Source organism: Macrotis lagotis, chromosome X (genome assembly GCF_037893015.1).
Source record: "Macrotis lagotis isolate mMagLag1 chromosome X, bilby.v1.9.chrom.fasta, whole genome shotgun sequence".
Lineage (NCBI taxonomy): Eukaryota > Metazoa > Chordata > Mammalia > Peramelemorphia > Peramelidae > Macrotis > Macrotis lagotis.
The window spans coordinates 546,765,738-547,054,095 of NC_133666.1; the positions used below are offsets into that span (position 1 = coordinate 546,765,738).

At 36.4% G+C, this 288,358-nt stretch overlaps 3 protein-coding genes, 1 long non-coding RNA gene and 1 pseudogene across 16 annotated transcripts; 2 read left to right on the top strand and 3 right to left on the bottom strand.

Annotated features, from left to right (window-relative positions):
• Positions 1–44,679: 44,679 nt before the first annotated feature.
• Positions 44,680–85,971, top strand: CIBAR1 (CBY1 interacting BAR domain containing 1). Of its 3 annotated transcripts, XM_074200184.1 has the most exons (9): positions 44,680–44,792; positions 45,133–45,367; positions 47,934–48,002; positions 49,005–49,106; positions 57,970–57,975; positions 63,644–63,748; positions 76,662–76,775; positions 79,339–79,458; positions 84,103–85,971. In XM_074200184.1, the coding sequence occupies exons 1-9, from the start codon at positions 44,767–44,769 to the stop codon at positions 84,190–84,192; spliced, it is 867 nt and encodes a 288-aa protein (XP_074056285.1). In that variant the 5' UTR covers positions 44,680–44,766; the 3' UTR covers positions 84,193–85,971. The 3 variants fall into 3 exon arrangements, with proteins under 3 accessions (XP_074056285.1, XP_074056284.1, XP_074056283.1); XM_074200183.1 differs by lacking the exons at positions 49,005–49,106; positions 57,970–57,975; XM_074200182.1 differs by lacking the exons at positions 49,005–49,106; positions 57,970–57,975 and having other exon boundaries at positions 44,683–44,792; positions 84,100–85,971.
• RBM12B (RNA binding motif protein 12B) lies at positions 55,991–119,028 on the bottom strand. Of its 11 annotated transcripts, none has more exons than XM_074200174.1 (6): positions 118,763–118,994; positions 114,428–114,549; positions 110,124–110,358; positions 107,724–107,779; positions 90,706–90,762; positions 87,079–90,057 (listed from the first exon to the last, which is right to left on the bottom strand). In XM_074200174.1, exons 4-6 carry the CDS (start codon positions 107,737–107,739, stop codon positions 87,791–87,793), a joined length of 2,340 nt encoding a protein of 779 aa, XP_074056275.1. In that variant the 5' UTR covers positions 107,740–107,779; positions 110,124–110,358; positions 114,428–114,549; positions 118,763–118,994; the 3' UTR covers positions 87,079–87,790. The 11 variants fall into 11 exon arrangements, 10 of the variants coding, with proteins under 10 accessions (XP_074056275.1, XP_074056274.1, XP_074056277.1 ...); XM_074200173.1 differs by having other exon boundaries at positions 107,724–107,782; XR_012471342.1 differs by lacking the exons at positions 87,079–90,057; positions 90,706–90,762; positions 107,724–107,779 and adding exons at positions 55,991–56,404; positions 59,948–60,052 and having other exon boundaries at positions 118,763–119,028.
• A 114-nt stretch (positions 119,029–119,142) lies between these two features.
• TMEM67 (transmembrane protein 67) lies at positions 119,143–209,830 on the top strand. Its single transcript, XM_074200170.1, has 28 exons — positions 119,143–119,386; positions 125,127–125,212; positions 126,516–126,609; positions 131,027–131,126; positions 133,968–134,037; positions 134,132–134,203; positions 138,830–138,892; positions 150,581–150,732; positions 150,835–150,943; positions 151,690–151,776; positions 152,587–152,652; positions 160,303–160,459; positions 167,961–168,084; positions 171,270–171,375; positions 173,115–173,171; positions 173,269–173,367; positions 175,603–175,701; positions 175,940–176,026; positions 191,239–191,338; positions 191,419–191,558; positions 196,215–196,355; positions 198,259–198,339; positions 198,832–198,948; positions 201,726–201,842; positions 201,933–202,037; positions 203,328–203,430; positions 205,313–205,455; positions 208,609–209,830. The coding sequence occupies exons 1-28, from the start codon at positions 119,182–119,184 to the stop codon at positions 208,687–208,689; spliced, it is 2,961 nt and encodes a 986-aa protein (XP_074056271.1). The 5' UTR covers positions 119,143–119,181; the 3' UTR covers positions 208,690–209,830.
• Positions 161,653–167,658, bottom strand: LOC141497517 (uncharacterized). The gene is made up of 3 exons (XR_012471343.1): positions 167,620–167,658; positions 166,446–166,520; positions 161,653–161,739 (listed from the first exon to the last, which is right to left on the bottom strand). It is a non-coding gene; the product is annotated as an uncharacterized LOC141497517 (long non-coding RNA).
• Positions 187,349–187,955, bottom strand: LOC141496880 (dnaJ homolog subfamily A member 1 pseudogene; annotated as a pseudogene).
• Positions 209,831–288,358: the final 78,528 nt, after the last annotated feature.

Consider the following 288,358-nt stretch of genomic DNA (forward strand, 5'->3'; position numbering starts at 1 on the left):
GGAAATATTTTTAATATACAAATAAAATAAATATTTTCTATTTAAGATACTAACATTATATGGGGATATAAAAATATATTATTGATAAAATTGCTTTACTTAAACATCAGTAGTATACTAACTTCTACCAATTAATGTTTATTCATTTTTTTTAGGGTTTTTTTTTTTTGCAAGGCAAGTGGGGGTTAAGTGGCTTGCCCAAGGCCACACAGCTAGGTAATTTTTAAGTGTCTAAGACCAGATTTGAACCCAGGTACTCCTGACTCCAAGGCCGGTGCTTTATCCACTACGCCACCTAGCCGCCGCCGTTTCTTGTTTGTTTTTTTTTTTAGGTTTTTGCAAGGCAAACTGGGTTAAATGGCCTGCCCAAGGCCACACAGCTAGGTAATTATTAAGTGTCTGAGGTTGGATTTGAACTCAGTACTCCTGACTCCAGGGCTAGTGCTCTATCCACTGAGCCACCTAGTCGCCCCTATTCATTTTTCATTTACATATCTGTTACATATTGAGAAACACAACAGGTAGAGAATACCTAGATTTTAAATCCATGTTTCGACACAGAATGTCTATGTGATCTCAGAAAAATCACCTACCTTCTCAGGGCTCCAAGAACTTTTCTAAGACTGTAAGTGGAAGACAGGTGCCAACCTCCACTGGTAGAGGGAATTCTCTCTAAGAGTGAAAACATAGATTCATTTCCCATTTCTATATACATGTTAAGTCCTCCAGGGGAATATAAAGTCCTTGAGAACAAAGATTGTTTTTAATTTGGTTTTGGATTTTGCAACCCTAGCATTTCACATGCAAAAGACACTTAATAAATACTTAACGATTTGTTGAATAATCTGAGATACCATCTGATTTAATGATCTTTGAAATCTGAAGTTCAAATGGCAGTGTACATACAGAATTTGCATTTCTTGGGGCTGATTCATATACAATCATGTATCTACTCTGCTCCCTTTTATGATAATCGTCATCTACTGTTACTGGATGGAAAATCAATGTAATTATATAAGAAAATTCCAACAACCAGAGAAAAGAACAATCTATTTCCAAAACACAGCATCTCCAATACCTGCTACATCATAAGGAGTGGAAAAGAATAACTTAGAAAGGATTGGGGGAAATACAAAGATGTTAAAATTTAAATGTTTATTAAGAAATAATAAAGGCCCTGAATCTTTTCAAAGTCAGAACAGAAACTTGAAGACTTTACTGAGGGCATTCTGTTACCAAGATAAAATCTCATTTTTAAGATCTCAAAACCTGACATATTCCATATATGATTTATGATTTCCATGTATAATTTATGAAAGATCTGTAATTTAGTAATCTAATATATTACTACTAGCATCAGAATTTTTAAAAAACACCTTCTCCAGATGATCATAATGGGGAAATATTTAACACATAATATATCTACCATTCCTAATAGTGCTTATGAACAACTTAAAATGTAAAATTCTTTAACGTTGAGGTGAATCAGCCCAGAATTTTCTGATTAAACACAGATATTAGAAGGAGCCTATATTGATAGTAATCCAGCAGCATCTGCTGTCTATAGGTAGAAATTGCAGCAGGAAACCATGTTACACATCTTATATATAAAGGAAATTGGAAAAATAATGGAGACCTTATATTCATCATACAACATAGCTTTAATTTGTAATAATGACTCAGTTTAATCAATCAAATTATATAGTATTTTTTCTCTAACAATTTTGTGATGTTAGTAGTAAAAGACTTGTCTTACATGTCAAGAAACAAGCTCAAAGTGTTTAAAAGACTTTTCCAATATCACAAGGTTATTCAGTGCTGGAACTGGGAAACCAATTCAAATCAGTATTCTTTCCACTGTCCCATTTTCTCACTAAAATATAACTTAATTATTGGATAATTGCAATTCTACTTATCAGTTACTTAAGAAATGTCAGTCTTATAAAGAAACAAGAGACTATGTGTGTGTGGAAATAGGATGTAGAGAAAAGGATTCAGGGAGGGACAGAATCTCAAGAGATGTGAGAAGAGCTAAGATATAAAGAAACATTGGTGGGGGGTAGCCATGATTGACTCTTTGTGAGTCTATTTGGGGTTTTCTTGACAATAACACCTCCTCCAAATTATTTTACAGATAAGAAAACCAAGACAAACAGATATAAGTGACTTGCCCAGGGAGACACAACTAGCAAGTGTCTGAGGTCATATTTGAACTCAAAAAGATGAATCTTAAGATTCTAAGTCTGGAGTTTTACTCACTGTACCACCTAACTGCACCAGAGAGATATTACCTGAGTCCTCAGTTCTTTTTTAGATTAAATTCCTCCTATAATTTTTTTTCTTTTTCAAATCTTAGGAGAGACATAATAGCTCCTTTAAGTGTTTGATGGGGCTATCCTGTGAAATAGGGGTCTGACTTGTACTGTTTGGTCCCTAGACAGCTGAATTAGGCACAAATGAGAGAAAATGCAGAGTGAATACTCAACTCTGAGGAAAAAAATTAACAGAATTATCCTGAAGTGGAGTGAATTGCTGCAGAAGTTAGTAGGTTCCCCAACTTTCCAGAGCCTTCTCAAACATTGTAGAAAATAATCTTATAGAAATAGGCCCAGTTTGGACTAGATGGCCTCAAAGGTCCCTTCCAATTCTGAGATTTGATGATTCCATCATTCTTCCTACTCCCTCATGCCCCAATCTCACTCCCACACATTGTTTGCCTACATGAAAAAAATTTTAAAGCTATTTCCACAAAGTAGAAAAGGTATCAGGGGGGATCCACAGAGACAGAGTCAGAATCAATTTCTTGGTTAAGAAGATAAAAATAATTCCCCTTTTTGAAGCCTTTCTGAGGTAAATGACACAATATGTTTTCCTCATATCTTTTATGATGACAATCTTTTTCCTTCTAAATCTCCTTTTTGTTGGAAGGAAAGAACACATTGAAAATAAAGAGAAAGGGCAGAAACAAAATAAGATGAACCTTTCCCTGAGAGCTAATTCAATCCATTTCACAAACGTTGATTAAGTCCCTACTGTGTGCCAATCCTGTGCAAAGTGCCAGAGATACAAAGACCAGAATAAAATAGTCTGGTTATGAAAGACTTTACATTCCAGGAGAAGATGTGATTACAATTTGTATGCGATTAAATAAATTCAAGGTGTATATATAAAGTGATTGTGCTTTTTAAGGTGTCCAATATGTTCATTTGCTTTGGAAAGAATGAATTTGCTTGGGATTCTTCTCTTTCTCTCACATTTTTCCAACAACAATACAAGACAATTGAAAATCAATTCCTCCCAACCTGTCTTATACCACACATCAACATGAGAGTACTCATATGCATACCATAATTGTCCTGCTTTTTTATTCTTATTTCTAGATATCTTTTAGCAATCACTAACTTTCTAACATATAGCATTATCCCCATGTCATTGCTATTTATTATGGAATGGAATGTCCTACAATGACTAGAGAAAAGGGCATGGAAATGTTATGTGATAGAAAAACACCCATCAAAGGAGGCATATTTAATCAATATAAATTTTATGGTGATAATGCTAAATATTAATTTGAGGCAATTCTTTCAAAGATATCCCAGTAGTGGTCATTTAAAAATTGCTAACCGATGTTCACATAATTTAGAAAAATCATGACATATGCATTCTTTTCTCTGCACACACAAAACTATCTGTCAATTGTTTTTGTATTCTGTGACTCTTCCTTTCTCTTCACAGACAAAGCTATAAAGCCCAATTGCTTTTGCATTCTATGGCTCTAGTTCTCCATTTCAGTCTCATAGGGACTGGATTTGATCTATGTGATCTTCAACAATATCCCAGTAATAGCTCAACCCCCACCTAGAGTTCACTCCCTGGGAATGCATGGATTTGGCTCATCTACCCAAGGGATCTCTACTGCTCTACTCCAACTGCAAGCAGTAAGACTTACAAAAATCATTAAACAAAAATGAAGTTTTTTAAGGAATTAGGTAAATAGAAGTAGCCCCTTCACAGTATAATAGAAAGAATGCTAGCCTTGCAATCTGAGGACTGGAGGTTACATTTTAGCTCAATATTTACCCCCTGCATGATCCAAGATAAATTAAAATCTCTGGGCCTCAATTTCCTCATTGCTAAAATTAATGAGGTGGACTATATGGCTCTTAAGAGCTCTTCCAACTCTACATCTTTGATCCTACCAATATTTTCCAGCAGTCTTCCTTTTCTATGATGCTGCCACTGTGCAAAGCTAAGTGTTCCTTTCCTGAGTTATGTTCCAGTTTAGTCAAAGTAAAACCAAAGATTGGTGAAGGAATTGGTTTCCTGAATCACTTGCTTCCTTCTGCCTGGCAAACTGACTCAATCCCCTTTTGCTACTGCTGCACCACTGATTCACTGGAAATTAGACTAAGCGATCCCCATTCAGCTCATTTCTCTATCTCCAGTCTTCCTCTGTAATCATTAATTATTGTTGCTTGTTCTTCATTCCTGAAGAGGATCAGTGACATCAGGAGGGTGATGTCTCGGCTTCCAAGTGAATTAGATTTAAGTTAGGTAGTGTGGTGCAAAATCATCCGCTTCACTGTCTCCTCCAGTGTCCTCTGAGTCTAGTGGTCAGACCTGGAGATGACCCCAGATGCAATGGGAGACCTTGGTTTTTGTGAGCTAAGGTCCTTCCCAGGTCACAGTGTATCTGAGGCAGCGCCCATTTAGTGATTAGGGCTAGGTAAGGAATAATAATAATAATAATAAGTGATGACATTTATAGAATACTTACTATATGCCAGACAGTGTGCTGAACTTTACAAATATGATTTTGAGATGTATAAGTTCATTTGATATTCACAACAACCCTTTGACATAGGTACTATTCTTATCATCTTATCACTCTACACATGAAGAAATTTAGATTAAGTGATTTGTCCAGGGTCTAACAACTGACAAATGTCTAAGATTAGATTTTAATTCAGTCTTCCTGACTCAGGCCCCTCATTTTATCCACTGTACTACCTAGTTGCCCCATTGTACCAAATATCCACCCTAAAAAGATGAAATTTGATGGCAGTTTTCTCCAAGGACTTTATTTGGTTTCCAGAACCAAGAAAAAGCTTCAAAGTCTACCAAGGCTTGAGACTGCCAATCAGCAATGTACCTCTAGCCCTCAAGAGCTGCCTCAGGGCTCAGTGAGAATTCCTCCTACAAACTCCTAGCCCATCCAAATAAATGAACACCAACTTTTATTTATCAAAGGTAACAATCCTCATTAAAACTTTTCATCAAAAAAACAAGTCCAGAGTATTTTGCAAAATTCATTCTTCATATTCACAAAAGAGTCTAAGACTAAAGCAATTGTTATAAATAAAATTAAGGCCAATATTCTTCTGCTTTGGGGCAGAAGATAAATAATAATTAAAGATAAATAAAATAAAGAACAAGGAAACATTTCATAAATAGAAATTTCCATTCTTCCCCCTGGTCAAAAAACAAAAATAAAATGGTATTTCAGATATGGAAAATACCTCAGGAAAATAATGCATACTCTGCCAAGAAATCTTTTTTTTTAATTCTGCTAAACTTCCAAATTTGACTTGAGGTTCTCAAGTACTGCAAATTTAAAGAAAATTTACTCTAAAAATCCTCTTGATGAGCTCCAAGTCATCTTTATTAAGTGGACCAGTCAGATTGTTCTTTGCTATAATTTCTTCTGATGAGGGGAGGAAGAGTCTCAATATCTTTCTCAGAAGGCCCTGTGAACATGTTTGGTGGTATCATAAAAAAGGAATGTCACATTTTTGTTGACAAACAACAATGCGCACACAACACAACTGAAAAGCTTCAGAACATTTTTGTGGCCAGAACTGACCACTTCCATATGTCACACTATATAAACACATATGTACCAATGCTTATAGTAGCTTAAATCATAGGAAAAGAGAGATAGAGGGAGAGAGAAGACAAGTATTACCCTTATAAGAAAGCTGAATCTACATAGAAATGTAAAATAAAGATCCTGAATACTGAAGAGCAAGTGAAAAACAGTTGGTGGTGGTCGTTGTCATTTCCAGGTGATTATGAAGAAAATTTCTCCAGTGTGTTCTCTCTTCACTGTCAGTGCAGAGCTAGTCAGTAATGAATTATGTATGGTCATCTAAAAGAATGGGTGTTCTTCTATAATAGATTACAGTTAACACTACTCACTTCCAAGGAATGAATGAATGTCTGTTAAAAAAACAATCATAATAGTTCTGTCTTAAAAATCATGTCCAACTTAAAATATAACCTCCTTGAGGAAAGGGACTGTCTTATTTCATATTAGTGTCGCTAGTTCATAACACAGAGTCCTGTATATAAGAAACAAAAAAAAAAAAACCTATGACTAATGAAATTAAATGGAGTAGAATAGAAATGAGCAAAGGCTATGTTCCCAATTATTTTTCCTTTGCTTCCTTTTAGAAAAGATGTTTTAGTCCCCTTGTCAAATGTGAGGACAAATCAGTTGCTCTTTACTGATCCAATCAGTCCAAATACTTACTACTAATAAATTTCAGGTAGACTCCAAATTCTCCTTTTTTGTATCATGAAATATTTTTATTTATTGATGATTGCTAAATTCAATTTTAATTGTACTTTAAAAAGAATTATTACAGAATTATTGAAATTTTACTATCATTTAGAAAATGCAATTTGATATCTAATAAGTAACTAGCTTTCCAGTTCTTACCATCTTCATTTTCTTTCTTTGAAGAATGTTTTATATATGAGTGAATTTTGCAACTTTTATTTGCAAATATAGAATATGCACTTAGATATATACATAGTATTATATCCTCTATTTGTGAAAGAAGGCATTTTAAAAGATTCTAGGTTCTTACAAGATTTTTAAAAAAAATGAGAAAAATACTAGTGGAATCCATTGATATTTTATTCAAAGCATATTTTCATTTATTCTATATGCTCCATTAAAAGTGATAAGAAATTGGTACCTTTATCAAGACTATCATTCATTTCATTCCAAAACAATAAAGAAAAGACCATTGAAGAGGGTGCCCATTATCATATTTATTCACTAAAATTCAACAGTAAAAGGATAAGGATTGTTGAGCACATTTTTAACATCTTGTAGTTTGCCTGTCTAAAGCAGAAAAGCAATCATTTGCTGCCCTCTAGCAATTGAATCTTGTATTGCTCCTACAATGCACGTTTGTTGTTTTTAGGTACAAATAGGAAATAGATAATTTTTATCTAATTATCAAAATGATTCCACTTTTGTAAAATAAAAATAATTAAAACTAAAAGAGGTTGCTAAAAATATATAGATAAATCATGGAGTTCTTTACACCTGAATTTCTATAATCACTTCAATTACTCACTGTGTTCTTTTTAGTATAAATCTCTCAAAAGAGAACAAAGAAAACTATCACATTCTATGGAAGAAAAAATTTTTGCAAATTGAATAAATGGCAACCTTATTAAATTTAATTTTATTAGATTGATCTCATCATGATAGATCATTAAGATCTTTAAGGATGTAGAGTCTGTGGTCCAACATATTGATAATTTTTGTAATCATTCCCACTATCTTCAATCCAAGCCATTTATAAAATTATTGTATAACCTAGAGCCAAAAATAAATTTCTCAGGAAAAGTGTGATACAATGGAAATCAAAGTGACCCTTTAGTCTGAAGTTCTAGGTTCAATTTTTTCTCTGACATTTATTACCTACATGACCTTGGATAATTTCTGTCCTCTCAGTTTCCTCAGCTGTGAAGAAATTGGACTAGATGACATCTAAAGATCCTTCCATTTCTATATCTATTATCCTTTTGGGGGTCTTATCATTTAACAAATTCTCAAGCCAACTACATTTTCATTTCTTTATCATTCCTACAAGTATAAAAGACATAATATTGTCTGATGATTTGTTGAAATCAAAGCTGTTTCATTGATATCCACCTGATCCAGCAGGTTAGTATTGCTAACAAAAAAGGAAATGAGATTAGCATTGTAGAGTCTCCTCTTGACAGGTAGATTTAGATTAGATTTCTGTGATCATTGCTTCCCTATTTTGATGTCCACATTTCAAAGAGCAAAGAATGAGTAAAATGTACTCAGATATAAATATACATATACATAAATCTATACATACATAATTATGTTTTTAAAATGAAGGAGAAAGTTTCCAAGAACCTTCAGAAGACAAGTATAGAGTGAAGTGAGGGGAAACAGGAGAATAATTTGTATGGCAACACCATTGTCAACACAAACAAATTTTAACGTCTTAAAAACTCTGAGCAACACAATGAGCAACCAAGGTTCCAGAGAAACCATTAGAAACTTGCTATTCACATTCTGACACAGAAGTTATGGACTTATGATGAAAATAAAAATTTTTGTTACTTCAGCCAGTGTGGGAATATGTTTTACTTGACTATTAATATGTAGTGATGGGGGAAGGAAGAGAAAATAGATAATTATTAATTAAAAATAAAAATTAAATTTTAAAATATAAATGTCTATAGGTAATCCTTTAAAATACAGTCACATTTTTTAGGAAAGATGTTGAGTTCTCTTTTGGACTTTTTGAGTTTGAGATATCTAGAAGAAATCCATTAAAAATCTCCAATAACCAATTGGGAATTTGGAATTGAGCTAAAGATAGTACCTAGGGATTGATGATCTTTGGAGAACATCTTCATAGAGAGGATGATTGGACCCATAGGAGTTGATAAGATTACCAAACAAGAAAGTAAAAGAGGAATATAGCAGATATTCCAAGATAAAGCCCAGAGGGACACTCACAGTTGGTGGATAAGACAAAAGTAAAAAAAAAAAAAAAATTAAGACAAGAGAAAAAAACAAGACTAAGAAGATAGGCAAGAGAAGCGAGTGAGAATAATGCCATAAAATAGTGCCATAAAAACATTTAGAAGGAAAAAATAATGAATGGTGTCAAACTTTGTGGAGTGATTAAGAATATAGACTACCAAAAAAAAAAGCCTCATTAACTCTGGAGAAAGCCTTTTCAAATGAATGATGAGATCAGTCAACAATCATTTATTAAATATTTACTCTGCTGCACAAGCTTTTCTAAAGGAAGAGGAAAAGAGGAAATATTGAATAAAGATAGTCTGTTTAAAGAGTTGTCTGAGAAGAGTAGCAGAGTTAGAGGTTTATAACTGTTGAGGAAAATATATAGTAAGATGTTTAGGTTTTTTTTTAAGAATGCAAGACCTACATGCTTGCTTGTAGGCAGCAAAGGAGGGACTAGTAGATAGAAATTAGCATTGGAAAAGAGAATAAGGAGAGATAATAATCAGTTGAAGAAGAGGAGAGGATGTAGAGATGCTGAGTTTAGTAAAGAGAACTGCTTCATCAGAGAATGAAGTAAGCTAGGAACTAGTAAAGAATAATGTAAGGGAAGTGTGAAATGAAGGAGAGAAAATGGAGCTTGTGGTGAATCATTCAAAACTTTTCTTTGAAGGTCAGGTCTTCACCCGAGACAGGAGAAGGATGAAGTACTACGGGAAATTTTTGAGAAGAGAAAAAAGTTAAAATTATCGAGGATTTCTCCTGAATGATAGAGGAGTCTTTTTTTTTAAATACACTCCATAAATAGCAGCTGAAAAAAAAAAGGTAAAATAATTACTTTCCCAGCAGGCATTAAATGAGAAATAGAAAAATCTAGTTTCCAATCTTATTTCTGTAACTAATTTATCTGAGATTTTGGATAAGTCACTTCACTCCATGAGCTTCAGTTACTTCATTTGTAAAATGATAGAATTGGATTAGACGATCCAACATGGTCTTTTCTGGTTCTAAATTTCTAATCCTATAAATATTCAGCTTTAAGGCCATTGCCATCAAAATTATAGTCTCTGCTACTTTTCCTCAAATCAGTAATGGGTGTTTTTACTAGATATTTATATTTTTATATATTTAGATATTGTGAAAAGGAAAGCAGAATATTGGAAATATTCAAAATTTAACTAAGCCAAATAATTTATTTGCTAACAAATTTTTAAAAGTATCATGATTAATTACTGATACCACACATTAAAATCTAATGGAAAATAATTCTATTCAGAACATAGCATCCTAACTGAAACATATCAAGTTTGCAAAAAGTGCTTATTTGAAAGTTCAAAATCAAGGCTAGGTCCTTTCCTGAAACTGAGACTAAACAGGTTAAGTAATTTTTTTTTAGATTTTTGCAAGGCAATGGGGTTAAGTGACTTGCCCAAGGCCACACAGCTAGGTAATTTTTAAGTGTCTGAGACCAGATTTGAACCCAGGTACTCCTGACTCCAAAGCCGGTGCTCTATTCACTGTGCCACTTAGCTGCCCCGAAGTTAAGTATCAAAAGATTTGTCTAGGGGGCAGCTAAGTGGTGCAGTGGATAGAGCACCAGCCCTGGAGTCGGGAGTACCTGAGTTCAAATCCCACCTCAGACACATAATATTTACCTAGCTGTGTGGCCTTGGGCAAGCCAGCCACTTAACCCCATTGCCTTACAAAAAATAAAAATAAAAAATAAAATAAAAATAAAAATATTTGTCCAATGGCAATTACTACTTAAAAGATTAAAAAATGGAAGAAAATGGATCATTCCAACTTTCTCCACAGTTGCTTCAAATTACTAAAATTTAAAATTTATTTCAGTCAGATCCTCAACAGATTAGATGACCCTTCCCCAAACATAGAGATAAGAAATAAGAGCTCTCCACAGAAGTTTCCATGAATTCTGTAAGATGTAGGGAAAAGAAAGTTAGAAACCAAAAAAAAAAAAAAAAATGAAGTTTTCATCCCATAGTGAATTAAGTTATTTGGTGGGAAGGAGGGTGGGGTGGAAGGAAAGGCAATCAAAGTAAAGTGACATATCCACGATCAGATTTGAATGCAAGTCTATCCTGACTCTAGGACCAGTGCTGTATCCACTGTGCTATGTAGGGGCTCCATAATCCGTAATGGATGAAGAGTATAAAGTCTGGAAGATCCGAATTTGACTCTTGCCTGAGATGTTTATGTACTAGCTGTATGACCCTGAGCAAGTCACTTTACCTCAGTCTACTTCATTTCCTCATCTATGAAATGAATGAAATAATACTTCACAGCTTTGTTGTGAGGATCAAATGTGCTAATATGAATATATACATATATATATATATATATCTGTAACATCATCTGTAACTAGAATTGAATATTATTGCACTGAAAGAAACAATGAATATATATGGCAGATTCAGAGAAACCTAGAAAGACCTATATCAACTGATATAAAGTGAAAAGAACCAGTAAAACAATTTATACAATGGCAATATGATGTAAAGAAAACAACTTTTAAAAAACTTCGCTATTTCGATCATTGCAATGATCAATCATACTTTTAGACAACAGATGATGAAGCATGGCTCTTATCTCTTGGCTGAGACATAATAGACTAAGAATATCAAATGTGAAATGCACTTTCCAGACAAGGATGAGTTTTTATTTTTTTTCATCTACTTTGCATGATGATGTCTTTTGTAGTGTGGGTAAACTGGATTTAAGTGGAGTAGGGCTGCATGAAGTCATCCTCCTCACTCTCTCTTCCAAAGTCATCATGATCCAGCATAGAAAGATAGAGTCAAGGGGCGGCTAGGTGGCGTAGTGGATAAAGCACCAGCCCTGCAGTCAGGAGTACCTGGGTTCAAATCCGGTCTCAGACACTTAATAATTACCTAGCTGTGTGGCCTTGGGCAAGCCACTTAACCCCGTTTGCCTGGCAAAAACCTAAAAAAAAAAAGGAAGATAGAGTCAAGACAGCTGGTGATGGATCTAGATGCAGTGATTGACCTTGGCGTCTTCGATATCTAACCAAGCTCTAAGCACTCCACAGCACCTGCTTCAATTGGTTTCATGGCTGTTGGAACAAATTGTTTTCTTTTAACCATTCCACCAGTGGAAGACTTCACATGCTAGGGGTAAACAACCCACACCACTCACCAATGAGCTGGAGACTCCCTTGGTTACCCTCAACCTGCTTTAGCCCACTTGCCGAAATGCTTTACCAGGGTGTGGCTGCTGTGTATGTTACAGTTTCTTGGAGCCACAGGTGAAAATTAGGTGGCTCAGGTGGACATCAAAGGTGGATAGCATTTTTTCAGAAGTGGGCTGGGCAGCCAATACCACATTTGCTCCCATGAGACTAACCCTGAATATATTAAATTACATAAACAATTTCTACAATACACATGAAATTTATTATCTTAGTCTGGCTATTTTAGTATTTACCAATTTTAGGTCAATATGTTAAGTAAAAGAAGGCCATTTGGGACTGATTTAATCTGACTTTTTAGCAGTGTTGTTCTACTGATAAAAAAAATAAAATATATTTTCCATGACTATTGCTGCAGGGTAGTACTGAAGTATTTTTTATAATTCACTCAGAATAACTTAAAAGAGCTAAACAATATTTCAGTAGAAGATAAAGAACTAATAAAAATCTGAAAAGAAAATGCTTTCATCTATTTACTCAACATACTAGTGGCACCCATAAAAACTAGAGTGCTTCATCTTTCTGATCATTTTTCTTGCTCTCAGATAGAAAGTTGACAATGTATTATCACTTTGTTATTTCCTTCTTAATTTAATTGACCTATTAATGGTTTATGATCAGCACATGACTACTTTTCTAAAGCTTACAAGCAATTTTATTAACTTAGTCCTCATCCTTAGAATACCTATGTATAGACAACACAATCAAAGAAAAATAGTTGTAACTCTAATTTCTGGTCAAACTAATCTACTCCTAGACAGTCAAAATGTCAAGCCAAGGTCAACAGGACATCCCTGCCCTCAAGGAGCTAATGGGGTAAGTAAACACATTTTTTTAAAAAGCTGAAATATAGGGGTAGCTAGGTGGCACAGTGGATAGAGCACTGCCCTGGGATCAGGAGGACCTGAGCTCAAATCTGGCCTCAGATACATAATAATTGCCTTGTCTATGTGACCTTGGGCAAGTCACTTAATCCCATTGCCTTAAATAATTTTTTTAATTTTTTAAGCTGAAATAGGTAAAGGGGAGGCAAAGGGCAGAGTTCAGAAAGTCTGGAGGAGTCAGGAATGAAGGTACAGAGAAGGGAAGACCTGACAGGTCTGAACATCCTACTTAAAATGAAGGTTTTAAACAATATTGTAAGATGGCGAACTGTGAATAGCTTAACTATTCACAGAAATACAATGATCCAAGACAACTCCAAAGGACTAATGATGAAGCATACAATCTCATGCAATCCATCTAATCTAACCAGATATTATCCCTTATCTTTTTCTCCCTCTTGTGGCTAAGTTGCTCGAGAAGGCTATCTGTAATAGTTGCTTCCACTTCTTTCCATTTTTGTATTCTAGCTTCAAACCTCATCATTCAACCAAAGGATGGTAATCACCAAATCTAAGTTTTTTCCTCAATTCTCATCCTTCTTGATCTCTCTGAAGCCTATGATACTATCCATCACTCTCTTCTTCCTAACAGACTTCTTTCTAGATTTTTGATGAAATGACTCTTTCCTGACTCTTTTAACTGACTATTGGCTCCTCAGTCTCCTTTATTGGGAACTTCATCCAAAGCACACTCATTTACTAGTGTGTCATTCAACATTCTGTCCTGAGCCTTTTCTCTTCTTCCTATATCATTTTACTTACTGATCTCATCAGTTTATATAGATTATCATCTCTATGCTCATGATCCTTATCTAGACCTAATGTCTCTCATAATCTCCAGACACATCCTCAACTGCATATATATCTCAAAATGAATGTCCCATAGACATCTTAAATTCAAAATGTCCAAAACAAAATTCATTGTCTTCCCACCCCACCCCCAAATTCTTCTCTCTTCCTAACTTGCCTATTACTTCAAAAGATACCACCATCCTCCTCATCACCTATTTGTCATTCTGGACTCACTTTCTCTCATTCTCCATTGCTATCTGTTGGCTAGTCCTGTCAATGCTACCTTTGTAACATCTCATCTCTCATATATACCTCTTCTCTCCTCTGATATTTTCATGACCTGGTGTTAATTTTTATCACTTCAAACATCATCTATTACAATAGTCTGCTTATTAGTTTCTCCTCCTCAATCTTTCCCCATTAAAATACATCCTCCACTGAGCTGTCATATTAACTTTTCTAAAGTACATATCTGATTTTTTCTCCCTCCACCCACTATTAATAAATTCCAGTGACTCCCTATTTCCTTTCAAATAAAATTATAACATTCTCGATTAGTATTCACAGCCATAATCTGGCCTCTTCTTTCCTTTACAATCTTTTTAAACCTACTCCTCTCCATGTCCTTTGTGATCCAATAACACTGGACATTAACATTTCTAATACATGAGTCTTCATTTCCTTAGTCTGGCATTTTTTCTGGTTGTGACCTTGCCTGGAATGCTCTCTTTCCCATCTCCACCTCCTGGCCTCTCTGGTTTTCTTCAAGTCTCAGTTAAAATCTCACTTTCTGAAAATCTTGCCCCATTAATGCTAATTTCCTCCTCCTGGCATTATTGACAATTTATTTTTGCATATATATGCCATAAATACATATATACATATATTTATGTGTTTGTGTATATATATATATATATATATAATATATATAATTATTTGCATGTTATTTCCCTCATTTAACTGTGAACTTCTTAAGAAACTGTTTTTTGCTTTCTTTGTATCTGCAGGACTCAGCACAATGTTAATATATTGCACATGTTTGATAAATACCAACTGCCTAACTCCTAAATATTTTCTTCTCTTTGGATTTTTGCAGCATTATTGTTTTTGAAGCATTATTCTCTCTTGGTCTCCTACCTTTCTGACTACTCCAAATTCAACTCCAAATTCAATTCATTCAATCATGCTAAGTCTGCTATCTGAAGGTAGTCCACAAAGTTCTGTCCTAAAGCCTTTCCTCTTCCTTCATATTCTCTCTCAGCAATCTCATCTGCTACCATGGGTTCAATTTTCATGTCTGTGCCTTTCATTCCAACAACTACAGATCGGCTTTCTCCAGAGTTCCTGTCTTGTAATATCGGTCTTCTATTGAACATTTCCAAAGGCATATGAAACTCAACTGAAATAAAACTCAATATCTATTCTCCAAGTCAATCATTCTTTCAAGTGTGCCTATTTCTGTTAAGAACTATGAGTATTCCTCTTTTCTAAACTGACAATTTCAGAATCATCTCTATTTCCTCACTCTCTCACCATAAATAACTAATTAGTTGTCAAGCCTTGTTGATTCTACTTTCACAACTTCTCTCTTAGCCTTTCTCTCCACTTGAATTTTTAACATTCATGCCCTCATTATTGTATGACTGAACAATTGCAAGAGCCTCTTAATTGTTATCTCCAACTCAAGTATCTCCCCGTTCAAGACATTTTCCAGAGAGTGGCTAAATTGATCCTCAAAAAGCCCAGTTCTGTGAAATGCTGCTGCTCAAAAAAAGTCCATTGACTCCCTATTGCCTAGAAGATTAAATACACCCTACTGTTTGACATATAAAACCCATAGCAATCTGCTTCTACCCTACCTTCCCAGGCTTAGTGCACATTAATCCTCTTCAAGTGCTCTTCAAGTGTTCAAGTTCAAGTCAAACTGGCTGCCATGCTACTCACAAGACCTGAAGACCCTTATCATCACTGTACCACAAGAGAACAAGCTTATAATTCTGGGTGCCTTTAATGTTAGAGTAGGCTCAGATTACTAGACATGGCAGGGAGGACTTGGGAGGAATGGAGTCGGAAACAGAAACAGCAATAGTCACCTGTTACTGAACACTTACACATCTTGTGACCTTCTTGTGACAAAGACTATCTTCCATTTATCTAAATGCAATAAAACTTCCTGGATGTACCCTTGTAGCAAACATTGACATCTAATAGACTATGTGATTGTAAGGACAAAAGATAGACAGGATGTGAGAGTGACAAGGCAATGTGTGGTACAGCATACTGGACTAATTACAGATTCATTCTTTTAAACTTAAATATTCACATTCAACCAAAGAAGCTGCCCTAAGGCAAAATGAATACTAGAAGAATTAATGTCAAGAGACTGGAGTGTCTGAGTGGATATGTTTGTTGCTAACTTGAAGGGAAAACTGAGCCAACACACAGTTGGCAATAGTGGAGCAGAAAAAGAGATAATAAGGGTCTCCAGGTCTTTAGTTTTCAGAGATCTGATGTTCAGCACTGCATTTACTTATTTGAATCAGAACACTTCCAAACACCAAGGCTGGTTTGATGAAAATGATGGGGAAATACAGAAGCTGCAAAATGAAAAAACGAGAACTCCACATGGTTTACCTTCAGGATAATTCATTCATTTTAAAGAAGGGAGCATTTAATCCCATCAAAAGTAAAATACAAGGAAAGTTTAGAGAGCTGCAGGACTCTTGGCTCAGTAAGAAAGCAGATGAAATTCAATTTTATGCAAACAGTAAACAAACGAAAATGTTTTTATGATGCCCTGATGGCTGTTTATGGGCCAGTCATATGGTGCATCTCAACTACTCAGTGCTGATGAATCCACATTGATTAATGATGGAGACACAATCCTAGAGAGATAGGCTGAACACCTCCATAGTGTTCTTAACAGACCATCATCAATCAATGCAGAAGCCATTGACTGTTTATCTCAAATTGAAGTCAATCAGTCCCTGGCTAAAGTTTCAACTGAAGAAGAGTCTTTGAATGCCATTAGTTTCCTTTCAAGTGGCAAAGCATCTGGTGCAGATTCTATTCCAGCTGAGATCTACAAGGGGGATCTATTGCTCACTCAAAAACTGACTGAAATTTATATGGATATATGGTATGAAGGCGGTATCAACCAAAAATACAAGGATACCTCCATTTTCAATCTTTATAAAGGTAAAGGGAATAGATTGTTCTGTGACAATCACAGGGGTATTTCTCTTTTAGTCACTGCTTGTAAGCTTCTTGCCAGAGTCCTTCTCAATAGGCTGATCCTTCACCTAACAGATGGTCATTTCCCTCAGAGCCAGTGTGGCTTCAGAAAGTGTCAAAGAACAGTCAATATGGTTTTTGATGCCTGATAACTCCAGGAAAAAGATCAGAAACAGAACAGATATTTGTATACATTTGTAGATCTTACTAAGGTCTTTGAAACCATCAGTTGTGAGGATTTATGGAATATTATATCAAAATGTGGCTGCCCAGAGAAGTTTATCAGTATTATGCATCAATTTCATGATGGCAAGCATGCCCGGTTTCTGGATAGGGGACAATGCTCTCAAGATTTCCCAGTCACCAATGGAGTGAAACAAGAATGTGTCCTTACTCCCATACTTTTTAGCATGATGTTTTCAGGTATGTTATCAAACACCTTCACTGAGGATGAACATGGCTTCAAGGTCAGCTACCACATTGATGGTAAATTGTTCAACTTAAAAAGAGGAGGAATGTTGGTGCATGATCTTTTGTTTGCAGATGATTGTGCACCCCATACAGTCTCTGAAGCTGAGGTGCAACAAAGTATGTATAGATTCTCTGCTGCCTGTGCTAATTTTGGTCTAACAGTTTTCATCAAGAAAACACAGCTGCTCCATTAGCCAACACCACACCGTCCATATGCAGAACCATCAATTACAGCAAATGGAGAAGCTTTGAGTGTTGTGGACAAGTTCACTTACCTCGGCAGTGTCCTTTCCAGGGAGGTACAAATTGACAATGAGGCTGACACAAGCATTGCCAGAGCTAGCTCAGTATTTGGGAGGCTCCAAAAGAAAGTATGGGAGAGAAGAGGTATTAGATTGACTACCAAACTGAAGGTCTACAGAGCCATTGTGCTGACCTCCTTGCTATACGCCTGTGAAATCTGGACAGTCTAGCAGTGCCATGTCAGGAAACTGAATCACTTCCATTTAAATTGTCTTAGGAAGATTCTGAAGATCACCTGACAGGAGAAGATACCAGACACTGGGGTCGTTTCTTGAGCTAAACTGCCTAGAATTCCAACATTACTACAGAGAGTGCAATTACAATGGGATGGACACATTGTTAGAATGCTAATGTACATTTATCAAAAAACCTATTTTATAGAGAATGTACCCAGGGAAAATGCTCACAAGGGGAACAGAAGAAATACCAAGATATCCTGAAGGTCTCATTGAAGAACTTTAGAATTAATTGCACAGCATAGGAGACACTGGCCAGGACCTCCAAGCATGACATGTCCTCATCAGAGAGGGTGCTATACTCTAGAAGATAGAATTGAAGCAGCTCAAAGGAAACATAACAAACACAAGTTTAGAATAAGCATCCCAGGTGTTTACATGGGCTATTTGTGTCCAACCTGTGGTAGAGTATTCCAAGCTCATATTGGTTCGATCAGTCATTGTTGGACACACTGTAATTTGTCTCAAACATAGTGATGTCATTTTGATCTTCTTCAATAATAAAGGACAAGAACCAATGATAAATCAGAAGCACCTGGCAAGAATTACAAACAGGAAGAGGTGAGTAGAGCTTTGGTCCAGAATACCAAAATTAAGAGAGTACAAGGGACATCTATACTCCTTAAGTAGGTAGAAACAATGATGACTCTGGTGGGTAACCAACATTCATGGAGAACAACCCCTGTTTGAGTTAGACTTTGGATCCACCATTCCTGAACCCTAAGCACAGTGAATGACATTAAGTGTATAATAGATACTTGTTGCCTGGCTCCCTGAATCTCACACATCTCCATCTACCTCTTGCAGTGGTCTCCTGCATTCCAAGACACTCTCTAATTTATCAATGTTCTTAAATTGTGACACTCAGAACCAAATTTAGGGTTCCAACTATAGTATGGGATGATTACCCCTTTATTCCTGGAAACTATATATCTCTTTTTAAAGATTTTATTTATTTTGAGTTTTACAATTTTTCCCCCAATCTTACTTCCCTTCCCCCACCACCCTCCACAGAAAGCAATTTGTTGGTCTTTACAATTGTTTCCATGTTGTATATTAATCTCACCAATGGGCTTTATTGAATGCCATATCATACTACTAACTTTCATTGAGCTTCCAGTTCACAAGATCTTTTTCAAACTACTGTCAAACCATACTAATTTGTTGATTTTTTGAACCCAGGTTTAAGGCACTTATAGTTTATGCCAAGCTTTCATAATCAATTTTGATTCCCTACCCTTTCTTTGGTCTTTTGTACCTTCCCTTTTAAAAATTCAAGTTCATTGAAAAGCTCTATATATACTCTTGTTAGTTTCTTTACCTATTGCTTCCCCTAAATGATATAATAATTTCAAAATATTTTGCACATAGTAGATGCTTAATAAATGTTTATTTCTTTCCATTCTATTCTTTTATATTTACATCTTTTCAAGTTCAAATATGGTCTCAGATGCTTACTAGCTGTGAGACCATCATCAAGTCCTTGACCTCTGTTTGCTTCAATTTCATCATGTATAAAATGGTACATTACTCCCAGGGTTCCTATGAGGTTCAAAGGAGTCTCATTTGTATAATTGTTTATATTATGTAAAGTTTGGCATTAATTGTATAATGTTTAACACAGTGCCTTACTGTAATGTAAATATTACATAACAAACTTGGAATTTACCATGCTCCTTAGAGCAATTTTCCCTTTTAAAGTTGTTGACCAGAGTAATAGAGAATCTATGTTTTCTCTGAACTTTCTGAAATCTATTTTTCCTCAATAGATGATATTTATCTGAATATGATCACAATTATAAACTTTGAGATGAGGCTTTCACCAGTTCCACTTTCTACTTGATTCTTCCTTGTTGGTTAAGATTAAGCCCAGGTGGAAATTTCCTTCATTGTTCCCTCTCCCATCTAAGGAATGAAATTATCTCTAAGTGAGTCAAGATTATATTGGATATTTATCTTTTATCAAAAAATTTCTTGCAAATCTTATCAGTGGTAATTCATCCTGTGTTAAGCTTGCTTTTCTTTTTTCAAATATAAGTAATTTCTAAAGGAGATAAGGCATAGAAAAAACAGCAATGAAGGATCATAGAGATCAGCTGGTTCAACCTCCTCATTCTGCATATGAGAAAACACAGGTTCTAAGAGATAGACTTGGCCAAGGTCACATGGCCAGTAAAAGTCAGAATTGGGATGTTTTTCCTATTTTTCCCCGATATTTTTTCCATTATATCATGCTGCCCTTGAAAACTCATTACTTTGTTTTTTTTTTCCTTTAGATTTTTGGAAGGCAAATGGGGTTAAATGGCTTGCCCAAGGCCACAGAGCTAGGTAATTATTAAGTGTCTGAAGCTGGATTTGAACTCAGATACTCCTAACTACAGGGCCAGTGCTTTATCCACTGTGCCACCTAGCTGCCCCTGAAAACTCATTACTTTCTAAGTAATAAATCTTCTTCTATTAAGGTAGTATGAGAATACCTAGTATTTTGTGGACAGAGTGCTGAAAAGGGAGAAAAAGTTCCAGAAAAGAGAATCAAACCAAATCTGTCCTACTTAACAGTTGGCCTGAGAATCCCCCAAAGCATTTCTAATTTGTTCTTAAAGTGTTGAATAACTTTCAAGAGAACAACACAAATAAATTTCAGGCCAAGTAAACTCAGTCATTTCCTTAGAGAAGAGCCAAATTTATTGGGGAACCAAACTATGTTAGTCCCTTGGGACCAGGTCATCCAAACCAGGACCAACTCAAAACTAAAAAACTCAAAATTTATAACTAATTCCCTCAGCTGCTAATTCCACTTAATAAGTTATTTTGTATTTACTTATAATAAATAAATACACAGTTTCTTGCAATAGAATGTAAAGTTCTTGATAGAAGAAATTGTTCCATTTTGTTATCTTTGGATCCTTAATGTTTGGTACATAGTATGCACTTTAAATAAATTCTTGATGATTTATTAACTGAATTTTCTTAGTATATTCATATTCTGATTATTTCATTCCTTGGTTGGTGGTCCTATCAGAGGCAGAAGTTAGCCAGAGGCAAAGGGATAATAAACTGTAAGTTATTTCACAAAGCTACTAATTAGCAACTCTAATAAAATGTTTTATGGGAGAAGATATCGATATCAAATAAGAATATCAGAAGTTTCCTATGGATTTCTTTTCTGCATGTTTTACCTGTCTCTCATTATCATGATTGTGAGAATTTATCTATTCAATAAATTATGAATAGTTAGATCAAGGTAATACATTGGCTTGTCCTATCCCCATTCAAAAAAAAGTAAAAATAGGTAAATGTTGCCTATGTTTTACCTAAGCTCAATATTTTCAAATGAGAAAAATATAATTATTTTCCTAAATCTTCTCTTTGGGTTCTATGATATATTTTCCAGGACATGGAAGAATCAAAAACCATCATATCCTATTTTTCTCTTAATTGAACATAAGAAGATAATTATAAGCACACTTGGGAAGTGAAGCTAATGTCTCTCTACCCCTTGCAAACTCTTTCCTAGTATACTGGGAGAGCATGTTTGAAAATGAGTCTGGGCCTTAACCCTTTTCCATGGACCATATGTATTCTTGTCCTTTATTGATGGATTTACACTTTGGGGTGAGGTCAAAATCAAAGTCAAACACAGGCTCTCCTAGAGATCCAAACTCAAACAATAGGACTTCCACAGCAGAGCCAAGATTATATGAAACTAGCATGCTCCTGGAGTTTTTCCCTACACAAGGCTAAATAAAGGCTCTACCCAGACATTAAAGCTACAGGTCTACCAAAAAAGGAAAAGATCAAAACAAGTTTTTAACTGTAGACATCATGGAAGATCTTCAGTGAAGGTCTTCTCTTGGTTGGGGGGAGAGGGGAGAGGGAAAGTAAAACCCAGCAGGAGAGTGGGAAAATCAGCAGGTCACAATGCAATCCAGGTCCTGGCAGCTAGACAACAGCACAAGTTCCTGCAGGAACAAGCCAACAGGGAAGATTCCAACCCCAAACAACCCTGGGAACACTGGGGCAAAAGACAGGAATGGGTTGGGGAACAAACCACTGTGTGTGCAGAGCCTGAACCTAAAGGAGGGAACAAACATCTGCATAGGCAACACTTGGGTTGCAAAGGCAACATCTTGACTAGTGATAAGCCAGGGATCAGACCTTGGCCCCAGCACAAAATTGGTCTATACTCCCTATACCCCAGGAGTAGAGCTCAATCAAAATGAATAAAAAAATCTAAGAGAGCACTAACTATAGTAAGCTACTCTGCAGATAGAGATGATAAAAATTCCACCTCAGAAGAAGAAAGCAGAGAAAAATTACCTACATGAGAATTCTCAAAAAAGTCTATGAATTGGACTCAACTCCAAAATCTCATATAAGAGCTTTAAAAAAGAGTTAAGAACCAAAGAAGTGAGGAAGAAAAAAATGGAGGGGGGAATGAGAGCCATTCATGAAAATTATGAAAAATTGACCAAGGAGGCGGCTAGGTTGCACAGTGGATAGAGCTCCAGCCCTGGAATCAGGAGTACCTGAGTTCAAATCTGACCTCAGACACTTAATAATTACCTAGCTGTGTGGCCTTGGTCAAGTCACTTAATTGCATTGCCTTGAAAAAAAACTGACCAAAGAACTCAACTACTTTAAAAGTAAAAATAACCTACTTGAAAAAGAATGTCATTTTTCAAAAAATAAAAATCAACCAATTGGAAAAGGAATATAACTCATCTAAAACCTAAATCAACCAACTGGAAAGGGAATGCAACGTAACAAAAGGTAAAATTAACAAAGTTAAAAAGGAAACACCAAAGCTAACTGAAGAAAATAAACCCTAAAAATTAGAATTGGGTAAAAAGAAAATAATGAATCTATGAGACACCAAGATTCCATCAAACAAAGCCAACGGTTAAAAAAAATTTAAGAAAGCTTAAAGTAACTTTTAGAAAAAATAAGCAACCTGGAAAATAGATCTATCTATTAGAGATAATTTATGAATTATTGGTCTACCAGAAAGCCTATATTTTTTTTAAAAGAGCCTGGAAAATATCTTTCAGAAAATTATCAGGGAAAACTGTCCAAATCTGATAGATCAAGAAGACAAAATTATCATAGAAAGAATTCACAGATCTCCTCCAGAAGGATACTCCAGGATCAAAACTCCAAAATTATCGTAGTCAAATTCCAGAATTCTCAAATAAAGGACAAAGTATTGCAAGCAGCCAAAAAGAAGCAATTTAAATTTAAAGGAAGTACAATCAGAATTACACAGGACTTATCAGTTTCCACAATGGAGAATCAGAAGGCCTGAAATATGTTATTTTGGATGACAAAGGATCTTGGATTACAACCAAGAATTTACTGTTCAGTAAAATTCAACATATTCTGTCAGAGAAAAAAGATGGATGCCAAGGAATTAGATGACTTCCAACATTTCCTGATAAAAAGATCAGAACTGACCAGAGAATTCAATCTCCAAATACAATACTCAAGAGAAGCACGAAAAGGTAATCAGAAATGGGGGAAAAGAATGTTAGTCTAGAACATTAAATTGTATACAATCCTACAAGGGAAGATAACATTTGTAACTCTCAAGAACTGTATTTTTCTTAAGATATTTAAAGGGTTGAAGAGATTGTATTTAGAGGATGTAAATATGGTTGGTTCTTCTCCTTATATCAAAGAAGACAAAAATGGCATCACTATATTTGAGACAAATTACTGTGTCTCTGACTGTAGCTCATCAGAACAATAGGAGCTCAGAGTGCTCTACCAGAGGTGGAGCTCAGATAGTCCAGGTGAAAAGCTGGATTGTTTCCTCTAAACTTATTTGTCTCATGTTTCCTTTGAGCTAATTTAATTCTGTCTTGCTCAACATTTTATCCTGCTGGACAGTCCTGTGCCATTGTCTCCCATACCTTACAATCAATTGAAAAGTTCTTGGGGGAGACCTTTAGGGTGACCCAGTACTTAAGATTTCCCTATACTTAATTAAATCAGAAGTGATTTACTTTACTAGATATTTAGGTTTATGCTTGGTTGGTTGATAGTTCTTGCCCTTCTTTATCGAAGAAGACCAAAATGACATCACTACACTTGAGACAAATTACAGTGTTTCCGACAGTGGCTGATCAGACCAATATAAGAATGCTCTAACGAGAGGCTGTGCACAAATAGTCCATGTGAACACCTGTGGTGTTTATTCTAAATTTACAGATGCCTCGATTCTGCCTTCCTCACAGAGCGCAGCCCCCTCACTGATGAAAGCACACCATGCAGGATCTTCCTGTGCCAGTGTCTCCTATGCTGTACAGTCAATTTTAAAGTTCTTCAATGAGACCTTCAGGATGTCTCATTATAACTTCTTCTGACTCCTCTTTTGAATGCTTGCCCTGGGTGATTTCTCCATAAAACGATCATTTTGGCAAGTGTACTTCTGACATTCTAACAGCAAATTGTAGAAACAATCAACCATTTCATCCAAGAAAATGACAACAACAAAGGATAGCTAGGTGGTGCAGTGGATAGAGAGCACTGACTCTGGAACCAAGAGGACTTGACTTCAAATCTGACCTTAGCCTCTTAATAATTACCTAGCTGTGTGACCTGGACAAGTCACTCAACCCCATTACCTTGCAAAAAAAAAAAAAAGGCAGGGGTGGGGGGGATGACAACAATGAGTCAACATACCAAAATTTATGTGTTGCAATCAAAACAATTTTAGGGAAATCTTATGTCTCTAAATGCTTATATGAATAAAATAGAGAAAGAGAACAGAACAAATTAAAGATTCCCCAATTAAATACCAAATTAGAAATTCTGGAAATCAAAGGGGAGATTAATAAAATTGAAATAAAAAAAAATACTCAACCTAATAAATAAAACCAAAACTTGATTTTATGAAAAAAACAATAAAATAGATAAACATTTGGATAGCCTGAATTTAAAAAAAGAAAGAAGAAAATCAAGTTACCAGTATCAAAAATGAAAAGGGTAAATTCACCACCAACAAGGAGAAAATAAAAGAGATAATTCAGAGATATTTTGCTCAACTGAAAGTCAATAAATTTGGCATGAATGGATGAATATTTGTAAAAATACAAACTGTCCAAATTAACAGAAGATATTTAAATAACTTAAAATATTTAAATAACTCCATTTCAGAAAAAAAGAAATTGAAGAAATCAACAATAAACTTGCTAGGAAACAATTTCCAGGTACAGATAGACAAGTGAATTCTACCAAACATTTAAGAAACAATTCATTCCAATTCTACATAAACAATTTTTAAAACTGGGTGTTCTGCCAAATTCCTTTTATGATACCAATATGGTACTGATACCTAAATTAGGAAGAACCAAAACAAAGAAAATTATAGACCAATCTCCCTAATGAACATTGAACAAAATTTTAGCAAATTGATTATAGGAAGTTATTACTAGGCTAACACACCATGATCAGGTAGGATTTATACCAGGTAGGCAAGGATGGTTCAATTTTAGGAAAATATGCAACATAATTGAACATATCAATAATAAAACCAACAGAAATCATATGATTATCTCAATAGATATTGAAAAAGCCATTGACAAAATGCAACATACATTCCTATTAAAAATTCTAGAGAATATAGAAATAAATAAATGCTGTTTTCCTTAAAATAATAAGCAGTATCTATCTAAAACCCATCAAAAAATATTATATGTAAGGAGGATAAACTAGGAACATTTCCAATAAGATCAGGGATGAAACAAGGGTGCCCATCACCACCATACTACTCAAGATAGTATTAGAAATGTTATATTTAGCAATAAAAGAAGAAAAAGAAATTGAAATAATTAGAATTGGCAATGAGGAAGCAAAGCTATAACTCTTTGCAGATGATATGATGGTATACTTAGAGAACCCAAGAAAATCATCTAAAAAACTTCTTGAAATAATTAACAAAACAAAACAAAGTAGCAGAACATAAAATCATCAGCATTTCCACATATGAACAACAAAGCCCAAGAGCAAAAGATGAAAAAGAAAAATTCCATTTAAAATAACTGTAGGGGCAACTAAGTGGCACAGTGAATAGAACACCAGCCCTGGAGTCAGGAGGACATGAATTCAAATCCAGCCTCAAACATTTAATATTTACCTAGCTGTGTGACCTTGGGCAAGTCACTTAACCCCATTGACTTGCAAAAAAGATTTTTTTAATTTAAAAATAAAAAAATAAAATAACTATAGATAACATTAAATACTTGGGAATCTGCCTCCCAAGACAAACCCAAAAACTGTATGAACACAATTATAAAGCACTTCTGATACAAATAAAGTCAGATCTAAATAATTGGAAAAATGTAAAATGCTCATGGTTAGGTCAAGCTAATATAATAAAAATGACAATTCTACCCAAATCAAATTATTTATTCAGTGCCATACCAATCAAACTACCAAATAACTATATTACCAAACTAGAAAAAATAGTAACAAAATTCATCTGGAGCAACAAAAGGTCAAGAATAGCAAGGGAACTGATGAAAACAAGGTAAAGGAAGGTAGTCTAGCTCTACCAGATCTAAAACTATACTATAAAGTGACAGTCATCAAAACTGGTTAAGAGAGCGGCTAGGTCGCGCAGTGGATAAAGCACCTGCCCTGGAGTCAGGAGTACCTGGGTTCAAATCCGGTCTCAGACACTTAATAATTACCTAGCTGTGTGGCCTTGGGCAAAAACCTAAAAAAATGGTTAAGAAATAGAGTAATAGATCAGTGAATTAGGATAGCTTCAAAGAAATTGCAGTAAATGACTATAGCAAGCTACTATTTGACAAACCCAGAGGCATCAGTTTCTGGGATAAGAACTCACTATTTGATAAAAATTGTTGGGACAATGGAAAATAGTATGGCAAAAACTAGGCATAGATCCACATCTCATACCCTATACCAAAGCAAGGTCAAAATGGGTACAGGATTTAGACATAATGAGTAACACCACAGATAAATTAATAGACCAAGAAATATTCTTTCTATCAGATCTGTGGAAAGAAGATAAATTTATAACCAAACAAGAATTAGAACACATTACAAACTTTTTGATTTTGATTGGATTAAATTTTGTTTTAGGTTTTTGCAAGGCAAATGGGGTTAAGTGGCTTGCTCAAGGCCACACAGCTAGGTAATTACTGTCTGACACCGGATTTAAACCCAGGTACTCCTGACTCCAAGGCCGGTGCTTTATCCACTACGCCACCTAACCGCCCCAATTGTATTAAATTTTAAAAAGTTTTGCACTAATAAAATCAATGCTGCCAAAATTTGAAGGAAAACAGAAAGTTGGGAAACAATCTTCACAACTAGAAGTTCTGATAAAGGTCTGATTTCTAAAATATATAGAGAATTGCATCAAATTTATAAGGTTACAAATTATTCCCCAATTGATAAATGGTCAAAGGATATAAACAAGAGATTTTCAAATGAAGAAAAATTAAAGCTATATATAATCATATGAAAAAATGCTCCAAATCATTAATGATTTAGAGAAATGAAAATTGACTATCAGATTGACTAAAATGACAAAAAAAAAAAAGGGAAAATAATGTTGGAGAGGGTGTGGAAGGATTGGGACATTAAAGCACTGTTGGTGGAGTTGTGGACTGATCCAACAATTCTGGAGAGCAATATGGAACTATCCCTAACAGCAATAAAACTGATCATATTCTTTGACCCAGCAATACCAATACTAGGCCTATATCCAGAAGAAATCATAAAAGAATGAAAAATTCTCATATGTTCTAAAATATTCATGGCAGCTCTTTTGGTAGTGGTAAAGAATTAGAAATTGAGGGGATGCCATTTGTTGGGGAATGGCTGAACAAGTTATGGTATATGAATGATAGGGAATACTATTTTTCTATAAGAAACCATGAATGATCGGACTCTAGAGAACATGGAACTAATTACAAGAACTGATGCTGAGAGAAGGGAGCAGAACCAAGAGAGCATTGTTCACATTAACAACAACATTATGTATCGATCAACTTTGATGGATGCAGCTCTGTTGAGTCCAGATTCTTATGTTGAGTTCCTTTCTGGACTCCCTCAATCTTTCCCCAGGTGAGCATTGGAGGGGCGGAAGACAAGGAAGAAAATGAAGACAAGGAAAATATTTTTTCCCTAGACACCAAGGTCTCCAAGGTCTCCATTTATTGATCCAAATACCAGTGCTTAAATATCTTCTCAGTCTCTAATCCAGTCCCACTCCTGTGGCACTTAGTAAAACAAGGCTCTCATGCTCAAGGACACCAGGTGAAGAAAATTTACAGTGCCCCCATACACAACAGTCCCTAACACAGCTCTTCTCAGCAATTTAGAAAGTTAGAACAACCCTGGGAGACAGCTTATGAACAATGCTCTCCACATCTAGAGGAAGAAAAACAAAACAAAACAAACATACCAAAAACACTAAACTATAGAATCTGAATAGACACCATGATCACTTTATAAAAATTGCTCTTATATTTTTCCTTCCTGTGGTTTTCTTTCTTTTCCCTTAGTTCTAATTCCTTATACAGAAAATGACTAATCTGTAAACATATTAAAAAACGACTGTTCACCACTGAGGAGAGACTGATAGGAAGGGAGGGCAGAAGGAAATTTTGTAACTTATAAATATACATATGCACATGATTGAACATTGAAAAACTTTCATAACATGTAATTTGAAAAATAAAATAAATTATCAGTTGGGGAAAAAAATAACACTCAAACAATGAAATTCAAAGGTAAACACTAAATATTTGACCAGTAACCCTACAAGTGTTTCACATGGAGTTTGTTGCTATTTTAATCTGTTCTCAGAATTATGTGAGCTAAAGTTACTGAATTAGTGACTCTGCTTCAGGCACAAGACAAGTTGATCACTTGTGAATGTGACAAGCAGTAGTATACTGAAAAGATATGGATATCAGAAATGCTTTATGCTTATGGATCAAATATAATTTATCTTATATTTTCCTTATTTCCTTTATGTTAAAATGTATATTATCTATATAGATGAGATTTTTTTTGCTAATCCTAGTCTCATTAACAGAGAAACTACTTGTTAATGCAAGCATATGAATCTTTTGTGTTTTCAGTCTTTCTTTTACAGTAGAGGAAATAAATAGCTGACCAATACTTGACATGTACTTTGCTATTAAGTACTTTCCCTAAAATGAACTCTGTTAATTCCTTTCAAGTACACCACAAGCATAAATCATACCTAAGTCCCCCCCACCAGACTTCTGAGTAAAGAATCTAACTCCCCTCTTTTATGAATGAGGCTTCCCCTCAAGAATGATTCTGGGTCCATATGAGCTCAAAGTCAGAGTCATTTGTGGGAAAGGCACCTATTAGACTAGAGGTAAGCATAAGCTTTATAGCCTAGGCAGCATGATGAAGTGGATAGAGAACAATCCTGACACAGAAACAATCCTATATGGGACACTGGGCAAATCATTTCCATTCCCCTCACTACTCGCTAAGAAAGCAAAGTAGAGAGGAGCTGTGATTTGCATGGATAGAGGGAGTTCTTTCTGCAATTAAAATCATGAGTCAAGTATAAAAAAAGAAAAGTCTAGGGAGCATATGAACCATGAGGTAGTATCCTTTTGACCCACTCATGTAATGATGTGGGAGGCCATCTAAAGTATTCTTATTCATAATGGAAATGATCCCATCAAACTCTAACTAGAAGATTAATCTGAAAAACTACCATAAAAATATTCAACCATTCCAGAGTAAATACATTGTAAAATAATGCAAATAATATGGATAAAGATGCTATTATTTATTGTATAATGAAGAAAATGGTTTTTATTTATACCAAAATTCACTTTTTAACTAGACAAATCAAGGCTCCTTTCTAGGTGAGAAATATTCATTATATAAGAGTCAAGTTTGTATTAGAAATATGGACATTGAGAAGAAATATTGAGAAGACATTGTTTTATTGTTACTAGTTGTTTAAGATTGAGATGGGGAGAGCAATAAAGGATCATAAAGCTATTAAGTTTCTGAGGTCATATTTAAACTCATGTCATACTGACTCCAAGTTGTTTAGGATCTGTTAAAAACCTAGCACAAAGAAACATTTTTCATTTATTTGGAAAATTTAAATTTTGAACACATATATATACATGTGTGTATGTATATAAAAATCTTTTTTTACTTTGTGAACTAAAAAGCACTAAAAAGATATATTGTTTTTTAAATAGACATTGCTCACAGTTCAAGTACAAAGCTACTTGGAGAACACAGAATTCTCCACTGGTTTCTATTTTTTAGAAATCTTTGAAGATTTCACAATTTGAAGCTTTACTTTATCATAATCTATAACTTTTCTCTCACATTTCATTTCTATCTGAAACAGGACAGGACATAACAGAACAATCAGAAATCAAAATTAAGCAAAGATCTCAACATATATATACAATAAGATACAGAATGTCCAATAAATGAAAAAATTCTTCCAAGTCTATGACTTTTTAATAAATATTAAAAGACTCCAATTTTGGGGAGAAATAAACCATATTCTTTGAAAAATATCTAGACTACATATAAACTGAAGAATGCTATTTCCAGTTATCAAGGACACCTCAGTCTATGAACACTGGTCAATAAAATTACTGAACCCCAAATTTCTAATTATATCTCCATTCAAAAGACAAATAAAATGTTGAGTAGAAAAGAATGAAAGAGAATATTTTAATTTTCCAGTAAAATGTTATAAAAAAGCAAAGAAAATTTTCAAAATATAGTAAGAAGGGAGTAGAAAATGACTTCTTACAACTTCAAAGACTTGACTGGACAGCGATAGGGTAAATCAAGTCCTCTCTACATAACTAATAATTAAAGCCCCCTAAGTGGGCTATTTTTAAGTTGTTCCCATAAAGGGACTGGTCTTACTACAGAACTGAAAGCTGTTAGGAACTCAAGAGGTTGTCTAGTACAATTCCTTCATTTTCCACATGAACAAACTGAGATCTAGAGAGGCTATATCTAGGTGATATGACAACTAGAATTTGAATGTAGGTTTTCTGATTTCAGATCTAATGGGTCCCCCCACCCCACCCCCATTCTATTACCTGTCTTTGAATTCACTTACTACTTTTATTCAAATGGATCTCAATTTTTGCATTCAGCACCAATCTCTTGCCTGAATTCCAGTCCTACCTGCCCAAATGTCTACTGGACATCTCCAAATGGAAATATCCTTTACTGCCCCAAATTCAGTATGTGAAAAAACATTTTATTATTGAAATGAAAGATCTCCAAACTTCCCTCTTATTGAGAATATCATCATCTTTCGGGTTATACAGGTTTAAAACATCAAAGCCATCAAATAATTTTTCTTTTCCCTCATTTCAATATTCAGTCATTTGGCAAGTTCTGTAGACTTTGCCTGCATATCAATTCTTATATCATCTTCTTTCCATATATACATATACATATATATATATATCCCTTTTTTCAGACCCATACTATCACTTTTAGACTTGTAAGAAGCTTCTAATGAGCCTCCCAACTTCCTACCATTCCCATCTTCCCATCTTCAGTTGCTCACAAATGAACTTTTATGAGTTTCTCCCTAACTCCAACATTCATGCCCTAGTTTTACTGCTGCTAATTTAGTGGGTTTTAATTATAGTAAAAAATACAAGAAAATACATTACTCTGATGACACATTTTTTGCAAACTAGCATCCCATCTAATGATATTAGAATAGAAGTGGGGCCTGGAACTGTGATTACATTGGTATAAAGAACTCCCACATAAAGAATTTCCCTCCACCCATATAAACTGGCACCTTCCTGTAATTTATTGTCTTAGAAAGATGCCTAGAGCATTGAGAAATTAAGGAACACAGACAGCATGTGTCACAGGTGGCATGTGAACCCATTTCTTTTTGGCTTTAAGACTAGCTCTCTATGCACATACTACTTATAGTATTATTACTAATAATAATAATAATTTTAAATGTAGTTATTGCTGAGGAAAAAAAACCTAAAAGTTGAATCTGACATCTGTATCACAGCCAAATATTCTCTCACATATTAAGAGAAATAGTAATACAGGGAAAATAATGGTAATCTAAATATAGCAGTAAAAATAAAACTCACAAATATTTAATATTTATAGGGTATTTATAGGGATTAATCTAAAGTGTCTGGTCTTGTCATCCAAAGCCAACTATGAAATAGTTCTAATTTTAAAAAATTCATTTCCAATAAGGAATATTGAAAGCTGTGCCAAAGATAAAGCAAATTATAAATCTTTCCACTTAAAAAGTCATTTTTCTAGGACCCTAACACAGCAAGACCAGCTTCACTTTAATTACCCATACTTGGGAGAAGAAGTTCAAGTACTGGATTTTACCACCAGAGGGAGCCCAAGGATTCAATATTACTAAGATAACAAATGAAACATTTCCTAATATAGTATACTCTGTAAGGTCAGTTTGTTCTAGTTTTGAATAAATGCAGAACAAGATACAGACAAATCTTTCAAAATTCATTCTTTCATGTGCATGTGATTTTATCATGAGCACAAATAATTCATGTATATGTTTTCCTTTTACTGTAGATGGTTGACAGAAACATTCATAGAAGTCTTCTTAGCAAATATATAGGATATGACTACAAAGTAACATTTTTTTTCAAATATACTTCAATATTTCAAGGATCTGTGTTTTAAGAACATTCCCTCTACCAAGTGAGATTACATATCCTGCATGCTTTATGCAGTCCTAAGTGACTGTGAATGAAAAAGATTAATAATCAAGTGACAAATCTGCTTATAAGTTTCTATGAATTTAATCACTAGGCTAGTCCTATCACAACAGAAAAACTAAGATACCATCCCTGGAAACATACTTAAAGTGTTTTCAATGGCTTCACAAACTCTTATGAATTTAACAAATTATTGTTATTCAGTCTTATCTGACAATTTGTGGTCCAATTTGGGGTTTCCTTGGCAAAGATAACTGGAACGGTTTGGAATATTCTTCTCCTGATCAATTTACAGATGAGAAACTGAGGCAAACAGGTTTAAGTGACTTTCCCAGGGTCACACAGCTAGTAAGTATTTGAGATCACATTTGATCAAGAAGATGAGTCCACTTCATTTCCTAAATGCCCTGATAAATGGAAATTCATTTGCAAAACATTCAGAAGAGATTGATGGAAGTATGTCACACAAAATGGCAATAAAACTAGTAGAATGAAAGAATAAACAGGAAAAATGACATGAAACTCAATTAAATCAGACCATCTCTGGCATAGCTAAAAGAATAATAAATAAATAAATAAATAGATAGATAGATAGATAGATAGATAGATAGATAGATAGGTAAACAAATAAATAAATGAATAAATAAATGGCAGAACAGATTTGCTAACATTACTCCAGTGATTTGTTCTCATCATTTGTGACATAGAACCACTGAATTTTGACTCTAAAACCTTACTGTTTAATATGTTCTATGTGAAAAATTTCTATAGGTTCTATATTAAAAAGTAAAAATCACAGAAAGTTGAAGTCAGAATAAGATGATCAACCAAAGTATTTGAATACTCCTTAAGAGTATCTGTGATCTAATATGACTATTATGGAAATGTTTTGCCTGACCACACATTTTTAACCTATTATAAATCATTTGCTTTCACAATGAGGGAGGTGGGGTGGGAAGAAGGGAGAAAGCTGAAGCTCAAAGTTTTAAAAATAAATGTAAAAACTTATTTTTACATGTAACTAGGGAAAAATAAAATAAGATTATCTGTGATCCAACATGACTTAAGGAAATGTGGTAAACAGTTGTACATGTATAACCTTTATCAGATTACTTGCTGTCATGGGGAGGGGGAAAAGTGAGGGAGAAAAGTGTGGAACTCAAAAACTTATACGTAATCTGCATGTAATTGAAAAAATAAAATAACATTTTGAAAAAGAATATCTATATTTTCATGCTGCAAGCATTTTCTCTATTAGTGCAGACTTCAACTCTTTTAGCTTTTCTCTAAAGGGTCAGAGGATTTTGGTTTCTCATTAGCCTCCTATCAGTAACCCCTGATCATCGGATAGCAGTGTCTGCATCAAGAGGTATAGACAAACCAGATACACTGACTCTCCAAAACATCCAGCAGAAATCTACATCAGACCAAAGGGAAAGCATGTGAAGGTTCCATGAAGAGAAGAAATGGTACAGCAAAAGGACTTTCAAGTGCTATGATGATCATTTTTGCCACATCGTGAGCTCTAAATTTAAACCCATTTCTCTCTGACTCTCTATGTATTCATGGGAAAGTATCTCCCAAACTTCTGGGGAGGGGGGGTGGAATTTGGTAAGCAACTCTTTTTTAGTATAACACTTCGTTAGTAGAAAAAGTTGATATAAAACATTTTTCATGAACTATATAGTAATAGAAAACTAATCCCCAATGATTATCCCTAGAATTCTGAGGGATAAAGTAATTACCTTCTGGGGACCTGACCTATCAGTGTGAGTAAGGGTTTGGAAAAATAGTGAGGTAACCCTAAGAGTTAACTAATATGTGATCCCTGAACCTATATTATAGAAGCAATTGTACTAAAGTATTCTTTGAAGGACTCTTTAGACTAAGAAGTATCCAAAATGGTGCCAAAAGAAATAAAGAATAATAAATGCACATTCTTCTTGAATCTATAGTAAATGTACTCTCATTCAATGAAACAATCAAAAGCATTTATTAAGAGATTATTATGTACAAACCTAATAAACAAAGGCTTAGTAATTGCCCAGGTTCACACAGCTAGTAAGTTTCTAAGGCTAAATTTGAATGCAAATCTTCTTAACACCAGGCCTATTTCTCTATCCACTGAACCACCTAGCTGCCCAGAGTTGAGATTCTTCTTCAGGGAGCAAATGGGAGCAGTCTAGACTCCCCTATTTGATAAATCTTCCTTGTCCAAAGTAAACTCTCTTGGTTATACTTCCTAGTTTCCTCTTTGGGTGTTATTCAAATGAATATTTGGAAACATAGGTATTGAAACAGTCTTTGATCTCCAGCAAGTTCATTGTCTCACTGTTCTATTCATATTCATTTGAGTTATTCAAATATCAGCTCATTTCTAATATTTGTACCACATGAAAATGGCTTCCCTTTATATTTTAGTATGTGGGTTTCTTCCAGTATGACTTCAGTTTTGCTAAGTCTCAACATGGCATACTATTTATATCATATCCAGCACATTGTCTGGCACATGACAGGTGCTTAATTGATTATTGATTGATTGATTATACAGTAGAAATCTACACAAATGGCAGGTTTATTACATAATGATGGTCTACCCTATTGCCACCCGTTCTCCCTACCAAACAAAATTTCAGAGATTTTGACTTCTTGGCACCCTCCATTCCCCACCTTTCCCCCTCCAATCCATTCAGCTTTGGGATTCTTCTTGGACCAGAAGTGTGATGTTTAGTGAGTGAGAGAGTAAGTAAGAGATTGAGTGAGTGAAAAGTAAAAGCAAGTCACTATACCAGCTGGACTGAGCTGGCTCCAAACCATGCTTCATTCCCTTTCAGCAAACTACAAGGATATGTAGCTCACTCAGTATAAGTATCTTGCCATTTGTCCTCCAGCTAAAAGTGAAATTTCTTTCCCCCTTTCTCCACTTAAACTTTCTTGTTCTTGATCTGGAAAAGATAATCAAATCAAAATGACCATTATTAGGAGAGAAGGACACAACAATCTGAGACTGTCTTATAGCTTCATTCATAATCCCTGTGGTTGCCTTGATTAAAAATCTCTTTCCTAGTCTCTATCCCCTATATGTGTTCTGTTTCCCTTATTAGAATATGAATTTCTTAGGCAGCTAGGTGGTGTAGTAGATAGAATACAGATCTAGAGTCGGGGGAACTGAGTTTTAATTTGGTCTCTAAATCTTTGACACTTAATAGCTGTGTGATCCTAGGTGTCATTCTGTCACCAAAAAAAAAAAAAAGCTTCTTGAATGTATTGTCTCATTTTCAGCACAGAGTATTATATCATTATGTCATTATTGTTTTCATTATTATATCTTATTGTTTTCAAAAAGGAGTATCTTCTGCCCATCCTAAACTAAGGGTTGTCAGTCTTGTTGAAGAGAGCAGTATCTGTGACATGTTCTTAGTTCATAACCTCATAATTCCCCAATTAACTTTCAAAGCTATAGAATTCTCTAAGATTATAATTTGCCCATTTGGCTTTGGTGGAAAGAGTTTCTTACCAGGAATTCCCCGAATTTAGCTCTGTAGTGTTCCTCTGTGATGGAATGTTCAAAATTTTATCACATTCAAGAATTCATTTTAATGGTCATATATCCATGAAATGAGCTGGGAACTCCATATTGATCATATAAGCAGTTTAATCATCAAAAGCAGATAGTCACACTGGGGCTGTCTAAGGTGGCTGCTGGACAACAATCATGGATTCTAGCAAAAACTACTCCAAAATTCCCTGGTAATTATAGAAAAAGAAAGGAGGGGCTGCAATGTATGCCAGTATGAATTGGCTTATATTTTGGGGTTTCCATAACTTAGGGCTGGCCTCAGGTCCCATCCTCTTGGATGTCACATCAGGGTTGCTTCGAGTAAAATCATGTGTTTCCAAAGTCTTGTACTGGTCATACTATGGTCAGAGTGCTTTCTTTTGATTTTTGTTCATCTTGGTTTGCATTATTCATTGACAGGAACTCATTATTATTATGGCTTTCATTGATAGTAACTTCTGCTAAGAAACTACATCATGAACTTTACTATTAGAGACTTTTGCTAAGAAAACCATATTAAAAGTTTCGCTGATTAAAAGAGGTATACACTATTATAATTTTTACAGTTTAATGAATCCACATCCTAAGCTTTCAACTAACTGGGACTCTATACCATTTTTAGTTGCCATAATTTTGAGCTTGCAGTCCATTACTATTTTTAGTTATATTTTCTCTGTCCTATACTTGTACAACATGGATCCAAGTAACAGTCTGATGAGAAAAGTTCTAACCCTACAAGGGCTACCCCAGACATCTAGAAAGATCAACTAAAATGAATGTTGTATCCCTTAAGTGAAACCCAAATTACTTCAAAACAATGTTACCAATCCCAATGTGCATCCTTACCAAATTTTACATTGAGTTGTGTATTCATAGATGGCTTGAGAGAGTTTTGTTCATTCTTAAGACATTGTTTATTTTTTTCTCCTAAGTATAATACAGTGTAAACTCCAACATTCAGAATCCACACAGGCCACTTGTTGGACATTAAATATACTATGGCATAACTTGAAAAAAAAACAGTCATAAGTAACTAACCATCTTTGTGACAGATGCCTTTTACAATGCCCTTCTATTTGCCTGGTAGCCCATCTCATGAGCAATGAGATTCTCATCTCAATAGTGAAAATCCAATTTCATTACTAAATAAACACTATATAAATTATTTTATGTAGTTTTAAGTTCATAACACTGAAGAAAGAAGTTGATTTTAGATTCAAAGTCACAGGGCTAGACTGTAGCACTTAGGAAGAATAAAGAGAGTCAGTCTCTCTCTCTCTCTCTCTCTCTCTCTCTCTCCCTCTCTCTCTCTCTCTCTCTGCTTTTTTGTCATATTCAATGAAGTCTCTTGGAAGTAGTAAATACCAATCAGGCAGTAACAAAATCATTCATATATCCCCAAACAAGATTTTAAAATTCTGTTCCCTGAAGACACGTATATTAGACCATTTACAAAATAAAACATACCTATTCTATGGGGGTGGGGGAGAGTTTTCTGACGTTTAAAATATGTTCACTTCTAAAACCGTCACTAGACTTATTTCAGTGAAGTCCCAGGAGGAAACTACAAACACTCTTAGACAATGCTACAACTCACATAAGAGATCCCTGCAGGTTTAAGAGTGACTTAGAAAAACCACAAAATTAGCATTATCTAAGTTATATTACATCTTTATTTTATTAGATACTTCCCAATTACATTTTAATCTGGTTTCCAGGCTTTGTAAATCCCCAAGTGTACCTAGAGTAATGAGGGGAAAACAGTCTACCTAGTCTAAGTGAGGGAAGACACTCTACCTAGAGTGAGGCAAAACAGTCTAGACTAAGTGGGGGGAATACAGTCTACCTTGACTAAGTGAGGGAAAACAGTCTACATAGACTAAGTGAGGAAAAATCATCAACCTAGACTAAGTGAAGGAAAACCATCTACATTTACTGAGTAAGGGAAAACAGTCTACCTAGACTAAGTGAGGGAATACAGTCTACCTAGAATAAGTGAGGGGAAAATAGTCTACCTAGCCTAAGTGAGGGAAAACAGTCTATCTAGACTAAGTGAGGGAAAACAGTGTACCTATTGTAAGTGAGGGAAAACAGTCTGCCTAGACTGAGTGAGGGAAAACAGTCTACCTATACTAAGGGAGGGAAAACTGTCTGCCTTGACTATGTGACAGAAAACTGTCTACCTAGAATAAGTGAGGGGGGAACAGTCTACCTAGACTAAGTGAGAGAAAAATAATCTACCTAGACTACGTGAGACAATACAGTCTACCTAGAAAAAGTGAGTGGAAAACAGTCTACCTAAACTAAGTGAGAGGGAAACAGCATACCTAGCCTAAGTGAGGGAAAACAATCTACATAGACTAAGTGAGGGAATACAGTCTACCTACACTAAGTGAGGGGAAAACAGTCTACTTAGACTAAGTGAGGGAAAACAGTCTACCTAGAATAAGGTAGGGGAAAAGTCTACCTAGACTAAGCAAGGGATAACTGTCTAACTAGACTAAGTGAGCAAAAAAATTCTATGTACATTAAATGAGATAAAACAGTCTACCTAGACTAAGTGAGGGAAAAAGAGTCTACATATTCTAAGTGAGGGAAAACAGTCCACCTAGACTAAGTGAGGGGAAAAAGACTCTACCTAAACTAAATGAGGGGAAAACAGTCTCCCTAGAATAAATGAAGGAAAACAGTCTACCTACACAAAAGGAGGGGAAGACAGTCTAGCTACACTAAGTGAGGGAAAATAGTCTACCTAGCCTAAGTGAGGGAAAACGGTCTATCTAGACTGAAGGAAAACAGTGTACCAATAATTGTAAGTGAGGGAAAACAGTCCGCCTAGACGAAGAAAGGGAAAACAGTCTACCTAGACTAAGGGAGAGGAAAATAATCTACCTAGACTATGTGAGGCAATACTGTATACCTAAACTAATTGAGGGGAAAACAGTGTACCTAGAGTAATGAGGGGAAACAGTCTACCTAGTCTAAGTGAGGGAAGACACTCTACCTAGAGTAAGTGAGGCAAAACAGTCTATCTAGACTAAGTGAGGGAAAACAATCAACCTAGACTAATTGAGGGAAAACAATCTACCTAGACAAAGCAAGGGAAAACACTCTACCTAGACTATGTGAGGGAATACAGTCTACCTAGACTGAGTGGGAAACAGTCTACCTAGACTAAGTAAGAGGAAAATAGTCTACCTAGCCTAAGTGCAGGAAAACAATCTACCTAGACTAAGTGAGGGAAAACAGTGTACCTATTGTAAGTGAGAAAAAACTGTCTGCCTAGACTAAATGAGGGAAAACAGTCAACCTTGGCAAAGTGAGGTAAAAACAATCTACCTAGAATTTAGTGAGGGAAAACACTGTACCTACACTAAGTGAGGAAAACAGTCTACCTAGACTAAGTGAGGGGAAATCACTCTACCTAGACTAAGCCACTGAAAACAGTCTACCTAGACTAAGGGAGGGGGAAACAATATACCTAGACAAAGGCAGGGAAAACCATCTACCTAGACAAAGCTAGGGAAACTCTCGACCTAGACTAAGGAAGGGAAAACAGTGTACCAAGACTAAGTACGGGAAAACAGTCTACCTAGACTAACTGAGGGGAAAACAGTCTACCTAGAATAAGTGAGGGGAAACTGTCTACCTAGACTAACTGAGTCACTACAGTCTGCCTAAACTAAGTGAGGGAAAACATTCTACAGAGACTAAGTGAGGCAATACAATCTACCTAGATTAACTGAGGGGTAAACAGTCTACCTAGAATAAGTGAGGGGAAACAGTCTACCTAGACTAAGTCAGTAAATAGAGTCTACCTCGAATAAGTGAAGCAAAACAGTCTACCTAGACTAAGTCAGTAAATAGAGTCTACCTCGAATAAGTGAAGCAAAACAGTCTACCTAGACTAAGTGCAGGAAAAGATTCTACCTAGACTAAATGAGGGAAAACAGTCTACCTACACTAAGTGAGAGGAAAATATTCTACCTAGACTACGTGAGACAATACAGTATACTTAGACAAAGTGAGAGGAAAAACAGTTTACCTAGAGTAATGAGGGGAAACAGTCTACCTAGTCTAACCAAGGGAAGACATTCTACCTAGAGTAAGTGAGGCAAAACCTTCTATCTAGACTAAGTGAGGGAAAACAATCAAACTAGACTAATTGAGGGGAAACAGTCTACCTAGACTAAGCAAGGGAAAATACTTTACCTAGACTATGTGAGGGAATAAAGTCTACCTAGACTGAGTGGAAAACAGTCTACGTAGCCTAAGTAAGAGGAAAATAGTCTACCTATACTAAGTGAGGGAAAACAGTCTATCTAGAATAAGTGAGGGGAAACAGTGTACTGATTGTAAGTGAGGGAAAACAGTCTACCTAGGCTAAGTGAGTGAAAAACATTCTACCTAGACTAAGTGAGAGGGAAACTGTCTACCTAGCCTAAGTGAGTGAATAGAGTCTACCTCCACTAAGTGAAGGAAAACAGTCTACCTAGACGAAATGCAGGAAAACATTGTACCTAGACTAAATGAGGGGAAACAGTCTACCTAGACTTATTGAGGTGAAAACAATCGACCTAGACTTTAGTGAGGGAAAACACTGTACCTACATTAAGTGAGGAGACCACTCTACCTAGTCTAAGTTAGGGGAAATCACTCTACCTAGACTAAGCCAGGGAAAAGAATCTTCCTAGACTAAGCAACGGAAAACAGTGTACCTAGACTAATTGAGACAAAACAGTCCACCTATACTAAGTAAGGGAAAACAGTGAACCTAGACTAAGTGAGGGAAAATAGTCTGGATAGGCTAAATGAAGGATAACAGTCTACCTAGAGTAAGTGAGAGGAAAAGACTCAAACTAGCCTAAGTGAGGGGAAACAGTCAAACTAGCCTAAGTGAGGGAAAACTGTCTACCTAGACTAAGTGAGGGAAAACAGTTTACCTAGACTAATTGAGGGAAAACAGTCTAGCTAGACTAATTGAGACAAAGAAGTCCACCTATACTAACTAAGAGAAAACAGTTTACCTAGACTAAGTGAGGGAAAACAGACCCCCTAGATTAAGTGAGAGAAAACAGTCTACCTAGACTAATTGAGGGGAAAAAGTCTACCTAGACTAAGTGAGGGACAACAGTATACTTAGACTAAGTGAGGAAAAACAGTCTAGCTAGACTAAGTGAGGGAAAACAGTCTACCTAGTCTAAGTGAAAGGAAAATAGTATACCTAGCCTAAGTGAGGGGAAACAGTCTATGTAGACTAAGTGAGGGAAAACTATCTACCTAGATTAAGTGAGGGAAAACAGTCAAACTAGCATAAGTGAGGGGAACAGTCAACCTAGACTAAGTGAGGGAAAACTGTCTACCTAGATTAAGTGAGGGAAAACAGTTTACCTAGACTAATTGAGGGAAAACAGTCTAGCTAGACTAAGTGAGGGAATTACAGTCGACCTACACTAAGTGAGGGGATACAATCTACCTAGACTAAGTAAGAAGAAAACAATCTACCTAGCCTAACTGAGGGAAAACAATCTACATATACTAAGTGAGGGAATACAGTCTACCTACACTGAGGGAATACAGACTGCCTAGACTATGTGCAAGGAAAACAGTCTATCTAGTGTAGGTGAGGGAAAACAGCCTATGTAGACTAAGTGAGGGAATACAGTCTACCTACACTAAGGGAATACATCTACTTAGACTAAGTGAGGGAAAACAGACCCCTAGATTAAGTGAGGGAAAACAGTCTACCTAGACTAATTGAGGGAAGAAAGTCTACCTAGACTAAGTGAGGGAATACAGTCTACCCACACTAAATGAGGGAATACAGTCTACCTAGACAAAGTATGAGGAAAATAGTCTGCCTAGCCTAAGTGAAGGAAAGCAGTCTATCTAGAGTAAGTGAGGGAAAACAGTGGGCCTATTGTAAGTGAGGGAAAACAGTCCAACTAGACTAACTGAGGGAAAACAGTGCACCTAGACTAAGTGAGGGAAAACAGTTAAGCTAGAGTAATTGAGAGAAAACAGTCTACCTAAACTAAGTAAGGGAATACAGTCTACCTACAATAAGTGAGGGAAAATAGTCTACCTAGACTAAGTGAGTGGTAAACATCTACCTAGACTAAGTGAGGGAAAACTGTCTACCTAGATTAAGTGAGGGAAAACAGTTTACCTAGACTAATTGAGGGAAAACAGTCTAGCTAGACTAAGTGAGGAAAAACAGTCTACCTAGTCTAAGTGAGAGGAAAATAGTATACCTAGCCTAAGTGAGGGAAAACAGTCTATGTAGACAAAGTGAGGGAAAACTGTCTACCTAGATTAAGTGAGGGAAAATAGTTTACCTAGACTAATTGAGGGAAAACAGTCTAGCTAGACTAAGTGAGGGAATTACAGTCTACTGACACTAAGTGAGGGGATACAATCTACCTAGACTAAGTAAGAAGAAAACAATCTACCTAGCCTAACTGAGGGAAAACAATCTACATATACTAAGTGAGGGAATACAGTCTACCTACACTGAGGGAATACAGACTGCCTAGACTAAGTTAGTGGATAACTGTCCACCTAGACTGAGAGGAAAACAGTCTACCTAGCCTAAGTGAGGAAAAACAGTCTAACTAGACTAAGTAAGGCAATATATTCTACCTAGACTAACTGAGGGGAAAACAGTCTACCTCAAGTAAGTGAAGGGAAACAGTCTGCCTAGTCTAAGTGAGGGAATGCAGTCTACCTAGAGTAAGTGAGGGAAATCTGTGCATGTTGACTAAGTGAGGGAAAAAGAATCTACCTAGACCAAGTGAGGGAAAACAGTCTACCTAGACTAAGTGAGAGGAAAACAGTCTACCTAGCCTAAGTGAGGGGAAACAGTCTACCTAGAGTAAGTTAGGGGGAAACAGTCTACCTAGACTAAGTGAGAGGAAAACAGTCTACCTAGCCTAAGTGAGGGGAAACAGTCTACCTAGAGTAAGTTAGGGGGAAACAGTCTACCTAGACTAAGTGAGGGAAAACAGTTCCCCTAGACAAAGTGAGGAAAAACAGTCTACCTAGACTAATTGAGGGGAAAAGAGTCTATCTAGACTAAGTGAGGGGAAAACAGTCTACCTAGACTTTAGTGAGGGAAAACAGTCTACCTACACTAAGTGAGGAAAACAGTCTACCTAGACTAATTGAGGGAAAACAGTCTCCCTAGAATAAGTGAGGTAAAACAATCTATGTAGACTAAGTGAGGGAATACAGCCTGCCTAGACTATGTGCAAGGAAAACAGTCTATCTAGTGTAGGTGAGGGAAAACAGCCTACGTAGACTAAGTGAGGGAATACAGTCTACCTACACTAAGGGAATACATCTACTTAGACTAAGTGAGGGAAAAAGTCTACCTAGAGTAAGTGAGGGAATACAGTCTACCTAGAGTAAGTTAGGGGGAAACAGTCTACCTACACTAAGTGAGGGAAAAAAGGGTCCCAAGAATAAGTGAGGGGAAAACAATCTACCTAGACTAAGTGGGGGGAAACAGTCTACCTCAAGTAAGTGAAGGGAAACAGTCTGCCTAGTCTAAGTGAGGGAATGCAGTCTACCTAGAGTAAGTGAGGGAAATCTGTGCATGTTGACTAAGTGAGGGAAAAAGAATCTACCTAGACCAAGTGAGGGAAAACAGTCTACCTAGACTAAGTGAGAGGAAAACAGTCTACCTAGCCTAAGTGAGGGGAAACAGTCTACCTAGAGTAAGTTAGGGGGAAACAGTCTACCTAGACTAAGTGAGAGGAAAACAGTCTACCTAGCCTAAGTGAGGGGAAACAGTCTACCTAGAGTAAGTTAGGGGGAAACAGTCTACCTAGAGTAAGTTAGGGGGAAACAGTCTACCTAGACTAAGTGAGAGGAAAACAGTCTACCTAGCCTAAGTGAGGGGAAACAGTCTACCTCAAGTAAGTGAAGGGAAACAGTCTGCCTAGTCTAAGTGAGGGAATGCAGTCTACCTACACTAAGTGAGGGAAAAAAGGGTCCCAAGAATAAGTGAGGGGAAAACAATCTACCTAGACTAAGTGGGGGGAAACAGTCTACCTCAAGTAAGTGAAGGGAAACAGTCTGCCTAGTCTAAGTGAGGGAATGCAGTCTACCTAGACTGAAGTGATGGGGAAACGTGCGTGATGCAGATGCAACTTTAAGCAGTGTCCTGGCTAGGACGGCACATGGCCCCACTGGGCCTGCCCTCCCCTTGAGCCCCCCCCGTAACTTGGGCCTCAGTGCCCCGGGGTGTCTCGGGGAGGCTGCCCCGGGCCCGGCCCGCGCCGCAGCGCCCCCGGCCCCGGCCCCGGCCCTCCAGCGCCGCCCGCACAGCCGCGGCGGGGGCGGGGGCGGCGGCGGCGGCTCCAGCGTGCGCGCGCAGGCGGGGGTCGCGCTCGCTCCCGGCCGCGGCCCTGCGTGCGCTGGGCGCGTGGCGCGGCGGCGGCTGCGCAGGGCCCGTTGCGGGCTCCCTCCCGAGGCCCGGGCTGCTCGCGGGGCGACATGCTGAGGTGGAGCCTGGAAAGCCGGTAAGTATGCCGTGCGGGGCGGAGGGCAGCCGCGGGGCTGGGCGGGCCCCCGCCGCCTCCTTTCCTTTCCCCTGCTCGCCGCACCGCCGGACTCTCCCGCTCGTCCGTCCCCGGAAGGAGTCCTGGGGGCGCCCTCGCGGAGACCCCCCCGGCCCGGCGGGGTGGGCGGCCCTGGCCGGGGCCTGAGGCCTGAGGCCGCCCGGGAGGGAGGGAGGGAGGGAGGGAGGGAGAGAAGCCGCTTTGAGGGTGGGGGCGGGGCGGGCGGGGCCGCGCGCGTGTGCGTGCGCGCGCCCGAGTGCACAGCGTGCCCGAGTGCACAGCGTGCCCGCGCCGCCCCCAGGGACGCCCAGACCCGGCCGCTGCAGGACGCGGTGTCCAACGTGGAGAAGCACTTCGGGGAGCTGTGCCAGATCTTCGCGGGCTACGTGCGCAAGACGGCGCGGCTGCGGGACAAGGCCGACCTGCTGGTGACGGAGGTGCACGCCTACGCCGCCACCGAGACGCCCAACCTCCGGCACGGCCTCAAGAACTTCGCCGAGGAGTTTGCCAAGCTCCAGGACTACCGGCAGGCCGAGGTGGGCCGGGCGGGGCGGGCCGGGCGGGGCGGGCCGGGCCGAGGTGGGCCGAGGTGGGCAGGGCCGGGGCGGGCCGGGGCGGGCCGAGGCGGGCCGAGCGGGCAGGGCCGGGGCGGGCCGGGGGGTGGGCCGAGGTGGGCCGAGCGGGCAGGGCCGGGGCGGGCCGGGCCGAGGTGGGCCGAGGTGGGCCGGGCGGGGCGGGCCGGGGCGGGCCGGGGCGGGCCGAGGTGGGCCGGGGGGCCGGGTGGGGCGGGCCGGGCCGGGTTGGGCCGGGCGGGGCCGGGCCGGGCCGGCCCTCACACCGCAGCCGCGCCCGCGCCCCACCAGCATGTATTAGGCGCCTACTGTATGGGAGGGGTTCTGTGCTAGAGAGGCTGGAAGGGGGAGTTGTGACCGCAAATGCCGGGGAGGCCAGGTTCCGCCAGTCCCACCAAGGAGAGTTTGGGGAGCACGTTCTTCCCTTCAAGGGGAGTGGAGGCCGAGGGAAGGTGGCCTTGCCCCGGCAGGGCCCCTTGAAACAAGCTGGGCTGCAAGGTGGCAGTGTCAGGCGAATCACTATAAACATAGTGGGGTTTTTTTACATTTTTATTTTTTGCAAGGCAATAGGGTTAAGTGGCTTGCCCAAGACCACACAGCTAGGTAATTATTAAGTGTCTGAGACTAGATTTGAACTCAGGTCCTCCTGACTCCAGGGCTGGCGCTCCATCCACTGTGCCACCTAGCCGCCTCTCACACAGTGGTTTTTACATAAGTAACCCAACGCTTAGGAGTGTTTTCTGCACATTAGCCCTACCAATTCTCAGTCTTAGCATGAAGATCTAGATTTCCCCCATTCCTTTCACAAATTTTTAACTTTAACTGACAATGGATGAAAGGATAAATATATGTGAGCAACTTGAATAAAGGGTTTGTATGAATGAGTATAGGGTAAGAGACTTCACTCCTTTGCTATTTCTTCTGGCCCCTCCCCAGCCCACCCTTCAACTTATCCCAGAAAATTTACGGATGTGTGCCAACCTGAAAAAGGTTGGCATATCTTAAGTAGTGTTATTGATACCAGTAAAATATTATTGATTTTGGGGGGGGCAGCAAGGTGGCACAGTGCATGGAGCACCAACCTGGAGTCAGGAGGACCTGAGTTCAAATCTAGTCTCAGACACTTAATAATTACTTAGCTGTGTGGTCTTGGGCAAGCCACTTATCCCTATTGCCTTACAAAAACCTAAAAAAATAATAATAATTAAAAAAATAAATTGATTTTTTTTGGTAGCAGTACAAAGAGCTTTTATGCAAATTTCTTCATTTATATTGGTACTATGGTAAAGGCATTTAGAGGAGAGCCAGGTTAACTGTTCCTTTAGAATTGTGATTCCCAGGTGGTGGTGTCTTCACTAAAACATACTTTTCATTTGACTTCTTTTCTTAATCTGTTACAATTTAACCATTTAAGTGCCTACACCACAGGGCATAGTGTACAGTCCTTCCCAGAGTTTATATTCAAGTGATAGGTTTTGATACTTAGACAAATCACCATATTCTTATAAGGGCTTCTATATGCAATTCCCTTTTTGTACACTGCATTCCAGCAAAGTTGACCTTTTTCATTCTGCACATACACAGCATTGTGCTTCCTTATATCTAGCCTTTGCAGAGCCTGCCCCACTAAACCCAGTCTCTTCTATTCTTCTCTGTTGATCACTTATATCCACTTATGTGAATAAAGTCTCTCTTTTTTTGGCAAGGTATTGGGGTTAAGTGATTTGCCCAAGGTCACACAGCTAGGTAATTATTAAGTGTCTGAAGTCAAATTTGAACTCAGGTCCTCTTGACTCCAGGGCCCATGCTCTAGCCTTATGAACAAATCTTGTCATTTCTTAATCAGCCTTTCACATGGCCCCTTTCTTTCTGCTAACCACCACTTAAATTAGGCAGCTCTTACTTGAACAGTTACAGTAACTGCCTTTCGCTTTGTCTTCATGTCTTTACTTACTCCAATACATCATCTTTTTCATAGCTGCCAAACTGATTTTCTCAAATCATAGTTCTAATCATATAACCTCTCTAATTATATCCATAATTAGTCTTTTGTTTTGCATTTAAAGCATTTCACCCCCAATACCATCATCCCTTTCCAAGCATGTTACATTCTAATATCTATGATTTAACCTTAAGATTCAGCCTATTTGGCCTGCAGCTCTGGACTTCTGTCTGGTCCCTGTCTATATCTGGAATATTTTGCCTTTCAACCTCCTAGTCCATAGAATTCCTGGAGTCCTTGAAGACTTGGATCAAGTAGTGCTTACAGGCATTTAGGTGACACTATAGAGAGAGTGCTGGACCTGGAGTCAGGAAGACCTGAGTTCATATCTGGCCTCAGCTACTTCCTAGCTTTGTGATCCTGGGCAAGCCACTTAACCTCAGTGCTTACCTCAGTTTCCTCACCCTTAAAAAAACTGACTTATCTAGTGATTGTACTTAAATAAAATTAGCATTAGATTTAATTTTTAATTGAAGTATTTTATTTCTGTATTTTGTTTCAGTTATACTTTATAATCTTTGCCAATAGGTTGAAAGACTTGAAGCCAAAGTAGTTGAACCTTTGAAAACTTATGGAACTATTGTGAAAATGAAGCGGGTAAGTACATGGATTATTAGCTGTTTGGGCAAGGGTTATTCATGTGCATGTTCCAGTGGTCATTTTATAAAAAAGTATGAGGAGTTGAGTAAGGGGTGAGGTTATGAGTGTTGTGTTTTTTTTTTTACAGATTTTATAAGATGATTGCCTGTAACTAAATGAAATCAGTTGTTTTTGGAAAATAGGCTGTTGAAAAATATTTTCAATTTTATAAAACTACAAATTGTAAGACATTCTAATTTTACTTATTCTCTGCAATGTGTTCTGAAAGTCAGTAGTTTTCAAGCATTTAATGCTACTAAAACTGCACTTAGATTTATTAAAAAAAGATACAGAGAATAAAATTATTTTTAACTAAATAATTTCCTCTCCTTCTACTAAATCCCTACTTACTATATAGTGAGGTGACTCCATGTCCTGGTAGACAGTCCTAGGGAAGCAAAGGTTCTGGCAGATTGTTATCAACCAGAAAAGACTTTGCTTAACCCCAGCAGTGAACTTTGTGTCTTTTATCTAAGTCCATGAGATTTTAGAGAATCTTCAACTCTCATATTTTACCAGTGAGGTATCTGAGACCTAGGAAGTGTTAAGTGACTTCTGAGGTCACATAAGTAGCAAACCCAAAATTCTAACATCATCATCATAGGAGCAGAAGTAAGGATGATAAGGTCACCACCAGAGAATTAGTATCCAGATTACAATCACCTTTGAAGCATAGGAACTCTTAAAAACCATCTTCTAGGGCAGGGCAGAGTTGTCATCTAAATCTTTAGAAGACAGGTCTTTCTGTACGGATGATTTCAAAATTCTTAAAGTAATAAGAAATTGCATTTTTGTTAAATGAAGATGAGCCTTATAAATTTATATGTGTGCAAAGTATACAAGTCTGAATTCTTTTAGTATAAGTATTCATATTAAGCAAGGGACTTTTTCCTATTATTGTAGCTCCGAGTTAATGGGTAAATAAAGCAGTAACTTACCAGAAAGTAAATATGTCTACAGGAGGACCTCAGAGCAACTCTAACAGCAAAGAATCGAGAAGCTAAGCAGTTAACACAACTAGAAAGGACACGTCAGCGGAATCCATCAGATCGACATATTATAGTATCCTTTAAATTTTTTTAAGAAAAAAAGTTATTTTGTAATTTATTTGCTAAAAAAAGGTAATCTCCTTTGAAAGATTGGCATTATTAGTTTTTACATTTCCTGAAAATATATAGTGTGGTCAGAGAATTTAGAGTTCCTACTTTAAAAGGATTTTGGTTTTCTTTTCCCATTTTAGAAATTATTCACTGTTAAACGAATACTTTAATTGATTCTCCTAAACATTCCTTTACAGGGTTTCTAGACTATCTACTGATATCGTTTTTGTATGGTGACAGTTTAAAAAAGAAAAACTGGATTTCCATAAATCAAAGGGATTTGTTGTCCAGAAATATAAAATGGACTTGTAGAACTCCAATTGTACATGAATTAGTTAAAATCAGTTAATGCATTTTATCTTACTTTTACCTCATTCTCATAATTTTTCCATACACTTATTTTTGGGGGAAGAAAATAAACTTTTCCTAACATAACCTTCAGTCCTATGCATACTATTTTTTAATCAGCTTTGAAATAACCACCTACAGCTAACCAAGGTTCATTGAGAGATTTAAGAATATTCTTAAAGATTCACTCCCATAGTGAAAAATAAAATGTTCAAGACGGGAATTCTAGAATAAAATTGAAAGTTTCCCCATTTAACTGAGTCCCTCTTGAATGTTCTTCATTATAAATAATTTTATATTGAAGAGAAAATAGTCTCTGGCTGCTTTCTGCCTACCTCTAGAGAAGAAAAACTAGCACCAGAATTATCAGTACCATATCTGTCTTCTTTCCTCTTGTTTTCGTCTGTCTCTCTGAGTGTTATGTTTTTTAATTTTTTATATTTTTAATTTTTACATCACCTATATTTCTCACTTAACACTCCATCCTTCCCGTCCCATTGCTATCCCTTATTAACAAAAAACTAAAGAGGAAAAAATCAGTTCAAAAAAGGCTAAAAAACACATTTTTTTTAAATCTTAACATTATATGCAGTGTTCCATAACCCATAATCCCCTACCTCTGCAAAGAATAAGGAAAGGTATCTTCTAATATCTCTTCTTTTGGACCTTACTAGATCATTATAATTTTATAAATTTATTTCATTTTTTGGTTTTTGCAAGGCAGTGGGGTTAAGTGACTTGCCCAAAGCCACACAGCTAGGTGATTATTAAGTGTCTGAGGCCAGATTTGAACTCAGGTACTCCTGACTCCAGGGCCGGTGCTCCATCCACTGTGCCCACCTAGCCGCCCCCAATCATAATTTTAAAGCATTTAGTTTTGATAGTTTTGTAGTTGTTCTTTATGTTTACATTACAGTAGTCATGTGCTTTGCTGATTCTTCTTTCTTCACTTAGTATCTTTATCAGTCTTTCCATTCTTTATCAGATCTCTTATCATATTCTTAAAGCATTCATTTTTTCTGAATCTTTTGAGTCTTTTATCTTTCCATCCCATTATCTCCTCTGATTACCAAAACTACTCTTAAACCCTTTATAACTTCACCCATTCTCTCTTGCTCTTTGATCTAAAAGATGGCGTTTACTAATAACTTCATTTATACCCTTTATCCCAATTGTGTTATCTTCTATGACATGACCTTGCTGTGCTTATCAACCCGATTTTTACTGTCATATGAAACCAGTTTTGTCTCCGTGCACAATAATACATTTTTATTTTTTCCTTAAAGGGATAAAAAAAAAACCTTGGATGAGGATGCTACTCATCAAATCCTTTCTTTACTGACAACTATACTGATGCCATTTATTCCTTGTTCTTAGTATCTCTTTGATCACCCCTTCCTGGTGTCCTTCATTGGTTCCTCTTTTTTTCTCCTCACTCTTAAATGTAACATGTAAATCTTCATCTCTTACTATATATATCACCTCAATATAATCTTGCAAAATCATAGTTGGAAGGGACTATCAACTCATATCTGACTTAGAATCCTCTGATCCAGCACATAAATAAAATCTGGTTACAACAAAAATGATTATTCAGCATTTATTTGAAGATCTCTAGTGTGAAGAAACTCATTATCTCCTGAGGCAACAAATTCCATTTTGTGATCATTCAGAGTTTTAGGAATTTTTCCTGACTTCAGACATAAACTTCTCTCTTTTGTAAGTTCTGTTCACTGGGATTTTATTAGAACCAGTCTAATAATTCCTCTTCCATCAGATAGTCAATCAGATATTTAAAACTTCTATCATTTTTCTTCTGAATCTTCAAATTAAGTATCCTCAATTCATTCATAAATTGAGTAAGCATAAGTTCCTTATCTGACATGTCCTCAAAATCTTTTACCATCTTGGTTACACTGCCTTGAATATTTTCTGAGATATCTTCAGTCTTCACCCAGAATATCATCTAAAGAGTATTGATGTATCTGTCTTGATGCAAGCTGAAACTGCATTTGGTTTGTTTTGGCTGCCATGTCACACTGTGCTTGAGGGCTAAAGGACAGAACAGCAGCTACTGATCCATGTCTATTTTACCATCTAAATAAAATCTGAGCATATATGCATCAATGAAATCTTCAATGAGGGTATCAGAAAGTAGGCTTTCACAAGCAATATTTCATAGTATTTCTGTCATCCAGTTGACTGAAAGATGTAGCAGATAAAAGATCCCAGTGTACTTGATGTTTGTTGATTATGAGAAATATGATTTTGTAGGGGGAAAAAGATAACTTAAAGGCTGACTTCTAGCAAGAAACACTCCTGTACATATATCAAAATTAAGCAACAGAGACTGCTTTGAAAGATATAACAGCAGAGACCTTTTCATTGATCACTCAGATCAATAAAATCCAGTGAATCATAAAATGAGAGACTTAAGTTCACCAAAGCATTTGTGATGAGAGGCGTCCAGCAGAATTCAAGTTGAAGTGGGATTATGTATAGATGCTGAGAGCTTCCAGAGACTCCTGTGTGCACACGTAAGCTTGTTGAAGCAAGCCACAGTGGATTGCAGAATCAATGGGAAACACTGTCAACCTCAAACGTGGCCTAATCATCCACATGGGAAAAAACAAATGGATGAAGAATAATTATAATTATAATAAGGATAATAGCAAGTATGCATGGAACACTTATTGTGCAGTTACTTCTCATTGGATCCTCATAACAAACATAGGAATAGGTGGTACTGTTACTTTCCCCCATTTAACAGATGAGGAAACTGCTGTTTAAAACTGGACTTGAATGGATCCAGGTCTGGTGCTTGATTCACTGTTCCATCTAATTCCTTATTGTCCAGGTTATCATAAACAGTTTGAAGGAAAACCTGTTGAGCAAATTCATCAGTATATGTGTTTATACATAGAAACATACACATGTGTGTGAAGGTATAAATAAATAGCCAGTTGGATCCAAACTTAGTAGGGGAGAGTAGACTGGATTGCCTTCAGGAAATAGCTAAACTCTTTTAATGACTCCAAATTTTCCAGGTCCATCTTTGTAATATGAGTATTCAACCATTGTTGTTACTTGGCTACAAAATTTGGAACATGACAAGCTGCAACAAATACCAAGGACCTTCAGAGAAGAACAGGAATAAAAGATGTCATGAATTCTCATTTGACAAGATTGAGGGATAACAGTTCAAGAGGACAATTCAAGTACTCCATTGTAATACATGTGATTTCAGGTCAACTCAAAGATTTTTGGATGGACCTTTAAGGCAAAAGTCCATATGGGAAGATACGGACAAGAAGCACAAAAAATGGACATCTATACTTTCTGACTTGCATCACTGGAGCAAACCAAATTGATGAGATTCATTTAAGTATGAATATCAATGTCAGCACACATTGAGCCTAGTCTGTTAAAACCCTGTTATTTTTTCAACATACAGCCATACTTGTAAAAATATATATATCTGTAAAATTGATTTTTTTTTCTAAACCAAGTGAAAGATTACATTTTCCCCCGGAAAGTTCCATTTTATTCAGATGAATGATCTAGCCTGTTAGGAACGTTCTGCATTCTGATTCTTAATCTATTTTAATAGCTATTCCTGCTAGCTTGTTTTATCTCAAAATTCAGTAAGCATTCCATCTTTATTTTTGACAAAAATGTTAGAACATAAAGCTCAGAATAAATCCCTAGGGCATTCTTCTAGAGACCTTCTTCCAAATTGATGTTGAACCCTCATAGATTAATTAATCTTTTGGGTCCTTCCATTCTTCCAGTTCTAGCTCAGTTTAATTGTTGGAGAAACTTTGTTCTGGTCCACATTCCTTCTTTCTACAAGATTACAGTTTTTCAAATAATTTTCCTAGAATCCAGGTTAACTATGACTTTAACATTCTCCTGATAATACTGAGTCATCATCAGGCATTTATTAAGCACATCTTCTTATGCTAGGCACTGCTGAGTTCTGGGGTACAGAAAAAAGTACCTGGCCTGGAGTGAGGAAGATCTGAATTCAGATCTGTCCTCCGATACTTGCTAAGCTTTGTGACTCTAGTCACTTAACTTCTGTCTGCCCAGTTTCCTCATCTGTAAAATGAGGATCATAATAGCACCTACTTCTCAGGGTAGTTGTGAGGATAAAATATTTATAGTGCTTTGCAAATTTGAAAGCATTTTATAAATGCAGGTGATGTTAATGATAATGATGACACAAAGTTAACTCAAAAACAATTATAAGAAAAGGAAATTTAATGTAGTATGACTTAAGCATGAAGTTATTAATCATTGCTTTTATAGTTGTTCATGTAATCATATATAGCGTAATATAGTCTAGAATTGTAGTATGAATCCAAATAAACTCATATGTAGACTATTCTTTTTCCTTTCTTCAGGTGATCCCCAAATCTATATTTTTGCATAGATTTCCCCCCTAAATCCCAATCATAAATGTTCCATTTCCCCTTTTGATACCCTCTACCTCCATATCCAAAACTCAATTCTCAGACTTTTCACTGTTGTAAAAGAACTCAGAAGTCAAATGTTTATTTGATTAAGAATCAACTCTACAAGACGGAGAAGAAAAATATTCTTTTCCCTTTTTTTTAAATCAGAACAACCTTTGTCTTTTTCTTGGGGCAAATCTTCTGTTTTTCACAATTTTTTGAAAGTCATTCAGGAAGGCTTTATCACTCATATCTGCCAGTTCAGTATACTGGGATGTGGTTCATCTAGTCCTATAGACTGGAATTTATCAAAAGCACCTGTGTATGTTCTTATAATCTCCCTGTCTGACTGAATGGTATCATTTGTATTCTGTGCTTCCCAATACAAAGATAATTTTCTTTGGCAGAAAAAAATGAAAGCAAAATAAGATTTGAGTTGCCTCAACCTCTCTTTTGTCATCTCCTGGCTTTAAAAAAATCAGTCCACTATAAGTAGGATTCTAATCCAGAATTGTCAGTCAATACTGATTTACTATGCCAAGGTCACTAAGCCTTATGGATACAAAAAGAAGCATAACATAGTCCCTGCCCTCAAGAAGCTCACATTTTAAAGGGACACCAAGCAAACTGATATTGGACAAGCCACATACAGGATATCAAAGGAATAATTACAAGAGATTAGGGAAGGCTTTCCTGGAGAAGGTAGGATTTTAGTTGGAATTTAAAAGAAAGGAAGAGGTAGAGAATAGACATTCCAGAAATAGGGTACAACCAGAGAGAATGCTCAGAGTCAAGAGGTAGTATGTTTTATTCAATGAACAGCAAGGTAATGTCACTGAATTGAAAAGTACATAGCGCCGTGTGGCCTTGGGCAAGCCACTTGACCCCCTTGCCTTGCAAAAAAAAAACTAAAAAAAAAGTACATAGCAAGGGAGTAAAGTAGAAGAAGCTGTAATGCATAGGTTTGAATATCAGACAATTTTATTTGATCCTGGAAATGACAGGGAGCTATTGGAATTAATTGTGCAGAGGGAGTGTCATGCTAGTTTCTTAATCAGTCTAATAAATAGTTAAATAAAGTGGGAAGGGGACTTGAGGCAGGTAGACCCACTGGATGGTTATTACAATAGTTCAGGGATGAAGTCTTGTACCAGAGGAAGAATGGGAGCATATTCAAGGGACACCATATGTGAAATCAGTGGATCTTGCATCAGATTGAATGCTTATGGGGATTGAGATAGTGAAGAATAAAGGATGACGTCCAGGTTGTGAGCCTGAGAGAATGGTGAGGTGATAAGGGTTTGGGAAGATGGTGGTGGGAGAGACATAAAGAATTTTGTTTTGAATTTTTTTTCAAGATGTCTACTGGATATCCATTTCAACATGTCTAAAAGGCAAATGGAAATTTGAGATTGGAGATAAACAGTTTTGGATTGGATAGGTAAATTTGAAAGTTATTAGCATAGAGATGGTAATTACCATGGAAGTAATGAGATCACTGAGTGAAATAATGCTGAGAAAAGAAAAGGGTTTAAGAAAAAATACAGACTGAGTATAATTTGGATGAGGATCTAGCAAAAAGGATAAGTAGGAGGAAAACAAGAGCATATGGTCTGAAAAATCTTGAAGAGAGGCAACAGAGAAGTCAAGAATGAGAACCAAGAACAATGCTATTGGATTATAAAGGGTTAATAAGAATAAGAGAAGATGAAGTAGAGGCACCTATTACCTGAGGAATATAGCTTAGAGGGCAGAATAGACAAGACAATAGTGGGGATGAAAGAATCAAGTGAGGGATTTTTCAGGATGAGGGAGACACGGACACATTTGAAGGCAAAAAGAAATATGCCAGTAGAGAGGCAGGGATTGAAAGTAATACAGTAGGGATGACAGAGGAAGCAATCTGTTGGGAAGAAACAGGATGGAATGGGATTTCTTGAACAAGTACACTTCATCATGTAATAATAATAATAGTTGTCCTTCATTTTCCTTTTTTTTCTTTTCTTTTTTTTAAGGTTTTTTGCAAAGTAAATGGGGTTAAGTGGCTTGCCCAAGGACACACAACACAGCTAGGTAATTATTAAGTGTCTGAGGCCAGAGTTGAACTCAGGTACTCCTGACTCCAGGGCCACTGTGCCACCTAGCTGCCCCTCTGTGTCCTTCATTTTCAAAGAGACGCACACTAACCAAGTTAATGGTGGCATGACCTGCACATTGTGTTTATTATAATGAGGGGTATGTTGAACAAAGACATCCTTCTTACTTGCTTTTTCCAGAACCATTTCACCTTATGGTCTGATTTAATAGGAAAGAGGACTTCTGTTTGGATGCTGCCGGAGTCCTTGGCCTTTAAGTATGTTTTCTCCTCCCATATCAGTGAAGCATCTTGGTGCTCCAGTGAAATGGGGCAAAGTTCCATCTGATGACAAAATAGCAACACATGGTATATCCAAGCCTGTGAGATAGAGGTAAAGGAGGAGCATATGACAGAAGGCATCATAGTGATAGGAAATGAAGAAGAGGAAGCTCATGGTGAGCTGGTAAATGTTTAAAGAAAATAAGTAAGCTTACTTTTAAGTTTGATTTGCATTATTATTTTCTCCTTCACTTAAATTTAGACAAAACAATTTAAGACCTGATTTGTAGCATTTGCAAAGTTCTAGAGCAAGAATATTTCATAATTGCTTTTTACAAAAAAGGATGAAAAAAAATAATCCTTAGCATTCTTCACTAACCTCACTTCTTTCTGAGCTTTAACATTTCTGGCATTATTTTTTATCAGGAGAAACCAGGCTTCTGTTTCATCCTTCATTATCTGTACTGGCTTCTATATTTCCTAGATTTCTATTTTAAGTCTAAATTTCTTATTCAGTTCCTGTACATTCACATTGGTTTCTTTGAACAGTTCTTTTCCTTCTTGTTGGCATTGTTTCAGTTTAATGAATTGGTTGAGTTTTTGTTCTTTTAATTCCTGAAAGCTTTCCATAGAATTGCTTATAGAATTTTAGGCCATGGGATTCTATCTATCTTTTCTCTGTGAATCCTTTAAAAATTTGCTCTTCCCAAATCTGGGGTAAATGTCAAATATGCCTGGATTTCCTCTTCTCTCTCAAATTATTAAAATGGTATGATCTTAGGGGTCAGCTAGGTGGCACAGTGGATACAGCACTGGCCCTGGAGTCAGGACTACCTGAGTTCAAAGCCAACCTCAGACACTGAATAATTGCCTAGCTGTGTGACCTTGGACAAGTCACTCTTAATTCCATTGCCTTAAAAAAAATTTTAAAACAGACATGTAAAAAAAATGGTATGATCTTTTTTTCCCCATGCCAACATTCACTTTTTTTTCCCCACTACAGTAGCTGCTCTGAACTTAGTGGTGGGAATCAGGGCCAGATTAGAAGTAGCCCCTTTTTGGTTCTAGTTTTTGAAGATCAAACTAATATTTAAAAAGAATATAGAAGTGTATTTTTGTGCTTGGTTTTTGGCACTGAGAGCTTCTAGTAGATAGATAGTCACTATCATGCCTCCATATTGGAATTCCCTCTATTTCTTCCTCTTTTCCAAATATCCTCTTACAGCAATATAATTCTTTGAATCCTTACATAAATGTTCCACATAGTGTTTTGTACTCTAGTATCTAGATTTTTACCACAAATGTTCATATTGAATATAAACTATTAATCTACCTCATCTTCTATTATGTTTCAATTTCCCCTCAAGTCAGAAGCATTCAAAACATCAGATTTACCTCTGTGTTTAGAATATTCTCTTCATGGTGGTTATATTTAAAAGAAACTCTGGCTTTTAACATATTGATTGATTCTAATAAAAACTTATGCTTTTTTTATAAGGGAAGGGTTAAGTATATGTCACCTAATTTTTAAACGATTCCTATTTCTAAGTTGTCACAATGTTTCTGAACTATCCATAATTTAGATTGCATAACTTTTAATTTGAAAATTGAAAATATTATTGTTCCCTTTGAGAATCTTTTTTTTCCTTTATGGACAATTTCAGTCACAGGTGGGTAATTGCATGGAGTTTCTCACGATGGATCATTAAAGTAAATCCTTTTTTAATTTTATCACACATTTATTTCTAAAATCACTATGGAAACAATGATCTGAGGCAAAGAGGAATAAGTGGATATTATGCTGGACTTGGAATTAAAAACCTCTAGTTTAAATCCTGCCTCAGGTACTTACTAGTTATGTGACTCATTGGTAAAATGAAGATAATAACATCTGCTTCATGTTGTTGTGGGGATCAAATAAAATGATATATTTAGTTCTTTGCAAACTTTAAAGTACTTTATAAAAGTTGAGAGTGATGTAGTAGTTAGAGAGTCAGCCTCCAAGTCCCACCTTTAACACATATTTGACTTAGTGAACATAGGCAAGTCACTTAAATTATCAATGCCTTCAGTAACTCTAATAGAAAAGATACCAACCAGCACTAATAGAAGGAATTTCCTATACTAATGAAATCACTGGTTCAGTCTCTATTCTCAGCATTACTATCACTATCATCATCGTTATCTTAAAATCTCAGAATAGGATGGGAACTCAGAGGCAGAGGCATCTACTCCAGCCCAATCTAAACAGGTATCTTATCTCTTCCACCATATCCTCAATAAGCAGTCACTTAATCTCTAGAAAATCTTACCACTGACCTTTTTAAAATCAGTACTTTTTTTTGTACTACTGTCAGAAAGATTTTTCTTAAAAATTTCATGTTGTGATTTGCCTCAATAGCTTCTACCTCTTCCTTCTTACTATGTATTCTAGTGCCAAAGCAAGTAAAATGCCACTTTCACATGATAACCCTTCTACTCACAGTTTCTGACTCTGTATTTTTGGGCTAATTAAAACAAATCTATTTGATAGCCCTTAAGAGATGTCTCTCCTAAGTCTTCTTTTCTCCATGCTAAACGTTGTTGTTTTCTTAAATCCCTCCTCATTTGATAACTTAAGGTAATTTACAATACTGCTTTGGCCCTTGATGTCTAATTTTTTAAATGTGCTTTCTAAAATGTAGCACTCAGAACTGAATATGGCACCATAGAAAATGTCTGGGGAAGATTGCAGTAGAGTATCACTTTTTTGGGATTGATCTGACTCAGACCACTTTGGTAGTTGAGGTTCGAGATTAGAATGAAATGAGACATTAGATGACAGCTTCCATACAAATGCCTGCTTGGATATGACTGCCTCAAGGTTGGCCCTTGTTACCCTTAAAGGGTGACCAGCCCCCTGGGTCAGTCAAGCTTCAGCAAAACCTTGCTTTTTAAGGAAATAACTAGTTTGACCCACAGGGCAGGGATAAGATGGGCTATTCCTATCATAAAGTCCTTTACCTTCTTAACAGTTGCTGAAATGTCATTAGCTTTCTTCCCTGCCATATAACATGTATCCATTTTTCAATCTCATTAAAACCATCTCCTTTCCAGATAAACTGATATCTAGCCAAGGCTTTCCCATTTTTTGTAAAGTTTATTTTTAACCTAATTCTATATTTTATATCTGTGAAATGTAATATTAGTATATTTGATCCAATGTTCTAGCCTCTTTTTGAATCCTTGCTCCTGTGTATTAATTATCCTATCTATACTTTTTTCTAAAATCTTTGAAATAAGTTTTCCCAAAATTTAGAATTCATATTTTGTCTGACTTTTCCCTCAGTGGCTCAAGAAGGTTATATCATATATACTAATATATTTACATATTATACATATATAATATACATATATACTAAGAAGAATAGCAATAGAGGCGCCCAGAAATATACAAAAGACAAAAGCTGAGGAAAAAGTCAGTAATAAAATAAAATCCATGACCTCAGTTTTCTGTTTACAAATGCAGAAACAAAGCATGAGGTGACTAAACTAAATTCAAGGAGCGTTATTTGAGAATATAGATATCTTTGGGACTTAGTGGAGATACATTTAGAATATGGCTCAGAAAGGTTATGTCACATAAAAAAAATATGCACTAACCAGGAATCACATATGTTCTCTAGAGGTAGAGAGTAAATGTGGAGACCTTCTGGATGAAGATTGCCATAAAAATAGAAGCGTCATTGCTGGCAGTATATAACTCATCTGAAAAAGAAAGTATATATTGTCAGCAGAAAATGGAAGTAAATGATAAATTCAGGATAAACAAGTCTTGTAGCATGGAGAAATGATACAGTAGTTATCTGCTTGAAAACTGTACTGAAAGCAAAATAGATAATAATTGATCAGCTAACCTTAATAGTAATTTATTTCATCCTCCAAAATGGGAAGGGACCAAGAGGAAAAGTTTTATTCTGTAATTCATTTCTCACCAATAAGGAAAAACTAACTTTTAGAATGGAAATAATAGAAATCTTCAGAAGGAAGATCAAGATGAACGCTCTAAAATTTGCACTCTTAAGTCTTTTTAGAAAAGTCAGAGGTTCCTAAATGGGAAGCCAACCCTAGTAATATGGGTAGTACTCAAAATTAAATCCTAAAGACATAAAGAGGAATAATTCTGATGATAAAAAGGAATATTATATAGAGAACAATGTAAATACATAGGGAAATTAGTGATGAGCTTGTATTTGTAAAAGATAATGTTGAAAAAAGTATATAAACAAGCAGTTTTCAAAAGAAATTCAAGTGAACATTAATATGAAAAAAATGCTCCAGATCACTATTAAAGAAAAAGAAACACCTCCAAAGTTCCCCCTCACATTAAAAGATTAGTAGGTGACCAAACCCCCCCCCCAAATTACCATTATTGGAAAGGCTGAGAGAACATAAGCACCCCCTTGGTGGAATTAGGAATTGATCCAGTCATTCTGAAAAGCAATTTCTTGAACTCTACCACAAAAGTCACTATACTTTTTGACCCAGATATACTCCAAAAAGAAAAGGATCTACATGTACAAAAATACTTATAGAAGTTCTTATTTATAAGAGAAACATTTCACTCCCATCAATGGTCTCTCAGAAGTTTTACTTGGTGGTAATTTCTCCACATTTTAAGAATCCTAGCCAAAATAAACTAATAAGAAATAAGATAAATAGAACCTTGAAAAACAATTTACACAATATATACAAAAATGTCTTTAAAAGAAAATTTGAAAGACATGAGAATTCTGATTAATGCAAAAGCCAACCATGATTCCACAAGACAAGTGATAAAGCATACTACCCCACTTTCTGATGGATAATGAAGCCAAGGTGCAAAATGAACCATATTTTTGGCAAATGTGTGTGGATTTGTTTTTGCTTGACTATGTTCACTTGTTATAAAGATTATTTTTTCAGTATTTTCACCTGACAAGACAAGCTTTGAAGGGGATAAGCAGTTTATAGAACTGCCAAAAAAGTAAAAAAAAAAATCACATAAGTATCATTAAAAACATTACAGGGGCAGCTAGGGTGGCACAGTAAACAGAGCACTGGAGTCAGAAGGACCTGAATACAAATCCAACCTCAGACCCCATTGCCTTGCAAAAACAAACAAAAAATAAGTTACAGTAACAAGTTCAGAGACAAACTCAAGTCAAGTAGGACAACTTTGAGAGTAACATTGAATTTATTTTCTATATGTGTATACAAATCAAGGTACACAGAAGGTTCACTTTTATCTTTCTATTCCATTTTCTCTAAAGAAACTCAAAAGTGTTAAATTAAGAATAATTTTGTTTAAATAATTTAATTTGTTTCAATAATTTTGTAATGTAAGCAAGGGCAGGCTAAAACATTATATCAGACTCCTATAAGAATAGTATGAAAGTATGAAAAGTATGAAAGTATGAGTATGAAAGCTGAACCTGGCAAAGACAAAAGGTCAAAAGTGGAAGACCAAAGCAACAGTAGGACTGTTGCTGAGTTAGATGGGACAGTATCAATGGATGGCAGAAAGAAAGTTGTTAAATTCTTGTTTCTTTTCTCTCAGTCAAGAAGAATGATCTCTATATTGTCCAGAAATTAACAAATTGTTATAGAACTATATAATACTCAGATAAGGGGGGATGGTAAGGGGAGAAGGAGCATTGTGAAAGAGGGCTTCCTTGCTTTCTACACATTTGAGTCACCATTGCATTGAAAGAACTGGAAGAAATGATTACAGAGCTGCTATCATTAGGGAATAGAGGTGCTGCAGGTCTCAAAAAGGGAGATGCTATTGCAGTTTTAAAAAAACAATTAATTAGTCTGTAAAATCTAGTGACCAGTGCAGTGAGCTTGACTGTAATTCCTGGAAAAAAAAAACCAAAATGGAACTCTAAAAATTCTAAAGGAATGGTTAGTGAGTGTTAAAAGAAAGTGATCAAAAATAGCAAGGCATATTTGTCTAAACTTACCTTTATTTTTTTACATTACTAGATTGCTAGAGGAAAGGTATGTTGTAATTCTATTTTCTTGGATTTTAGAAAAATGGTGAGATCTCATGCTAATCTTATGGAGGGAAAAGGAGAAAGATGGAGACTACATTATCATTCAGTTAGAACAAGTTGAATGCTGATACTAAACAAGTAGTCAGTGATAGTATTATCTTGAAAGTAGTTTTCAGGGGTCTTTGTTTAACTTTGTCTTATTAAACATTTTTAATCATTAACTTAGATAATAGAGATATATTTATCAAATTTATAAGTGGCAAATATAGAAAGATAAGTTATCATGTTAGATGATTGTCATCCTAAAAGAGTTTATCATGTCATACTAAAACATTGAGCTAAGTCTAGTAAGACGAAACTAGGGACAAATGTAAAGTCTTAAATTTAAAAAAAAATCAAATTTCACAAGTAAAAGCCGAGAGAGACAGACAGACAGACAAACAGACACACGGAGATGGAGATGGATGAGTGGGTGACTGTCAAAGTTTGTTTATCCTAAGGGGTTTTGTGTAAGTCAGTAATATGACAGTGGTGACAAACAACTGATGTAGTCTCAGATTGCCTCAGGAGTAGGAAGATGCCACCACTATATGACTCTTGCTCAGCACTCATCTGGAGTATTTTGTTCAGGGTCCTATATTTTAAGAACTGTTGACAAGCTGCAGAACATTTAAAAGAAGACAGTTGGGAGGGTGAAGTGCCTCAACATCCTGCCATAATTGAAGACATTTAACTTGGAGAAGATGAGGACATCAAAGATGTTCTCAGCAATTTAAAAGAAACTCAAGTGGAAAAGGAATTCAATTTAGACAAAGGGAAGAATTAAAAATAATTGGAAGAAGTTACAAAAAATCAGATTTGGTCTTGAATCAAAGAAAGTTCTATTTGAGTTGCCTCAAGAAGTACTAAGTAGGTTGCCTCAGTCAAGGTCATCAAGCCAAAGCTAGCTGATTTCTGATTGGAAATCTTATTCAGGAATGAGTTGGACCTAGTGGCTTCTAAAGTCCCTTCTAGCTCTGAATTGTTTTTTTTTTTTGCCAGCCAGATTTCACTCAATGATTTCCTCTTTATTGAATCCCATAGGATGCATGTTAACTTTCAAAGTTCAGGGAGGGGGATGAGAAGTGCGCATGCTACTGAATACTCATACTATTTCTGATTCAAGGATGACCTTTTGGGTATTTGATTTGTTATCCCTACAGTTCAATAATTAAAAATAAAATCTGCAGTGGCAATGTATTACTACCCCAATACATCTTTCCTGGTAGGCTTAGAAAGTTCTGACATTATTTTGTTTTATGTCTTATGAATATTTTTATAGGCAGAAACTGAATTACAGAGAGCTACGATGGATGCTACCAGAACAAGTCGGCATCTGGAAGAAACAATTGACAATTTTGAAAAGCAAAAAATAAAGGACATAAAGGTAAAAAAGCATGCTGACAGGGCAGCACTGTGTAATAGAAATAATTGCAGGTTTGGAGTTTTACATCTTGGAACCAAATCCTGGATTTTCCCTTTACCATCTTAAGGCTAATTGCTACCTTTGTAAGTCACTTTGTTTCTTTGTGCCTTCCCTTACTCATTTGTAAAGTGAAAGGAGTGGACTAAAGGACTTAAGACCTCTTCCAACTTTTTCTATGATTCTGTGATCTTTTGTCAAGGTTTAAAAACAAGCTTTTTTTTTTCAGAAGTCTTATTTCTATTTTCTTGGATCCTTAGGCAGTGAAGTCATAATTCTTGGAATTTAAAAATATACGCAATATTTATACTTTAAAAAAGTCTTCTCCTGGAAAAGGAATTGTGAGTCTAACCAGTATGTGTTATCTGATTTTCCACAGAAATTATAATAAAGGGTTATGTTACTAGCAACAGTTACTGGCAAAAAAAACCAAAAGCCAGTTTTTTTATAGAAATAATCACAAATCTTAAAATTTAAAACTTTAAATCTTTTTCAAGTATATCTAATCTCAATGTGAAAACAATAACCAAACATAAAATTCTATGTATTTTGGTATACTCAGTTCTAATAAGCCTTCATAATTACTGTAATAAAACAAAAAGTCATAGAATTTAGAAGGACATTTTGGAAAGTTTTTCACAGGCACTTCTGAGATAATTTGAGAGGAGTCACACAGGCTATAAGATTTTTTTTGAGATACTGATCCAGAAATGACATTTTTTGCTTTCTTTTCTCATTATAAGTTTCCTTGAAACAAGTACCGTCATTTTCTTGAGTTGCTAGCATATAGTAAGTGCATTAACACCTAGCCAAATCTGATATTATCTGAAGTGCATCTTACTTTTAAAATGAATGAAGCAACTCTTAATTTTGCAATGAAATTAGCTTACCTTGTCAGAAGGAAGATCTATGCTTAAGAAATGGTCCCACTAGTGGACCAAACTGATTTTGAATCAATTAAATGAATCCTTTCCATCTCAGCTACAAGTCCTGAACTTTGTCTTATAATGACAGATTAGTGTTCTCTAGCACACCACTCTCCTCCCCCTTTTATCCATCTTTAAGAATTACGTAAGATATATGAAGTAATGAGGCTTACAAATATGTATATGTAATACATAAGTTACGTATGTAAATTTAAATGATTTATCCCTACAACAGCCCCTTTGGAAGGCCATATGCTTATTCAAATGAAAGTGCTATTGCTTAAAACATCATAGAAATTCCAATTTTGCAACTGTTACCATACAAGAAAATAAGTCATATTACTTTATAGCCAAAGATTTCTTCCTTCCTTAGTCTCATTCTCTTTCTGGCTTCTCTTTCTCTCCCTCTTTTGCTTTTTTTCCCCCCTCTCTTGTCCCCCCCACCCCCCAAAAAAAATTATATTTCCTTTATATACCTTATCTTTATCTTCCTCCTCCTTTCTCTTATTGTATTAAGTAGAGACATTTGAATGGTCTCAAGATTAAGATTAAGGAGAGTCTATCTCATAAAGTAGGCTAACTAAAATAAATTCGATAAAATCTGACTTGCCTGATTGTTTAAGTACTGCAATTTGGGTGGAAGCTGTTTATCTCTTGTTGAATAATCTGTTTTGCATATTATTCAGAGATCCCTATGGAACCAGCTATACAAAGATAGCTCTCTATAGTGGTAGACCCAGGAGAAAGGCAAGAAAGAATGATTTTATAGGGACTGGCTTCAGTTCTTAGACAGCATAATCAGAGAACAGGGAGGAAGATTAATATTAAAATAATTAGCTTTTACCAACAGAACTGGGGACAGTCACCTAAGTTAAGAAGTGGGAGTCTAGGGGTGGCTAGGTGGTGCAGTGGATAGAGCACCAGCCCTGGAGTCAGGAATACCTGAGTTCAAATCTGGCCTCATACATACACTTAATAATTACCTAGCTGTATTGTGTGTCCTTGGGCAAGACACTTAAACCCATTTGGTCTTGCAAAAACCTTAAAAAACAAAATGGGAGTTTAGTAATTGCCTAACATGAATTATATTTAGAAGCTTCCTCTCTAAGGCTGCTAACCAATTATTCATTTTCATTGTTAGAAACAGTACTAATTTAAAAATAGTGCTGAAGAGTTTTAAATTCAAGTATTGCTGCTCCAATAGAGGGTCCATGTATATCCCCATAATTTTATGTCTGAGTTGAATATGATTATGCATTTTTAGTAAACTTGCTTATTTTTAAACTTATGGTTTTCTGATTTAAAAAAATTGAACTTTTAATCAGTTTTCCTAGAGTTGTGCTTTCCAAACTCTTACATTTAAGATTTTGCCCTGAATATAGGAACATAACTACTGACAAGTAGTATATCACCTGCAACACAATTTTTTCTTTCAACTCTTATGTGCATAATTTCTTTCTCTTCCGCACTTCCATTAGTACAGATAACTAAAATGTCATTTGGACATATGAAAAAAATAGTTTTCAAAATTATGACTTCAGTTATAAGCTTAATATCTTACAACTATTAAATGCTGCAAAAATTATTTTAAAAAATTCTGAAAGTTAATTTAAATTTAAACTTACTTTAGCTTTGTAAATTTCAAATACAGATGATTTAGTTTACATTTTAACCCTGTCATTATGTTTTGCCATGTGGAAAAGCTTCTGGAAGCCATTTTTTCAGGCTGATAGATTGGAAGAGGAGGGTCTCTTGCTTGTCCATCTCAACTCACCTAATCTATCTCCATTAGGCTTCTTTTTATAGAGTTATATTAGAACTTTTACATATGCATCAAAACTTCATTCTTGTATATTTTTAAGGTTGGGATTACAAATGTCCTTTCAGTTACTGAGGAGCAATAGATAATGAAAGTTTTTACAAAATTCAAAAAGCAAGAGTTCAAAAAATCAAAAGGATGCTTATGTTGAATTTAATTTTAAAAATCAATATTTTTCAAATTTAATCTTCCAGATGTTTTTGTAATTTTTACCATTTATATTAAATTATTAAAACTTAAAACTGCACTGAGCTTTTCGGGACACACCGTTTTTGGGAATTATCAGGTGATGAGAATGCACAAAGAATAACTTCCCTTCCTTTAAAAGAAAAAATAGTACCATAGATTAGAATTTGCATGACTATTATTTTTTTTAATTTTTTTAAAATTTGTTATTTCAAGACAATGGGGTTAAGTGACTTGCTCAAGGTCACACAGACTGGATTTGAGCTCAGGTCCTTTTGACTCTAGGGTTAGTGCTCTATTTACTGCATCACCTAGCTGCCCCACATGATTATTATTTTGTTTCTTAAATTAGAACTCCCTAGGCAGTGGATTAGGAGCCTGTCAATTAATTGATTTTAGCCCAGCCTAGCAGTTCTTTTATGATGTTTGCTACAAGGGTGTCCTATCTAAGATATGCATGGGTTCCCAATTGAGAGGTAGCACCTATCTTATTTTGCCAAGGAATTTTATTGTAAGAATTCAACATTCTCATCTCCATTCAGAACATAACCAGAATGATCTCAATGTTCAAGCAAGTGAAAATTTGGGAATCACTGTTCTAATAAAATCTTGGCAATCTTTTGTCTACATTATATTAAAGTTGATTTATACATTCTTTGTGATTTGGGGGAGGTAAGGAAATAAGGTTTTTTTTATTTTGCTGTAATTCAGATTTGATATATTTAGCTTTTTTAGCTTACACAGATGACTTAGTCCACTGTATAGCTGTGGCAAAGAATTTGAGAAAGTTTTGTGCCAACAGAGGCTTTACAAACCCTCTGGCAGGTCATATAGTAAACTGAAATGTTCTTTAGAGTATCTTCCATCTCTAAATTTAAAAAAATTTGGCCCCTGCAAGGTCAAATGATCCAAGGATTGGCCTAGCTAATAAATTATGAGAGGCTCATCACCAGAAGGATGACCATCAGATAATGAGTCTTTTCAACTATTACAACCATTTAAATAGAGAAAGAGAAAAGGATACCTGGGCGGAATCAAATATCTCTCAATATACCAAGGATCATTTTATTTAAAACCAGAACAAAAACATTTTCTGCTAGATTTTAATATTAATAGTAGTGGTAAATCTGCATATTTTTCAAGGACTTGCTTGGGAAAGAGGGCAAACAGAATGCCTCCTATAAAGATTACTATAATCAAGTGATTAAAGAGAATTGGATAAAAGAAATGCTGAAGTAAAGTATAATAATGGTTTTAAAATATTTGAAAAACTAATATAAGAATTTTTCCTTCTCCAAAAAAGAAAAAATAGACTTAAATTTTAACTTGAAATTTAGGTAAAATAAGGTTGCAAGTTGAGAATTTTAAGAGACTGGCTATCAAACGAAAGCATAGATCTCCATCTCTAGATATATTTAAAAGTGGAATGATCAGTTCTCTTCAGTAATTTAGTCCTACTGTAGTAGGCAACTGTGGAGATGCTAGGAGGCAACATCTTGAATTTCCCCTAAAATAAATTATTTTCTTTACCTCTTCCCTTTGGTGCTTCAGAATTATAACTTAAAGTAAGAGCAGCCAAGGTACAAGAATGTCCTTTGATTTTCTTTTTTTTTAATCTTTTTTTTTTTTGCAAGGCAAATGGGGTTAAGTGGCTTGCCCAAGACCACATGGCTAGGTAATTATTAAGTGTCTGAGACCAGATTTGAACACAGGTACTCCTGACTCCAGGGCAAGTGCTTTATCCACTGTGCCACCTAGCCGCCCCTTCCTTTGATTTTCTAAGGCAAATTAATCATATCCCTGTGGGTTTTGTTTTGCAAGGCTCTTTAAAAGTAAAAAGATGGTTATGGTTTGTTCTCAATATGGGGTTGCATTTTTTTCCCTTAAAAGTCTGCATTGTACACAAGCTAAGTGTAATCTATCTTCGCTCACTTTACTATCTTTTATGATGTCCTTATTTTAGGAAGAATTGGAAACAAAGGAACAGTAATCAAAATGAGAAAATAGTAGTAATAAAAATACCCTAAACATCATCATTTGATGACTTCAAAGAAGTCATTTTTAAGTAAATGTTTTAATATGGTAACTTTATACAGTATGTATTTTCAGTATTCATTTTTTAAAACTTTTTGAAGAGATCCCGTTTTAGAGAGTTGCAGCCTATATTTAGAAAAATATGCTACTTATGAAAGAGACCACTGTACATAAGTAGAAATAAAGTCACTATTTCTTCCCTTAAGCTTGGGAAATGAATAGAAGGCATTTTTATTCGTGCCCTTTGTGAAAAGATTATTCAACTTAAATTCATTGATTCTATGATGTTATTTATTTATTTGTTTTTTGCAAGGCAATAGGGTTAAGTGGCTTGCCCAAGGCCACACAGCTAGGTGATTAGTGTCTGAGGCCAGATTTGAAATCAGGTACTCCTGACTCCAGGGCCAGTGCTCTTATCCACTGCTTCACCTAGCCACCCCAATTCTATAATTTTATTTTATTTTATTTTATTTTAGGTTTTTGGCAAGGCAAATGGGGTTAAGTGGCTTGCCCAAGGCCACACAGCTAGGTAATTATTAAGTGTCTGAGACCGGATTTGAACCCAGGTACTCCTGACTCCAAGGTCAGTGCTTTATCCACTATGCCACCTAGCCGCCCCTCTATAATGTTTTAAAGAAAATTATTAAAGTTTTAATGTTGGGCTTTAAAATCAGTTAACTGTAGAAATGTCATGAAGATGAGCCAAAACTTTGTACTTCATGCTAAATAAAATGATTTGAGTTTGCATGTCTTTGCATATGTTGGTAATGAAGGTCACTTACAACATTTAACAACTTAAGTATAATTAAATAGGCCTCTAGATGATGTATGTAACAATAGATTATATTTTATGTTATCCATTCATTTAGTAACGTCAAAGTATAAGTGAAGTATGACCATGAAAATGAGATTAGTTTTTGTATGTGAAAATAGTAATTACTCAGATAACTCATGTACCTTATGTATAATAGTATTTGTATTAGCAGAGTTAACCTACACTAATGTGGAAATGTTCAGTTAAACAGCCTTTTTTCACACATATATTAAAAATGTAGAGCCAGAAGTAAAAACCCATATTATTTCCTTGAACTCTTTTTAAATTTAAAATCTTCAACTAAAACTATCTTATAAATTTTAATTGCACACACAACTTTAATTCCATAGGAAAGTAAGGCATTTCTAAGAGTAAAACTAAGTTGTATTATGTTTTTGAAAATATTTTTGTTTTACTTTGTACAGGCAGCTTCATATAGGTCTATTTTTATCTCTTAAAAGTATGCAGTGTTGTTGGAATTTTATCTTTTAATAGAGTTAGAAAATAGTTGCTTATTTTTTATTCTTAAAGATTAAAGAAAATTAGTCACTCTTCTGCCTCCAAGCCCTGTTATTTTATGCAACAGCAAAATATTTACATTTGAGGGTCTATGTTTACCTATTCATAGACAGAAATATATGTGAAATTTAGATGTATACAAGTGATAAATTTCTTATGTTAACTATAAAATTTAATGTGGATTGTATTTAAACTTTAAATAGCAACACTGCCCAAAATCTGGGGTCTCCAAATCTGTCGGTTGAGACCTTTACAATGATCTCCAAAACTAACTATATAGATTTTTCTTATGGATTTCCCCAGGCTGCACAGAGGGAGATGGAGAATGCTCCAAGAAACTGTCCAAGTATAAGTATTCCAAAAGCTGGAGACAGTCTAAATCTCCCAAATTTGGGGTAATTAGGGGTAAATAACATTGTCAAGTTTGAGGTAGAAACAGGAGGTACTTGTGTAGAGAAGTAAAAAAGAAAACAGCTATATTAGTAGGAACAGGTGTTTTGAGGCATCTTCACCCAGGTCCAGAGATATGTCTGAGCCCTTGAGCTGAGTACGGGGCTACAGAAAACAATTTGAGGAAGAGACAGTAAGCAATCCGACTTAATATGTTCTATTTCTTTGGATGTGTTTAATAGAAGCATACTATTCAGAACTAGGAGAATCATATATTTTGTTAGCTAGGCTACATCTAGATTATTGCATATATGGTCTTGGAGGCCATGCTTGGTGAGGAGCATTGACAATAACTGTCTTCAAATATTTGAGGAGTTATCTTAAGGAGGATGGAATATACTATTGTGAAATATAGAATATTCTATTGTGAAAGAGGGCAAAACTAGGACCCAAGAATACTGTTCCAGGGAGGTAGATTTCAAAACCACCAGTTAACTAAAAATGAAAATCACTTTCTCTTGATGTAATGAGTCTCTGTCACTACACATATTCAAGTAGAGGTTGACTAACCATTTGGTAGTGAAGCAATAAATGGATAGAGCTGGAACTAGATGATCTCTAAAGCCCTTTCCAATTCCTAAGTCAAGCATTTATTAAATGCCTATGTTCTCCAAATATGGAGAACTCGGGATTCAAAGAAAGGCAAAAGATTGTTCCTGCTTTATAGGACTCACAATCTAATGGAGAACAGACCATGCAAACCAGTATGTACAAACAAGATATCTACAGGAAAACTGAAGATAATCATAAAGGGAAGCCAAGAGTAAGTGTGCTTTTAGTTAAGACTTGAAGTATGCTAGGGAATCCAGAAGGCAGAAGATTGAAGAGAGAATTCAGATGTATCATAGATAAGAAACAGCAAGGAAGTCAGTGTCACCAGATCATATAGTGCAGGAAGGGAAGAGGTTAAGGTGTACTGGAAAGGTAAGGTTCTTTGATTCAGGTTTTGTTTCTAAATTGCCTTTTGACCTACTAGGTGATATTGAAAGGAGAAAGCTAATTTGGTGTGGTAGGGAGAACCTGCTATAGCTAGATATTTTTAACTTAGACATTGAAGTGTTAGAGCCAGTCAGAAGCTTCATGTTTATATTCATCACTCTTGATAAAGGTAGAATGATAAAAATCTTTAAAATCTTTAAAATGAAATACAACTGAAATTCATAGTATAGTATTCATTTATCGGATTTATTCAATGTAAACATTTGCACTGCCTGAGGCCATTAATTAGTTCACTTTAGATAAAATACTAGGAAGTTGTTGCCCATCCCACATTTGCTGATAAGAGCAGGATTTCAAATCATTCCAATCTGTATTCATGACAATATATAACTACCAACCACATAAGATGTTTTTAAGAGACCATATTTATCATGGTAATGTCATAAAATTGCACTCCATAAAATATTTTTTGGCTCTTGCAACTATTTAGAAACAGTAATTTTTTCTAATATGTAAACATATCATAGTAAATATAAGTTACAGGTAAGTTGTATTAACCAGCACCTTATTTTTAAGCATAGAACATTTTTGTAAATTATACAACAACCTGGGAGAGAATACATAATTGTGGGTTATTAATTAGTGAAATCTTTATGTTAAGTATTTTAATACAAATTGTAGATTAAGACTTCAAATAAACTCAAATTAATTCCTCATCAGTAAATGATTAAAATCTCTATTCCAATTATGCATTTAAATTCTCTATAGATAAAAGAATTTTTCCCTCTTTATTTTTTAAATTTTCTGTAACAGAAAAAGATAATGATGTAATTATATCTAATGATTCAAAACATTTTCCTTTAAAGAGTTAATAAATGTCAAAACTTAGATAACCAAGGATAGAAGAAAAAATTAAATGTGAACTACACAGTCCCCCCAGAACAGCTACATGCTACCTTCTGAACTGTTTATATAAGCTATATTTCAAAGTAGTAAAATGGTTTTCTTTTTCTAAAATCTTTCCAACTTCCTCATCAGTCAGTAAAACAGGACTTTGAAATCTTGAGGATTTCCAGATTATACAACTGGTTGATACTACCTCATCATAATTGTGCATTCTCCCCAGGCACACAGTCTCTCCTATCCTATTTATAGTCTCATTCTATTGATTAAAGTCTGCCTTGAGGCAAAATGAAAAATTTCCTGAAATGAAAAGGCAATGTTTTCTGAGCTCCATTTTACTGAAAACACAACCTTCACACACAGCTTAGGTCACATCACTCCTTTGCTCAGAAATCTTAGTGGTACTTCATGCCTACCAAATTCGAACTTCATTACTTGACCATAATTCATGACCTTTTTAAAATCTGACCATCCTGACTTTTTAGCTTATACTACTCCCATTTATATGCTCTGTCCTGTCAACAAGATTACTTACTTTCTGGCAGAAATATTCTTTAAACCCAACTCAAATTCCATCTTCTATTTTTTTCAGTGAGGGATCTAGATTTATTTATTTTATATTATTACAAAAATTTTGTAGTAAGAGTAAACATAAACCCCCCTCCCCCTCCCAAGAAGATAAACCTCAAGACTAGTGAGGAAAAAAAATGTACTTTCAGTCTGTATTCAGATTCCAATGGCTCTGTCTCTGGGGTGAATTGCCTTCTTTATCATAAGTCTACCAGAGAAGTTGCTTCAATATTTTTTCCACAGCTGCTGTTACTAGTTGTATTTCCCTCCACTCTGTTCCTCCCCACTCTTTTATTCTATATTTTTTTCTCTTTTATCCTGTCCCTGTCTAAAAGTGTGTTGTATCTGAGTACCCTCTCCCACAATCTTCCCTCTCTTCTATCACCTTTCTCCCCCTTCCCTCTCCCCATTCCCCCTTATCCCATCCCTTTCTTCTCATTTTTCTCTAGGGTAAGATAGATTTCTATACCCTATTAAGTGTGTATGTTATTTCCTCTCTGAGTCATTTCTGATGAGAATGAAGGCTCACTCATCCCCCCTTACCTTGTTCTCCTCTATTGAAAAAGCTTTTTCTTGCCTCATATGTGAAATTTCTTAGCTGCTTCTTCATCTCCTTTCCCTTCCTCCCAGTTCTTTCCTTTATTACCCATTGGCTCCCATCTTTTTTACTATATTATACCATTATATTCCACTCCTTCCTATGTCCTCTCTATATATGCTTCTAACAGCTCTTATAAATGAGAAAGTTCATGTTAGTTACCAATATCTTCTTCCCATGCAGGAATACAAACAGTTCAATATCATTAAGTTCCTCATAGTTAGTCTCATCCACCTCCTCTATGGTTCACCAGAGCCCTGTACTTAGAGATCAAACTTGGTGTTCAGCTCTGGTTGTTTCAATAGGAAAGTTTGAAAGTCCCCTGTTTCATGGAAGGTCCATCTTTTCCCCTGAAAGAGGATGTTCAGTTTTGCTGGGTAGTTGATTCTTGGTTATAGACCAAGATCTTTTGCCTTCTGGAATATCATATTCTAATCCCTATGGGCCCTTAATGTAGATACTACCAGATCCTGTGTGATCCTGACTATGGAGCCTGGGTAGTTGAATTGTTTCTGGTATCTTTTAGTATTTGCTCCTTGTCTTGGGAGTTTTAGAATTTGGCTATAATATTCCTGAAAGTTTTTCTCTTGGGACCTCTTTCAGGAGGTGATTGGTAAATTCCCTCAATTTCAATTTTACCTTCTGCTTCTAGGATCTCAGGGCAATTTTTCTGTATTGTTTCTTGAAAAATGAAGTCTGGGCTCTTTTCCTGGTCATGACTTTCAGGTAGCCCAATAATTTTCAAACTATTTCTTCTGGATCTGTTTTAGATGTCAGTTGCTTTTTCCAATGAGATGTTTTACATTTTCTAATTTTGGGCATTTTTGGAAGAGTTTTATTTCTTCCTGATTTCTTGCAAAGTCATCAGCTTCCTTTAGTTCTACTCTGCATTTGAAGGAGTTATTTTCTTCAGAGAGCTTTTTTATCTCCTTTTCCAGCTGGTCAGTCCTGCTTTTTAAGGTATACTTCTCCTCATTTGCCTTTTGTTTTGCTTTTTCCATTTGGTCTAAACTGGTTTTTAACATATTATTTTTTTCAGTATTTTTTTTGTATTCTTCCACCAAGCTGCTGATTGATTTTTCATGATTTTTCTGCATTGCTCTCATTTCTTCTCCCAATTTTTCCTCCACCTCCCTTAATTGTTTTTCAAAGTCTTTTTTGAGCTCATCCATAGTCTGAGCCCATTTTCTATTTCTCTTGGAGATTTTGGATCCAGAAGCTTCAATTTTATTGCCATCTTGAGTATATGTTTTGATCTTCCTTGGAACCAAAGTAATTTTTTATGGTCAGTCTTCTTTTTTCTATTATTTGCTCATTTCCTCAGCCCAAGACTAATTAGAGCCAGCGGGGAGGGGTTGGGACACCCACTGGGACCTTTATTCCTCCAAGGTCTTATGTCTCCTTGCCTGTGCTTTGATATGTAGATGATCACAGCACTTCCCTCTGCCCTGGAGCTATAAGGAGAGGCCCTGCTCAGCTATCTTAGTTTGGAAGCCCAAACTGCAACCTGGATCTGAGTGTGGGCAAATAGCAGAGACCTGTCCCCAGGGAGAGCAGAGAAATTTCTTCAGTCTACCCTGACCCCCTTACTGTCTGTGAGCTGTGCTCTGGAGATATAGGCTGATTTCTATCAATTCTCACTGCAGATTTTGCAGCTAATCATTCTGGTGTAGCAGAATTCTCTCCCTACCCCTTCAAGCTATTCCCAGGCTGTGCTGTGACCAGGGCTCTTTCCAACTCCCAGTCCTGGTGAAACACACCTTTCCTGCAGAACTTTTAAGTTATCTTGGACTGGGAAAATGTATCACTCAGTCTTTCTGTGGGTTCTGCCCCTCTAAATTTTGGCTAGAGTCATAATTTGACAACTTTTGGAGGTTTGGGGGGGGGGAAGGAGTTCTTAGAAAATGTTGCCTTCACACCACCATCTGCTCCCCTGTGCATTATTTTATATCATCAGTATATTGATGAGCTCCCTAAGGACAGGGACTATATATCATCTAAGCTTTATAGCTTCTTTAGTTCAATCCAACAAGCAATTACTAAGCACAATGCCAAGCTCTGAAGATACAGAGACAAAACAAATTATTTGCTTAAGGAGCTTACATTTCACTGAAGAATATATAGTGTATAAAAATTTAAATTTTTTTGGATTAAACTGAAGAGGAAGAAGGCCCTATCAAGTAGGGGAATTGGGAAAGGTTTGCTGTGCGTGATTTATGTCCCAAAGGAGGAAGTTAAAGAGCCTTAAGAGGCAGAGATGAAGAAGAGGTCATTCCAAGTGAAGGGAACAAACATAATTTAAGGCCACCTCACAACAACCCTGGGAGGGAGATAGTATTTCCCCCCCAAATTTTATAGCTGAGAAAACTAAGATAGACCCTTAAGTGATTTGCCCTGTGTCACTCAGCAAGTAAATGTTTGAGTAAGGATTTGAACTCAGGTTGTCCTGACTCCAGGCCAGTGATATTTTCACTACACCATCTAGCTACCTAGGTGCTAGGGAAGCATGGGACACTGTAGAAAAGATGGAATACAGATTTCCAGGATTAGTAGGTAAACCAGTTTGAATTGTATGAAGGAAAGTAATGAAAGAGAGGAGCTTGGAAAGTGAAGATTGAGGCCAAGTCATTGCTAAACTTAGGAATGTAGATTATCTCCTTTTCACATTTACAGTTACCCTAGGGGAGATTGGTACTACAAGATGGTGTTGTCCCATTCTTGATGGGGCAAGAGGGTTTATGACTTGCCCAAAGTTAACATAATTAGCAAGATTTTGTGTCACTATTCTAAATGCTAGAGTTAGAATCCTTGCTCTACAAATATGAGATAGGTCAGAGTACATAAATTAGTGTAGTGCAAGTGAATTCACTTGTGTTCTCATTGCCAACTAAAAACATTTTGTTAGGCTGAACAAAACCAAAAGAGAAAATTGATAGTAAATAGTAATTTTTAGGAAATTCCTATACCTCTATACTTATTTAAAAATTAACATTTAAATCCTCCCAGTTCCCCAACATCTCAAAGCAAACATCTTTGTGTTTCACAAAATGAGAAAGAAAAATTTGACTTTAATTATTGTGGATTAACATGATTCAATAAAATTTCACTCTTCTTTTTAGAATATATTTTCAGAATTTATAACAATTGAAATGCTGTTCCATGGCAAAGCTTTAGAAGTCTACACTGCTGCTTATCAAAATATACAGAAGATTGATGAAGAAGAAGATCTAGAGGTAGGTATATTAATACATAAAACCATTTCTTACTAATCTGTGTTGTATAAAATGTTAACAAGTATAGTGTCTTAAACTAGAATATGATAGAGGTGATGGTCATTTTCTTATCAAAACATTGCTACTACATATACCTTTTTTCCTTTATATTCTTAAATTATAGACCCCATTGGGAACTACACACTTTTTATAATATTAGTTTTGGATGGCTTCCCCCACTAGATTGAAACCTCCTTAGTGTCAGATGTTTTGTTCATCTCTGCATTTCCCTTAGTAACTAGCCTAATGTTTCAAACACAGGCTCTGAAAATTTTTGTTTATGTTCAGTTTAATAGATAATTTGAGAGACTTGAACTCTAGAACATCTGAACTCAGATGAATCTAGCTGTGTAAGCCCTGTTTACAGAGCACCTCATCACTTTTCAAATTATAGACAGGTTGAGTTTCAGCAGTGATTTTACAATTTTTAATTACTATATAAAACTTAAAAATAAAATATTATTTTATAGGAAAGTAAAAATGAAAATCCCTCTTTTCCATTCTTTATTTTGGCATGGAAGCGAGGTCTCTCAGGTCCAATGATGAAAATGCCCCTCATCTCAGTACTAGCCTAGGTAAATTCAGGGGGATTAATTAAAAAAGATAACTGCCAGGCAATATGTTAATTTGCCATTCTACTAAAGTAAAGAGGGAGTAATTCCACGACACATATTAGGGTAATTATTGATCATAGATTGAACTGGAGGGGACTTCATTTTAAAGATGAGGAAACTGAGGCACTAAGAAGTAAAAAAAGGTAGATTTTGGCAAGGGGGGGAAAAAAGTGTTTCTCCAAAGATATGTCTTTTCATCCATACTGAATCTGTTTCAAATAAACTATATATTCAATATATAAGCATTATTTTTGGTAAGAAATTGCTTGTTTTTTAAATTTTATCTCATAGAATTGCATTAATGTTGAGTTCTGTTGTATCTTGTAACATTTTGGTTGATTATAGCTGTACTTCAGTTTTTTGTTTTTTTTTTGCTAAGAGAACCTTAAAAGTCAACAGATAATAAATAGAGGGCTAGCTATAGAAACAGTACCAGAATCCAATCCAAGTCTTAATGTCTCTCAAATACTGGCAAACTTATTCAGGGTTATATAACTTCTCAGGACTAATTACAGAAAAATTGCTGTTCTGCATTGGTAGAGGGAGCATATCATTTATTAAAATTACAGAATTGCAAAATACAGTTTGCAATTGGGGGGGGTGACACCTTTGAAACCTGACAAAGCTTTGAGAATAATAATATGAAAAGTTTGATAAATAATCCAATTATCCATGAGTGGATCCTGGAAGACAGTTTAGATTTTCTTTCCTTCCCTGTGCTGGGTCCCAGCTAATCAAACAAGAAAATACAATCAAGGAAGACTTGATACAAAGGTATATGTCTGATTGGATTTTGTTGGGTGTTTTTTGTTGCTTCTAAGTTAAAATTCCTGTTAATATTTTAATGAGAGCTTAGTTTTCAGTGATTTTGTTGAACTGTTTGTAATTTTTAATCATGTCTATCAATTATTTCATTTATTCAGCTAGAATAGGTTTTGTGCCAAAAGTTTTGAAGTTCCTACAATATTTCCAGTGTCCTTTGGTGAAATTATAGCAAAAGAGCAACCCAGCCTACACTGTTGAAAAGAGCTGCCCTGTGTCATCAACCATTGATTTTAGAATGTACCTTCAGACATCACAAACCTCCCTTAATGGATTACAGGAGGATATTTATTGCCATAAATATTTCCTGAATCTTTATTTTCAGCTCTCTTTCAGATTAATGAGTCAATCAGCTATTTTCCTGCTGCTTAGGCAATTCCTTTATAGTGTCCTAAATCTTTCAGGCTCAAAGGGATGCCTTTGAGGTGTGAAATTTATCTGTTGGATAAGTCTGTATTATTTGTGTACTTATTTCCCCTACTAAAAGCTACATGCTAACTCAGATCTGTATCCCCTAAAGGGGCCTAGTTTATTTCCTGCATTAGTAGGTGCTCAGTGAACATTAATGATTATACCATTTATAATTCTAATATCCAAATATAACCTCTCAACCTTAATCTTTCCAAAATGAAGTTTTTTCATTTTTTTAAATTTATTTAAGATAATGGGAGTTAAGTGACTTGCCTAAGGTCACACAGCTAGGCAAGTAAGTGTCTGAGACTGGATTTCAACTCGGGTCCTCCTGATTCCAGGGCCAATGTGCCAACTAGCTGCCCCCAAAATGATTTTTTTTTTTAGTTTTTGCAAGGCAATGGGGTTAAGTGGCTTGCCCAAGGGCCACACAGCTAGGTGATTATTAAGTGTCTGAGGCCAGATTTGAACTCAGGTGCTCCTGACTCCAGGGCCAGTGCTCTATCCACTGCGCTACCTAGCCATCCCTGAATTCTTAATCTAGTGCATCTATACCTTTTTAAAAAATACATCATTCATGCCTTTCTCTAAAGTAATGACTATATTGACTGTTTTCTAAGGAAGCTCCACAACTCAGGACACATAATTTGATATTTTATTTTCAACTCCATGTATAGGTTTTTCGGAGCTCTCTGTATCCACCTGACTATTCAACTCGTTTAGATATTGTTCGAGCAAACTCAAAATCCCCTCTTCAGAGATCTATTTCTGCCAAGTGTGTAACTGGAACAGGACAGGTAAGCTAAAATCAAAGAATCAGTAAAATTTTTATACATTAAAAATGGAATGAAATAGTATTTTAAGGTTCTGAAATCCTTAAAAACATTAACATTATTATAAATTTGATTCTTAATTCTTCACTTTAAAGTATATCTATTAAATGACCATCATGATTTTGGAAAAAAGCTTCCATTTTTTTCTTTGAAAAACTACAACTAGGTTCCTAAATCTGGTTGGTTGCAGAATTGTGAATCCTCCTTTGCCATATGTTAATACTGATAGTCACAGAGAAAATACTGGACTCACATAGAATTGAATTAGGTGCTACTACAATTGATATTCCTTATTGGACCTTTTCCCCTACCTAAGAAAAGTTGACTACCAAACCACTGGGTCCAGGAGCAGTAATCTATCTCCTCCCACAATATCCAAAAAACTGAAGATACTTTAGGCTTACCTAGCAAGTTTTGGGGGTTTTTCTTCCTACTTTCCTGGATTCCTTTAGCACATAACACCAGCAGGAATATGAAAAATAATTATAGGACCAAATTGATGAGGATAGCAAGGCAGAAGTAGTGGAAATAAAGAAGTCAACGATGTGGTTGTACAGTGGTACAAGACTTGCTAATCAATTAGATGTAGAATAGAAAATATGCCAAGGTTTGACCGTGATAGCTTGAAGAGTAGTATCATAGACAAGAAACAATGAAGGAGAAAGGATGCACAGAAAGAATATTGTGTTTGGCATACAATGAGTTTGAAGTGATGGTGACTCTAGAGATGGCACCAGATTTGGAGACAGAGTACTTGCCTTCAGATCTTGACTTTGCCATTTATTTTTTATGCCTGTGGGCATGCCACTTTTACCTCCCATTCTGTTTTTCTCATCTGTAAAATGGGGGGTGAGAGAGCTTTATACCAAATGACATCTTAAATCCTTATCAACTTTAGACTTACGAGTCTAGTATGTCTTGACCTCATAAGATTTGGGATAGGTAGGTAGGAAATAGATGAAATAAATGAGATTATGCAATCTATAGGGAAAGAGGTTCAGAACAGACCCCCTTGAAAGAGGTCTTTAAAAGTTAGTTTTTAGATTATCCTAAGAGATAATAGAGAACTACTAGTTTGAGTAGGAGAATGTAATGGTCAGACTGCATCCTAAGGGAAAATCGTTTTGGCAGCTGAATACTGGAATGGGGTAGGCTTGAAGCAGAGATATTACTTAGAATGTCATTAGTCTAGGCAGGATATGATGAGTATCTGAACTAAAGTGGTGGCAGTGTGAGTAGCTCAGATGTTTTAGAGGTAGAAATAGCAAAATTTGGCAACTGATTGGTCATATGCAGTGAGGGAGTAGAAAATGAGAATAACAACCTAGTTAAAAGATTGTACGACTGAAAAAAACATAGTCCCATTGATAGAAATAAGGAAAGTTTGCTAAAGGACAGGGTTTGGGGAGAAAGATACTTGTTTTGGATTTGTTGCTTAAAGCATTCATGGAATATCCAATTTAAATATCCAGGGTGAAAAAAGTCAGTCAAGCCCAAAATAGCATAAATCAAGAACTGAGGAATGGGAAAGGTAACAAACAGTTCTTTCAGTTTAATGCTTTTGGTAACAAAAAGATGATTAGTGACCTTGGAGAGCATAATTTCAGTAGAATAGTGGGAGTAGAATCCTGATTATAAGACATCAGCTTACAGGAAGTAGAAACACTGAGCACAGGAAGTGTTTTCTTTAAGTTTAGCAATGAGGGGAAGGAAATAGGACAGTAGCTAAACATAAAAGTTTTTTTAGATTACAGGAGTTATATAGCATATAGGAAAATATCAATGAAAAAAATGATAACAAATGAGAGATCATCACTGCTTAGAGAAAGATTCTGGAGGAGAGGTACTAATGAATAGATTCAAGTAAGTGATTTCTACCCTGAGGAGTCAAGATACCACTTATGTGATAAAAGATGAAAACACTGAATTTGAGGGAAAGAGTAGTCAGGCATAGTCAGAAGGCCAGTCTTTCTAATTTGAGGTTATTTTTACTTTGGAATTTTGTGCGGAAAGAACAATTTAGAACAGACACTTAGGATATCAATAAATGACAGCCACAGAAATGAGAATAGTAAAAACAAATTGCATGATATCAAAAAAGATTTAGTCTTTAAGGAATAGTTTTAAAAAGGGGCAGCTAGGTGGCACAGTGGATAGAGCACCAGCCCTGGAGTCAGGAGTACCTGAGTACAAATGCGGCCTCAGACACTTAATAATTAGCTAGCTGTGTGGCCTTGGGCAAGCCACTTAACCCTGTTTGCCTTGCAAAAACCCTAAAAAAAAAGTATTTAGATAAAAAGGTCTTTAGAGTACAGCAGCACTTTTCATCATATTACTGAACAAATATTGGTATATGAATGTAATGGAATATACAATATTTATCAGAAGAAATGATGGCTATGAAGAACTCTGAACTTTATAAGTAACCAGTCAGGGGAAAAACATTGGACCAATTTTGACTTGAGAGGAATAACGGTGAAAAACAAAAACAAACTTATGTACTCAAAAGGTATGATGGATTTGAAAGTGCAAGAATACATTGTCAGGATGTTGCCAATGTTTGTTTTATTTTATAGTTGTGGTTCACTTTGAAGTGCCCAGTTACATTTTTGTCTTAATAAAGTATAATTTTTTTTTCAAATTCAAAACAACAGTATGGTCTGAAATTACATTAGGGAGCAAAGAGTATTCCCTTCTGGCCTTATTTTAAAGTGAGCTCCACTTGGATATTGCAAAGGATACAAGAAAGCCAGGTTTCAGTTAAAGTAGCAACAATGTTTCTACTTAAGATTGAGACTACAGGGACATTTGATAATAGAGATAGAAGTTATTGCATCTTCAGTGAAATGGACTGTAACAGTAGTTCTTAGCATTTCTTGGTGTCAACTCAGGAAGTCTGGTCAGAATGACATTTTTAATATAAAAACAACTTTTATGTTGTATGTGTAATATAGTTTTAATGCAAAATGAAGGATATGGAATTACAACAAAGAAAACCAAATTAAAAAAAAAAAACACAGGTTAACAACTCCTAGGCCAAGGGAAAAAAACTGGGTCTATGACATTATAGGGCTTCTAAAAAAGGAATAAATTGGTTGTGACATGAATTAATCTTCCCCCAAATTTGAAATACAATTTAGAGTGCCTCTGTGGTTCATTCCCCAGTTGTACTGTTCTCTTTTATAGTACCACCAGGCAGCTAGGTGGCACAGTGCACAGAGGCCTGGCCTTCTATGGAGTGGCAGACAGGAGTTCGACAGGAGTTCGAATCCAGTCTCAGACACTTGACTGTATGATCGTGGGCAAGTCACTTGACCCTAATTGCCTCACATGCAGGGCCATCTCAGTTTCCTTGACTCATTATCTCCTGACACTGGATCCAGATGGTTTTGGAGGAGAAAGTGAGGCTGCTGACTTAGCACAGCACCCCCTCACTCATACCCATTACATGTGCTTGTCATGACATCTCCTGGTGTCATGGTCTTCAAGGATGAAGGACAAACATCAACATCATAGCACAGAATAAAAGCTCATGAAGGAGAAGTACTTATTCTCATTTTTGTCTTCATCCCTAGTGCATGGAAAACATTAATATTTGTCAAAATTTGGGTGTCCAAATAGGAGAACTAAAGACAGGTGGGGGACCCACTTTGAGTTCTCTATTAATATTTCTTTTTAAAAATTGCTTTGAGAGCCAGTGTGACAGACTCAAAAACAGGAAAAAGTGAGATAAAGTCTTCATGGGCAATTGAGAACTAGAGACAACCCTATAAAATGTTAGGTCAATAAAAAAGTGCCTTCTGTGGGCCAATTGGTAGAGCTACAAAGTAAAGTATGTTCCTTGCTCCCAGTCTAACAGAGGAGTATGTGAAAATGTTCTCACACACACACACACACACACGTATGTTAAAAGTCATTTTAAATTTAGAAGGCAGGCAAGTCAGTGAATTTATATGCCAGATTATATATGTGTATAGAGTTTTGATGGGAGTTACCAATACCAATAAAATCAGATTCCACATCCAAAAAACAAGTGAGTTGGAAGGTTTGTATTGTTTGGTGATTTTTATATTAAAAACACAAAAGATTTGAAATTTAGTATCATGCAGTCTTAACAAGCACAAAATTAAGGCCTGGATACTGATTTTTAAATCTATATTATCTCTATTTTAGTCTCTTTAGCATATCTCAATACATGATTTGACATTTTATAATGTGCTATAAGATTTTTTTAATTTTTAAAAGATTGAGACTTTTTTGAAAACAGTAAACCTCTAATGTTTTGTTTGCTTCTGGTGGCATGTCTTCATTCCAAGTCTTCAGTAATGAATTAAATGTAGTGAAATCTACAAAAATATTTCATTAGAACAAAATAAAAACCATCCTTTTTTTCACATATCTTCTTCCTGGTCAAGGCAGAACCTTAATGCTTTTGCCCCAGAAACCACAAAGCCCTTTGTGATAACTTCACATTTTTCATGTTTCATGAGTTTCAGTTCATTTCATCACGAAGTTATACCCCTTTTAAAGTTCAAGGATCCTAAAAAATACAGCTTAGTATTAAGTTTAAAAAATAAATGATTTATGTTAAATTTCACTTTTTAGCAGATTCCCACAGCTCGGATAAGAAAAGATCAACAAGATGATGAAGAGGATGATGAAGATGATGAGTTAGAAGTTACAGAGGAAGAAAATTAATTTTTTTCCTGCTTTTTAACAGTATCCTTAAAAATCATCAAGACTTCAATTAAATTGTTCAATTTAGATCAATCATTAAAATGTAAAAACTAGGCAACAAAGCTAACATATACATATATGTGTGTATACACATCATTAACAATTCTAAAGTTTTAAAAAGTAAATGGCTGAGGAATAGAATGTGATTTAAAGGAAATTTCTGTAGCCCCAAAATTAAATGGCTAAAATAAAATTTTAAAACATAGCAGTAGTTTCTTTTACCAAGGTTATAGTATTTAAATTATCTTGAAAGCTATTTTTTCAATGACAAATATGGCAGTTGCCAAAACTATATCTCTTCCCTTTTGTTTTTGTATGTTATCACTATCTGTTTTGTATGTATGTTGTTTTTATGCCTTCATTAAAACGTTAGAATTCCTTCAGAATCCTTCTGACAAATACCATTCCATAAAGTACTTAAATGAAGTTATTACCAATTACAAAAATTGGATTCTTCATCATTTGCCAAGTCAGTTCTACCTACTTGATACCTTTAGTAGTCAAAGGGCATTTAATAAGCAAAATTAGAAGGCTAAAGAAATTGATTTATTTTTATATATTACATAAAAAATGAAGTTAAAAGGGGCAGCCTTCATGAATTTCAAATAGCAATTATTATGTGTGATCCTGACTTTAGAGAACCCATAGGAGGCACAAGCCACTAGAGTAAAATAAAAGTCTGATGCTGTATTAAGATTTCTAAATATTAAAATTTATTCTTACTGATTCTTGTACCCAGAAATATCAGGTTGGAGACATATAAAATCACAGGATTTTGGTATGTCTGACATTTTTTCATTTCTAGATTTATTTCCTTCTGAGAAAACATTTGTAATCTTCATGTTTCATTGATTCAGACAAGCATATTTTACTAATTGTGAAATTTATTTGCTTTAAATACTAGAAAATCAACTATAACATATAAAAATAAAGACTTTACAGAAACTTGTGATTTTGTGATTTATTAAAAATAGTATTACTGCTTCCAAATTATATAATCATTCACATTTTTAATATACCACTATAAAAATGTTTTAAGTTGAAACAATCTAATGTGAAGAACTAAATATATGAGATTCTCTTCTAATAGTGGAGTGTATATTAAAAAATTGTCCATTAACTGTCCATTAAAAAATTACGTAAAACATCAAGAATGAATTTTAGACTCTTATGAACATATGGGGCTTTATTGAGTTATTCTGTTATTTTTGAAATAACTAGTGCCTCAAAATTCTGATCAATTCCTTTTTTTTCTAATCAGAATCTGGTTCATTGGAGGATAAAAAGTTACCTCAGAAAATTATTTCTAAATAGAAATGTTGAGAACTGGAAAAGACTGAATAATGATTACACTCAGGTTCCTGGCATTATTTAAAAGGTTAAATTAGTATTTTTTCAAAACGATTTTTCCTAAGGATGTTAAGTTGGTGCAAATGAAACTTCTGCCAAGTCCTTGTGTTATAAAATACCAATGGTAAAAAAAAAAAAATCCTAACATTCACTTAAAGGAGTACATTACTGCAGTTTAAAGATCTGTTAGACACTAAAAAATTGTGCCATCACTATGACCTTTGCTCTTTTGCTTAAAAATAGATTTAACAAAATAACTGCTTTAAATTTTCTGGCAAGTTTATGCCACTGTCTGCCACTCAACAGAATGCTGGGAGGAAAAATTTAATTGGACATAACTAGTTCTATATGTCACTTAAAGCAGGCTTTTTTTTTTCAGAGTATATAGAATCCAAACCCAGGTCTTTGATAAGAGCACAAGTAAATTTATTCTTATAGTAGGAGAGAAAATCCTTGCATATTAAAAACCCACAGAAAAATTACAATTACAGAACTTTAAAGTTGAAAAATAATCTTAGTACAACCCCCTTTTAGGAAAACCTTAAATGGTTAAAATAATGGGGTGGCTAGGTGGCACAGTGGATAGAGTACAAGCCCTGGAGTCAGTAGTATCTGAGTTCAAAACCGGCCTCAGACACTTAATTACCGAGCTGTGTGGCCTTGGGCAAGCCACTTCTTGCCTTGCAAAAAAAAAAAATAATAATCTTCATAAGGAAGTAAGCTGTAGAGGTGTATTATAGGTATCATTAAAAATAGAATATAAGAGCAATTTATAGGTTGAAGACCTACTAATAAATTTTTAAGTGACCAGTCCAAATACTGATAAAGAAATTCATGTGACATTTTCTAAAAATCAAAGGATATTTTAAATGTATTTTTGAAAGTAAAACATTAAAATCATATGCATTTTAGAATTACAGGGGGAAATTCAAGTATGTACTGAAATGTAATGCATCAAATAATTGCAAAACTTTGCAATGTGTTTTTAATGTTTGCCTTTTTTGGGAAACAGCAACATGCTGTAAATAGGATCATGAATGGCCAGCTTAAGTCTTTACCCTACCATCAATTGTAGTTGTGACTTTATGCAAATTATTTTACCTCATGGTATTCCATGATAGATACATACACACCAGTATCATCTAAACACATCTATTTGTAAACTAGAAATGACAAATATTAATTAGATAAACTGCCATGTAGCCCTGAGTCCACTCTGGCTGAGTCTATTCCTTCACTATTTCTTCTCTGTTCCCAGAGAGTTCCTAATACTTTTTTATACATCAGACTTATGCCTAAAATTAATATAAATCAAGGCATCTTAAAAATTTTGTCAGATAATACTGTGAGGAACAATAGTGTTTATACACTAGGAATATCTGATCCTATCTACTTGTAAACTATTTGAGCATATTCATTTAAAAAATCCCCCCAAATACCAAGCTGGTAGAGTTTTCTCCCCTTCATTTTTATACAAACACAAGTAAACACTGAATAGTTGGTCCATTCAGCTGTATCTTTATTTTTTTTAATTCTGTAAAGTAATGAACATGGAAACTTTATGAATTCCTGTGAACATATGAAACAATTTAACAAGTCTAATAAGATTTTCACAGAAGAAATTTTCAAGTTTACATTCTGTCCACTGTGAAATATTTAACATGGACTAAATACAGTATTATCCCATGTGGTGGTTAGGGAATTGTATTTGTACAATCAGGTAAGAACTGAAAATGTTATACCTCATAAATCATGTAACAGTTTCTTAAACATTTGTATAAAGATACTATGGACTATGGAAAGGAAGAATTAAAATTTCCCTTTTCCCAAATACATTACAACTCTACTTTTCAATTCTTGAAGTTAAACTATGCAATTTACATAAATCATTTAGAGGATTAGTGCTATCTTCCACTGTCAAAGAATAAAAGCATAATGAAGTTGAAAATTTAAAAAAGTTAGATGGCAATTTGCACACACACACGCACACACGCACACACATATACATACACACAAAAAAAAACCTTATGAAAATGATCTAAACATTCCACTATTTACAACTTGCTCTGTTCACAGAAACTGTCAAAATTAAAGGTGAGGGGGAAGGGGGGGGGTGTTGGTAATTAAAAATAAACACTTTTTTATACAAATGCATTTTGCTGCACCAATACTGTGGGGGGGAGGGGGAACTTCAATTTACAAGTAGCCTCTAGAGTAAAATCAGTTTAACTTTACGTGGGCCAACTGGTCTGTCATTCAGGTCGTTAATAGCAGCCATAGCCTCATCATAGTTTACCATTGCAACAATGGCCTCCCCTAATGGTAATCCTTGTTCATTATACTGTATTGAAACTGATTCTGGTATGACTCCATAACCATGGAAAAAGTCCAAGATTTCATTGACATTTGCTTTAAATGGAAGATTCATTATTTTAATAGGAGTTACTCTACCTGAGCCACAATTGAAATTGGGATCAGACATAAATCTTCCCTCTGGAAAGCCTCCCATGTTATTGTTTCCAAAATCAAACCTGCCAAAAGGTTCACCTTCAGGAGGGCCAAAATTCATGAAAGGACGAGGACCTCTGAAATCATCAGGTGGGCACATGAAATCATCAGGTGGTGGTCTAAAATTATCCGGCTGCCTGAAATCATCTGGAGGGTGTCTGTCTGGAGGGTGCCGGAAATCATCTGGAGGGTGTCTGTCTGGAGGGTGCCGGAAATCATCTGGAGGGTGTCTGTCTGGAGGATGCCGGAAATCATCTGGAGGATGCCGAAAATTGTCAGGTTGTTGTCGAAAATCCTCTGGGGGATGCCGGAATTTTCCAGGAGGGCCGAATGAATGTACAGACAGTCCTTGCGTATCAACTGAGTGGGAATGTTCATCTCTATCTCTTGTCTGAGAATGATCTTGCATTTTCTCACCTGGGACTGATGAAATATTCACACCAAACTCCTGCATTTGTTCCTCAGAGATTAGTCTTAGTAATACCTCTGTTCCCAAGAACCTTCGTCGGTTTAAACTTTCAGCTTTCATTGCCTGTTCTTCTGATTTAAATTTCACCAACGCTTCTCCCAGACCGACTCCTTTGTCATCATAAAGCAAGTAAACATCATCCTCATCAATAGAAAACCCGGCAAAGAACTTTTGCACCTCAACTTTTGTGACATCAAATGGAAAATTTCTTATATATATGCACAACTTTGGGCCAGAATGTCCTTCCCGGTAGTTTTTTTCTGGAATATGCCCAGGTCGTTCTCTCCCCACTGACCCCGATCTTTTCTTTTCATAACATTCAATGAATTTCAGCATTGTTTTTTTAGATATAGGATCAATAAGAACTTGACGATGAAACAATATAAATTTGTGCAAGGCGAGAGCAGAATTATAGTCTCTCAATGTCTTGAACATCACAAAGGCAGATCCTGTTCTCTTCTGGTCCTTATACAAAAATTTAATCTGGTCACTGGCCAGATCAGTATCTCTAAAGAAATTTTTTATATCTCTCTTCTCAACACTTAGTGACAGATTCTTTAAGTGAACATAAAATCCATATTTGTGAGGAGAACGAGAGCGTCTTTTCACTCTTCTAGGGGATTTTGATCGCGATCGTTTTTTTGAATGTGCATCATTTATTCCTCTCTGTGGAGAACGCTCTTCACTTCTGAAATGAACTTCATCCTTTATATCTATACTACCACCACAGTCAATCCATTGTTGCTCTGAAGCTGGACTAACTTCAACAAATCTTGAGCCCATGTAATGTCTATGACGTTGAAGCCCTCCTAAAGCATCATGAGATGTAGCAAATTTTACCAAGCAATCACCATTATTTCTGCCGGTCGGATGTTTTAGTAAAATGACTCCATCCACACATAATCCAGGAAAGAAAGCACGTACTTCATCTTCAGTCGCTGAGTACGGCAAACCACGTAAAAACAAGTAACGGTTATCTGACTTGAACATACGTGTTTCTTTTCTTGGCCCCATAATACCATGTCTCGTACCATTGGTATGAAAACCAGCCTCTGGATCATCTGAGGGATCATAGCCAGGTTTATTTATTCCTTTCTTAATAGCCTCAACTAAATTAGATAGGCTGCCAACCCCTGATGCACCAGAACTACTAGATCCTGGTCTTTTGGAGCCTGATATCAGTTCTCTTCCTCCACGATCAAATCTTTTTCTTTTCATTTCTATGGTATTCTGCATTTCTGTCTTGCTGCTAAGAAAAAGCTCTACAGGGGAGTCCTTGATAAACCCTCCTGACCGACTCATGGCCCGTCGCGCATCTTCATCTGTTGCAAAAATAATAAAAGCCTCCCCAATTTCTCCTCCAATTATATGCACTCCTCCATCAGGAATATTCAATCCCGAGAAGAAGTGACGAATATCCACAGGCCCCGCAATAACAGGAAGCCCCTGTAAACGGATGACTACAGCCATGCTGAGCTCAAACCACAGCCAATAATGACCTGCAGACAAAAAGGTACACATAATAGCAAGTCTTACTTTTATAATATCTTAGCACAAACTAAACCTTTAATTACTAGTTTCTGTCTCATTCAAGATTTATGAATGAAAGCAAGACTCAAGTTCACAAAACATATTGATCCTATCTTATTCTTTAGAAATCATGGGAAGAACTTTATCCCAACTAAAAAAAAAAAGGAAAAGCAACTTCTTCCTCAAAGAAACATCCCATATCACCTGCCCTGCACAATCCAAATGCCAAAAAGAAAAAAAGAAAAAAAATCAAATCTTCCATGGCATGGCTTCAGCCTGCCAATTGCTGCTTCATACCAAGACCAAACTCTTATTAGTTTGACTTAGAAATCTCTCTTGCACTAAAAAGTCTTGAATATTAAAAGACAAAAATAAAAACTTTAGAATTAAAATAATTCACCAGCCATGATGAATTTTGTTCTCAGACAAGTTCTATTGGATGATTTCTGCTCACCAATGTAAAACTACCTAGCAATGGCGCACTGTAGATCAGACATAAAGAGCAGAAGCCATGAGTACCCAGGTGTACAATTCTATTTTTCCGGGTAGAGTTCTGTGAGAAAAGCCATGATTTTTGACAAGGCTCAGTGAAAAGCATTACGCTCTAGACAGCTTACCTGTTTGTTTATTTTTTTTTTTCTCGAAGACCTGATAATTCTGTAAAACCAACTTAACTGTGGAAAGAAAATGAAACATAATTAATGCCTGCTCCATCTGTATTTTGTCTTAAACAATGCCAGATTACTGTAGATTGTCCATTTCAGTGGCTATAACACAATAGTGAAGCACTGTAAGGAACCAAATTATGGGCACATTTTTATAAAATATTCTTCTTTGTTCCAAGGGCAAATCAGGTCTCCTTCAGCAAAAAAGCCACACATACTGTGCCTTTGCTTAAAATTTTTTTCAAGTAATCTGATTGACTCCATTTTAGAAGTAGAAAAGAAAATATAAAATGAGAATTGAGGTCAGCAAATGGTGAAAACATGCTTGAAATTAATTGCTCATCAAACTGTTCCACAAATGAATAGCTGAAACTCAAGATCTCCAAGACCTTTAGGAGGAAAACCCTCCCTTACTTCCATCCATGAAAGGAACAAAAATCCAGCTCATGATATGATCATACTAAATATTCAACTCCTTTTTCTTCCTTCTTTTTGAAACTAACCAAAACAAAGCAACAGTCCAATCATTCAAAGAACTAAGAAAACCTAAGACAATGCCTAAAATCCTTCTATCAATAACTATAAACCACAAATCCAATCTGGCCAAACATCTGGAGGCTTGTAAACACTGAATACATTACGACTAACTTTCAAGCACCATATATCTCTTTTAGGAAAAAAAAAGTCTTCATTAATACCTTGAAACAATTTCTAAACCATCCCTAAAATCAAATGAGCTTGTACTGAATAGGAACATAATATAGACTGGAACTCCTACAGACAAGTACTGTTACACAGAAAAATGTGATTAACTAAAAAAAACACTACATACCAGCGGCCCACCAAATCAGTCAAACAAAGCAGCAAGCATCTGTACAATGTCATCTTAATTCATTTCAAAACAACCAAATTGTAATTGTTTACACAAAGTTCTAAATAAACTATAGAAAAATCAAGAAAACTACAGTAACATCACATTCGTTTGGAATATTTCACATTTGCATATCACTTCAACTTTACATGGAATGTTCCTCACAATAATTCTGAAAGTATTTTTATCCCCATCATAGACTGAAAGATGGAATGTTACAGAAAGTGAGACTCAAGCAGGTTGAAGTGACTTTCTCATGGTCACACAAGTGCCAGGGCCAGAATCAAAATCAGGCCTTCTATTCCAAGGTCAATGCACTTACTCTATACCAAACTTACTCTCAATGAAGGGAGTTTAAAGGAAGGGCAGCCTGAATTAATCAAGGATTCAAATTATGGATTTTTTTTTAAAAAAGTGCTACTTTCCAAGTCATGCAGAACCAAAAGTAATCCAATTGAATGTTTATTTCATAAACAAAAAAGGCTTCTTCTGTAATCAACTTCATATTTAAAAAAAATTAAAACTTCAAAACTGTTTGACTAGGGAGATTAACACTCTCACCCCTTAAAATTTTCATTTCAAAAATCTTTAACTCAAGTCTTTGTCAGGAATTAGGATCAATTTCAAATTAATGAAGTTTACTGTAACTATGTAGCCACCAAGAAAAATCTTCTGGGAAAAACCACTAATCTTTTCTTTTTAAAAAGAACTGAAAGTAGCTATAAACACTCTAAGCAAGTTTCTCTGGCACTGGGTCTATGCATAACCACAGAATTTCCTATGCAACACAAAGTCCAGAAAACTTTTTTAAATGATTAAAACAAATGAAAACAGTATTAACTCTAGAACATTTATGATCACACCTGTATGCCTGAAGAAAGGTAAAAATGTGACTATTATAAAGTAAAATCAGTTTCCTAAAGCATTTTTTGATATTCCCTACAGATATAAAAGAAAATTAAAGGCTGAGGGCAAAAGTCATTGGTTTAAAACCATCTCTAAAGACACCGATGTTAACAGCACGAAGCCATTTTAACATTCTAATCAGTTTCACGAAAACATGCTGATCTTGACCGTGGTGGGGAAAAAGGCAAAATTCTCACTCTCCAGTGAAACCCGTCTAGCAGACTAACCAAGCACATGCAGAGGCAAACTTCCCAAAGTCTGTCGAATCACCAAATTTCATCTTTGGATGACATGCCCGTGCCGGTGGCTACCCTCACACCAAAGGCCAGTAACACAAGGCACTCCGGACACTAAGCGGAGAAGTTTCCATTCAAGTCTGCCTACTTTAGGGGTCGTCTCAGCCGGGCCGGGCCCGGCCCCTCCCCAGGCTCAGTCTCCGGGCGGGCGGGCCAGCGACCGACAACGTGAACTCCGCTGCGACCGAGTCCGGAGCCTACAGAGCCGGCCGAGGCCGAGGCCCCAGCGAGCCTGCGGAGCCCCGGGCCCGCTCCGGCCCGGCCCGGCCCGGGCCCCGGCAGCCCCGGGCGCGGCGGCCAAGGCCGTCCGGCCTCGCCGCCGGCGGCAGCCCCGTTCTGCGTTCCTTTGGAACCCCCGGGCGGACTTCCAGCCGTGACGACTACGGCCCGGGCCCGCGGCCACGCTCGGTCCGGGTGTCTCTGGCCGCCCGGGGCCGCGCTCTCCGGCGGACACGAGGGAGGAGCGGAGGCGCTGGCTTCCAGGGGCGCACGGGGTGGCCTCACTGCGTCCTCCTCGGGGGGCTCCTCCGGGGCTTCTAGCGCCCGGTGCCGCGAGGGTCCGTCCGCATTGCCAAGCGAGTCGCCGGGTGGGCTCCGCCGCCGTCCCCCGGGCCCCCCCCGGGCCGGCTCCCTCCGTCCCCCCGCGCCCCTGGGGGGCCGGGCCCCGGCCGGGGCACGGAGGCGGCTCTGCCCCGGGGAGGCCGCGCGGCCCGGCGCTCGGGTGCGGGAGCGGCGGCGGTGGCTGCCCCGCGCCGCCGCCGCCGCCGTCGCCGCCTCCGGCGCGGGCGAGCCTGCCTGGGCCAGCCGGCCCGGCCCCGGCCCCAGCCCGGCCCCGGCCCCAGCCCGGCCCCGGCCCCCCGCCGGCCCGGGCCCTCCCACCCTCCCGGAGCCCGCCGCGCAGCTCCTCCACACCCGGCCACACACACACCGCGGCTCCGCGCCTCAGGCCCGCAGCCGAGCCCCGGGGGTCTCCATCCGCACCGCCACCGCGTCCCGAGGAAAAACGAAAAGAAAAGCAGGGAGGGGGGAGCTCCCACTCGGAGCGAGCCTACGACAAAATGGCGGCGGCGCCTCCCCCTCCCCCTCCCGGGGTCTCCGGACAAACCGACTCGCAGTTGGTCCGCTCATGCGCCTTCCCCGCTCCGCGCTCGCGCCCGCCCCTGCGCCCGCCCCTGCGCCCGCCCCTGCGCCCGGCCAGCCGCGGCGCACGCGCACACGGCCGCCCAACTCGGGAAACTTTTTTTTTTCCCCTCAAGGAAACGTGCCTTTCCTCTACTCCGTGACGGCTGCGCAGGCGCCGCGTCTGTGTGCGTGTCTGTCTGTCCGTCTCTCCGCCTCCCGGAAATTTAGGGGAAAGAGCGAAGGCTTAGAAAGTCAGTCTGTTCACTCGTATAGAGCGCCTTCCACGGGCCGGGCACTTCGCCAAGCGCTGGCACGCAAAGCAAGCTTGAAGCGAAGCCCGACACCCCAGCGGGGGGCACGTAAGCCCATAAAACCCACCTGGGGAGCGGAGGGAGGAAGGAGGCAGCAGAGGAGAGACCAGGAATGAGGGAAGCGGAGAAGAGCCTCGGCTGGGGAACCCGCACCTCCTCGGCAGCCTCTGCTCCTCACCCCTGGAGCACAAGCCCCAGAAACGCGCAATTCTGTGAGACCCATTCAACTCTGTGACGCGCCTCCTCTCAGGCCCCGGCCCCGGCCCCGGCCCCGGCCCCGGCCCTCGGCCCTTCCCTCCCTTTGACTGGAGAAAGTGAGGCTTAGACTTGGAGAGCTCCTCCCACCTCGCCTCCACCCCAGCTGGCTGGCGGGAGTCCAGGTCCTTCCACCACTTCTCACCTGTCTACTCCATGACTCCTCAGAGTGAGTGTTTTGCAATAGGAATTCAACTCTAATTTAAACCTCCTCTGAACTCTTGACCCCGAGTCTCAGTCTCTCTCTCTCTCTCCACTCTCCTCTCTCTCTTCTCTCTCTCCTCTCTCTCTCTCTTCTCCTCTCTCTTTCTCTCTTCTCGCTCTCCTCTCTCCCTCTTCTCTCTTCTCCCTCTCTCTCTTCTCCTATCTCTCCTCTCTCCTCTTTCCTCTCTCTCTCTCTCTCCTCTCGCTCTCTCTCCTCCCTCTCTTCTTTCTCTTCTCCTATCACTCCTCTCTCCTCTCTCTCTCTTTTACTCTTCTCCCTCTCCTCTCACTCTTCTCTCTCTCTTCTCCTATCTCTCCTCTCTCCTCTTTCCTCTCTCTCTCTCTCTCCTCTCGCTCTCTCTCCTCCCTCTCTTCTTTCTCTTCTCCTATCACTCCTCTCTCCTCTCTCTCTCTTTTTCTCTTCTCCCTCTCCTCTCACTCTTCTCTCTCTCTTCTCCTATCTCTCCTCTCTCCTCTTTCCTCTCTCTCTCTCTCTCTCCCTCCCTCCTCTCTCCTCTCACTCTCTCCTCCCTCTCTTCTATCTCCCCTCTCTCTCTCCCTCCTCCCTCTCTCTCTCTTCTCCTATCTCTTCTATCTCCCCTCTCTCCTCTCTCTCTCTCTCTCTCTCTCTCTCTCTCTCTCTCTCTCTCTCGGAGAGGGAGGAGGCTGAAGGTTGAAAAGTTCCCCTAGATCCCCCACCATTTAAGAAGGGCACCTGGGGGACTCACCTCCATGAGGGCTCCTGAAGCTGATCACCATTCTGCAGAGATAAACACCTTTGAAACTGACACCCCTTACACCATCCTTCAGGTGCAGAGATTCATCACCCCCATTCTTAAGAGCGGGGTACTGGTCCCACCCATTCCTACCCCTCCTTTCAGCTTCTTCACGGGGGGAAAAAAAGGCAGTAAGAAAGAAAATAAGCAAAAAGACTCTTGGAGAGACCAAATCAAGTAAAAAAAAATTCAATTTAAAAGGGTAAGACCCTCAGAGTTTCTGACCAAAACAGAAACAGTTGCTATTTACATTTACTCTGAACCAATCAGGGCCTAAAAACTGACCAAGAAAGCCTGGGATCCAGTGTTGACTAATCAAGGAGAACCAGAATGATTTGAGTTTCTAAACCCCAAGAAATCTTACCAGGCTTTTAGGCAGAACACCCACAAATATGAGAAGAAAAAGAGGAACAAGTGGAATTCTTAGAGCTTGGTCAAACATCAAGATACCAAGGTCATTCACTGCATCCTGGCCATCACCAGTCAGCTTGACTTTTGTCTTGCCACTGAACTTAGATAACTCAAAAATAGAGAGTGGGGCTGACTACTTTGTGCAGCTCTGCCTCACTTAAATCCAATTTACCCAGGAAAGTGAAGAACAACAGCAATCTTCCCCCTTAATCCTCCCCAAATCCTATCTTTCCCAGTTCTGTAGAGTGTAGCACCATCTCAGTCCCACAGGCTTCTAACCTAAGTGCCATCCTCCAGTGCTCGCTGCCTCTCGCTCCTTTGGCTGCCGTCCCCAGCCCAATCTGTTGCCCAAATCTATCAGTTTCACCTTTGCTCGGTCTCTCAAATCCACGCCCTCAAATCCACCCCCTTCCTTCCTGCGATCCCACCATCCCCGTGGTGCAGGCCCCCATCTCAGGCCTTGTGGATTCTGACCATGTGACCCCCCTCCCCCATTCAGCAATTGCAATAGCAAGCTGTGACCTCCAGTATCAAATTAAAAATGCTCTATTTATCATTCAAAGCCCTTCATCATTTAACACCCTCCTACCTTTCCTTTCTTCTTATATATTTTTACCCCACAATCTACTCTAATTCAGTCATGGCTATTCCTCAAATAAAATACTTCACTTCTCTCCACTCCAGGCCTTTCTTGGCTGTCCCCAGGCCTGGAAGGTCCTCTCTTTTCAATTCCAAATTAATTGATTTCCTTGGCTTTTAGGTTCCAACTAAAATTCTGTTCTTTTACAACAAGTCTGTCCCAGTCCTTCTTAATTCAAGGGCCATCTCTCTATTAAGTATAAATCCTGTATACATCTTGCTTTGCAGCCAGGTAACAGTGGATAGATTGCTAAACCTAGAGTCAGGAAGACTTATCTTCATCAGTCCAAATCTGACCTCAAATATTTACTTGGGTGACCCTAGGAAAGTCACTTAACCCTATTTCCTCCAGTTTCTCATCTCTAAAATGAGCTGAAGGAGGATATGGCAAACCACTCCAGTATCTTTGCCAAAAAGAAACAAATAGGATCTCAAAAAATTAGACAACTGAAACAACTGAACAATTCATTGTCCATCTGTAGGGTTTGTCCAAGACATTCATACCAAAGAAATAATATAAATGGTCAGGTGATTTAGTGCTACTATCTGAACAATAGTCTTTTTAAATTTTTCTTTCCTCCTGGGTCGTAAGGTCAGTATTTCATTGAGTGTCATCTCATTTAGAAGGATACATATGTAGCATTTCAAAACTCAATGTAATCAGTTCATCTTCCATAAACTTTTGGAGGATCTGATCACCCAAGGGAAATGTTTCTTCCCAAAGGAACACTCATGATATACTCCAGGATAATGGTGAACACCTTTAGCAAATATATATCTCCCTGTTTTATGTTGTCTTTGATACTGATAACTAGAAGATCAAGTAGAATTGCTTTTTCAGTTACATCTACCAAGGAATCTTGGGTATTTTAAGGTATACACTAAAGACTTACAGGTTTAAAGTTCTTTAATTAATCAGATAAAAAATTCCTCTTTATAATCAAGAAGAAATAAATCTTAGGGAATTTTAATTCAATGTGTGATTTTGAAAATGTGGGTCTACTATAGAATATAATAAAAGCCTGTGAATTCCTTTCTCATATGTTAATCAAGGATACTCTGAGTATGTACATAGATTATTCTCATAAAAATGTTAAATGGATGAAAGTGCCATATTTTTGATTGTCTTTCTCTGGTAGTAATACTAACACATAACTCTAATTACTCAGTTGCTTCTTTTTTAAAGAATTTTGATGCTTAAACCTTTTTATCCTACACATAACACACTAAAACCTCACCTCTAGCAAAGATTTCCTCATGACTGGTCAAATCTACTTACTATCTCATCTTTATCTTTAAGGATTCTTTTTACTTCCTCATTTAGTTTCTTTGAGTACTGATTCAAGGAGTTACCTACATAGATGTTGTGGTTGGAAACAAACTTTGTGGTCTTTTACACAAATTCTGAGTGGGGAATGTGTAGAAGGAAAAATATGTGTATGTAGGAGAAATATCTGTCTGCTTTAAAATGTTATTTGTAACTGTCTGAGGGCTCCCTTGGCTGCATGGACCCTGATCAGATGTGAATTGACTCCTATCCTTCAAAGTGACTCCATTGTTACACATAATTTCACTCATTCCCCCTCCTCCACCTTCCAGCTTCCAGTCTTGACCATGCTGTCATTGATGGGTCAAGCTTACCCTGGTGTGACAATGTTGGACTTTGGGAAAGGAAAGACCAGCACGTAGTTTGCCTATTGGAGAATACCTGGAGTCAGGGGCTGGACCTCTCCCCAAGTGCCACCCTGGTCCAACCCACTACAGATGTGTATTTAAGTCACCCTAAAAGGATGGCGATTTCTCTTTCTCTTTCTAAGCTAGTGCCATGTGCTCTCACCCTAGGCCTGCTGGAGAACCATGTGGCCCAACTCACTTGTTGTTGTCTCTCCTCACACTCAGCTCAACTTTTTTCTCTTTCTCTCTCTCCCTCAATCACCTCACCTAGTCCTTTGTTATTCAACCTGTCTTCTAGCAGCTTACTGACTCTTCAGGAGAAAAGTTTTATTTGTAAACTTGGCTGATTTATATAATAAATCCTGAATGGTATTAAAACTCGAGAGTTAGGGACAGCTGGGTGGTGCAGTGAAGAGAGCATGGGTCCTGGAGTCAGGAGGACCTGAGTTCAAAACTAGCCTCTGATACTTAATAATTGCCTAGATGGGTGAACTTGGGCAAGTCACTTTACCCCATTGCCTTAAAATTAAAAAAAAAAACTCCAGGGCTAAGTGTGAATTCATTCACTTTCACCAACTCTCAATCTTAAATGGTGACACCAATCTTTCCACAGTAGTATGAGATGTTAGAGTACAAAACTGGCAGTTCCATTGCTAATAATGAAGCATGCTGTTATAGAAATGCTTTGTATGTGTTCTATTTTTGTTTCTTTTGTTGTCAACCTTACAGTTTCATCTAGAACTGCCTAGTGAGATAATGTGATTTAATTGTATCTCATATTTCCACAAACTATTTTTTTTCTCCTGGATTATCAGCCCCAGGATGGGAAGGACCACGTCTGATTGATCTTTGTACCTTCCCTTACCTAGCACAGTACTCTGCAAATATTATGAATATAAAGAAAACTTCCTGAATGCATGGAATTATTAAAAACACTAGAAAGCAGAAGAATAAATTGAGTTTTCCTTAAAATGATAAGCAATAGCTATCTAAAATCAACAGCAAGCATTGTATATAATAGAAATCACAGATGAAACAAAGATGCCCATTATTATATTGTATTAGAAATGTTATTATAATTATTATTAGTAATAAAGAAAAAGAAATTGAAGGAATTAGAATGGGCAATAAGGAAATAAAATTTATTCTTTGCAGATGATATAGTGGTATACTTAAAGAACCCTAGAAAATCAACTAAAAAGCTACTTGAAACAATTTTAGCAGTCAGGATATAAAATAACCAACAAAGCCTAACAGCAAGAGCTAAGAGAAATTCCATTTAAAGTAACTGTAGGTAATATAAAATACTCCAAGATAAACACAGAAACTATATGAAAACAATCACAAAATATTTTTTCTACAAATAGTCAGATTTAAAGAACAGGAAAAAATGTAAACTGCTTATGGGTAGGCCGAGCTAATATAACAAAAATTACAATTCTGTCTAAATTGAATTGCCTATTCAGTGCCATCAAACTACCAAAACAATTTTACAGAACTAGAAAAATTAGTAACAAAATTCATCCAGAGGAACAAAAGGCCAAGAATACCAAGGAAATTAATGGGAAAAAAATGCAAAGGGAGGTAGCCTAGCTGTGCCAGATCTAAAAATATATTATAAACTGACGATCATTAAGACTATCTGGTACTAGCTAAGAAATAAAAACATGGATCAGTGGATAATAATAGATTAGGTACAATAACAAATTAGGTATAACAAAAGAAACAATAGTAAATGATTATCATAATCTACTTTTTGATAAACCCAAAGATTCCAGCTTCTGGGATAAAAACTCATTATTTTACAAAAACTGTTGGGAAAACTGGAAAACAGTATTCCAAAAACTAAATATAGACCTATGTATCTTGCATCCTTTAACAAGATAAAGTTGAAATGGGTGCAGGATTTAGACATAAAGGGTGATACCATCTTTCATTTAGTCTGTCAGATCTATGGAGAGGGGAGGAGTTTGTGTCCAACAAGAAATAGAGAACATAAATTGCAAAATGAATGATTTAAATTCAAAAGATTTTGCTCAAACAAATCTTTGAAAGCTGGGAAACAATTTTCACAGCTAGTGTTTCTGATAAAGGACTCATTTCTAAAACTGATTACAAGTTACAAGTTGCACATTACAAATTACAGAAATGAGATTACAAGATATTCCCCAACTGATAAATGGTCAAAGGATATGAACAGGCAGTTTTCAGATGATGAAATTAAAGCTATTTATAGTTATATGAAAAAATGCTTCAAATCATTATTGATAAGAGAAATGCAAATTAAAACATCTCTGAAATACTACTTCACACCTCTCAGATTGACCAATATGACAAAAAAAAAAAAAGAGAAAGAAAATGATCAGTGTTGGAGGGGATATGGGGAAACTGGTACACTAATGCATTTTTTGGTGGAGTTGTGAACTGATCCAGCTATTCTGGAGAGTAATTTGGATATGTCCAAAGAGCCATAAAACTCTGCATACCTTTTGATCCAGCAATACCACTATTAGGTCTATATCTCAAAGAGATCATAAAAAGTGTAGAAAATCTCATATGTTTAAAAATATTTATAGCACCTCTTTTTTGCAGTGGCAAAGAATTGGAAATTGAAGGGAATTAATTAGGAAATGGTTGAACAAATTATGACATATGAATATTATGGAATACTATTGTTCTGTAAGAAATCATGAGAGCCAGACTTTAGAAAACCCTGGAAAAAGTTCTATGAACCAATCCTGAGTGAAGTGAGCCAAACCAGAAGAACATGATATGCATTGACAGCAACATTGTGAGATGGATGCAGTTCCTCTTAACAGTTCAGTGAGCAAGGGCAAACCTGAGATACCTGTTACAGAAAATACCATCCATATCCAGGAAAAAAACAACAAAACTATGGAGTCTGAATGAAAAGCAAAACATACTATTTTCACTCTTTTAAACATCTTTTATGTTTTTTTCTTTCTCATGATATGCCCCCTTAGTTCTAATTCCTCTTTCACAACATGACTAATATGGAAACATGTTAAACATGATTGTACATATACAATTTAGACCAGATTGTTTCCTCTTGTTGGAAGGGGAAGGGAAAGGAGAATGGAGGAAAAGATAGACCTCAAAAGCTTGCAAAAGAATGAATGTTGAAAACTACTTTTTGCATGAAATTGGGAAAAAATTTAAAAAAACACATGGAATGGCGAGATGGAGTATATTTCAGGAACATCCAGTGTCACTGGATTGTAGAATACATGGAGAGAAATAAGGTAAAAGCTGTAAAGGTATTATAATATTCATTACAATAGATATAACTTTATATTTCATCCAGGAGGTTATAGTGATAAGTGAAAAAATAGTAAGCTCCAATCTATATTCAAATGCCATGAGTTAGTTTTCTGGAGGCAGAGAACACTTTTCATCCTGAGTCCTTGAAATTATCTTGGATCATTATATTGTTGAGAATAACTAAGTCATCCATAATTGAACAACATACAATGTTGCTGATACCATATACAATGTTCTCCTGGGACTGTTCAATTAATTCTAGACCAATTTTTATGTCTTTCTAGGCTTTTCTAAAATCATCTTGCTCATCATTTCTTATTGTACAATAATGTTCCATTACTTATTCAGCCATTTCTCAATTGATGGGCATTCCTTCAATTTCCAATTCTTTGCTATGACAAATAGAGCTGCTGTAATTATTTTTGTACTTATAGATCCTTTTCCCTTTTCTTTGATCTCTTTGTTTAATAGATCTAATAGTGGTATTGTTGAGTCTGAGGGAATTCATAGTATAGCCCTTTGAATACAATTCCAAAATGCTCTCCTGAGTGGTTGGAGCAGTTTACAACTTCAACAAGAATGCATTAGTGTCTCAGTTTCCCCACATTCCCTCCAACATTTATCATTTTACTTTTTTGTCATATTAGTCAATCAGATAAGTGTGAGGTGGTACCTCAAAAATTTTTTAAATTTTCATTTCTCTAATCAATACTGATTTAGCGGCAGCTAGGTGGTGCAGTGGAGTCAGGACCTGAGTTCAGATTTGACCTCAGTCACTTAATACTTAGCTATGTGATCTTGGACAAGTCACTTAACCCCACTGCCTGGCCAAAAAAAAAAAATAGTGATTTAGAGCATTCTTTCACATGATATAAGCCAGCTTTGATTTCTTCATCTGAAAAAGAGCCTGTTCATATCCTTTAACTATTTTATCAATTGGGGAATGACATATTTCCATATATTTAACCCAGTTCTCTATGTATTTGAGAAATGAACCCTTTATCAGATATACTTGCTATATCTTTTCCCCCTTCTAATTTTGATTACATTGATTTTGTTTGTACAAAACATTTTCAATTTAGTATAATCAAAATTATCCATTTTACATCTGTAAAGCTCTCTCCTATTGTACCCTAAATTCTTCTTATCCATAAATCTAACAGGTAAACTATTCCATGGTCCCCTAATTTACTTATGATCTCAATTTATATATGTAAATCCTGTAACCATTTTGGTGTGAGACATTGGTTAGTTTCTGCCATACTGTTTTCCAGTTTTCCCTGCAGTTTTTGTCAAATAGTGAGTTCTTGTCTCAAAACCTAGATTGCTACAGATATTAAATATTATATATTGTATATCTAATCTATTCTAATGATCACTATGCTATTTCTTAGCTAATATATTGTTTTAATAATTACCACATTATACAATAGTTTGAGATCTGGCTAGGCCACTTCCACATTTTTTCCATTGATTCTCTTGATATTCTTGACCTTTTGTTCTTCCAGATCAATTTTTTTCTAGCTTTAAAGTATTTTTGCAAGTTTGATTGGTATGACATTGAAAAAATAGATTCATTTATGTAGAATTGCCATTTTTCATTACATTAGTTTGATCTATCCATGAGCAATTAACATTTTTCCTAATTGTATAGATATGACTTTATTTGTAAGAAAAATACTTCATTACTGTGTTCATATAGTTTGAGTTTGTCTTGGCAAATAGACTTCCAAGTATTTCTATTGTCTGCAGGTATTAAAGACATTTCACTTTCTATCTCTCTTCCTATGGACTTTGTTGGCAAAATATAGACATGCTAATGATTTATGTGATTTTATTTTATATCCTGCAACTTTGCTAAAGTTGTTAATTATTTCTAGTAGCTTTTTAATTGATTCTCTAAATATATCATCATAACCTCGGGAAAGAGTGAACATTTTGTTTCCTCATTGCTGCTTCTATTTCGTTCAATTTATTTTTCTTCTCTTAGCATTTGGGGCTATTGAATAATAATGCTTCACTTTTGATTTTATTGGAAAAATTTCTAGCTTATCCCCATTAAGATAATACTTTTTGATAGTTTCAGTTAGATATTACTTGTCATTTTAAATAAAGTTTCATTTATTCCTATGTTCCCTATAGTTTTTTTAATAGAAATGGTTCTTGTTTTGCCAAAAACCTTTTTTATATTGAGATTTTTATATTGTTTTTTTGAGCCAATTCTGATGAAAGTAAGGTTCAAACGTTGCCTCTCCCATTTTCTCATCCACTATTATAGCTCTTTTGCAAGCATATCTTCTATGTCAGATAATATTTCTATTGGTTTTGTTATTGATATGGTCAGTTATGTTGATAGTTTTCCTGATAGTGAATCAGTTCTATATTCTTGGCATAAATCTCATCTGGTCATAGTGTATGATCCTTGTGACATATTTATGTAATCTCCTTGCTAGTATTTCATTTAAAATTTTTGCATAAATATTCATTAAGGAAATTGGTCTATAGTTTTCTTTTTCTGCTTTCACTCTTCCTCATTTCAGTATTAACACCATATTTGTACTGTAAAAGGAATTTGGTAGAACTCTATGTTACCTATTTTTCAAAATAGTTTTTATAATATTAAGATTCTTTAAATGTTTGGTAGAATTTACTTGTGAATTCTTCTGACCTGGGGATTTTTTTCCCTAAGGGAGCTCATTGGTGACCTGTTCAATTTTTTTTCTAAGATGGAGTTATTTAAATATTTTATTTCCTCTTCTGTTAATTTGGGCAATTTATATTTTTTAAATACTTCATTTGTGCTTAGACTATCAGATTTATTGCCATATAATTGGATAAAATTAATAATTTCCTAATAATTTCTTTAATTTCTTCTTCATTGATGGTGAATTCATTCCTTTCATTTTTGATCCTGGTAATTTGATTTTTTTCTTCCTTTTTTTAAATTAAATTTACCAATGGTTTATTTTATTGATTCCCCCCCCATAAAAACAGCATCTGGTTTTATTTATTAATTAAATAGCTTTCTTATTTTCAACTTTATTAATTTCTCCTTTGATTTTTCAGAATTTTCAATTTGGTGTTTAATTGGGAATTTTAAAAATTTGTTATTTTTTTCAAATTTTTAGTTGCATGCCCAATTTTTTTTATCTATTCTTTCTCCATTCTAGTGATATAAGATATATATATTTTCACCTAGGTATTGCTTTGGTTGCATCCCATAAGTTTTGACATGTTGTCTCATTAGCATTTTCATCAATTAAATTACTGATTGTTTCTATGATTTGTTCTTTGACCTATATTTTAGTATTAGATTATTTAGTTTTCAATTAATTTTTGATGTATCTGTCCAGTGCCCATTATGAATTTTTATTGTATTTGTATATGATACTGTATTTCTGCAATTGATTGTGAGGTTTTTAATGCATTAATAAATTATCAATTTTTGTGTAGGTGACATGTGCCTCTGAGAAAAAGATATATTCCTTTCAGCTTTTTTCTAAAAGTCTATCATGTTTATCTTTTTAAACATTTTATTCACCTCCTTAACTATGTTCTTGTTTATTTTTTGGTTAGATTGTCTCTGAGAGGGGAAAGTTTTACTATTTACTCTTGCAACCATTTAACTTCTTTTAAAAACTGGATATTATAACATTTGGTGCATATATGTTTAGTATTAGTATTACTTTTACTGTCTTTAGTAAGTTTTAGCAAGCTATAGTTTCCTTCCTTTCTCTTTTAATTAGATCTGTTTTTGCTTTGGTCTGGGATCAGGATTGCTACCCCTGTTTGTTTTGTTTTTTTTTAATTTCAGGTGAAACATAATAGATTCTGCTTCAGTCACTTATCTTTTATTTGTCTCTGCAATACAGTATTATGTTGTAAATAAACACCATGTTGTAGCACTCTGATTTTTAATCCATTCCACTACACACTTTCATTGTATGGATGAATTTATATCATTCATATTTAAAGTTATGATAGCTGACTTTGTATTTATCACCATACCTTTTACCTTGACCCTCATAAGTTTTACTTCTAACCACTACCTTCCCCAATCAGTCCTTCCTTCTATCAGTCCCCCTCTTATCTCATCCCATTTGACTTCTCTAGGGTAAAATATATTTCTATCTCCAAATGAGTGTATATATATATATTGTTTTTTGAACCAATTCTGATGAAAGTAAGGTTCAAATGTTGCCTCTCCCATTTTCTCATCCACTAGTATACCTCTTTTGCAAGCACATATTTTATGTCAGATAATTTACCCCATTCTGTATCTCTCTTCCCTCGTCACCTAGTGCAATCTTCTTTCTCATTGCTTAATTTGGTTTTTGGATTTCATCTTATCATATTCGATTCACACATCCTTATCTCAGACAAAGCAGCTGCAAAAATAGATAGCCTTAAAAGAGATAAGGAAGGAAACTATATCTTCTTAAAAAGTACCATAGACAAAATGATTTCAATACTGAATATGAATGCACCCAATGGGATAGCATCCAAATTCTTAGGGGAGAAGCTGAAAGAACTACAGGAAGACATAGATAGCAAAACCCTATTAGTGGGAGACCTCAACCTCCCACTCTCATATTTAGATAAATCGAATCATAAAATAAACAAGAAGGAATTTAAGGAGGTAAATAGATTGTTAGAAAAACTAGATATGATAGACTTATGGAGGAAATTGAATGGGGATAGAAAGAAATATACCTTTTTCCCTGCAGTACATGGCACTTTTACAAAAATTGACCATGTACTAGGGGCATAAAAACCTAATGATCAATTGCAGAAAGGCACAAATAGTGAATACATCTTTCTCATATCACAATGTAATAAAAATCATATGCAATATTGGGCCAAAGAGATATAGACCCAGAACTGAACTCAATAACCTTATTTTAAAGAATGAGTAGATCAAACAACAAATTATAGAAATAATTAATTATTTTTATCCTAGATAATGACAATAATGAAACAATACACCAAAGTCTATGGGATTCACTCAAAGCAGTGGTCAGGGGATATATTATATCTTCAAATGCTTACATGAATAAATTAGAAAAAGAGGAAATCAATGAACTAAATATGCAACTCAAAATTAGAGAAAGAACAAATTAAAAACCCCCAATTAAATGCCAAATTAAAAATTCTAAAACTTAAAGGAGAAATTAATAAAATTGAAAGCAAAAAACTATTGAAAAAATAAAACCAAGAGTTGGTTTTATGAAAAACCAATCAAATTGATAAACCTCTGGTCAACTTGATTAAAAAAAAGAAAGAAGAAAACCAAATTGCTAGTATCATAAATGAAAAAAGGTGAACTCTCCACCAATGAGGAGGTAATTAAAGTAATAATTTGGAATTAATTTTGCAGAAATCTATGCCAATAAATTTGACAATCTAAGTCAAATGGATGAATATTTACAAAATATTAGTTACCCAGGTTAAATGAAGAGGAGATTAAATACCTAAACAACCTTATCTCAGAAAAAGAAATGCAACAAGCCATCATTGAATTCCCTAAGAAAAAATCTCCAGGGCCAGATGGATTCACAAGTGAATTCTACCAAACATTTAAGGAGCAATTGGTTCCAATTCTATATAAACTCTTTGGAGAAATAGGGGAAGACAGAACTCTGCCTAACTCTTTCTATGACACCAATATGGTGCTGATACCTAAACCAGGAAGAGTTAAAACAGAGAAAGAAAATTATAGACCTATCTCCCTGATTAATATAGATGCAAAAATCTTAAATAAAATCTTAGCAAAATGATTGCAACAAGTTTTCACTAGGATAATACATTTTGACCAAGTAAAATTTATCCCAGGAATGCAGGGTTGGTTCAATATTAGGAAAACTATTAATATAATGAATTATATCAACAACAAACCTATCAGAAATTATATGATTTTTATCAATAAATGCTGAAAAAGCTTTTGACAAAATACAGCACCTATTCCTACTAAAAACACTAGAGAGCATAGGAATAAATGGCCTGTTCCTTAGAATAATAAGCAGTATCTATCTAAAACCATCAACAAGCATTATATTCAATGGGGAGAGGTTAGAGGCATTCCCAATATGATCAGGGGTGAAACAAGGATGCCCATTATCACCACTAGTATTCAATATCGTATTAGAGATGTTAACTTCAGCAATTAGAGAAGAAAAAGAAATTGAAGAAATTAGAATTGTGAAGGAAGAGATAAAACTCTCACTCTTTGCAGATGACATGATGGTATATCTAGAGAATCCCAAGGAATCATCCAAAAACCTACTGGAAACAATTAGAATTTTAGCAAAGTTGCAGGATATAAAATAAATCCTCATATTCAATTCACACCCACACCCTTTTCTATATATACTCATTCTAATTGCCATAAAAATGATAAAGTTCTTAAAAGTTACAAGTATCATCTTCCCATGTAGGAATATAATCAGCTTAATGTTACTAAATCTCTTATGTTTTTTCTTTTCCTTTTTAGCTTTTTTTTTGTTTCTTTTGATGAGATAGTTTAAAAAAAAATTATCACCATGAAATAAGATACCAAAACTGTAGTAATAAGCTAAAGCAGTCCTTAGAAGTAGTTTTGTATTTTAACAAAAGAGAAAGAAAAGATGACTTATGAGTTGAGCATGTAATTTTTGAACCCTAGGAACTTAACAAATCACTAATACCATATCAAACACAAAATAGATTTTTAAAATTAGATACATGATAAAAGAATAACTTTAAAAATCTATTAATATAATAAAACAGAACCAAGGGATTTTTAAATAAAATGAACAATACTGATAAACCAAATGCAAATTTGATTTTGAATCCATTTTTTTTAGATTTTTGCAAGGCAAATGGGGTTAAGTGACTTGCCCAAGGCCACACAGTTAAATTAAATCAATTCTTAAAAATTTTATTAATCAAAAATTTTAAAAAGAGTAATTGAAAATATTAAAAAATGTTCAGAAATTATGTCAAATTATATGTTAACAACCTGAAAGTCTAAATAAAATGGATAAATCGCTATAATATTAAAAATGAAAAGGCATTCTACAAGCTTTTTAAAAAGACAAACTTTTTTCTGATTACCAAACTTAAGATAGATATATATGAGAGGATAATTTCAGATCAATATAACTAAAGAATATTTAAGCAAAAATATTAAATTAAGTTTGGGAAAAAATATCAATATATCCATAAAGTATTTTCTATGATCCAGGTAGATTAAAAAAACAAACAAACAAACCCTGAATGTGGAGCAGCTAAGTGGTACAGTGGACACAGCAGGGGTCCTTGGAGTCAGGAGTGCCTGAGTTCAAATCCAGCCTCAGACACTTAATAATTACCTAGCTGTGTGACCTTGGGCAAATCACTTAACCCCTATTGCCTTGCAAAAATAACAACAAAAAACCATGAATGCAAAAAAAAGGTTCAAACTTAGAAAATAATTAGCATATTATATTGATAATATAAAATATAAATCACATGATTAATCAATGGCTGCAGAAAAGATCTTTTTATAAAACAAACTTGTTTACATAAAAAAAAAAAAACATAGGAATGAAAAGATCTTTCCTCAATGGGATCAGAAATTTCGAAACCAAGAGCTATTAACCTTTGGAATGGAGATAACAGTAGATTTACTATTTAGATCAGAAAAGAAGCAAAGGTCCATGGACTGATGATTCTTATTAGATATAGAAATAGGACCCTCACCTCCTATCAAAAATAGAAACTTAGGAAATAAGCATGATCAAAGAACAAACAAAAAAAATCTATCTTTTGTTGGCAATAGTTTTCATGTGTAGTACCTCTGTTATAGACTCATTCATTTCATACCTGAACTAGCTGGTCATGTCCTGAGACTGAATTCTGACTATAACTTCCCTCAGAGTTAACTCTGACAGGTTTTTGAGGTTCTTTCTCCAGTTTGTCATTCATGAGTCCCCATATCAATCTCTAATATTAGCAATTAACTAATTAAAATGAATTAACTTTTATAAAGGGATATTAAGAATGTATAGCTTGCTGTAACTGGAATACAGGTTCCCCTCCCTTCCCCCTCCCCATACTGATAGTCCGCTCTCCTGGAGACAGAAAATTCAGACTTAAAAGTTTTTGACAGAAAATATTCTCCCCATGAATGTCACTTCTGGATGCGACATATTCAATGAATAAATCATACTCTTTTTTGCTACTGACTATGAGGTTGATTCACTGGCAGACTGAGACAGATTGCTCTTTGGGGCAGGCTGGTCGCTCTGCTGTGGTTACTGCTTTTGATTTCAATAATTGGATTGGGTGACCCTACTAACCTTCCAAAGCATATAAGGATCTAACATAGTCAATCTCTTTGTGATACTCGTTCACCTAAGATCAGGAGAGAAAATCCCTGAAACAAGAGATAAAGTACTTATGGACTGTTGGCGAGGGAGATGATTCAGCTTGTGATAGAGCACTAATGCTTTCATCACTCCTACCTATCTTTTCTCATCTAGAGGTTTATTTCTTCTTTCTCACTGAAAACCTATCAAGCAAAAGAGCCAGAGACAGGGAGATTCAGAGACACAGAGAGACAGATACACAGAATAGAGACAGAGGTTTCATCTCTTATATATACCTTTAGAACTGAGTTCTGGTTCAGTAGTCAATTAAAGATTCTCCATCACCACCCAGTAAGCCATTAGGAGATAGTAAATTTATGTGTATGCTCTAGAGCAGATCTGAAAGGACATCCTCCATTATGAATTTCAGGAAGTAGAGTCCCCACTCAGTTCTCCATTTGGATTGTAGTCAGTCAGTTGCATATGAACTCTTTAGTTATTCCTTTGATTGTACCACATTTACATTAAAACCTAGGGAACAAATGAAAAAAATTTAGAAATTTTAGTAAAGGATTCATTCACAAAATCACTATACTAATGCACACAAATTAGCATTTATGAATTTTTCTTCACTGGGAATATTCACCTTAAAAACTATCCTAATAACACCAAATAAAGAGCTGTCTGTTAAAATATTTTAATAGCCTTAATAACAAAAGGCTAGAAGATAAAGAAAAATGCCATTTGAAAGTAAATGTATTGCACATCTAGGAGAAAATCTACCAAGACACACAAAGGAATTATATGGTTTAAATGAAAAAGAATTTACTAAAAGTTTACTATGTGTAAAGGACTGTGGTAAACACTGAGGATAAATGTTAAAATCCTTTCTGTCAAAGTGTACATTTCAATGGAGGAAGACAACACAAATAGGAGAACTCTTCTCCAAGTTATATTGAAAGGCCCAGTGATCCTTTGAATTAGAAAAGAAGATGAAAATGTATCTTATTTAGTGTCATTTCCATTGATAATAGAAAATCTGTTTCTGATATTGAACCATTTGACAGTGCCAAGGATTTGATGTCAAGAACTTTGTGGATTTTCAGTAATTGTATCTATTAAATAATAAACAGACAATTTTTTTGCAGAAATTAATGAAAATAATTTTATTGCATTTATTGTAATATAATATTACTCAAATTTATCTACATGTTTAATGTTATATCAAATTTATCTACATGTTTAATGTTATATCAATCAAATTATCAAGGGATATTTATAGAATTAGATAATATAATAAAATTAATATAAAAAAGGTTAAGAATATCTATAACATCAGTGGATAAAAAAATTATATCTTTTTTTTTATTAGCCTTTAACTGAAAGTTAGCATTTCTTTCAACTTCTTAAAAATATTATTCTGAGACAGGATCCAAATGTTTCACCAGATTATCGAAGGGGTCCATGACATAATAAAAGTTAAGGATTCCTTATCTAGAAAAATAATGGAGGGGATATGAATTAAGAAATGGTGGCCCTATCATATCTAAAATTATAAAGCAATAATGATTACACTAACTAGATTTTTTAAAAATAAAAAAGTTGATTTATTGAAAACTTAGAAGGGAGCTCATACAGCAGTCTTCAAGAAACCCAAAACTGGAGGTGGCTAGGTGGTGCAGTGGATAGAGCACCAGCCCTGGAGTCAGGAGGACCTGAGTTCAAATGTGACCTCAGATACTTAATAATGACCCAGCTGTGTAGCCTTGGGCAAGCCACTTAACCCCATCGCCTTGCAAAAACCTAAAAAGAAAAAGAAAAAGAAACCCAAGACACAAAGTTCTGGGAAAAGAATTCCTTATTCAAAGAAGGAAACAAATATTTATTAAGTGCTCACTATATGTAAGGCCCTTAACAAATATCATCTCTTGTGATCCTCACAACCACCCTGGGAGATAGGTGTTCTCAAAATCCCCTCCCCTCCTTTTTATTTAACAGAGAAGAAAAATGAGCCTGACAGAAGTTAAGTGAGGGTCATACAGCTAGCTAATGTTTGAGGCAGGATTTGAACCTAGGCTGACCAGACTCCAAGCTTAGCACTTATCCACCATACCACCTAACTGCCACTAACAAAGCAATAACTTCTGGTAAAACTGCAAAACAAGTTTGACAGAAAATTTAGCAAGTTCAGACCATCTCACTATATTATATGCCGCAATAAATTTCAAATGGATAAATGAACTCTCTATTAAAAGCTGCATTATATAAATCAGACTACAATGCAATCTAGAGCATGTAAGTTAACATAAACAATGTGCTCCTTGACCAATAATTGCATTCCTAGGACTATATCCTGAAGATATTACATAAAATAAGCAACATAAAGAGTTAACTTTATTTATTATTAGAATAAAGAACTATTTTAAGAATAGCATTACTTTTTTTTTTTTAGGTTTTTGCAAGGCAAATGGGGTTAAGTGGCTTGCCCAAGGCCACACAGCTAGGCAATCACCCAGCGTCTGAGACCCGACCTGAACCCAGGTACTCCTGACTCCAGGGCTGGTGCTTTATCCATTACGCCACCCAGCTGCCCTGACATTACTTTCAAATAAGAAGGAATCAATATGTCCAGCAAAAGGGAAATGGTTTTAAAAATTGGGTACATTAATGTAATAGAATTCTATAATGTAATTAAAACTAACACATATGAAGGACATATAGAAGAATTCTACAAAATAATTCTACAAAATAATGCAAGAAAAACATCTCCAAAGAGAAGAAGCCAGCACTTCTCAATGCAACTCATTCCATTATTGTTCAGTTCTAATTGTTAAAAAGTTTCTTCTGATATCAAGCCTAAATTAATAGTCCTCATTGCTACTTTCACTCATTCCTCCTGGTTTTACCCTTTAGGATCAAAGAGAGTAATAAGCCTAACCCCTCTTCTGAAAGGCAGCTTGTCAAATATTTGAACAGTTAGTTATCATCTACTTTCTGAGTCTTCTCTTCTCCAGGTTAATATATTGATTTCCTTCAATCCATTTTCTATTTCATGAACTCAAGGCTCTTCATTGTTCTGGTTTTCATCCTCATCTCCAGAAATGTATGATGAAACTATATTGTTCAAATTGAATAGATACTACAGATAAATTCTGGTGAGGGCAGAGTATATATATAGAGAGACTATAACTTCATTATTCCTGCATGCCATATTTCTGTTACTACATTCTTAGATCATATGAATTTTTGTAGCTGCCAAAAAATACTTTTGACACATAAAACACTCAGAAAATTTTCAAATTGTGGTCTGATCACACTTCTTCCATCTGCTATTTGTGAAATTCATTCATACCCAAGTATAAAATTTGACATTTATGTGTATTTATCTTATTAGATATAGACCAATAAAAGACAAAAATATGACTTTAATTATGTTTAAATTAAACAAATTTTGCACCAACAAAGTAAATGTAGTTAAAATAAGAAGAAAACTTTAGATTGGTAAATAATTCTGTGTGTGTTTGTGTATGTTTGTAGGGGATAGCCTTTTCTGAATGATTATAAAGCCAAAGAGTTTGCTTTTGTAAAGCAGGCCAGACTGAGACAGTTGCCCCTTTTGCCCTCTTCTTTTTCCTCCTCCCTCATTCCTGGTGCATCTAGCAGGGGGCAACCTACAGGGCCACCATGCACCAATGGGCAAAAAGGGGAAAACTTCCTTCCTTTGCACACCCTCGAATTTAACTTGGTGAGAAATGCACCTACGAATATTTGTTTTATTCTGGGTTGTTTGTCATTAGTGTCACCATCACTGGGGAGTTTGAACCCTAGCAATCTTGGACACTGGATTGCAAGCAGGATTGATACAGCTAGCCAGTCTGGCAGGGAATACACGAGAAGCCAGGGCCTGGGAATACATTCCAAAGAGGGTTTGGGGGTTTAGAATTGGAATTATTTTTTTATAGGAACTGAGCTTAGCTATGAAACTAATACCTTCCCCTCCCCAGAGATGAGTTGGTGCAAAGTGGAGGGGACATTATACTCCATGTGTTGGAGAGCAAGTCTACATATTATTATATCTTTGAAGTAAATATTCCTTTGTAAAATCCAAGCTGTCAATGCTAAGTGGAATAGAGGTGTAGGTGACTTATGCCTATTATTAGAGGGAATACATTTGGTAGGAACTGGGGCAATTCACAGATAGCCCAGATATACCCTTAAGATTCAGGAAGGAGAAGCAGGATAGCCATTTTTACAAGAGAAATAAGAAGAATCAAAGTAACTTTATGTTATAACTTCATACCAATCTAAATATCAAAGATAGAAATTGTTGCTAGCAAAATAGACACAGAAATGCATTGCTTTCCACAGCTATGAACTGGTCCAATTATTTTGTAAAACAATTTACTCCATGTAAAACAAATTATTCCATGCTCAAGTCACACTGTTAGTTAATATCTATTCCAATCCTGAGTCATGAATTTAGAATGCTTTTCTTTTATTAGCCAATCAGAGGACTTATTAGTTCAAAGCAAATACTCAAAATGGATCTGTAATCTTAATAATGAAATCAATGCTGTTGCTGATTGCTACCCATACATACTTGTGTATACTGTGTGACTTGTTTCCATGTCCTAAGATAAGTTTGCCAGAGGGGATTCAATCAATATGCTGGAAGCCTTCCTTGTTTTCTGTTAATAATATGAAGTGTACTCCTTAAAATATCTAGGGTTAAGATAAAATGACAGAAAATAGAGGTTAGCTGTGAAATGTATTCTCTATCTATACATTAGGAAGAAACAAGGGGATTACTAGAAACTTCTGGCAGCTATTGAATTAGATTCCACATTTGCTCACAAATATGTCACCTTCATATTGGATAGAGAAGATGATTATCACTCTCATACCTGATTTAGTATTTATCAAATACCAGAAAACTATGTAGTTCCCACAAAGATAACAGGACTGAGTATCTCAAAAATCATCCTTCTGTGATTGTAAGAACAATAATAATAATAGGAGAGAAAGAAATTCCAAACTCATAATCCTTAGTTACAGATTGAGAATTTAGACTTTGGCCAGTAAAAATTATTAATTTTGACAGCAGATATAGATTTTTCATTGATATCTTTTACTTTGACCACTTACTTGAGAAACTTTTTTTATCTTTTAATCTTTGTTTTCCTCAAAAATGTCTTTGATGAAATCTTTCATACCACTTTTCTTCCACTTAACATTAAGCCCCTATATATCCCAGGCACAATGTTAAGTGATGATATAAAAACAGATAAAAAGGAAAAGTCACAATTTTCTAGAAGCTTACAGGATAATAGGGGAAGGCAACACTCAGAAGGAAAGTGAAAGGGGTTGGGGAAGGGAAACAAGATACCCAGTGGGGGTAGTTTAGAACGAAAACAGAGACTAGATGGAGCTCATGATGCTGTCCTACTCTCCTTAACAGTCACCCAATTCCTGCATAGCTATTTTATATCCTCTCTGTGACCAAGCAATTGCATTCACTGGCACTGGAATTACTCAAACTTAAGGAGACAATTAGGTTATTTGTTGGCCAAAACACAGCATGGAATTCAAAACTATTATGTACATTTGTACATAATCAAGGCAGGAGTTTAGGACAAGTTGGAGGAGGAAAATGACTATGTCCTCATTTCTGGCTATCAATAACCAAAAAAAAAAAAATGTTTATTTTTAGAAGAACTCCCCAGACCAAGATAATATAATTTCCTTTAACCCTTTGGATTTGAGCCTGAATTAGGGTTGTCTCAGATAACCATCTGACTAAAAATTCCAAAGATCCCCCCTCCCTTGCTTGGCATGCAAATAAAAGTTAAAATAAATATAAATTAAATAAAATATAAGCAAAAAGGATGTCATTATCTTTGATCTATTTAATACCAAATTCTTCCTTTATTTTATATTGTGTGTTGGTACATAGCCTCATGCTATGACAAAGTCAGCTGGACCAAACCAGTCTTTAACCAGTGAATGAAAAGAGCCAATGGAGTAAACTAGAGAGACAACAAAATCAGGAATCAAACAGAAGTTTAATTTCAAAGTGCGGTAAAACTTGTAAGCAAGAGGGATATTTCTGTTGCCTCATTCAATCCCTCCACCCATTCCTCTGTAGAACCTGCTTTAGTGTGGGCAGATCTCACTATTTATGATGGGGGGGATCTCAATTAATGAATCTGCTCTGAGTGCCCTTCCTAGGTCCCTGATAGAAACAGGAATTCTAACTATGACTTAATTACTGACTCTGGTTCCTCTGCTTTGCCCAAGGTCTTCTTGTCTTCTGGTTACCCATTATCAGTGCCCACTGCTTAGGGTCATACTTGCCCTTTTACCTTTTCTGTGAAGATTAGGGTCTGGTCTTCCTAGAGCCTTAATCACATTAAGCACCTGGGGTGGTCTTTGATCTCTAAAAGCCCTCCTATAAAGCATGTTAATTTTAAGATATGTCCCTTCAGTCTCTTGGTGGTGCCAACTTCTGACATCCAGACCCATTCAAACAGATTTAATTATTATCTGAGATCATTTTCTCTTTTTTCTTCTCTTCCTATATAAACAAGAATTTGCCAGATCCCTCTTTGTTAGAGTGTCTCTCAACTCTCATCCAACTTGCCTGGGAGGGAACCTGTGTATCATGATTTCTTATACATCTTATGCCAAACCCCAATATTTTGGGGATGGTACACCCCAACACTTATACCAATGGCTATACAGTGAACTGGGGCCTTGACAATGATGGGTTACAGCAACAATGAGACAAGTTTGATTCATAGTAGGGCTTCATGATCAGAACTTGATGAGCTTGTCCTGTGCTTGTCCAAGTTCAGAGAACACCTGGTGCTGGTCAAAACAATACAATATTTTTGTGAAACAATTCTGGGATTTTACTGGGGATCATCCAGAGGATAAGTGCAAAGGACTGTTGTTATGCCAAGGTCAGGACACAGCTTGCTTGCTGTCTCTTAACTGTGGGAAGTGTCTATAATAGTATCTTCACATAAAGAGTTTTTCTAGGGGGCAGTTAGGTGGCACTGTGGATAGAGCACAGCTATGGAGTCAGGAGGACCTGAGCTCAAATGTGACCTTGGACACTTACTAATTACCTAGGAGGGTGACCTTGGACAAGTCATTCAACCCCGTTGCCTTACAAAAAAGAAAAAAATACAAAAGACTAATAAAATTGATAAACTATTAGCAAATTTGATTTTAAAAGAATGATAGAGGAGACAGCTGGGTGTTGCAGTAGATATAGCACTGGTCCTGAAGTCAGGGCAAGTCACTTCTTGCAAAAAAAATAAAATCTTAAAGAATGAAGGCAACTTGAAAAATGCAAAGGGGAATTTACAACAAATGAAGAGAGTTAAGTTTAGTTGAGAGTTAAGAAAAAGTTCAGAAACTGCTATACAAATTATTTGATAATAAAACTAAAGATCTAAATGAAATGAATACATATAAAAATAAAAGAAAAATGCAATGAATAATTTAAATTATCCAATCTCAGAAAAAGAAACTGACCAAGGTATAAGGGAACTCCCATAGATTAAAAAAAAATCTAGGTACAGATGAATTTACAAGGTGAATTCTATCAGACATTTAAGGAACACATCACTATGTTGCATATGCTGTTTTTACAGAGAAACATCATACTTTATTCTTTTTTATAAGATAAATTTGGTCTTGATCCCAAACTTTGGAGGGATGAGATGAAGGAGAGAATTTTAGATCACTATCATAATGAACAATTGTGCAAAAATTTTAAGTTTTGGAAAAGATACTGAAATAACACATTAAAAAGTTACTCATTATGACCAAAACATGAATAAAGACCATTTGATCCTTAGGAAAACAATGAACATAATGAATAATATTACCACAGCTAGACCAGTGAAGACAACTTTAAAACACATAGAAAAGCCCTGGAATAATTTATAAAGTACATATCTGTCCTTTCTTTTAATGTATCTAACATGTTGAAAAGCATTAGGTTTCCCATTCACAATGGATCAAATAAATGAATAAAGTATTTATCAATATTATATGAGAAATACTGTGCAAAGCACAGAAAAGTAAATAGTAAGGTCTCTTCATTAATATGTTTCACTGATACAAAGCATTTTATTTTCTAATATTGAACGATTTGATAGATTTAGAGATGGGAATTTAATTTAACTCCCTCATTTTATAGTCGATGCTTAGAGAGGCTAATTGATTTAGACTAGTTCACACAGTAAGTTTCAGAAGAAGAAGAGGGTGAGGTCAATTCTTTTGGAAACCAGGAGCTCTAATTAGTTTTTCCAGAACCACCTTTATAGCTAAACAAATATATATCATGTTGAGTAATATATTCTTTGATTATAGTTTGAAGTCATACATACTATAATAAGATTTAAAGATGGATTCACTTAGGTTAAATGATCCTAATGCCATAGAAATATATAGACAAAACAGACAGTTGTATTTTTCCACTGTTCCTTTTTTTTTTTTTTTTTAGTTTTTTACAAAGCAATGGGGTTAAGTGGTTTGCCCAAGGCCACACGGCTAGGTAATTATTGTCTGAGGGCACTTTTGAACTCAGGTCCTCCTGACTCCAGGGCCGGTGCTCTATCCACTGAGCCGCCTTCTCATTCAGATGGATTAAGCTTCCAACTTTTTGAGGGGATACCTCTGTCCGTGGTAGCCCCCTCCCATTAGTGTGCGCCCCCCCAGATTCTCCAAGCCCGGTGTTGAGGAGGGACCTTAGAACTCTGATTATGCTGGCCCCGATCTCAGGCTCCATCCAGCAGGACCAAGTTTAGGACACACAACCTTGGCCTCCGGAGGCCAGCTCGGCGCCCTTCCTAAGGCATCTCTCGCCCACGGGCTGGGGGCGGGCTCGCCTCTGTCTACCTTAAAGGACTTGTGCACCTACTTGTTCTCTCTGTACCATCGCCCTGAGCCCCGGGCGTGGCGGCCGGACAAGGCAACGCGCGTCACCGATTTCTCCCGGTCCCACACGTGAAGTCCCGGGGCTGCGGCCAGGGCCGCGGCTGCGCGCCGGGGTGGCGGCGGACAAGCGTCCCTCACCGGCTGAAGCCGGGGGTCCGCGGGGCCGGCCACGGGAGCTGTCTGTTACCCCGGTAACCTAGCAACCGCACGCCGGCCTGGGCGGCGCTCGTTCCCGCCCCCTTCCCTACTTTAAAAATAACCCCTGGGTGGGCGGAGGGCCGGGGGCGCGCCGCGGAGCCGTCCAATCAGAGGGGCGGCTTGGCCGCGGGGCATGCTGGGCCCGAACGACGCAGGCCGCTTCTCGGCACCCTGGCGACGGCGGGGCGCGCATCGCGGGCCGCCATGGCCGTGGCCCGCGCCGGGCGGCTGCCCGCTGCCCCGGCGGCCTGGGTCGTGCTGGTGGGGTTGGTGCTGCCGCGGCTGCCGGCGGCCCGGGGCTTCGCGGTGCCCTTCCAGCGGCCCGAGGCGTGCGGCCCCCACCAGTACTTCGACATCTCCTCGCTGTCCTGCGCCCAGTGCGGAGCCAACCAGACGCGGGACCCCCGAGGTGAGAGCGGCGCCGGCCCCGCGGCCCCCGGAGCCGGGCTGAGGGCCGCGAGCACACGGGGGCGGGGTGACAGGCCGCGTTCCCGCCTCATCCTGCCTTGGTCCGCAAGTGCCATAGCCCGGCCGCGTCCGGCCGCGTCCGGCCGCGGGGGCCCCACCCCGCTGGGGGTTTCTTGGCCGAAGACCCCGGGGCGCTTTGCCTTTTGCTCCTCCGGTTCATTGTACAGATGAGAAAACAACGGAGGCAAAGAGGCTGAGCGCCTCGGCCCGGAGCCAGATCCGCACTCGCGCCCGCCCCCCCCCCCCCCCCGCCATCCCGCCCCCCCCCCCCGCCATCCCGCCCCCCACCCCCGCCATCCCGCCCCCCCACCCCCACCATCCCGCGCCCCCCCACCCCCACCATCCCGCCCCGCCATCCCGCCCCCCCACCATCCCGCCCCCCCACCCCCGCCATCCCGCCCCCCCACCCCCACCATCCCGCCCCCCCACCCCCGCCATCCCGCCCCCCCACCCCCACCATCCCGCCCCCTTGTAGGCCACGGTCACGGGCAGCAGCCGCAGTGACGTCAGCCTGTGCCCCCGGGCCGCGCTGCCAGGACCCCAGTGCGGCCCCTCCCTCCCTCTGCCCTTGGCACCCCCCCGCCCTGTTATTAACTCCTTCATCCCTCCCCGCGCCCCTCAGCGTCCGAGGCCCCCCCCAGTCACCCCGCATTGTCTGGTGTCCCCCCCAGAACCGGAACTCCTGAAGGGAGGGAAGCTTTTCTTTGTCTTTCTAGAAATCGGTCTAGTGCTTGTGCAAAATGGAAATAAGTGATTGGGGTACAACTAGGTTGCTCAGCGGAGAGAGGATTGGCGAACCTGGGTTCAAATCAGGTCTCAGACACTTGATACTTAGTAGTTGTGTGACCTTAGGCAAGTCATTGAACTCATTTACACCCCCACCCACCCACAAAGTGCCTAATAAATGCTTGATAATTTTTTTTTTTTAGTTTTTTGCAAGGCAATGGGGTTAAGTGGCTTGCTCAAGGCCACACAGCTAGGTCATTATTAAGTGTCTGAGATTGGATTTGAACCCTGGTACTCCTGACTCCAGGGCTGGTGCTTTATCCACTACCACCTAGCCACCCCTTGATAACTTACTGATAAAAGATAACCTCTTACCATTTCTTGATATCTGGAAGCACTGGATCATCATAAAATCATAAATTTAGAGCCAAAAGAATCCTTTGTCTGAGGTCAAATTTGAACACAGACCCTTGAACTCTCTCTCAACTTTATGCCTTATCACACATTAGGTTGCTGTGGTTCAACCAGGACATTATTTCCAGATATTCATGTTGACTATGTGTTCAACTCCAGTAACTGGATAGTATACTCTTTTTTTCTTTCTTTTTTTTTTTTTGCAAGGCTGTGGGGTTAAGTAGCTTGCCCAAGGCCAACAACTAGGTAGTTATCAAGTGTCCTGATATTTAAACTCAGGTACTCCTGACTCCAGGGCCAATGCTCTATCCACCACACCACCTAGCCATCCCATATACTCATTTTTAAGAGGCAACTTGGACACTTCTTTTTCAATCTTAAGCAAATCAGTTGTTCCACAATCAGTTCTAATTGTTGCTTCTTAGCCTCAACACAGGTTCCTGAGCAGACATATAAAATGCTCTAGTACTCCCATAACTTTGATACACACAAGGGATTTACATGAGAGTACAGAACTGAGAATCAAATAAAAATAACTTATTAGTGATAATATAATCAATATGGTAGTATATTAATTGTAGTAATATTACAAACATAACTGACTGTTATATAGCATGTTTGTACTAAGTGTTAACAATTATTTCATTTGACATAACTACCCCTGTTGTTTCATTTACATTTTTAAAATGAGGAAGCAAAAAACAAACTGAAAATAAATGACTTGCCCAGGGTCACACAGCTAGTAACTATGTCTGAGGCTAGATTTGAACTCCAGTATACCTAATTCCAAATTTGATTATTTCTGATTCTGAAATTCAGATTTAATTAAAGAAAGTAGAGGGGCAAGCTAAGTGGTGTGGTGGATAGAGCACCCACCCTGGAGTCAGGAGTACCTGAGTTCAAATCCCTTCTCAGACACTTAATAATGACCTAGCTGTGTGGCCTTGGGCAAGCCACTTAACCCCATTGCCTTGCAAAAACAACAACAAAAAGAATTATGTAAGAATATACAGAAGAACTATACAAGAATGATCTCAGTATTATGTAATAATTTGGTTACTGATCTAAAGCAAGACATCCAGGAGAATAGTCAAGTAGACTTTAGGAAGCATTGCTAACTATGACATTCTGAGCTAATGGAATTCTAACTGAACTAATTAAAACCCTAAAGGAAAGTGCTGTATTCAATAAGCCAGCATATTTGAAAAACAACAGTGACTCCTAGTTTGGAAAAGATCAGTTTATATCCTGGTCCTAAAGGACCTTTTTTGACAAAGGTCCATATAATCAAACCTATGGTTTTTCCAGGACTAATGTATAACTGTGAGAGGTCTTGAGCTCTGCAAAATGAAGCTTTAGAATTGTGGTGCTAAAGAAAACTTTTGAGAGTTCCTTGGACAGTAAGGAGATCAAATCAATCAATACTTAAAGAAATTAATTTGGGCTATTCACTAAAGGTCAAACACTGAAACTGAAGCTTAAGTATTTTGACCACAAAATGAGGAGGTGGGACTTATTGGAAAAAACCTAATATTCGGAAAGATGAAAGGTAAAAGGAAAAGGAGACAGCAGAGGTTGAAAGGTGGATAGATGGTATCATGAAAATAACAGCGAAAGGCCTGGCATGCTATGGTGAGAACATTACTAACTCTGCTCCCTCTATCCACCATGCCACCTAACTGCACCTAAATTACTGAAATAGTATACAGAGAGATAAAAGGATCAGGGTGGAGTCTTGGAATCTGACAGGAAACTGTTAGGAATCAGACAAGGATGATCCAACAAAGGAGCTTAAGAAGGATTAGATAGATTGGAAGAGAACTAGGACAGAACAATGAAAACCCTAGGAGTGGAGCATCCTTAAGAAAGAAGGTAACTCCACTAGTATTGAATCCTTCTGAGAGGTGAAGGACCAGAAAAGGCCACTGAATATGCTCAGGAGATCAGGTTTGAAATATTTATAATTCAAAGTCAACTAGCATTTAGGAAACCCTGATGGTATGCAAGATACTATGTTTGATGCTGAGAACAGTTTCTTTGGGATTCCCAGTCAAATTCTTCTCAAGTTGTGGGTTTTACAGTGTAAGAGTGGTTCTTCAAGAAAAACTCCACATGAACCCAGTGACTATACTATCAATCTTTCTCCCCTTCTTCTGACCACTTCAACTCCCTTATTTTGATAGTACTTTTCTTTAAAACTTATCTAAAGTGAGATTAATTTTTTAAAATACTGTTCTTGGGCCTTTTCTAATCTTTATAGTCAGATCTGATTTGAATCAAAAACCCACCCTAATTTAGGTATATTTAATTAATTATTAAATAATCACAAAATTCAAACAAGTTCTTCCATAACATCTTATAGATTTATTACATCTTTTCCATCACCATTACTGATGTCCTACTTTAGGTATTCATTATTATTCACTTGAACTATTTATTGCATGTTTCTCTCAGTTTACTACATGTTCTCTTTCAGTTCATACTACTAAACTCTATTAGATTAATCTTCCTAAAACAGTTAAGATCCTGTCATTCTCTTGACTATCATTCCTTTTAGCAATTTCAAAACTTTTCCTTTCCTTACTAGACCAGTTTTGCCTATACACCTGTCCCTTACCTTCCCCTGCCACCCTTACATACAGTGATTTAATTATACAAAGAAAATTGAAACCATTTAATAGAAGCTTCCAACTGACCATCCTTAACTTTACTCTTTCCTTTTGTTTTAGAAGAATGTTAGTACTAGTTCTTCTAAAATCTAATTATTCCACCTGTGTTTTTGATTTTGGTACTTTTTGCATTTTTTTTAAAATAAAAAAATTGTTGATCAGTTACATTTCCCAATACATTGTTTCTTCCATCCTTCCTAGAGAGCCCTTCATTATATTTGCTGTATCCTTAAGGATCTTGATTCCTTCTCTCTCAGATATCTTTTTTACTTTTTCAGTATGAATTTAACAAACATGAGCATTTTAATCTATAATAACAGAAGAAAGATTATATATGATACTGGAATTCTGTTAGTACATTTATTGTAAAGTACATATTAAATTTAACATGATAGCCCTGTTTGCCTATATGTCTTCCTTAACTTCCTTTTGTTCTTTATTTGGAATTTCTGTTCTTTTGGGGAGGGATTATTATAACTCCCTATTACCTCTCCTTCCCTCCCTCACAGGAACAGAGAAATATAAAATAAACAGAATAAATCAACACCTGATCAGGTCTGTTTGCATTTCTATTTCATCACCTCCTCTGCCAAGAGGTGGGAAACATTTTGCATAATCACCTTTTCTGAAATCATCATTAGTCATTGTATTGAATGGAGTTTTGAAGTCTTTCAAAGTTATTTTCTTTTCCATTATTGTGAGCACTGTTTCAAATGTTCTTCTAGTTCTGCTCAGTTCATACAGGTCTTCTCAGATTTCTCCCAATCTATAACATTAATATATAATATTATGTCACAATAATATTTCATTGTATTCTTTTTTGTTTTTATCAGCAATTCCCAATTGACAGGCACATATTTTATTTTTAGGTCTTCATTATAAATGCTACCATTTCATAACTCCTCCCTTTGACTGTTAACCATTCTTTAAAAAGTTTTCTATTGGGCAGCTAGGTGGCAAGGTGGATAGAACACTGACCCTAGAATCAGGAGGGCCTGAGTTCAAATCCAGACTCACACACATAATAATTACTTATAGCTGTGTGACCTTGAGCAAGTCACTTAACCCCATTGCCTTGCAAAAACAAACAAAAAAATTACCTACCCCTAGTGTATGTTTGACTTTGACACTACTTTCTAGGCTTAATCCATTGCACTGTGGCTTCCCTCCCTACCCTTCTGGTGAAACTACTGTTTTAAGAGCCAATCATTATGTCCTAATTACAAAAGACTTGGGCACAGTGGCCCAGTGCCTCCCAGGGAAGCTGAAGCTCTCAGTTGGCTTGGCATCTGACATTGTTGTCTCAGGGAAAATTAGTGCAATAAAATTGCAACGTCTTTTTCACTCATATTGCTTCTCTCCAATTCCCTGCCCTCCTGCTTCCTTCCTATACTTATGCATTTTTTTTAAATCTAAGTGTATAACTGCCCCTATTAAATGTCATCTTACTAGATGAAATTACTCTGCTTATTGAGATTACACCCTCACCCTTTTATACAGTATGTTTAACTGGATTAGTTATTTATGCCTTCATTCATATGAAATAGCATAGGATCAAGTTTAGATCTCATATTTCTTCCAGAGACCTCCCTCTTGTGGCACACCCCAGAAGTAATCTAAGTAAAATAGTTTAAAAGAGTTTATGTGAAGAATAGCATAGTTTCATAGGGCAGGTCACATAACCTCTTTGAGCCTCTTTCTGAGGTCCCCTTAAGGTGTAAATAAAAGTTTGCTTTAATATTTTATTGATTGGTAATATTATTTTAATTAACTATTAAGTCTTCTATTATGGGTTTTTATTTTTGTTTCAACTAGTGCAAAATGTCTTTTTATTTTCAGTCTTTTGGTTTGTTTGTTTGTTTGTTTTTTTAGGGATTTCATGCAAATGCCTTCCTGGATTTAGGACGGTTTTAAATAATGGTGGACGTATTATTTGTGAAAAGTGCCCAGAGAATATGGTATGGACCAGTTTTTTAGTTTTACTGTTAGAATGTAATGAAATGCAACTTTTAAGTATCTTTTAATTTGTGAAATTTATTTTCTCAAAGAATAGATACTTTATCAGAAATAACTTTGGTGGAACAATAAGAGATTTAAAATTTTGTGTAAACATACCACGACTAAAATAGAAATTTATATTAGATATTAAATTCTTGCTTAAACTCGATTCTAAGCAAACAGCTAAAATAGCTGGATTTTATTTGTTCATGTTCTGAATACAAATAGTATGTTCTTTAGTCAGAATGATTTTAACCTAATCTTCTATGTACACCTTTTACTTCTACAGTATAGTACCATAATAGATGATCAGAATGATAAACTTTGGTTACTTAAAAATCTTAATACACCTTCTTGAATAATTGCCATTATTATATATAGTTTAAATTGATGTGTGTTAAATGTGTTTCGTTTTAATTATCCAGAATGATTATGGTATAAATGTTATATTTAAATAGACTCAAATGTTGCACATTTTACTTTTGAAAATTTGAGATACTCAGTTATTTTCAATAAAAATTATATTTTGGGTACTATGAAAATTTTTTGTGTGATTGCTACTTATTATAAAGTTAATATTTGTTATACATATTGAAATTCTACATTGTCCAAAAGACTGGTTCTGTTAACTAGCATTAGTATTCAGCCCGAATGAGATAAGCTGTTAAGACAAACTACAATTTGTAGCTGCTGGTGTGTAATGATGTCACACCAAAATTCTTTTTCCCTATGACCTGGGAAAACTTCATGATTTTCTTCATTGGGAGGAAATCCTAGGTCTTATCCCCCTCCCTCCATAGTTTTTATTCAGCTCCTTAGGAGGGTTGTTAGTGAGCTGAAGTGCTCTAAGAAATGCTTTTTTTTTAAAAAAGAAACTAGTGGATTTGAGTTAGAATTCCTGAATTAGACATGCAGTATTCTTTTATTGAAGCCAGTGAGTGATTGCACAGTTCCATTTTGATTTCACTTGTTTTCATAAGCATGGATATGGTATTCAGGTTTATCTTTCACTTTATCATGCAATCAGTTTGACATAATCATGAGGATGAGAATACTACCTGATTTTCAAAAATAATCATCTTATATTTATTGACTCATTTATATAGAACTTAATATTTAAATATTCCCTGCATATTAATTTACTGCTTTTGTTCTTCAAACATATATTCAAATATATATGTATTATGCAATAAACATATTGCTGAAGATATTGTAAGTTAGACTGGTAGGAAAAACTTTTTAAAGATGTGTTCTGTTACTCAGAAAGGAATTACTGAAGATGGCTGGAATTGTATTTCTTGTCCCAGTGGTCTCACTGCAGAAGGAAGATGCCACTGCCCCACTAATCATATTTTAGGTAAGGAACAGATCCTATATAAAGTGATACTAATGATTATGCATTTAACCCTCTTTTGTATCAATAACCTGATGAATTTGATGTTCTCTCTCTTGTATTGATAATCTCCCTTCTCTAGAATATATTTGCTCCTTATTTTGCTTCATAGAATTTCTAATTTCCCTCCAAGCAACCTTCTACATTAGGTTCATATTACATGACCCATTGACAACGCCAGACTGACTTTCTATGATCATTGCTTCTCTTCTTAAATATTCACAAACTATAGCTTTGTCTATGTGTTCTAGAATTTTTCCCTAAATAGTCAGACACCCAGACCTGGATGAGTCCAAGTAAATCAACTGTAAAGGACATGTCTAACCAAGGTAACCGAGGCAGTGAAGGATGATATGTCATCAATAGTATTGTAGTGATGTAGTTTTATTAAATCTGTTTCAGCTATAGTATTTGTTTATTACACTATAGCTGAAGTTCTTTACACTCTCTGTTTAGGGAAGGACAGTCTATAGGTGTTCCTCAAAGAAAAGAATCAACATGTCATTTTTTTTCCATACTACTTAAAAGCAAAAAATAAAACAATTAAACACTCTTTCTGCTTTCTGGTGCTCTGCCAAGATTTGGCTATGGGAATTGGAGTTGAAAATGACAGTTTAGGGGTGGCTAGGCAGCAGCCCTGGAGTCAGGAGTACCTGAGTTCAAATACTTAGTAATTACCTAGCTGTGTGGCCTTGGGCAAGCCACTTAACCCCATTGCCTTGTAAAAAAAAAACCTAAAAAAAAAAAGGAAAATGACAATCTATCAGAGTCATTGCATGGGATACTTGGTTCTTAGGGATTGCTACAAGTTTAAAGGATCAGCAAAACCAGGACTCCTCATCAAGGAAGCACCACTTTGGCTGCTATTTTGACCATAGCAACTCTTACAAGGTTGCATTTTTTTAGTATTATTGGTGCTTTCAGAGTTTAGCACAATGACAACCTGAGGTGGGGAGAGAAGAGAATTGATTCCCACTGTAGAATAGGCATTGCCAGGTATCTCATGCCAAATTGAAGTCCAGACTAGTACAATTTCTTCTGTATTTTTTTTTTAAACATCATGTACTGGATAGAGTTCAAACCCTGTCTCAGTCACCTCCTTGCTGTGTGACCCTGGACAAGTCATTTAATCTCTTTTAACCACAATTTTCTCAGATGTAAAATGAAGAGAACTACATCTATCTTAACAAGTTTGTTGTGAAGATAAAAAGGTGATGTGTCCAGAACACCTTGCACTTAGAGTGCTATGTAAATTCTAGTAGTTATTATCATTAGTAAAAGTAAACTTAGACACATTTTAATCACTTATTTTTAATATTTGTATATATTATCAATTTGATAGTTTCAGTAGAGGCAATGCTTTTTAATAGAATTTTAGAGATGGGAGAGGAATTATAGAGATTATCTGGTCTGACTTTTTCATTTGATGGTGTGTCAGGGCATAGTGCCGACAAAGAAAGGCAAAAAACAGCTCCTGCTCTCAGGGAGCCCCCAGTCTAGTGAGGAAGACTGCATGCAGACAGCCAAGTACAAATCAAATATGTGCAGGTTAAATTGGAGATAATGAAGAGAGAGTGATAAGAAAACTGGAAAGGTGGAGAATGGGGAGGGGCAGGATTGCTTCAAACAAGGAATAAAATGTTATATTTTATCCTGGACTTAAGGAGTCCCTGAGAATTAAGTCCAGACTTGTGCTTTAGGGAAGATCTCTGATAGCTGAATGGAGGGTAGACTAGATGGAGGAGAGACATAAGGCAGGCAACCCCCACAGCTGATTACTGCAATAATCCAAGTGTGAGATGTTCCCTAGGGTCATGGTAATGTCAGAAGTGATATGATGGTAAAATAATTTTAAATTTGCACAGGTAGAGATTGATCACTTGATTTTGATTGCTATTTTAGGGGATCAGGAGGGAACTTAAAACAGGAGGGGCAGCTAGGTGACACAGTAGATAGAGCACTGACCCTGGAATCAGGAGGACCTGAGTTCAAATTCAGCTTCAGACACTTAATTACCTAGCTGGGTGACCTTGGGCAAGTCAGTTATCCTTATTGCCTTAAATAAATAAATTTTTTTTAAAAACCTAGTAGTTGGCTAATTATCTAAACCTATGGAAAAATTTAGGAAAAGCTGTTTTTCAATATTCAGCTGAATGTTAACCAATTTTGATAAGGCAATAATTTATAATTAGGTATAGTTGAACATTCTATTATTATTATTATTGTTGTTGTTGTTGTTGTTGTTGTTGTTGTTGTTGTACAAATGATGTTTTTTATACATTACTAAAATATTCTTGTTTAAGAGTAAACATAATACCCCCCTCTCCCCAAAAATATAGACCCGCATGAGCAATAAAGTAAAGGAAGGAAAGAGAAAAAAATTAAAATAAAAAATAATAATAGGTACAGTCAGGTGGCACAGTGGACTGAGCACTGGCCCTGGAGCCAGGAGCACCCAAGCCCAAATCTAGTCCCAGACACCCAACAATCACCCAACTGTGTGACCCTGGGCAAGCCACCCCAACCCATTGCCCTGCAAACAACAACAACAACAACAAAAGACCCAAAATAAAATAAAATAGTAATAATAAAAGTAGGGGCGGCCAGGTGGCTCAGCGGACAGAGCACTGGCCCTGGAACCAGGAGCACCCAGGTCCAAATCCGGCCTCAGACACCCAACAATTACCCAGCTGTGTGGCCCCAGGCAAGCCACCCAGCCCTATTTGCCCTGCACCCCCCCTAATAATAATAATAATAATAATAATAATAATAATAAATGTGCTTCAGTCTGTGTTCTAACACCTCCAGCTCTGTCATGGGTGGATCACATTGTTTAGGATAAGTTCATCATAAAAACTACTTCCATATTTTTCCACCATTGCCATTGCTGATCGTAACTCCCTCCATTCTTACTTCCCCATTACCATATATTATATTTTCTCTCTCCTTTCACTCTGTCCCTCTTCTTAAATGTGTCATAGGGTAGCTGAGTGGTACAGCAGACAGATCCCTGGCCCTGGGGCTAAGAGGCCCCAAGCCCACATACCACCCCTTAGGCCCAGCATCCACCCAACCCTATGGTCCTGGACAGGCTATCCATCCCAGCCCCTTACAAGAAATAAAAAAGAAAATGTGTTATATCTGACCACTCTCCCTCCATGATCCATCCTCTCCTCCATCATTCACATCCCCCCCTTCCCCCAGTCCCCCTTCTCTCCTTCTTACTCCAGATGTCTATACCCCATTGAGTATATATGCTGTTTCCTTTCTGAGCCACCTCCCTCATTCCCCCTTGTCTTCTCCCCTTCCATATCATTGCAATAGCTCATTGTAAAAAAAAACTTACTATATGAAATATCTTAGCCTATTCCGCCTCTCCTTTTTCTTTCTCCCATTACATTTCCCTTTTAGCTATTGACTCCATTTTTACACTATATTATATCTTCAAATTCAGCTCTCTCCTATGCTTCATCTATAAAAACTCCTTCTACCTCCTCTATTAAATGAGAAGGTTCATATGAGTATTATCAGTATCATTTTTTCTATGCAGGAATACATGCAGTTCATCATCATTAAGTCCCTCATATTTTAACCTTCTCTACTCTCTGTGCTTCATCTGGGTCCTGTATTTGAAGATCAAACCTTCTATTCAGCTCTGGCCATTCCAACAGGAACATTTGAAATTCCCCTTTTTCATTGAAAGTCTATCTTTTTCGGGGGCGGCTAGGTGGCGCAGTGGATAAAGCACTGGCCTTGGAGTCAGGAGTACCTGGGTTCAAATCCGGTCTCAGACACTTAATAATTATCTAGCTGTGTGGCCTTGGGCAAGCCACTTAACCCCGTTTGCCTTGCAAAAACCTAAAAAAAAAAAATTAAAAAAAAAGAAAGTCTATCTTTTTCCCTGGAAGAGCATATTCAGTTTTGTTGGGTGTTGAATATTCTTAAAGGGTATCATCATACAATATAGACATGTTTACACACCAGTCAGCTAATGGAAGTAAAATTTATTTCAAACTTAGCTATCTGTTAAGTCATCCCTTATTATTAGTATTATTTGTTAGAAAGAATTGTGAAGGCAGGCCTAGGGAAAAATTTAAAAAGAAAAAAATCTTTTGTACTTGTTTTTGTTTGTATGTCTGGCTATTACATAGCTCCAGAATTCTAAGAATAGAAATATAACATATAAGAGGTCCTAAAGAAATACTGCAGAATATATTTGTAAGAATAGAAATATTTTGATCAGCCATAAAATCTAAATATACAAAAGTCCATTCATTGGAGAGTACTTACAAATAGGTATTATGCATTTTTAATAAATAAAATATTCTTTATTCTTCGTGAAATGTCATGTTTACATATTTTAATTTTTTAAATTATTTAGTGGAACGAGATATTAATGGAAAGTTGTTTTCTGAAGCAAACTGTGTACTTTGTGATGGAAGTGAAAACTCTTTCTCAGAAGCAAATATGTTTAGAAATGGGTAAGCTACATTATTGGGACTTTTGAACTTTACAAATAAATATGACTAAATTGAGGATTCTAATAGCCTGCATTTTTACCAATTTTGTATTTTAAATGTTCTTTTTTATGTATCTCATTTGCTCTTTAGAAATAGTCCTTTGAGTATGTAAAAGTGTTATTTTTATTGTTTGGTTTTGGCTCTATTTGAACAGGTTATTTTTTTTCCTTTAGAGGGAAGAAGGCTTATGATATTTTATTTTATTTATCTATTTTTTATTAAAGATTTTATGTATTTTGAGTTTTACAATTTCCCCCCCCCCAGTATTACTTCCCTCCCCCCACCCCCCACAGTAAGCAATTCAGTCTTTATTTTGTTTCCATGTTGTACATTGATCCAGATTGAGTGTGATGAGAGAGAAATCATATCCTTAAGGAAGAAACAAAAAGTATAAGAGATAACAACATCAGACAATATGATATCTTTTTTTTTTCGTAAAGGGAATAGTCCTTGCACTTTGTTCAATTTCCACAGTTCTTTCTCTGGATACAGATGGTATTCTCCATTGCAGACAGCTCAAAATTGACCCTGATTGTTGCACTGATAGAATGAGCAAGTCCATCAAGCTTGATCATCGCCCCCATGTTGCTGTTAGGGTGTTCAGTGTTTTTCTGGTTCTGCTCATCTCACTCAGCATCAGTTCACGCAGATCCTTCCAGGCTTCCCTGAATTCCTGTCCCTCCTGGTTTCTAATAGAACAATAGTGTTCCATGCCATACATATACCACAATTTGCTAAGCCATTCCCCAATTGAAGGGACATTTACTTGATTTCCAATTCTTTGCCACTACAAACAGGGCTGCTAGGAATATTTTTTGTACAGGTGATGTCTTTTTGCCCTTTTTCATCATCTCTTCAGGGTATAGACCCAGTATTGGGATTGCTGGATCAAAGGGTATGCACATATTTGTTGCCCTTTGGGCATATGAACAGCTTATTTAAAATTCAAAAGTACATGTTCCCAGGACCAGTTTCTCATTTTGTTAGAAGCCTGAGATAGGAACTCCTCCTTATGTTACAATCTATTTTTCCATTGATCAGCCAATCTTCTTTAACTGCCTCCTGATTCATTACCTATTCTAATTTTTCTCTCAGTCCTTTGGCATTAATTTACTCCTACTTTGGACCCTGGTTAGTTGTGTCTCAAGTTAAAAAAGTTTATTTGGAAGAAATTTTCTTTGTAGGTTTAGGTATTCATGTTTATTTTTTGTCAAAAATTCTTAACTTGGAATCTGAACTTTTTAAGAATTTCATTTTGGCAATTGTATTTCATTGTAATTGATTTTCCTTATAGTCCTATGTATTTTACTTTATACTCTTTAAAATACTATTCTAAGAGGGAATCCATAGGCTTCATTAGTCTCCCAAAGGGATCTATGATAAAAACTTTATGGCAAATAACATTGAAAAAGAAAACTAGAAACTAAAGCTCATGAGAATTAATTTGATCATTGGGGGGTTTTTTTTGTTTTGTTTTTTTAGGTTTTTTGGTAAGGCAACTGGGGTTAAGTGGCTTGCCCAAGGCCACACAGCTAGGTAATTAAGTGTCTGAGACTGGATTTGAACCCAGGTACTCCTGACTCCAGGTCCAGTCCTTTATCCACTAAGCTACCTAGCCGCCCCTGATCATTGGTTTTTAAAAAGATCATTGGAATGACATTGATTTTTAAAAAGTTTTTGTTGCTTTCGCAAGTCTCAACATTCACTTCCAAAACCCTGAATTCAAATTCCCTACCTCACATCCTACTCCCCGTATTGAGCAAACCAGTTACTTGGTGTAGGTTAAAAATGTGTAACCATGAAACATTTTATTATATAATCATGTTGCAAAAGTAAACATAAACCTCTTCCCCTCAGGAAGAAAGAGAAACCTCAAGAAAAATAAAGGGGGGGAGTATGCTTCATTCTGTATTCAGACACCCTCAGCTGCCTTTAGGGTGGATAGTATTCTTTATCATAAGTCCATCAGGGTGGGGCAGCTAGGTGGTACAGTGGATTGAGCTCTGGAGTCTGGTGGACCTGAGTTTAATCCAGCCTCAGACACTTAATAAATACCTAGCTTTGTGGCTTTGGGCAAGTCACTTAACCCTATTACTTTGCAAAAAAAAAAATAAGTCCATCAGGGAGATTGTTGTAATAATTTTTTTCCCCACAGTTGCTATTGCTAGCTTTATTTCCCTCCATTCTATCCCCCCCTCATTTATTCTATTTTTCTCTCTTTTCACCCTATCTCCTCAAAAGTGTGTTGCATCTGATTATTCTCTTCCTCTTTCTTCTCTTCTGTCACCTATACTCCCCCCCCCCCCCTTTCCCTCCCATACTTTGCTCTCTTCTAGTCTCCACTGCACCACCTAGCTGCCCCACCTTCTAGGCTAGGATAAGATAGATTTCTATACCCAATAGAGTGTGTATGCTATATCCTTTCTGAGTCACTTCCAATGAGAGTAAAGACTCATTCACTCCCTGCACCTTCCCACTTCTCTACCCCATTGCAAAAGCTTTATCTTGGTTCTTTTAGGTGAAATCATCCTATCTGCCTCTCCTTTCCCTGACTCCTTTCTTGTCCGTTCACTCCATCTTTTTAATGTTTTATATTTTCTTTGAATGATTGATTTAACATTTTTTATCCAATCACATAGTGTGATTTTCAAAATAATGTGTTTCTGGTCAAAATGTTTAATTGTTTTATTTAAGATACAATAACTTGAGTTTGTTTATTTTGATTTATCATTTAGAAATTACATTAATGCTTGTAGCATTCATGAATATGCTTTAATTTTTTTATGTGATTTTATTGCACAGGTGTGTCAGATGTGAACCAACATTCATCAATGTAACAAAGTCCTGTGCATGTTCAGAGAATGCCATTTTAGTAAGGAAAAATATGATAATTAGTAAAATATAATTTTATCAAACAATTTATACCTTTTTGTTAACTGGAATTTTTCCATTGTTTGTCAATAAAGACAGGTGGATTATGTTTCAGCAAACAGAATTTTCCTCCACCAGCAGTCACAATTTGGCAGTATGGACAGCTTGTAAGTGTTTTAATTTTTTGTTCTTATGATATTAAACTTCCTCAGTTTCCCTTTAGGTAATAATTATATTAAATTTAGCAGTTCTGTTCAAGTTAATTTAAAACAAGACTTAACAGCTAAGAAACATTAGAATGAAGTAACTTAGGATCGCTGTCATTTTTGGTTGTTCTCTTTTCAAATCCAACTTTTTATTTTTTTAATTTTATTTCTTTTGATCTGTATCTGTCACTTTTTAATGTGCTAAAGTTTAAAATTTAGTTTTATCTTAAAGTGGTTTGATTTTTATGTATATTTTTAAGTTTCTTAATGCCTTTTGTTTTTTGCATCATGATCATTTACATCCTATCTTTTGTTACAAAGAAAAACACTGCAAAAGCCTAATTAATAATGACATCTAGCAATATGTTCTAGAGAACATTCTATGTCCATAGAGGCTCTGATCTCTGCACTACTAAGGAAGATTGTTTGCCTCGCTATCTGTTTTCTGTAACTAGGAAATTATTAAGTGTCTGAGACCAGATTTGAACTCAGGTCCTCCTGCCTCCAAGGCTAGTGCTTTATCTACTGCACCACCTAGCTGTCCCTGTTTTCAGTTCTTTAAAATATGTTGTATTTAATAACTTTCTTTTAAATTTAATTATATAAGTTTTTGTTTAGCATTAGTTTTTATATTTTTTGAATATAGGACTAGAGACTCTAAATCTGTGATTTCATTGATGGAGACAAGTCCCAGAAGAGTAAGATCTTGTTACCAATTCATATTGGCACCTTTTTTCATGATATAAATATTTTATTTATTTTTCAATTACATACAATGGTAGCTTCTACCAATTATTTTTTTTGCAAGGTTTTGAGTTTTATAATTTTTTCTCCATTTCCAATTCTTGACCACCACAAACAGGGCTGCTATGAATATTTTTGTACAAGTAATGTTTTTACCCTTTTTCATCATCTCTTCAGGGTATAGACCCAGTAGTGGTATTGCTGGGTCAAAGGGTATGCACATTTTTGCTTCCCTTTGGGCATAATCCCAAATTGCTCTTCAGAAAGGTTGATGAATGAGTTCACAGCTCCACCAACAATATATCAGTGTCTCAGATTTCCTGCATCCCTTCCAACATTGATCATTGTCCTTTCTGGTCATATTGGCCACTCCAACTAGTTTTTAGACAGACCTCCCTTTTGTTTTTGTATTTAACATTTCATTTTTTCCAGTTACATGTCAAAATAATTTATAATCTTTTTAAAAACAATTTTGAATTCCAAATTCTCTTTTACTCTCTGTCTTCTCCCTGTCATTGAGAAGGCAAGGAATAATTGTATAGTCATGCAAAATATTTTTTCCATATTAGTCATGTTATTAAAAAAAAGGCAAAAAATCCCTTAGAAAAATAAAGTTAAAAAAAGTTCCTAGTTTCAGTCTGCATTTAGACCTGCATTCAGTTCTTTCTCTGGCATGGACAGCTTTTTCATCATTTCGGAGTTGTTCTTGGATATTTGTATTGCTGAGAATAGCTAAGTCATCACATGTCGATCATCACATGGTATTGCTGTTAACATGTACAATGTTCTCCTGGTTCTACTACCTTTAGTTTGCATCAGTACAGTGAGGTCTTTCCAAATTTTCCTGAAAGCATCCTGTTCATCATTTTTTAAAATACAGTAGTATTCCATCACAGTCATATACCAGTTTGTTCAATCATTCCCCAGTTCATGGGCATCCCCTTAATTTCTAGTTTGTTGCTACCACAAAAAGAACTGCTCAAAATAGTTTTGTACATATAGATCCTTTTCTTAAGAAAATCTCTTTGTGTAACAGACCTAATGGCAGCATTACTGGGTCAAAGGGTATGCAGTTGTATAACCTTTGGATATAGTTCTTGAATGGTGGGATCAGTTTACAGCACCATCCATAATGCATTTATGTCTCAGTTTTCCCACATCTCCTTCAATGTTTGTCATTTTCCTTTTCTGTCCTATATATAGTTAATCTGATACATGTGAGATGGTACTTCAGTTATTTTAATATATCAATAGTGATTTAGAGCATTATTTTCAAATGACTACAGGCAGCTCTGAAATCTTCTGAAAACTGCCTTAGTCAAACTACTCTTTAACTATTCATGTCCCTATTAGATTCAGCCTGTTATTCTAGTCCATCAAGATCTTTTTTTTTTAGATTTTTGCAAGGCAAATGGCGTTAAGTGACTTGCCCAAGGCCACACAGCTAGGTAATTATTAAGTATCTGAGACTGGATTTGAACCTAGGTACTCCTGACTCCAGGGCTGGTGCTTTATCCACTGCGCCACCTAGCCGCCCCTGTCAAGATCTTTTTATATCTTTTTAACTACTTTTCCCAGTTTGGGGTACATCAGAGTCATATGGAAGCTTGTCATATGTCTTTATCTAATTTTATAAAAACATTAAATAGTAGAGTGCCAAGGGCAGATCCCTGGGGCATTCAACTGACAGCCAGTAGCAACTAGTAGTAAGACCCTCTCTTTGTACTCTCACATAGTCCACATCTTTCTGTCATTTGCACAAAAATAGCATGATACGAATTTGAGAGAATGTCTAGGTAAATAGTATCTATTACATTTCCATGATCTGCCAGTTCAGTAACCTTGACAAAAAAGGAAATGGATTTAATTTGAAATGACTAAGTTCTTAATGAAGCCATTTTGCTTCTTTGTGATCACCAGCTCTTTTCCTAGATGTTTACTAATTATTTCCTCTAATAATCTATTTTTTTTTTAAGGCAGTGGGGTTAAGTGGCTTGCCCAAGGCCACACAGCTAGGTAATTATTAAGTGTCTGAGGTCGGATTTGAACCCAGGTACTCCTGACTCCAAGGCCAGTGCTCTATCCACTGTGCCACCTAGCTGCCCCTCTAATAATCTATTATTGAATTTTGTGGCAAATCAAAGTGAAGCATACTGTCCTAAAAGTTGTAGGCTTTTCTCTTCTCTTTTTGAGAATGGAAGTAACATTTGCTACCTTCTCCATTTGCCATGATTTTTTAAATTACCATTCTTTAGCTAAACATTCACTAATTTTGATTTTCAGTACACAAGAAAGTAGTTAATCTGACCCAGAATGTACTTTCTTGCTATTTCATTAATTATTTATCAGTACTCCATTAGCCTTTCTTATTTTGTCCTTTCTAATACAAGCTAATTTTTCTTTGTTTTTTTAATTTTTAATTTTTTAAGCTAATTTTTCTTGGCAGAAAAAAATTCTTTATAATATCATCCACCTCTAGAAGCAATATTATTCCTGACTATTCATATCTTTCACCCCAAATATCTGTTGTAACATTTCTTGTGCTTGATAGACCCCCAACAGTCTCACTCCTGGTGTCCCAGCTGGTAGCTCTGTGCTGCTGCTTCAACTATTCTGACTCTACCTGGTTTCCTTTGCTTCCCTTTCTACAACAATTTCCGCATCCATAGATCTCATCAGCACCTGGATTCCACCTTGAGTCTGGCTCTTGCCTGAACTTACTCAAACTCCTTCCTCTTGAAGTGTTCTACTATTTACTAAAGCATTATCTTGGGACTGTCCAGTTATTATTCTTTGGTCAGTCATTATTTTTATTTCTAATTTACTCAAGTGATATGCCCCTACTTCATAAAGGGATCACAAGTAATTTTTATAATTAGTTTAATATCTGGTTTTACTTAGTGGGAGAATTTGTTTTATATGTGTATGCATATTTATTACAAGAATTTTTTTAAAAAATTCTCAGTAATGAAAGAGGTTAAGGGAAGAAAAACAAAAAAATAAAAATAAAATCCTAAGGCTAGAATAGAGAGAAACATATCAACACCTCTGTTCTTTGTTATCTATGATTGCACTCAACTAGCCTGATAGAAATCAGTTGGTCAAAGACCTACTTTTTATTCAACTGATGTTAAACTTCAGCATTCTTGACACTACTTTGATAGAACCACTCCACAATTTTGAATTCATCCTTGATTGCCTGGTCTAATATCCATATTCTCTATGTATCTTAAAAATGTAAAAATTTAGCTTTTGAATTCTTTATGCAATTTTATCACTTTCTTCAGACAACTCACATTTTTATTCCCTTTGGAATTGTTTCCCTTTGCGTCATAGCAGTTACATTCATGATAGTTTTCTACCCATGCAGAGCAGACTTTGCAGGAAAATTTTAGTCCTTTCTTAAGAAACTATGTTGCATTTACTTTAATCAATGATGAGAATCAATCATAATAGAATTGCTAGTACAATTTTTTCTTTTTCTCAACCAAACATTCAGAAAAATATTCTATTTTAAACTATTTGTAGTTCAACATTAATAATTGGTTAAATCCTAGGACAGGGCTTTTAAAAAAATAGATAATATAGTTTGATTTTAGTTCCAGGGCCGATGCTCTATCCACTGCACCACCTAGCTGCCCCTGATACAGAAATTCTTGAATTTGATTCTAGAAACTTAAGAGAAAGAAAAAAACTTTAATCTTTGAATTAATTTTTCATTAGCATTGAAAAGTTGTTAGTTCTTCCTCATTCAAAAGTACACATTAAAAAGAACTAGTCCATTTAAGTTGAAGAAATTTCCATTTTAATGTTTAAATAAAAATTATCTTTTGTTGTTTACAGGGATCATCACTTATTTCAGAGTGGTTTTTAAAGCATTTGCAATCAGTAGCAGCTGCTTGTTGGGTGAGTTCAATTTTTGAAAATCATTAAATGTTAACTTTTCTAATGAAAAAAGTGCTTTTGTGCTGAAGAGGTGAAAGTTTCTGATTTAGTAATAGTAAACACTTGGGGAAATATTGTTTAATATTTTTATACATCTATAAAATTACTCAGCTAAGTTTGTTTTTAAGAGAATAATTTGTTTTATGATTTGACACAGATGTCCATAATTTCATCTAAAATTAATATGATTTTCAAACAAATGAATTATATTGTTAAAAATGGCAGTTTTTTAATTTTTATTTCTTTAAGGCAGTGGGGTTAAGTGACTTGCCTAAGGTCATACAACTAGGAAATTATTAAGTGTCTGAGACCAGATTTGAACTCAGGTCCTCCTGCCTCCAAGGCTAGTGCTTTATCTACTGCACCACCTAGCTGTCCCTGTTTTCAATTCTTTAAAATATGTTGTATTTAATAACTTCTTTTAAATTTAATTATTAGTTTTTATATTTTTTGAATATAGGACTAGAGACTAAATCTGTGATTTCATTGATGGAGACAAGTCCCAGATGAGTAAGATCTTGTTACCAATTCATATTGGCACCTTTTTTCATGATATAAATATTTTATTTATTTTTCAATTACATACAATGGTTGCTTCTACCAATCATTTTTTTTGCAAGGTTTTGAGTTTTATAATTTTTTCTCCCTCCCTCCCTTCCCTCCAATAGAAGTCAATATGATATGTTGTTTACTTTTGCATCTATGGTATGTGTAGACCAAAATTGAATGTATTTTGAGAGAAGAAACAATTCCAAAAGGAAGAAAGAAAATATTAGAGGTAGCAAAATTTATGTAATACATAACTTTTGAAAATTGAAGATAAAAATTTTGCTCTTTGTTTAAACTGCACAGTTTCTTCTCTGGATACAAGTGGTATTCTCCATCACAGAGCCCCTAAAATTGTACCTGATTGTTGCACTAATGGAATGAGCAAGTCCATCAAGGTTGATCATTATACCCTCATGTTGTTTCCTAGTGTGCACAATGTTCTTCTGGTTCTGCTCACCTCACTCAGCATTACTTCATCCAAATTCTTCCAGGCTTTTCTGAAATCCAGTCCTTCATGATTTCTTATAGAACAGAAGTGTTCTTTCACAAACATATTTCACAATTTTTTCAGCCATTCCCCATTCATGGGCATCCCCTCAGTTTTTTCATGATCTCTTCAGGGTATAGACCCAGTAGTGGTGTTGTTGGATCAAAGGATATGCTCATTTTTATTGCCCTTTGAGCATAATTCCAAATTGCTCTCTAGAATAGTTGGATCAGTTCACAACTCCACCAACAATGGTGGAAACCCAGATTTTCCACATCCCCTTGAATATTGATTACTGTCCTTTCTAGTCATATTGGCACTTTCTTTGCCAATTAGAGTCTGAGAATTTTGTCAAGTACTTGGAGAATAAGTGACTTACCTCAGGCAAATAGCCACTGTGTATCAGAAGCAGAACTTGGACATTTTGTCTTTTTGATTTTGAAACCAAGTCTATAACCACAACTCCAAGTTATTCCTTAAATATTTTTCAATTTTTTTTTTTAGATTTTTGCAAGGCAAATGGGGTTAAGTGGCTTGCCCAAGGTCACACAGCTAGGTAATTATTAAGTGTCTGAGGCTGCATTTGAACCCAAGTACTCCTGATTCCAGGTTCGTGCTCTATCCACTGTGCCACTTAGCTGCCCCATCAGTTTTTAAAATAATTATTCTCACAGACATGGATACTGTGGTTTGGTTGATGCTGGGTTTGGTGTCAGGATTCAATCCTTCTTCAAATTCTGCTTAAGTTTTTCCCTCAAGCAACCCAGTGGAATTCTTCTATCGGCATAGATACGTTGCTAGAGCTTTCATACCAGAAATTCTGCATGTTGATTAAATCCTTTATATACATCCTTTATATAGTCTGATAGACTATTTTTAATGATTTGTTGTTTCATCTTTGTGAATACTCCATCAGTGAATGTAAATCATAACCCATTCAATTCCTAATGCCTTCTTATCTTGAACAATTCTGATTTTTCCCCCTATAAATATCATATAGGGGATCTGCTCAACTAAAGACCTTTCTCTTATTTTTTAATATATTGGGACATCAAGGTTCTTATTATATGACAGGCCCAGCTCTTGTTCTGGTGATACATGTCTTCAATAATAGTTTAAGTTATTATTTATAGAATGTTTACTTCTCAAATCCATGTTTTCTCTTATAGATTATTTGTAATTTTAATTCTCTTGAGATTGTGATGTTCTGTGATTTTTGGCTATTTAACATTACCAGGTGTTAATTTGGTTGGGGACTTCTAAAAACACTGCAATTTTTGAAATTCAGTTAAACTGTTACTAAGTTTTTACTCTGTGCCAGATACTATATTAAGTACTGGAGACAAAAAGATCAAAAACAGTGAAGATTCCCTGATTCAAAGAACTTAACCTGCCACAACTGTGTAGGGAGAGATTAGGGGAAGTCTCAAGGTAGATAGTGGCAGTTGGGTTGTACTTAGGGAATTCTAGCAAGTAATGATGAGGGGGAAGGGAACCTTAGCTGTTTCCCTTCATGACATTGCCTGGAAAGAAGGACTGTCAAGTATAGGACAGGTAGAAGGCAAATTTCACCATAATGAAGAATCAGTGAAGAGGAAATATCTTAAATAAAAGCTGGGAGAGAGGATGGAAGCTATATTGTGGAGGCTTCTTTAAAAGGTAGCTGAGGGGTGGCTAGGTGGCGCAGTGGATAGAGCACCAGCCCTGGAATCAGGAGTACCTGAGTTCAAATCGGGCCTAATAATTACCTAGCTGTGTGGCCTTGGGCAAGCCACTTAACCCCATTTGCCTTGCAAAATTCTAAAAAAAAAAAAAAAGCTAGCTGAGTATTTCTTCTTTTATCCTATAAGAAATAGGGAGCTCCTGAAGATTTTAGAAAGGAAGTAATATGGTAAGATCTATTTTTTAGAAATATCACTATGGCAGCTGTGTAGATAAAGAATTGGAGAATGGATAGACTAGAAGCAGGGAAGCTAAATAGGAGGTCAGTTCAATAGTCTAGGTAAGCGGGGTAAGGAAAAGGAACATAGGCCTTTCACCCCATTCTTCATCTCCCTTTTCTCCTAGTACAATAATTTTTTTCCACTCCTTAATTTTTTCTTTTTTATCATCACATCATAGTCAATTTTTGGCCACATCTCCTCTGACTATGTATACTTCTTCTTATTGCCCTAACAGAGAGACAGTTCTCAAGTGTTACAAATATTGTCTCCCTGTGTAGAGATTTAAACAACTTAACCTTATTGAATAATATGTTTGTTTTTTTCCCTTTTCTTATTACCTTATTACCTGTTACAAATCAAATTTTCTGTTCCACTCTGGTCTTTTCATCTGGAAAGTTTGAAAGTCCCTATTTCATCGAATATCCATCTTTTCCCTTGAAAGATTATGTTCAGTTTTGCCTGGGTAATTGGATCTTGGCTGTAATCCAAGTTCCTTTACCTTCTGGAATATCATATTCCAAGATCTCTGATCCTTTAAAATGTAGAAATTGCTAAGCCCTGTGTAATCCTGACTGTGATTCCTTGATATGTAAATTGTTTCCTTCTGACTACTTACAATATTTTCTCCTTGACGTGATAATTTTGGAATTTGGCTGCAATATTCCTTGGAGTTTTATTTTGGCATTGTTTCAGAAGTGGCCAATGAATTCTCTCAGTGACTGTTTTGCTCTTTAGTTCTAGGATGTTTGGGTAGTTCTCTTTGATAATTTCATAAAAGAAGCTCTCCTGGCTCTTTTTTTGATCATGGCTTTCAGGTAGTCCAACAATTCTTAAATTTATCTCTCCTGATTCCATTTTCCAGGTCAGTTATTTTTCCAATGAGGTATTTTACATTTTCTTCTATTTTTTCATTCTTTTGATTTTGCTTGACTGTCTTATAGTCTTTAGCTTTCACTTGCACAATTCTAATTTTTAAGGAATTCAATTTGCTTTTGTTCCTCCTTTGCCATTTGGCCAATTTTACTTTTTTAAGGACTTCTATTTTCATTGGATTTTTTTCAATTAGTCTATTTTTTTAAAGAATTGTTTTCTTATAATTTTTTAGTCCTTTTCCAAAGCCATTTACATTCTTGCATAACTCTTTCTTTTCCTAGTTTTTCTTTTACCCATTTTATTTGATTTGTAAAATCCATGTTAAGCTCTTCCAAGAGGGCTCTTTGGACTTGAGATGAATTCATATTCCCCTTTGAGGCTTTTCTTATAGGCATTTGGGCATTTTTTTTCTTTTGAATTTGTATTTTGATTTTCTATTGCCATTGTAACTCTCTTTGGTCAGGACTTTTCTCTGTTTTTTGCTCATTTTTTTTAGTTTATTTCATGACTTTTAAAGTTGAGCTCTGCTCCTGGAGCACAGGAAACACCATCCCAAGTTTCTTGTGCTAGTCACTGGCTTCCTGTGCTAGGGCCTTAGTTGCTAGTGGCTTGCCCACTCTTAGGCCACTGGCCTAGTCATACCTCTTTTGCCAGGGTTCTGGGACTGGCAGATTGCCTTCTGTGCTGGGTCTGGAGGTCTCACAGCTGATCTGTTGAACCAGGACCTCAGAGCCTCAGTTGCTGATCTTTGCTGTGACTGAAACTTGTCAATTGGTCTTGCCAGTTGCTGTCTGCACGGGGCTGTGCTCCCATTTTACCCAAGTGAGACAGACTTTTCCTAAAGTCATTCAAAGATATCTTAAGCTAGAAAATTGTTTCATTCTGACTTTTTGTCAGTTCTATCACTCCAGAATCTGTTTAAGAGGCTTGATTTAATATAATTTCTAAGGAAAATTGCAGAGAGCTCAAACAACTTCCTGGCTTTTCTCTGCTATCTTGGCTCCGTCCTGTAGTTTGGGGTTCTCTTGACAAAGATACTGGGATAATTTTCATTTTCTCTAACTCATTTTACATATGGGGAAACTGAGGCAAACAGTGAAGTGAGTTGTTCAGGGTGAACACTGAGAGTAAGTGAAGTCAGATTTGAACTCAGGAAGATGAGTTTTTCGAACTCCAAGCCTGGCACTTTCTCCTCTATACCATCTGGCTGCTGGAAATTAATATAGCAAAAGAAATGGATGACATATGCAGTTTTCTATACCCTTGGACCCTTACTTGTATTAAAAAAAAAGAGAATACTCCTCTTTTCTTTATAGACATAATTTTGAAGAATTTAGTTTCACTTGTTTTGTTCTTCCACTAATGATTTTATATTCATTATGTATATTGCTTTCTTAATTCTGCTTTTGCATTAGTTCATATAGATCTTTCTTGTATCTTTACTAACCATAGTTTCCCTGAGTTAGTACTTGTGACTTCAGTCTTACAGAATTTTACCATACGCTTACATTAATCATCTTTTTATTTACTCTTGTTTTCATATTTCTTGTGCATTTTGTTGTAAAACTACTTTTTTTCAATGCATTTTTGTTTTTTCAGAATGTAGTCATTCTCTAGCCTCATCATATTGAATCCTTCAATGAGACAAAGGAAAAAATTTAACCACTGCAATCAGAAATGTTTACAGTAACACCAGCCTAGTTCTTGACCTCTTGGATGCATTTGAGAAGCATGTTGACTGCCCTGTCCTCCTATTTATGTTCTCTTTCCTGTATCTCCATGACACTGTGTTCTTTGCTGTCTGACAGCTCCTATTCAGGTTCCTTCCCCTGTAAGCTATATATCACAGACTGTCTCTACAGTCTCTCATGGTGGCCTCATTTGCTATGCAGCTCTCCCTTCAGATGACTCTCAGGTTTATTTATTCAGCCTTAGTTTTTATCATGACCTTTAGTCTCATTTCCTCAACTGTCTATTGAATTTCTCACTAGATGCCCCAAAGGCACCTCAAGCACATTTTATCCAAAACAGAGCTCATTATCTTTCTTCCTTAAACCCACTCTTGTTCCAGCTCCCCCAGAGGCACCACTATCGTTCCAGAAGCCATTTGTCATCCTTGACTACTCATTCTCACTCGCTTCATATATTAAATCAGTAATCAGATCTTTTGCATCTATCACCCCTCTACTGGCTCAGCCACCAGTTCATTCATTCCAGGCCTTCATCATCACTCCTTTGGGCTTCTTTGCAATAAGTCTAGCCCCAAAGGATTCCATCTTCCACCTAAGACAGGAATCCCTGGGGTCCTTCATGGCTCCCTCTTCATGCCATTTTCTGCAGGAGGCCTTTCCTTGCCCCAGGCTAAGAGAGCCTTCCCATACCCTCAAGAGCATTCTGTATCTCTTTTGTTTATACCTGTTATGTGTATGTATTATTATGTGTATGTGTGTGTGTATGTAAATATATATATAAAATATAAATACATATGTAAATATTATATATAAAATAAATATATATATATGAAATGTGTCTGTGTGTATGTGTATATACCTTCTTAAGAGTACTGGAATAGATTAGTACATGATATATAGCAGTAAGTGACCTTAGTAAGCTAATGTTTGAGAAGCCCAACTGCTAGGGCAAGGATTCACTAGTGATACAAACTTCTGGTAAAACTGTAGAGCAGTTCAACAGAAACTAAGGATAAACCACTATTTCATAAGGTCAAGATGGGTACATGATTTAGGCATAAAGGGTGATTATGATCATTATTATTAGGGGAGCATGGAAAAATTTATCCATCAGACATATGGATTGGAAAAGAGTTCATGAAATTAAAGATAGAGATAGAAACAATCATGAAAGGTAAAATGAATAATTTTGATTATATGAAATTAAAAAAACTTTTCCACAAAAATTCAATGCAGACTAATTTAGAAGGAAAACAGGAAACCTGGTAAAGATCTCATTTCCCAAATATATAGGGAACTGAGCCAAATCTATCAAAATAAAAGTCATTCTCTAATTGATAAATGGTCAAAGGATATGAAAACGCAGAAGAAGAATCAAATTATCAGTAGTCATAATAAGATCTGAATTTACTCTTTCTGTCTAATTCTTATCTTGCCTTTTGTGCTTGCAACTTTAGCTATGGCAGCAGTGTCATTAGGTCAGAATTGGAAACTGGAAAATGGGAATGCAGCAAAAAAAAAATTGCAAGTCAATTTTGGATCATGTTTAAATTTCTTTTTTCCCTTCTATGCCCCTTACAGAAGAGTCCATTTAATTTATAGCCTCTGGGATATGAATTTATCAGTTATATCCTTCCATTTGTACCTTTGGGGGTTTTTCACCACCCTGAAAATTTTCCTTTTCTTAAGAATTGTCCAAGATTTCCTTGACTTGATACTAAAGCCCTCACTATGTAGTTTCTTAGTTGGTGCTTAATAAATGCTTCTTGAATATAAAAGCTGTAGTTATCAAAACTTATATTAAAAAAGACTGCATATAGTTTCTCAAGCTGATCAGTCAACTATCCTCCTGTTTAATTCTGAACCTAGTTTTCATATATCTATTATAGAATCTTAACATGATATAAATATGCTACTTTTTATAGGTGCATCTAGAGCACTTCATCCTTTATAGGATATCCTGCTTCCATTTGAACTTTGACTATCTTTCATGAGCATGGCACTTAAAATTTTTGGTTGATATCTTTTGTGTTTATATCATCTTCATTTCCAAATGTATCCCTTCCCTATCCAGGGAGCCATTGCAGAGAATATAAAGAAAAACAGTTCAGCAAAACTAACCAGTACCATCAATGAAATCCGATAGCATCTGTGCAGTGTTGCATACCTGTATACTGACTTTTGTAAAGAAGGGAGGGAGATGTGTTTTTATCAACTCTTCTCTATGACCACTCTCAGTCATTAAAATGACAATATTCAAACTTATTGTTATAGATGTCAAGGAATTCTGAATGATTTTGACATACACAAGAGATAACCTCTTTGAAAGAGAGCCTGGGGTGGCTAGGTGGTGCAGTGGATAGAGCACCATCCCTGGAGTCAGCAGTACCTGAGTTCAAATCTGACCTCAGACACTTAATAATTGCCTAGCTGTGTGCCCTTGGGCAAGTCACTTAACCCCATTACCTTAAATTTTGAAAAGGGTAAAAAAAGAAAGAGAGCCTGTAATTCAGGTGGCATGTATTTTACTAAATCAAATACTTTTTAGTGTAAATAAAACTATTGATAAAGTGTTGATTACTTCAAGTTTTGGAACATTGCAGAGACCTCTATATGAGATTCAAAGTCACACAAAAATGTTCTGCCTATCTATATAGTAAGAAATGAAGAAAGATATATACAATAAGAAGGATGAAGAATGCCTGTTCAAACTATAATACATATACTTGTTAAATGTTTGAATTCAGAGAAAATTTAGTCTCTAACCCCCCCCACTACACACTATTAGTAAATTCTTCCTCAAGAGAAAAGATTATTACAGTAACCCCATATCCCACTAAAGATATCTCTATTAATTGGAAAAATACCATCATTTTCCCAGATCCTCCTGGGGCAGGCAGTAACCGTCCTCCACTTGATTAGATAGTTATAGATCTTAACAGACAATCTTTTCAGTAACTCCTGTGACATAGAAGGAGAGGAGGACTCTTGGACTGCTTCAGCTCTCAATCCCCCAATACTTCTTTGCTTGTTCACTCTCTTGTAAGGCCATGTCGTCCTTCTTTCTTTTTTGGTATATGTATCAAATATATATATATATATTTAATATCAGAAACTGAAGTTTGATTTATGGGGATTTGGGTTAAGTTTCACCAACCTTGGAAAGGAGAACTATCAGAAGGAACTTGTGGATCATATAAGCAAAGCTGGTAATATGAAGCAATAATTTTGCTACTGATGCCCAGAACATGTCAGTCATCTTTTCTGTAGAAATAATTTAAGAGAGAAAATATGATATTGGTGGGTGGTCAAGAGGGAGCACTGAACTTTGACACTGGAAAGAGAAAAGAGTATATTTCCAGCTAGTGAAGAGGTTTGATGCTATGCAGAAATGCACCATGTAAAGATGTAATCCACTAGAGAACTAAGAGAATAGAAGAAGAAACAATTTCTCAAAAGACCTTAACTAGCACAATACAAATTACCCTTGCTGGTTTTTTTGCTTAAAAAATTCATAAATTTACTATTAAGTATCTTTGTAGTCAATTGTACTTTTTGACTATTTACATTTAAATATGTGAATTTTATTACACTAAATATTTTTTAACATTCTGTGCATTTTCCAAGATTTTTTTCACTAATTTCCATTCTTTTTTTCCTTTTAATATGGCATAGTTGAAATCACTCTGATCTGCTTCTGCTTTTTTTTCCCCACAAAGATCTTTTCCCCTATTTCATATATTCTTCATTTTCATAAAGGAATAATTTATTATAATAATAAAATCTTCTATTACTTCAGTGTTGAACAACTTATTTAATCATATTCCCATTACTGGACATTTAGATTGCTTCCTCTCTTTTTAAAAAAAGACTATTAATAATTGTCCCCATGAACATTTTTTTTTAGGTTTTTACAAGGCAAATGGGGTTAAGTGGCTTGCCCAAGGCCACACAGCTAGGTAATTATTAAGTGTCTGAGACCAGATTTGAACCCAGGTACTCCTGACTCCAAGGCCAGTGCTTTATCCACTATGCCACCTAGCCGCCCCCATGAACATTTTTCAAAAGTCCTTTTTTGGTTTGTTGATTTTTTGGGGTATTCCTATCAGTGGAATTATTGTATCAAAGGATATGTTTATTTCAGAGATACTTTAAGTTTCCAATGACATCAGCATTTAAATGAGTACATTTGTTCTACAACATTAATATTTCTTGCTCTTTTTAAAATTTAAATAGATTTTATTGATTTTTTTATCACCTACATTTCTTCCTGTATTTCTCCTTTTGACCTTTTTTCCATAGAGCTATTCCTTATAACAAAAGAAATTTAAAAAAAAAAGAAAAAGAGGAGGAAAACAAAAATTTAACAAAACTAATCAATACTTTGAAAAAAGGTCAAAATTAATACACAGTGGATAGACCCATGGACCAGTCAACTTTTCAAAGAGAAAGAGGAACAATTTTCTCATATCTCTTTTTTGGGAGCCAAGCTTTTTGTTTTTAATTTTGAAACATTTGTTTTCAATTGTTTTTTGGTTTCTTTTGTTCTAGGGGATTTTTTTGGTATATTGTTTCCCTGCTTAAATCTACTTCACTTTTCATCAGTTCATGTAAGCTTTTCCATTCTTCTCTGTATTCCTCCTATTGATTATTGCTTAAAGCTGTAATATTACATTACATTCACATGACCTAGCTTGTTTAGCTGTATCCCAATTAATGGGCTTCTAATATATTCCATTTCTTTGCTGCCATAAATGTTGCTATGATAAGTATTTTACCATATATATATATATATATATATATATATATATATATATATAGAGAGAGAGAGAGAGAGAGAGAGAGAGAGAGAGACTTACTGTTTGTCAATTACCTGATTTCATTCCTTTTCTTAAAATTTTGCCAGTTTTAATGGGTACATTGGTAGCTTAAAGTTGTTCTAATTGGCACTTGTTCCATTATTAACAAGGTTAATTTTTTTGCTGTGTCATCATTAACAATTTGTTTTTCCTCTTTTGAAAATATTCTATTCTTGACCTTTTACCATTTTTCTATTGTGGATTTTGGTATATACTTAGCAATTCTATATTCATTTTACTTGCCAGATTTTTATCTGACATACCACAAATATTTTTCCCAATCTGTTATTTTTCTCTTAATTTCTTTTTGTTGTTGTATAGAAATTTACTATTTTACTATATCCAAGTAGACAGTATGGTACAAAAGCCAAAAAAACGTACATTTGTGCCAAGTACTAAATTCAAATCTTAGTTCTGTCTCTTGTAAACTTGTTTCCTTATTTGTAAAATAAAGGAGTTAGACTAAAGGCCAAGGTTCCAGCTTTAAATCTGTGGGCCTAGGAATATGCTGAAAAACTCAGATAGTAATCGAGGTATGTGACTAAGGAGAGGTTCACATTTCCTGAACTAGCAAACATAGAAATTTCCGCAATGAGAGAGAAGTAAATGGAATGATGAGAAGAGATTCTCAAAGCATGGTAAGAGGACTCTAGTTTCACAAGGTCCTTTCAGGATGCCCACAAGGTCAAAACTAATTTCATAATAATAAAAAGAAGTCATTTGATTATTAAAATACTCTTTCCTTTTCTAACTATATATATATATATATATGTACATATATATATAGTTAGAAAAGGAAAGAGTATTTTAATACATATATGTACATATATATATATATTTCCAATATATCATAACAGAGTGACTGCAGAAGAGATATGAGAATACAACTGTCTTCTATTAAGCCAGACAATAAATTATTAAAAATATGTAAAGCAATGCCACTCTTCTCAATTTTAGTTTAGAAAATAGTTTATATTTTTAATGTATCTAACAAGTTTATTATTGCCTATTTTAAATGAATAAATAAATAGTTTATCATTTTAAATTTATAGTAGGGTAGATATTGATAGATTTAATTCACATAAACAAAAACTTTCAACAACTTTTAAGAGTGAAAGTGTTCCTGATACCCCAAAATTGGAGACTCATGGATTAAAACAATCAAAGTCAAAGCTAAATTTAATATTCTATATTAACTTTTTCTTAGTTTATTAATAGACTAAATTTTATTTCCATTTCCTTTAAAGCTATATTGTAATCTGACATCCTGCCAAGCCCTTGGAAATATGTGTGTGATGAACATGAATTCTTGGAGTTCTACCAGTGATGCTTGTCATCTGTTTCAGTCTATCTTTGTGAAAAAAGCTGAACAAGGCTCCGTCCATTCTATACCTTTCTGGTATGAACATTATTATTGATATTTTTTTTGTACATGCATCTATGTATACAAATGTTAATAACAGAAATATTGGATTTCTATTTAAACAAAAATTATTTTCAGGAGACAGACTCTTCCATGGTTATTCTATGGGGAACAGCCAGGATTAGCACCTCAAATACTCAAAGATACCCAGCTTTCTACAAATTTCAACTTTAAAGGTCAAAACCAGGTAAATATTAATTTCTTAAGATCCAGAACTTTTGGGAGGGGGCAGAGGGGTGAGGGTTAAGGCAGTGGGATTAAGTGACTTGCTCAAGGTCACCCAACTAAGTAAGTAAGTATTAAATGTCTGAGGCCATATTTGAATTCAGATCCTCATGACACTCTAACACTTTTAAGAAATATATAACATCTAAGTTTAAGATATAATTCTTGAACTTGTCACAAAGTCATTTTAAATTTGTTTTAAAAAAATGAATCTTGACTTTACTCCCTAATGTCAGCTACTTTTGGCAACCACAAATGCAGTTGTTGTTGGCCTTCTGTACATTTGATATGACAGTTCTTAGCACTTAGGGACATGTAGTCATAGGAAATTTCTTCCATCACATCTCCCCAGCATTACGGAGATTGCATTTGGGTCTTTGTATGCATGCTCCAGGTGCCTAGGACCTTGAATTCAAGGAAGAGAAGGAAATTTGATATTTTCTTTCCAATTCATCCTTTTTTTTAAGGGTTCTTCTATATATGCAAACAACATGCCAAAAGCAGAAATGCTGTTTACTTTAAACTTGAATCCATTTTAAGAGCTTGGGTATCAAAACTTAGACATTTTTCTTTAGTGTGCTTGACTAGTTTGGTCTGTTTCAAAATACTTAATATTTATCAATTTAGAAGGGAGTGTTATTTTTCTAAAAATTATCTTGATGTAAGAATGTTACATTTTAATTTGGTTTTTGCCTTTTGTCTCATTAGAATATGAAAATGAAGTTTGTCGCCTCTTCCTATGATGTGAGAGGAAATTTTATCCAGTGGCAGACTTTGGAAGGAGGTCTTTTACAGGTGAACATAATTCAAGTTAAATTATTTCTATACATTTAAAAAATTATACAAAGAATGAAAGGGAAAAAGACTTAAAACACTTTTAAATGAAGTATCCTTTTAAGTTTAAATGTATATTGTACTTTAAACTGAGAGACTGCAACTCATGCTTGGAAGTCAACACAGCTACAATATCCTGGAGCTGGGATCTGTCTCCAGGTAACCTATTTCAAGACCACCCTCTTTTACTCTGCCACATCTGTAAATTGAATCTAATATCCACAATGCCTTCTTGACACAGTGTTTGCAGGGGAGGGGAAAGTATTTTGGAAATTGTGAAGCTCTGTATAATTTTAAGTTGTTATTATTAGGTTCTTATTTTATTTAACTATCCAGTACTTAACTTTAAAAAATCATACTAATAGAGAATGACTTAAATCTCTATTAGAATGTTTTCCTAATAACACAGAACAGAGCAGCATGTGACCCACAGAACACTGGAGTATGACCTAAACCAGATTAAGATATGATTGAGAAATACTTAGCAAAATAAATAAAAGTAAAATAAGAGATAAATGAAATAATTTTGTGACTTTCTGAGTTAATATGGGACCTGTAGGGATGCTCAAGTATGATTTGGTGACTCCCCTTTTCTATTCAAATTTGACACCACTGGTGTGAGAACTCAAACCTATATTATTCAAGCTACTATATATATATATATATATATATATATATATATATATATATATATATGTTTCTGTCGATAAAATAACCCTTTTACTTTTGAATCATCTCATTTTCTTTACTTGTTTGACTGTTTTGATGCAGCTTTGTCCAGACACAGTGACCAGATTGAATGCTGCTTATAACTTTGGAACAACTTATCAGCAAAATGTAAGCTTAAAGTATATTAAATTCTACTTTTATTCTGTTCTTAAATCTTATTCTTTTAAAAACATACCAGTAATACTGGAAGGAAATGTTTATCTTTGAGAAAATATTGTCTGATTTAGATATTAAATGAAATTTCTTGATTAATTCACTGTCAACTATCTAGACTCAGAAAATCCACGTAATTATAATGTTATGAGAAGAGTACCAAAAATTTTATAATTTTATGACTTCGTTCTGATTTACAGATTAACTTGCAAGATTTTCCTAATTTCTTGGCAATAAGTATTGCTTATAATACAGTAGTATATTTTTATAAACATCTTATTTTTACCTATATTTCTAGATATAAAGAAAAAGACAGTTATGTCTAATGTTGAAGTTTTGGGAGAAAATTAAATATTTTTTGCTTTACATAGGCGTGTGTGTTTATGTATATATATATAAATATATACATTTACATACATATATATGTGTATGTGCATGCATCCATCTTTTTTGAGTTCCAGTATTTAATAGTTTAAATTTCTACACTTTACAGTTTTCTGGAAACTCTGATAGAGGGAACTGCTTAGTAAAGCAATTTTTTTTGGCTGATAATCAGTAAGATTCCTTTGATGTTGCAGTGATAAGTTTTATAACCCACACTTAGATATTAATAGTAACATATAATAGCAGTTGAATACTTTTACTTTAGATAAATTCTATGCCTTTGTTCAATTTTTATTATTACATTCAATTTTAAATCTTCTACTGGTTTTCCATACTTTGAAGAACTTTTGTATCACTCTTGGCTATATCATAAATGGAAATTTAAATTTGAGAAGTATTTTTTTAATCTAATTGAATATTTTTATACATCCCCTCATCAGGAAAGATAATGTAATACCTTCATCTTGCCAGTGAATCACATTAGTCTTAAAAGATGAGTTCATGTTTTAAATTATCAGGATAAAATTTAGTGCTTTGAAGACTTTGGTGACTGAAAGATAATAACTTTAAGTTTACTCTTTCTGGAACTTCTGGCCATGGTGGAGAGAAGCCAGGCCCTGTGCTAAGGTCTCCTGATCTTCCCTCATAAACAATAGGAAACAAATCTCTTAATGGAAATCCTATTCTAAGATCAGCCCCAGGGCTTTTGCTGTGGGAACCACTTCTCTCTGAGAAACAACCAGAGAGTGGAGGCATGGCCATGGGACTGACTTCTGGGACTTACAAGAAGGGATGGAGGGTAGGTTCCAGCCTCTAGCACCCCCTACTGGCCAGATGTAGATATTACACTCAGTGAGTTAAAGCCTCAAGGGATCTCAATACCAAATCTCTGTGAACCAGCCCCTCTCGAACATAAGGTCTTAGGATAATGAAGAAAGGTCAGCGGAAAGGGAGGATCATAGAAAAATTCCTAAAAGGAAAAGACCCTAATTCAGAGAGATGTGGAACCCCTGAGGAGAATATGATTTGGTCTCCAGCACAGAAATATTTCCTTGAAGAAATCAGGAAGAAGTTTAAAAGTCAGTTGGAGGGGCGGCTAGGTGGCGCAGTGGATAGAGCACTGGCCCTGGAGTCAGGAGTACCTGAGTTCAAATCCAGCCTCAGACACTTAATAATTACCTAGCTGTGTGGTCTCAGGCAAGCCACTTAACCCCATTTGCCTTGAAAAAACCTAAAAAAATCAGTTGGAAAATCTGGAAAAAGAAACCCAAGAGAAGATTAACCTTTGCAACAAGAAAATAAATCCTTGGAAAATACAATTGGACAAATGCAAAAAAGAAAATAATTCTCTCAGAACTTCAAATAATCAAAGGGAAAACTCTTACAAAAATAGAATTGACCAATTGGAAAAGGAGTTGCAAAAGGTAAATGAAGAAAATTCTTCCCTAACAAAAAGAATGGAGTCTATGGAAACCAGTGACTTCATGAGACAACAAGAATTTGTTAAACAAAACCAAAAAATTGAAAAAATTGAAGAAAACATTAACTACTTCATCAGCAAAACCACTGACCTCAGGAATAAATCAGGGAAAGATAACCTAAAAATTATTAGTGTTCCTGAAAACATTGAAGAGGAAAAAAGCCTGGACTCAATATTACAGGATTTAGTGATAGAAAACTGCCCAGATATCATGGAACCAAAGGGCAAAATAGTTATTGAAAAAAATACATCGATCCCCTCCAGAAAGGGATCCCAAAATGAGAACACCAAGGAATATTGTAGCCAAATTCCAGAACTATCAGATAAAAGAGAAAATACTGCAAGCAGCCAGAAAGAAACAATTTAAATACCAAGGAGCCACAGTAAGGATTACACCGGACCTGGCAGCATCAACATTAAGGGATCAGAGGGCATGGAATGCTATATTCCAAAAAGCAAGGGAGCTTGGAATGCAGCTAAGAATCCATTATCTGGCAAAACTGAGCCTTCTTTTCCAAGGCAAAAGATGGACATTTAATGAAATAGTAGACTTTCAACTTTTCCTGATGAAAAGACCAGAGCTTAATGGAAAATTTGGACTTCAAACAGGAGATTCAAGAGACACATGAAAAGGTAAAATTTTTGAAAAAGGGGGGGAGGAGAAGGGAAAAATAAACTGTTATCAAATAAGATGAAACTGGCAATATCCCTACCTAGAAGAAAGACTTTAACAACTTTCAAGAATTGTAATTAATTGTAAGAGAGAATTTAATTAGCCAGAAGAGATGGATATGCATGACTTATTTGAGAAACTGTTATCCAATAAGATGAAACTGGATATATCCTTACCTGGGAGAAAGACTCTAATAAGTCTCAATAATTGTAATTCTAGTAGAGAGAACAGCCAGAAGTGATGGACACTCATGACTTTTCTGTGACTCAGAAAGAATGATTTAAAAACAATACCTCCTTAAAAAGGAGGACAGTAAAGATTGAAGGAGGAGGAGGAGATTGAATAGGGTAAATCTCATTACATTGAGAGTTACAGAGGACTTATTGCAATGGGGGGGAAGAAGGGAGGAGGTGAGAACTGCCTGAATCTTACTCACATCAGATTGGCTTAAAGTCAACATACACACACTCAGTTAAGAAACTTATCTTACCTCTAAAGTGTTAAAAGGAGGAAAGGGGGGGTGGAAGGAAGAAGGGGCAAAGGGAAAGGGGAAAACGAGAGGGGGGGTTAGATATAGGTGGGCAAACACACTGAAGGTGGTGGTATTCAGAAACAAAATACTGGGGAATATGGATAAAGGGGAAAAAAAGGAAAATACAAACAGAGGGAAGATAGCATGGGAGGCAATAAGGAGTAATTATAAGTAATTATTAGTAATTATAACTTTGAATGTGAATGGGATGAACTTTCCCTTAAAATGTAAGTGAATAGCAGAGTGGATTAAAAACCAGAATCCTGCAATATGCTGCTTTTAAGAAACTCATCTGAAGCAGGGAGATACAGAGTAAAGATAAAAGGTTGGAGCAAAATATATTTGCTTCAGCTGAAGTGAAAAAAGCAGGGGGAAGCTATCCTTATCTCAGTCAAAGCAGCTGCAAAAATAAATATCATTAAAAGAAATAAGGAAGGTAACTATATCCTTCTAAAAGGTACCATAGACAATAAAGTAATTTCAATACTAAACATGTATGCACCCAATGGTATAGCCTCCAAATTCTCAGAGAAGTTGAAGGAGTTACTGGAAGACATAGACAGCAAAACTCCACTAGTGGGAGACCTCAACCTCCAGCTCTCAGATTTAGATAAATCTAACTATAAAATAAACAAGAAGGAAGTTAAGGAGGTAAATAGATTGTTAGAAAACCTAGACATGATAGACTTATGGAGGAATTTGAATGAGGATAGAAAGGAAATATACGTTCTTTTCTGCAGTACATGGCACTTAGACAAAAACTGACCATGTACTAGGGCATAACAACCTAACAATCGCAGAAAGGCAGAAATAGTGAATACATCTTTCTCAGATCATAATGCAATAAAAATCATATGCAATATTGGACCAGGAGATATAGTCTCAAAACTAATTGGAAACTAAATAACCTCATTTTAAAGAATGAATGGATCAAACAACAAATTGTAGAATCATTTTATCCTAGATAATGACGATAATGAAACAACATACCAAAACCTATGGGATACACTCAAGGAGGCTGTCAGAGGATATGTTTTATCTTTAAATGCTTACATGAATAAATTAGAGAATGAGGAAATCAATGAAGTAAATATGCAACTAAAAAAATTAGAGAAAGAACAAATTAAAAAGCCCCAATTAAATATGAAATTAGAAATTCTAAAAGTGAAAGGAGAAATTACTTAAATTGAAAGCCAAAATACTATTGAATTAATAAATAAAACTAAGAGTTGGTTTTATGAAAAACCAATAAAATTGATAAACCTCTGGTCAATTTGATTAAAGAAAAGAAAGAAGAAAACCAAATTGCTAGTTTCATAAATGAAAAAGGTGAACTCACCACCAATGAGCAGGAAATTAAAGTAATAATTTGGAATTATTTTGAAGAACTCTATGCCAATAAATTTGATAATTTAAATAAATTGGATGAATATTTCTAAAAATATAAGCTGCCCAGGTTAAATGAAGAGGAAAGTAAATACCTAAATAACTTTATCTCAGAAAAAGAAATTCAACAAGCCATTATTGAACTCCCTATGAAAAAATCTCCAGGGCCAGATTGATTCACAAGTGAATTCTACCAAACATTTAAGGAATAATTGGTTCCAATTCTATATAAACTCTTTGGAAAAATAGGGGAAGATGGAACTCTGCCTCTTTCTATGACACCAATATGGTGCTGATACCCAAACCAGGAAGAATTAAAACAGAGAAAGAAAATTATAGACCTATCTCCCTGATGAATATAGATGCAAAAATCTTAAATAAAATCTTAGCAAAATGATTACAAGTTTTCACTAAGGTAATGCATTATGACCAAGTAGGATTTATCCCAGGAATGCAGGGTTGGTTCAATATTAGGAAAACTGTTGGTATAATTAATTATATCAATAACAAACCTATCAGAAATCATGATTATATCAATAGATGCTGAAAAAGCTTTTGACAAAATACAGCACCCATTCCTACTGAAAACACTAGAGAGTGTAGGAATAAATGGATTGTTCTTTAGAATAATAAGCAGTATCTGTCTGAAACCATCAACAAATATATGCAATGGGGATAGGCTAGAGGCATTCCCAATAAGATCAGGGGTGAAACAAGGATACCCATTATCACCACTACTATTCAGTATCATATTAGAAATGCTAGCTTCAGCAATAAGAGAAGAAAAGTAGATCAAAGGAATTAGAATACAGAAAGAAGAGACAAAACTCTCACCCTTTGCTGATGACATGATGGTATACCTAGAGAATCCCAAAAAAATCATCTAAAAAACTGCTAGAAATAATTAGTAACTTCAGCAAAGTCGCAAGATACAAAATAAACTCTCATAAATCATCATTTCTATATATGACCAGCAAGATACAGCACACAGAGCTAGAAAGAGAAATCCCATTCAAAGTAACTTCAGACAATGTAAAATACCTGGGAGTCTACCTGCCCAGGCAGACTCAAAAAATTTTTGAAAACAATTATAAAACACTTCTCACACAAATAAAATCAGACTTAAATAACTGGGCAAATATCAACTGCTCATGAATAGGTTGATAATATAATAAAAATGAACATTCTACCAAAATTAAACTACTTTTTTAGTGCCCTGCTTAATCAAAGTTCCAAAAAATTACTTTAATGTGTTAGAAAAAAATGCTAAGCAAATTCATATAGAGAAATAAAAAGTTGAGAATCTTCAGGGATTTAATGAAAAAAAAAGTGCACAAGAAGGTGGTTTAGTCTCACCTGATCTAAAATTATATTATAAAGCATCAGTCATCAAAACTGTTTGGTATTAGCTAAGAAACAGAGTGGTGGACCAGTGCAATAGCAGGAAATGATTATAGTAATCTGCTGTTTGATAACCTGAAAGAGTCCAGCTACTGCGATAAAAACTTCTCTTCGATAAAACCTGTTGGGAAAATTGGAGTTAGTATGGAAGAAACTTGGATTAGACCAACACCTCACCCCCCTTTACTAAGATAAGATCCAAATGGATACAAGATGTAGACCTAAAATACCATATTTTAAGCAAACTAGGAGAACAAAGAATCGTTTACCTGTCAGATCTATGGAAAGGGAACCAATTTATGACCAAGAAAGAGATGGAGAATACCATTAAAAATAAACTAGAGAATTTTAATTACATTAAATTAAAAGTTTTTGCACAGACAAAACTACTGTAACCAAGATCAAAAGAAATGTAGTAATTTGGGAAACAATTTTTACAACTAGTATTTCTGACAAAGGACTCATTTCTAAAATATACAGAGAACTGAGCCAAATATTTTTAAAAAAAGACAAGCCACTCCCCAGTTGACAAATGGTCAAAGGATATACAGAGGCAATTTACAGATGAGAAAATCAAAGCAATTCATAGTCATATGAAAAATTGCTCTAAATCACTAATTTCTTTAATAAGAAATGCAAATTAAAAATATCTCTGAGGTACCACCTCACACCTCTCAGACTGGCCAATATGATCAAAAAGGACAATAATCAATGTTGGAAGGGATGTGGGAAATCTAGGACACTACTACGTTGTTGATGGAACTGAACTCATCTAACCTTTCTGCAGAGCAATTTGAAATTATGAAGGCAACAAAAATGTGCATACCTTTTGATCCAGCAATACTACTACTAGGTCTATACCTTGAAGAGATTATGGAAAAGGGTAAAAAAATCACCTGTACAAAAAGTGTTCATAGCAGCTCTGTTTATAGTGGCAAAGAAGTGGAAACTGAGGGAATGTCCATCAATTGGGGAATGACTTAACAAACTGTGGTATATGTATGTGATGGAACACTATTGTTCTATTAGAAACCAAGAGGGATGGGAATTCAGGGAAGCCTGGAAGGATTTTCATGAACTAATGCTGAGCGATATGAGCAGAACCAGAACAACATTGTATACCCTAACAGCAACGTGGGAGTGATGATCAACCTTAATGGACTTGCTCATACCAACAGAGCAACAATTAGGCACAATTTTGGAATATTTGCGATGGAGAATACCATCTGTATTCTGAGAAAGAATTGTCAAATTTGAACAAAGACCAAAGACCTTTAATTTAACAAAAAAAAGTTGTCTTATTATGTAATTCTGCTATATCTCATACTATATGTGTCTTCTTTAAAGATATTATTTCTCTTTCATCACATTCAACTTAGATCAATGAATACTATGGGAATGATGTAAAGCCTAACAAACTGACTTCTGTTGGGGGTGGGGAGAAGGAGGCAAGATTGGGGGAAAAATTGTAAAATTCAAATAAAACCTTCCTAAAATTAAAAAAAATTTTGCTATTTCTAATGATGAACAAATTATACATTTTTGACCATGACAACCATGTCTAATACTTATTCTCTACTTCTTGGTTGACCTTGTTTTCTCATTTAAAATGTTTTTGAAGAAAGCATGGAGTTACACATAAATACTTATTCAAAGTATTTTAATGAACATTTTCCCTAAATTTGCTTGATAACATCTCTGAAGATTACCAATGGAAATTTTTTAAAGTTTGATGCTTTTTTTTAATAGTGTGAAATTCCCATCTCCAAGATCTTAACAGACTTTACAAGTCCAGTGTTTTATGATGTGTTTCTTGAGTATACTAATGAAAAGCAAGAACGATATCTTTGGCCTGTACCAATATTAAACCTAAATCTTCGGTACAATGAAATCTTTGTGAACAAAGGTAAGACCTTTATACTTACTTTATATGTCTTAAATTAACTCAAGTAGGTAATAATAAAAATAGTATTTATGAGTACTTTCAGCTTTATAAAACCCTAAACATAAATTAATTAACATTGTCTGCTTAGGGACTAGGCACTGGGTTAAGCACTACAAAGAGGCAGCCTGCCCTCAAGAAGCCAATGAATGAGATTAAATATTATCTCATTTTATCTTCACAACTACCCTGGGAGGTAGCTGCTTTATTATCCCCATTTTGCAGATGAGGAAATTAGGGTAAACAGAGGTTAAGGGTCACAGCTAGTAAGTGTCTAAGGTTGGATTTGAACTCGTCTTCCTAATTCCAGGTCCAACACTCCTATTACTATGACACCTAGCTGCCTAGATAAACAAATGAATATAAGAACTCAATATACTAATGACTTAATTTTTTGAATTTCAATTGTAATGTTTTATGTGAAGTTAAATTCTCCATTTCTGTTTTTGATATACTTTGCTGAAATCAAAATGAGTAGAAATCATGTGGGAATTTTTTCTCAAAATGATAAACATTGTTTTTTTTTCCCTTTAAATAGTTCTAGATATAGCAAAATTCCACCAGTTCAGATTAATTGGGGAGAATTATTTTTCCAAATTGATTAAAACTTAAAGTTGTAGAAATAATAATTAGGTATGATGAAGGCAATTTAATTACCAGGATCACATTGGAACTACTGCCAGCAGTATTCTTAGCACCATTTTCTCTTTAGACTCCTTTGTATGAAGCAAAATATATATTTTTTTGCTTATTAATTTTGTTTGGTGTTTTTTCCAAATTATTTTGAACAGTTGTAGAAGTTTTGAATGTTACATTGTTCTTATGCAAATGCTGAACAGTGTTCACAAATTGACCCAGTGCTAGAGGAAATGAAGTCCATCCAAACCGACATTGTTGCTCTTAGAGAATGAGAAGTTAAAGAAGTCTGAGTTCAGTCAAAGGATGGTGAGAAGGCTTTTGGAAAGGTGAAGAAAGAGAATGGCCTCACAGGGGTCATTGGTTCTGAAAAGTCAGTAGGAACTATGTTAGGGGATATTTGGACATCGTGTCTTAGAACATTGAAGTGAAGGTGAGCATAGCGCCATGATACAGCTTATGGACCAGCATTTTTTACTACATAGAGGATTTAATAAAGGACTTCACAATTCCCTCAAACCCTTTTTGTTCCATGCATCCCTCTGGAAGTCTGGTAGATCATTCTGTGCTCCCTTTCTTGGTGGGTTGGTTGGTTCTTGTCCTTTTTTCTTGAAGAAAATCAAAATGACATCACTAGGTTAGAGACAAATTACAGTGTGTTCAATTGACTGTTCAGCCTAATAGTGCTCAGAATACTCTACCCAGGGGGCCACTTGGGGTGGTTGCTCTAAACTTACACATCTCATGTTTTCTTTGAGTTGCTTCAATTCTGCCTTGCTCATAGAGTACAACACCTTCTCTCTTTTGATTTTTTGAAAGGTAATGGGGTTAAGTGACTTGCCCAAATTCACACAGCTAGGTGATTATAAAGTGTCACCACCTAGCTGCCCCTTTTTTTAGCACCTTCTTCCCCCCCCCTTTTTTTTTAGCACTTTTTCTCTTGAGCTGTTCTTGACTTTTCCTGTGTCTTTGTCTCCCATGTTCCCTTTCTTAAAATGTCTTTAAATGCATAAACTAAAAAAGAAACAAACAAACCTAGGATATTACAGGAAACATTATGTTGATACAGTTAGTGGAATATATACATTTATATTTATATGTGTGTGTGTGTGTGTGTGTGTGTGTGTATTGGTTTTTGCCAAGGTCACACAGCTAGGTAATATATATTTTTAGAATGTTCTCAGACCCCAGGTTAAGAACTAAGACAGTGTGTTTTTGGGATACTTGGTAATTTTAGTGTATTTGTAGATGCAGAAGGTGATGAAAACTACATAGGAAAATTTTGGTTTGAGATCAAGAACTAAACAAACTTAGAGATTTATGAAACCTGTCATCCTAAATTCTTTCTTCATTCAGAGAGACAGAATATTCTGTTAAGTAAATAAAAATAATTTTGCTTTTAATTTATTTCCTTGTTCATAATTTCCTTGTTTGTAATGTGTTGTAGTCTTCTTAGTTCCACTGTGAGTTTCTGCATTGCTTTTTGGATGGGATTTCATTCTATTTCTTTAGAGATTGATAGGTTCTGTGACTTACAGACATATAGTAACACTGGAAGAATATAAGTATTTAAAAACCACCAAAAAGGGACAAACATGGGATAATTCAAAGAATTTAGTAGTTTTCCAATGCCTATCCTGACCACTCCTCTGTTCAATTCTGGGTCCACTTCACTGACAATTTGTAGTATCTTTCTTAGATAATGTGCATGTGTGTCAGTAAATAGTCAATAAACATTTATTAAACTCCTGCTATATGTTAGATACTATGCTAAGCGCTGGGGATACAAAAAGAGGCAAAAGATAAAAGACAATCAAGAGGCTCACAATTACAAAGAAGATATAATAAACAATTATGTAAAAAACACATTTGGTACAGAATAAATAGGAAATGATTAAGAGAGGGAAGTGACTACAATTAAGAAAACTGGGAAAAATTTCCTGCAGAAGGTAGAATTTTAGTTGGGACTTGAAGCCAGGAGGAAGAACATTCTGGATCCAAGGGTCTCTCACAGGGAAACTGCCCAGAGCTGAGAGATGGAATGTCTTGTTTGAGGAACAGCAGGCAGACCAGTGTCATTGTATGAGAGTAAGTACATGGCAGGGAATAAGATAAAAAGTAAAAATCCGGTAATCCAGTAAAAAGTCTGGAAAGGTAGAAGAGTACTTGGTGATGAAGGACTTTGAATACTCAACAACATTTTATATTTTTCCTGGAGGCAATAGGGAGTCACTGAAGTTTATTGAGTAGGGGGCTGTTATGGTGGTGCCTATGCTCAGTCACTTTGATAGGTGAATGAAAAATGGATTAGCATGGAAGAGAGGATTGAGGCAGACTAAGCCACCAGCAGGCTGTTGCAGTAGTCCAGGGATGAGGTAGATTGGGCCTGCCCCAGAGTAGGGGCAGTGTCCAAGGAGAGAAGGGAGTGTATTGAGAGATGGTGCATAGGTGAACTTGCCAGGCCTTGGCAACAATCTGAGAAAGGGGTGAGGGTAGGCATGTGATAGTGACATATGGAGCAAGTCGGCAGCCTGATGGACTGAGAGGGTGGTGTTGCTCTACAGTTACAGGGAAGATATAGGGGATGGGGGAAGATTTAGGAGGAAAGATGAGTTTTGTTTTGAACATGTTGAGTTTAAGATGTTTAACTGGACATCCAGTCCCAGATGTCTGAAAGACAGAGATGCCAGATTGGAAGTCAGCAGAGAGATGGGTTCAGGAAAGGTAGATTTGAGAATCATCAGCTTAACACTGCTGATGGAGGTCCTCAAGGGAAGTCATCCAGAGACAAGAGTCTCAAGGAAGAAGGGATGAGCAACAGTGTCAAAGGCCACGGGGAGGTTGAGGAGAATGAGTATTGAGAAAAAGATTTAACAATTAAGAAATCTTTGGTAGTTTGGAGAGTTCAACTTCATTGGAAAGGTGAGGGTAGGAGTGTGAGGAGAGGAAATGGAGACAGGATGACTTTTTCAAGAAGATAAGTTCCAAAGGAATTAAGGAGATAGAGGACAATAGTTAGCAGGGATGGAAGGGGTCAAATGAGGGTTCTTTGAGAATGGGGAAGACGTCATATTTATAAGCTGTGGGAAATGAGTCAGGAGAGAGGAAAAGATTAAAAGATTAAAAGTAAGTGATAGAATGAAATCAATGTGTGTGTGTGTGTGTGTGTGTGTGTGTGTGTGTGTTTATGTGTGTATTAGATGAATGGATACTTTCATTTGTCCATCCAATTGCACATTATAGTCTGGATAATAGGTACTCTTCATCCACTTATTTTTTTCCTGTGTGGAAAGTTAGGACAAACTATTTTGAATGATCATAAATCTCATCCAGGTGTTTTTAAAGGGTTTAGGGGCTTGTTGCTATTAGGAGAATTAGCATGTTCTCAAAAACTGTTAACTTTCGTACAATTCAAGGAATTCTATATAATTTGGACGTTCTTTTTTTTAATTTAATATTTATTCTAATTTTGTACAAATAATGCTTTTTTATACATTAATAAAATATTCTTGTTTAAGAGTAAACAAAATACCCCTCCCCCCAAAATATAGACTCACCTGAGCAATAAAGTAAAGGGGAGAGGAAAAAAATTAAAATTAAAAAAAATAATAGTAATAATTGTAGGTATGGCCAGGTGGCATAATAGACAGAGCAGCAGCCCTGGAGCCATGAGCACCTGAGCCCATATCCAGCCCCATACACCCAACAGTCACCCAGCCGTTGGACATTCTTTATTGGAAAAGAGCCTTTATGGTAGTGCTTTGTTCTACTGGATCAAATTAGTCAATTCAAATCAATCATTTTTATAGTTAACAAGCAATTAACACCATGGAATCTTGTAGTCTCTGCATTTAAAAGTCTCTGCATTTAAAAATCAATTATGTAATAGTAAAAGAATCTGAATTCAAATTCCAGCTCTGATGCTTACTATCTTTGTTGCCTTAACCTACCTGGACTTCAATTTCATCATCTCCAGGAGTTGGACCAAATAACCACTGAGGCCCCTTTCAGCACAAAATCTGTAAACTGTGGACTTGCAAATGCCTATTTCCTTTTAATACCCTATCATGATAATGATGTTCATGTAAATTATTTTTATTAAAATTTTATATGGATAAAAAGCAGTTATATGAACTAATGTGATATTCTTTTTTGTGATAAAATCAGATTTTCCTCTAACTTTAGCATTTTTATGTCTTTTAGCTATCTTGAGACTCAATTCATAACACCCTCAAATTTTGTCACTTCTAGTATAAACCTCCCTCTGTGTCTGCTGGTTACTTCAAGGCTCACTGATTCTGCCATCTTTACCCTTTTTAGTTGTTTTGGACTCTTTGTTATGGTAATTGACTTACATTGGTTTATTTTCCTTATGAATTATTATAATTATTGTCATTATTCCTGTCTAAATAGATCAAGATGTAATTTTAAGTCACATATTTTTTCTTGTTTTAATCTTTCCTCTTATTCAGTTATTGCATTTGAGGTAGATCTATGAGCAAGATAATATTTATTAGTTGCGGTATTCTACCTGTCCATAAATGGGTCAGTGACTTGCCTCCATTAATGCCAAAGACCCTGAACAAAAGGACAATTCCCCTTTTATAGGTTTTGGGGATAAAGAACAAGTTCAAGATTAGTCCAAACTTCAGGAACGCAAACCAGACATCTTTGAAGGGTAGTTTGGTGGAGTAAAGATATCAGGCCTGCCCTTTCTGTTCATACACATTTCCCAAGTTTAGCAAAATTCCTTGACAAGAATAGTTTAGTGATTAGTATTGCATTTGTAGCTCGACCAAGTTCTTTGATACCTTCAGTTGTGAGGGCTTATAGAAAATTATGTCAAAATATGGTTGCTTGGATAAGTTCATCGGTATTAGATGTTAATATGATGCATCATGCTTGTTCTGAATAGTGGACAGTGCTCTCATGATTTTTCTGGTCCCCAGTGGAATGCAACAAGGAATGCAATATACATTTTAGTATGATGTTTTCAGCCATGTTATCAAATGCCTCCACTGATGATGAACATGACCTCAAGGTCAAACTACTGCACTGGTGGCAAATTCTTCAACTTGAAAAAGCTACAAGCCAAGACCAAAGTGGAGGGAGTGCTGGTGCGTGATCTTCTGTTTGCAGATGGTGGTGCACTCAGTGCAGCCTTTGAAGTTGAGATGCTTATGCTCAATTTGGTCTAACAGTTAACACCAAGAAATCATAGGTGCTGCATCAGCCAGCATCACACCATCCATATGTGGAACCATTGATTACAACAAATGGAGAAGTTTTGAGTCCTGTAGACAAGCTCATTTACCTTGGCAGTGTCCTTTCCAGGGAAGTACATATTGATAATGAGGTTGACACCTGCATTACCAGTATTTGGGAGGCTCTGAAAGAAAGTATGGGAGGGAAGAGGTATTAAACTGATGACCAAACTGAAGGTCTTCAGAGCCATTGTACTGACCTCATTGCTGTAGGTCTATGAAACCTGGGCAGTCTACCAACGCCATGTTAGGAAACAATCGCTTCCATTTAAACTGTCTTAGGAAGATTCTGTCTTAGGAAGATATCTGGCACAAGGATATACTAGACATTGAGGTCTTTTCTTAAGCAAAACTGTCCAGCATTCCAACATTACAACAGAAAGTACAATTATGATGGACTGGACACGTTGTTAGAATGCCAAACATATGCTTGCCAGAAAGATAATTTTATGGGGAACTCAATATAGGGCAAGTGCTCACACAGGGGTCAGAAGAAGTGACACCAGGACACACTGGAGGTCTCATTGAAGAATTTAGAAGAAATTAGAATTTACTGTGCAGCTTGGGAGACATTGGCACAGGACCACCCAGCATGGTGTGTCCTCAACAGAGAGGATGCTGCACTCTATGAGAAGGATAGGATTGAAGCAGCTTGAAGGACTCACATGGACTATTTGTGCCTGACCTGTGGTAGAACAATCTAAGCTCTTATTGGTTTGATCAGCCACAGTTGGACATGCTGTCTCAAACATAGTGATGTCATTTTGGTCTTCAGTAACAAAGGATAACATCCATGGGGGGGGGGCGGGGCTAGACCCGTAATTTCTTTGGTATAGGGAAGACTCAGTGCAGAATTCAGATGGACACCTTCTGTGCAATATAAATTCTTAAAGAGGTGTCTACAGCAGGGGCATCAAACACAGGCCCTGGGTTAGAACTCGATTAAAATGTAATTTGAAAATAGTTAACAAAAATTTAAAAAATACAGTCAACCATAAATAATGTTTAAATATGACTTTCTCTGACAGTATGTGGCCTGACACCACAGACTTCTAGGTCTAGATAATCTCCCCCTGAAGCCTTGACAGCCTTGTCTTAACTTTAGCATGTGCCAGTGACAGAACTAGCCTCCAAGCCCTCCATGTTGTACTATGCTTGGGAAGCCTTCTAGCTGAACCCCTTCATTTTACAGGGAGGAAACTGAGGCAAGGGAAAGTGACTCACCCAAGACAAGATAATCTTAGAACATACAGGCTCCCTGACTCTACATTCAGGCCTATTTTCATCATACCTGTGATACTACTTAGTGCTGTGATTGGTGTGTAGTAGTCATGTCATAAATGCTTGTCCCCTCGCCTCCCCCCACCCTCCCCTCCCCTCCTCTCCAAACAATGGAAAGAGGCATCATAGGGGTGGCTTCTCTAGGGATGTTGTGGAGTCATTCTGGAGTGAGGCCAGCATCTCCTTAGCTGGGAGACCAGTGAGCATGCACTTAGTTCATCATTAGACTATAAAACTAAAGTATCATCTTTGTTCTTTTTTCCTATTGTTTTTGAACAACAAAGACAGCAACTCTGCCAAGTGGTTCCTGACTCGCCGCCTGTTCTTGGTGGATACCTTAAGTGGACGAGAGGGTGACTTAGGGAATCAGCCAAGAGTAATTCGAATTGCCACCAAATTAACAATGAGGTGAATACATGTCTAATACTGTAGTTGGTCTTAGTTGTGTGAATGTAGCACAGGAAGCAGTGCTCAGCGATTTTGGGGGAAAATCATTGAAAATGATGTTAAGGTTTATGCCTCAGTTATGCATCTAGCTCAGTACAGAGCAAGAGTAATACAAGTAGTTTTGATGATCTACTACTAGGTACCAGTCAGACTTGGTAGAATGGGATTAATTATAGGGACAAGACCATGAACAGAATAATTTATTCAAAAGAAATAGGTCTGGTAGAATGAGGGAAGCATTATACATAAGGAATGAATAAATGTAGGGTCCACAGACCTCAACTGTTGATCTAACAGTGCTAAAACTATGGCTTATTTGTAATTCCTATGGAAGGGAGACATAAAGAGTAGTTATCAGAGCCAGTTAGTCTTATCTCTGACACATTTTGACAAGTCACTTAACCTCTCTCACTGCTCTATGCAGATTATCTGTTTCAGAGAAGGTACTACCTGTATTGGTAGGGGAGGGTTCTTTACCTGAGAAATCACAATTCAAGTCCTTAACCCTGTATCCATAGCACCTTTTGGAGTACACTGAATGTAAGAAGTGCCCAAGAAGTGTTAATTATATAACTTAATGAACTATATTATTGTAGGAATATACTGATTGCCCCCAAAAGAGGGAGACTATGAACAGTGCTTTGCAAAGACATATAATTAAACTGGAAAGACTAATTGCTAAAAATCCAATTCTTTAAAAATTGATTATGACAAACGATAAAAGCCAATAAATAAAGGCTTTCTTTACTGCCTGTTTTGTCCTTCATCGGGTAATATTAAAGAATAAAGGGGGGGGGGTGGCTAGATGGCGCAGTGGATAGAGCACCGGCCCTGGAGTCAGGAGTACCCGGGTTCAAATCCGGTCTCAGACACTTAATAATTACCTAGCTGTGTGACCTTGGGCAAGCCACTTAACCCCATTTGCCTTGCAAATACCTTAAAAAAAAGAAATTGTTATTTTTCATTTACTATGAACAACAAAAAAATAATATGAAAGTGATAGGAACTTTTGGAAAAAGTGACTGTCATCTTGAGGTTTTATGCTAGTGAAAAGGGAATATTGGGGATAATTAGCTCCCATCCTACACTTTTTTTTTAAGGTTTTTGGCAAGGCAATGGGGTTAAGTGGCTTGCCCAAGGCCACACAGCTAGGTAATTATTAAGTATCTGAGACCGGATTTGAACCCGGGGACTCCTGACTCCAGGGCCGGTGCTCTATCCACTGCACCACCTAGCCACCCCCCTATCTAGACTCTTGAACAGCTGGTTGGTAAATAATTAAGAGAAAGAATAGTAATAATCCTGGAAAAACTCTTAAAAATTATGAGTATCAAGGATGTGAGATGTAATTCCAACTATACAATCACAAATAATTCTTAAAAAGGAAAAAAAAGGGAGAGATCTGCAAAAAAAGAGTGACTGTATGATGAACTCATTTTAAAATGACATAAAAAAGATGGAAGGAGGGACCCTTGAATAATTATAGAACAACTCAACCCTATCAAGAAGGTAAAAGTCCAGAATGAGAAGTTTGCAAACAATAATAACAAAACACCTCCCCCCCAAACTAAAAGTAATAAAAAGGCCTTTTCAAAAAAATCTATGGAACAAATAGAACAACTCTTCCCTCAGCTGTTTGGGGATGCTAGCATAATGTCAACTAATGACAAAGAAAGTAGAACTACTTAACATTAAATTCCATCTTCTCTAGTGAGAAAAGTAGTCTTCAGACTAAAAAATGTAGATAGATAGAAAAGGAAAAATGAAGTCTAGGCTAGGGAAGGAGGTAAGAAGGAAACTCCTTACTACAAAAGAGTCTCTAGGATCAAATAAAAGTCCTTCATATCTAGCCTCATATCCTATTTTTGACCAAATTGTTAAATTGGCACATCAAGGGAAAGTCAACTTGTGTCTCTTGGTTTAGCTTTAGTTTTGACATAGTGCTCCACTATAATGAAATATAGGCCAGATGATAATAGATTGTTTTAGATAGTTAGAAAAACTATACCTAAAGTATGTTGTTTAATTGATCAGTGGAAACAAAGATTTCTAGTGAAAAAGTAATTATTTATCAGGGACTTGGGTAAAGACATAGGAATTACGAATTTGAAATTTAGGAGGGAGGAACAAAATAGATCAAATTAAAGGATCACAATTAAAAGCCATCATGCTAAACTATAATATTAAATTGAAGCTAGCAAAATGAAATTTAATTGGAATAAAGATAAGATCAAGATTTAGGTTCAGAAAATAAGTTTTATAGGTATGGGATGGAGAATATTACTTATATAAAAAGAATTCAAAGTCTTAGTTGATTACATGCTTAAAATAAAGCAAAAGACTGAAACTTAATTCAAAAAAAACCAATGCATTGGGAAAGTGCATCAAATGAGATAGGCATATGAGAGCACTTTGTAAATGTGAGAGCATTATATAAATTAAGCTATTGTTGTTATTTTATTAAATTAATAAAAGCAGTATCTAGTTTGGGAGAAGTCATAGTACCAGTGTACACTCCCATAATTAAACTGATCCAGAGTAGTATGTTAAATTCTGGGTAACACATTTTAGGAGGGTCCTGACCACAGGGCCACACACGCGCGCACACACACACACACACACACACACACACACACACACACACACAATACTAATCATATGGTTTAACCAATGTGAAAGTAGGTTGAAGAAATAAAAGATGTTTAGCCCTTGTAGGAAACACAAAATAGATGTCTTCAAATATTCAAAGGATTGTCACTTAAAAGATAAAGTGGACTTGTTCTTTGTTTCTCTGGATTGCAGATCAGATCAGCTGGTTAGAAGTCCCAGGGAGGTAGATTTTAATGTAGCAAAAGAAAGTGCTGTACTTTCTAGATAGAGCAGTCTGTCAATTGATCAAGATGTCTCTTGTAGTGAATTCCCTGTCAGTTAAGAATAATATTGAAGAGATTTCTGCATTGGATGCGTCATTGCTTTATATCCCTTCTAACTCTAAAAATTCTTTAAAAATAGTCTTAGTAAGATATTTATCTGGCAGCTAGGTGGTGCAATGGAGAAAGTACTGGATCTAGAGTTGGGAAGATTTGTGTGTTTTGTTCCCCTGTATATTTACTAATTTGAATTACACCCCCCCCACTTTTAAACAGTATTTGCCTTGTACCCAACACCAGAAGTGGAAACATTTATCCCCCTCTGATTACTATTGCCTACCAAGACATTGAGATCCAGAATCCGGAAAACCAGTTTGTGATGGTGAGTTTTTAACTTCAGCTCATCTATGGAATGTGATTTGAGATGAATCAGGAAGACCTGAGTTCAGATCCAGCATCAAAAACTATCTGTGTGATGCTGAGCCAAGACACTTTTTTTAAAAAAATTATTTTTTAAAATATCTTTAAGGCAGTGGATTTAGGTGACTTGCCCAAGGTCACACAGCTAGGCAATTATTAAATGTCAGAGTCTGGATTTGAACTCAGGTCCTGTCTCCAGGACCAGTGTTCTATTCACTGAGCAAGACACTTAACCTTTCCACCTAATTCTTTCATTGGTAGTATGGGAGTAACAATAGTAGTACCTACCTCCCAGAGTTTTTGTGAGAAGACATGGTAAAATTTATAAAGTGTTTGCGCCTTTAAAGTGCTATATAAATGCTGACTATCAGTACTGTGGCAGAAAACTCATCAAGTCTTTTTCAAGCTTCAAGTTGGTACAAATATAAGTAACTTATATTATCTTTGCTACTTATGGGGAGTAGAACTGTTGCCTGCCTTGGCCCTCTGCTTAGTTCTTTATATCATCTTTATGTTAGTACACTGCTCCTCCAGTTCTAGGCTAGAAATAGACTAATCATTCAGGCTAATGCAGGTAATCTGAGGTATGGGGTACTTCTTTCTTCCATTCTCCTTTCCTTATCCTTTTTTCCCCTCATCACTTACTGATTTTCTTTCCTTTCTCATTTAAATTCACATTCTCATTGGGGAAGTTGGGCACAGAAAAAATTAGTGTTTTTGGCTTAAAAACCTTTTTCTAGTGACTTGAGGTATAGGAAGGGGATGTGGTGGATCTCCGCATCTCTGCTTCTTCATCTCCAAAATAAACCAATTGAACTAGAAATTAGAGGCATCTGAGAATGCCTCAGACAGTAACCAGTCCCCTGTGACTAGATATGTTAAAGCAGAGCCTGGGTGGTCCATCCAGAAGACTGGAATAGAAGAGTCAGAGTCAGAAGGAGCCAGAAGTGCCCCCTGTAGATGGTGCTAGCTGTTAGGGAATCTTTCCTTTGGATCCCTATCTGCACCTCAACTTCAGAGAATGAGCACCCAGAGTTGGCTGGGGGTGTCATGGTCAGATCCGTGTTTGAGGAAAATCTTAGCTTCAGTTTCCTCCTAAGTAAAATGAATGATCTTTTGTGGGCCTTCCAGGCTTAGAAGCAAAAATCCTGCAAGAAGATGGTGCTCATGGTGGGTCTCCAAGAATTGCTAGGATTTCAACAAATGGAAATGTGGGAAGACTATGACATTCTGAGTGAATAGTATAATCACTTTCTTTTCTAAATGTTCAAAGGAGTTTTTAAGATTTAGTATGAACACTATACTTAGGGAACAATCTATTCATGGGTAATATAATTATCTTAACACCACCTAGTATTTATTTAGCTTCTATGATGTGCCAGACACTATATCAAACTCAATATCCATGGGAAGAAAGGACTGGAGAAACTGAAGCAAACAGGTTACGTGACTAGTCCAAGGTCACTAGCTAGTACATGATTGAATTCAGATCCAGGCCCAGAGCTTAATATGCTGCACTGCTAGCTGCTTATACCAGCATATCAAGTCCGTTAGCATTTTGGTGGTAAATGTGTTGATATTCATTTTACTTATATTTATCAATATATATTCATATCTAATGTATTTTTCTAATGTAGGATTTTATAAGAAAAAATTGACATGTTTTATATATCAGTTTAATTTTATTTTTTTAAATATTAGGTTTCTTTCTCAGTCAAATATGAAATGAACCAAGATGAAGCACATACCCAAACTAATGTGAGTTAATATTATTTTGTCATAATTCTTGGGAGTTTTTGGAGGGTATTATAAAAGAGATTATCTAAATTCTAAAATATCATAACTTTTTTTTTAGATTGCATTGGGTGTTTTGGGGGGACTGGCAGTTTTATGTTCTCTTTTAAAGACTGCAGGATGGAAGAGACGCATAGGAAGTCCTATTATTGACTTGCAGGTATGAAACTTTGCATTAAGAAATGTTATATTCTTTTAAATATAAACCATTTTTATAATTATTTTCCAGACAACTGGAAGAAGGTAAAGATAGGATTTCATGGATTCCAAATTCTTTGCAGTCAGGGACTTGGTCAGTTTATTTTTGTGTCTCTCCTAGGTCAAAATACAGTATAGCGCATATAATTTGCATTAGATTTAAAAAAATAGATATCCAAATGAGAGAATGACTAACTTGAGCCTTGACATACTTGGAAAATGAAAAACAATTTTTTCATAGAAATTTGGATTCTATTATATTTGAATTGAAGTTGGTGCTCTTCCTCATCTCACATCACTTAGTTTGCACCTTAAGTATTTTATAAAATATTATAAATACTATATAAATATAAATATTATATTATATATATACATTATATTATATTATATATTATATAAATATATAAATATAAATACTATAAATAAATATTATAAAATATTATAAATATTATAAAATATAAATATTTTGTTCTTTTATTTATAAGCATTATCCTGGTCTGGATTTTGATAGGACCTTAACTAGTTTCCATTGTGGTGAAAGTATAGAATAAAAATGAAATTAGGTATTTTATTTTATGTTGAATTAGCCTATATTAGCAATGGTGGGTGTAGGATAGAAAAAAGGATAAAATAAATAAACTTCAGCTAAGGAATATTAACAAATTTTTTTTTTTGAATTGGTTATTTTGAACATGGAATCCATCTTTGTAAAGGGTGATTTGATTTTTAGAACCAACTCTCTCATCCTCTGAAAGCTCATTTAAACTAAAATATAATCTACTAATTCTTCTTTGAGGTTTCAGTAAAGTGTGGAGGGTTAGCATTTTAATTTTCTAAAAGTTTTGAAAGGCTTTGAGTATGAGCCCAAAGTTAAACTATGTGATTGCCTTCAGAGAACCAGCCTTTTAAGAAAGATGGGAGAAGCTTGGCGTGACTAGGCTCACTGCAGAGGGATGAATGTTCTGCCCCTCTATCTGTATTGAAGACCATCTGTCCAGTTGGAGGAGTGCAGCATTCTGTGTCTACAGGGGGAATACCCATGCTAGTAAATGCAGCACAAACAAATATAGTTCTAGTGCTCAGTGTCAACTTGGGGTATGAGAAACATATCTGCAGCTGCAGACCCAGCAGCTTCCCCCATCCATACCACACTGGCTCCAGTGGTGGTTCCTGTGGTCTAGAGCAGGGACTCTCAGAGTTGGGGGAGAACAATGGAGCCTAAGTGGAAACAGGAAGGAAAAAGAGTGAAATGGAGAAATGTTTTGCTTCTGCTAGGAGTGAAGAGTAATATAACCAGAAAAAACACTTCTACTTAAGGATTATAAAGTCTCTTCTTTTTCTCCCTCTCTGTTTTCCATTTCTCCTCTCTGCTCTGCTCTCTGGCCCCTGTCCTCTCTCCTCTTCTTTCCTCTAGCTGCTGCAGGCAGGTAGGTGGTTCAGATGATGGTGCTCTCTTCTGGGGCAAGAAGGTGGAGTTCAGTTCTAGACAAGTATTTGTAGAGCACTTAGGACAGGATTTGACACATAATAGGCACTTCATGTTTATATCCTTACTTCCTTCTTCTCTCTCTCTCTCTCTCTCTCTCTCTCTCTCTCTCTCTCTCTCTCTACTGTTTTTCTTTCCTCTCCTCTCCCATCTTTCTTCTCATCTTCTCTTTCCTTCTACAATCTGACTCATCTCTACATTTCCAGATTTATTTTCAGCTACCTTTCATGTTCTTTGTGTTCCAGCCAAATTGGGCATATCAGATACCCAGACATAATATTCTGCCTCTTGCTTCTAATGAGTTTTTGTACAGATCACTGTACCAGGTGTGCCTCTTACAAGGCCTTCCCTACTTCCCTGTTGTCATGGCTCCCCTTGACAAAACTACTTAGAATTTATCTTGTTTTAACTGGCTATTGAGTTAACCATATCCAATCTTCTGTCCAACTCCCAAGTTGGAATATAAGCTCCTTGAGGGCAGAAACTTTTGTTTTTGTCTTTATTATCTTTGGTCCTATGCATATAGGAAGTATTTAATAAATTGTGGAATTGAATTAAGGAATGTACGTAAGACAAATGAATATAAAGGTCAACATATTGTAAAGATACATAATATTTATCAAAATTATATGATTAGATTAAAGCCTATTAGTATGTGTTTTTTTAAATAAAATTTAATATTCTTAATAGTTTTTTTTTTATAAATTACAGACAGTTATGAAGTTCTTGGTATACTATGCTGGAGATCTAGCTAATGTTTTCTTTATGATCACCCTGGGAACAGGTCTTTACTGGCTGATATTTTTCAAAGTAAGTAAGATTTTTATATTATACTTAACTTAAATGCTTTCAGAGTAACTTTACTCAGCTGTATTTATGAATAGTTCTTTTTCTTCCTTTAGTCCATGTCTGCCCAGAGTAATGATTGCTGTGTATAGTGAATGTATCATTTTTTTCCCTTCCTTTTTACTTGGACTGAACATGTATTCTACTTAGTGTCAAAGAGGGTAACAATATGCTGTTTATAACCTTATAATTTTCCTTACAGGCACAGATGGCTGTCTCTGTTTTGTTACCAATGCTAGGCCAAGAAGAAAACTTCGTCATTTATGTGGGGTGTGCTTTTGCCTTAAAGGTAAGTTTTAAAAGAATTTTTTTGACAGGGTCCAGATTCCATTAGTTTAGTAAAGTCCTTTTGGTACAGATGTCCTTGTTCCACAGAGAGATCTCCAATGATCTTAGTGAGTTTTCTAGGACACCAAGAAGCAAAATATCTTGCTCAAGCTCCCCAGCTAGTGGGGGCCACAGCTGGGCCAGGAACTGAGACCTTCTACTGTGAAACTGACTTTCTAACTCCTTGTCCTTTGGCCTCAAGAAGAACTATTTAATTTTAGGTGAGCATAGTATGGCAGTAGAGGGGAAATGGCAGGGATGGATGCCCTGGACTGTGATTCCACTGATGTAGGGAGCTCACATTAAGGAAACTCTACTGGTGTGAGTCAGGAACGTCTCTGCTTCTTGCAGTATGACTGAGACTTCTGACTTGGAGACTGGCATTGCTAGCCCCTCTCCCACTTGGCCTTTCTTCATAAAATTAGTAACTATCTTGAACCAAAAAAAATTTAAAAGAAAATTTTACTTTGTAAAAAAGTCATTTTATAGAAATGTTTTAAATATTTTTTAAAGAAGTCACAATAGTTCAGACAGATACAGTTGTATCATGTGTATTATATCATGACTAATGCATTCATTCATGAATCCTCCTGAACAGAATTTCTTTAAAATAAATTCTATTTTTTTAATTAGGTTTTTTTGGTTAGGTTTTTTGCAAGGCAAATGGGGTTAAGTAGCTTGCCCAAGGTCACACAGTTAGGTAATTATTAAGTGTCTGAGGCTGGATTTGAACTCAAGTACTTCTGACTCCAGTGCTGGTGTTCTATCCACTGTGCCACCTAGCCACCCCAAAGTAAACTCTATTTTGAGAAACACATACAAAAAGCATTTATAAGTAATATGAAGTATTACATTTTCATGCATTCTTGCACCACTTATTTTTCTACCTGTTCAGTTAAAGAGAATGAAAGATGACTAGGTTGACATAAAAAATTTACAAAATTCATTTTAATAGTTGAGTGACACATTCTTCCTGACATCCCTTTTGGGTACATCAGATGCCACCTTCCTACCTACTTACTTTGGCTCCCTCCCATTTTCAAAACAGGAAAATGTAATATTACTCATTTCTCATTCATCTTTTTTTTCAAAATAATGAAGTCTTTATTTCTGCTTTTTTAAACTGCCATTTCTCCAATTATTCCCACCTTACTTTCTTCCATAAAATTCTCCTTTAAAATGAAGTTTAGTCATACCAAACAGACCTCCATATTGATCATAACAGACAATTTGTAATCTTCCACCTCTCCATCAAAAAATGGGAGTATAAGGAAAGTCCTTTCTCTTGACTTTTATTTTCTCTTTGCCTTGGGAGTTTTGGAATTTGTCTATAACGTTCCTGGAAGGTTTTCTTTTGGGACCTTTTTCAGGAGGTGACTGGTGAATTCCCTCAATTTCTATTTTATCCTCTGCTTCTAGGATCTCAGGGCAATTTTGCTGTATTTTTTGAAAAATGAAGTCTAGGCTCTCTTCCTGGTCATGATTTTCAGGTAGCCCAATAATTTTTAAATTATCTCTGTTGGATCTATTTTCAAGGTCAGTTGTTTTTTACCAATGAGACATTTCACATTTTCTTCTAATTTTATTTTTGGAATAGTTTTATTTCTTCCTGATTTCTCACAAAGTCATTGGCTTCCTTTAGTTCCATTCTGCATTTGAAGGAGTTATTTTCTTCAGAGAGCTTTTCTTTATCTCTTTTTCTAGCTGGTCAATCCTGTTTTTTTAAGGCATTCTTCTCCTCATTTACCTTTTGTGCTGCTTTTTCCATTTGGCCTAAACTTGTTTTTAACATATTATTTTCTTCAGTATTTTTTTGTATTTCTTTTACCAAGTTGCTGATTTGGTTTTCATGATTTATCTGCATTATTCTCATTTCTCCCAATTTTTCCTCTACCTCCCTTAATTGCTTTTCAAAGTCTTTTTTGAGCTCATCCATAGTCCGAGCCCATTTTGTATTTCTCTTGGAGGTTTTCATACAGAAGCTTCAATTTTATCATCTTCTGAGTCTTCCATAGGACCAAAGTATTTTTCTATGGCCCGATTCTTCTTTTTCTGTTGTTTGCTCATTTCCTCATCCTATAACTGATTTACTGTACTTCCAAGGCTTTGGGGTTTTTTGGAGACAACCCACAGGGACCTTACTTCCTCCAAGGTCTTATGAAAGGCTCTGAATGCTCTCTCGCCTGTGCTCTGGTATGTGGATGACCACAAGCCCTCCCCTCTGCCCTAGAGCTGTGAGGAGGGTCCCTGCACAGCTATGGTGGTTTTGTGGGGGCCCAGACTGTAACCTGGATCTGAGTGTGGGCAAATGGCTGAGTCCTGCCCCAGGGAGAGCAGAGAGAGACCTCTGCAGTCTCCCCCGACCCCCTTACCACCTATGTGCTTAGCACTCTGGAGGTGCAGGCTGGCATCCCTGATTCCTGCTGCATGTTCTCACTGCAGGGCTACTCTGAGGCCAGCGCTTTGCTTCATACTCACTCTGGTGTGGCAGAGTTCTCTCACCACCGCTTCAGGCTGTTCCTGGTGATCCCTCAGCCAGGAGGTCTGGAAGCTACCCCCTCTGCTGCAGACCCAGGGGCCCCCAGGGATCTAGGCACCCGGCCTGGCTGCACTGTGCTGCTTTTTCCAGCCCCAGTCCCAGTGAAACAGACCTTTCCTGCGGAATTTCTAAGTTGTCTTGAATTGGGAAGTTGCATCACTTAGTCTTTCTGTGAGTTCTGCCCCCTCTAAATTTTGGCTAAAGTCATAATTTGACAGCTTTTGGAGTTTTTGGGGGAATGAATTTTCCAGAATTCCTACCTTCATACAGTCATCTTGACTCTGACCCTCTTATTTTTTTTTCATTTAAAACTTGCCTTGACCTCCCTTAGCATTTGTGACACTGCCCTTTCCTGGGTTTCCTGCTGTCTGTCTGACCATTCCTTCTTTGACATCTTTTTAGAATCATCATCCATTCCCTACATTCCTTCCCATCACCTCAAAGAATGAGGGCATCCCAGTTCCCTATGTCTCTCTATAGTTCCTTCTCACTTCTTAGGTATTCCATTAGTTCCCAGAGGTTCATTTATCATCTTCTATGCAGATGGCTCCTAAATCTAGATATGGATCAGCAAACTTTGGTATAGACACTAAGGATATAAAGATAGAAATGAAAGCCCTTGTTTTCAAAGAGCTTACATTCTGTCATGGAGAAAAAACATAACTCCCCCACACCAAATAGCTCTACTTGTTAGACATATCTACTTAGTGTCTAACAGGCGTCTCTAATTCATCATATCCAAAAAAAAGAACCCATTATTTTTCCCTCTTCCTGACCCTTTCTTCCTTCCTTTCCCCTCTCCCAGCCTCCTTCCTTCCTTCTTTCCTTCCTTCCTTCCTTCCTTCCTTCCTTCCTTCCTTCCTTCCTCCCTTCTTCTCATTCTCTTCCTCTCTCTGCCTTCTCCAATTTGATAGAGATTATACATGTGTATTCATGCAAAATGTGTTTCATACTAATCCTGTTGAGAAAGAAAATACAGACAAGAAACCCCCAAGAAAAATAAAGTAAAAAACAGTATGCTTCAATCTCCATTTATTGGTTCTTTCTTTGGAGGTATATAGGGTTTTTCATCATAGCCTTTAGAATTATTTTGGATCACTGTGTTGTTAATAGATAAGTTATTCACAGTTGATCATCATATAATGTTACTGTGTACAATGACTGTTCTGTTCACTTCACTTTGTATCAGTTCTTATAAGTCTTTTCCAAGTTTTTCATTTTTTATAGCAGTAGTATTCCATAACAGTCATATACCATAATTTGTTTATCTGTTTCTCAATTGATGGACATCCTTTAGTTTCTACTTACTTGCTGCCACAAAAAAGAGCTGCTATTTTTTTAAAATTTTTATTAAAGATATTATTTGAGTTTTACAGTTTTCCCCCAATCTTGCTTCCCTCCCCTCACCCCCACCCCACAGATAGCACTCCGTCAGTCTTTACTTTGTTTCCATGTTGTACCTCGATCCAAATTGGGTGTGATGAGAGAGAAATCATATCCTTAAAGAGAACAGAATTCTCAGAGGTAACCAGATCAAACCATAAGACATCTGGGTTTTGGTTTTGTTTTTTTACGAATTAAAGGGAATAGTCCTTGTACTTTGTTCAAACTCCACAGCTCCTTATCTGGATACAGATGGTACTCTCCTTTGCAGACAGCCAAAAATTGTTCCCAATTGTTGCGCTGATGGAACGAGCAAGTTGTTCAAGGTTGAACATCACTCCCATGTTGCTGTTAGGTTGTACAGTGTTTTTCTGGTTCTGCTCATCTCACTCAGCATCAGTTCATGCAAGTCCCTCCAGGTTTCCCTGAAATCCTGTCCCTCCTGATTTCTAATAGAAAAATAGTATTCCATGACATACATATACCACAGTTTGCTAAACCATTCCCCAATTGAAGGACATTTACTTGATTTCCAATTCTTTGCCACCACAAATAGGGCTGCTATAAATATTTTTGTACAAGTAATGTTTTTACCCTTTTTCCTCATCTCTTCAGGGTATAGACCCAGTAGTGGTATTGCTGGGTCAAAGGGTGTGCACATTTTTGTTGCCCTTTGGGCATAGTTCCAAATAGCTCTCCAGAAGGGTTGGATGAGTTCACAGCTCCACCAACAGTGTAATAGTGTCCCAGATTTCCTACATCCCTTCCAACAATGATCATTATCCTTCTTGGTCATACTGGCCAATCTGAGAGGTGTGAGGTGGTACCTCAACGAAGCTTTAATTTGCATTTCTCTAATAATTAATGATTTAGAGCATTTTTTTCATATGGCTATGGATTGCTTTGCTCTCCTCATCTGTAAATTGCCTTTGCATATCCTTTGACCATTTGTCAATTAGGGAATGGCTTTTTGTTTTAAAAATATGACTTAGTTCTCTGTATATTTTAGAAATGAGTCCTTTGTCAGAATCATTAGTTGTAAAGATTGTTTCCCAATTTACTACTTTTCTTTTGATTTTGATTACATTGGTTTTACCTGTGCAAAACCTTTTTAATTTAATGTAATCGAAATCATCTAATTGGTTTTTAGTGATGTTCTCCAACTCTTCCTTAGTCATAAACTGTTCCCCTTTCCATAGATCTGACAGGTAGACTAGTCCTTGATCTTCTAATTTGCTTATAGTATTGTTTTTTATGTCTATGTCCTGTAACCATTTGGATCTTATCTTGGTAAAGGGTGTAAGGTGTTGGTCTAATCTAAGTTTCTTCCAATTATCCCAGCAGTTTTTATCTAAGAGGGAGTTTTTATCCCGGTGGCCTGACTCTTTGGGTTTATCAAACAGCAGATTACTACAATCCTCTCCTGCTTTTACACCTAGTCTATTCCACTGGTCCACCACTCTATTTCTTAGCCAGTACCAAACAGTTTTGATGACTGATGCTTTATAATATAATTTTAGATCTGGTAGTGCTAAGCCACCTTTGTTTGCATTTTTTTTTCATTAAGCTCCTGGCAATTCTTGACTTTTTATTTCTCCATATGAATTTACTTACAATTTTTTCTAGCTCATTAAAGTAATTTTTTTGGAATTTTGATTGGTAGGGCACTAAACAGATAGTTTAGTTTTGGTAGAATTGTCATTTTTATTATATTAGCTCTACCTATCCATGAGCAGTTGATATTTGCCCAGTTATTTAAATCTGATTTAATTTGTGTGAGAGGTGTTTTATAATTGTTTTCAAAAAGATTCTTAGTCTGTCTTGGCAAATAGACTCCCAAGTATTTTACACTGTCTGAGGTTACTTTGAATGGAATTTCTCTTTCTAGCTCTTCCTGCTGTTTCTTGCTAGTCATATATAGGAAAGTTGAGGATTTATGGGGGTTTATTTTATAACCTGCAACTTTGCTAAAATTGCTAATTGTTTCCAGTAGTTTTTTAGATGATTTCTTGGGATTCTCTAGGTAGACCATCATGTCATCTGCAAATAGTGAGAGTTTTATCTCTTCCTTCCCAATTCTAATTCCTTTAATTTCTTTTTCTTCTCTAATTGCTGATGCTAACATTTCTAATACAATATTGAATAGTAGTGGTGATAATGGGCACCCTTGTTTAACCCCTGATCTTATTGGGAATGCCTCTAGCCTCTCCCCATTGAGTATAATGCTTGTTGATGGTTTCAGATAGATACTGCTAATTATTTTAAGGAACAGTTCATTTATTCCTACACTCTCTAGAGTTTTTAATAGGAATGAATGCTGTATTTTGTCAAAAGCTTTTTCAGCATCTATTGATATGATCATATGGTTTCTGATAGGTTTGTTATTGATATAATTGAGTATACTAACAGTTTTCCTAATATTGAACAAACCCTGCACTCCTGGAATAAATCCTACTTGATCATAATATATTATCCTAGTGATGACTTGTTGTAGTTGTTTTGCTAAGATTTTATTTAGGATTTTTGCATCTATATTCATCAGGGAAATAAGTCTATAATTTTCTTTCTCTGTTTTAACTCTGGTTTAGGTAACAGCACCATATTGGTTTCATAGAAAGAGTTAGGCAGAGTTCCATCTTTCCCTATTTTTCCAAAGAGTTTATATAGGATTAGAACCAATTATTCCTTAAATGTTTGGTAGAATTCACTTGTGAATACATCAGGCCCTGGAGATTTTTTTTTAGGGAGTTCACTAATGCCTTCTTGAATTTCTTTTTCTGAGATAGGGTTGTTCAGGTATTTAATCTCTTCTTCATTTAACCTGGTCAACTTATATTTTTGTAAATATTCATCCATTTCACTTAGATTATCAAATTTATTGGCATAGAGTTGGGCAAAATAATTTCGAATTATTACTTTAATTTCCTCCTCATTGGTGGTGAGTTCACCTTTTTCATTTATAATACTAGCAATTTGGTTTTCTTCTTTCTTTTTTTAAATCAAATTGACCAGAGGTTTATCAATTTTATTGGTTTTTTCATAATACCAACTTTTGGTTTATTTATTAATTCAATAGTTTTTTTGCTTTCAATTTTATTAATTTCTCCTTTGATTTTTAAAATTTCTAATTTGGTATTTGATTGGGGATTTTTGATTTGTTCTTTCTCTAATTTTTTTAGTTGCATGTTTAGTTCATTGATTTCCTCTTTCTCCAATTTATTCATATAAGCATTTAGAGCTATAATATATCCCCTGAGAGTTGCTTTGAATGAATCCCATAGGTTTTGGTATGTTGTTTCATTATTATCATTATCTAGGATAAAATGGTTAATTCTTTCTATAATTTGTTTTTTGGTCCACTCATTTTTTAAGATGAGGTTATTCAGTTTCCGATTTGCTCTGGGTCTATATCTCCTTGGCCCAGTATTGCATATGACTTTTATTGCATTGTGATCTGAGAAAGATGTATTTATTATTTCTGCCTTTCTGCAGTTGATCATTAGGTTTTTATGTCCTAGTACACGGTCAATTTTTGTATAAGTTCCATGTACTGCAGAGAAAAAGGTATATTCCTTCCTATCCCCATTCAGTTTCCTCCATAAGTCTACCATATCTAATTTTTCTAACAATCTATTTACCTCCCTAATTTCTTTCTTGTTTGTTTTATGATTTGATTTATCTAGATCTGATAGCAGGAGGTTGAGGTCTCCTACTAGTAGAGTTTTGCTGTCTATGTCTTCCTATAATTCTTTCAGCTTCTCCTCTAAGAATTTGGGTGCTGTCCCACTGGGTGCATATATATTCAATATTGAAATGACTTTATTGTCTATGGTACCTTTTAGGAGGATAAAGTTTCCTTCCTTATCTCTTTTAATGCTTTGTCTGAGATAAGGATTGCTACCCCTGCTTTTTTTACTTCAGCTGAAGCAAAATATATTTTGCTCCAACCTTTTACCTTTACTCTATTTGTGTCTCTCTGCTTCAAATGAGTTTCTTGTAAGCAGCATATTGTAGGATTCTGGTTTTTAATCCACTCTGCTATTTGCTTACGTTTTAAGGGAGAGTTCATCCCATTCACATTTAAGGTTATGATTACTAATTCTTTATTGCCCTCTGTGCCCCCCTTTTATCCATATTCCCTAGTATTTTGTTTTTGAATACCACCCCCTTCAGTGTGTTTGCCCTCCTATATCACTCCCTCCCCTTCCTTTCCCCTTTCCCTGTTCCCTTCCCTTCCTTTTGTTATTTCCCCTTATTTCCTCCACTCCCCTTCCCTTTCTCTGTCCCCCCCCCCTCCCCTTTTCCCCTTTTACTTCTTGAAAGGTTAGATGTTTTATATGTTAACTGAGTATGTGTAGGTTGACTTTAAGCCAAGTCTGATGAGAAGAAGATTCAGGTGTTTCTCCTCTACTCCCTTCTTCCCCTCTATTACCATAGGTTTTTTGTACCTCTTAGTGTAATGAGATTTGTCCCATTCAATCCCCTCCCTCCGCCCGTCTCTTTCCTGTCCCCCTTTTTAGGGAGGTAGTGTATTTTTTTTAGATCATTCTATCTAAGCCATAGAAAATTCTGAGTGTCTGACCCTTCTAGTTCAGTATATTCTGTTGAATAGAGTCCAAATTCCTGAGAGTTATTAGAGTCTTTCTCCCCAGTGGAGTTAAAGCCAGTTACATCCCATTAGATATCAGTCTCATGGATCGGTCATGGATGTCCAGCATTTCTGGCTAGGTATATTCTCTCTGTTAGAATTACATTTCTCAGGATTCTCAGGATTTATGAGAGTCTCTACCCCCCCCCCCCCCCCCCATGCTGGGATATACCCAGTTTCAACTTGCTGGATTGCATTTTTTTCCTTTTACCGCCCCCCCCCCCTTTTTTTTTTACCTCTTCATGTGTCTCTTGAACCTCCTGTTTGATATCCAAATTTTCTGTTTAGCTCTGGTCTTTTCATCAGAAATTTTTGGAATTCTTCCATTTCATTAAATGTCCATCTTTTTCCCTGGAAGAGAAGGCTCAGCTTTGCAGGAAAGTAGATTCTTGGCTGCATTCCAAGCTCCGGTGCTCTTCGAAATATCTCGTTCCAGGCCCTTCGATCCCTTAAAGTTAATGCAGCCAGGTCCTGCGTGATCCTTACTGTGGTTCCTTGATATTTAAATTGTTTCTTTCTGGCTGCTTGCAGGATTTTCTCTTTTATCTGATAGTTCTGGAGTTTGGCCACAACATTCCTTGGTATTTTCCTTTTAGGATCTTTTTCTGGTGGGGATCAATGTACTCTTTCAGTAACTACTTTGCCCTCCGATTCCATGATGTCAGGGCAGTTTTCCATCACTAGATCCTGTAATATTTAAGTCCAGGCTTTTTTTCTCTTCAATGTTTTCAGGAAGTCCTATAATTTTCAGGTTGCCCCTCTTCAACCTATTCTCGAGGTCAATGGTTTTGTTGATGAGGTATTTCACATTTGCTTCTATTTTTTCTATTTTTTGATTTTGTTTAACTGACTCTTGCTGTCTCGTGGGGTCATTAGTTTCTCTAGACTCCATTATTTTTTGGGGGGGAGGAGTTTTCTTCATTAACCTTTTCCAGTTGGTAGATTCTACTTTTGAAAGAGCTTTCCATTTGACCAGTTTAGGTTTTGAGAGAATTAATTTCTTTTTGCATTTGCTCATTTGAGGATTTGAGAGAATTATTCTCATTTTGCAAGGTATTGTCTCCCCCAAATTTTCCAGTTGATTTTTAAACTCCTTCCTTATTTCTTCAAGGAAGTCTTTCTGTGCTGGAGACCAGATTGTATTCTTCTCAGAGGTTCCAGGTCTCTCTGAGTTGGGGTCTTTCCCTTCCGGGAATTTTTCTATGGATCCACCTTTCTGCTCACCCTTCTTCATTATGCTAAGACCTTGAGTTGGGTGGGGCTGGTTCACCTGGGCTTGGGATCTCTAAAGGCTTTACTGAGTGCAGTTTCTCTGGCTGGCCAGTAGGAGGAGCTGATTGCCCTCTCTGGAGTGACTGTGACCTTGGTTGCCAGGCCTTCTCCCTTTGCTTGAGGGAGGGAATTGGAGCTATTGAATTCTTTTGCCTTCAATCAATGGTGGGCTTTACCCTGGCCTGAGGTGATTCCTCAGCTGGGCTGGTTCTTTTGCTCACACACCTGGGCCTGAGGCGGAAATAATTTGCATTTGTTTGGGAGGAGACCTCAGTGCCATGGAGGTGGGGGCTCAGAGTTTCTCTGACCTGAGGAGCCCAGGGATGGTGTCCGCAGCTGTTCTGCACCAGACCTCTCCCCGCAGCCCCTTCCCCAGGCTCCAGGGGGACAGCCCCAACACCAGCGCCTCTGCTTCCCCGCGGACCCAAGCCCCCTTCATCCAGCTGATCCAGCAGGTCCGGCTCTCCGGCCCTCAGACTCCCGGTTCCAATTCAGCTGTTGGTCTGGTTGATCTTCCCTGGAAGCTCAGACTCACCTGCCGGTACTCAGCCAAGGCTGCTGCAGGAGACAAATCCTGAGGTAGATTTTCCTCTCCTGGCTTTTCTTTCTGGGTTTCCTGGTTCGGATTTCTTTCGAGAGGTTTGTTTCATATGATAGATGGTGAAGAGATCAGGAGACTTTAGAACTGTGCCTATCTTCTCTCCGCCATCTTGGCCCCACCCCCTCAAGAGCTGCTATTTTTTGTGTGAATAGATCCCTTTTCCTTTTTTTTTTTTATTTTTTATTTTTGGGGGCTACAGATCTAGTAGTGGGGCCACAGGGTATGCACAGTTTTATTGCCCTTTGGACATAGTTCCAAATTGCTCTCCAGAAAAGTTGGATCCATTCACAACTCTGTTAACAATGCATTAAAAACACACTATAATTTTGATGAAAAATGCCATCTACATCCAGAGGAAAAAACTATAGTCTGAGTACAGACCAAAGTATACTATTTTCACTTTTAAAAATTTTTTTTTTTTCTCATGGTTTTTCTCCTTTTGTTCTGATTCTACTTTTCCAACATGACTAATATGGAAACATATTAGTGTAATGTGATTGTATTACCAATATCAGATTATTTGCTGCTGTGAGGAGGAGGAGGAAGGCAAGAGAAGAAAGTAGAAAAATGTGGAACTCAAAATTTTTATAAAAAATGAATATTGAAAACTATCTTAACGTGTAATTGGAACAAAATTAAAATTAAAAAACAAAGTTTTGGTTGAATATTACTACAACAAAAAATCTGGTAGTGAGTGTTAAGGCAATTGTAGTTCACTTATTCACTCTTTGTATAAAAGCCATTGAAGAGTATTTATTGGCCCCCATTAAGAGTTTTGACACTGAATCCCACCTCTGAGTTGATACTCATTTTCCTCATAAGTTTCTCCACTGGAGATGGGTCAGTGATCCATTTCTTCAGATTCCTCTGCTTCTTTTCTTCCAGGCGGTAACTTTTCCAACAAATAAATCTTACCTGATAAAAGAAAGCCATTCTCTTGGAAGTTTACCTTAACATTATTAGAATTCCTTTCTCATAATATTGGCAATAAATTGTCAATGCCTTCATTCAGCACATATTTGATATTTCCTCGTTTAATAATCTGACCAGAATGAGGAGTAATGACTATAGTTATTCTATAAGAGTTAATATTGGTTTCTGAAGGATATATAATGCTTCAACCAACTGGATATCCATGCACATGAAAATGTCCTCACTATGTCATATAAATATAGCATTATCCTTCTGATCCAAAACAATGATAATGTCTCCTGGCTCAAGTTCTGGCTCCTGGTCACCTTCACCATGAAATGTTATCTTCTGAGCATTTTCCGTGGCCTTGTCCATATGAATCTCCATAATTTTTTTCTCTTTAACAATTTTCCTTCCATTACAGCTTTTACATCTTTCTGTAGGATTGATTTATTTCTCATGATGTTGGCATTCCATATAAACTGACTGAATTTGCTGAATCATTCCAGGTCCTTTTGATGAATTTTTATTTGCATCTATTACCTCTGCAATTTGAATAACACTCTACAGTGTTCCTTTCTTACCATTTATTTCATCATTCACAGTTATTACAAATTATATTCTTTTGTAAAGCCAATTTTCTTGTTGCACCATTATATAAATCTTCTAGGTCATCAATAACTGATAAAAAGCATTTTTCCTTTCTGTTCTCTTTTCCTTCTTCTGCCTCATCCAAAAACTTATCAAAGAAATCTATTGGAAATTTAAAGCAACCACAAGAACCTGCCTTCTTCAAGGGCTTGTTCTCTACCTTTGTCATATAAGTTTTTCTTTGAACCAAAAAGCACTTCATAACTTTGAGAAATCTTGAACGTTTCTCCCTTACTTGGATTCTTATTTCAGAGATATTTCAAGGATGGTTTTCTGTTTGCCTTAGTTTTCCTGGGAGGCAATGGATTTTATCCCCCAAAATCATGTCATTTCCTATGGAACCATTTTCTTTAGCTAGAGTGTGATGCTCATAGGATGCAAGGTATCAAAATGCCCATTTCTTAATTGGGGAGGATGTAGAAGGGGACTGCTCAGGATGTTGGAGGAACACGTGGAAGAAAGACCAGATATGGTGGGGGGGGAGTTCTTTTGTTCTTGAGTAGCTGCTGCCCTCCACTGTTATCTGAAAAGTTCTGTCAACTTTTCGGTTTCTGTCAAGGGCATCACCATTTTTCTAGTTATTCCAGGTGGATTCCCTGGAGTCAGCTTCTACTATTTATTCTACTTCCTTTGAATATCTTATATCTATTCCCTTTTCCCTAGTAACAAATACTGCCAAAGTTCAGGCCCTCATTTCATTTCACCAAGTCCATTTCAGTAGCCTCCTAATTGGTGTCCCTACCGCCAGTCTTTCTCTTCTCCATCCAGTTCTCTGACCATTGATAGAATCTTCCAAAGCACAAAAGCATAGATAAGATCCTGTTAGTCCCTTGCCTAGTAAGATATAGGGGTCTCCTGTTTTCCCTAAGATAAAATATAAGCTCCTTTGACATTTAGAGCCTTTACAAATTTGGTTCTTTTATACTTTTTCAAACTTCATATCATTCCCTCCCCAAAACTTGATAGTTGGGCCAAACTAGCCTGTTTGCTGTTTTTCAAACAATTCCATAAATTGAATCTTTGCATAGTTTACCACCATGCCTAGAATGTATTCCTCTTCAACTCTGTTTTTTAATAATGTATAACTTCCTTTAATGCTTACTTTTAGAGGCAGTTAGGTGGCTCAGTAGATAGAGTACCGGCCCTGGAGTCAGGAGGACTTGAGTTCAAATTTGACCTCAGACACTTAATAATTACCTAGCTGTGTGACCATGGGCAAGTTACTTAATCCCACTGGCTTGCAAAAACAAAAATGCTTACTTTTAAGGTGAAATTTTATAAACAAAACCTTCTTTAATCTTTCCTTGTTCTCCCTTATTGTTTGTGGTCTGCCTCTTCTCTACCATTTACTTTGTATTTATTTACCCATAAACTTGTACAACCCTCCACATTGGAGTGTAACCCTACTCTTCAGGAGTTTTGTTTTGATCTTTTTATGTCCAAATGTAGTACAATACATGTACTTTTTTTTTTGGTCCATATTTGAGGGATTTCCCAGCTAATGAAATTCTGCTTGCCAATTCAGATCTCCAGCTATTCTTCAGTTTAGGATCTTAGCTCTCTGAGGCATCAAGAGGTTAATTGACTTGCCTAGATTCACACAACTATTTTAACTCAGGGGTAAAAAAATTGAACCTGGGTTGTTTTGATATTTAGGCCTGATCTGTATCCCCTCCACTGTGTCATGCAGCTTCTCTCTACAGAGTTAATTCTGTAAAGTTAGCAAATTTGTGTACAGAAGGAGCTTAATAAATGCTTATTGAGTCAAATTGGATTTCTTCATGGACTTCAATTGCAAATATATAATTTCAGTATATTACTTCAACCCATGTTTCTATTCTCAGCTTTTAAACTACAATTATAAAATAAACCCACACAAAATTCCTATTTTCATACCCCATCCTGGTGTGGAGGTGACCTTAGATTACGGAAAGTACTTCCAGTATCAAGACACAAGACTTAGCAACATAGAGCTCCATTCAAAGCTGCTAGAGATCTACCAGTGTCTCTGGGAGTATAGGGAAGGCATACCCAGTGGAAGTCCATTTTGGAGGTAGTGTCTATCTTAGTGAAAATCTTACAGAACTGAAGTCCACTTCAGATTTAAACTCACAGGTGAACAATTTGGGAGATATCAAGACAAAAGTTTATATTGAATAGGTAGCCTGATTACTCATCTCCTGACTGTTTCAGTTAACTATTTTTATTTAATTATATATATATATGTATGTATGTATGTATATATGTATATATATATACACACACACACGTGTGTGTGTATTATTATGATTATTACTTTTGAATATTTGGATGAACATTTGGATATTCTGAGATTCAGAGAATCTAATCTATGCTAGAGTTTTTAATAGCAACAAATTCAATTCAACAAATACTTTATTGAAAGTTACGTACCTTTAATCTTCTTTGAGAATGGAATGGTTAGCTACAGTTGTTTCCAAAGCTCATTCTTAACAATTCTATTTTAGACTGCAGCACTTGTCAAAAAAAGAATTGCGCCAGACTATATATAAACTTTGCTAGTGGCTCTAACTTCTTTGTGTTTCCTTTAACCTTTTACTTTTTTAAGTAGAAAAAGAAAAAAAAAGAATCATCATATGACTATATATGTACTTCCATTAATTCTCAACTTTATGAAGTTCCCAGAATTCAATATTGTTAAAAACCACTTGTGATTGTTATATATAATTATAGTTTTTATTTTATCAGCAGAATGGAATTAATTTTTTTCTATGCGTGCAATATGTATAGTAACTTGGGAGCTGGCTTTGGAGTTAGAAAGGACCTGGCTTCTAGTTCTATCTCAGATACTTGTCTAGATCAGTGGTGTCAAAATGGTCCCTTCAGTCACTTTGATTCAGAAAATTACATATAAACATTATCTTTGTTAATATCTGTGTTCTCTTGTATTTTCATTTATTTTGTTCAATATTTCCCAGTTATGTTTTCAGCTGGCACTATGTATGTCCTGTTACAGGATACATCTCTGACCTAGAAAAATGCACTCATGCCCCTGCCATCTCTCTACATTATAGAGTGCCTGCAGATCCACTTGTATTGGGGGTGAAGGGCAATACTAAATCAGGGAAACACAGCAGTTAGCTTTAATGCCTGTAATTTGTCTGTGTATATGTTTTATTTCAATCTCAGGCTCTACAATTTTTGCACAAACTTGTATGCCAGGTTACTATAGATATCTTTCTCATCGACTGGGAGAGACCCAAAGGCAAAGTTCTTAAAGCTGTTGAAGGTAATTCAAATCATCATTTGTGCTCAGTCATTCAGCATGTAGAAAGGTTGGCCTTACTCTTCCTATTCTTTCCTTACCAGGTGAAGGAGGCCTACGAAGTGCTACTGTTCCTGTGAGCATCTGGAGGACATATTTTGTAGCCAATGAGTGGAATGAAATTCAGACTGTGAGAAAAATTAATCCCCACTTTCAAGTACTTGCTGTTCTCTTCTTTTTGGAGGTATGTATAGTTAAAAACTCTCTATATATAGTTAGATAGCTAGATATAAAACTTTTCAACTCCCACTTTCTGTATCTCTCCCCTGTTTGATCACAACCTTCTTTCCTTCTTTCTCTCCCAGAGCCTGATTTTTCCTAAATGTATTCTTGATCATCATCATATTCTATTTCTCCCTCCTAATTTATCTCCTCTCTTCTATCTTACTTTCTTCTCCGAGAAATCTCAGCCCTCTAGTTGTTGATCACTTCAACCCTGTACTCCTCTTCTCTCTCTTAATCTTGCACAAATCCTACCTTGCAAAACCATCAACTATGAACTGAACTCCATTGGAGAAAGATTTATAAGTGTGCTGACTGGATCCCGACACATTCATGTTGTTAGGGACCACCTTGTTGCTGTATGGCAGTCCTTTTAGTCTTCCCCAGTTGACTCTCACTCTTCTAATTATTGTTTCCCACTCTTGCCTGTTGACAAAGGTCCTTGCCTTCTCTTCTACTGGCACTCTGCAGTTTCTGATGAAAAGGCAAATACTTATTCTTGTGCTCTGATTGTATCTTCATCCCACTTCTTTAGTTTCCCTGTCCACTGACTACATTTTCCATTGGCTATAAACAAGTCCAGGTCTTTCCCATTCTTTAAATCAAACCAAAGACCAACAAGCTTGACCTTCCATTTCCTGATCCAATAATATATATATATATATATATAAAATATATGTTATAATTATAATATATTATAATTGTGTTATATATATATGATATATTATATATATCATATATATATCATATATTATTATCCTCCCTTTTTTTACTGCAAAACTCTTGGGAAAAACTATTTTTTCTCCCCCCCCAATTTTTTTCTTAATTCATTCCAATTTAGTTTCCAATCTCACCACTCAACTGAAGCTACATTTTCCAAGGTTGCCAACCCTCTATTAATGGCTTCTATTTTTGTCTTCTCTCACTTCCTGTTGAGAAAAGAAAAACAAATCCCTTGTAACAAATGTGTTGTATTGTTCAGTTGTTTTTCAGGCATGTCCAGCTCGTGAACCCTTTGGGGGTTTTCCTAGAGTGACTTGCCATTTCCTTCTCAAGTTCATTTTACAAATGAGGAAACTGAAGTAAATGGTGTTGTGTGACTTGCCCAGAGTCACAACTAGCAAGTGTCTAAGGCTGAATTTGATCTCAAGACTTCCTGGCCCCAGGCCTGACATTCTATCCACTGTGCCACCTAGTTGCCCCTAATCCATTATTTCTATGTGGAGAGATGGGAAGCATGCTTCATCACCAGTTTGCTGAAATCATGATTAGTTACTCCATAGATCACTGTCCTTAAGGCTTTCCTTTTAATTAATGAGTGAATGAATTTGCAATAACAGCAAAATAAGTTAGCAAATATCAACAAACAGTGTATTAAGAATAATAGCAAAGAGGATTTATATATAAAATTGTGAGCTTTTGTGGGTATGTTTTTTATCAAAGTGGGTATATGTTAAATTGACTTTGTAATAACAAAACTGCATTGTCTATATGTGTCTTCTGAACAGTTCTTCCAATTTGTATTTGGAACTTTCTTCTCTCTTCTCTGTATTTTTATTAGTGTTTCATTGATTTTTTACCCCCTCTCTTCCTTTTTGTCATCTCCTTACTACTCACCAACCTGCTCTTCCCTTAAATAGCTTTCTCTTTCTTTTTTTTTGAATGTTATTTTATTTTTTCAACTGTATGCAAAAAGTTTCCGACATTGATCTATTTGTAAGCTTTTGAGTTCTACATTTTTCTCCCTCCCTCCCTTCCTTTCCCCCTCCCCATGACAGTGAGTAATCTGATATAGCTTTGTACATGTACAGTCATGCATATTTAACTTATTTCCATATTAATTATGTTGTGAAAGAAGAATCAGAATTAAAGCGGGGGGAAACCATGTGAAAAAGAAAAAATATAAAGGAAGTTTTTAAAAGTGAATTGTCCTTGATCACTGAACTGTTGAAAGGAACTAAGTCCATCATAGTTGATCATCACACAATATTGTTATTGTGTACAATGTTCTTCTAGTTCTCCAGGCATCCTGATTCATATCTGACCTCTGAACCCAGATGACATGGGAGGAAAAAGTGTGACTGGTGACTTAGCACAGCTAGCCCCTACCATGCCCCCCTTACATCCAATTCACTTGCAAGTTACGGCAGCACCTTCCTGACATTTTGATCTTCTTCCAGAATGAAGGATAAGCAAAACAGGATAAACACAAATTGCCTGCTTTATTGTATATTTATTTGTTTTGTTAAACCTCTCCAATTGCATTTTTAGTCTAGTTTGGGCAGCACTTGGTTGACACCTCTCTTCTACTCCATCACTTCTCTTCTAGGAGGAAGAAGGTACTTGTCATTCTTCTGAAGTCTTGGATGCTCATAGCATAGATCAAAATTCTCAAAGTTTAGAAATTGTTTTCCTTCATTCTGTTTTGGTCATTGTGTAAATTGTTCTCCTGGTCCTGCTTACTTAACCCAGAGTCAATTCATGCAAGTCTTCCCAGGCAGAATACTCCATTATATTTGTATACTATAACTTATTCAGTTATTCCTCAATTGATAGACACTTATTTTGTTTCCATTTCTTTGTTATAACAAAAATTGCTACTTTAAATCTTTGTGTGCAGTTGGCCTTTTCCTTTTGTTTTTATCCTCTTTGATGAATATGCCTAATAATGGCAACTGACACAGTGGTAGAGCTATGGACTAGGAGTCAGGAAGATGTGCGTTCAGATTTAGTCTTGCACACTTAGTGCCTGTGTGACCTTGGGCTAGTCACTTAACTTCTGCCTCAGTTTCTTCATCTATAAAATGGGTATAATAATGACCCCTACTTCACAGGTTATAGTAAGGATCAAATGAGATAGTAATTGTGAAGTACTTAGCAGGATGCCAGGCATTTAGTAAGCACTATATATTAGCTCTTATTATTATAAGTAGTGGTATCATTTGTGTATCACAAGTAGTGGTGTGATTTTTAGTTCTTAACTCCACATTGCTCTCCCTGGCATAATAGAGAACATTCACTTCAGAGTCAAGAAGACTAATGCCAATGGTTGAATCAATTCACAGCTTCATCAAGAGTGCATTTCAGGGGCAGTTAGGTGGCACAGTGGATAGAGCACCAGCCCTGGAGTCATGAGGATATGATTTCAAATCTGGCTTCAGACACTTAATAATTGCCTAACTGTGTGATCTTGGGCAAGTCATTAACTCTATTGCCTAAAATAAAAAAAAATGAATGCATTTCAATGTCAACAGCTTCTTTAAACAGATTGAGTTGGAGTTGCTATCTTTTTCTTCCTTCTGATTTGTATTTTCTTTTTATCTTTGCACTAACCATTCAGTGATAGAACTCTTCACAGAAAAAAAAAATCTGAAATTACTAACACATTCTTTCCTGTTAATATGTAATCACTTTTATTTTTCATGATGTTCTTTGACATTTGCCACATCTAGCTTTAAAAAGGTGCTCATAAATAAGAGAAGCCACAAATTCATCACCTAGTGGCCATCTTTCTGAGGGTGGATTGTAAGACACCAAATCTGAAAAATTTACTTGAAATTTATCTTTAAAAGGCATGATTTCTTTTATTCCTCTAGTGGGTATTGTAACCATGTTACGGTGGTCTAAAAGCATGAAAATTGTGTTAAGCAACATTTTATTGAATATGTTTACTGTGTGTCTGAATTTTTGTGTTTTTGCACTTTGTATCATAGCACACAAGGATGGTATTAGGCATATGTCATAACAACAATAAAAATAATAACGGTGCCTTTTGAGGACCTGTATGACTTTGGTCTTAAAAGTAATAATTAAATTAAATATGTGTTAACCTTCAGAGTTTGTTCTAATAAGGGATTTATGTTGACCTACAGAGTTTGGTCTCAAGAAAGAGCGAAACAGAATTAGGTTAATATTTCTCTAAGTTTGCCACTTACACAGGTGTGCATGGTGGGGCCTGGGTAGAGAGCCAGATCCTTAATATGGAGTCTTGGAAAGGGATTTTTATGCAATATGACTATCAGAAGGTGAGATCTGAAAAGCTCCTTCTGGCCTTGTCCATCAAGAAAGGGATGGGGAAGAATAGCTGAATATCAGAAATTCCATTGAAAGAAGTATCTCATTATTTATGTTTAAGACTTCCATAAAGCATTGTGAATCTCCCCCCCTGCCCCGAATCCTTGATTCAATGGAATTTGTTATTGGTACTCAGCTCTTTCTGGTAAACTTCAGATTTTATTAAAAAAACCAAAACTTGTTTTTAAGCAAAAAATGAAGTAGTGCAATGTTGCCATTCCTATCTTACAATTAAAAGAGAGAAGTCCAGTTCCTGGCTTGACTTTGGAATTCTGGTTGGCAGCCAAGTTTCAACTATTTCAGGTTGCCTCCCTAAATATTCTAGTATCTTCTTCATAGGATTTTAGAGACTAGCTAATATTTTTTGCATAAATTGTCACAGATTGAAATGCTGAATAAAATGATTAAACAACTGAACTCCAATATTTAGTCTTTCTGACATATTAATTTGAATTGAATATTTTGCATAATATATAAATTTTCATTTTTATTATGGGTGAGGGTATTTTTTTTTGTTCTAAAATGGTATCCTTTTTATCTCCAGGTTGTTGGATTCAAGAACTTGGCATTAATGGATTCATCTTCTAGTCTTTCAAGAAGCACAAGTAACTATATAGCATCTTCTAGCCGCATTTTACGATATGCTGTGTCTACTACCCTCTGGATAGTCATTGGCATGGTACAGGTATGTTCAGATAATGCTCTTAAACAACATTTTCCTAAAGAGTTATTGCATTTATATATAGCTATAGTTTCACAAAATGATCCCCCCCCCCCGATATTTAGACAGATGAAAAAGGTAATTTTGCTTTGTCCACAACTTATTGGAAATGAAAGGCATGTCTGTAAACAGAAGGACTGTCTCTTTCTGTACTTTTATACTTGTATTTCTGCTAGGAGAACTAATTATCCTTTATGTGCTTTTAAGTGCATTTATCACCTACAAGTTTTTAAGCATTTAATAGTGTTACTTGCAGTGTCTCCCCTCCCACTGTCTCTGAAGGAGCAGCAGCATGTCCTTCTCTGGCTTCTGTTGCTCACAGACTTCAACCTCTAAGCACAGGACCCAAAGGAGAACTGCTTTGAAGGAGACTGTATAGCCCATATCTGATTTTGTCCTCAGTATCAAGGAGACTAAAGAAGCCTCTGCACCCAGGGGCTCTGAGATCAGGATTTAACTGGAATCCTAGGTATTTTCTAGGTCTGCTTTATCGCCATACTCTTGGAATGAAGCCCTGAGGTAGTGATGGAGAACAAACTTGGTCTTTCAGGCCCTCATCAGTTTCTTGCTCTTCCTCTGCCTCCAGGACTCAGAACTCCAAGACTTCTGGCTGCAGGAGCCAGAGGAAGAGGAGGGCTAGTTCAAAGTCTCCATTTCACGTTGGAGCCTCCCAGGACCTATTCTTAAGGGGGCTAGAGTTTACAGAACCCAAGTTTTGGTGTTCTGAATGCTAATTATAAGAGGCCTTTGTTCCTAGGACCTTGGATCAGGAACTGAGTGTCTGGGTCCATGTAGAATATCTTCCAGATATACTTATTCTATTCTGCCACCAGGGTCTCAAAAATAGAAGATTACCTGGACCTTTAATGGTTCGAGGCTTTGAGAGGCCACCCTGACTTTATTTCATGATCCTGAAGGGCAGAGGGTCTATCACTTGGTCATTTTCCCTGATGTAGTGGGCAAGTTCCAATCTTCTACACTTGAACTCACAAATTAGTTAATATCTGCTAAAGCAAAACTCCTCTTCTCATCCCTTAGTTATGCTTTCCTGTTCACCTCAGAACTTCCCTTCTATAACCTACATCCTCCTCTGCTCTCTGGTTTTTGTGTTAGTCTCTGAAATCTCCATGTTACTGTGAAGAGACTTCCCTTCATTTTGGATCTCATCACTCTACACTTTCTCCATCTTCTTATGAAAACACATTCTTCTTCAACCTCACATTTATCTTATACACCCAAAACAGTGGTCTAGGAGTCAGAATGAACATGCTCCTGCTACTTTTCCTCTAATTCTTTCTCCATCAGAGAAGAATAATTTGAAATTTTCCCACTTTTATCACCTCTTGGAATAGAATGTAGAAGGTGGGCAGAGCTCCAGGAAGAACCCTTGATTGAGCTAGTTAAAGCACCAGTTTGTCATCTGATTTGGAACCTTTTAAAAAAACAAACAACCCTCCCCCTTTTTTCTTTTGGCAGTGGGGTATGTGGTAGACTGTGAGAGATTGACATTTGCTTTTTTTTTTGCAAGACAATGGGGTCAAGTGACTTGCCCAAGGCCACACAGCTAGATAATTATTAAGTGTCTGAGGCCAGATTTGAACTCAGGCCCTCCTGATTCCAGGGCTGGTGCTCTATCCACTGTGCCACCTAGCCACCTCTAGATTGAAATTTGCTTAGCATTTTTCAGATCTTCCTCTGGAATTTTTATACATTGTTCCAAGACCATGTTCCTATGAAAAAAACAGCTGAAGTTAAAATGTCTCTGCTTTAGGTTGGAGCTTCTGCACTTTTCAGGAGACTACACTGAGCTATAAAAGAAAATTAAAGCTCACATGCTAACAGACATCAATTTGGTTTAATGTTTCAGGTCATATTCTTTGCTGTCTTTTATGAGAGATTTATAGAAGATAAAATACGACAATTTGTTGATTTATGCTCCATGAGCAATGTAAGTACATCTTAACTTTGAAAGTTGTATTTTTCTTTTTTAAAAAAGTTAATAAATTAAGACATTTAGAAAAATGAATTTGTATGAAGAGATTTACATTGCATTTCTTTATTAGTTGTCTATGCTACCCACAACAATCAACCTACAAATATAATTCTGCATATAATTGCAATCAAATACAAGTTATTTTTCGACTGCCCTGTTAGTTTCCTCTTCAGAGTTTGCTCTCAAATACCTATTTATTAACTCTTTTTCCCTTTCTAGATCTTCAGTGAACTAGAGTATTTTCTAATCCTCTTTTTTCTAACAAATATACAGAATTTCTTTTCAGAGGCTTTTGGGATCCTTTAGAAGGTCATTATCAAATTTTTGTAGTTTTCCAGTTATACTCCAAAAGTAAGGAGTATGAAAACAATTTTAAATCTTTTTTTTTTATTTTATGTTGAGTAAACGTTGAGTTGCTAATTGTTCATTTTCCTTCCCTCTTTATAGATCTCAGTATTTCTCTTATCACACAAATGTTTTGGATATTATATTCATGGTCGATCTGTTCATGGACATTCAGATACTGACATGGAAGAAATGAATGTGAATCTTAAGAGAGAGTCGGTATGTCCAAAGAACATGTATAACTTAATGCCCATCTTTCTTAGTATTTGTAGAGAAGTTCTCTTTTGGATTGTATCCGAACACAATGTTATTCTAATAGAGAATTCTAGGTGGGCTGGGAGAAGGGGTAGAGAAGGAAGCCTTGAGAGTTTTTAAAAAACTAGGGAAAAATGAATCAAAATAACAGATTTTTAAGGCTCATATATTTAATTGCCCCTATCTGTGTTCCTATTTGAAACTTCCCTTTGGAAAGTCATTTTCGCATACTATCATAGAGTTTAAAATAGTTTTAAGTGGAGCGCTTTTTTCTATCAAAATTATGTTGTGCTCAGATCTAAACTTTTCCAGTTACTACAATCCATACTGATCTCTCCCTATTCTGAAACATTATTGCAATTATATAGTAATTACTATCACAGCACTTGTTTTTAAAATGTTTCATGTGGACTAATTTTGTCTCTCTAATGAGAGAAATTTCTTGATTGAAGGGCCCAAACTTTACATTATATCCATTGCAATTATATGTAGATAAATAATAGTAGCTAGCTTGTCAATAGGTTTGCAAAATGCTTTACAAATATTAGTTCATTTATTCTCATAACACCCCTGAAAGGTAAATGATGTTATTATCCCATTTTTATAGTCAAAGATCTAGGACACTGAAAAATTAAAAGGCTGACCCAGGGTTACACAGCTAATCAATATCTATAAGATTAGAACTGAATTCAGGTCCATTTGTCTCTTCATTGGGTCCTTAGCTATCATTGTGAAATGTTAACGCATTGTATAAATTTCATTTATTGCTATTTTTATTATTGTAATATTTTGTAAATACTAGATTAATTGAAGTGAAGAAAGGTGGTCAAATTTGGAAAAATAGTCCAGTTATTTTCTGTTTTCTTGTTTTGGCTTATTGCTAGTTCTTACAGAAAACTTGAGCTCCTGTGGCACTTTCAGTCCTTTTACGTTAGAATCCTTCATTTTCATCACAGTAAAAGATAAATTCCCTAAACACCTTGTCATTCTGGTAATTCTTACTCATACTTCCATGTGAACTGTCTATAAAGAAGCTGGCGAAGTGTTTGAGTCCTTCTTCTTGTTCCTTTAATATCTTTGGAGTACTCAGTATAAGATGGCTTGTGATTTGTTTTCTCTCATTCTTTTCCACTTCCTCATGTTGTCATATATGTTCTCATTGATGTATTTTATGTCACTTCTTTAAACTGTAAATATGCTATAGTCTATAGCATATTTTTTTTTCATTATAACAAGACTATGCCTAATGAAACATCAAGGTGATTTGTACTGGAAGTTTTTACTGGTTAAATAATCTATTTTGGTTTACAACAATAATTTTCTGTGATCTCTGTCACTTTAATTTTTCCAAGATGATGAGATAGTATTAGTCAGAAGGAGGAGTGCAGACTTAGGAATCAGAGGACCAGGTTCAATCCTGCTCTCCTGCTGTATAACCTTGAGCAAGATCCTCCCTGCCTGGACTGCAGCCTCATAATCTGTAAAGAGAGACCTTGAAAGTGGGTGATCATCCTGTCATCAAGGTCTTGTGGTCATAGTATTGTTAAGCAAATAAACTTTTGAAACATTGAAGTGTTTGGAATTACTGGAATTCTGGTACAGTTTCCCCAAAGCAGATCAACTTTTATGATTTTTCTACATTTTAGGATATATATACTTAAAATGTTAACACAAATAAGAATAAACAATAGTTAAAATTATTCACCTTTTATTAAAAAATATTGAACTTTAATTAACCAGTGAATTTTTATGGAGATTTTTATTTATGTGCTCATCCTTATGGGGAATGCAGAAGAATTCAGAGCATGTTCCCTCCCTTCAGGAAACTAACATTGTGATTGTAAGAACAGAATTAACACCTATTGTAAAACCCAAGACTGTATAATGAAGGGCTGAGTCATGTGGTGTAGAAGTTATAGAAAATCAGAATGCAGAGGCCTTGGATAGTTGAATCAGACTTTATGGAGGAGGTATGATTTGAACCAGTCCTCATAGGACAGGGAAGATTTGGAACATCAAGGTGAAGATGACAGAATGACCTTCAGGCAAAGGCAGTGGCTGGATGGCATTGTGGATAGAACACTAGGCTTGGAGAGGGGTTCAGATGTGTCCCCAGACACTTCCCAGTTTTTGTGAGTCATTTCTACCTCTGTTTCCTCAACTGTAATCTGGAGATAAAAATAGCCCCTCCCTCTCAGGGTGCTGTGGGGCAGTGACTGGTACATGGAAGGTGCTTCACAAAGGCCTGGACCTCTTCCTTATTCAGGCTTACCGAGTCAAGAGATTTCTAATCTTTAGCCTTAATGGCTTAGCCATATCATTTTTTTAACTTCTACTTTAAATTAGTTTATGATATATTTAATTTTTATTAAAACAATTTAAATATATTTAACATTTAAAACATTTAAAATTATATATTTATTAAAATTTTGTGAATTAGTCCCTCAACTAAAATATCAGACCTTTCTACAAAAGACAGTAAAATTAATGAATTGTAAACTACAAAATTGCTTTTTTAAATATGGTAGAATATTTAGTCAGTAAGTAAACTTGAACCAAAAGAAAGTGAAGGTAGAAGAAAAATTTAGGAAAATTTAGTTTTCTTTAAATTCAAAAATCTGTTATCAAGAGTTTTTGTGAAGTGAAAATCTTTATTCCCAGAATAAGAAAAATTATGATTTTTGAGGTGAATCAACTTTGTTTTTATCTTTCACTTCTTAACAAATATTTTAATTACATAGGAAAATTTGTGTAGCCAAAGAGGTTTGCTACCCAACACAGACGGTCAGACCTTTCAGATTTCCATTTCTAACAAAATGAGACAACATTATGACAGAATTCATGAAACACTAACAAGAGTAAGTATAAAATATAATTATGTACAAATTATTTGACACCAAACTTATAAAATATGTTGCATTTAATTTACTTTTTTTTTTATATATTAGAAAAATGGCCCTGCTCGACTATTAAGTTCATCAGAAACCACTTTTGAACAGAGTGTTAAAGCTTACCATGCCATGAATAAATTCCTTGGTTCATTCATTGATCATGTATGTATTTTAATATTTACATTAAAGTGAAAACATTCTTTCAATAATTAAATTTGAAAAAAATTTCTGTTAATCATTCAACTAAGTAGATGAACTACAGAAAGCCTTTTGGTTTTATTCTTTTTTTTTATTGCTAAGGTCTGTGTGATTTTTGTTTAATTAATTATTTTTTATATCTCATCAATTAAACATATTGATCATCTGTCCATCTAGAGAACGTTCTCTTAATGAAAGGTTGAAAAAAGGAGAAAATATCATCAAGACCAACCAACACATCAGCTACATTATCAGACAACATAAGTCTTTCATGAAGTTAAGAGAAAGGGACATTTTCTCAGCTTTCCAGGGCCAGACATGGACATTACAGTTTCAAAGTGTTCAATTTCACTTTATTGTTCCTTTTATTAACATTCTTGGAGTCATTGTGTTTATCATTCCTATAGTTCTGCTCGTTTCCTTCTGTTTCAGTTAATGTACATCTTTTAAAAAATTTCAGTTGTTTTTCTCAGTGGAATAATGCCTCATTACATTGTATACTACAATTTGTTTAGTCATTCCTCAATTTATGGGCATGTAACAATGTTTCCACTCACTATCACAAAAAAAAGAGGTGTTATGAATATTTTGGTAAATATGGAACCTTTTTAATCTTTTGATCTTTTTGAAAGAATATACTTAGCAATAAGATCTTTGAGTCAAAGGATATGAACATTTTAGACATTTCTTAGAATATTCTGCTTTTCATTCTCGGATTCCTCCATCTTAAGATTGAAGATTTTGTACATATAAAAACAAAGGTCAGTTATAATGGAGAAAAATGATTATTCGGACAACTTTTTTAGACTCACTTCATACATATATTTTGAATACTGTTGTGGGACACAAAATAATTTATTGAGTATGATGGGGATTAGTTATCATTAAGCAAAACATTTAGATTTACTCTATCTACATTTAAATGTTCTCAGATACAAAACAGTTTGTTATGCTTTACAGATCTATCATGCTTCATACAACAGATATATCCCTGAGTAGAAGCATGGAGAAATTTTTTGTAAATCAACTAATTTTATGTATTTCACAGGTTTCTAGAATTCCTCATATGAATCTTAATGATGAAAAAGATATTTTTTTGTACCTTTGATAAATATTTAATTTGAAAATGTTCAGATTTCAGTTATCTGGTTTTTAAAAAAGTAAACTACATTTTTTATTATTTATATTTTATCTTTTTAGGTATAAATTTATTGCAATATATTTACTTCATTTTGTGAAACTGCTTTGTCTTAGGTTCATAAGGAAATGGATTACTTTGTAAAAGATAAATTGCTTCTTGAAAGAATTCTTGGTATGGAATTCATGGAACCAGTGGAAAAAAGCATCTTCTACAATGGTATTATTTAAATTACTTTGATATAGCTTGTTTTTCAAAGTTTGAAAAAATAAACATTATGAGTTCAATTATTTTTATTGTATAACTTCATGGGAAGGTGAAGATAATTATAACCAATTTAGTCAATACTGTGGAATCCTACTCTTTCAATAGACCACATATCTTTTTGTCCAGTCAACAGAAGCATACAGATAAAACACTTATTCCTTAAGAAAGAATTGAAGACAAGTTTCAAAATCTCTTTTACTTTACAACTAGAGGAAATGTCAAACCATGATATATGTTGATAATAACTTGGGTTTTGTAAATGCCCATGGAAGCATTTTATATTTTAGTGCAGTATACCTCTTCAGCTAGAAATTCTTTACATATAATTAGATAAAATAATTTCTGATAGTTATCTTTATTTTTGCTTCAATTGTTGTAAATTTTCATTTTTGAAACAAACTAATTGTCTTCTCTTTTAAAATCAGAATAGCATTTCTTTTATTAGTTTTTTAAAACAACAAATTCTTACAGAAATGCTTATACAATGAAAACTTGTCTATCAATATATTCCTGTTTACTCTTTAGTTCATACTCGTTATTTTAAAAAGTGAAACATCTATGACAGCAATAATTGAAAAACATTGTGTATCACTTTAAAAAGGAATTTTTGCAAACTTCTAATATATGCTCTTTAGATCTTAAAATATTTTACAGTCTTTTAGGAGGATAGAATGAGTTTGATTTAAACAGAATTGTTGCTGTTCACTCATGTCTGATTCTTCATGATGCCCATGCCATTTCGTGGAGTGCTATGCCACTACTTCTCCATTGGATCCCCATTTTATAGATGAGGAACTGAGGCAAATAGGGGTTAAGTGACTTGCCTAGGGTCACATAGCTGTTAAATGTTATGGACACATTTGAACTCAGATCTTCTAGACTTCAGGTCCAGTGCTCTATTGTTTGTATAGCTGCCCCTGTAATGAGAGTGCTGGCATGGAAATTCTTAGTGAAGACACATAACTCTTTTTCAATATGATCTGGGAAAAACCATAATGTGGTGAAGGGAATAAACTTGTTCAGGGGACCTGAGATCTTGCTCTAAGATTCTTTTATTTGTAAAATTCTATGAAATCTCAGAGTCCTTACTGGCATTTTTTCCTAGAGAGAATGCTTAGCTATTATTGCCACCACATTTTTATTCATATTACACAATAATTTTCCCCTGCTATAGTAGGGGATAAGAGCAGGGGTTTTTGGTGATTTATGCTTCTTTGTCTCTTTCTTCTCATCCATGGTCCAGGGTTCTCTAGATCACTTCTCCCCTATCACCAGCAGTTTGCTAATTGGTGACGTCAGTTGAAGATTATAAAGATCTGATACCTAGTGGTTTTCAGGAATTTCCTTCTTACTCTAATTATTTGATTAAGAAAGCATTAGATTTATTGAAAGAAACTCTTGTCACCATTAAGTAATTGACTATTTTGAGTTTAAAATCAAACTCTGTAGTTGCTTCATTTACCATGCAAATAGAACTTTGTAGGGTTAATTTAACTTTTAGTTACAGAAAACAAGGTTTTGCTCATTAACTGAGCCTGGCACAGTTTAACCACAGGCTAGAAATGCTAGCTGCTGATGAACTGTAAATGTGTCCTTAATTGATGGTCAGTGTTGGGCCTTGTTCTGAATTCTTCACAGAATGTAACAGTCAGACCTCCCCTCTAACTCCCAAGACTGGTCAACCCTAATTACTTGTCTTAGCCATAGTTTTCCACAGTGTGACTTTTTAAGTGCGTTTTCATATGCTGTTCTGAATTGTTCATATTTTGTCTTTAACTCTAATTAAAAAATTCTGTTTTTAAAAAATCTAAATGTTTTCTTTTTATCTTTACAGATGAAAATTATTCTTTCAGCAGTATTCTCTATTACGGAAATGAAGCTACTCTGCTTATCTTTGATATACTATTTTTCTCTGTTGTGGATCTGGCTTCTCAGGATTTTATTCTAGCAGCTGTTCTTACTTATTTACAACAGGAGGTGAGCTGAAATTGTTGCTAAGTGGCATTTATAAGACATAGATAGTGGCTGTCAACAATATCTGCTTTCATAAAGAAAATGGAAGGGTATTTTGGTCCAGTACAGACACAGAATTTGGCTTTGAGCTTATCTACTATTATCCTACTCCCACCTTTCATGGTTACTAGAATTTGAAATGTTGAGACTTAATAATGTAGTCTTAAGAAAGGAAGGTTGTGACTGGGGAGAAAAACAGGTGGGCAGAGAAAGGGAAATAGAGCAAAAGAGGAGGAAGCAGAGAGAGAAGAGTTAGGAAAGTCAAAGCAAGAAGCATTTATTAAGCACCTTAGGTGTTCCCATTCTAAAGAGGGAAATAATGTACAAATCAGACACATTCAGGGAGAACTGGAGGGATCTTGGAAGAAAAGTTCTAGGAGTGAGGGGGATAGTAGGGAAGGACTTCTTGTGGAAGGTAGAATTTTTTCCAGGACTTAAAGAAGACCAGGGAGATCAGAAGATGGGGGGGGGGGAGGTCCAGGCATGTGGGACAGCCCAAGAAAATTTGGGGGGTTAGGAAGGGTGTTTGGGTGAAGAACAGCTGGGAGGCCTGGGCCACTGTGTCCTAGAGAAGGTGTTGGAATGCAAAGTCTAAGGCAGGGAGAGACTGGCCTGGAGATGCTGCAGAGATCTGAGGAGGCAGTGGCATCATCACTTGGATAGCTGAGTTGGAGGATGAGCAGGAGTGGGAGAGGCTCTAGGCAGGCAGACCCTCCCTTGGGCTATTGTAGTGTCCAGGTGAAAAGTGATAAGACTGTGGGACTGTGGCAGGGTCAGAGAAGTGAAGTATGAGCATTGTATCATATGAAAGGTCTTAGAAACCATGGTCAGTATACTGAGATGAACCGTAGCACCCATTGTTTAATGGGCTCTATAGCATATTCCCAGAGCATGGTGGGCATCGTAGAGGCTCCAGAGGGCCAAAGAGCACCCAGAGTCTGCTATTTTCTCATGTCACAGTGGCTGCTGGTTTCACCGCAGTTTTAGGTTTCAACAGTATGTCAAGTAGATAAAGTGAAAGGTCAGAAATAATACCAACAGTAACTCATGGTTTGTGAAGGACTTTCCTCACAACTTTTCTGTGAGAAAGGTAAGACAGGTTTGTTTTACAGATGAGGACCCCCAGACCCACCACCATCCCACCCCTCATGTACAAATATCGCCTCCAACAATATCTCTGTGTCACTTCCAAGGCCAGATAGAAAATCTTCTATTGTGCCTCTTTATATGTCTTCATAAGGAGAGGGAGAGTCAATAGATCTTGGCCACAACTTAGATATGGAATGGAGGGGGTGGAGATGAGAATGACTCCTGGTTGTGAGCCAAGGGACCAGGAACATGGGTCCTCAACAGTAGTGGAGAGTGCAGAGTTTAAGGGGGAACTATAGTGAGTTGATGTGGTGAGTGACCTGAAGATATCAGGTCATACAGTTTGAAATGTCCAAGAAGAACTGGAGACATGAGACTGGAGATCAGGACAAAGTTCAGACTAAAGAAACAAAAGTGAGATTCATCTACAGAGATGATCCTTGAATCAATTCATGGGAACTGATGAATCACCAAAGGAAATTGTATAGAGGGAGAAGCAACAAGAGTGCAGAAGAGAGCCTTGTGGGAACCCCCATAGTGAGTGGATAGAATTAGTCAAGAACCTGATGAGAACAATTGGTGAGGGAGGAAGAAGAGTAAGACTGAGATAAGGAAAAAGACAGAGAGGAGATCCTCAAAAGGGTTGGAATAATTTGGGAAAGAAGTTGGGGTAAGATGGCAACTGGGTGGCATAATGGAAAGAAGGGATTTATAGTCAGGAAGACCTCAATTAAGATCCTGCTTCAGACATTTGCTAGCTGTGTGAACCTGGATAAGTTATTAAATGTCTCTTCATCTCCATTTCCTTGCCCCCAAAATGAGCAAGTTGTGAATGAGTTAATATTTATAAAACATTTTGCAAATCTTAAAGCACCATCTAGCTATATTTTATCCATATGTACTATCAACATTAGGAGGCAAATGGAAAGTGATAGGCTTTTTACAACTTTACAGTACAGAAATTTGTTATGTGGAGTATATGACTTAGTCAGTTAAAAACACTCTTGCTCCTAGTTGGAATTGACTTACTCCAGCTATGTGATCCTAGTGAAATAACTTCATTATATCATCTCAAAGGCTGTTCCGATTATAGGTCCTTTGATGCTGATCCTTTTATCATTGAAGGAGCATCTAAAATATGAGGAAAAGAGCAGGGCTCTTTCCCAGAAAGGGGTTTGGATTTCTTTTACTGTCTCTCTTCTCTTTCTCACCAAGAACCCTTATAGGTTAAAATGTTATTGCTCTTCTTCTTGAGCAGACTAAAATCCCCCAGAGACATGGTAATGCCACTAAATTAAGGGAACTGATCATGTAAACTTTTCTGAAAATATTGTTCTAGATTTCCACTCAGGTACTGCCTGTGACTTGAGGGAGAGAGGGAGGAAGGGGAGACAAAACTTGGAAAGCTCAAAGGATGGTCTGAGAGGAGTAGTCATGTGCGTGTGTCTGGACACACACATGAGAATTGACTTATGGATAAAACTCATGGTTTACAAAACTATCAAAAAAGGATTTTTAGCTTCCTTTTATCTGTATATATGTACATATTACATATATGTGCTTACATATAAACACCTATAAAATTGTGTGTGTGTGTGTGTGTGTGTGTGTAAAATTCAATACTCAGTATAAGAAATGAGCAGTTGTTTTACAGTTTCATAAAAAAAATGGCTTCTAGGCAGCTAGGTGGTGCAATGGATAGAGCACCAGCCCTGAAGTCACGAGGACCTGAATTCAAATCCAGCCTCAGACACGTAATAATTTACCTAGCTGTGTGACCTTGGGAAAGTCACTTAACCCCACTGCCTTGCAACCCCCCCCAAAAAAAATATGGCTTCCTTTTTGTAACTGTGGAAAACAGATGATAATGGTACAAATAAACATATCAAGTTTAACATAAAGTTTAATTAACAGTATGGGTTATTTTTCCAGAGTAAATAATTAAGGGGGATACTTGAAATATTATACAGCTTAAAACTATTTTTGCACATTTCTTTTTGTTCTGAATCATTTTAATGTTTATTTCAGGTCTTTAAATTTATCCGTGATACAATAGGGCGGACAAATTTGGCATCTAAAACTTTGGTGGACCAAAGATTTCTTATTTAATTAATTCAAAGGATAATTCAAGACACTTTACAATCATGGCACAAAATAGTTGTAAGTTTTGGATTGGTTTATCCTATTTTAAAAATGTTAATGGTACTCTTTTTATTCTTATTTAATCTGCTAAATATTTATTTTTATAACCAACATTAAGATGCCTTATAAGTATATAAAATGGCATGCTTAGAAGTGTTTTGTCTTCATTATGTATGGAACTTAAAAGGCAAAGGAAATGTACAAAGCCATCTATTATTGAGGCAAAATTACAAATCTTCAACTTTGTATTTGTGGTGTGGCAGCTGCTTAACAATCTTAGATTTCAGTTCCCTATCCCACTACTACCCATGCACATGTACATATGATTTATTTTTGTAGTTTTTCTACTGATTGAAAGTCTTCAAAATACATTTGATTCTCTGATTACCAACATCAATTTTAAGTCATGTTATTTTAAAACATTTGTTTTATATATGTTATATTGAAATAAGCATTTAAAAATTGAGTTTTTAAATTGTGTAATTACTGACACAGTTTATGTCATAATTTCTTCCCTTGAATGGCAGGAGACTCAGTAAATTAACTGTTTTGACTAATAAATATTTCCATGAAACAGTACCTATATATTCTATAAAGTACATATGTTGACATATTCTTTCTGGGAAGAATATTTGTTAATATGGTCTCCTTTTATAATTAATATCATTAATGTTTCTATGTAGTTTTGTTAAACATTTTTCATTATTTTAGGCAGTGTTTCAAAATTATGTTTAAAAGTTTGTAATAGCTGTAATACATACATTATAATGTTCTTTGTGCAAAATGTCACATTAAATCAAATCCTCTTACATTGCATTTACCCATTTCCTATAATTGGTAAAGAAAATGGAGAGACAAATACTAAGGGTCCAGCATACTATTAATACAAATTTGAAGCCATTTGATTATTATGAAGTGATATACTGTAGTAATCTTAATTTGCCTTTAAGATTTCCTTTTTGATTTATAATTTGTTTGCCTAATATATCACATTTTAGAGCAAGTGACCAATAAGCAATATTTTAAATGCATTTCTTAATTAAATGTCTTTTGTTGTAAATACTGTCATGTAAATACTGTTTTTTAATTAGATTGTTTTTCTTAATTGGAAATGTATAATAAAACACTTTGTGATTCTTGTGTATGTGTTGTTTTAGAATAAGAGCGCCAATCTTTATCAGACAGAATCTAAGTTTTTTTCCCAAAATCTTAAAAATAAACTAAAAAAAAATAAAATGAATGGAAGGATCAGTTGTTGCTGGTGATGCTAAGGCAGAAAATATCAATAATGTTTAGATAGATAGATATATAAAGTAATTACTATGAGTTAGACACTGTGCTCAACTCTAGGAAAATAGTCTCTCCCCACCTCCACACTGAGCAGGGTACCCTGATTTCAGGGAATCTCCATTCTGTTGGAAGAAGGCAATATCCAGAGGGGTATAGGGGAAGGGGGAAGTGTTCTTGTGGCCAAATGGTGGGGTGCCTGCTGGTGGACGCTTGGGTCCGGGGAGGTGTAGCCCAGGGTCCCAGTGGGAGGAGATAGAGATGATTATAATCAAAGAGCAAGAGTGCATGATGAGCAAGGAAAGGAGTAAGAGTTCGTTTTATGACTCTACCTAAAGGACCTTAGAAGACTGCCTCATCAAATCCATACTTGATAGGAATTTTATGTACAATATCCCTACAATTGGTTTACCTTTACCATAGGACTTTAACTGTCTCTAAAAGGCATTCTATTTCTTTACCTTTCTTCTCATTATCATATCCCAACCTTTTTAAAAAAAAAATTCAGCTGTAATCCTCTCAGATCAATTCATTAGGCATTTTTAGGAAAAAAAAACAACTTTATGTCTTTTGTCTTTATATCAGTCATTTCTGGGGGATAAACTCCTCCCTTTCCCCCACCCCCACATTGAACCTTTCTTTGTGACACATCCTGTCATTAAGCACATATACCTGATATAGTAGCTGCATTGACAATGTGTGGAACATTCTGCTTTACTAGCATCCCATCCCTGCAGGGAGGAGAAAAGCCGGCAAGGATTTATTGATTTCCTACAACATGAGAGGCATTGTACTGGCTGTTGGGGGATACACAGACAAGACTGAAAACAGTTCTTTCTCAATGAATTTATAGACTACCAAGGTAATCCATCCCTTTAATAGAGAATACCTCTGTCTGGTTTTACTAAATCATGCCTACTACCTATTTTCAAAGGTTCCTGATTGACCTCCTACTTCCGTTTTCTCTCTCTCTCTCTCTCTCTCTCTCTCTCAGCTTCTATGAAAAAAAATCCTCCACACAACTGTTAAAACAGTTTTGCTAAGACAAAGATCTGACCTTGCCACAGTGCTGCTCAAAATGGCATAAACAGCTCCTTTTTACTATTTCCTTCAATGCTTAAAGACTTTGAAGGCTCTATGATCTCACCGATTGGTTTCCATTGTTGAAAATCCTCCCTCTGAGCCCCTCCATGTCTCCTCTATTCTCTCCTAGAGACTGTGGAGGATTTCATGTACTGGGTCATTCCTCTAGGGTTTTTTTGCTATTTCACCTCCTTTTTGATTTTTTATCTCCTTTATTTCTTTGCCACTTCTTAAATGCAGGTAATTGTTGGAAATAAAGTGCTCATTTGCACACTTCTTTGTCCTTTTTTGGTTGGGACTGTTTCATTTTTGCCTTTGTCTCTAGTGCCTACCTAGGTGTCCAGCCTCATGATTGTTCTTAATGAATTCTTATGAATTCAAACTTCCTACTGATTATAATAGCATTTCTTATGTGGAAGCAAACCAAGAAACAAACAAGGGTGCAAATGAGCATTTTATTTCCAACAATTACCTGCACTCAGGAAGTAGCAAAGAAATAAAAGAGATGTAAAATCAGAAAAGGAGGTGAATTTGTCTAATAGTGAAGATAGGTTTAAGTGAGTTGGAGTACTCCTGTTATAGTCATGAAGTAGAAAAAAAGACCTAGAAGAATGACTGTAGTACATGAAATCCCCCTAGAGATGACATGTATACAAGTATCTACAAAAAATACAAAATAAAAAATTGGGGTGGGAGACAAAGAGGAGACTAGCAGCTTGAGGGACCAGGGAAGGCTTTATATAGAAGGAGGCATTGAGCCTTGATGTGTTTAAGAATTCTAAGAGGTGTGAGAAAAGAGTAATTCTGTTCATGGGGAACAGGTTGTACAAGAGCTTAGAGATGGGAATAGCAAGAAGGAAAGTTTGAATTGAAGTCTGATGGGAAGCAGCATAATATTCTGAGATTTAATACAATACAAACCATGAGCATCTGGAGCATCATCAAGGAATCTCTTACATTTAGAGTTTGGATAGGTTTTCTTTCGTGCTAGTGGCAAATAGCTTTGTTGAGCATATATACATGGATCAGAGGGTCATTGAACAGATTTGTCTCTGTTGTGGGGTACATCTAGAAATCTTATATCTTAACATATATATGAAACTTGTTGAAAGAGAACTTTTAAGGTGATTTTGTCAAAGCATTTATCATTTTTTTAAAAATCCATTAGAATAAATGATATTTTAGATTCATTGTGCCTTTAGCCATTTGTATGACAGTAAATATATGACCTGCATGAAAAATTTGTGAAAATCTGCCTGCTTCCTTATATTCTCAGCCAGAATACACACACACACACTCTCTCTCTCTCTCTGTCTCTCTGTCTCTCTCTCTCTCTCTCTCTCTCTCCCCATTTATGTGTGGATACATTATACATATATAATTTCATAAAGGTTTAATAAAGGTATGGAAATACATATATAGATCATCAATTAATCATGTCCTCTTGCTTATCCTTTTTGAGGTAATATCCACTTATCTTTTCCCTTCCCAGATATCTCTTTTATAAAACGATCCCATACACTTTTAAAGCAAATCCAACCAGCAGAGCAACCACTTCTGACCATGTGTACCACATACATAGTCATGCATGGTTTGACCTTTCTATTGAGAAGAAATGCCTCTAAGGCCATTTTAATTAAGTTTAATTTATTTTAATCACGGTTCAATATCTATTACTTTTATCAGTTTACTTTGCAGCAATCCTTGCATATAGAGTTTTCTTGATTCTTCTTTCTTCACCTAGCTGTTATATATGACACTCCATCTGCCATCCATGTGCCTTTGTAGACTACTCCCTCTTCACTTCTGACACTTAGAATTCTTAGCTTCTTTCAAAGCATAGTTCAGGTACTACCTCTTGGATGAAACCTTCCCTTTTTTTAATTCCTCTTGAAAAAATGTATTTTTATATACTTTATATTCATTTTTCTGCATATATTTTCTCTTTTCAGTAGAATATAAGTTCCTTGAAGGCAGGGAACCATTTTTTAACCTTTATTATGTACAGGGCCTGGTGCAACAGTTTCTATAAAATAGACAAAATTCAATTTTCAGAATTGAATTGATCAGAGCACATGAGTTAAATTGATAGGGGGAAGGAAAATAATTTTTAAAAATCTAGAATTTTATCTAGCAACCTCATTTATTTGAGGCTCCCAAATATATTTCTAAATTAGTTTTACTTATTTATTTTTTTGGTTTTTGCAAGGCAATGGGGTTAAGTGGCCACACAGCTAGGTAATTAGTAAGTGTCTGAGGCTGGATTTGGACTCAGGTACTCCTGACTCCAGGGCCAGTGCTCTATCCACTGCACCACCTAGTTGTCCCTCCTTTATTTCTTATAAAGCACACCATTTTCCCCTAACAAACCCATTTTTCTTCTTACATTGCTTCAAAGCTTAGTTCCTCCAATTTTTATTGCATTTGCCTCATCCAGCACTCATTTCTCAGAAATGCAGGAGAAATATTCCCATCATTTATTATGAAACATTTGAAAGTCACACAGTTCTGTGCAAGGTGCTGACTTGAGGCATTGCCTCATTATTGGAATTGCTCAAATCTGACCTTATATATAAAGCTTTTCAACAAATGCTTAAGCCAGTGTCTACACTAACATTAATCTAGAGATGTGAAAACATGCCCTCCATGAAAACATTTTTTGGTTGCTTATCAGGAAAAATCCACAATATCTAATTAACTTGTTGCAAATATGATTTATTAATGTTCCTGATATAGTAAAAACCCATTTTGGGGGGTGGGGAAGAAAATACTCATAAAGTAAATTTCACTCTTTAAACTAATTTTGTAACTTACAGTTCAAAATATCTAATTTTAGAAACTGTGATACACAAACTACTATGTAACTAATACTACGTTACTGATACCAATAGCTTGATACCAGCCTGCTCAGTATAGCATTTTCAGTAAGGAAACTGAAAAAGCAAGGCCAGCTGTCCTAGTGGGCTGCAGATTTTTTGGAAACAATGAACATAGAAAAAAACAAATACCCCCTCCAGGTTGGTGAATTGAACCAAGTCAAAATAATGATGCTAGAGGGTCAGAGAATCCAGAATAGCCAGTTCAGTTTTGAGCTTGTTAGTTTTAACAACTCATCCCCTTAAAATAGTGAACTGGTGGTAGGGTAAGGGGTGAGGTCATCCCAAGCTCAAGTGTGAGTACTTGGGATTCACCAATGTCAGCCTTTGAGCAGAGAATAGTGGTCCCATTTGTTGCTGTTTCAAGGGAAGTGAGATCTTTAAATGAAGGACATTGAATTCTCAGCACATCATAAGACCATAGAGTATGAGGGAAGAAGGGAGCCTTGACAAGGCCAGAATATAGAGTAGCATGTTCTGAAATCTATAGCTGTAGCCATAAATCAAAGAGTAAACCCTGGGACCACTTTCATGTTTTTAATAAGTGCAAGGCAAGAAGTAGAGGGGTATCATGGAGAGGGAGCCATCACTGGGGTCAGGGAGATGTGGGTTCAAGTCCTGCCCCACTGAGGTGCCAGCTGTGTGATCATGAACTCCCCCAGGCAACTCTTGGAGGTTGTGAGTTAAAGATGAACTGCTGCTCTGCACCAGAGAGGGAGTTTTCATGCTGGCAGGTCTCCTAAACTGATGAAATTACAGGCAGTAACAACTCCCCCAAAACAGGACCAAAAAATATGCAAGATATAGTAATAATTGTTGGGAATATCTACCCCCTACGCAGAAGGTGGTCCCTGCCCAGAAGGAATTAACATTTTGTGTGGGTGGCATGACATAAAATATCATCATCATCACTAACATTTATTTAGGCTTTATGGTAAACCTGATACATTTTATTTGACCCTCCCCAACAACACTGCAAGGTAGGTGCCATTATCCCCATTTTTTCAGATGAGGAAACTGAGGCACACAGGTTAAGCAGCTTGCCTGGGGTTGCCCAGCTAGTATCTGAGGGCACATTTGAACTCAGACTCCACTGAGTCAGCTAGCTGCCCCATAACATAGTATACCCTAAATAAAGAATAAAGATCCAGCGTTTCCTATCATACATTTTGGAATCCACACATTTTTGATGCAGCTGTTAGGGGGTTAGGGTACACTCAGGACAATTTAAAAAGTCTAAGAAATTAACCTTTTGATGACTTCGAAGTCAGCTAATGATCTTCATTTAGGAGTTCATGGACATGAACTCAATGTTGAACCTCAATATTGACAGTAGATGGCAGTAAAGTGCATATATTATTATTTTGGCCACTATCATATGCCCATTGAACTAGATGGGACCTGGAGAAACTACCCAGAAAAATGCTTTTATTCCTGCTAACTTCAATGTTATTATTTTGACTGCCTTTATATCACTGCTTCTACCCGTCCTGCTGAAGCAAACACAAAGTATTTAGATGACTTAAAAATAGATTCTCAGCTAGTTTGATTCAATGACCATTTATTGAACATCTGTTTCTCCATGATATTCTTGCATCCACTTCCTCTGGTATCTATGCTGCCACAATCCTAATTTCAACCCACATTACCTTCATCTTTGACTGTAATAGCAGTCTGAATGAACTTATCTTTGGTTGTCTTTCTCAAATCCTTACTCATAACCCTTAAAATCATTCCTATTGTATGGGTTGGGTAATATCATTTTCCTGCTCAAAAAAATTCATGTACCAGTTTTACCTACAGGATAAAACAACTTGCCCACAAATTCAAAGCTGCCCACAAGCCTGGCCCCAACTTACCTTTTCAGTCTTATGTCAATCCAAATTCTAGTGAAATTGGACTATTCCAGTTTTGTCCTGCCTTCTCCTGACTGTGAATTTCTGTAGGACATCCCTTGGTCCTTACAGCATACTCTTGGCCAAAGTTTTCAAGTATAGACTGTGGCATGTGAACAAAACTCAATGAGAACAAGTAGATAATGTGGGTGTTCTCAGTTGGAAACTGAAAGAGATAAAGCTTCATTTGCCAACACTCTTCATGGATATTTTCTGACTACACTTTGAATTGAACTCTCACCCCTTTGTAGCTTTGGATTGCTGCTTTGGTCAAATCTAAAAGTAGTATGATCAGAGATAGGTACTAGGAAGATTAATTTTTAGATAGTTTAGAGAAGATATTAGAAGCAGGGAAACAGGTCAGGAGTCATGAGAAGAAGCCTGGTCTAGACTCATAGCAGTGGGAATATAAATGAGGAGATAGATTTGAGGGATATGTTATTGGAGAGATGAATTTTAGATTGGGGAAGAAAGAGGAGTCAAAAATGAAAAATTCCAAACTTAGGTTATTAAAAGAAGGTCTGGAATTCAGAGCATGAGAATACTAATAGTGACTATAGAAAGAAGGTAAAACTCAGTTCTTATCTTCTGTTTTCTGTTTGTAAGAGTTTGCTCCTCATATTGAATAGAATGAATCTTAATAAAGAACAAAAATAGTTAATAGGAAGTTGAAACACAAATAAGAGAAGAGATGATAAAAGAATATTTAATTGTCAATAGATAGCTGGTCCAACTAAAGTATAATCTTCACAACCACTTTGAAGGGTATTATTATTATCCCTGTTTTTACAGATAAGTAAACTGAGGCAGAGAGCAATTACATGAATAGCCTAGGGTCTGGGGTACTTGGGTACTAAAAACTCTTAATGTGGTTGCAGAGATCCATCAATAGCCTTTTTAAAAATGTGGAGACACAGAATGGCATAATGGATAGAGATCTGACCTGGGAATCTGGATGATGAGTTCCTGTATCTTAACATATACTGGCAGTGTGACCCTGGACAAGTCACTTACTCTCAATAGTTTGTAAATTGTAGAGATAGCATTAACCTTCATTAGTGGAAGGAGTTCCCTCCACTAGAATCAGCTAAAGGAACTAGAATATTTAATCTTGAGAAATAAAGACTTTAAGGCGTATTGTTGGCTGTCTTCACTTATTTTCAGGGCTGTCATATTTGGTATTTATCCTTATCCATGCCCCCTGTTGCCTTTCCCAAAAATGGTATCAAGGGGCAGCTAGGTGTCACAGTGGACAGAGCACCAGCCCTGGAGTCAGGAGCACCTGAGTTCAAATCTGGCCTCAGACACTTAATAATGACCTAGCTGTGTGGACTTGGGCAAGCCACTTAATCCCATTTGCCTTGCAAAAACCTACAAAAAAAAAAGGATATCAAGTATCTTAATTTCATTGCTGTCATTTCAGTCATGTCTGACTCTGTGACCCCATTTTGGGGTTTTCGTGACAAAGTTACTGGAGTGGTGTGCCATTTCCTTCTCTAGCTTATTTTGCAGTTGAGGAAACTGAGGCAGAAAGAAAGAAAAAGAGAGGGAGAAAGTCAAAAAAAGAAATAAAATGAGAAAAAAGAAAGCAAGAAAGAAAGGAATAAAAGGAGAAAGGAAGGAAGGAATCCAAAAAAAAAGGAGAGAGAAAAAGAAAAGGAAGGAAGGGAGACAGAAGGGAACAGGAGACCCCCTTTCTGTAATTAGAGGGAAACTGAGGTAAACAGAAAGAAAGGGAGAAAGAAAAAAGAAAGAAATGAGAGGGAAAAAGGAATGAAGAGAAAGAAAATGAAGGAAGGAAGGGAGAGAGGCACAAGGGAGCAGGAGAGCCCCTTTCTGTAACTGAAGGGATCATGACCACCAAGACTCAACCTCTCAATCATATTGCTGCTTCTTGATTTCTGCTTCCAACTCTGTCAGCCCCCTTTCCTATAATCTAGAATGGCTCCCTATCACTTCTAAGATAAAATACAAACAACTCCTTTGTCTCTTAAGACTTATTCACACTCACTTCTTCCTCTTTTTCCATACTAGTTTGTATTATTATTTCTCTTTATGTTCTCAAACAGAGAAACTAATTTCTCATTCCATATTCATACTTTTGCATGGACAGAAATGCATTCCATCTTTACCCTCATCTCTTAGGAATGCTAACTTTTGTCAAGGCTCAGTTCTGACCAAGCTTTTGCTACCCTCCCCTCCCCAATTGTAGGTGGTCTCCCTCTCCTGAAATTACTTTGCATTATTTACTTACTTGTTTTACAACAACATGGCACAGTAGAGTTCTGAATCTGGAGTTAGGAAGACCTGAGTCTCTTCTTATCTCTGTGCCCCTAGGCTAGTCATGTAACTGCTGTCTGCTTCAGTTTCCTTGTCTGTAAAATGGGTATAATAATAATACCCTTCAAAGTAGTTGTGAAGATCAAATGTGATATTTATAAAGTATCTTGTAAACTTTAAAGCACTAGATACTAGTCATCATCATATCCCTTCCATTCACCTTCTTGAGGTCAAGGTCTGTTCCATTTTTTTTTTTGTATCCTGAGTACCTGCCTAACACAGGACCTTACTCCTAGTAAATGATTGATGGCATTTAAAAATGGAACCAAATTTATTAAGGAATAGAAGAACCTCCATATAGATGAAATCCAAGATCTTTGAAATAGTCATATTAACACTTTGAAAGGAAATAATTAAATAGACAGTACAACCAGAGTTTTCAGAGCCACCCAGTATAGAGCCACCCAGTATAGTCTGGGGGAAATTTTTAATGTATTTTTCCTTTTGAATGCCATTACCTTAGTGATTTCCTTTTCTATTCTATCCTGAGTCCATTAGACACCGAGCAGAAACAGAAATCAAGAAGCTTCCCCATTTCAGGGTAATGCCATGGAGATGGTGGAAACCATGGCACCTGGCAACTGGGATTCTTCCAATCAGAATGGGATTCTCCTAGACTGCTTCTACATTTTTAACTTCTTTTCTCTCTCCCATTGGCAGGAAACTCACTCTTGCCCCCCAGCCCTCAGATCTGACTCGAATCTGCATACATTCAGTGTTCAAACTACACATTAAACAAGGTCAGCTCTTAGCAACTGCCTGGCAAAGACCCTCTTTGCCAACTGCCTTCTTTTGTAGAACTTTCCAATTCAAACCTACTCTTCCATGAGAACAGCATTTCTAATTTATTTTTTTATTCTCATTTTGTACAAATGTTTTTTTTACATTAATAAAATATTCTTGTTTACAAGTAAACAAAATACCCCTCCTCCTCCACGATTATAGACAGACTTGCTTGGGCGAAAAAAGTAAAGGGGAGAGAAAAAAATTAAAATAAAAAAAATAATAGTAATAATTGTAGGTATGGCCAGTTGGCCCAAGGGACGAAGCACCAGCCCTGGAGCCACGAGCACTCGAGTCCATATGCAGCATCGTAAACCCAACAATCACCCAGCCGTGTGACATGCAAACCACCTGATCCCCACTGCCCTGCAAAAACCAAAAAAAGGAAAGAAAAAAAAGACCCAAAATAAAATAAAATAGTAATAATAGTAGGGGTGGCTGGGTGGCAGACAGAGTATTGGCCCTCGAGCCAGGAGCACCTGGGTCCAAATCCAGCCTCAGACACCCAAAGATCACCCTGCTATGTGGCCCCAGGCAGGCCATCCAGCCCCACTTGCCCTGCACCCTCCCCCAAATAATAATAACAAAAAACGTGCTTCAGTCTTTGTTTCAACACCAACAACTCTGTCATGGGTGGATCTCATTCTTTATAAGTCCATCACAAAGGTTCTTTCCATATTTTTCCACCGTTGCCATTGCTGATCGCAACTCCCTCCTTTCTTATTTCTCCACTACCATATACTATATTTTCTCTCTCCTTTCACTCTGACTCTGCTGTAGGGTCGCTGAGTGGCGCAGCAGACAGACCCCTGGTCCTGGGGCCAAGCCATCTCTACTATTCCCCAACTATAAAAAGTCCCTCATATTTCCCCCCTCTCCTCCAATCTCCATGCTTCACCTGAGTCCTGTATCTGAAGATCAAACCTTCTGTTCAGCTCTGGCCATTCCAAAAGGAACATTTGAAATTCCCCTGGTTTATTGAAAGTCCATCTTTTTCCCTGGAAGAGGACATTCAGCCTTGCTGGGTAGTTCATTCTTGGCTGCATTCTAAGCTCTTTTGCCTTCCGGTATATTGTATTCCAAGCCCTACGAGCTTCCAATGTAGCTGCTACTAAGTCCTGTGTGATCCTGACTGCAGCTCCACGATATTTGAACTGTGTCCTTCTGGCTGCTTGTAATTATTTTCTCTTTGACTTGGGAGTTCTGGAACTTGGCTATAATATTCCTAGGGGTTGGTTTTTTGGGATCTCTTTCTCTAGGGGATTGGTGGATTCTCTCCATTTCTATTTTGCCCTCTGCTTCTAGAATATCAGGGCAATTTTCCTGTAGTAATTCTTTGAAAATGATGTCAAGGCTCTTTTCCTGATCATGACTTTCAGGTATTCCAATAATTTTTAAATTATCTCTCCCAAGTCTGTTTTCCATATCAGTTGTTTTTTCAATGAGATATTTCACATTTTCTTCTAATTTTTCATTTTTTTTTGGTTTTGAAGTATTGAGTTCTGGTTTCTCATAAATTCATCAATCTCCCTGAATTCTATTCTTTGTCTGAAGGATTTGTTCTCCTCAGAGAGTTTTCTTCTCTCTTTTTCCATCTGGCCAATTTTGCTTTTTAAAGCATTCTTCTCCTCAATAACTTTTTGAATTGTTTTATCCATTTGACCTAAGCTTTTTTTTAGCATGCTATTTTCTTCAGCATTTTTTTGGATTTCCTTGACTAAGCTGCTGACTTCATTTTCATGTTTTTCCTGCATCTCTCTCCTTTCTTTTCCCAGTTTTTCTTCCAACTCCCTCATTTAATTTTCAAAGTCTTTTTTGAGCTCTGTCATAGCCTGAGCCCAATTTCTGTTTTTCTTGGAGTCTTTAGATGCAGGAGCTTGTGCTTCCTCATCTTCAGACTGAGTATTTTGATCCTTCTTGGGCTCATTTGCAAAATATTTCTCAATAGTCTTCCTTTTGTTTCTTTGCTTGCTCATTTTCCCAGTCTGGGCCTGGTTTTGGGGTGCTTCCTGAGCTTTTGGGACACTCCCACAAGGGTCTCAGTGTGTGAGGTTCTGTCCTCCCTCCTGGTCTGTGAATGACCATAAGCACCCCCTCTGCCACAGGCCGAGGTGGGGGGGCCCTGCTGTTCTATAGGGGGGCCTAGACTGGGATGAGGATCTGAATGTGGTCAGAGCCCCAGAGTCCTGTTTCAGGGGCAGAGGACAGAGCTCTGCAGTCTCTCTCTCTTCACTCCCCTCCCTCAGCTCAATGGGCTCATGCCCTGGGGGGTCCTGCTTACTGGCTCCGCCTGCTTCTGTTTCAGGTCTGGGCTGCTGAAAGACCAAGCTGCTTGCTGTGTGCCCTGAGGGCTGGGCTCCACGTGCTCGCTCTGGCAGAGGTCCCCCGCTGTTCCCCCACTTTGTGCCGGTGCTCCCCGGGGTGCAGCTCAGGAGACTCCCCCGCTGCTGTGAACCCTGGCTCCCAGTGCACTGGGGCTGCCTCTGGGAGGCTGAAGTTCCTTCACTCTGGCGGGCCACCCCTCTGGCGGGCCACCCCTCCGACCCCGGGGAGCAGAGCCTTTCTGCTCTTTTCCAGGTTACCTTGAGTAGGAGAACTGCCGCACTGGGTCCCTCTGTGGGTTCTGTCTCTCGAAAGTTTAGTTAGAGTCCTTAGCTGATGAATTTTATCAGAGAGCTCGATCCCTTCTTGTCGCCATCTTGGCTCCGCCCCCCGAGAACAGTGTTTAACCTTACAATTTAGAAACTGTTTTAAAATGTGTTCTGAAGAAAGTGCTTTGGGAGTACCTAGCTGTAAAAGTGATCCTCGAAAAGATTCTAAAGGGCATCGTTTCTTCATATTGTTAGATGTACCCCCAATTCTATTGTTGTCTCCTTATAGGAATGAAGACCCTCTAGGTTTGATCCTTGACTTTTGCAGCTTGTCTCTGGGATTTTGAGAGGTTCAAAATGACTGCCCAATAACTCAGTGTCGGGAGCATGCATAGAGGGGGTCTTTTGATTGCCAAGCCTACTGAGGGGAGCCTGCTTCTGGCCCTGTACAATGAAGAGCTCTGGTATCTACCTAACTGATTATTCTTTCCTGTCAACTTAATTCATGGTGATGAAGTCTCTTACATGGTCACTGATCAGGAATTGAGTATGCTTACAGGTCCTGTGAGTGGGCTTCCACAAGACTTCCACCTGGGCAATTCAACCTCTCCTCTTACTGATTGATGGTGATGAAGGCAAGGACTGCTGTAAAACTTCCAGGTGGGGGAGAGAAGAATAATAGAATCAGCCCAAGCTCCTCACCCAGTCTTATATATGTGTCAGTGCACATGGTATGGCTATTTTTGTTTCTAATGAGTCCATTCTTTTCTGTTCTTAGGATTATTAGAGAACTATAATGGTTCTGTGGATGGAGCACTGGCTTTGGAGTCAGAAGGATGGGAGTTTGAAACCAGTCTCAGACATTTGATACTCACTAGCTGTGTGATCTTGGGCAAGTCACTTAACCCTGATTGCCTCACATCCAGAGCCATCTCCAGTTGTCCTGATTCATTTCTGACCCCTGGACCCCAATGGCTCTGAGGGAGAAAGTGAGGCTGGTGACTTAGTACAGCATTCCCTCATTCAAATCCAATTCATATGCTTATTATGGCATCCCCTCCCCTAATATCATGGTCTTTGAGAACAAAGGGCGAAAAAAAATCAACATAGACATCATATAATCTTTGAAAGATCAAAAGAGTGAGTCACCACAAATACAAGAACTGGGGTCCAATCAATAACTCCAACAGTTCTGGAGTACTCAGACAGCCCCCCCTTGATCGGCAGCACATTACAGAAACATCCCATTAGCAAAGGAACGACTCTATCCATCACCTGTGCTACTAGGGAGTAAACCTGGTGGAGTGAATGCTTTGTAGCAGCTACTTTAAGTCTGAATTTGCTCTCAATTCAATTAAATAAACATGTATTAAGCACCTCTTTATAAAGTATACTTTATAAAGACCTAAGGCTGTCTTCCCCAGGGACAACAGTGGTAAAGGGAACCACGGTGCCCTCATATGGGGGAGTGTGAAGAAAATGTGTTTCTGTCACTATATTCTTTATAGTAAATATCTCTTTGTAAAAGCTCATTGGTAAGGTAGTGAAATGATACTGGGATATTAATTAATGGTGATAATGTAGGGGTGAGGAGAATATGCTTGAATGGAAATTTCAGCTGTTGGAAGTAGAAATGCCACACTCCTCCTGAGAGGTACTCCTAGGACCCCAAGAGAAGAGTAGCTTGCCAGCTTTCAGGGAACCTGATTTTTCAGTGTGACTGTGAGTTGGGGTAAGAACCCCCAGAGTCCAAAATAGTAATAACTATTTATAGTCATACTAACAATAGTAATAAATGATAATAATATTATAATAAATGGCAATAGTGTAACATAAAATATTTATGAAGCACATACTGTATGCCTAATACTGACTGTGTACTGGGAGTACAAATAGAAGCAAGCACAGCAGTCCCTACTCTCAAGTAGCTGATATTCTAATGAAAAAAGTGAACTTTAAGGGGAACTAGAAAGGAGAGAGGATGTTCATGTGCTACAATGTGGAGATGGCTGGGAAGGGGCAGAGAAGGCCTGGTTCAGGCCAAGGTTAGGCAAAAACTCATCTCTCGGAGCCAGGAGAGCTAGGGACAAGCTTGCCTTGGAATGGAGATGAGATGATGCAAGAGGTAGACAGTACAGGATAGCAAAGACTCATGTTTATAAGGGCTTTAAGAATTGCGAAGTGCTCATGCAGATTATTTCATTTGATCGTCCCAACAGCCCTGCAAGATGGAGAATGTTATTACATTCATGGTATCCTTCATCTCTGTTTACGGTATAGAACAGAGCACAAGTTTTAAGGATTTTGATAAAATCCACTTTGGTAAATTCCTTGGGGGCAAAGACTGCTTCCTTTTCTCTTCCTTCCTCCCTCCCTCCCTTCCTCCCTTCCTCTTTCTTTCATTCATTTGTTCATTCATTCTTTCTTTTTCTCTTACTTTTTTCCCTCTCCTCCTTCCTTCCTCTCTCTCCCTTTCTTTCTCTCTTGCTTTCTTCACTTCGCTCCTTCCTTCTCTTTCTTTCTTTTTTCTTTCTCTCCCTCCCTCCTTCTTTCTTTCTCTCTTCCTCCCTCACTCCCTTCCTCCCTTCCTCTTTCTTTCTCTCTTGCTCTCTTTTTTCTCATTCTTTTTCTCCCTCCCTCCCTCCCTTCCTTCCTTCCTTCCTTCCTTCCTTCCTTCCTTCCTTCCTTCCTTCCTTCCTTCCTTCCTTCCTTCCTTCCTCCTTTCCTTTCTTTCTCTTTTAGAGCCTAGCTCAGTGACACCAAGTAGACTCTCAGTAAATGCTTGTTGAGTCACATGGAAACTGGTGCAGAGCCAGGAAGAGTCAAGAACCTAATGCCCCCTTGTATACAATTCTCTGATTTATCCTTTCCCAAAGAAAGTTCCCAAGGCAAGGCCTTTTCTGTTAGCTGCATATGGTCTTCTCCTATGGACTTGCTTTCTTGTACCTTTCCTTTTCTGCTTCTTCTCACCTTTATATTATTACAATTTCAAAAGATTATTCTGTAGAGGATTGAGAGGCTGAGAACCAAACATAAAGCAGAAATGTAGTGACCTAATACAGCTTTCAGAAGGTCTGCCGCTTGCTGAGAGCCAACTATTATTCACTTTCTGTTTTCTCACTGGTGGTTTTCAATTACAGCAGTTCTTACTGTGAGATCAGCATGTTAGAACTAATGCAGCAGGTAAAAACAGCTATTAGCCGAGCTGGGCATTTCAAAACCCAAATAATAAAAATGAGTCATTTAGCCAGGTGATTAGGAAAAAAACTGCAGCCTTTATTTACATGGGACCTTTCATTCATAATATTTTAATTAATTATGATTTGTGTCCAATTCCATGTTTCTGATGCTGGTTCTATGAACTGCACAAACACATCAGCAAAGGCAGGAAGAATGTTGTACTGCAATGAATCTTGGATTTGGAGTCAGGAGCCCTGGGTTCAAATCTAGTTCTCCCCTTTGCTCCCTAAGATGTTGTATAAGTTACCTTGTCTAGGTTTCAGGTGCCTTGTTTGTAACAAGAGGGATTTGGACTAGATGTCCCTTGAGGTCCCTTCCATGAGGTCAAAACATTTAATGCTCCATCTTCACCATTCTAAATGGAGAGTCCTATGTAGGACATGGATCTCAGAGTTTTCAATCGTAATGTGGTAAATACATTCACATGTATGTATCTATATACACATATACACATTTACATAATATATATCTACACTGTGTATAAACATGCATGTGAATATGAGAGTATTATATTAGTATATACGTGTACAGATCTATAAGCAGACATGTCTATATATAACATGTTTACATATATGTGTGTTGTATAAATATGTATATTTAAATATAGAGTATATTATCCACAGAAATGCTTTTGGAGGATCCTCAATTACTTTTAAGAGTAGAAGGGTCTAGGGGCAACTATGTGGTGCAGTGGCTAGAGCATTGACCCTGGAGTTAGGAGGACCTGAGTTCAAATCCAGCCTCAGACACAATAATTATCTAGCTGTGTGACTTTGGGCAAGTCATTTTACCCCATTGCCTTGCAAAAACAAAACAAACAAAAAAACAAAGAGTAGAGGTGTCTTGAGATCAAAAAGTTTGAGAATCACTGATAAATCTAATATCCTCATTTTGCAGGTAAGGAAACTTAGTTACACACAGTTTAATGACTTGGTAAGATCTTGCAATGAACAAATAACAGAGCCAGGGTTTCCTCTATTCCTCCTTGAACTTCTCAATCTTAAAAAGAGAAATGAATGAAACAAAACTTGTTAAGCTGATGAATCCTATGTAATGACAGGGAATAATATGAATTTAGTTCATTTGACAAGGATTATTTTATACCAATGCCTCACCAAGATGTACAGATGACTCTAGGTCTAATTGCAAAAGCATTTAGATTCTGCCAGATTTTATCCGCCCAGAAGATCTTCAAACCTGGTCCTGACAACAAGTGATTGCCTTATTGATAATATCCTATCTAAATAAAGTGAGACCTGAGAGCAGCATGGCTACCACAAGATGATGAACTCTGTCCATGGTGGTCTAAGAAAAATATGAAAGTACAAAATGACTCAATATAGTACTTTTAAAATTTAATAATTCAAAAATCTATTCTCTCTCCTTCCCATCTTCTCCCTCATTGTGAAAGAGCAAAAACAAAAACCTTATAATAATTTATAGTAATAATAATAATGATGATGATAAAATGAGTTGTACATCTCTTTTAAGGTATTCAAATAATTTTACAGATATTTCATTCTTTCCTATTGCAAAGAAGAGACAGAAAAATTCTTATAATAAAAATTTATAGTAAAAAATGATGATGATAAAACATTTAAATCTCACTTTCAAGTTTTCAAAACATTTTATAACTATTGCATTTTATCATCACAACAAGGTAAATGCTATTATTATCCTCATTTTGTAGATGAGGAAACTGAAGTAGATAGAGTTGTGACTTGGCAATGACCATGTCTCTAATGAGTGTCTGAGATAGCATAAAAAAGTCAAAATTTTGCATTGGCTATCTCCAAAAGTTATAGTCTTATTCTGTACCCTGAGTCCATCTTCTCTCTCTCTCTCTGAGGAGACAGATAATATGTTTCATCAGATGGTCTCTGGACTCAGGGTTGGCTATTGTGTTGATTAAATTTCCTAAGTCTTTTCAAGTTTTCTTTACAATGCTGCTGTTAATGTGCAAATTGTTTTCTTGCTTTTGTTTGCTTCACTCTGCATCACTTCATAAAATTCTTTCCCTGAAACCATCCCATTTTTGTCATTTCTCACAGTACAATTACATTCCATTATATTCATTTACCATAATTTATTCAGTCATTCCCCTTTTGATGGACATCTCCTTCCCTTTAGTTTCTACTTCTTTGCCTCCACAAAAAGAAGAGTTATAAATATTTTTGTATATCTGGGAACTTTTCCTTGATCAGTTCAATAATTACTGAGAACAGGTCCAAATTGCTTTCCAGAATAGTTGGACCAAACCATCAGTGCACTAACAATATTTAAATGTGTGCTTTTTAGTGGGGAAAAGAGCACTTTTAGATTATCAACAAAGATTATTTAATTTTTGATTATCTAAGTGAGATTTTTTTTTGTCCCACAAGAAATGCATTGCTTATGCAACTGGAAAAAATAAACTTTTTTTCTGTAACAATATTTTTGTTCCTTAGTAGAATTAGAGACAAAGAAGTTTTATTTAAATGGAAAAAATTACTTGTATTTTGTTTGAACAACTAAAATAAAGGAATTTGTTTAAACATATCAAAAGTCAGCAAGAAAAATAATTTCATGGGATCCACTTAGATGACCCATGTTGTCTAAGTTTATGAAAAGCACTGATGAGGAAACTGCTATAAAAGTAGTTACTTATGTGTCTACCTTTATTTCAGCAGTTGAATAGATAATTTTTAGAAAGAATATAATAGGATCTTCCATATCTACCTCAAATACCAGGAATTTCAATGTGAAAATGAACACATAAAACTGACAATGACCATGTTTTCAGATATGAGTTAGAATTTTCTAAAATGAAAAGTTGAGTGCTTTTAGGTTACTCTTATATCTGTAATTTTATTAATATTAACTTTAGAAAAAGTGAGTGATAAATGTGAAAAGCACAAAATGACCATCAAATCATTTGCCAATTGGATTTAAAATGAAAATTATCATTTTTTTTCTAATTGGTTTTAAGACTGGGAGCCTTTGTTTGCAAATTCAACAGCCCTAACCCAACCTATTTAAATGAACTGCTGCCTTAAATGAATTAAAGATATGATGATTTAGTAAACTACAAGATCAGAATGAGTCAGCAGTGTGATATGGCAGCCAAAAAAGCTTGGACTGCATTAGAAGCATGTTGGAATAATTTCCACTATACTCTGATATTTTTCAGACTTAATCTGGAGGATTTTGTTTGATTTTGATAGCCAGAAAGACTTTGATAAGCTGAATAGTGTCCAGATAAGGTCGACCCTGAGGATCATTTCATAGAAATAGACATGATTACTTCACATTCATAATCAAGATCTTATAGTTTGCTTTCTTGAGGGGAAAGGGAGAGGGAGGAGGGATGGATTTAGAACTTGAACTAGCATTTAAAACTTGAAAAAAAGTTTTTAATTGAACATTAAAAACTTTAAAAATGTAATTGTGAATATTTAACAAAATAGAGATATATTTTTTAAAAGTTGGACATGGTTAGTCAAGAAAAGAAATCTTAGGGGATATGCTAGTCTAAGTGTTTGAGGGGTCTTCACACTATGGAGAGATTAGATTTATTCACTTTAACTCTCTAAGGTAAATCAGTACCAATTCACAGAAGTTGGTAAGAAACAAATTTAGTTTTGATGTCAGGACAAATTTCCCAATTAAAGATGTCCTTTAGTGGAATGGGCTGCTATCAATGGTGGTGAGTTCTCTTTTCCTAGAGCTCTCCAAGCAGAAGTTGGACAATCATTTGATGGATATGTTATAGCAGGATCTCCCTTTATGTATACAGAAATACAGCCTGGATAGCCAATGCAACACCTTTTTGCTCTTAAATTCTGGAATTCTGTGACTCTAAGAAAAAAAAACTTGACTTTACTACTATATTTTGGATAAGTTTAATCATTAAAAATTCCTACAATGAGAAGGACAAAAGAGCCCAGAAATACCATGAACCAGAATACACTTAATATCCTTACTAATATGAAACATGTTAGGCAGGAGCAATACCTATCTAGAATAAAATCTCATTTACATAATAGTCCTAAAGAGGGGGAAGATGGGAAGAACTCAAATTGCCCATTTTCACTAAATAGCAAAAAGTTGGCTATAGAAAAATGCTTATCATAAACTCCAATTAAATTATATTATTTTGAGAACCTTTATAAGATGAAACTGGGAGGACAACACTAAATATATGTGAAATGAAATAGATCTACCATGAGTTTTATAGAAACCTATTCTCATCAATGCCATGGAGCCATCACATTTGGGCTCTAATATCTTGTTTCATAGACTTTGACACACACTGATGAGGAAATAGAAATAGCCTTTAAGAAAATAAAATTAACATTCCAGTCTGGATCTTATCAAATAGATGGAGGAGGAATTGGTGCGGAAAGAAATACAGTTTTTAAAGGAATTCAAGGATACATTTTTATGAAACTGAAAATAAGTAAAATTTCTAAAAAATGAAAAACAGCAATTATGGTGTCATGAACTAAAATAAACCAAAGAGATAACTATACCAGTTGAATCATAAAATAGAGACATGGTGCCTAAAGATGTTCATTATTGTCATAGTTTCCCATAAAAATTCCAGATTTAAGAGGAATTCATTATAGGTGATGAGAGTCTCTAGCTGTTCCTATTTATGACTGACATTGTACTGATTTAACCAATTGGATAGTTTGCCAAAAAAAAAAAAGACCAAGTGGGTGAAGAATGTCTATTGTCCAGATTATGACAATATGATTATTATTTGAATAGACAGTCTATTCCTGCACTATAGATGGATACTAAACTTGGATGGGAATAGAACATAGTGAGTAGAATGCTCTGGATCACATTTGAAAAATTATACATTGTTTTCAGTAATTCCTGCTGTCAAAACCCATTTTTTTAAATTACCAGTAGTCTCCTGCTTAAGTAATATAATTATGAATCATTGGACATCATTCTGGGAATTGTAGAGAATGCAATGAGAGATATAAGAAAGATGCTTGGTATAAAAAAAATCCAGAACTTATTACCAAAGATGAAAAGAAGTAGAATCAAAGACATTCTTTCAGAGTATTCACAAAGCATTTATTGAGCATCTGCCTTGTGCCACTGTAGTATGATAGGCAAAAAGGATACAAAGGCAAAAATTAAAAAGAGTACTTGACCTCATTCGACCAGAAGCTTTCATTCTGCTGGAGGATTAGGATCAAGAATGTGTTCAACCATCTGTTGAACAGAAAAAAGTTCTTGTCACCAAAATCTTCAAAATCTGTCAAATAGTTCAACACCTGAAACTAATATGATTTTATCACTGAAAATGACATTAAATAAAAGATATTACCATTTGCTTTGTAGCTGTATCCTGAAGACCATGAGAACTTTCTATCTAACTTACAGCTGAACTTTCCACATGTGTTTTCTTTGCCATAAAAATAAGGACTCTTATTTTTTTCTGTTGGCATTTCCAGCACTTAGTACATAGTAAGTGCTAAATAAATGCATCATTTTCTTATCTATTTATTCATTCATTCTTGTATGACCAGAAAAAGTGAACTAAATCAGCCTCTGAGGGCTCTTCCAGTTTTGTTCTATGATCCTAAAGAGCAACAGATGGACCATTTAAATATTATGCTGATAATCACAAAATATTAAAAGCTATTACCCTAGGTAGATCCCTATAGATGACTAAATTCCTGAGAGAGGGAACACACACATTGTTGAGATTATAGCTTGATGGAAGATTGAAGAAACTTAAGGTCAAGTCACTAAAAAAAGAATTACAGGTATGTGTTTAAAATGACATCAGCTTAGTTTCTACAATATCTGGAAATGTTCTAAAGAGGCAGTGAGGAGAAATAGCACTGATCTTGGAATTAAAAGACCTGAATTCAAATTCTGAATCCAACACTTACTAGTTGACCCTAACCAAGTCAGTTAAACATTTTGAGCCCCAGTCCCCTAATCTTTAAAAAGGGGACAATAATATTTATACTATCTACCTCACAAAGTTGTTCTAAGGCAAGCACTTTGTAAACATGAAAACTGGTCTAAAGGATATTTAAAGAGAAAATAATTGAGAGATCTCATTATAATTAGAAAACAGGCTTAAGCATGTTAAATGACTTGCCAAAGATCAGTGGATCAGTCAGTAAGCATTTATTAAGCATTTACTATGTACCATAAGTAGGTGTTATGTGCTAGAAAGGCAAAAGAGATAGTCCCTGCCCTCACAATCTAATGCAGGAAACAACAAACAGTTAAATATGAACAAACAAAACACATATAGGAAAAGATTATATATATATCTATAATTAATATACAATATAAAAATATACTTATAATGTATAAATATATACAAATGAGATGAATGAAAAGTTTAAGAGATGGAGTTTCTGGGTAATTAACCATCAATTTATTAATTAGGTTAGCAGATAATAGATTGAGGTCAGAGATTCTCTCTATAACCAAAAAACCCACAGGGAGATCATTGAATATTTAAATACTTTTGGGAAAAGGAGTATGTCTGAGAATGAACACTAGCTCTGATTGATTAACACTGAGAGATTATTATTATTATATTATTGTATTGAGAGGTGGGCTTTTTTAATGAGGGACTAGGGGACAGGACTCAGGATCAGTCCTGATCAGCACCCCTCCATCACTTCAACTATCTAGACAAAGGGATCCATCTCCAGCCAGACCACTCAATTGAACAATGGACCAAATTCAACTAAATTAGACTTTCTCTACCCTTTAATCTGAAACAAACAGTTGGATGGGGTCTTGCCCAATTATGGAGAATGTCTCATTGTCAGTGCCCTGGCCTTTACAAGGACTGGGTTTTGAATGAAAAAGTAAAAAGAGAAAAACCCTACTAATAACTAACCTGCTAATAATTGGTTATTAATAATCAAAAAGATTTGGCCATATATAAATGTAGTTATTAATATAATGAGAAAAATGATGATTTTTCTCACAAATCCATACAAGCAAGGTACATACAGGATGAAAATATATTTTATATAAATAATTTATAAATTATATGTTTAATATAAATGTATATTTATATTATACAGAATTTATAAAATATATCAGGCATATAAAATCAATATATTTCTATATTATGTATGTGAGTATATGTATTACATACATATATACATAAATGGGTGTATTGTGTTAATCACAGAATTGGGATAGAACCCAGGCTAGTTTTTTCCCTTGACATTATATGATGTGAAAAATGGCTCATTGCCTAGTTATAAATTCTAAGCATAGAAATGTCATTTTAAAAGAGAATAGAAATATAATAATGCCATTATACAACCCTTCTGACAGTTTTTGAGTATGCTTGTCTCTTACTTAATGGAATAGTCATTCATTTGTACTCAGGAAGCTCACACCCCTTTCATAATAGACTTTTCTTAGCTAGCCTGAGGGATTGTTGGCTTTGGAGCTGGAAGGGAACTTAAAGGTCACTCAGGCTATTGATGTCAAACTCAGAAGTAGTGGACTCTAAACTGTACATAAAAATCCCTGTGGGTGAAATATTGATCTAGAAAACCACATATTAATAATGTCTATGTTTTATTATATTTCTATTTATTTTGGTAAGTGTTTTCCAACCATATTTTTATTTTATTTTTTTAGGTTTTTACAAAGCAAACGGGTTTAAGTGGCTTGCCCAAGGCCACACAGCTAGGTAATTATTAAGTGTCTGAGACGGGATTTGAACCCAGGTACTCCTGACTCCAGGGCTGGTGCTTTATCCACTATGCCACCTAGCCACCCCTTCCAATCATATTTTAATCTGGTTTGGGGTGCATTCATGAGTAGCATGGATTGTTTGGCCTCCTAGATATAGTCCAACCTCCTTCCTTTACAGATGAAATTATTGAGCCCTGCCAGGGGGGGAAAGTATTAAGAGCCAGTGTCAAATCCAGAGTCCTTTGACTCTGAATGCACTATTCTTGCCCCCAGACTCCTTTCAAATAAGTCTAAAAAACAAATAAAGTCTACTAATTTCAGTCAGAGCTGACCACACTCCCCACCACACTCAACCCCACAACTCCCACCCCAACCCCTTCTCTTTTATCCTCTTGTGGACCTTATACTTCAAGATGGAAAAGCCCTCAAATGTAACCTGAAGATGAGACATAGTAGCAATATTTGAGAGCCCCCTTCAAACCCTCGCTTCTGTTTCCTTTGGCATATCTAGTAGACCTCTACAATGACTTGACCCAAAACCCAACGTACTTTTCATGATAGAACAGACCTCTTTTAAGGCTTGGACTGTTTGCCTCCAAAAGCCATTCAGGTCTGGGACTTAGATTTTCAAAATCCCAGCTAGTTGGAAAATTCTGCCCTCCAGTCTAGATCTCTACAAAAGAATCTTCTCTTCTTGTGACTGAAAGAAATATATCCGGAAGAAGACAGGGAGCTAGAGAGAGAGAGAGAGAGAGAGAGAGAGAGAGAGAGAGAGAGAGAGAGAGAGAGAGAGAGAGAACAGGGAGATGGATAGAGATATCTAGCAGGGGTAGTGGAGGCAATGATGATGATGGCAGTCAGTGGCAGATGGATGACTCTTGCCCTGGATTCTTACTCTAAGCCTTGTACTGGTTGGAATCATTTCCATTCTCTAGCTTGCATTTCAGTTTATTAAAAGAATCCAGCAGGAAGGGACTGAATTCTGGCCTCTCAGAGAATCTACCAGAACAATGGTGAATCCACTCTATTTCTTCCTTTTGAATTATTATTCTAGCAATGGGGCTGAAAGGTTAATTACCAAGAGTCTCTTTGCTATTTAAAAGTTTTGCTATTATTCACATTTTAAAGCAAAAGTTCACTAGATAAAACTAATATAATTCAAACCATTTTCTAAGTTTTTCTTTTTGTTATTAAAAATTGACTGTGAAGATTTGCTTTTACTAAAGTCAACTGATTGGGAGATCATAGATTACCTAGGAACTTGAAGTGTTTTATGAAGTTTTTTGTTTTATTCTTAGCTTTGAAGAAAAAAGGAAGTCCAATAGATCCGAGACCTTCATTCTGGACCAGAAATTCTCAAACTTAAGGTCTAAGAAAACCTATACACTTTTTTAAAAAAAATATTTATTTAAGGCAATGGGGTTAAGTGACTTGTCCAAGATCACACAGTTAGGTAATTATTGAGTATCAGAGGCTGCATTTGAATTCAGATCCTCCTGAATCTAGGGCTGGTGCCTCTATCCACTCTGTGTCACCTAGATGCCCCACTATATACTGTTTTTCTTTTTTTAGGTTTTTGCAAGGCAATGGGGTTAAGTGGCTTGCCTAAGGCCACACAGCTATGTAATTATTAAGTGTCTGAGACTGGATTTGAACTCAGGTACTCCTGACTCCAGGGCCAGCACTCTATCCACTGCACCACCTAGCCACCCCCCCCATACACTCGTAAAAATTATTGAGTTTTTAGTTAATATGGATTATATCCATCAATATTTATCAAATTATAAATTCATGAGGATAAATTAAAAATGTTTATTAAACATTGCTATTTATTAAAAATAGCAAAGAGCCCATTCATTACATGTTAGTAACATTACATGTTACTAAAATAACTATATTTTACAAAACAAAGAAATTTTGTGAGAATAATGATGTTTTTATATTTAATTAATTTATTTATTTTCAGATCACTACAATTGTCTTGTAGAAGTAAACACAATCCTTTCTTCCCCAACAAAGATAGAGAAACCTTAAGAAAAATAAAGTGAGAGAAAAAAAGTGTACTTCAGTCTGTGTTCAGATACCATCAGTTCTGTCTCTGGGTTGGATCACATTCTTTATCATAAGTCTAATAGTGGTGTTTTTAAAAATATATTTTTGCAAATTTCCTTAATGTCTGATGAAAAACTGAATTATCATATCCACTTCGGCAATGTGTTGTGATATTACTTTGGTAATATGAAGAAAATCCAGACTAAAACAGATATATCATTAGAAAAGGGAGAAATATTTTAATAGATAAATGTCTTAGTTTTATTATGAAAATCAATTTTCTTCACCATCTTGGGGACCCCCATGGATTCTCAAACAACAGTTTGAAAACTACTGCTCTCATCAAAATCTTCATTATAATTTTGAGGTTGCAATAATTGAAATTCATTTCAATCTCATGACCTCCTAGCATTCTTCTTGGTGACTTTTGGTCTACCAATTGCAAAAAAAGAGAGTGAGAAAAGGGAATAATAGGTCTAACCCTGAGCTAACCATAGTGACCTCTGCTGAACAACAATTTGAAGGTTTGAAAATTCTGTGTCTGGCACAAAAACATGCAGCCTGTGATGGTTCAGAAATATATTGATGGTGAGAGAAAGGAAAGGCTAGTGGCTGAACATAAATTTGGGGCAACTAGAAATGCAACCTCTCTTTTTTGAACAGGTACTGTCCAAAAAACTCAAGGCAATAGTTGAGAACAATTGTTCAATCATTAATACCAATTCTAAGCTTCCAGTTGTAGGTCCACTGCTTAAATCCTTGCCAGAGAACTCCCTCCAGAAGATTAAAACTGCCACCAATAGGACCCATCATTCCCTTCTTCATAGTTGCCATCACTGGGTCTGAGAGAAGGTTCTCATAGAATGGGAAATTGAACTTATAAGGCTCCACTTTTTATTCCCATCCCCCCATCCCCCCACCCCCGCCCAGAGAACCAAATCTACTCTTGAATCTCTGGTCTCTTCTCTGATTTCAGTTCTCTGGATCTCTCTGACTTACTTCTATCTTCAATAGATTCAGAATGCTCAATAGGTCAATCACATCTTCACCCATGAGGAGACATAATCATCTTTAATGAAATAAGAATAAATTGCTATTCAGTCACAGCTGATTTTTTGTGACTCCATTTGGGGGTTTTTCTTGGCAATGATACTTGCACGGCTTGCCATTTCCTTCTCCAGTTCAATTCCCAGATAAGGAAACTAAGACAAACAGGGTTAAATGATTCAGCCAGGATTACACATTTAGTAGTGTTTGAGGTCATATTTTAATTCAGTTCCTCTTGATTTCTGAGTCGGTGCTCTAACCTTGGTACATCTAGCTGCCCCAAGGATAAATTAATAAGATCCCAAACCCAAAGTTTGTCTTGTAGCCCACATCAGGGAAATCTTTAGTCATCACAATGGGGTGTTAATGGATATATCTATGCCATCCTTAGGAACATATATTCAAAGCTCCTCCTCCCCACCAAAAAAAGGCTTTATCTTTTAACCTTTGGAAATAGTCAGGCTTACTACTAGTCATGACCTCTACAAGGTCTTGATGTCATGAAAAATTTCCTAATTAGAGCTCTCCAAAAATTGAATGGACTGCCAAGGAAAATAGTGGATTCCTCTAATTCAAAGGTAGGGTGCCTTTTTCTGCCAAGGGGGGGGCTATATTTGGTCAAACATTTAATTAATTCACCCCTAAAATGCTACTAGAATTATTGAATTTTGAGTCCCCTGTGGTTGCCTTAACAAACCACATCAATTCAGCCCTTGGGCAGGAAGTTCCCTGCCCCTGTTCTAACTGAAGGTCTTCAAGCAAAGACTGGGAGGAAGAGAAGACAGGAATAAATAGTAAGAACTGTCTATACACCAGACCCTTTGCTCAGCAATTTGCAAATATTCTTTAATTCTCACAAAAAACCTAGGTTCTATTAATATTCCCATTTTACAGTTGAGGAAACCAAGACAACAGAAGTTAAGTGAATTGTTCAGCATCTCAAGTATCTGAAGTCATATTTGAACTCAGGTCTTCCTGACTCCAGGTCCAGTGCTACCTCCTTCTAACCTGAAAGACTACTTGGGATTATTATAAGGTCTATTCTTTCTCAAATAGACAATGGACTATATAACCACTGAGATTCCTTCCAATACTAAAACTCTGGGATTAAATCATTCTTATTGTTTATAAGAAACCTGAAGCATTAGATCACCAGTTCTAAAGTCAAGAGGGCCTAAGGTCAAATCCAACCTCCAACATTTACTAGCTATGTGACTCTGGGCAAATCACTTAACTCTGAATTGCCTCCCAAAAACAAAAAGAAAAAAAGGAACAGAAAGGAAAAAAAGAAATCTGAAGCATGCATTGCAATTGTAAAATGTATCCTAAAAGCCAGAAACCCAATTTATATACTTTTCCCCATTAAAGTTATTGTTTTTTAGTTCTATTTTCATTATGTTTTGCTCATTAGGAAAAGAAATTGTAAACTTAAAATATCATGAAGATTGAATACTTTTTCATGGCTAGTAATCTATTCTCATAAGAAACCAAATGCTTTAAATTTGACAATGATTCTCAGAAGAAAAAATATATTGACTGAAGAATTTGTTGCATTGCAGTAGGGTGACTTTTCTTTAAATGGGATAATTTTAATAATATCCTACAAACCAAGGACTTGGGGTTGTGTTTGAGATTAGGAGCCCCCTTTTCAGGATTTCAGAAAAGCATTAATGACTTGAAGGCACGACCTTGGTGATCACACACTCTGGAGCTAAGTGCATTCACCTTATTTGAGATGTGAAGGGTGCTGACACCCCACATTATGTCCCTCATCATCATCATCCAGGATTCACTGCCAGAGTGCTCTTTTGCCAACCATCATACCCAGGAACACCCTTATACTCATAATTAAATAACCTTGAAGTTGGGAGTCAACTGCCTGGTCAATTTTCAACTGAATTTGGAATTTGTAACTGTTTGAAGGAAAATGACTGCCTTCCCATTCCAATGCTAGTACCAAAAATTTTAAGACTTAGATTAGCATTATAAGGAGAGAGGCTTATACAGATCTCTGAGTTGGAAAATGGAACTCGCTGGAATGAGAGAAGATAAAGCTACAGTAAACTCAAATTTATTTATCTTCAAAGTGAAGTAAGCCCATGTTGGTTTTGCTATTTAGTCATTTTCAGTTATGTCCAACTTCATGATCCCATTTGAGGTTTTCTTGGCAAAAATATTGAAGTGATTTACCATTTTCTTCTCTAGATCATTTTTCAGATGAAAAAAACTGAAACAGGGTTAAATGATTTGCCCAAGGTCACACAGCTAGTAAGTTTATGAGACCATATTTAAACTCGGGTCTTCCTGACTGCTATGCCACCTAGTTGCCCAAGTAAACTCATATCCTTTGGCTCATAATATAAGACTGGAGTCCTTTATTTTCCTTGAGGTGGAAAGCAGGCTTAAAGATTTAAGAGCTCATAGAACATATAGTATGATTCATTTGCTTTATAAATGAGGAAACTGAGGCACAGTGCCTGACTGACACATAATAGATGTCATTTTGTGTTCACAACAACTACATGAGGTAGATGCTATTATTATCATCATTTTACATATGAGGAAAGTGAGGCTGAGTGAGGTAAAGTGACTTTCCTAGGACCTCATAGATAGAAAATATTTGAGGCAAGTTTGAATTCAGGTATTCTTATCTACAGGTCTAACCATGACTATCCCTTGGGCCACTAGGTTGACTATAGCTACTTAATGTTTGCTGATTGAATGTGGATTTTCCTAGGTCATATACTTAAACAAATATCAGAAGTGGAATTTGAATCTGGATCTCTTATCTCCAGAGTCAGTTCTCTTGTACATACCATACCTTACTGGAGGGAAGGAAAATGTCTTGATGGTTATATATGTTTCTATGAGTTCTGGATATTTTTCTACACACTTTCTTGTTATCTTACAAAGGTCATCCAATATATAATACTATATGATTGAGAACTTGCCCAGGAGCTAGAGTATTTTGATCTGTATCTGTGAAGAACTATACACAAGTTATATTCAGAAGTTCCTGGGAAGAATCTTGGGTAGAGGGAAGAGGCAAATTCTGAGGTTTCTAGGGGAATCTGGGTAGGAATAAAATTATCTAAAATTATGTTATTTTGAGAAACTTCCAAGATTGAACTCAGCTCAAGAAAACCAAAATATTAGCATCCTGGGCCACATATTTTCCTCTTTGTAATTTCTATATCTAGTTCTGTCCTCTTGGACTAAGTCAAAAACATTCTCTCTTTCATATGATTACCCTTCAAATATTGGAAGGCAGCTATATGTCTCCCTAAGCCTATTCTTTAACTAGACATCCCTTGTTCCTCAAGCTTATCTTCAAATGGTATAAGTTCAAGATTAAGATTCACTGGGCTTCCGCCAGCTTATTAATATCCCTTCTGCATGTATTACACTAGATGATCTATGAGCTCTTAAATTCCAACTCTTAAATCTTTAAGCCTACTTTCCACCTCAAGGAAAACTAATACTCTAGATATCACTAGACTTAAACACAACACAACCAACATCTCCTTGTTCTTGGGTGGGTTTTATAGTATTTTTAAATCAGAAACAAATTATGACATTAGACATGTAAAAATATGTGCATAGGCATTATTTTGCAGGTGTAATGTATCTGCCAGTAGGGAGATTTGTGTTATACTGTCAAAAGATGATTCTGCCTTTTTAATGCTACTCCAATTATAGCTCAAATTATGATGAAAAAATGTGAGTGGAATGTTAAGAAGACTATTATTCCCACATTCACAGATTTATTTATTTATTTTTCCAATGGAGCAGGTAGAAATAATTAGTGATGTCTAAGCCCCATTTGTGCAGTTGTTTTTATTTATCCCAAGTTGTTAACATCAATATTCTCCTAGTAATGCTGCTTGATTGCAAATTGAGGAACACTACCATTTCAAAAGAATCAAAATGACCAGATCTAACTGGCAATACAGAGATAAATAGTGGATGTAAGTAAGATGCAGCATATTATATAATATATATTATTTATATAAAAAAGCAGTAAAGAGTGAAGAGTAACAACATTGATTTTCCCAAAATTTTAAAAGAAAATGAATGAATGAAAATTATTTATTAGATAGTTTCTATTTACCATGTATCATTCTCTTTGCCCTTCTTTTTTTTTTTAGGTAATTTTGCAAGGCAAACAGGGTTAAGTGGCTTGCCCAAGGCCACACAGCTAGGTAATTATTAAGTGTCTGAGACCGGATTTGAACCCAGGTACTCCTGACTCCAGGGCCAGTGCTTTATCTACTATGCCACCTAGCCACCCCTACCATGTATCATTCTGAGATACAAATACAGCTGTGAGATCATGTCTTCCCTCAAGGAATCTATATATCAATAGGGGAAGGCTACACATACAGGGGAATGGTAGCCAACCAAGTATTTGGTTTGAGAAGACATAGGACTGGTGAATAGAGTCACGGGAGAGTTCAATGACTTGCCCTTTCTAATAGCAATGACAATATTGATTTAGTTATGATTCTAGAGCCCAGTAGTGAGGAGTAGTTGACAGGGAGTATGAGGTTATTCAGAACAGAGGAAGGAAGATGGCCAAGTTGGAATATGAAACATGATGGGGGCAGAAAGATACAGTGGGCCTTGTTCTATACTTCTTGTGGAACCTGGAGTTGGAGCTCTAGAGTTGAGAAAGTTGCTCTTCATAATATGGTATCTGGTGAAGACAGATGTAGCAGCAGTGTGAATGAAAAGGTCCAAGGTTCTGGTAAGTGGGCAGAGAGGATGGCAAAATGGTGACTGGAACTTCTTAGGTCTAATAGACTAGATGATGTAATCACCAACCATGGTGGCACCCCCTTTGGAACACCTCTGCCTAACACAGGCTTGAACCCGCCAGGGGCCAATGAGCTCAGGTTCAAGGTCATCTGTAAGTCTGTACTTCTATAAATATAGTTCACAAACCCCCACTGGAGCATTTAGGTTTACTGCAGTCAGACAATAGACACAACTAGCTAAAGGCAAGGTTCTTTACTGAAATGAGCCAGAACAAAAGCAATACCACCACCAACCCTCATAATCTCGGGGTACAATAATATAAATACACACAGTGTCATTGGGGAGTTCATAAATGGAAGGAAACACATACGGCCAAGATATCTATGACGCCTGCCTCAGTGCTGATATGCTCCGTAACTTTGGAGGTCTTTGCACGGTTCTGATGACCTTGGTCTTGCTGCCTCTACCAGATCGTCCCTCCAGGGAAATAGATGAGTCCTCTTTGGAGTTTTTAAGAAAGTCACATCCAGGAACTCCCAACAGGATGAAAGAGAGAGGGAAGAGAACATACATTTAATATGCCCACTGTGTCTGAAGTACTGTACTAAGTGCTTTACAAAGGTCATAAGTGAGGTAGGTGGTTACTTCAGTTCTGCACTTAGGGTAAAAGGACCCAATTTGATGAAATTACTAAGCCAATGAAGTATCAAAGGGCTCCTTTCCTGTCCTTAAGAGGGTATTTTTGTGAGTGTGATAATGCCTTCAATGATACTTTTTCCAAATCAATATGAAATTTCTCATTTTATGAATTATAACTTTTAAGTTTGGGCCAGGATTCTTTCAGTTTTTAACTTGAGGTCTGTGAATTTGTCCTGTTTTCAAAATCTTCACAATTATTTCATGGTAATTGATTTCTTTTGTAATTCTGTGTTTTATATGTTTTAACTTGTGCATTTATAAACATAACTCTGAGAAGAGGATGATAGAATTCCTCAGACTGTTGGAAGTCATGACATGAAAAAAGGTTAAGAACCCTGTTCACAAAAGAGTTTGTTTTTCTCTTCCTTTCCCTCTTTTCTCTCTTTCTTAATATTATCTCCTACTATTTTTTCCTCAGATTGCCCCCACTATCATCTTTTCTCTCTCTCTCTCTCTCTCTCTCTCTCTCTCTCTCTCTATATATATATATATATATATATATATATATATATATATATATAAATGAATCTTATTCCCATTCTTTCTGTCTCTTTATCCCTTTCTCTCCTCTCCTTTCTCTCTCTCTCTGTCTCTTTGACACTGTCTCTATCTCTATTTCTGTCTCTCTGTCTCCCTCCCTCTCTCCCTTTCTTTCTTTCTCTCTTTCTAATGTGAATTAGATTTCAGAACTTCTAATAGAATAATAGTTATAAGTTTTGAGAATGAAAGAAGATATTAGAGATTATCCCCTCATTTTTAGAGGTGAGGAAACTAATCTCGAAAGATAGCATCATACCTGAATAAAAATGTATCCTGTAAAAGCTATCAATCAAATTGTTTTTAAAATCCCATGTAAAATCTAAGATAGTATTACAAATGATAATTGCTCCTGAAAAATTGTCTTGTCATATTTGAGGATAGCAGTCGGATGATTAATCATTATCAGAGTAAATGGATTTCTGCAGCTCACCCCATCTGAAAATTATAATTAAAGCTTCTGGAAGGGCTTGGTATGAAGTTAAAAGAAGAAAACATTTTGAGTAAGAATAGCTGAGAATTATAGAAAACCTGTCTCCAAATCCTGGGAAAAGTAGGAGTTAGCTCCAAGATAGACTGGTAGATTTATATCATTGAAGGAGAGAGGGGCAGCTAGGTGGTGCAGTGGATAAGAGCACCGGCCCTGGATGCAGGACGACTTGAGTTCAAATTTGTCTTCTGACACTAGCTATTTGACCTTGGACAAGTCACTTAGTCCTGATTGCCTCACATCCAGGGCCATCTCCAGTTGTCCTGATACATATCTGGTCACTGGACCCAGATGGCTCCAGAGGAGGAAGTGAGACTGCTGACTTAACACAGCACCTCCTGGTCATGGTCTTCTTAGAGAATGAAGGACAAATATCATCGTTGTCATCATCATCATCATCACCACCACCATCATCATCATTAGTTAGATTTTAATTTAATTTTATTTTCAGTTCCAAATTCTTGCCTTCCCCCTTCATCCACCTATTATCCAGTCCTTGAGAAACTAAGAAAAAAGAAATTCATTACCTTTCTGCATAGGCATGGGAAATCAATTTCCATATTTTCCATGTTCCAAGAAAAAAAGGGTAGGAAAAAGAAGAATAAAAAAATAAACTTCAATCTGAGTTCATCAATTCTCTTTCTGGACATGGACAGCATCATCAATTTCAAGGAAACAATTTTTTAAAAATTATGGTTAATAAATAGTTTATAAGGAAGCTGATAATGGCATTTTGTAATATCTGATGCACTGTAACATAATAAACTTTCTTCCAATAACCATCCCATGAAAACTTTTCTCTATTTTTAACAAAAGGGAAGAAAAATTTAAGGTTACTCATTTTCACTGTAATTGGTAATCTAACAGTAAGATAACTATAAAAATATTTTTGAAAGCCTTTTTACTCTACCTTATTTCAACTCTATAAAGTTGGGGTTATATGGTCAGGGATTTAAAAATATAAACTTATGTAATACAATGCCACACTTTGACTTATTATTTTTTCCTTTTATCTTTTGAGCATATTATGTTTTTGACATCCTGAGGTTTTGGTGGTCATTGCATCATACCTCTGTTAAAGGAAAAGTATATGTGTGTGTATATGTATATATATATATGCATATATATATATATATATAATAGCTTTGATGATTCTCAAAATTAAAAACTTTAAGTTCCTGGTGGGAGAGTGTTACCTAGTAAGTATGTTCACAGGAAATAAGGAGAATGGTTGTATCCTCACTGGCTCCCTGCTGGTACCAAAGTTCTCAGCAAGAACTCTTATGAGATGTGAGATATGGCAAGATTAAGGCTATATTTTATACGCAACTTCTAAGTCACACAAAATAGACTTTTACAAACATCATAGGACCAAGGGAAAGAAAAGGCAGTAGAATGAGATACCATAATAGCTATTAAATAAAATGGTGTTCTCTCAAAAAGATAAAAACTAGCAAAGAAAACAACTTCTACACAAAGGAATATGGTATAAAGTGAGTCACAAATAGAATTTCTGTCCTTAATAACAATGGTTTCAGCCTGTCATGACTGTTCAAAATTGCAATTACTAACCAAATAAGTTTTGATAGAAGTTTTACTTGTATGGCAAGGGATACTGTACCCCCATAAACACTATATAAATGTTAGCTGCTATTATTATTATTATTATTATTATTACTACTACTACTACTACTTAGAATTGAATTTTATTCTATTTTCATTGTCAAATTCTCTCCCTTTGCCTTCCTTATCTACTGAGAAAGTAAAGAAAAATAAAATGTTACATAAATATATATATATATATATATATACATGTAAAATCAATTTCCATATTAGCTATGTTCCAAGAAAAAAAAAGTTGAGCAATAAAAAGAAAGAAACAGAAGAAAGAATGCTCTGGTCCATTCTTTGAGTTCTTTGATTTCTCTTTCTAGAGGTGAACATCATGAGTTTCAGGGGAAAAATTATGGTCAATAAACGTTTTTTAAGAAAGAGGATAATGATGTTTTACAATCAATTTCCATATTAGCCATTTAATTTCATTTGTCAAAACTTTTTTAAAACACCTACTATGCTTAGCACTGGAAATATAAAGATAAAGTCCTAGCCTCTAAGAGCTTGCATTTTATTTACATATAAGTAAATACGAAGAAATAGAGGAGAGAGAGTGTTAATAACTGGGAATTTAGAAAAGGTGTCTTGGAAAAAGTGGCATCTCAACTAAGCTTTGAAGGAAACTAAGGATTCTAAAAGGTGGAGATGAATTCGGACATGGAGGTTCACTTATACAAAGGTGAAAAGATGGAAGCTGGACCATTGTTGAAAAGCTAGCAGGTCACTTTGCTTGGAGCCTAACACACATATGAAGAGTAATAATATAAATTAATATCGGAAAGGTATATTGGAACCATATTTTGGAGACTTTAACTTTCAGGGTAAGTATTGTATTTTATCTCAGAGATAACAGGGAATCATTGAATATATATTGCAATCATAAGGTGTCTTATATAGAGAATGAGGGTGGGAGGGGAGGTGTGTGTTTCCAATGGCAGCTTCCATATAGGGCATGCCATTAGGAATACTACCCTAGGCTGTGCCAGTTCAACTGGCCAATGTGTTATGTACATTTATGTTTAAATTCCTAGGCTTAGATTAAAAACCTATATTCTATCAGGCACAAATGGGGGAGGGGTAGTAAAATATAAAACATAATTGAGCTTATGGAAAGAAAATGCAATTTAACCAAAATCTAAGAACCGGGACTTCTGGTATAGTCATTTTATAAAAATTAAATTTTATTTTATTTTCAGTTCTGAATTCTCTTCCCCATCTTCCCTCTTCCTTAATCCACTAAGAAAACAAGAAAAAGGAAACCTATTATAAATATGCATAGTGATATAAAATAAACTTCCACTAATGTATTCTTTTATTTGAGATGTTGCTAGATGATTGAATTACAATAGGCAATCTCTCCTAGGCTCAGTTTTTTTCATCTGTAAGATGGAAATAATAATAGCACTAGGTGAAGATTAAATGAGATAAAAAAATGAAAAATGCTTTGCAAACTACATAAATGCTAATTATTATTATTTTCCACATATATACATTTCCAAAATATATCTTTGAAAAATAATTTAAAGAATTAGATAACAGGCTGTCTGTATGTTTTTGAGAGAAGAGGAAAAATAAAGGTGAGAGGTGTCTTTTAAGCAGAGCCTAAATCAAAAGATATATCATGACTTGATTTTTGTTTTTAGTTAGGAGGCAAGAGTTTAAAAGAGCAACAAATTGTAAAAGGCACTTGAGTTTGGTTTAATTAATGATTCAATTATAAGTGCTTAACACGTAACAAGAAGTTCTTAGAAGAATTTTTCCTTTCTTACATAAAACAAAGGTCTATGCTTTTAAAAATTAATTTCATCTAAAATTATTTTCTAATTTTCATTTTTATATGTTTAATTTTTATAGTTCTTATTTGAAGTCATCATTGATTATTTTTAAGACTCCAAGGGGAGTGGCTAGGTGGTGCAGTGGATAGAGCACCTGCCCTGGAGTCAGGAGTACCTGAGTTCAAATCCGGCCTCAGACACTCAATAATTACCTAGCTGTGTGGCCTTGGGCAAGCCACTTAACCCAATTGCCTTGCAAAAGGGATTTTGTGATCTCATCAATGTGAATATTCCCTTAAATGATACAGAATCTTTCTGTGGTTATTCAACTTATCTCTCTACTCTAGTTCATACTCTTACTTAGCCATCAAAGGGATCTTTCTAAAGCACACATCTAGCTATGTCATAACCTTACTCAATAATTCCCTATTGGGATCCCTATCACTTTCAGTATAAAATATGAAATTTTTTATTTGTTGCTCAAAGTCATTCATAACCTTATATTTATCTCCCAACTTTTTTGCCTTTTTTTTTTTACACCTTATACCTCTCCATAAAAACCTATTCTGTGATTTAGTGACATTGGCCACCTTGTTGTTCCTTTCACACTTTATCTCTTAGCTAGAATCATTTTTCTCTAATTATTCTACATTAGATTTCTATTTGTTCTCTATTTTGTCCTTTCAGTCAGCTGTTTTTTCGGTTGTGCCAGACTCTTCATGACCCTTTCTGGGGTCTTGGCAAAGATACTGGAATGGTTTGCCATTTTCTCCACCAGCTCAATTTACAGATGAGGAAACTAAGGCAAGTAGGATTCAGTGACTTGCCCAGGATCACACAGCTAGATTTGAATTCAGGAAGATGAGTCTTCTGACTTCAGGCCCAGCACCTTATCCACTTCACCACCTTGAATCCTCTCCCTTCCTCATCTCTACTTCTTGGCTTTTCTGACTTCCTTCAAATATTACTTATTATAGGTAGGTAGGTGCTTAATACATGTCTATTGACTGGCAGACTGAGTGAATCTTTTCCATATATCTACAAGTTCATCATAGAGGGTATTGGGGACCTTCTTCACCTTGTCTTAAAATCATGAGGATACTAATGGAGCACCTTGTTTTTATCATTGTTTTTGGTCCCAAATGTCTTGGATAAACATCCTTTGTACTGTTTCCTATATGTAATTCCCCCATTTCTAATGTTTTGCAGCCTCTCCATGTCCTCCGCTCCTCATACTCTTTGAACCACTGCCAGCTTTGGTTTTTTCAGAAACTGTAATATTCCATGACTCAGAGTCCTATGATATCACTGGAAGAATACTGGTGTTAAAAAAGATGGGCCTTTGTTTCAAGAAAAAGTTAATCATAATAAGCAAACCAAAATTAGAAGGCCACACAGCCAGATATCAAGAGATGTAGAGGTAGTAATGTGAGGTAAGACAACTAGGTAGTGCAGAGGATTAAGGGTCCAGCCTGGAGTCCAGAAGACTCATCTTTGTGGGTTCAAATTCTGCCTCAGATACTTGCTATGTGTGTAATCCTAGGCAAGTCATTTAATCCTGTTTGCCTCAGTTTCCTCTTCTGTAAAATGAGCTGGAGAAGGAAATGACAAACCATTCTAGTATTTTTGCCAAGAAACCTTTAAATGGGGACACCAAAGAGTTGGATACAACTGAAAAATGACTAAGGTAGTTAAAAAAAATTGAACTGGGAGGCAAGAGAATGATTCTGGTCCTAATTCTACCATTTACTAACTAAGTGACCTTAGGTAAGTCCTTTAATTTTATTCATATATGATAGATTTTATTAAAAGATCTCCAAGTTTGCTTCCAGCTCCCATATCATATTAATCTTTGAGAATTATGGTTACATGCTGTCAGATATAGATGCATACTGTACTAACATGAAAAAATGTGGTAAAGGGACAAAGTTTGGTACTGTGGTCTTTCCCAGTTTTGTAGAGTTAAAATTCAACTAATTAAACTTGCAAATATATGCATTAAATATAAATATGTATATATTGAAATTTATATTATATAACATATGAGCAACATAATTTTTCATCCTTTCTAATTCAAAAGCCAAAGAGCTAATCTCTATAGAGTAACATTTCAAAACATTTCAAAATAACTCCTCTATAAATGACTACATATGGCAGTCTCCAAATTTTACCGGGGCTCCTATTTTAATTAGTCAGAAAGGCTAGGGAGGTGAACTTTTAGATTCAAAGTTTGCTTTTGAAAGACTTTCACGGGGCCCCTGAGTATCTAGAGGGCCAAGCTACAAAGAAGTAGCTTGGATCCTATCATTGAAAGAGAGAAACTTTTGGTTGGCCTCCCCCGCTCATGCATATATTATCTAAATAGAGTCATTTAAAATCCTATGAACTTGGCAATCAAATGAGATGCACCTACATCAAGGATGCAACTAATGATGTGTGTCATTTCATTCTAGTAATAAAAGGGCTGTATTTTGATGTTCTAGTTCCTTGGAGAAATGCTGACTGCTGAGATTTACATAGAAATAATCGAACATGTTTCTGAAAATCTAAAGGAAATGTCACTCCCAGAAGAACTTGCTGTTGCATTACATAGTGTTTGCTTAAACCAATTTAAAAATTATAATTTTTAAATCCTTTGGGGGGGTGGGGTGAGGAACAGAGTAGGGAGGAAGCTAGGATTAAAGACTATGCTGCTCTTTCAATCAAATGGATGTTTTCTTTTTTTATAATCATTCATGATTAAAATACTTTGGGAGGCACTTGAATACTTTCCAGGTATTTATAGACCAAGAGTTCTTAACCATTGTGTGTATGGGGGCAGCTAGGTGGTTCAGTGGATAGAGCACATAATCATTACCTAGCTGTGTGACCTTGGGCAAGCCACTTAACCCCATTTGCCTTGCAAAAAAGCCCCTAAAAAACAACAAAAAAAGTTGCTACTCATTTTGTGTGTGTGTATGTGTGTGAAACCTATAGATATTGACTCAGAATGATATTTTTAATTACCTAAGTTCACAGACCCTATGAAATCTATCTATGGATACCCTGGGATGGGGGTCACAGACCCCAGTGTAAGAGTTCCTACAATATATATAATTTAATATAGAAGATTGAGGTAGTTAAAAGGGAGAGGGTTGGGGGAAGGAACTTTGTTGTGTGGGTAGGAGAGGAGTGTGTGTGTGTGTGTGTGTGTGTGTGTGTGTGTAAGGATGTGGTTCAAACCTTGATCCAGAAAATAAAAAGAATCCATGCTGGAGTCAAGACAAAGAGTTTCTTTGGAAAAATAAATCCAAAGGGTTAGGTAGGAATGGTAAAATAAAAGCCAGAAAGATAGTCTAAAGCCAGGGGAAGAGAGTCAGGAAACCCTACAGAAGTACCAGCACAAAAATGGCAGTTTTTGAATACAACAACACAAAGTTTCCATCAAAGGAAGTCTACTATTATGTGCCTAGATATATCTGTACCATAGGAGGTTCAAAAGACAGGGATGCCATTAAAATGTTGTGTTGAGGGTCAAGTGATGTGGGAATCTTATATTTAGGGGTAAAAAGATCATTTATCAGTATTTTTAAAAAATTTTTTTTAGGTTTTTTTTTTTTGAAAGGCAATGGGGTTAAGTGGCTTTCCCAAGGCCACATAGCCAGGTAATTATTAAGTGTCTGAGGCCAGATTTGAACCCAGGTATTGCTGATTCCAGAGTCAGTGCTCTATCCACTGTGCCACCTAGCCACCCCATCAGTATTTTTAACTGGGGGTCTCAAAACTTTTTTTTGATATTTTGATTAGCTGTATTTCAATATATTTGGTTTCCTTTGTAAGGAAATCCTTACATGCATTTTAATGCATTTGGAGAAGGAGCCTATATTCCAAACTACCAAAGGGGACCTTGACCTCAAATTGGTTAAGAATCATTGCTCTAGTTCAAATGTGTCAAACACCAATCAATAACACTTCTGAGTGTTGCTGAACTAGATTAAAATGTAATTGAGATGTTACAAAATATATGAAAGTATGATACAACACAAATAATGTTAATATCTTTCCTAAATAAATATGAGGCCTTCAGAGATCCTCACGTAAACTTCATGGTTTAGCAACCTCTGTTCCTATTTGAGTTTGACATCATTGTTCTAAGTTTAAACTCCTGATTTTACAGATGAAGAAACTAGGATACAGAAAAATGAAGTGACTTGCCTAGGGTCACACAACTGGTAAATAGCAAAGTCAGAGTGTGAATCCAATTTCTTCTGACTCCTTATACATTGGTCTTTCCACTGTGGTGTCAGTCTGGGTGTTGTGATAAGGAAGGGAAAGATAGCAGAGAGAGGGAAGAGAATAAGCATTTATAGAATCCCTATTTTGTACCAGTTGAGCACTTTTTACAAATATTATTTCATTTGATGTCAGTATCATGCCATCTGTACAAGGTTGTGCAGATTTCACAATTTCCCAATCATAACCCTCCCCCCTGCAAAAAAAAACCAAACATGCAGTTTTCTTCCACTGCAAACTGCCATCACTACTGACTCAAAGAATGCAGCCAATGGTTTTAAACAGAAGTGCTCTTACTGAGTTAGATAAGCCAATGACAAGGCATTTAAGAAGGGTTGTTTTTTCCACCATTTTCCCTTTAGAGACAACAGTCTCCAGAAATGAGTATTCTTGCTCCAGTAAAGACTTCAACACTTCAGTGGATTGTTGATCTCCCAGATATAGCTTCTCTTTCTAATGATGTAGATCATGACCTCTCACCTCCTCCCAGAAATCTATCAGAGAAAAAAATTATTCAATGGACTGGAAATTTCCCTTTTGGTCCTTTAGCATTCCACAAGTACCAGGACAGTGCTTAGGGCTATCCATCTGTTACCCTTCCCTTTCACTACATTACTGGCCCATTTACTTTTTCAAGCATATATTTCTTGAATATTTTATTCCACTTCTTGTGTGCAAGTTGGCACTGATAATATGCCACAGCTTAGGTAGTGTAATGGATAAGATACTGGGCATGGGATCAGAAAGATCTCATTGTAAAAATAGTCTCAATCACTTACTAGCTGGGTGATTCTGGCCAAATCATTTAACCTCTGTCTGCCTCAGTTTAATCATTGTAAAACAGGAGTAATAATAACACCTATCTCACAGGGTTGTTGGGAGGATCAAATGAGAATATTTATCATGAATTTACTATTCAGTCATTTCAATTGTGCATGACTCTTTGTAACTTCATTTGGAATTTTCTTGGTAAATATACTGGAATGGTTTGCTATTTCTTTCTCCAGTTCCAATGATTTGTCCAGGGTCACCCAGCTAGTAAGTGTCTGAGGCTGAGTCTTCTTGACTTCAGGTGCTACCTAATTTTGCCTTTGTTTGACCCAGAGTAGGCATATAATAAATACTCATTTCCTTCCCTCCACTATCTCTGCATTACCTTTCTGATCAAACACAATTTTGATTCTTTGGAGATTCTGGTCTTCCATAATTCATAGCTACATAGCATCTCTGGAAGAATATTGACATTGAAGAGAGTGTTTCTTTGCATTAGAAAATAGCTTGGGGATATTGAAGGCATCTTGGCTCATACTGAACTTGCAATCCACCTCTTCCCCAAGTGGATTTTAAAGGTCTTAATTTTTTTTATCCTAATATCCTCTATATCCAATATGTCAACAAGTTTAGTCAGTTCTTCCTTCAAAAATATCTCTCAAATTCCTGTTTTTCTAACCATCTCAACTCTTTGTCCAGTGACTTCCAGGGGCTCTCTATTATCTGTAGGATTAAAATCCAGGCTCAGACACACTTAGCTATGTGACCTTGGACAAATCACTTAACCCTGATTGCCTCATATGCAGGGTCATCTCCAGTTGTTTTGATTTATATCTGGCCACTGGACCCAGGTGGCTCTGGAGGAGAAAGTGACTTAGCACAGCATCCCCTCATTCAAATCTGATTGACCACTTCTCATGGCATCACCTCCTTGAATGTCATGGTCTTCTTTGAGAATGAAAAACAAATAACATCATCATCATTAGGATCAAATAAAATTCTTTTATTTGGCATTTAAAACCATTCCTGACTTGGCCCCTTCCTAGCTTCCCAAGTCTTCTTACACTTTACTGCCTTCTATGCACATGATTGAGCATTGCTGACCTCTTTCCAGTCCTTGAGCATAAAACTTCATCTCCTGTTTCTGTATTTTTGAATTGCCTGCTCCCTCACTTTCATCTCTTAATATCCCAGCTCCCTTCAAGACAAGTTAAAAACTTACTTTCTTTAAAGAGACTTTCCTTGGTTTCTAAAGTTCTTAGTTGCCTTCCTCCTCTCCCCCTCCCATAGTACTTTCTATCTCCTCTTTATATGTCTTGCTGTATATCTATTTATATATTATCTCCTCCTTTAAAATATACATTCTTTGAATGAAAGGTGCTGATTTTACTTTTCTTTATATTGCTAATGTTCAGTACAGTGCCTGATATATAATAAATTCTTTTTGACTAATTAACTATTCTAGGTTCTCTTCACTTTGAAGGATTTTTCCAACAGCTGCAGAGCTGACCATCCTACCCCAGTAATTCCCAGCTCCAAATATGATGTATACTACTGCCAATTAATTTTCCCATAACATGACTCTCATCGTGTCATTCCTTTGCTCAAGAAACCATTATCCTCCATGCCAAATCCAAAACACTAAGAAGTCCTCCAAGACTTGCATTAATCTCATCTGTCTTCACTTATTCCCAAATAAGTCCATTCTGCTTCAAGACAAGTCTCCTCATTGATCTTTGCTTTTTCTGTCCAGTCTGGTTTTGTTTGTCTTGTTTTCTCCACCTTCAAAATTACAATTTCAATTTCTAGCAGAAATTTTGAGCTAGTAAACAGGGTAGGAGAGGCTGCTGTCCTTGGACTTCATAAAACTTACCTCTTCCCTAAAGTCTTCTCACCTCCCTGCCCCTTTGTTAATTGTTCAGTCATTTCAGTTGTGTCCAACTCTTTGTGACCCCATTTGAGGTTTTCTTGGTGAATTCTCCAGCATATTTTACAGATTAGGAAACTGAGGCAAACAGGATTAAGTGACTTGTCCAAGATCCAAGCTAGTAAAATATCCTCTTTAACATAGGCTTAATGGCACCTGGGAAATTAAACCAATTTTCTGTTTGTATGAAAACACAGAGGTGACCTATATTGTAATTGGGACTTTCTTTTCAGACCATCTGTGCAGCCCAGAAAAGCAAGGAAGCTGAACTCTTTCCTTTCTTCTTCCCAGCAAGTAAAAAAAAGAGGTATCTGAAGGTCTTATTTCCTGACTGAGAAAATAAGATAATAGTCTCAGAGCTCCTGAGAAGGTATTCTTAACCCAAGAGTCCAAAGATAGATTTTTAAAAAATATATTATTTTAAATCCTCACTTGTAAAATGGAGATAACAGCATCTGTCTCACAGGATCATTGTGAGGATCAAATGATATAATATTTTAAAAGTACATAGCATAGTGCTTGACCTATAGAAGATGCTTAATAAGTGCTTATTTCCTTCCTTCTGATTATAGTAGAGAAATATGTACTGATCATGTATCTTACATTAACACTGAGCCCACTATCCCAGGATCCAAGCTATGGAGAGGAGGTTAATGAACTTTAGTAAAGTACCTTACCCCTCCCTGGCAAGGTAAATCCTTGTCCACAAGCACAAGACAAATTCCTTACAACAAACAGTGGATCTCTGTCCTGGCCTGAAAGAAGTCTTTGAGCTACTACCCTGCATCTACAAGTCCTTAATTACCTTATTTCTGCTCTCTGAGTTACTACCTCCATCAATGTATACCCTAATTACCTCTTCTTCTTGCCCCTTTAAATATTCTTCAGTTGAGTTGCTTGTCTTCCTTTGGAGGACAGCCTATTCTGGGGGAGTATGATCCCCCAAATTAACCCCATGCCCCTATGTCCTTCTCCTTTTGTGTATCTCCTGCTTGTTCATCTTCTTTTGGAGGGCAACCTACTCTGGAGGAGCATTATCCACAAAAATAGCCCCTATATCCCTCCTTACTCTTCCTTTGGGAGGCCAGCTATCCTTGCATGGTGGCTGCTATGGCTGTTGTTGTTGCTACTAATCTTTCTTCCCTTCAGTTTCTGGTAACCACAGCTAAACCTAAATAAACTAAATTCTTCTGGATCAGAGTTGATCTTTTAAATGAATTCTTTCATGTTTGCTCAAACCCTTTGTAAGGAATGTAGGGCTCCCTTAGAAAGTAAGAGGAGATTGTAGGTTTAAATATATATATATATATATATATATATATATATATATATGTATGTATGTATGTATGTATAATATATGGTCTTTGGAGTCTAAGAGCAGGTACCTGAGTGTAAGACAAAAGAAATGACCCTGAGCAATCATTGAGCTGCATAAGGTCCTCTCACCTGACTGTAAGGCTCCTTACCCAGGGGGAGGTCAAAAACTAGTTTCAACTAGTCAGGGGCTGACCTGTGTCCTTGCCCTTTTTGCCTGCTCAATGAAGTCTATACTTATTACTGTATTCTTTCCTGTGCTTATTGGTATATTGACCAGGGTGGGGAAACATATAGGGATGAATATACCTATTAGATTGTAACCCTGATCAAGGATTGGCATGAAGGAGAGGAACTATCCTTTAAAACTGTACAATGCTGTAATTCATACCCTTCTCTCACTAGGAGAAATGGTCCTTTGTCAAGAAGTTAATAAAAGCCACTTTAATCACTCTGGACTAAGTATTTATAATTCCGAGTCATTGATAATACCCCTGAAACCTTTAACTGGTCACCTATTTCCACAATATGATGAAGTTAAAATTTTTTTTAAAACTGTTTTGGGTGTGATCTAGTTTCAGGTTTGACTGTAGGATGAATTCACAAAATAACTGGATCTGATCCAGAAGTATTTAGGGGCAAAAAAAGGTTTATTTAGATGTGGCTAGCAGAAGCTAAAGGATAAAGAGAATGGGGATTTGGCAGCAGTAGTAGCAGGAGCAGGAGCTTATATCAAAGGATAAATAGTAAGGAAGGCTATAGGGGCATGAGAGTTTATTTGGGGGATCATACTTCCCAAGAGCAGACTGGCTTCCCAAAGGAATACCACACTTCAGCAGAGGAGAGGGTGACTGGGAAAGTGCTAGCTCTGAGAACAGAGGAGAGATATGTGACTTGTAGCTCAAAAAGATGAGTTAATTGAAGGACATGAAGATGAGGGGCAGTAGCTCAAAGACTTAATCTTTTCAGCCTAGGGCAAAGATCCTGTGTTTTATTGATTCCACGTGTCTTGTGCCGGAGGATAGGGATTTACTAAATCTTTGCCAGAGAGAGGCAAGATACTTTGCTAAAAAGTTCATTGACTTCAGCTAGATAGCTTGGACTATGAGAGAGGGGTCAGAGGTTAACTATTTGACATGGTCAGTGCAAAGGGAACAGATTAGTGGTAGAACATATTTTTTTGTTCAGTATTTCATCAACTACATTCCTTCTTTTCTTTCCTTCCTCCAAGTGTCTCTATATTACCTTTCTGGTCTGACAAAGTTTTAATTCTTTGGCGATTCTAGTTTTCCAGAATTTAGATAAGAAAAAGAAAAAATATATATATATCTTGCTTTTCATTAAATTCTAATTGAAATTTATCATTTTTTCAATTATAAATTAAAAAAGACACATTATTCTGAGGATGGCTCCATAAACCTCACTAGACTTTCCAAGTGTTAATGTAAATTTTAAAAAAATGGTTAAGAACTCTGCTCTAGAGATCAAAGAAAAGGAAAAGGACCTATATGCCTATGCTATATTTATAGCAACTATTTTTTTGTAGCAGCAAAGAATTGGAAACTAAGGGTGAAGTAGGGGAAATATTGGACAGAAAAGTGTTTTATAATTTATCTATTCCCTCTGCAAAGACCATGGACTTTATATTAACACTGAACCTCTCCCTCCCCAATCCCTTTGTCCAAGATATGAAATGAGGTCAATGAACTTCTAGTAAAGTGTCTTGCCATTCCAGGGTTAGGTCTCAGAAAATCCTTGCCCCCCCAAGCACAAAACAAATTTCTATCATCAAAACAATGGGATCCCTACCCTAGTCTGAAAGTATTAAAGCTTTGACCTATCACCCTTTATCTACATAACCCTAATGACCTCATTTCTGCTCTTTGAGTTACTGTCTCCTTCAAAAAAATGCCTAAATTACCTCATCATCTTGACCCTTTAAAAGCTCATTTAGTCTTCAGTTAAACTGCTCATCTTCCTTTGGAGGAAGCCTACTCTGTGGGAATGTGATCACCAAAATAACTTCTCATGCCTAATAACTTTTTTTTTTTGCTACTTATCCCCGTGTTTACTTGTCTTCTTTGGAGGGCAACCCTCTCTGGGGGAGCATGATCCCCCAAAATAACCTCATATCCCTATTATCTTCCTTACTTCTTATTCCCTAATTGCTTGTCTTTGGGAGGCCAGCCCACAGTGATCTCACAAAATCTCTACCATCCCTATTAGCCTTCCTTACTACTTAATCTCTGATGGCTTGTCTTCCTTGGGGTAAACTTTTACTTTTCCTTACTACTCAACCTCTCATTGCATTTTAGGTTACTTAAGGATCAGTGGTTTTCTGCTTTTAGTCTTTCTTTTCCCTTGGTTTCTGCTAATCATAGCAATAGCAAAATAAACCTTTTTGTACCTAAAATTTCTTTTGGGTCAGAGTTGATCTTTTAAGTGAATTTTTTCATGTTTGCTCAAACTCTTGAAATCTTTAGCTGGATACATTTTTCCAGCAATAAGGGGATGTGCTTCAATTGGGGAATGTCTGAACAAATAATAGTATATAAATGTGATGAAATACTATTGTGTTTTAAAAAATGATGAAGATTTACAAGAATTGGGGCAGCTAGGTGGCATAGTGGATAAAGCATGGGCCTTGGAGTCAGGAGTATCTGGGTTCAAATCCGGTCTCAGACACTTAATAATTACCTAGCTGTGTGGCCTTGGGCAAGCCACTTAACCCCATTTGCCTTGCAAAAAAAAAAAAAGATTTACAAGAATTACTACAAAGTGAAGTGATCAGAACCAGGAGAGCAATCTATGCAGCACTATTGTAAAGATAATTTACTGGAAAACTTAGTAACACTGATCAATACATTGATCCATTACAACCCCAAAGAACTTATGATAAAACATTGCTATCCAACTCTAGATAGAAAACTGATGAACTCAGAGTGCAAATTGAAACATCTTTTCTTTTCCTTCTTTATTTCTGGTTTTTTTTTTGGTGGAGGGGACATGATTAATGTGGAAATATGTTTTGTAAGACTTCATATGTATAATGAGTTATGGTGGTTATTGCCTTCTTAGTGGATGGGGGAGGGGTTGGAGGGAAATAATTTGAAATTAAAAATCAAAATCACTAAAAAAAAATTTTAGAAGATAAAATATCCCATTGGGTGTTGTAGTGGATAGAGTACAGGCCCTGGAGTTAGGAAAACCTGAATTCAAATCCAACCTCAGACAGTTGTGGACCCTGGGCAAGTCACTTATCTCTGTTTGCTTCAGTTTCTTCATCTGTAAAATGGGCTGGAGAAGGAAATGGAAAACTATTCTAGTATCTTTGTCAAGAAAATTCCAGGGGCGGCTAGGTGGCACAGTGAATAGAGTACGGGCCTTGGAATCAGGAAGACCTGGGTTCAAATCCGACCTCAGACACTTAATAATTACCTAGCTGTGTGGCCTTGGGCAAGCCACCAAACCCCATTGCCTTGAAAAAATCTAAAAAGAAAAAAGAAAATAAAAAAAAAGAAAATTCCAAATGGGGTCACAAAGAATGGAACATAATTGGAAAAATGACTGAACAAACTATATACCTTATATTAACCCTGAACCTCTCCCTCCCCAAGTAGATGAAATATTGAACAAAGAAATATGTTCAGCAACTAATCCCCTTTGCACTGAGTTGGAAGAGACCTCAGAGATTCTTAATTTTATAGATAAGGAAACTTGAGACCCAGGAAAATGAAGTGACTTGCCCAAGGTTAACCGGAGAGTAAGTTATCAGATCTGGGGTTTGATTTTAGAACTTCTGTCTCCCAAACCAACACTCTTTCCTTTGTAGCATAGTGCAGTCAATTACATCAGAGACTCTCCTTTGCAAAGAATTGACAAACTTCAGCTCTGGGATGGAGACCAAACACATCACAGATAAATCACATTTTCTCCACTTCTACTCCCAGCTGCCTTAACAACCAGTGGAACTGCAGGACACACCCATTTCATTTCAAAAAAGGCTTTCTTGAGTGAATTCCTCTTTTAGGACTAATCTAAATCAATCTTTCCTAAGTAAATTCTTTTGGCCAGTTTCTCCTGGCATGGCAATAAATAATTGCCCTCTTTTAAGGTTAAATGTTATCTCAATCTATTTTGAATAATGGATTACTTCTTAAGCATCTTCCCCTTTTCTTTTGCTGAATGCTGGGAAAATCCCATGGGAATCTCCTTCATGTAGTGGGAGGTGGGACTTGCTCTTCTTTTCTTCTTTGTGCTCCATTCTCTCTACTAAATTGGCAAGAGATAATAAAATTATGGGGGCCTCAACTATCCAAGAATTTGATAGAAATATAAGTCCACCAAAATAGAGCAGCTGATAAATTCTGGGACTTTCTTTGACTACAATCTTATCTCTTAGAAAGTAAAAGACAAAAGAAAGTCTCCTGTTGTTTTTGATCATATTCTCAACAGCGAGGAATAATTGGTTGGTGAAGGGGAAGTGATTTGTAAAAACAATTGCATCATCCTAGAATCCATCATAGCCAATGAGATGCTTGAAAAGAGATCTGGTCAGATTTGTGCCCTTGGCTTCAGCAAAGTCAATTTTTAAAGTCTGGAGAAAAGGTCACCATAATCTGTTAACTTGAGTCATTGAGAGGAAAGACATTGAAAGAGAGATGTAGACTCTCAAAAATGAAATTACAGTGAGGTATTATGACTGTATTTCTATGATTCTTTGACTTGTAATCATGACCATGGTTAGATCATGATCAAAGTGTTTCTTGGTCTCATTTCCTCTGTGTCCACCTGCTAGCAATTAGATTTATCCCAATATGATAGTCTTCTTCAGAAGGTAGTAGACAAGTGGTTTCTCTTCATCTGAAATCTTTAAACAAATGTCTAAGTGATCACTTTTTGATTTGTTATAAGTCAGATTCAAATTCATATTTGAATGAGACTAGATGACCTGTTCTGAAATTCTATAATTCTGTGATTCAAACCCAACCATAAGATCTATCCTAGTCTTAAAAATCTACCAAACAATCAAATACAATTGTTCCATTTTAATTTGTTTTTGTTTTAGCAATACACAACGTTTTAGGTGTCTCTCTGAAGCAATCCTAAATTTGGATCCAAGAAGATCTGGGTTCAAGTTTTGCTTCTGATATGTACTATGTGTCCTTGAACAAGTTACTTAAACTCCTGGCTCCCCCAGGTAACTCTAAGACTTGAAGTCCCAAATAATCTGCAGATCTCTATCACTGGAGGAAGTTCCCTTGCGGGGAATTCTCTATTACGATGAAATCACTGGCCTTTCCCCCACCCCATACCTTTTCCAGACCAAAAAGTCCTATGTAAGTGGTAGTATTTAAAAAACTGGAAAGAAAAAAAGGAGAAATTTATTGGGTTATAAAGTGCTTTACTGTTGAGGGAAATAAATGAATTCCTGTATGGCTGACTGAGAGCCAATCATTCTGTGTCTCTCATTGGTGTGCTTTAACACTCCAGTCGAGGAGCCTTGTGCCTGAGTGTTTGAATGTCTGCCAATTCCACTAACAAAGAATTCATTTGTAATGTAGCTCAAGGCACTTCACTTTAGCTGAAGAAAACATGTCCAATTTTACCTTTTTCAATGACTTAAATGACCCTATGTGCAGATATTTAAGGGAATTCAGATTGCTAGGGAAGATGTGGCACCCAAAGTCCATTTATGTTGCACCTTCTAAAGGGAGGCAGAATCTCCCCCTCCCCCAAGACCATAGATGTAGAGCCTACTTAATTGAAAATTTCATATGTTACAGTAAGTTGGCCATATACTGGTATATCACACAATATCTCAAAGTCTCATATATGAACAAGGTCCAGGAAATAAACTTGTCTAGGAAACCTTATAGACGTATTCTTGCTGAGAACAAAGACCTTTATGCATGATTTCACCTTGAAAGATGTCTTAGAAAACAAATAATGGCTAGATAGTAAGATGCCATTTGTAAGTAAGTAGCTAAAACCCAAGGGCCTTTCGCAACCAAAGGCCTCAAAAACAATTAGAAAGATGAAGCACATCATTATCACAGTGAGCGGGAAAGGACACAGAATCCTCTTGTTTCCTTTTGAGGACTCTCAAGGTCAAGGCTATCCACATTCAGCCTTACATGATTTGTACAGTACTCAGCACTATAATAATTATGCACATTAAAAACCCTATAAAATAAAGCAAATTGAATTACTCAGTAGCAGATGATAAAATGTAAAAAAGTCCAAGTGGTCCAAGGAGAAAGCAGCATAAGATTCTGCCCATGGGGGCGGCTAGGTGGCATAGTGGATAAAGCACCAGTCCTGGAGTCAGAAGTACCTGGGTTCAAATCCGGTCTCAGATACTTAATAATTACCTAGCTGTGTGGCTTTGGGCAAGCCACATTTGCCTTGCAAAAACCTAAAAATAAAAAAAAATAAAAAAGATTCTGCCCATGGAACCAGAATCCAGACTAAGTTCATAGTAATGTACATATAGAACTGGAAGGGATATTGGAACTGATTGATTCCAATTACTGTATTTTACAGATGGGAAACTGAGGTTGGGAAACAGTTCAGGAATTTGTCTAAGTTCATTCAGGTTATTAGTGACAGAGCTGGGAATCAAAACCAGGTCTTTACCTCTAAATATAGTATTTTTTCTGGTTCTGCTGCATCTTAACTGTGCGTCTAGAGTAAAGTGACTTAGCTCTTCTGAATCTCTGCCTCCTTTTCTGTAAGAGTAGGGATTAATAAAATCTACATTACTGAAAGCATTATAAAGATATAAATGATCATTTTTGTTGATTACATAATTACTAATGAGGAATGTGATCACTATGAAATAAATATTATGTTCATCTTCAATGAGGAAGTGTTTGCACCTTCTAATCAGTGTGGCTAGAAGGCCAATGGATACTGGGCCTGGAGTCAGGAAGACTTTATTTTCCTGAATTCAGACACTTATGAGCTATATGAACCTGGGCAAATCACTTCATTCTGTTTGCCTCAGTTTCCTTATCTATAAAAGATCTGGAGAAGGAAATGGCAAACCTCTCAGTATCCTTGTCAAGAAAACCCTGAATAGAATCATGAACAGTCAAACAGGACTGAACCCCATTTACCACCTAATCAACCTTCTCTTGAATTCTATGCCTCCACCTTACCTCAACTGCTCAAAGGTGAAAATGCTCAATTAATATGTCAAGTCACATGCTAGATGCCAAGCACTATTTGTCTCAGTTTCCTCAACTGTAAAATGGGGATAATAGCACTTATCTTGTTGCTTAGCACAGTGTTAGAATACAGTATTAGTCATTATTATTCTAGTTACTATAGTGCTAGTAATAATAATAATGTTAATACTTATTTTATAACATGTAACATATAATATGAAATATAATTGTTAACTACTATTATAACTAGCTATTTTGCTAATAATAATATTAATACTTATATTTTATAATATGTAACACTTCATATAAATGTAATTATGTTACCTTCTACACATAGCTAGCTATTTTGCTAATGATAACAATATTAATACTTTTTAGTTTTCATAATGTATAACACATTATATAATATGTAATTATAGGTTTTCTACTATTCTACTAAGCTATGGTGCTAGAAATAATATTATCAATAATTATATTTTATGTTATATAACATATAATTGGGCAGCTAAGTGGCAGAGTAGATAGAGTACCAGATTTGGAGTCAGGAAGACTTCTCTTCCTGAGTCAAATCTGATCTCAGACAGCTGTGTGACACTGGCCAAATCACCTGATCCTGTTTGCCTCAGTTTCCTCATCTGTAAAATGAACTGGAGAAGAAAATGGCAGACTAACCTAGTATCTTTGCCAAGAAAAGCCTAAATCAGGTCACAAAGTGTCAGACATTACTGAAAATGTCAACAATATATAATTAAATAACAATAAAAATAATATGCAATAATGATTAATATGATGATTATAACAAGACTATTCATGTTAGTTATTAATATTATTATTCTAATTCCAGGTTCAATGCCCTTTCCATAGTAACATAGAAATCTGCTTCTTGGCTGACTACAGTCTTGTTAAAGCAAGCCAACCTGGATAGCTCCCTAGGGGATTAAACTCTAAAATGAAAGACCCTATCAATGACAAACAATAACCAAATGGACCTAAATGACTTCTGAACCTACCAGAGACCACATTCAGGCAGCTGGATGAGGACAGAGTGCCACAGGAGTTTGTCTAGGGCATTGCGCCTTTATGAAATTTTATGTATTGCTTGCAAGCCATCCAGCCTTCTCCAGTGAATCGATTCTGGAAGCCATGCTCAGTTAGCAATTGTGTAGCTTTGTGAGCTGAATAGAGCACAGGCTGTTCTGCAGTTCTCTTGGCTCGGCTGTGTAGCTGTCAGTTTAACTGTACATAAATCACAAGCTTGGTAAGAAAAGTTGTCAGTCAGCCCTTGGATGGATGTTTGCGCTCCAGGCCCTCCTACCTCAAGTCTGCAATTACTCCTGCTAATTCTATTCTATCCAAACACTCAGAGGAGTGTCCTTGATCAGTGCAAATACAAGTAAATTTTCATTCACAGGTTCAGTAAGCAAGGACCTGAAATAGCAATATGTGCTTTCAGAAATGGCTCCTGGGTGAACTTTACCTGTGAATGGGATTTCAGGGTCCTGCTGTTTGAACATTTGCATGTTCAAAGTTTATATTTTAACTGATAAAGAATATGTCTCCTAAATTATAGCCTTGCCTTGGGCAGAAAGTATCACCTGAAAGAATAAAGAATGGTATATGGGAAAGGGGGTAGTTAGGTGATGCCATAATGGATAGGGTGCCAGGCCTGGAGACAGGAAGAATCATCTTCCTCAGTTTAAATCTGGCCTCAGATACTTACTGTGTGACCCTGGGCAAGTCACTTCACCCTGTTTGCTTCAGTTTCTTCATCTGTAAAACAAGTTGGAGAAGGGAAAGGCAAGTCAGTCCAGTATCTTTGTCAAGAAAATCCCGAGTGGGATCACAAAGAATCTGGTTTTCATTTTTTTTCTTTTTTCTTTTTTTTTTAGGTTTTTGCAAGGCAAACAGGGTGAAGTGGCTTGCCCAAGGCCACATAGCTAGGTAATTATTAAATGTCTGAGACCGGATTTGAACCCAGGTACTCCTGACTCCAGGGCCGTGCTTTATCCACTGCGCCACCTAGCCGCCCCAATCACAAAGAATCTGACATGAATCTATTATACTTATCTGAGGATTTCAATGTGAATTTCTTTGTGAGAACTAGTATGGCCTTTTCATTGGTTTAGGACTAATAAAAAGAAGATTTCATAGAAACTCAGATGAAAAGAGGCCTTAAGCAAAATTTTGCTTGAATATGTGGAATGTAAAATATGTCTTTTTTTGTTTGTCCACATCAGTTATTTCAACAGAGGGTAGAAACTCCCTTATTTGGCATGGGGCAAGTTATTTAGCTTCTTGGGGTTTCTGTTTTCTTATCTGTAAAAGAAATTACCCAGTAACTTCTAATACTCCTTTTAGTTCTCAGTCTATAATTTTGTGAGGGAGAACAGCCACTTACCTACAACTTAAGAGTCTGAGAGTTCCCGAGACACTGAAAATAACTTGGTCAGGGTCACTTGGCCAATATTTGTCAAAGGCCTGACCTGTACTCAGGTATGACATTGCCTCATGCCTAATATTAGTGTCATCATATGTTAATCTAATTATGGAATCATATACACTAATGCAGGAAGAGATCATAGGGATAATGAATTCTAGTACTTTCATATTCTTATAGGTAAAACAAATAACATCAACATCCGAGGAAAGTGCAATTGTTTATAATTCTTTCAACATTTCGATTGATAACAATATACATTGCAATCCAGTAAAGATTGAGACTTAGAGTTTGATTGAGTCCCTGAGATCAAGGAAATCTCTAACAGCTAAGAAAGGGTTCATAGAGTATAAAGGAAAATATAGAAAGTATTAAAAACACCAGAACTGGACAAATAGACTTCTTTTTACCCCATATTCTGCTTATTTGCTAACTATATAACTGGCAAGTCACTTTGAACTCTCTGGGTCTCAGTTTATGCTTTGAAGAGAAAGGGGGGGTTGAACTTTGAGGTCTTATTCAGATCTATGATAGTGTGTTGCCAAAGGATTGGTTCTTGTCCTTCCTTATTGAAGAAGACTAAAATGATATCCCTATGTTTGAGATAAGTTATCCTCTGTCCAACAGTGAGTGATCAGACCAGTACAAGCTCAGAATGTTCTACCATAGGTTGGGGACAAATAGTCCAAGGGAACACCTGGGTAGGTACTCTAAAATTATATATGTCACATTTCCTCTGAGTTACTTCAATTCTGCCTTGTTCATGGAGCTTAGCATCCTCACTGATGAGGGCTTGCCAGGCTGGGTGGTCCTAGGATAGTGTCTCCCATGCTGCATAATCAATTCCAAAGTTCTTAAGAGAGACCTTCAGGGTGTCCCTGCCAGAGAGAGAATCCAAAGGAACCCCACTCTTTGGAGCATAAGGTAAGGTGCAGTCTGAATTCATCAACCTAGGTCAGTAATTACCAGACTGAAGCAGATGAGAAAAGTACAACTGAGTGTCATATGCAAAAATGCCACACTAGTAGGACCTCAGCAATAATCGAGGGAAATGTAAAAGACAACAACCCCAAATGTCTCACTGCTATAGACAGAAGTAGGTGTTTGTGTGTGTGTGTGTGTGTGTGTGTGTGTGTGTGTGTGTGTGTGTGTGTGTGTATGTGCGTGTGCGTGTGTGTGTGTGTGTGTGTGTGGTTGTGGTTGTGGTTGTGGTTGTTGTGTGCCTGAATTAGTATGGTTTTGGTGAATGGTATGAATAGGGAATGGTAGGAAAAAACGTTAATACATTGTTTTGAATTTAGCCCAGCATAGCTGAGAAACTGGACCACCTCTACCTATTATTGAAGTAGCCTTAACTAAGGACCTAGACTATGTCGACCAGAAAGTAAGTCAGATCTGAAAATGCAGGGGGTTTTCTGACAAATATGCATCTCCAGCAGCACACATGTTTTATTTGAAAACTGACATCATGCTGGTCAATCAGTTATTATTTCCATGTTCCTTTGATTGAATACAGACCCTTGTGGAGGAGTGGGACAATTTTTTTTTCTGATTTCAGGAAATTGAACCTGTTCCCTCTCTTCCACTTTGTGGAAAGTTTCTAATTTTTTCTCTACCTATTCTTGTATCCTAGTTTATACCTTTTTAAAAAAAATTAATTGGTCTTATTTGAAGAATTGCTTTTTAATGTATAAAAATATGTCTCTCCCAGTATTCAAGGTTCAGTGCCAAAACGGAAGTGGCCTGGTCTTAGATTGTTATGCAGTTGGCATTCATTGCTTAATAAATTGCTGGCAAGCTTTAACCTTTGTTTCCTTAGTCATTTCTTCTTTTACCCACCATAGTAGAAAAAAAGAGAATTGACAATATTTTGGCCACAGATTGGATAGTTGGATATGGTTGTTAATAAGAATAGACATGAACATACATATATACATACATACTCACATACACACATATTCATAATTCAGAGGTCAGTGTCAAGAGATGCAGCCTAGTAAAAAAAGAGCATAGGCAGAAAGATAAACAAGTCTTCTGAAAGAATTTCACGTGTAGAGTGAGCCAGTTAGAACAGTGAAGTCATCTTCTAATTCAGGGGCAGGTACACCATACAAGAAATCATTTGGTCTGGTGTCACCATGAAAACCCCAGGTGGAACTTGAAATTCAATAAATCTAGAAACTTTTGGGGGTGAATTGATTACATGTTAGATCAAATACAGGAGGCTAGTTTTTAAGTTGATTATTTTGTATGACTGACAAATGATGTTATAAATATCCAAATGACTCTTGAAAGAAAAAAAGGTTCCTCTATTCTAATGAATGGCTCAGGGACCTGGGACACAGGCAAAAAGTCAGAGGACAAGGTGCAGAAGAACCCAGACCCTAAATTTTTGGGGTAGGACCAAATCATTGAGAGTCTGGTTCTTCAAATGGAATGCTAACTGTTAATTCAACTTCACAAGGATCTAAAGATAAGGCAAAAAGCGTGGAGAGTTGGGAGCAGAAGAGGTATCATTCAGATTGATCTTGATAGAAAACTAATGTCTACTACTACTGCTACTACTACTACTAGTATTATTACTAATACTAATACTAATGCTACTACCACTACTACCACCACTACTACACCACCACCACCACCACCACCACCACTACTACTACTACTACTACTACTACTACTACTACTACTACTACTACTACTACTACCTACTACTACTACTACTACTATCACTACTCCTTGCTTTTCAAAGAGGACCACACCAACCAATGAAATGATTGCAAGCATGAGTTAAGCAATTATTTTTAGTATAGTGAGAGTTATTCTGTGCAAGGCATCCTTCTCACTTCCCTTTATCAAAATTGTTCCACCAATTGGCCTGATTTATAGGAAATAGGATTATTGGAGATAATCTGACTGCTGTGGGAGTCTCTTGTCCTTAAAAATTCCTTCCAAATATGAGAGGCACCATGGCATATCATCAACATGGACAAACACCAGCATGTGACACCTGGTGATACAATACAAATTAATAGGTACATCCTAAAACCTGTCTCTAGATGGGCTAATCACCAGAATGGTCTTTTCCTCTCAAACCATCATTGAATTGTGGGCAACTTATCAATATGATGCAATTGGCAGTAGCTTTAACGCTAGGACCATGTCAGCTGGCCATTCTGTTCCTGACACCCAAGGACACCAAGGGAGTCAGAGGTAGAGCATGGATTTTTATACAAATCCTCTGATTCGCATTCAAGCACTCTCTCCATGGCACAAAAGTAGAGTCCTCTCTTCTCTTTTTTTTTAGTCTTTTGGGATGAGAGCACCAGCCCTGCAGTCAGAAAGTCCTGAGTTCAAATTTGATCTCAGATACTTAAAAGATGGGTGACCTTGAGCAAGTCATGTAATTGCCTCAGTTTCCTTATTTGTAAAATGAGCTGGAATAGGAATGACAAACCACTCTAGTGTCTTTAACAAGAAAACTGGGGTCACAGAGAGTTGGACATTATTGAAACAACATGGTAACAATTAATTTTTTTTTAGATTTTTGCAAGGTAAAATCCAAGTGGCTTGCCCAAGGCCACACAGCTAGGTAATTATTAAGTGAGGCTGAATTTGAACTCAGGTACTCCTGACTCCAGGGTTAGTGCTCTATCCACTTTACCACCTAGTGACCCCAGTAACAATTAATTTTTTAAGTGAACAGATAGATAATGTTGTTGAATGCAGAAGGGAGGCAAGGCCATGTAGGAGAAGTCAGTAACTGTCCAAGGGCCTGTGAGCTAAGATTACCATTGATTAACAGAGTCTGAGGGAAAGAACCCTCTTTTTTTTTGGAAAGAACCCTCTTAGGGAAAGAGGTCCAAGTTTTACAACTGAGGGGAGTAAGTCTAATAAATGGCCATTCAAACTAGAATTCACAAGGTAATTCAATTCAACAAGAATTCATTGAGTAGCAACTGTGTCTTAGTCACAATGGTAGACCTCGGGAATACTGTTGTGGTTTTGTTGTTTTTCAGATTCTTTGAAACCTTATTTAGGTTTTTTGGGTGGGCAAAAAATACTGAATGGTTTGTCATTCCTATTCCAGTTCATTTTACAAATAAGGAAACTGAGACAAACAAGGTTAAGTGATTTGCTCAGGGTCACCCAACTACTAAGTGTCTGAGATTATATTTGAACTCAGGTACTCCTGACTCCAGGGCTGGTACTCTGTTCATAAAGTCTAGTATCCCAATGGACTGAAAAAACTAGACAGGTAACTCTACATTTGTACTATGGAGAGAAACTTGAATGTAAGTCAGAGAACTTGTGTATAAATCCAGACTCTACTTCTGACTCCCTGTGTCCTTGGATGTCAGTAACAGTAGAACAGTATAGTTCTCTGAATGGCAAGCTCATTTTACAGATGTGGAAACTGAGACAAACAGGGCTAAGTGACTTGCCCAAGGAGGGTCACACAGCTAATAAGTGTCTGAAGCCAGATTTGAACTCAGGAAGATGAATCTTTCTGATTCCAAGTCTAGTGCTCCATCAACTGTGTCACTTAGTAAAGCAATCAAACAAGCAAACTAACAAACAAAAACAGGTCTTCTCTTCAAGGAGCTTAGGGTCATTTGGGCCTAATCAAATACAAGACAGTGCAAGTGGTGAAAGAGAAGTTCACAGTGGGGAAGTCAGTAGGTGTCTGGGATGGGTTGACAGAAGGTATTACCAAGTCATTTGATCTGGTTCCATTTTTCTGGCCAAACCCTCTTCTCTGGCAGCAACTTGGAAGCCTTCCATTGCCTCAGAGTATTTATACCAGTGGTGTCAGACTCAAATAGAAAAGAAGCCACCAATCCACACATAAGGATCCCTATGGACTATATATATATATATATATATATATATATATATATATATATATATACATATATATATATTTATAATCATTATTATTGTTGTTATTATTATTATTATATATACTCAGGTCCTCCTGATTCCAGGGTCAGTGCCCTATCTTCACCTAGCTGCACCTTGAGTATTAGATAGAAGAACCTGGTTATATTTATCCAGGAGTAAAGAAGACTAGGTGGAACATTATAACTGTGTTCAGGTATGTTTAAAAGTTGCCAAGTGGAGGAGAGATTAGACTTGTTCTACTGGAGAGGGCAGAACTAGGAGCAGTGGGAGGAAATTGCAAAAGAAGCCAATTTAGGCGTATTATCAGAAAGAACTTAAGTGATTTGAACTATCCATAAGTGGAATGGATTGCCCTCAGTAAGTGGTGGGTTTCCTTTCAATATTATACAATACAACCAGCATTTATTAAGCACTGGAGAAGAAAAAAAGGGGAAAAAAGAAATTTACATGATAACTTTATTATATGTTTTAAAAGTATGACAAGGGGCGGCTAGGTGGCACAGTGGATAAAGCACCGGCCCTGGAGTCAGGAGTACCTGGGTTCAAATCCGATCTCAGGCACTTAATAATTACCTAGTTGTGTGGCCTTGGACAAGCTGCTTAACCCCGTTTGCCTTGCAAAAACCTTAAAAAAAAAGAATGGCAAGTTGTACATAATAGAATTGCAGTTTCATGTACAATCATTTTTTTTAAATTATTCTATGTTGGTTATATGTGGATAACCTATATAAGATCGATTTCTTTCAGAAGAGAGAAAAGGGAAGTGAGGAGGGAGAAAAATGTGAAACTTGAAATCTTGTAAAAATGATTGTTGAAAACTTTTTTCATATAGTTGGCAAAATAAATGAAAGATTAAAATAAATAAATAAAATAACAAAAATGAAAAATAAATTACACTATGTTATGGAAATGTTTGTTTTAGCACTTAAGGTAAAAATAAGAAATAAATCATTTTTAAGAATAAAAATAAAAATAAAAAAGAAAGAGCTCCTGCCCTCAATGATCTTATAAAGGGGATTGGGAAACAACACACACAAAAGGATCAGGAGGGAGGGAAGGAATGTTTAATGGGTTAAAAACTATGGAAATGTCAGATGCAAAGTGGAGTGAGAGTTCATTTTCTGCCCTCTTTTAAGGAATACTTAAGGAAGATTTTGGTACTCTACCCTCTAGCCCTCCAATCAGAGGATAGAGGAGGTTGGGGGAGGTAGTGTCAGTGAAGCCTGAATGAAGAGCATGTCTTACTTGGGACACCCTGTCCCCTGGAATTGAAACCAGGTAGGGCAACAGGTGCAAAATGGAGAAGACCTCCCTTCCTGAGAGTCTTCAGAGGTTGAATGAATGCTTGTTGGCTATGTTAGAGTGTGTTTCCCTTTGTTTGTAGTCACTGAGAGCTCTTCTAGATCTTAAACTCTGAGGGTCATTATGAGTCTTAGGTGTTTTCTTTGGACCTTTAACTCTGCTAGATTACTAGGGAAGACAGCCCCCGACCCAAACAGCAGTGACTCAATGCAATTTGAAGGTCAGGAACATGTGGCTGCAATGATTAGGTGACTGAGGGACAGGTGGACAAAGAATGTTCTAATCCTTCCTTTACCCCTAGCTCTCAGCAGTCTAGTCTAATCATTCATATGCCTTAAATCTGCATGAAGCTCGAGCTGTGATCAGTAAAGTCGACTGGAATCAGATCCTCCTGAGCTGTAGAGACATCCTTCATCATTTACTAGTGACCAGCAAGTGGACCAGGAGATGGCTGCAGGAACTGTTCACAGATTTGAAGTACCTGGAGGTAGTATATTTAGGACTGAATGTATTCAGGTCTAACCACCTCCTCCCAGGCTAATTCATCATAGATAGATGTAAACAACCTTCTAAAAACTGAATTGCTAAAGCAAGGGTATTCCACAATAGGGAAAGCCAGGTGAAGTGCTCAGATAACAAAGACACAGGTGAACTTGTCCCTGCCTTTAAGAGAGCTTATATTCTATTATTATATTTCTAATTCACACATATATGTATATATAAATAAAATGTGCATAAACAAATATTATATATATATATATATGTGTGTGTGTATGTGTATACACACACATACAAATTTTGATTTAGTTTCTAGAAAGAACAAATGTATTAGGTAACTTAACCTTGTCCCTGTCTGAACCAACCAATGGCTGACCACTTCATATTCTAAGGCATAGTCTTGACCATGCCATTTTTCCTGTCAGAAAACAAAAACATTTCCATGGTTCCCTTTTGCCTCTCACTTCTTGGATAAATACAAACCTGTCAACCGGATATTTAAGTCTACAACTGGGCTCCAACCAGTTTTTCCAGTCCTCCCATTTGTCCCCTTCATATTATCTGCCTTCTAGCCAAACTGGAATATGAGCTGACCCCTCATTTGACAGGCCACCATCTCTGTGTCCCAGGCTTGGAATGCTTTCCTTTCCCCACTCTGAGTTTCATAAAGCATGGTTAGATTTTAAAGGGGACTGGACAGCAGGAGATCTCTTCAACTTTAAGAACTTTCCCTTGTTCTTGTCCTTCTAATGTTCCCCCTTGCCCCAGTACTTCCCTCTGTAGTCCATTGCTATCTTAAGTGACTTATCCAAGGTGACACTTATCCAAGGACACGGTAAGTGTCAAGTTGCTGAATTTGGACTCAGTTCCTCCTGATTCCAGATTCAGTGCCTTATCTACCCTAGCATCCAGGGCCATCTCTAGTTATCTAATTCATAAATGCCAACTGGACCCAGATGGCTCTGGAGGAGAAAGTGAGGCTGGTGCCTTAGCATAGTACCCCCTCCCTCAAATCCAGTTCGCTTGCAAGTCATGACATCAACTTCCTGATGTCATGGTCTTTGAGAATGAAGGACAGACATCATCCTCATCATCAGTTACCTAGCTAGTTTCTTTGCTGGAATTCAAATCTAGCCCTTGTGCCTCCAAGCACTCTTCTGCTGTACTACTTCTCCAAGTATGTGGGATATCATATCCACACTTGTGGATATGATGCAGCATGCACAGACACATGTCCATGTGTGCACAAAGGCTTTTGAAGTGCTTTTTTGGCACATGAGTAACAGATGGTTGGTGCTATAGTTCAGGAGGGGAGAGGAATAAAGTGTACTTGAGTGGTGGGAGGTTTTCTAATGGAGGTGAGAATGGAAGAAAATCTAAGTTTCATGTGGGTATGAAGAAAATGGGGGTTCATTTTAGGAAAAGTCCTGGCTTCTCTCTGCCATCTTGGTTCCACCCTGAAGGGGTTAATTTTAGGCATGGTTAACACTTTATGCAAAATCACAGGGATGAGAAAATAGAAGGTGTGTTGAGGAGATAATAAAAAGGACCAGTTTGCCTGGAAAGAAGGGTTGGTTTTGGAAAATCCTAGAGGAAGAAAGAGGATTTGTAGAAGGGAAAGTAAATTGAATATTGGCTGGGGAAGACTTTGGAATGACAAGTTAAGCAAGCAGAGCAATTTTATCATGTAGACCTTTGAAAGTGACATGATAAAGTAGTGTTTTAGGAAGATAAATCTAATGTCAAGGTGAAGATGGATTGAACAGGGAAAGGATGAAGATAGAGAGAGAAGTTAAGGAACTGTAGTAATAAAATAGGAGGATACCTATTACTTAGACCCAAAATTAGAATGGTAACTATGGGAATACAAAAGAAGAGATGGGTTCAAAGACATCTTGAAAGATGAATCAAGAAGACTTTAAGTTGTGGGGGAAAGGAGAGGAAAATGAATGGAGAGGGACATAAATGGATGCAGATATGGGTTTTTGTATAGATCATTCCTCTCAATAGTAATAATAAAATAATATTTATATAGATAGCATTGAAAGATTTATCTCATTTGATCCCCATAATATCTTTTGGTAGACAGATGCTATTATCCCCATTTTAGAGAAGAAGAAACTTCTTATAATTCCTTCTGATTGAACAAACCACCACCTTGAATAAACATTTAAAACCAGTTACTGTGTCAGAGTATTCCTAAGAGGTTTTTTAAAGGTTTTTCTAGTTTGGTCCATTTTTTCTGCAATGTATTCCATCTGTATTTGAACAGCCTTGGTTGTTTTCCAAGGCTTCTTTTCTTTATCTCTTATGATGTTTTTATCTCCTACTAGGGACTCCAAACATTTATCTTAGTACTTCTGGGACATTCATCCACAGTGTTATTTAGGACAGAGTTAGAGTATTTTAGCGAATATAGACTTTCTCCATGAAAAATGTTCTTTGAATTTTAGAATCATAATTAAAAACATGATCAGGGCTTTCAGTATTCATGATTCTGATCTTATAATGTAGTATCTGAGACAAATATATAAAGGAGCTATATTTTTAATGAAATTTTATAAAATTGGGTAGACAGATTAATGAGTAGGAAAATTATTATTATTATTATTATTATTATTATTATTAATTTATGAGGTTAATGGATGGTACTAGCATCTGTCTGAGTGGGGGAGGGTTATCTATAGCAGCTAGGTTTTTTGGCAATGAATTCCACAATGAGAAAGCAATGATTGATTTCTTTTTTTTTTAAATAAGAGTTTTGATCAAATTGCACAAATACTATTAACATTCCTAGCACATGAAGAGTTCTGGCCTCAGTACTTTCCTGATGAGTAATTGGGGGAAATGAGTTTTCCTCTGTGGCTGAAGGCCTCTGCCTTTCTCTTATGACTCATCTCAGGGCTAAATTCTGAAAGCCTGGCATCCGGGAGCACTCTAAAGAACCACACCTTCATTTCTAGTGAACTCTATGCCACCATGAAAAAGGGGACCTTCCAGGATGAATTTCAAAAGACCATGCTATTATTAATATATTTACTTTCAGCATTCCTTCTTCCCCTCTTTTTTTCCCTATTTCTTTCACTGGGTTATTTCATTTCCTCCTTTGCTGAAGCTATACCCCATGATTAGAAAGCCTCCTTTCTTATCTCCTTACCCTAGCTCCACTTCCTACACAAGACCTTTGTTGACTTCCTCAGTGGTTAGTGATCTCCTGTATATATTTTGTTACTTCTTCTGTGTATATATTGCTTTTCATACTAGAATGAAAGCACTTAGAGGGGTTGTTTTGTTTCTTTCTTTGTGTTCCTTGCCTTAGCCTATAGAAGGTAGGCAGGTACATTCCTGATGGATTGATCGAACAAATAGCATTATCATTATGGTTTTATAGATTTAGAGCTAGACAGGACCTTGCAGACCAACTATCCAATACTCTCATTTTACAAATGGGGCAGAAGTGAAGCCAACCAGGTCTTCCTGATTCCAAGTTCAGCAGCACTACTTGAGAATTGAATTGCTAGTCATTTAATCCCTCTGGTTCTCAGTTTCCTCTTCTGGAAAAATGGGGAGTTAGACTAGATGATCTCTTTCTTCTCTAAAAGGCTATCAATTTTATTTGACACTAATGTAAAAAGCTCTCAGCTGAGCTTCCATTTTTCCTTGCATAGTCATTGAGATATTATGCAACTCTTATCAACTGCTTGCAGTTTAGTGTTTAAAGATGTTCACCCAGGGCAGTGATGGTTTTGCAAAAATAAACAATGATGTCAAAATCCAAGGACACCATATCTAAAAAGCAACAACAACAATACCACAACCTGCTTTTACAAATGGGTTCCAAGGTGAAATCAATTGAATATAAGTTTATACATATATGTCTTTTAAAACATGTGCAACTATACGCACTTATATTTACATGAAAATATGCATGAATAAATGTTTAAACATGTGCATGTCTTGAGTAGACAAATGCATTGTATTCATATACACATGTGTTTAAATATGTATAGATATTTATTTCAAGGAACAGATTACTCACACACATGTATTAAGTATGTGTGTATTATGTGATCATATATGGTATGTTTAAATATGTATGTGCATGTGTGTGCATTTGCATAAACATATCTTACATACCTATATGTATACATGTATATATGTGTAATATATAAATATATGTGCACCCCTTCCTTGACCTCATTGTCCTTCAAGCTATAATTTTATCTCTTCTTGCTTTCACAGCTAGTCAAAATTGTCTATGCTTATTGGCATCTCAAATTCAATCCAAAATAGAAATCAATATCTTCTCGCCCAAATTCACCCTTTTCTAATTTTACCTTTTCATGCCAATATCACCACCATCCTTCTAGTCATTCAAGTGCACAACTGTGGTGTTGTTTTTCACTTCTCTCTCTCACGTCCTATGTTCATTCTGAATCAAAGTTTACCATGAAGAGTCATAAAGGGCTATTTTTGTCCATTTTGCTGATACCTCTACAATAGCGCAGTTAGATGGCACAGTGAGTCCTGGGACTAGAGTTGGGAAGATTTATCTTGCTGAATTCAAATTTGATCTCAGATATCTACCAGCTGTGTGATCTTGAGCAATCTTGTTTGCCTCAGTTTCCTCATCAGTAAATTGAACTGGAGAAGAAAATGGAAAACTACCTCAGGATCTTTGTCAAGAAAACCTCAAGTCAGGTCATGAAGAGCCAGATATGATTGAATGACTGAACACCTGTTTAATGTTTTTCACGTCCATCCTCTTCTTTTCACTCACACAGGCCCTCAAAGACCTCTCACCTCAACTGTTCCAAACACCTTTAGATTGTTCTTCCTGCCTTTGGACTCACCTCCAATCCATCCTCGATTGTCAAGATTTGAGCCTGAAGTTTTTGACTCTCCGTCCAAAGAGCCATATTGATTGAAAGAGATAAGTAAAAATTCTAGATAGTATCCTGGAGTCCCAGAGAGAGTTTTTGGATTCCAGATGTAGATGGTGTTAACTAATAAAAAAGACAGATGCCCCTGTGATTTAACAGCCCCTGTGCCCACTGACTGAAATAGTCCTGGCCTTTGGGCGGCCTTCTCACATTACACATTCACAGCTCATTTGTCCTAGCATCCTTTCAGCATTATGGCTTTCCTTTTTCCTGGTCTCCCTAGCTGAGCTTCAGATTAGCTCCCTGTGGATAGCTAAGTTTATGCCTTTTCCAAACAATTTCATTTTCATCTCTACATCTGTGTGCCAGTTCCTTCCTATGCCTGGGGTTTCTCCTTCAGAATTTCTGTCACCTGCTGTCCACTGTTCTTTCCCTAAAAAAAGAGGTTAGGTTAGGACACAGCATGCCATTTTTTGACTTCTCTGAAGACAGCTGCCATTTGAGTGACAGTCACAAACATGTGTTATGTCATAGCTCAGGGTCAATGGAGTCTCAAGGTTTGTGATTTGCCCCTTGTCCTTCCTGTGAAGCACCTTCCATCTACAGCTCTGCTTGGTCTCAGTTCCTTGAAACCCAGTACCTTCAAACTGGATACCAGTGGTGTGTCATTCCCCCATTAGATAAAAGAAAGACTATTATCTTTGTCTTTCTTATTTGTATCCTCAACACTTACCACATTGGCTGGCCCATAGTAGATGCTTAATATATGGTTATTGAATTGAAAAATACAAATAAATCATCTCATATTAAGTTTTAAATAGGGTCAAAATTATTTAAAAATCTATTAAACCACAAACTATTTGAAGAGCATGGTTTATTTTTATTTATTATTTATTTTAAATGAGGTAGCATAGCATGGTGATTGATGTTTGTCCTTTGTTCTTAAAGATCATGACAGGTCATGCCATGCCAAGCATGGGACTTGGATTTGAATGAGGGGGTGTTGTACAAAGTTACCAGCCTCACCTTCTTCTCTGGAATCATCTGGCTCCAGTGGCTAATATGAATTGGGATGACTGGAGATGTTCCTGGATGTGGGGAAACAGTGTTAAGTGACTTGCCCAAGGCCACATAGCTAATAAGTGTCTGATATGAATTTGAACCCAGGTCCTCCTGACTTCAGGGCCAATACTCTACACACTCTAACCATCGAGTGGTTAGAGAATAGGAGTCAGAAAGAGCTGGGTTCAAATCTCACTTCTAATACATATTGGCTATGAAATCCTGGGCAAATAATTTGTTTAATTTCTCAGAACTCCAGAAAATTCTCCAAATCTCTGAATTGTAGCAAAAATATTGTTCTTCCCAGAACTCCCTACACAAATGAAATCACAGTTTTGTCTTAAAATTTTTTTAAAGATTACACAAGGAATACTAAATTATATAAAGTTACAGAAATAAGAGAGGTTAAGAAAATTGTAGCAGAAAGGAAAATGGCAGATAAGGAAAATGAGACAATTTCAGAGGAAATTGGGAAGATTTTTATGAACTAATGCAGTTTGTACCTTTGCATTCATTGTTGTGATTTCCTATATAGTCACAATAGGGGATTAGTGGGAAGACGATCTTCCAGATTGCTCTCAGCTCAAAATCTATGATTCTGGAAAAAGAGCCTTTGTCTAAAGAGTCTTAGAGAAAGAGAGTTAGAGTCAGACATAACTCATTGCCTTCCCAAAGAACCCCACTCACAAACAGTGTTTTCTTCCCCAGTCTTAAAGAGCAATTTATTTGTTTTTTTCTCCTGTACTTGTCATGATCTTTCCAACTGAAGTTAAAAAGCATTTATTAAGTGACTACCATGCATAAATGGCAGTTTGGTGGCATAGTGGAAATCTAGCCTCAGAAACTTATTAGCTGTGTGACCCTGGGCAAGTCACTTAACCCTGTTTGCCTCGGTTTCCTCATCTATAAAATAATTTGGTGAAGGAAATGACAAATCACTCCAGTATCTTTGCCAGAAATATGGTTATGAAGAGTCAGACATGATTGAATAACAATTACGTAAAGGAGAAGAGATGTAGGCAAAAGTGGAAAAGTTGCTGGCCCTATACTAACTATGTTATAAATATTATATCATTTGATCCTCATAACAACCCTGTGAGATAGACATTGATACCATCCCTATTTTCTAACTGAAGAAACTGAGCAAACAGAGGTTATATGATTTATCTAGAGTTGCTCAACCAGTGAGGGTCTGAGGTCAAATTTGAACTCAGGGCTTTATGACAGTTTTGTGCTATACAACTAGCAATCAAAGGCAGGGTTTCTTCCAGTAAGGAGTTAAAATTCTATTAAGAGAATACAATAGGCACAAAAAATAAGATATAAAATATATGTACAATAATTTCAATTGGGAGGCAGTATGAATAACAGAATAGGAAAGGACAAGCAAGTCCTTATGTGGGAAGTATACGTGACCTTCTATGTGCATCTGCCAAGCACCAGGATGGCAGGCATTATTGGTTAATCAGTAAATCAATCAATCAACAGACACTGAGCCAGGAACTATGCTAGGGGCTAGGGAAGAAACAAAGAAAGCATCCCTCCTTTAAATGAACCTCCCTTCTGATGGTTATCGTACCCATCACTGGACTCTTTTGCTCATTACTAGCATGTAATTAAATTGAAATGGTGTGACCAGATTAAAAGCTAGGATAAGAAATGGGATGATAACTGTCAGAGAGTGGTGAGGAAATTGAAGCATTAGCCAAAGCAGTCAAAATTCAGGGTGGAAAACAGTCCTTGGGGGTTACTTTGAACTATGACAGAGAACAGGTATCTAGCTAGAAAATAGGTGGCATAAATCTAACACAAATGGTCCAAGATCAGCTTAGCAATGAATCCAGGTCATTGCACATTTTTGTGGCTACACACAATTAACTGCTGTGCTCTCCTTGCTCCAAACCTTGGGAAAATGTGAAAAATGTTCAGTTAAATAATGCACGTGAAGTATATATCAATGTATATATACATATATACACATATATAGATATATGTGTGCTTATAACTATATATATATATATATATATCCATTCTTTTTGAGTTTATATAGTATTTTCACAATGATTTTTTAACTTGTTTCTTATGACAACCCTTAGAAGTAGAGAGGACAGAGACTATCAAACCCATTTTGTAGACTGGGAAACTGAAGCCAAAAGAAAAGTTAAAATGACTTCCTAGTGATGCACAACAAATAAGTGATTGAGCCAAAATTCCAACTGAGTCTTCTGACTTCAAATCCAGTGTTCTCTCCTCTAGAGTTTGGCTAAATAACTTTTTAGAGAACCTCAGAGTTGGAAGAAGCATCTGAACCTGCTTAGTCCAAATCTAAAGGTGATTTTGCCTCATACACTTTTTTGCTACTCACTATTCTAACGGAAAGAATTTGGCAAGAGAATGAAAGGAAATAAAAGAATTGAATCACAATATATCAGGGACTAGGTTCTTTAGAAAGACATGTAATGACATATTCTATTTCTATTGTCTTCTTTTCCCTTTCTTTAAAGTTCTTTCAACAGCCAACCTTCACTTAGCCAAATGTTGCAGCAATGGTGTCCTAGTTAAATATATTATGTAGCTAAATGAAACAAATAAAAAAAAAAAAAAAACAAAAGAAGCAAGTGAAAAACTATCTTTGTTTTAACACATTTTTGAAAATGTTCAGAAAATATATTAGTCCTATCCCTATTCTCCTTCTGGTTTCCATAGGTAATAACAAATATATTTATAGTCTTCCATTAGAGTCATTTCCCAGGAACATTTCGGGACATTAAGAGGGCTTTTTCCAGCTAAAAAAACAGGTTCTGGAAACTCCAACCAAAATAACCTCCAACCATCTCTACCCTGAAGACCTTCCTAGCAGAGTTCCAAAAGATTCATTCCCAGTGGCCTCAGGTGAACAGATTTTTCAATAACCATAGTTCATAACTAAATAATGTGAACTGTGACATTGTTCTACAACACAAACCATAGGTCCAAAATGTATTGAAGTATGCTGGGAGAGTACTCTAAGATTTAATAAAGTACTTTCACATATGTTGCCTCTTCTGTGATATATATATATATACACATATATTTATATTTATATTTATATGTATGTATATATAATCATAGACCTCTGGAGTAGGTGTTTTTAGGGGTTTTTAATTTGGTGGGTCTACAAACTTTAAAAAAATTGATAATTATATTTTGATATTATTGGTTTCTTTTGTAATCGTATATATTTTATACATTTAAAAACTTATTCTGAAGTAACCCAAGGCTCAAGATTCAGATTGGCATCAGACTTTCCTCATCCGTAGAAAGAGTGATTGCTTCATGCTTGAATGAGGGGTGGAGCTGATGAGAGCCTGAGAAGGACGTGTGCTTTTTCTGGCTTTTGGCTTTGAGAAAGGACATGCAGTTCCAAATTCTCTTTAGGGAGAGGTACTGGGAGGGAGAGAACATCTCCAGGAAGAAGCAAAATACTTAGAGGAATTGGTACCTTAAGCATGTCTCTATTTCAGATTTCCCTGACTTCCGTCAAATTCCACCCAAAATTCCAACTTCTATGGGAAGCTTTCTTGTTAGTACTTTCTTTCTATTGATTACCTCCAATTTATCCTGTATATGACTTGTTTGAACAACGTTATTTTCATGTTGTCTCCCCCATTAAACTGTGAGTTTCCTGAGAACAGGGATTATCTTTTATCTTTTTTTTTTTTTTTTTTGCATCTTCAGGGCTCAGCATAGTGGCTGCCATTGTGTAGGTGCCCAATAAAAGCTTATTGACTGATTGCCACACTAGAGATCTCAGGGAATTTTCCTTTGGGTGAGACTGGATACTCTCAGTTAAACTGAATGATCTTAAACCCAGTGGGAGAGCTCATTTACTGTTGTGCTGTCTAATATATTCCAATTTGTAGAACTTCTTTGCTTTCTGTTTGCAATTAGCTTGGGTAAATAAATGGGTTTATTTAATATTCCAGACTGGTCTTTTTGTAAATGACATTTGATAGGAAGAAGGACGCCCCTTTGAATCTAACCTGGAACATTCTGTCCTCATTAGGAGAGTGATATGAACCTAAAAATCATTTCTCCTAGACCAGCAACATTTAGGGAACTAATAACTATTATTCTATTCTGGTATCCCCTCTCTGAGAAGAGCAGAATAGGCCAGTCTTGTGGTTCCAGTCTTTAGCTCCCCTTCAGTCTGGAATCAAAATCTTCCTTGAGAGGGACAGAAGAGACTCTAAAAAGATCCATCATGTTTTTCCCAGTTAGATTTAGATAGACTCATGAACATGCACATAACTTATATGGGCAGCACATATTACTTATACTGAGAAAGGATCCATAGGCTTCACCATTCAGTCCATCAACAAGCTCTGTTGAAGATATATAGAAAGGCAAAAATATGATCTTTGCCTTCAAGGAGCTCACATATTGCCAAGATGCAAAATAAAATAAAAATTTAAAAATTCCTGCTTTAGAGAAAGAGAAAGGCCTCAGAGAACATTTACTAAAATTCTCTCATTTTACAGATGTTAAAACTGAAGCCCAGAGATAGTAAGTGACTTGGCCAAGGTCATGCAGCAAGAGGAGTTGGAAACTGAATGAGGGAAGCATTTGACAGAGATAACACAAAATAGTGGAAAAAGCGGTGACCCTGGAGTTAGAGGTCTTTGGCTCAAGTCCTTCCTCTGATGAATATTATCAAAATAATCTTGGGCAAGTCACTTTAGCCTTCCCAGGCCTTAGTTTCCTAGATAGGGATTATCCTGAAGTTCTTCCAGCTCTAGACTTATGACTTTGTCTCCCATCTCCAGACCAGTGTTCTTTCTATTGTAGTACCATTGGTGGAGGTGTAATGGGGTCTAATCATCCTGGCTATCAATCTGGAATTGTAAAAGGAAAATGAATAAATGACTCATGCCTAGTTATTCCATTACTGAGCATATATAAGTAACAAGGTCAATATACATAATGCAACAAGCACACACTCTCTCTTTGTATATAAATATATATATTTTTATTACATATATATGTAAAATTACATACACATATGTGTATGTTTGTATATATGTATTTATTCTTAGGTACATATGTATGGAGATATATGAATATAGATGTGTATATATTTATAGGAACAATATAAATGATATCTATAACTAGATAGATAGATATGAAAAAATAAGTAAAAGGGTTCTAAAAAAACAGTGATGGTTCTGGAAGACACGTAATGAAACAGCCTATTCCCCTTGGCAGAGAAAAGAGGAACTATTAGGACAGGATGCTGTATCTATTTGTCAGATTTGGTCACTGAAATCAATTTTTAAAACACTTTTTATTACTATAAGAGGGCATTTAATTTAAAGGTAAAGAATGGTTAAGGTGGAGGAAGTCTTTACAGAAATGACTAAGATGTTAAAACAAAATTCATTAATAAAACTTAGAAAAAATAGTATAAAAGAGATTGGGCTGAATCTGTATGGACTAAGTGTACTCTAGGACTTCTTAATTTGTATTTTTTAAAAGCCCATAAATATTTGTGACTCTTCTTTCTATTGTTGCCCTCATCACTATGGATATATAGCTTTAAATTTGTGTTATGACATTGACATTCAATTATTCTGAACTCATCCCTGAGCAATTTTTCAGAAACAACATATTTCTGGCTCTAGACAACTCTTGCCATTATTGTAATTCCATTCCAACCCTTAAATTCCAGTTCAGGTATTTTACATTCATGGGTTCCAACTTCTCTAAACTCTTGTGATAAATTTGAAGAAACTAATTTATAATTGGCCATATTCTGGAAAAACTAGATTATACTTGTTTATGAAAGTCTAGTAGTTCTATCCCTTTATCTATCCTTCCCTTCCTGGATCTCAATTCTCATAGATTAATTACTGCTGATTGGTACTAGTGTTTTTCCCTCCTGGGCAAGGTAAAACCAGGTCAGTCCTTATTTCCTCAGACTCTCCATCAATCAACATGTATTTGGTTAAATGTTTGCTCAAGTGCCAGGGACTTGCTAAATACTGGGGTTGTATAGGAGGATAAAATAAAACAAAACCAGACTAAAAATAGTCACTGTTCTTAAGGAGCTCACAATCTAATGGAGGAGATGAACACATTATGTAAGTAGTAATTATGGATCTATAAGATATGTACAGAGAAGGTGGAAGGTATCCTTGGAGAGGAAGTTAGTAGTTTCTAAGGGAGAAGGGAAAAATCTTTTATAAAGCATTTATTAATTGTGCCATTGAGGGGTTAAGTGTTGCTGGACTTGGAGTCAGAAAGACTCCTTTTCCTGAGGTCACATTTGGTCTCAGACACTTAGTAGATGTATGACTTTGGGCAACTCATTTGATCCTGTTTGCCTCAGTTTCCACATCTGTAAAAAAAGCCAGAGAAGGAAATGGTCAACTATTCCAGTATCTCTGCCAAGAAAACCTCAAATGGGGGTCACAAAGAATCAGATATGACTGAAAATGACTGAACAGCATCATGTGCCAATCACCCTGAGGGGACCAGGAAAGTCCTCCTGCCAAAGATGGGATTTGAGTTGAGTGTTGAGAACAGGAAAACCAAGAGTGTTGGAGAAGAGGACAGACAAAGACATGGAGAAGAACTACAAGTGGGTCCAGGATGGCTAGATCATGGCTAGATAATGGCTAGAACTGGCCACAGGGGCCAACCACTTTCACCAATCCTAGTGCTGTGATGTGTTTCTGAGTTATTTTAGTCGTGTCCAATTCTTTGTGACCCTCTTTGGGGTTTTATTGGTAAGAGACTGGAGTGGTTTGCCATTTCCTGCTCCAGCTCATTTTACAGATGAGGAAACTGAGGCAAACAGGGTCAAGTGACTAGCCCAGAGATGAATCATTCTGATTCTAGGTCAGGCACCTAGACATCTTCTGCCTAGATTCATTGCTCTGTGGATTGTCTATCTCTTCAATAGGAGAGTGAAAGCTTCCTATGCTCCAATTCTATTCCAGGCTGTAATTCCTGAGAGATAATTCTATAGAGTCCTCTCTAACAGGAAAGCATGGGGAGAGTTATGGTACAATTTTCTTTAGATAAATTTGGAGTCAATTCTACATTTCTCATGATCACAGAATCAAAGAATTTGTCACAAGTGACTTTAGTGGTCATCTAGTCCAAACTCTATCTTGAAGTCTTTATTAATAATAGTAACTAATTTTGCAAAATACATTCCACCAAAAGTGAATGAAACTTATTTTCTTGAGGACCAGAGGGCAACCCCTTGCAGGCCCTAATGATGTGGCATAATGAAAGGATCACTGATTTTGAAGGTTTTGAATTCTTTATCATTTGTTTATACTTTTAGGATATTAGGCAATTCATTCAAAATCTCTGCGTCTTGATTTCCTCCTTTGTAAAAAGTAGTGAGATCAATTCTCTATTGTTCCTTAATGAAGGTGCAAAGGTGGGCCAATAGATAGAATCCTGGGCCTGTTGTCAGGAAGACTTGAGTTCAAATCCAAACAAACAATACTTGATAGTTGTGTGACCCTGTTTATCTCAGTTTCATCAACTGGAATAATGGGGATAATAATGGTACCCTCCTTGCAGAATTGTTGCAAAAATCAGATGAGATATTTATGAAGAACTTAGTACATAAATATTGTTGTTTATCCTTCATTCTTGTAAGAAGACCATGACATCAGGGTGGTGATGCCATGACAAGCAAGTGAATTGGATTTGAGTGAGGGGTGCTATGCTAGTCACCAGCTACACTTTCTCGTTTGGAACTATCTGGGTCCAGTGGTCAAATATGAATCAGGATGACTGGAGATGGTCCTAGATGTGAGGCAATGAGGGTTAAGTGACATGCTCAAGGTCACACAACTAGTGTGTCTGAGGCTGGATTTGAGCTCAGTCCCTTCTGACTTCAGGGCCGGTGCTCTATCCACTGTGCCACCTAGATATGTGGTGCATAATAGGTGCCCTATATGTGCCTGGCACAATATAGGTGCTATATAAATCCTTATTCTTTTCTCTTTTCCTTTTCTGTCTCTAGATCCAATGATCTAAGACCTCCTGCCATGCCAATCTCACTGGTTGTATCATTGATTGTCTCTTCCACCCTGCAATCCACCTCCCTCATCCTTGAATGCCCCTGCTCTTATTATATTTAATGGTTTTATTTCTAGCTCTCTCATCTTGAGCCTCATTTCCTCCCTTGTGGGAGTTTAGTATTAAGCTCTGTTGCTTTGAGCATCACTGGCTAGTCTGCCTTTCCTTTGAAAGCCTCTAAATAGCAGAGCATCTCGGACAATGTCAAGCTCATCCTTTCTATTTAAAAAATGGTTTGATTTCCAGCATTCTGACTCACACAAAACTTTTCAGAAAGGTATCTATTGTATAAAATGACCTATGACTATAGTTGCCATCTGAGGACTCTGGGGCTCTGACTCAAATGAGGCAGATGTCTTTCCTTTTTTGTATGAATAAAAAGATAATTTGAGAACTCATTATTGATTGCTTGGGTATGATCTCATTGTTTACTACAATTCCATCCAAAAACTCATTTATCAAGAACCTTTAGGCAGCACAGTTTAGTAAAAAATATTGAAAAAGAGATTTGGCAAACCACTTAGTATCAGTTTCTCATCTATAATCTGGGGATAATGCTACTTTTACTATCTTCCTTGCAAGAAGGTGAGGAAAGTTTTGCATAAATGTAAGTTGTTCTTAGGGTGTATTTGGGGGAAGGACCTGTCATAGAGCAAACTCAAGCACCATTCCTGAATTCAAGCTACCAGAATGATGTGGGAGAGAGAGAAGAACAGTGCATATTGGCCAGGTATACCCCAAAGCTAATGGAGGCATGTTGAGATAATGAAAAGTCCCCTAAGAAACTTCTGATGAATGTACAACATTGAGCTACCTGCCCCTCCACTTCTCTCTTCCTCTTACTCAGTGACCCTTTGAACTTCTGCTATTCATGATATAAGTCCAACCTCCAGCTGGTAGCCTAGAATCTGAATAGGTAAATGATTATGCTCAATACCCTTTCCCCCCCACACACACACCCTTATATCACTATTGTTACAGAATACTGAGTGCCTTAAAAATGTTAAAAAAAAAAACCCAAACAAACCAAGATCCTCATCTTCAAGGAATTTACAATCTAATAGGGAAATAAATTTACATAGAAATAAATATAAGGATAATTATAATATATGCTTTAGGAGATATAGTAGTGAAGTATTTGGGAACAGATAAGCCACAGGGAAAGTTTATGTTCAGTTGGTGAGTTCAGGGAAGGTTTTCTATAGGTGAAATTTGATTATGTCTGTAAAGGATAATGCACATGACTGCAAAAGTCTATAGTCTAGCCAGATTGGATTACTTGCCATCCTGCATTCACAACCTTACATTTTTTCTATATGATTTTGTTCATCTATGCTATAACCTAGACCTGGTTTAACCTCCTTACACTTCCTCTTCTCATCTTTGTTTGTTGAAATCCGTCCTGTCCTTTTACTAGCCCAGATCAGATGACCACCCAAGTGAGCTTTGTTTTCATGGACCTTAAATAGTTTTTAGTACATCTCTTAAAGCATTTATGAAATTTTAGGTTGTGCTACAATTATTTGAATGTACTATATTGCCACTACTAGATTTTAAGCTTCTAAATAATAAAGATTGTGACCTATTTATCTTTCTATCACCCTTATTGCCTTGCACAGGGACAGAAAGATTTCTTCTTTTTTTCTTTCTTTTTTTTAAGGTTTTTGCAAGGCAAATGGGGTTAAGTGGCTTGCCCAATGCCACACAGCTAGGTAATTATTAAGTGTCTGAGACCGGATTTGAACCCGGGTACTCCTGACTCCAAGGCCAGTGCTTTATCCACTGCGCCACCTAGCCACCCCCAGAAAGATTTCTTGAGTTGATTCCACCCATGTCACTTTGAGCAAATAACTCTCAACCTTTCTTTATTCATCTATAAAATAAAGGGAATAGACTAATCTTTTCTGACTGACTCCTCTGAATTAAATTGAAATAAATATAGGAAGCAGTTCTCAGGTGTGGACCATTCTTCCAAGAAGCTTGGCAGCAAAAGAAAAAATACAAGTGCATCTTAGGGCAAGTTAACACTTCAGAAGAAATGTGTTTTATGGTTTGTTAGTAAAATAGTAGCTGCCTGAGTAAATTTATAAAACAAAGAAGAAACCTGTGAAGGACAAGATACAGAAGATGAAAGAGATGAGAGTTCAAGGAAGGAGGGAGGAAAACTCATAGACCAAAATCCACAAATTGATGAAAGTCAATAAAACTAAGGGCTTTGTTTAAGAATTGGTTCCAGAAATGGAAACCAGGGTGTAAATGGGGAATAGATAGCAAGAAAATAGTCAGACAGTACAATAAAATATGAAATAGTGAGCACATGGGAGATACTCATGTACTATAACAGTTGGGTCACAGAATGAGAGTTTCAGAGATGAAAGGGTCAAGATGAACTGATCAGTCAATGTTCCTCTGGTATTCTTAATATTAGGAGAAAGCTAAGAAGCCTGCTAACATATTTTTCAGATCCTCTATGGGGAATTTATGCAATGAAATAGATAAAGATTTCACAGGTGAAAAGGCATGAATTGCTTTCTAGTTGCATCATTGGAGAGAATGATCAAAGATCTAGGCAAATATTTGAATATATTTTATAACAAGGTGCTGTTCTGGGTAATGAGAACACAAATAGATAATAGCTTGAGGCATGGCTAGGATGGAAGGAAATTCCAGACTTCTGGATTTGAGACATGGAGCCATTTTGGATGAAGAAGAAGTTTAGGGCATTTCTAATCTGGTGAGTGACTGAAGTAGACATGGAAGTCATAGGCAAAGTTTTAAACAGGTAGTGAGGAAAACTCATGGTTGCATTATGAGTAATTAGCCTGGATAATGAAGTCTTCAAAGATGAAAGGATAAGGGCAAAAGAAATGTAGAAATCCTAAAACAAAACCATGGAGAATTCAATTCAGTTCAATGGATACTTAAATACTTGCTAGATATGGGGTTGTGGAAAATGATGAACCATGTCTAAGGGGTCAATACATGACACCAATGCAAAGAGAATGTTGTATATTCAGATGAACTTTCACAGGGGCGAGTCTGTAGAATGATTCTATCAGAGGAAAAAAAGATGAAATAATAGTGTAAACACATGAGATGGCCTAGTCACACATTATACTCTGAATATCTTTCCTAAGTTTTTAGATTTAGTTTCACTGCAACTAAATTTGCATTGTTTACATGGAAAGATTCACATCCTTGTCTAATATACCAGTTTTATCCCTATGCACCAAAGGTACCTAAGATGCTTACTTATGAATTATTTTTATAAAGAATAAAACAGCCTTTAAGGTCATAAATAGCCATAAAAAAGTTTCCATATGTACTTTTAAAGAAAATTTCTTCTGGCTGCTATCCAGTTCAATGTAATTTTCAGTTGACTAAGATGGACGTGTTGAAAATAAAGGATAATAATGGAAAGGCTGACAAACCCATAATTTCTACTGCTGAAGGAATAACAAAGAAAGACTAGAATAATAATGACAAAAAAGCTTCTCTAATCTAAGGCCATCCTACCATTACTTCTCTTTTTTTTTAATTTAAATTAATTTATTATTCCAACTACATCCCATTACTTCTCTCTTATACCTTAATCTTATAACAATCAACTGTTATACATAATTGTCTTTCTAAACATTACCCAAGGTCACATAGCTGGTATCAAGTATCTGAGACCAAATTTAAATTCAAGTCTTCATGACTCCAGGGCTGGTACTCTGTCCACTATGCCTCCTAACTGCCCCCACATACCTATCTCTAACCATCCCTCTCCTTTACCCCTCCTTTGTAACAAAGAGCAAAATAAATTGAGATTTATCTAAAAACAAATGACAGCATTTGCTTCATTCCACACCTGTTTCCTTAAGACCTCTCTACCAAGAGATATCATTCCTCTGGAATACAGCTTGGTCATTGCACTGATGTAAGTTCCTGTGGTTATGATGTTTTATTGTCTTTGCTCCTGGTTCACCTTCAAGCTATGTTCTTAGATTTGTGACCTCAGCAGTTGACTATTGTTCACTCTCATTTAGTGCTTTACAATTACAAAATGCTTTTACCTATGTTATTTCATCCAATTTTCACAAAAATTCTGATTCCTGACACTTGTACTCATATCATCCTCATCTTTGCCTTTCAGAATAGATGTCCCTTCTTGGTCTAGTTTGAGGGCCACCACCTGGGTGATACCTTTCTTGGTTATTCACTCCCTTTTCCTCATCTCTTTCCTCTTCATTTCTTCTGCTAGCACTTTCCA

Coding starts and splice junctions, on each gene's coding strand:
- CIBAR1 (XM_074200184.1), top strand. CDS start 44,767: ATGCTGAGGTGGAGCCTGGAAAGCCG. Junction 63,749..76,661: donor AAAAAATAAAGGACATAAAG/GTAAAAAAGCAT, acceptor TCTTCTTTTTAG/AATATATTTTCAGAATTTAT. Junction 76,776..79,338: donor ATGAAGAAGAAGATCTAGAG/GTAGGTATATTA, acceptor CTCCATGTATAG/GTTTTTCGGAGCTCTCTGTA.
- RBM12B (XM_074200171.1), bottom strand. CDS start 90,802: ATGGAGCAGGCATTAATTATGTTTCATTTTCTTTCCACAGTTAAGTTG. Junction 90,058..90,705: donor AAAAAAAAATAAACAAACAG/GTAAGCTGTCTA, acceptor TTTTGTCTGCAG/GTCATTATTGGCTGTGGTTT.
- TMEM67 (XM_074200170.1), top strand. CDS start 119,182: ATGGCCGTGGCCCGCGCCGGGCGGCTGCCCGCTGCCCCGGCGGCCTGG. Junction 150,944..151,689: donor ACTTTAAAGGTCAAAACCAG/GTAAATATTAAT, acceptor TTGTCTCATTAG/AATATGAAAATGAAGTTTGT. Junction 151,777..152,586: donor TGGAAGGAGGTCTTTTACAG/GTGAACATAATT, acceptor GTTTTGATGCAG/CTTTGTCCAGACACAGTGAC.